At 39.6% G+C, this 288,358-nt stretch overlaps 1 protein-coding gene across 2 annotated transcripts; it reads right to left on the bottom strand.

Moving 5' to 3' along the window:
• Nucleotides 1–114,658: 114,658 nt before the first annotated feature.
• LOC140492136 (peroxisome proliferator-activated receptor gamma coactivator 1-alpha-like) lies at nt 114,659–260,393 on the bottom strand. 2 transcript variants are annotated; one of them, XM_072590943.1, is made up of 12 exons: nt 260,228–260,393; nt 139,140–139,316; nt 136,154–136,345; nt 133,874–133,996; nt 130,689–132,051; nt 129,282–129,321; nt 129,007–129,080; nt 127,260–128,112; nt 122,669–122,765; nt 117,079–117,200; nt 116,814–116,965; nt 114,659–115,934 (listed from the first exon to the last, which is right to left on the bottom strand). In XM_072590943.1, exons 1-12 carry the CDS (start codon nt 260,303–260,305, stop codon nt 115,831–115,833), a joined length of 3,375 nt encoding a protein of 1,124 aa, XP_072447044.1. In that variant the 5' UTR covers nt 260,306–260,393; the 3' UTR covers nt 114,659–115,830. The 2 variants fall into 2 exon arrangements, with proteins under 2 accessions (XP_072447044.1, XP_072447046.1); XM_072590945.1 differs by having other exon boundaries at nt 131,859–132,051; nt 260,228–260,383.
• Between the last annotated feature and the right edge of the window lie 27,965 nt (nt 260,394–288,358).

Raw genomic sequence — 288,358 nt, 5'->3', positions numbered from 1 at the left:
ATAAGCATAACAATTTTAAAATTGAAGCAATGGTGAACCAGAAGTCAATATAGATCACCAAGTACAATGTTGAATACAAATGTAGCTGAATATCACCCTCACTCTGCAGCTGAACTCCTGCTGAGATTAAACTCCACACACCTCTTCTGTTTCCCACTTCACTGACTTTATAGAAATCAAGAAATGTATGGAGAACACATGAATAAATAATTGAAGAATGGCAATCGAAATGTATGGGCAATGTAAGATGATGACGTCAACGCAACGGCAATGTGTGTCAGTCAGAAAATCAACAGCCTGGATGTTTCAGTATTAATAATGCCAAGAGTAAACACATTAGTTTTTGTTGTAGGTTTCATGAATGCTAGACTTTAGGTTAATTATGATTTAAAATAGTGAAACGAAATTCTGGAAGAGAATGTCTAACTAAACACCTCATTTCTAAGAATACCTGTGCGAATAGAGATTCTGATGGGAAGAAAATCTCAAGTAGGTCGGTCACACACAATCATTCACAACACAAATGAAATCTGCTCCTGAGATGCAGGGAATAATAAGAATTAAACTCTCTAAGAAATGGATCTTTACTGATCTGTGGAAAATGGCAAGGAGTAAATGTTTAACTCACTGTTGGAAAAGCGATTTTACTGGAACAAATGGTATTGGAATCACTGGAATTCTGGATGTTATGAACAGAAAGAGATGGGAGTTCATCGAGGTGATAATTGTTTCCAAAAAAACTAAGGCAGAGTGCAATGATTGTCAAGGTTTTGACCTGGTGTGACAAGGAGAGGTGAACCTCTCCTGAGGAGTAGTAATGACTTTGAGACAACTGCACCCTTAAAGATAAATATCAGCCAGAAGCGTAGAGTAAAAGTGTTTCATAACACATCTTTCAGTTATGTAAATTAGTTTATACAAAATGTTTGATACATCTTATGTTAATTAATATTTGGTCTATTTCCATTTTATTTTGTTGCTACAGTAAAAGTCTTTAAAAGTGAAATTCCTCCTTAATTATTTCCATTGGAAATGTGGGAATTCTTTCTTTTAAAATGTTATCAATTTCTATAAGGAGCATAAGACAATATGTCAATACTTTCTACAACTGCAAAAACAATTATCTGCAGAAATTGTAAGTTGGTTTTAGTGATATCCTGATACTTTATCGGCAGCATTGTTGTAGTCTTCAATGACAGAATCTGATGATATAAATATTGTATAACTACCCACCAGCCCCTTGTTATACAACGGTGAAATATAGATCTAGCACAACCAACAATGAGTGTTAACAGCAAAATACATGATAATTACTGCTCAACAACCACTTCACAGCTCGAAACTACTTTCATAAATGTGGAGTATCATGCCTTCAAAACAAAGTTAAAGTTGCAGATTTAAGAGAAAAGGTAGCCTCATAGATGTTTACATCACAGAATGAGGCCATTCAGCCCATCATAGCCATACTAGTCAACAAAGTTCCCATTTCCAGCCTTTATCCCATTCTCCTGAAGCTATGGGAACAGAAGTAAATATATTAATAATGCATAAAAGTGATGAGATTTTCTGACTGAACCACCCTTTCATGTAATGAGTTCTAGACTCCCATTATCCTCTGAGTGAAAGAATTTCTCCTCAACTCTCTTAGCTTTTTTTCTCGTCTTAAATTTATGCCCTGCGCCACCACCCCCCTCCCCCCACCTCCCGTAATTTACCTTTCTACCTATGAAGGAAATGTCTTCCTATTCACCATATCTGTGCCCCTCATAATCTTACACACCTCTGTCAAGTTCCCCTCTCAACTTTTGCTGCTCCAAGTAAAACAGCTCCAGCCCTATCCATAGCCGAGACCCACCATCTAGGCAACATCCTGGAAATTATTTTCAGAAGCCTCCCTCACACAAATATATTTTTCCTATAATGTTGGTGACCAAAACTGCACAAATACTCCAATTGTGGCCTAACCTGCATTTTGTATGGTTCCACCAATACCTCCTTGTGTTTGTATTCTGTGTCTTTGCTAATAAAGGCAAGTATTCTCAATGCCTTCCACAATAACCCAGGAAGCCTGATTGGAAAGAAACATTGTTTATTGTTGAAAACTAAAATAGAGCCCTACTCATGACATACATAGGCTGGTCCAAGCCCAGAACAGACAGTACTACAGACATGTTCCTGAGTCTGCTTTTTACCCCCTTTTTTCCCCTTTCTCTTTAGATCTGGAAGTGTTATCATAAACAATTGAAATGGCTTTCCCACCACCAAATCAGCATGGTTTTTAATTATTGACCGACGTCTGCAAAACACCCATGCAGCCAACTAGAAATTTACATGCAAAGCCCATTACAGGCAATGTAAACCACCAAAAGTGAGAGAGGGATAGGGAAAATGGGAAGGGGCTAAATCAAAATGGAGTTAGACTGGGAAATAAATGACTATATTTGTCACAGTGTCCATCTGATCCTAAAGGCATCAAGAAAATTTGTGGACACCGCATGCTCCCTCTCCAATGACATCCAGGGATCAAAGTGATGGGGCAGATTGTTTTTAATCTGCTTTTCTTTTCTTACATCCAGAAGTGATGTACCTGTTTTATATTTGTTTATATACCTAGAAGTGATTGGTATCAATACACAAAAGGCTGAGCTGATGAGTTCCAGGTGGATAGGCTATTGCCTATTACCAGGGGAATGAATACTCAGTGAGTTCCAAAAGGTGATTAATTAGTGTATATCAAGATGTCTCTGAGCTTCCAGAGTCCTATTGTGTAAGCTATTGCTTTGTTAAACCTTCCAAGAGCATTACCTCATTTTTCCAGTTGAATTTCATTGACACTGCTCTCTTGAAAGTCCAGAATTATTTATTCCCTATATATGTATATTTGTGAGTGAGGGCCCATATAAATTCAAGTCAAGTCACCATAGGCTTACCAAACCCTAGGACTGCTCTCTCATTAGAAAGAGACGACTGGTGGTGATTTAACCTGAGGGCCATCATACCTCAGGTGAGGGGAGAAGCTGAGAAGGAGAGATCTTCATGGTATCCTCAGCCAATTTTAGGGATTGAAGCTATGCTGTTGACATTGCACTGCTTTGCAAACCACCCATCCAGCCAACTGAACTAAACTGACCTTGCTATATTAATTCACAGAACCATACATTTGGCTTTTCTTCTGAATTACTTTTCTTGGGGTTAGAGGGTAATAGAATTGCTATTTCTTACCCTTAAGAAAGCCTTGCAATTAGCTGTTTATTGTTTCTGGTGAAAAAAAAGCTAATTACATTTTAATTGGGAAAAGGTTGTTCAATAGAACAGACAGTTTTGTTGCAGCTAATGAGGGAGATTAAAAAGATAGGAGCAAATTCCCACCTCCTCACCTGGCCATAGCACTGTATATAAAATGTTGAGTAACACCATTCTTTTGCCAGACAAAACAAGATTTGGCCAAAGTGTTAGATGACCCTGTGGGAAGTAAGGTTTATATGAAAATCAGCAGAGGTGGGGAAGCTAAATTCAGATAGTGTTCTCAAAATGACTGAGGACAACTAAAATGCAGGAATAATGAAAGAAGATTTGCTGGAAAAAACACAGGAAATCAAATTTTTGATTATGTTATAAAGATGTATCAGAAACCAATATCTAACTCTTGTAGCTGAGATAATCCTGAAGTGTTTTCAGTGACTTTTAGGCTTGTAGCATTTATTCCACAGAATTTGGAATAGGCAAAGAGTCTTCCCAGCACCTTTTGGTACAACGGTGTTTGCTCCTTGGGTGTCTTATCTCCCGTGACTTTTCCAACATCTTCTAGGCATCTAAAGGTCTCAAAGTTTCACACAATAGATTTAAATGAAGGTTCACAAGCCAGATAGTCATGGTGTGCAATGCTCCATTAATTGCTTTGGAATAAAATTGAATTGGAAATTCTGAAATGTGAATACAGATGTTAAATACACTGATGCAATTCAGTATGACAGAAAGGTGTGGTTTTGAATGATTGTACACATGTCAATAATAGTTTACAATGCAATATTAACAATTGAATTAAGGTGGACATTAGAACATTGATTTCAAATTATGTCTACTATACAGGAAAATTAAAATAAACAATGTCACAGTTACGCTGTAGAAATGTTGCTGCCCTTACTAAGACATATTTTCCAACTATTCAGTCATAACAATTAAGACATTCTGGGTTTTGTGACTTTTTTGTTGTGATGTTAATCATTATTTATACATTGCAGCTTTCATTCATGACAACCCTTTGACATTGCAACCATAGTTACAATTCTTTGAACTGATATGTCAACTCTCTGAAGTATGATTCTCATGCACTGATGAAACTTTTCTTTTACATTTGATAAATTGTTGACACTTGCAGCTTCAGAAAAACGTGCCATCTTGTACTTTTAATTTTGTTGTAATTGTCTATTTACTGACAACTATAAGCAACGATGCATTCATTCACAGACATTAGGCAGTTCATTCTAATTGATGATAATCTCTAATAATTTCTGTCAACATTTGATTCAATGCCAACAGAAGCATCTACTTAACAAACGTAAGATGGTGTTTATAGATTATTTAAGATAGATACCAGCATAGTATATTTTTAAAAAACGGTTGATATACTTTCAATTCTCTCAAGCATGAGAGACGTAACTGGTGTCAGGGAAATAAATTTTGATACTTGAAAAATTTGAACCTCACAGTTATTTACAAGGTTGGTGCTTAAACTCCTGTGATAATCTACTTAGTTTATAAATATATACCTTTGCAAAATAAAGATGTGTATTGAGTTCTTCTGATGTCTCCACTTCCTACAGGTTTCCTATGGTACATAATCAAATCTTAATTAGCACTCAAGATGTTCAAGCACATTTTATATTACCCTTGATAAAACTAACTAACATAAAAACTGACATTGTAAATTGTGTCAACACACTCCTTTCATAGTCAATTGACCAAAAATCAATATTGGTTTTATAACTGAAAGGCCTTCATCTCAACTATCTTCAGTCGTTTAATTAATAACCTCCTTCTGTCATATGCACCCAAAGTAGCAATGATCACTGATGATTACACAGTGCCTGCATCCATTCACAACTCATTTGACAATGAAGAGGCACCCTAAAATTAAATGCAACTATTATCCAAATCTGGAAATTATTATTATTCAACGCCATTAATATTTACATCCCAAAGCAGAAGTTATCATGCTAAATGAGACAAATTCTAGCAAATTCCTTTTTCCACTAAGAGCACAACAAAGCCTGTTCTCCATTCACAACATCCTGGGGATTACTATTAATTGGAAGACAAATTGAATGAGATACATGGGAATTGCGCAAAATAATTTTTTTACACTGATTATTAATGACCTAGAACTCACTGGTTACAAGATTGATGGAAGTTGAATAGTATGGGTGAAGTAAACTTGAAGAGCTATTGACACAGCATAACAATTGGGGAGGCAATAGTATTATTGCTGGACTGTTAATCCAGGGAACCAGGTAATATTCTTGGAATCCAGGTTTGAATCCTGCCACAACAGTTGGTAGAATTTGAATTCAATTAAACAAAATCTGGAATTAAGAGTCTAATGATGACTGTGAATCCATTGTTGATTGCTGGAAAAACCGATCTGGTTCACTAATGTCCTTTAGTGAAGGAAACAGTCATTCTTACCTGGCCTGGTGAACACATGACTCCAGACCCACAGTAATGTGGTTGACTCTTAACTGCCCTCTGGGTAATTAGGGATAGAAAATAATGCTGGGCCTGGCTAGTGATGTCCTCATCCCATGAATGAATAAAGAAAAATAATCTCTAGGATTTTTAATTGCCTTGCACATGTACTGTTGATCACTTTAATAAGCAACACGTCCATGAAAATTTATAAAAATGAAATTATATCGATTTGCGGACTGAATGTACATTGCAGACCCTTTGGGGTCCTTCAGTTGTGGAAGGCACCAGGTATATCCTATGGGTTCATCCTGCATTTCCTAACCAGGTACATCAAGTTCCAAACTTAACCAGAGAAGAGGGATAGACAGTTGTGTCAAATGATCTCCTCAATCACCCACTTCCCACACTTGTTCAGGCTTAAGAGCTAACTAGAAAATCATCCGATATGCCTTCTCTGGCCCCTTTATCAGATGGCCAAAGATCAAGAACATGAGGTTAACCAAGCATCGAGGGAAAGTCATCAGGAAATATTAAAATAGGGACTTCAGCCTTGCAGAACCTGCATAAACATGGAACACAGACTTTTAAAAACTACAGAAATTACAAGTAAAGTTCACTTGATTCACATTTGTTTCATAAATATAACTATAACAAAAGTTGCATGAAAGAATCATGTGCTTATTACACTGATGGTAAATGCGGAAATAATCTGGCAAAATACTGGACTTCCATGCTTAATTAATGTTACTAGGTATGCATACTATAACTTACCAATTCAAATGAGTATTTATACTTGTCTTGTGACTCTTCTGAATTTACTGCCATTAACTTCATTGTTCCCAATTATTCTAATATACTGCCATTGTGCAGCAGGCTGATTGACCAGCTTCCAATGCCATAGTAATGAGTGTTTACAAACTTTTATTTTTACTTACATTGCATCAGGCAAATTGTCCTCCTCATTCTCATCTTCCACCATAAACCTTTCTTCCACCACTTCATCATTTGACTGAACTAAATAAAAGTTTAAAAATTCATGTATTAGATAAGTGCATTACAAACTATTACAATATTGGCTCACTCATAGCAAACAATTTCAGAGAAATTTTTTAAATGTTTAAAAGCAATAATTCTTAATTGTATGGAATATAGAATTTATTCTGTGCTGCAATTCACAATAAAACAAAGATACTTTTTCTACTTAATTAATAGTATTATTCTAAGGACATCTTTAGATACAGTGCTTCAATTCCAGTTATTATCATCAGTAAACTGCATTTCCTACATCACAAGAAATTAATAATCATCTTTCAAGTTCTCCTTTGCCTTTCATATTAGTATCCAAGTATGACTTTGAGCTGGATTTTCAGGCCTTGCTGAAGCCAAGATTGGACACCGCCAGGAGCTAAGAATAGTCCCACTGGCTGTTGTGAGGGTTCTCTTGCTCTAGGCTGCCTTTGTCAAATGTGAAAGAGCAAGTTTGGTTTGGGGAATTGAGGTCGTGACAGGAGAGCTATTCACCTGTCTGCAGTAAATCGCTGACATTGAATATGGGTGTGAAAGGGTTAACATTAAAAAAGAGCTGTAATTATACCACATCACATGGACTAGTGGGCAAAATGGTTTAAGATTACGAAGAAATTAGAGTTAACATATGCACCTTCTCAGAGACTCTGTAACAATTTCCATCATATCAATGTAGCATTTAACTAGTTGCTAGACCAAGTAGACCATATTATTTCCTATGTATAAAGAAGTTTTTAGCAGCAATCTTCATCACAAGCAGCAACTCAGGTAACATAATGAGCTGGCATGCCCATACAATATTGGGCGGCACATTAAAAGCTACAGTGCCAAATAAAAGAAGAATGACTCGGACTTTCGGTCAGTTTTCACATCCCCACAGTGCTAGCACCAAAGTAAGAGTCTGATGGAGGCCACCAGACAGTAGGCCTGAGTGTCCAATTCCAGGCACACTTCAGAACTTCCCTCCCTGTTGCCTGCCTGGGTTCGGAAGCAGCCACAGACCTCCCTATCAAATCAGATTCCCCTACAGTGGTCCCGTATCTGCAGACAGGATCCACTTCTTAGTTTTAATTTTAAGAAGTTGGAGAGAGGGCACCTCCATATTGAAATACCTTCTCCTTTTATTAAGGTCTGTTATAGCTTGCTGAAATTTTCAAGCTGGAAAACGTCTGATTAGCTTTCCAGCTTTGACATTCCCAACCAACCAACGCCCCTCAAGCCCGCCTGCCCAATCATTCCAATTAGTGGGGCACTCCCATGGAAGTCACAATTCTGCTCTGGGGGTGGATTCAGGACCTAGGAACAGTTCCAGCCTCAGGGTACAATTTTCCCCAGGTGCCGAGAGAGAGGTCGTGAGATGTGCATCAATGGAGTGAGGTAACCCTGGAGAGAAACTCAACTGATTAAGAAAGTCTACTGGTATGTTTCTTGTCCTGAATTAAGGCTATTGTGGTCAATTCATGGACAGTTGAGGGTCTCCCTGACCAAAGGGCCTATCTTCCCAAAACCTGTCTGTCTGTTTGGAGAGGGGTCTCTAGTTTCCCTAATCTGAAGACAGTAGTCGATACAGATAGGGTGCAAGGTGTGGCCACTGAAAGCCATCCCGCTCCCATTGTATCAATACCCCTTTCTCTGTGACCTGATCCCACAATATGAACAAATAAAATCATTTGGGTAGCACGGTGGCTCAGTGGTTAGCACTGCAGCATCAGGGACCCAGGTTCGATTCCACCCTAGAGTGACTGTTTGTGTGGAGCTTGCACATTCTCCCTCTGTCTGTGTGTATTTCCTCTGAATGCTCTGGTTTCCTCCCACAATCCAAAGATGTGAAGGTTGGGTGGAGTGGCCATGCTAACTTGCCAATAGTGTCCAGCGAGGTGCAGGCTAGGTGGATTAGCCATGGGAAATGCAGGATTACAGGGAAAGGATAGGGGAGTGGGTCTGGCTGTGATGATCTTCAGAGTGTCAGTGTGACTAGATGGGCCAAATGTCCTGCTTCCACACTGTAGGGATTCTATTCTATTTACCTTTTCAGTGCTGGATCCCTCTAAAGAATGGGTCATGACCAAAGAACGTGAGGACTCAGAAGTTACCACCCTCTGTTGAAGTAGTTTGGTTCAGCTACAAATTTAACCTTTGATGGCTTAATACCTAGACCAGGATAGTTTTTTTTAATTTATTTATTCACAGGATGAGGGTGTCATTAGGTGGGCCACCATTTATTGTCTATCTCTAGTTGCCCAGAGAGCAGTTAAGTCCACCATATTGCACTGGGTCTGGAGTCACATGTAGACTTGACATGGTAAGGATGCTAAATTTCCTCCCGAAAGGAGATGGAATGTGTAAGCCGTTTTCCACAACACATATAAATGGGAGCAGCTAAGAGAAATGAGGAGACTCACAGGGGACAATCTGATATTTGTTTGACCATTTCTGTTGGTAGATTTTTGCAGTAATGTCCAATCTCAGTCAGTTTATTGCATGCTTCAACATTACTTAGTTACATTGGATGCTGTTATCTTCCAGCAGCCCGAGTACCCAGCAGCAGGTGTTAGGCACATTGAGTAGCAAACCAGGGCTCTAGCCCATTGTTTTAGGAGCCCCACTCAAATTTCCTCCTCATTTAGGGCAACATGGTGACTCAGTAATTAGCTCTGCTACTCACAGTGCTAGGGACCTGAGATCAATCACAACCTTGGGGGACTGTGTGGAGTTTGCACATTTCCCCTATGTGTGTGTGTGGGTTTCCTCCAAGTGCTTGGGAATTTTTCCCACAGTTTAAAGATGTAGGGATTAGGTTGATTATCCAAGCTTAAATGCTTCATTGTATCCAGCGATGTGCATGTTATGTGGACTATCCATGCTAAATTCAGGATTATGGGGATAGAAGGGGGGTCTTGGTGGGTTGATCTTCGGAGGGTGTGGACTCAATGGTCTCTTTCTGCCCTGTAGGGATTCTGTGATTTGGTGGAAGTCTATGCTACACATGCTCAAATCAACCTTTTTTTCCAGAATGCACAAGCTAAGGCCATCCCGAAAAAGGTAGGTTAATTATTTTTATTAACTATTGTTATATTTTGTGCAGTCAGGGGAATAGGAGGGTGCCCCATAAGTACTGCACATTTTCAGCTCAGGTTGTCAGTTCAGGTTCCCCTGCTTCAATCACCTATTTATCTATGGGCTGACTCAGCTTTACAGCTGGCTGAATTGTTCAAAGCTTTGGCTGTGAGCTGCATTGGGGAGCCTGATTTACATCTGCAGCTCACCTGTTTTGTGTAGCCTTCCAGCCTCATATCCCTCCCGAAAACTGTAATCTCGCTCCAGACGACCAACACTCCCTATCTCTGTAATCCCCCTCCACCCTCACAAACCTCCCTAACTATGTAATGCCCATCCAGCTTCTCAACTCTCCCAATCTATGTAATGAATGCTGGGTTCATATCTTCCAGCTTGCATTCCTGGCATGACTTGCATCTTGCCCCAGATCCTAGCACTACTTCAATTTCTTAAATTTCTCTCCCAGCTGCCAGTTTCAGTGGTCAGTAAGGCAGTAACAGCAACACAATTTCTGAGAAAATGTCTTCAGTAAAATAACCAATTATCTTGAATATTAATTACTTCCTTAATTATCTTCTGGATCTCCTTTCTCTTTTAACATATTTTAATGATCAGATAATTGTGAGTTGTTTTGATTCCTGCCCTGCATTTCTCGCCTAAACATTTCTTTTCCCAGAAATTTGCTTTTTATTGCTTTTCTTCACCAAATGCTTTGCCTGAGTTTACTTCAGTGCTATTACTCTATTTTTATCTTCCCCCTTTAACACTGCTGAGTGCTTCCTGTCAATCACAGGGTTCATATTCTGAACATGTACAGATCCGTTCCCATACAACTTTTCCCACCCGCTCTCAAATATTATTTAAGTTTTCATTAAACATATGATTTATTTTATTGATTGAATTGCACTGATCTAATATTGCAACTCCCAAGTAATAATAATTTAGCTTTTATTAAGTTTTGCTGTCATTTAGAATGTCTTTCTGTTTCATCTTTGCTATTCCCTATTTCGTTTTCATGCTCCAAATGAGTGGTAAGTTATATCTTTCAATTCATTCTCCACTAAATTACTTGTTAATTTTCTCTGCTTTTCTTATTTTCCAGATGAGAGAAATATTTTATCAGTTATAGAAGTTTTACTCCTCTACTCTAGCATGCCTTTCTACAGCTTTAACAATTAACTTTTACCTTTTCTTCATTCTCGAAACAGACACTCATAACATACCTATTCCTGGATGTTAAAGAGCAAACATATTTGGATCGAGCTGATTTCTGCTATTTGTTTCACATTTTGATTCATTATTGCCTGTCTGCATTGCAGTTTTTTTGTTTAGTATCACTTTTTAATATAATTTTTCCATTTATTCAAATGTTCTCTCCATTCAATTTCCTTCGTCATGATTTTTAATGTCAATCTCCCTCATTAGATGCCTGTTGATTTGTCATAGTTACAGACGGTACATATTTAAGAGATTGTGCATTACCTTTATTAAAATATACTTGTATTTCATAATTTGTGCATACATAAAAAACATTCACATTTTAATAAAACACGACAGACTTCAACTAACCACAGCCAACCACTTACCAGGGTGGTCAAAAATGATTGTATTTAACATCTCAAAGATTCGTTTAGTCTCCTGTTTGATGGTTGATATTGTGTTTTCATCAAGTTTCTTCCAGGACACCTTCAATTTTTCTACTTCAGTGTTGTTGTTCGAAATCCTGAAATTGTTTCGCAGCAGTTAGAATTAAACCAACTAATTCCAGTTAATATCACCTTTTCCTCAATCTCAAAAGTATATTTGATTTTGCTGTGTGCATTACTGTCAAGCAAGTTACAAATGTTTTAAAACAAATATGTTCCTAAAAGAAAGTGATATTGTTTTTATATTTTCTATAAAATCACCTAATTAATATTGATGTTGAAATGCCTTGTTACATCAGTTATACTTGTTGTTATTGTGGCAAAAATGATGCAGCGTTATTTCATCCCTTTTCCTTACCCATACTGAGAAAATGTGTGAGAATTAGTAACAATGCCTCAGGGAAAATAAACATTATAAATCCGACTTAATTAAAGATTGTTTGTCCAAACAACCTGTTATATTGGTTGCAAAGTGGAATGATAATCATTTGACATAAAAGTTCAACCTCATCAGTCAGGCATTGATATCTGCATTTATATACTGAAGAAATTCAGATCCATTATAAAATCAACTATGTAGACTGACAAAGAGAAAGCAAAAACATTATAAATACTTAGCAAATCTAGTAGCATCTGTGCAGAAAGAAATGGAACTAATGTTTCAGCTTATGACCTTTCAACAAAACTGGGAAAACTTCAGAACTTAATCAGTCTTCCACAGGTGAAATTGAGAGTGTGGGCAAAGTATGAAAAGGAAGGATTGTGATCATATAGGGGTGTGCTCATTTAGTCTCAATCTTATTTGCATGCCTTGGTTTTCATCCTGTTTTTCTCTTGTTATTTGTTTTCTGATGATATTTTTCAAAATATTCCACCATTTCCACCTTCTCTGGATACATATTTGTTACTTTATTTGTCTAATTATTATTCTTTTCAGTCTTGCAACACTATTTTTTTTTTCATTTAATATCTTCTTTCTTCTGCCATTGAAAGGCATTCCTTTTTATTCTTTTTCCACTCTCCTTCATTTCCTTAAAACCTAATGCAATCTTAAATGTTTTGAGTTCTGATGAAAGGTCATTGACATGAAATATTAATACTGTTTCTCTCTTCACAGATGCTGATTGATCTGATGAGTATTTCCAGGATGTTATATTCTCATTTCAGACTTCCAACATCTGAAGTATGTGGATTTTGAGATTATCTGAACATCTAATTTTCCAGGAGTTCATATATAATCACTTGCATAGCCCTACTTTATGTTGTTCTTCAGGGACTTGAAGATTAATTCTGCTCCTCTTGCCCCATGAATATAATTTCTCAGTACTGCTTCACCTCAAGGTAAAACTGTGAGAAAGTGGGTCATACCACATGCTGCTCTAAATTTGCATTGGGTTCCTACATTTGCATTGAATTAAGAGTTTTTTTGTTTGATACAGTCAATGCATTTGGGAGAAGTCCCACTTAATCTGGCAGCCAAGTAAGAATGCAGCAGTTATTTTAACTCCATCATTACTCCATTTCCACAGGATGAGCTGAGTCAATATCAGCCTTTCCCCTTGTGCTTACCAATATCAGCTAAAATCCTACCTTTCGTAAGTAGATTTGAAATCCTGGAAAATAAATCAAAATATTTAAATGAAATTGAAGCTCATATTATTAATTACATCTTTCTCATTAATATATGACAGTGAAATTCAAGAAATTAATAATATCATAAACATAATTGGTATATAGAGTAACATTGTTTGGCAAATTCATCTACACACTGTAATACTGCAGGGAAAATATGCAAAAATGTCCTCACCATTGTAACTGCAACAGGTGTATGCAGATTAAAAATTATTTCAAAACTGTAATATTTCAAAAATCGAGTTGATGATCCCTAGGTATTATAATTTATATTTTTGAAATTAAAGTTCTAACTGCAGATAACTGGTCTATCCAATTAAGAAACTGGTAAAAATAATTCTGATGAAAATACAACTCTGAAAAACTTGGGTTAGCATATTTAAAAGTCAGCCAGTGTGCTTGTCTTGCAATGTCAGAGCTCATAGCGAAAGAACTTTAAGAAGGAATAATTGAAATCTAGGCTTTTAATGGAGCCAAGATGACTTCAGAGACAGAGAATGTATATTCATTAACAAAATAATTTGTTCATGTTAATTGTAACTTCAAAGAACATGAAATAAACTGGTTGTCATTTCTGTTTGAGATTATTCCAAACCATTCCACAATTCCACAGAAATAATGATTCAGGATAGGTTCTTGGTTATAAGATTCTTTTGTTTAATTTACTGTATGTATTTGCTGACAGAGGCATGAAAAACAACTGAAATATTTACTGTAGCATGTCCTTGTCTAGTGGAAGAAATCTACAATGATCCTCAGATTTGTGGCAGACACCAGTTGGTTTCAATGAATGGTGCAAAAGCTGTTGGCTCAGACTGGGAAAAAGCAAGACATGGGAGTGGGGGTTGAAAGATTTCTTAGCCAAAGCTAATAAAAAGGTCTCCATGAAACTTGTGCCTTGGTGGACAACTGGAACACTACGAATTAGATTGACTTTTGGAAGGTTTCTGCATTCATTTGGATTGGACCCAGAATAAGTCAGGGGATCCAGAACTAGAGGGTATAGGTTTAGGGTGAGAGGGGAAAGATTTAAACGAGACCTAAGGGGCAACCTTTTCACTCAGAGGGTTGTACGTGTATGGAGTGAGCTGCCAGAGGAAGTGGTGGAGGCTGGTACAATTGCAACATTTAAAAGACATTTGGGTGCTGGCAGGTGGGACTAGATTGTTTTGGGATATCTGGTTGGCATGGACGGGTTGGACCCGAAGGATCTGTTTCCATGCTATACATCTCTGTGACTCTATATCTATAAATGAATGGATCTTTAAGATTTTAAAAGGAATAGACCTAAGGGGAGTTCAGGTGTGATAATGGTGGTCATGATTGAGAGTAAATATATAGAACTATGTTCACAACTTAAGTATTTATAAACCATTGTGTTGTTATATAAGTGCTTACTTGCTTTTTTTTAAATATACAATAAGGTTTGGTTTGTTTAAAACGTGAAATTTTGTGGTGTAGCTCTGTTGGTTAAGTGGTAGACATTCCGAATAGGGCATACTAATGACAATGTCAATCACTATCATTCCTGATGAAGAGCTCTTGGGGCGGCACGGTGGTTAGCACTACTGCCTCACAGCACCAGAGACCCGGGTTCAATTCCCGTCTCAGGTGACTGACTGTGTGGAGTTTGCATGTTCTCCGCGTGTCTGTGTGGGTTTCCTCCGGGTGCTCCGGTTTCCTCCCACAGTCCAAAGATGTGCGGGTCAGGTGAATTGGCTATGCTAAATTGCCCGTAGTGTTAGGTAAGGGGTAAATGTATGGATGGGTTGCACTTTGGTGGGTCGGTGTGGACTTGTTGGGCCGAAGGGCCTGTTTCCACACTGTAATCTAATCTAAAACATCGATTCTCCCACTCCTCGGATGCTGCCTGACTTGCTGTGCTTTTCCAACACCACACTCTTGACTACAATAAGAATACCCAGTCTAAGGAAGTAATGATTTCAGATCTACACAATGTGAACTAGATTTTTTTTATCTATTTGGACAATGTATCCACTTAAGAAAACATACAGTTTTTTTTAATCATCAATGATTGATTCCTTTGGTTTCCCGGAAGCTGAGTAAACTTCCCATGACTATTCATTGACCAACAGCAAAGAATGTTTTGTAAACAAACAAAATTGCCAGATTAGAAGAGACCAACAAGCCAATCTAATCTGCCTTCTTTATTGGTGACATTATTCAGAGTGGATAGAGAGTTGAGCTGGAAAAAGCGCAGCAGGTCGAGCAGCATCGGAGAAGAAGGGGAGTCAGGTCAGAACATTTCATCAGGGCATGTTATTCATCAGACCATGTGTTTTTTCTCTTTTATTGAGTGGTTTAATGTTGCACTGTAGGTTTAAGTTCAAGTCAGATGGATCAAGGAGAAGATAAGATCAAGAGCTGTCTCCTGATTTACACTTCAAAATAACAGCATTGATTATACATTAATACTAACTGCTGTTATCCTCGCAACCAGATATAATTGACCTTATAGTTACTTTAGGTAAGGACTAAATCATTTTCTTTGTGAATTCATGTCCATGTGTCCATGGAAGTTCTCCAGTAATCTAAGCTAGTGCAATATAGTCTAATACTCCTCCTCTGACCATGCTGTGGTATTTATACTCAGTGCTGTGCAGTTCAATGACATCACTGCAGGTTGCTCCTAGGTCCTGTTTAGATGAGAAGGTCTGTCTCCTCTGATCAGAAGGTCTGCACTTGAAACAATCAATGGGGCAGCAGGTGGCTCTGGTTAGCACTCTGCCTCCCAGGACCAGGGATCCAGGTTCGATTCCACTCTCAGGCAACTGTCTGTGAGGAGTCTGCACCTTCTCCCTGTGTCTGCTGGGGTTTTCTCTGGGTGCTCTGGTTTCCTCCCACAGTCTAAAGGTGTGGAGGTTAATTGGATTGGCCATGCTAAATTGCTCATAGTGTCCAGGGATGTGCAGTTTGGGTGGGAAATGCAGAATTACAGGATAGAGGGGGTCTGGGTGGGATGCTGTTTGGACAATTGGTATGGACTTGTTATGTTAAATGGCCTGCTTCCACACTGTTGGGGTTCTATGAATATGTTTCACAGAATATCCTAGAATAGTTTCTGTATAAATGCTTAAATATATTTTCTAGACTCCTTAACCACAGTTTTGAATTTGTTTTGTAAATCATCCCTGGGATGTGGGTTTCATTGGCAAAGCCAGCATTTATTGTTCATCCTGAGTTAGACATAAGAATGTGGTGATGAGCTTCCTTCTTGATCTGTTGCAGTTCATTTGCTGTTTGGAAGGGTATTCCAGGATATTGACCCAGTAACACTGAAGCAGCAGCGATTTATTTCCAAGTCCAGATTGTGGAAATTGAAGGTGGTGGTAGTCCCATGTCAATGCCACCCCAGTACTTCTGGATAGTTAGTAGTTGTGAGTTTTGAAGGTGCTGTTGAAGGAGCCTTGGTGAATTTCTGTAGTGTCTCTTCTAGATACTGCAAACTGCTGCTACTGTGGAATTGGTGGTGGAGGGAGTAAATGTTTGTGGATGTGGTGCCAATCAAGTTGCTTCATGTTGGATGGTGTCCAGCTTTGTAAGTCTTGTTGCAGCAGCATTCATCGAGGAAAGGAGAGAGTATTCTGTAATTCCATAACTTTTGACTCATAGATGATGGACAGGTTTTGAGAAGTCAGAAGGTGAGCTAATCGCTTCACAATTCAGAGCATCTGATCTGCTGTTGTAGTTACAATATTTATATAGCTTGTCTAGTTCAGTTTTTGATAATGTGAATCACTAAGGATATTAATATGGAGGGTTCAATGGTGAAGATGCCATTGAATGTTAAGGAGTGATGGTTAGATTCTCTCTTGTTGGAGGGTGGTCATTGCTTGGTACTTGGGAGATGAGAATGTTACTTGTTGTTTGTCAACCCAAATCTAGATGATGTCCATGTCTTGTTGCATTTGGACAGAAACTGCTTCAGTATGTGAGGAGTTGCAAATGGGTTTGAACATTGTTTACTGATAATTCTTCTGACTTTTGACCTTATGATGAACAGAAGGTCATTGATGAAGCAGCTGAAGATGGTAGGGCCTGGCATACTACCCTGAGGAACTCCTGCAAAGATACACTAGCACTGAAATGGACAACCTACAACCATCTTCATTTTGCCAGGTATGTCTTCACCCAGTGGACAGGTTTCCCCCAAATCCTATTTATTCCAGTTTTACTTGGGCTTCTTCATGCCACATTTGGTCAAATGCAGCATTGATATCAAGGACCATCACATGCACTTTACTCCTGGATGTCAGCTCTTTTGAGCACATTTTAACTAAGGCTGTGATGAGGTCAAGACCTGAATAGCCCTGATGGTACCCCAATTGGGTGTTAGGAAGTAGGTTTTTACTAAGCTAGTGCTGCTTGATAGCATTGTTGATGCCATCTTCCATCATTTACTGATGATTGAGAGTAGACAGAGGGACTGGTAATTGACTGGTTGAATTTGTTCTGCTTTTTGTGTATAGGACCCACATTTTTGGGTAGATGCCAGTTTTTCTTTAATTTGTATTGGAACAGCTTGACTAGTCTCACAAAAATGCTGAAGCACAAACCTTCAGGAATATTGTCAGGGCCACAGTGTTTACATATCCAGTGTCTCTAGCTAATTTGTGGTATCACAAAGAGTGAATCAAAAGGGCTGAAGACTGTTATGTGTGATGCAGAGGACCCTTAGAGAGGCAGAGATGGCTATTAGTGGGGACCTACTAAAAGGCTTTTTGATAGGTAGAGTGTTGTGGTGGTTTCTGAAGAGAAACACTTTGTTCAGAGATGTTTTCTTTACAGTAGCTCTTTAGTTCTGTGGCTTTTTTAACTGTTGGTCTCAAAGATGTACCAAAGTTTTTTTGAACAAAATATTTTTGAATTGTTCTCTTATCTAGACAATCTGGCCTCTGTATCTTGATCTTCACTGCTCCCATGGTTTTCTAGACAATGAAAATTTTCTAGCCATTGCTGCCACCATCTTTTATCATGTGGCTTGATGCTACACTGTGACTTTGTGTTCTCGACAGACTGGTCAAGGAGAAGGCAAAGTCAAGAACTGTCTTCAGGTTTAGATTTCAATAATCCTAAATACCACGATACATGTAATCATTGCCATTACAAGTTATCATTTTATAGTTACATGAGGTAAGGACTAAACTATGTGTTGTTGTGTTCATATCCAAGTGTTCATGTGAGTCTTAGAGTGATCTTGGCTAGTATATGCCGTCTGGTTGTGGACTTATGTAGAATGATCAAACTCTGCCCACTCTGTGCTATTTATACTTGGTGATATGCAACTCCATAACATCATCACAATGGTGCTCCAGAGTCCTGAAACCCTAACACATAATTTCCAACTTGCTAGCTGCCATATTATCACCTGAGGCAGATTAAAAGCAGCAAAACTTTAAAGTCTAGTTGGAAAATTCGTAAATATCCTCCCTAATCCTTGTCAGATTCATAATTAGCCCAGGAGGAATACTCTCCGTGGTTTGGAATCATTCATAGCACAACGGAAAGTAGTTCCGGCTGTTTGAGGACAAACAGCTCAGGCACAGGGCACCCTGTGTTGATTAATAACAAGAAATTATCTGGGCAGTGAGAGCATTCTCCATTTGCCCAGATAGTTTTCGGCTCTAACAACATTTAAAGTGTCCAACACCATCCAGAATAAGGTACTTTACTTAATTGACTGCCGATTAAACAGCTGAATTAAATCCCTCACTCCATCACTGATGGACAGTGGAGGCTTTGTTCTAGTAACCTGCTCTGCCTCCTTTGATAGCATCTCCCAAAACAATAGCCTCTCCCACTAACAAAGAGGAAGCATAAGATGCATGGAAACTCTATCAGCTAACTTGGAACTATATTTCCACACATAAGCTGTAGCCAGGTCAAAATTCTGGAACTCCTTCACTGAGAGCACATTTGGTTGTACCTACACCAACAGTTCAAGGCAACAGTTCACCAGCATCCTCACAAGGGACTTAGAGAGGGACAACAAATTCTGGCCACGTCAACAATGCCAGCATCCCATGAAAGAATTTTTTAAAAGACTGAACATGATGTAAATTAGTTGGCACCAATCCCTTTTTATACAATATAATCATCAGCCACCCAGGAAACAGCATAATCTTCTCTTGAGTGTGCAAGTAAATCAGCAGATGACTTCATCGGGATTTTCCTGGTCACAGTGTCTCAATCTCATTCTTCTCTGTGGTGGTGCAACTAAGATAAATAACTCATCGTAACATGGGACATGGAAATATACTATATAACACTCACTCAAGTTACCAATAGTTTGATACCCCCACAATCTTGGGTACTATAGATTGCTGCTTCAACATAAAGCACAGACTTACTTTATTTTTATAGAAAATATTTGTCAGGCACTAATTTTAAATCAAGTACATTAATGGGTTTATGCCTGTGTCATTTGTGAATTGAGACTCTACAAATCTAAAGAAGCCACCATCATTAGAATACATGGAGGTTGCTGCATATTGATGGAAGCAATTTAAATTGTGAAACCAAATAAAAGCAGGATGCTTTCACAAATGAAAAATGTAAATGAAAAGACAAACTAAATTAGACAGCTTTGATTAGTTAATGAAAAAAATGATTTCAGAACATGAAGTTTGTAGGAATGAAATGCCGGGGAAGGGAATGAGTTTTGTGATTTTGTTGTTCACACAGTCATCACCATTACCAATTAAATTGTGTCGAAATTCATAGCAGTTTTTGTTTGACAAGCCTGTGTAGAATTCTGCTTGGAGGATATTGGCAAGTACGCATAAAAAAGTGAAAATCTATCCAAAATACATTTTCAAACAGCATAATAACTGACTTTATCAATAAAATGATGTTAAATTATTAAGTTGAATCTACTACCTTAATAAAGAACAATGGATCTTTTTGATTTTTCAGGTCTTGTACTTCCTGAATGAGGTGAGTAATAACTTCTCTTTTAATTTCTAATTCTTGTATTTTCTTTAGGACTTTTGAAAGATTTATATTTTTTTCTGTGATAACCGTGTCTAAAATTTGCTTTTCTTGTTTGGTCAACAGCATCCTAATTTCTTGAAACAAGTCAGAAATCTGTTTTCTCAAAACAGCACTGTCTTTCTGTAATGAAAGAAATAGAAAAATCTTATCAATAAACAAGAACAAAATAACTGATTCTTGCATTAGGAGTCAATCAACAATACATGCAACATAAACTTTCCTCAAACAATGAATTAAACAGCCATCAAATTGCTACCAGGTTCTCATCCTTAAAAAAGAATCATTTTCCATGTCACTACACTATGATATATTTAATAGTTTCTGTTGTTACAAATAAAATTAGGTGAAATGATACATCAAAAGCCGAATACAAATCCGTTATGCTTTCCACTCACCATATAGAAACTCAGAAACACAAGAACATTTGCATAAATACTTTGCATCACTCTTCACAGAAGAATACCCTAATAGCATTGTAAAGTTAGTAATTAATCAAGGTGCAGAAAGAGGAGAAAAATACATACAATAACTATCACTTCCTAAAAAATGCTAGGGAAACTTTTGGGGCTGAAGATCAATAAGTCTCCTAGAGCTGATGAGATGCATCCTATGCTAGTAAAAGAAATAGCTACAGAGATAGTGGATGCACAGACAGTAGCCTTCCAAGAATCCTTAATTCCTAAAAATAGTTGCAGAGAAACCGAGCTGGGTAGCTCTTTCAGGAACCTACTTCTTCAACCAGGATTCTACCAGGATCCTCTGACGACGCCTTCTCCCACCTCCAACACACCCCATCTACCTGGACACCCCGTGCTGGCCTCTTACCCGCCCTCAATCTCTTCATAGCCAACTGCCGCCGTGACATTGACCGCCTCAACCTGTCCACCCCTCTTACCCACTCCAACCTCTCACCCTTGCAACATGAAGACTTCCACTCCCTCCGCTCCAACCCCAACCTCACTATCAAACCGGCAGACAAGGGAGGCGCAGTAGTAGTTTGGTTCACCGATCTTTACATTGCTGAGGCTAAACGCCAGCTCGTGGACACCTCCTCCTACTGCCCCCTTGACCATGACCCACCTCCCACCACCAAACCATCATCTCCCAGACCATCCAGAACTTCATCTTCTCAGGGGATCTCCCATCCACCGCCTCCAACCTCATAGTCCCTCAACCCCACACCGCCCGTTTCTACCTCCTGCCCAAAATCCACAAACCTGACTGCCCCGGCCGACCCATTGTCTCAGCCTGCTCCTGCCCCACCGAACTCATCTCTGCATACCTCGACACGGTCCTGTCCCCCTTAGTCCAAGAACTCCCCACCTACGTTCGGGACACCACCCACGCCCTCCACCATGATTTTCGCTTCTCTGGTCACCAACGCCTTATCTTCACCATGGACATCCAGTCCCTATACACCTCCATCCCCCATCATGAAGGCCTCAAAGCCCTCCGCTTCTTCCTTTCCTGCCAACCCAACCAGTACCCTCCCACTGACACCCTCCTTCGACTGACTGAACTGGTCCTCACCCTCGACAACTTCTCTTTCCAATCCTCCCATTTCCTCCAAACTAAAGGAGTAGCCATGGGCACCCGCATGGGCCCCAGCTATGCCTGCCTCTTCGTAGGATATGTGGAACAGTCCATCTTCCACAGCTACACTGGCACCACACCCCACCTTTTCCTCTGCTACATTGATGACTGTATCGGCGCTACCTTGTGCTCCCACGAGGAGGTTGAACAGTTCATCCACTTTACCAACACCTTCCACCCCGACCTCAAATTTACCTGGACCATCTCAGACTCCTCCCTCCCCTTCCTAGACCTCTCCATTTCTATCTCGGGCAACCGACTCAACATGGACATTTACTGTAAACCGACCGACTCCCACAGCTACCTAGATTACAACTTCTCCCACCATGCCCCCTGTAAAAACACCATCCCATATTCCCAATTCCTTCACCTCCGCCGCATCTGCTCCCAGGAGGACCAATTCCAATACCGAACAACCCATATGGCCTCCTTCTTCAAAAACCACAATTTCCCCTCAGACATGGTTGACGATGCTCTCCACCACATCTCCTCCACTTCCCGCTCCTCTGCCCTTGAACCCCGCCCCTCCAATCATCACCAGGACAGAACCCCACTGGTCCTCACCTACCATCCCACCAACCTCCAAATACATCGTATCATCCTTCATCATTTCCGCCACCTCCAAGGATATATTTCCCTCCCCTTCCCTCCCCTATCAGTGTTCCTGAAAGACCACTCCCTCTGTGACTCCCTCGTCAGGTCCATACCCCCCACCAACCCAACCTCCACTCCCGGCACCTTCCCCTGCAACCGCAAGAAATGAAAAACTCGCGCCCACACCTCCCCCCTCACTTCCCTCCAAGGCCCCAAGGGAATCCTTCCATATCCATCACAAGTTTACCTGCACCTCCACACACATCAGTTACTGCATCCGCTGCACCCGATGTGGCCTCCTCTACATTGGGGATACAGGCCGCCTACTTGCGGAACGTTTCAGAGAACACCTCTGGGACACCCGCACCAACCAACCCAACCGCCCTGTGGCTGAACACTTTAACTCCCCCTCTCACTCCGCCAAGGACATACAGGTCCTTGGCCTCCTCCAATCGCCAGACCATGGCAAACATGACGCCTGAAGGAAGAGGGCCTCATCTTCTGCTTAGGAACCCTCCAACCATAAGGGAGGGATGCAGATTTCTCCGGATTCCTCATTTCCGCTCCCCCACCTTATCTCAGTCCCAACCCTTTGACTCAGCACGGTCTTCTTGACCTGCAATCTTCTTCCCGACCTCTCCGCCCCCACCCCCTCTCCAGCCTGTCACTGTCACCTTAACCTCCTTCCACCTATCGCAATCCCAACGCCCCTCCCCCAAGTTCCTCCTCCCTACCTTTTATCTTAGCCTGCTTGACACACCTTCCTCATTCCTGAAGAAGGGCTGATGCCTGAAACGTCGATTCTCCTGCTCCTTGGATGCTGCCTGACCTGCGCTTTTCCAGCAACGCATTTTTCAGCTCTATCTCCAGCATCTGCAGTCCTCACTTTCTCACAATGTCTTAGCTCCCTATTTACTTCTTATTATATGGGAGGTGGGATGGAATGTGTGAGGATTGGCAAAACAGATTGTGACTCCTTGATGTATTCTTGCCACATTAAAGTATTTTACCAATGGATGACCAAATTCAGAGAGGCTGCCTACAGCAGCAGAATTGGATAGCTTTCCACCACATATTGAGGTGGGTGATGAGGGTCATGAGTTAAAGAAGATGCCACAGGCAGAGAAGAGAACTCCTATGTTTGCTGTGTACTCCCCACCCCACCCAATCTAATTGCTGGACAGTTTTATCTTCCAATCCTTAACCCCATACTTTCTAAATTTTTAACATAGATACTGCAGGCCACAGCAGTGAGCACCTGTCCCAGTGGTGCTCTTTGGCCTTGTAAAATCCAGCCTACAGCCCCTTATCATTTTAGGCCCTGATACATGGTGTGTAAAATATATATGAACAAAAATTATCTGATAGCGTGACTTTGATTACTGTGAGCAGTGATTACTTGTCCTCGTGTCCTCATTGTTGAGGTTATGAAGGTAGATTTGTGGCATGATCCACAAAATTTTTCTGAGCATAACCTCCTATAATACAAGGAATTTCATCTTTGAGCAATAATGCTGCTTTCCCCTTCTATCGGATACTCCTTAACACCTTAGAAACTTAACCAAAACACCCATTAACTTTTAAATTTCAAAGAATACAATCCTGATCTGTGCAATATCATTTTGGAATTTATCTCCGAGCATTCAGGAACCGTTTTGGTAAATACACAGCACTCCTAGGAAGGCTGGTACATCCTTTTGGTGCCCAGAACTGAGAACATCATTCCACATTTGATTTAACCCAGGCTTTCATAGTTGCAACATTATGTCTGTCCTGTGAAATGTAGTCCTTGAGATACAAAAGCTAACATTCCAATAGCAAATGCAGATATTCCGAGGACAATGCCTACTTGTCTTTTTGTTACAAGATGGAGGCAACAGAGTAACAGCATTCAGGCTCAGGTCCTCAGCTCGGGCCTCATTTCTTTCCATCTTCCTTTCTTTTATGTTTCCTTTCTCAGCAGGAGCAGTTCCTTCCTAGAATATCAGCAGTGGCAGTAGTGGTACCCGAGAGTGTCGGCAGCGGCAGGTTTCTTTGCTGAAATGGCGGTCCCAGGAGATGGCAGGGACAGCAAAGAAGAGAGACGGGCTGCTTCAGCATAGTGGACCCAGTGTTGAGCTTGAGACCAGTTCAGGATCAGGTTGCTTCAGCAGCACCTACATTTCTGAAATTGGCCCACTCATGGCACAAAATGACAACGAAGATTGACAACATGGTTCCAGTGGTGGTGACGCTACTGCAAGACATGGCTGCGCCCAGGTACCTGATGATGGAAGTGGTGGCATTCCAGCAGTGCCAGTGCGTGGGGACTCAGGGCACCTGAGAGTTTGCAAACTGAGGGATGGACTTTGTGACTCTGTTCTTCTGGCAACAAGGAGTCATGGCGGAGGCAGGGAGTAATCTAGAAAATTCTTTATTTTTCGGCCATTTCTGTTATTTCTGCTTCTGTTTTAAATCTTGTCTTTTATATACCAAGATGGCACTAGAGAATGTGACTTTGTACACTTTTCAGTGTATTCCTGTACTCAAGTACATGTAACAATAACATCTAAATCTACTTGCCTCAAGGATATTTCCCCATTTACTCCATCCCTCACCTCTGTTGGGCCTATCCAGTCAATGAGATAGGAACACATCCAGGGATAAGAATGGAGTCATCTGACATGGTAGTAAATAGTTGAATTCACAGAAACAATTCTCTAACATGTTATTGCTTAATTATTCTGTGAAGCAGCTCTCTTTTTGACAACTAATTGTCAAAAGTTAGGAAGAAGTAGAAGGATTGATTGGAATGGATTACTTTATTGTTGTCCAGCTTTAATACTTCTGTTGCTGCCAATGTGTCTCCTCAATATTTTTTTAAATTTGTTTTGCAGTAGTAGTTTGATGACAGAATAGTTTGCAAGGCCACTAAGCAAGACTATAAGCGTCAATCCTGTACTGTGGAGACAGGAAGTTGCCTTGCCTGAAGAAAATTGGTGTACCAGTTGGATAATCCCCATCTAAACACCCTGTATATCATGGCTATTCTGTTCCCAGTGACCATGAGATAATCAAATCTTGTCATTGTCCAGTTGTAGAACCTCACATACAGGCCAGTAAATGCACAATTCCAAAGATGATCTTTTATTTACAGTCACCAAAATCAACATAAACATAATGAAGAGAGGTTGTAGGTCACTCCCGGAATGCAAATAAAATTCTGACATCATGACCAATGACTATTTTACACTGGAACCTGGTGTCCATTAGATCTTATCTCCCTTTTCGAACTGACACAGCTGAGGCGTGTTACGCACATGGACAGCTTCCTCCTCATCCTCAGTGCCCTTGTGCGTCTCCCCCTCAAAAACTGCTGCTGTTCCCTCAGTTCAGCAGCATCTAGAAATCACCTCACCTCACATCGACAGCATTCCAGCATAATGGGGCACACTCTATCCAGGCTATGTTGCAGGGGGACAATTGAGACTGGTCCAAGCAGCAGAATTATATCTTGACCATCTCTATCCTCTGTTTCAAAGCCCTGGTCAAAGCATGGGCAGCATTATATCTGTGCTCTGCATCAGTCCAGAGGTTGTGCAATGGCGCCATTAGCCATGGTCACAGTTACCAGCCTTATGAGGCACCTGGACCCTCAAACACACCAGGTTCAAAAGAGTACTCTGGGATGTAGCAACAATGGTGGTTGCTAGGGTAACAGGCAGACACCCATGAAGAGGTAATAGTGATCCCAGATTATCATCACATTAAAGGAAAGCAACCCCTCCTTATTGATGAATTCCAATGTTATAATATTGGGCAGCACGGTGGCACAGTGGGCGGCACGGTGGCACAGTGGTTAGCACTGCTGCCTCACAGCGCCGGAGACCCGGGTTCAATTCCCGCCTCAGGCGACTGACTGTGTGGAGTTTGCACGTTCTCCCCGTGTCTGCGTGGGTTTCCTCCGGGTGCTCCGGTTTCCTCCCACAGTCCAAAGATGTGCAGGTCAGGTGAATTGGCCATGCTAAATTGCCTGTAGTGTTAGGTAAGGGGTAGATGTAGATGTACATGTACATGTAGGGGTATGGGTGGGTTACGCTTCGGCGGGGCGGTGTGGACTTGTTGGGCCGATGGGCCTGTTTCCACACTAAGTAATCTAATATGGTCCTCTCAGTATGTAATCAATGGCACCATGTACCTGGGGAAGTCAGCAATATTTCCAAATCCTACTGCCCGGGCTGTAACACTGACCTCATCATCAGAACCAAAATAAACTGATGTAATCTTACAAAGATGGCATCAGACACTGTGCTAATGTCTGTGTGGGTGCACAATTAAGAGATCAACCACAGGGCGGTGACATAGAAGTTCAAAGCTGTTGTCACCTTCATACCTACTGGGAGAGGATAGCCTCCCTTTCACTCTAGCAACTGATAAAATACCATCATGATGTCCCAGGATATAAAACAAAACCTGCAACATGACCATGCCTTGCTTAAATGTTTATGTATTTGTGCTGAAGATGAGGTTGGGGGAATGGAGACAGAGGTGAGCAGAGAGGTGGAGATGGAGCTCAGAGAGAGAGCAAAAAAGTGAGTGAGAGATAGAGACAGAGACAGAGAGAGAGAGAGAGAGAGCAAAGAAATAGGCAGATGAGGGGATTATTAATACTCGACCAGTACAGATGAGGAGCTGAATAAGTGATAATGAGATCTGAGAGTAGGAGAGAATAGGTAGGTTGTGCTGAAAGCAGTTCATGTCATAACAGGACTAGATGTGGGGATAGTTAAAAAACATGGTAGAATGAAATCAGGCTGTAAAGTTATTGAACGCGATATTGGGTCCTAGGGACTACAGGGTTCCAAGCAGAAAAATGAGATGCTGTTCTTTGAGTTTGCACTGAGGCTTACTGGAGCAAGTGGAGCAGGCCTGCAACAGAAATGTTGGCCAGGGAATATGGTGATGTGTTGAAGATGCAGGCAACTGGAAGCTCAGAGTTATTTTTACAGACAGAATGTAGGTGTTCTGCAAAGTGGTCACCCACGTCTGTGTTTCATCTGCCCAGTGTAGGGACCACATTTTGAACATTTAATACAGTAGACTAGATCGAATGAAGTGCATGTAAATCGCTGATTCACCAGAATGGTGTGTATGGAGCTTTGGATGGTAAAGTGGTGGGAGGTAAACAGGAACGTATTTGCAGGGAAAGGTGTCATGGGGCTATGAGGATATGTTGTGATTGGAGGATGATTGGACCAGAATGTCCTAGAAGGAATGGTCCCTGTGGAATGCTGACAAGGGAGAGGAGGAGAATATGTGTTTTGTTGTGGCATCCTGCAGGTGTCAGAATGGCATCTTACAATACTTTGGATGCAGAGGCTGATAGGTGATAAACAAGGAATGGACAACAACCCTCTTGCTATTGTCAGAGGGAGGGGAAGGGGTGAGGGCAGAAGTGCAGGAGATGGGTTGGACACGGCTGAAGGGCCTGCCAAACACAGAGGCAGTGAATCCTGGATTGAGGAAAAAGGTGGACATTTCTACACCATCTCCCCACCCCCTGTCCCCCTATGGAATGGGGCGTCATTAGAACAGATGAAACAGAAACGGAAAAACTAGGTGAATGGGATGCAGTCCTCACCGGAAGCAGAATGTGAGTTTATATAGTTCAGTTAATTGTGGGAATCGACGGGGTTGTATTAAATAATGGTGGTCAGCCAATGGCCAGAAATGGAAACAGTGGTGTCGAGGTAGAGAGGGAGGAATCAAAGATGGAACAGGTGAAGGTGAGAACAGGGTGAAATTTGGAAGCAAAATTGATAAACCTTTCCAGTTTGTATCAAGAGAGGGAAACAGCACCAATGTAATCGAAGTACTTGAGGGAGTGTTGTAGGGAAGGACCCCTGTAATTCCTTGGAACAAGGAATGTACCAGGTACCCCACAAAGACACAAACATAATGGGCCCAGGTGGGTATCTGTGTCCACGCCTTTGACCTGAACAAAGTGAGAGGAGTTAAAGGAGATGTTGTTCAAAGTGAGAATAAGTTTGGTGAGGTGGAGGATGGGGAGGTGGAGGATAGGGAGGTGGAGGATGGGGAGGATGGGGACAGATTAGGCCTTGTTTCCAGAAAGAGGCTGAGAACCCTATGATGGGAGAGTGTAGACATGTTAAAAGGGACCCAGCAGCCTCTAGGACTCAATTTTGAGTTCAATAACTTTAGAACCTGATTCTGTCTTTTTAGTTTTTTTGTTATGACACAAGTTGCATTCAGCACAGCCTATCCATTTTCTCCTACTCTCAGCTCTCATTGTCACTTATTCACTGTTTCTTCTGTCCTGTCCCTTCATCTTTAACTCCTCTCACTTTGTTCAGGTCAAAGGAGTGGACACAGATACCCACCTGGGCCCATTATGTTTGTGTCTTAGTGGGCGGCACGGTGGCACAGTGGTTAGCACTGCTGCCTCACAGCGCCAGAGACCCGGGTTCAATTCCCGCCTCAGGCGACTGACTGTGTGGAGTTTGCACATTCTTCCCGTGTCTGCATGGGTTTCCTCCCACAGTCCAAAGATGTGCAGGTCAGGTGAATTGGCCATCCTAAATTGCCCATTGTGTTATGTAAGGGGTAGATGTTGGGGTATGGGTGGGTTGCGCTTCGGCGGGGTGGTGTGGACGTGTTGGGCTGAAGGGCCTGTTTCCACGCTGTAAGTAATCTAATCTGTATACCCTGTTCGTATCTCTCTCACTCTGGCTCCACCTTTACCTATCCGCTCACCTCTCCCCCAATATCCCCCAATCAGCACAAGATGTTCCAAACACCATCATCACTGTCTTTGTATATGTCCTGTTCCACTGGCAGGGCAGTCACAGCAGAGGTGTCAGCACAGTGGTATACAGTTGGGAGAGAGTTACCTGGGTGTCCTTAACATTGACTCTGGATCTCTTGAAGTCTCATGCCTTCGGGTTTAGCTAGGCAAGGAAACCTCCTGCTGACACACTATCTTCCCTCGACTGATGAGTCTCCATACTGAACAATACTTGAGGAAGCACCGAGGATGGCAAGGGCACAACATGTACCCTGGATGGGGGATTTTGATGTCCACCACCAAGAATGGCTCGGCAGCAACACTAATGTTGAGCTGGTCAGGTCATAAAGGACATAGCTGCTGAACATGGTCTGTGGCAGGTGGTGAGGGAATCAATAAGAGGGGAAAATAGCTTGACCTCGTTCTTACCAATCTGTCAGCTGCAGATGCATCTGACCATGACAGTATCGGTAAGAGTGACCACTGCACAGTCCTTGTGGAGATGATGTCCTACTTTCACACTCAGAGTACCCTCCATCATGTTGTGTGGCCTTATCAGTCTGTTGTATGAAAGAGAATTGAAACAGGTCTACCAACTCAAGACTGGACATTCATGAGGCACTATGGGCAAACAACAACAGCAGGATTGTACTCTGGTACAATCTGCAACCCCATGGCCTAGCAGATTAACTGCTCAAGCATCAAGCAAGGGCATCAATCCTGGTTCAAAGGAGAGTGTAGGAGGGCATGTCAGGAGTAGCATCAGGCATTCCTGAAAATGAAACATCAACCTGATGAAACCACCAACAGGAGTACTTGTATACCAAAGAGCCATAAGCAGCACATGATAGACAAAGCTAAGTAATCCCACAAACTAAGAATCAAATCTAAGTTCCAAAGTCTTGCAATATCCAGTCATGAATAGTAGTGAATAATTAAACAATTCACTGGAGAAAGAGACTGTACAAATATCACAATTCTCAATGATAGACTAGTCCAAAATATTAGTTTAAAAGATAAGGCCTAAGTATTCACAACAATCCTCAGCCAGAGGTGGATGATTCATCTTGGCCAGTTGTCGGCCAATTCAAATCATTCCTCGTAATATCAAGAAACAATTGGAGGCACTGGATTTGCTAAGGCTATGGGCCCTGATCACATTCTGGCAATAGTATTGAAGACTTGTGCTCTAGAACTTGCCACTCCCCCGATATGAAGTTTCATTCAACCAAGTGCGGCATCAATGAGCCCCAGCAAAACTGATATTGATGGGTATCAGGAGGCAAACTTTCTGCTGGTTAGAGTCATATCTGGCACATGGAACTTGGTTGTGGTTGGAGGTCAGTCATCTCAGCTTCAGGACTTCTTGGAAAGAGTTCCTAGGGTAGTGTCCTAGGCCCAACCACCTTCAGCTGTTTCAATGAGCTTCCTTCCATTATAAGGTCAGAAGTTGGGATGTTTGCCAATGATTGCACAATATTCAGCATCATTTGCAACTCAGAGGCTGAAGTAGTCCATGTTCAAACACAATAAGATCTGGAGAATATCCAGACTTGGGCTGAAAAGTGGCAAAAAACATTCACACCACACAAATGCCAGCAGACCATCACCAACGAAAGACAATCTAACCACTACCCCTTGACATTCAATAGTGTTACCAACATAAAATCCCCCAGTACCAACATCCTTGAGGTTTCCATTGACCAGAAACTCAACTGGTCTCACCAGCTAAATATAGTAACTCAAAGGGCAGTTCAGAGGCTTGGAATACTGCCACAAATAACTCTTCTTCCAATTCCCCAAAATCAATTAACAATCTATAAGACACAAATCAAGAGTTTGTTGGAACGTTGCCCACGTCTGAATGAGTGTAGCTCCAACAACATTCATAAGCTTGACACTATACAGGAAAGGGCAGCTCACTTGAAAGCATCACATTGAGAGACACCCACGCCTCCCTGCAGAAACTCAAAAGATGCTCAGACAGCACCTTGCAAACCCATAACTACTTCTATTGAGAAGGTCAAGGGCAGCAGATACATGGAAACTTATCCATCCTGACTTGGAAACTTATCATTCCTTCAATGTCACTAGTTCAAGATCCTGGTATTCCCTTCCTGAGGGCATTATGGCTCTGCCGAGAGCACATGGACTGCAACAGTTCAAGATGGTAGCTCACTACCACCTTCTAAGGACATCTCATGACAGGTAATAAATTCTGGCCAGGCAGCGATGCTCACATCCCATGAGTGAATTTTAAAAACTGAATTGGGTGAGTGCCCCTGCACACAGTGTTCTTGCGCCAACTTTTCTATGTCAGTTGCCCATATCGATCTGTACTTACTTGCAAATGGATTGGAGAGTGCCATGAGGATTCTGAGGGGTGGGCAATAATTGGATGCATATGTTTGTAGATGGGGGGGTGGGGTGTATGAGGCTGGTGCCCAGGGTTCATGTCCTAAGATTCTGTTGTGTGTTGAGCATAGTAAAGGCTTTTTGTAACCACTGGTGACCTAAAGTGGCCAGGTACCCTGTCTGACTTCCATACTGAGAATTCTCAGCATCTAGTTAGCTTGCAGGGTATGGTAAGATAAGAAACTGTGCATTATTGAGGTGAGATGTGCCATTAATAATTTCATAAACAAGCAATAATTCTCCTGAATGGGAAGTTTGATGCTGCTCAGTGAGAATCTCACCTCAATGTTTGCGACTTAGGTAAAAGGTGAAACACATTGCACCTGGTGTCATTATAGGTCTGATTGGACACTTTTTGCAATTCTGTCATATTTCTCAACATAGCCTCTATCATTCAGGCCCCTATAAGTTCTGGTCTAACTACTTCCAAAGAATCTATGAATATACAGTATATTTGGTTGTCTTGCTTTATTTTAATTCTAGAGCAAGTAAAACGGTTCATTGAAATTTCAGAAGTTCTTCTGAAGCGCCTTATCAGCTGTCTAATTCACAACTTCATACACATCTTTGCTATTTCTTCAGAATTTTGTTTGGTTTTATGCTACCATAAGGCAAGAGGTGGAAAGAATGTCCTGAAAGTTGGACCTCAAAATGTTTGTTTTTGTGTCTATTTCTCCACTTTCATCCAAATTTCTTACAGAAACATTAGATTCTGGTTGGGTTGCAGTGTCTCCAAACATTTAAGCATTATTAAAAAAACAGAGGGAGAAAGACAGCCAGGAATATTGCTAGAATTGCAAGAAAATTGCTAGAATTCATTATTAAGCATGTTATAGCAGGATATGTGGAAAATCAGTATGCAGTCAAGCACAGACAACATGGTTTATGAAAAGGGAAATTGTGCTTCACTAACATTTTAGAATTTTTAAAGAAAATGACAAACAAGGTGGATAAAAAGGGGAAAACTGTAGGTGTGATGTACTTGGATTTCCAAAAGACATGAGAAAATGCAAGATCAAATGTTGCTACACAAGATAAGATTCCATGGTGTAAGGTTAACATAGAGAAAGGATTGGTTAGTTAACAAGAAGATGACAGTAGGTCTTTTATCAGATTGTTAAAGTGTAACCAGTGAGGTGCTCTAGGAATCAGTATATATGAATGAGTTGGATGTGAGTCCAAATGTATACTGGCTTAATCTGCTAAGACGCAAGATAGATAAGGAAGTAGGTTGTCAAAAGGAGGTTAAAAACTCTATAAATGTATCCTTTAAGATAAGGTCAAGTGAGCAGGCAAAAACAAAATGCAGATGGAGTGGAATCTGGAAAAGTATCAACTTGTCCACTTTGGCAGAAATAAAAGGAAATAAATAATTATTTAAGTGGAGTGAAATTGCACAACTTTGAGTTACAGAAAGATCTGGATGTCATGGTTTATGAGTCATAAACATTACTTTGCAGGTACAGTACATGATGAAGAAGGTAAATGGAATGATGTTTATTGCAAAGGAAATAGAATATGAATGGGATAATTTTACTGCAGCGATACAAGACCTTGGTAAGAACAGTGTATGTAATTATGTATCTTTTTTGGACAAAGGATACACGGATCCTTCTGCGAAAATGTGACAGTTACGTTCCTCCATGACCTTGTGTTATAGAAAATTGCGATATGGAGAACTGCTATGGACAAGATGCTGCAGAAGATCTCTAGATCCGTCCAGTAGAAAGTTCACTTTATCCAAACAGCACCCACAATTCTTCAAACATGTAATAGCCAATTTATGCTGTTGAAGCGCATGTTATATCAGAACGACCTGTAATTGTATTAGGAGTTCAAAGAAGGCGACTGACACATCCCCAGTATAAATGGTTTACCTCATATATTGGGTCTTTATCTATAGAAGATTGGAAGAACAAAAGATGATCTTATTGAAATATACTAGATCCTGAGGTGACTTTAAATGTGATTTCTGAGGGGATGTTTCACTTTAGTGGAGAGCTAGAACTCAAGACTACATTTAAAAAAAAAGAGAGTTCACTTTTAAGCTGCATTTGATGATTTTGTTCTGCCCTCGGTGCACCATGACACTGTGGCATTTTCTTCCTAAGAAAAGAGTAGAGCTGGCTCATTGAAGTTATCCAAAGCTGAATTACATTTTTGATTGATAAGGGAATCAAGTGTTCTGGGTCCAAAAGAGAAAATGTTGGAAAATCTCAGCAAGTCAGGCAGCATCTGTAAGGAGAGAAAAGAGCTGATGTTTCGAGTCATTGACAGGAACAACGTGTTTCCTTTCAGGTACCAAAGCTGCAATATGTGAATTATCCCTAATACACCAACCATTTTAATCTTTAAACAAACAATAAGACTACTATATATAAGCAACTAAGTAACAGCAAACAATATTTGCCTACATTTACACATAACCTATATCAAAAATCAGATGGATACTTTCAGAATAAGTACGTAATTGGAAATACCTTTAGGTTCATTTCAGTTCCTTGCAATTCCTTTGTAGCTTCCTCTAAAGTTGCTCGGCAATTCTGCAGCTTCTCCAGTTTTTCAGAAAGGCTAGCCTGTCAAAAAGAAAGACTGCTGGACTATTTATAGTAAAATTTATTTGAATCTGTGGAAGTTTTTATACTTAATTATTTTCTTAATTAATGAGTCTTATTTTTAATTTCAGCAGCATAATACATTATTTTCTTACCTTTGTCTCATTGTGTATGTCTTTTAGAATGCGTATGTCATGATTCTTGTGCGGACCAGCAACATAACATGTCACACAGATGCAGGAGTGGTCATCCAAGCAGTAATATTCAATGAGTTTCTCGTGGTCTGAACATTTTCTGTCTTCTAGTGAACTTGCAGGTTCAATCAACAGATGATTTTTCTGAGCTGTTTTCTCAGAGTGTTTTCTCAAGTGATGTTCACATAAAGATGCCTCACAATTCATGCATGTTTTCACTGCAGGGAGAGGATTGTCCAGACAGAAATCGCAGAAGATCTTTGGTGGTTCTTCATTCATCTGTGTAGCTTCAAAGCGCTCTATTATGTTACTCAGTTTCAAATTTTTGTGCAACACAGGCTTTTGAGCATACTCAGCTCGACACTCTGGACATGAGTAACCAAGCCCTGTGTCCTTTTTGTCCCAGTTCTTTTCAATGCAACTACGACAAAAATTGTGCCCGCAGGACAATGAAACTGGTTCTGTGTAAATATTCCAGCAAATTGAACAATTTAATTCTTCTTTCAAATTACCAACAGCTGAAGTAGAAGCCATTTTCATCTCCAAGAAACAGAACTAACAGCTGTAAAAGTTAAATGTTAAAATGTTAACTACCAGAAAGAACAAACATTTATATAATACTTGATTGCTTCTGAATGCTCAAAAAGCACTTCACTGACATTAAAGTACTTTTGAAATGCACTTACAGTGTAAGCAGATACAGCAACTAAGTTGCATATAGCAAATTCCTGCAAACATCAAGATAAATAGACAATTATATTATTTATGTGATTGCAGGGATAGATTTTCACTAAAACATCAAGAGAGCTCTCTGGCAGTTCTTAGAAGAGAGTCATGGGATGTCTATATCTACTGGAGAGGGTAAATGGGACCTAGAGTCAATTTTCCAACTTGATAATGGCACCTCAGTTTTCAGTGCTTCCTCGGTATGTCACAGGATTGTCAGTTGAGATTAACAAGCTCCAATTGTATATTAGGATTTGAAGATACAATAAGATAGAGGTGAAGGTACTACAACTGGGCCAAAAATATTGGTGCAGCTTGTTTTCATAATTATGAGTACTTGATTATTTGAAGTTAAGAATTAACTTTTCAAATTAAACTCTATATTTTGTTGGCGTTGCACCAAACATTCAAATGAGAACAGTACAAAATCTGGATACTCTCTAACATGAATAAATGAATTAGACTCAATGATAATTAGTCAATTGTGTAAAGAAATATTCTGGACAGCAGTTTGGTACACTGGAATTGCAAAAATAAAAAAAATTCATAATGCAACCTATTCTAGAACAAGGGCCTACCAATATTGTGCTGATGTGCCAGTTATAATGGGTGATGAATAAAACTGATATCTTAATCACCCACTCTGCCCCAATACAACTCACTCTGAAGGCAAACGTGGGGACTGCAAATGCTGAGGTCAGAGTCCAGATTAGAGTGGTGCTGGAAAAGCACAGCAGGTCAGGCAGCATCCTTGGATGCTGCCCGACCTGCTATGCATTTCCAGTGCTACTCTAATCTGGACAACTCACTCTAAAGGCCAGAGAGCATGTTGAATGGAATATTAAGTGATACAGTAATAGTTTGAGGGGTTGGGTTTAAGTGTTAGTGAAGTCAGTGAGTTCATTGAGGTGGTGGAGTGAAAGTTAAATTCCCCATAAAATGCCACTTGTTGCAATCATGAATATAACACTGCTCTTCTCTGGATTTTATTGCTGTGTGCTCAGAGGTGCATCAAACACTCTCATTGGAGCAATCAAGTGCCTAATTTAAGCATCCAAAAGAGCAATATATTTAGACTATCTTTAACAGCAAGTGAATCGGCTTCCTGAGCTGTGAAACTTAACCAGAATCAACAAGGCAAATATTGATTACTCAGTGAAATTTACAGATTGGAAAGCCTTTGAAGAGTGGAACTGTGTCAATGCTTTCCTTTCTGTGCTATTCAGAGAGTCAATTTTACAAGTGATTTCCAATATTATCGAAGTCACTTTTGCAAACTTGGATTTTAACCCAGTTTCACTGCAGGATGGAAGCAGCTTCTTCAGCTGTTGAGAAACAAGAGCAGCAGCAACACCAACATGAACCATACCACAAGCAACATGGCCACAATGGCAGCAGGAGCTGCCCACTCTTCAGATATATATCCTTTCATCGGCACAAAGTATGCTTACAGAGCTCATTCTAGATGAAGCTGATAAATCAATGGAACATTGTACAGAGAGGATCAACTCACTAAACATACTGAGCTACAGCACCTCTGGACAGTCAGAATTTCATGGCAGGTCAGAGATGACTACTAGAACAAGACCCCCCCAGGAAGGTGATTATGCTTTGCCATCAAGGTCATCAGATCCATGAACTTCTTCACCATCAACATCTTTGAATTTTCTTTATATTTGTTCATGGAATGTGTAAAGCAAGCATACTTTTCTTTGTTTACTTGTTTGGAGTCTTTGACAAGTTGATCACATCTTCCTTTTCTAACACTCTTCCCTATTGTTGAGCTTCTTGGACTATTTCCCCACACCCACCCACTCCATCTGGATTCACCCCATTGTCCCACTACCCCTTCATCTAGTTCTGCTCTTGTCACTCCAGACGTAGACAGAATCATCGACAACTGTTCCTTTTCCCAAGTCACATTGCTAGCTCTGGAATCTCCAAAAAGATCTATCCTTGCTATTTCCATCTACATGCTGCCCCTTAGCATATGTCCTACTCTACCTAACTCCAACTCTTAAACCTTCCATTTTCTTTTATTTGTCATGCTGGTTGGCAGAAATGCAAAACCTGATGAGCAAACATTAGCTCCAACTAAATGTTGGAAAGACTGAAGCCATTGACTTCACTCCCCATCAAACTTACCAAGATCATTCACCAACTCAATACTGTCCTTGAGCCTGAGACATCTTCTAAATGCATATTTGCTTCATGACTAAGAGTCTTTAATCCCACCTCTACAATAGTAGTCAACATCTACCTTTTCCTTATTTCACTTACTGCTGAGCCACTCATCCAAGATTTTTACCACCTCTAAACTTGATTATTCCAATACATTCTGGACTGGCCTCCCATGTGCCAAACCACATAAATTTACACTCATCAAAAATTCTGCTGCTCATCTCTTAAATAATGCTGAAGCCCATTTGTCCATCACCCTCTACCTACTAACCTACATTGCTGCCAGAATAGGAAAGACTTTGATTTTAAAATGCTCAACTTGCTTCCAGATCTCTTCATGGCCTCACCTGTCATTGTCTCTGAAAAATCTTCCTGTTCTATAACCTCTTGAAATTTCTGCAATTCTCCAATTCTGTCCTTTTGTGTATCCTAATTTTAATCGATCCACTATTGGCAGCCATACACTAAACTCTGGAGGGAGGAGAAAAATTCTTCAGAAATGGGTATCCTTAGAAGAAGCTTCGCAGCATAGTTTGCAGCAACTAGGAGATAGTGAGGACTGCAGATGCTGGAAAAGTCAGAGTTAACAAAATGTGGTGCTGGAAAAAGCACAGCAGGTCAGGCAGCAACTGAGGATCAAGAAAGTCGATGTTTTAGGTTTGACCCTTCATTGGGACTTTCTTCTTTTAAGACATGCCTTAAAACATATCGCTTTGACCAGTCTTTTTGTCACCTGATAATATCTTATCTGGCTTACTATCACATTGTTTGACAGTCTTGGATTTTGTGAAGGCATTACATTGTTGTTGTTGGATCACTATGCTAAGCCAAAGCCAGCTATATCCCTTTCCAAAAGCTGGCAGGAGCATCTTCCCTCACCCAGCAGGAGCAATGAAGTGAAATTCTCCAAGGAATCTCTTATATTACAAACATTCTGATACAAGTTGGTTCCTCAGGGACCGTACCTTCACTTCTTTACTTTTTTGTCCTTTGCATCATGTTTGTCTCCAGCTCAATTCAAATGACACCTGTGGCCTGTTTCACCAGCTATTGGATAAAGAAAGGACAGAGATAAGAAAATAAATTCCTACAATAAGCAATTTAGCAGCAATCAAGAGAACCAGAACAGTGTATTCAACTCCACTAATTCCAGCTGACTGTTGGGTGGTAGAACCTAAAAGGAACACTGTCAGCTCATGCCTGAACATTCAATTACTCAGGTCAAAGGTTGAGGCTGTTTGGCAAATCTTCAATTTACCAGAGGATCAGACTTCATGATAACATTTATTATGCGATGAATTACAAGAGATCTAAGTCCTTGCAGAAAATGCAATCAACATAGAACAATCATATAGCACATATTCTGTCAGGAAATTAATGTACATATTCCATCTGGAACATGAGAAGGACCAGATATTAAAAACCCCCTTTCTTGAATCATATAAATCACATACACACATAAATCATCTGTGGCACATTAGATAAAATGTGAATTCGCTTCTTAAATTTAACAAAATGTTTGTGGTGGGGAAGTAGTACTTGGATTTTCATCATAAACTGAATGTGTAAATAGATTTTTAAAATCTTGCATATTATTCAGGACAGTCAGATGCATTCATAAAATGTACCCCTATCATCATAAATAGTTAAAGGACCCTCTTTGAATGAAAAACTCTCAGGCTAATTACCAATGAATGAATTTGTGGAGCCATGAACCTTTAAAACGTGCAATCTCTAAGAATTTTACTTATTGTAAATAGCAATTCAATTTCCCTACAACTATAATTCTGTAATGTATCACAAGCAGCTAATGAGACATTTATTTGTATAGTAAGAAGGTTGTTATGACTGAGGTTGGAGGAACGTGCTGACTATCTTCTGATGCAATTCTTTCGATGTCACAAAAAGAATTAGGTTCACCAGAGTAATAACATGGCCAGTTATATAAGTTTTAGACTTCGTCTGGTATAGTACTAGAAACATTTCAGCCAGGTCTTATTCACCAACAAAGAATTGACAAATCAAACGTACTTAGACAGACATACAAATATCACTGACAAAACAGGCTTAGACCGTGCAAAGGCGGGTCTATCTTTTATTCCAGATATTTTAACATTCCAAAAATAGCAATAGGCAAATTTGGGTAGCAGACTATAGAATACATCTAATAACAAATATCGTGGGACAGATCCGATGCATTTTGCAGTAATCCTCCCCATCCCCAGACTGCTCTTTTCTTTCATGGGAGCAAGCCTCTGCCTCAGTCTCACTGTGAGTCACCAAATCTCATTAAAACTTCACAGGAGTCCTAACTGTTCATTTTTGATGACCTGGTTTTGAAAATCCCTCAGGAGTGGCTCAATCATGGATTGTCTTCATTAATGACAGCACACATTCCGATAGCTCATCTTCTTTCCCTGAGACTATGTTTTCCAAGAGTCCGGAAGCTGCATTCCAGCACTCACTCACTTACTGTGGAAGTAGTAAGAACTTGGAATACTGCTGCATGATGGGATACTTGACCAAGGTAAAAGGTATCTTGGCTCTCAGCCTTTCACTTTATTGGAAAAATACTGCTGGAGATAAAGACTGAGGTTGTGTAATTATAATTTGACAAAATTATAGGGAGTGTATCATAGGCTCGATAGTGGGGGTGCTTCTTGAGCCCACTGGTTTCTCTGCCCTTGAGCAACATCAAAGAACAAAGGCGATAGCTGCACTGTGTTTATCTTTATCTTGAACTATTATAAAAGTGTGGAATGTAAACAAATTTGTTGGTATCATTGCATAAGTATAGGCTGACTGTTCAGCTTGAGTGTTGAGACAGTGACTGTAGCAGCCTCTTTGTGAATTCACAAAAAATAAAGCTGCTTGAAACAAGACTCGAAGTCTCAGACTAAGTAAGTTCCTCAACACTTACGAACAGGGTTCCAGATTTTTCATAAGCAGCTAAATTCACAAACTTAGTACAACCCCTGGATTTTTCTTTTTCCTGTACTCCAATGTTGCTCAGCTGCACAAAGCAAATAATGGATTCCATTACCCTTGTTCACAGTAGCACTAAGCTATTAATGGTACATGCCTTCTTCTAAGACCCAAAAGCTCCCAGGACCGAGCTCTGACTGCAACATGTAAATGTCTACTAATTCTTAGAACTTCCCAGGGTCTGACTGCATAGTTCTCCTACTGGTTTTATCTTCTCATAAAGTCCCATCCGTCATATTATTTGTGCATTACTGACTACTAGAATTTTTTCTGAGTTCTGACTGTACTGAGTCAGTGTTCCTAATTTGCTCCTCAGCAGAACAACTTAAAAGGTTCTTTTCTTCCTTGGAGCATGTCTCTGTTTTCCTGTCCAACTAACAGCAACGTAGGAATTGTTCTTCAGTGATCTATTGAAAACTTTTCAACACGCCTCACTCCTATCTCTAGGCAGAATTGAACCCTGGATTCGAACAATTCTAAACAGGTTGACTCGAAAACATCTCTCGTGTGGTACAGAGGAAGTCCCTATCCCTGGTCTGAGAGACTTGGGTTCAAGTCCCAACTGCTCCAGAGGTATTAAATAACATCACTGAATAAGTTGATTAGAAAATTAGGGTAAGATTTTGGAGTGGTTAAATGTAGCAATCCCCTGGAACTGTCAGTTCCCTGAAAGTTACAATATTCACCAACCAACAGTACAAATTGCAAAAAGGTATTCACCAAAATATGTTTTAAAAAAGTTGTAACATGCAACTGCAGGACACACTTAACATAATACAAGGCCTGCCATTAAAAGATGATATTTTTAACCTGGAAATATGCTTTGCAATCCAATTTTGATAATATTCATCAAAACATGATATTCAATTAGTAAATCACTGATACAGCAATGCAAGTTAATGGGCTCTCCATCACAGGGTGAATACAGCAAAGGGGAACAATAAGAGGGATGATGAGCAGAGTGGCAAAGAGAATGGAGATTGGGCATCCAAGGGGCAGTGAGGGGACGAGAGAATGGAAAGGGGATGGTGAGCAGCTCAGTGAAGAGAGTGGAGAATAGAAAGGATGAGGCAGAATCAATAGTAATGGGTGCACTTCTTCAAGTTCTAATTTCCAACTCCGGGGATGAAAATAGTGACATCAATGGCACAGACCTCCTGCTCAGGAGCATTGGCAGGACATACACATTACTGAAAAATGTATGACCTAAGTCTTGGAGGGTACAGTATTTGAGTAAATTATCTAGATGCTGAGTGAAATCCAAGACTAAATTTACAAAAGGAAATAACACACACACAAGAGACGCATAGGTCTAAAACATTCTCAAGTCACAGTTGTGAGGTTAGAGAGCAATGTTGGGTCACCTGGAATGTAAAAAAGTTGGAGGTTTGGGGGGGGGGGGGGGGGGGGGGGGATGGGTGGGGAAGGGAAGACCGATTTATGATAGCTCCCTCTGCATGACAAGCACCAGAGACATTCCCCAGTGGTCATCTGTTAAACAGTTTGCTTGCCTGTGAAAAAGGAGTGAGCAGAGAATTGACACATAGGCCCCTGGTTAGGGATGGTTTTAATGCCTAATTGGCATTTTGTTAGCATTTGAGTAGCTTTCCACCTTGTGTGAACATCAATTCAAGAGAGGTACCCTTCAATCTGCAAGCTTGAGGGCCATCAGAGCCATTGGTGATGTCGCAAAGTGTGAGCTATGTGTATTAAAGATCGAAATCAACCTATCGAAAAGAAGTTGTTCCTCCATCCATCTGAGCCCTTTGGCCTGAACCCATTTTAGTTTCTTACAATAGTGAAAGCCAGCGGGGAGCACGTCCATGTTGATTGGCCTGTCAACGTCAGGAGTCTGCTGTCCCACCTTAATAGAATGGTGAACATTGAGGCAGACATTTAAAAGGACAAAGTGAGGACTGCAAATGTTGGAGATCAGAGTCAAGAGTGTAGTGATGGAAAAGCACAGCAGGTCAGGCAGCATCTGAGGTGCAGGAGAACTGACTTTAGATTAGATTGCCTATAGTGTGGAAACTGGCCCTACGGCCCATTCAGTCCACACCAACCCTCCAAAGAGTAACCCACCCAGACCCATTTCCCTCTAACTAATGCACCTAACACTATGGGCAATTTAGCATGGCCAATTCACCTGAACTGCACATCTTTGGGCTATGGGAGGAAACGGGAGCACCTGGAGAAAACCCATGCAGACAGGGGGAGAATGTGCAAACTCCACACAGACAGTCACCCAAGACTGGAATTGAATCTGGGACCCTGATGCTGTGGTGCTAACCACTGAGCTACCATGCCTTTTCAGGCATACGCCCTTCATCAGGAATCCTGATGCTGCCTGACATGCTGTGCTTTTCCAGCACTAAACTCTTAACGTAGATATTTAAAAGGCCACCTTAAGAAAGAAAATTTTGACAGCGCTTGATCCCTGTATATGAGTTTGAACTCCCATTTGGTCTGGACATTAGGTTTCAAAGCTATGATAAAATCCAGACAATAAATGCAGACAAAATAGTGGGCGTAACTAGCAAACCAGTAAAAAAAAAACATGATTATTATTGTAAGTAATTGAAAATGAATTATATGGAGTCATGAAGACAAAGTAAATTATGTTAATAATGTGCAACCACATATCTTCATGGAAAATGTTAGGTTGTAAAAACATAAGGTAACAAATAGAAGTGAAAGTGTTACTCAATTTTATATTCTTGATTGATAAATGGAACAGAAATAAATTCTACTCTATATTTACACAGCACAGTGCATTATGAAGTAATACAGACTAAGAAGGAAGAATCATGCAAAAATATTTTACATGCTTCTTGAACATTTTCTTCTGTTGGAATTTCTAAGATGATCATAAATTCGTTTTAGTGCATTTGACAGATGTTAGAATAGGAGTAACTCAACCATAAGTTTGTTAATGTCATAGCCCCACTTAAAGTAAATTTTCTGTTCCACAATGCAAAGTGAAATGTAAATTAGGCCTTTGACCTACATCACATTTTCTTGTTTTCAGAAGAGGTGTAAATTCAAATCTCCTGAATCTGACTAATTTGATTTATTCAATGCCTATGATGATATTTTCACCTGGTCGCCTATGAATTCTGTGTGTTTGAAAGATGATAACAGGTGGAACACACCATCTTTTAAAAGTTTGACATATTTCGCATGAGACTAACTCCTGATTGGAGGGGGTGCGGGGTGGGGGAGGAAGCAAAGGTCACTTGTATAGCTGTCAATGGTAAAATGATATTTTTAAAAGCTGAGTAATGATTTATATTTATCTAAATTTTATCCCTGATCATGAACAAAGACACGCAGAACCTCTTGTATGCAAGTAACCGTGAATTCATAGCCTGACAACCAACATAAAAAAGGATGGGTAGAAAAGACCTATAATTCTTAGCTAGATGCGGTTTCTTACAATGCATGGTTGACAACAAGAAACAATATTGCATCGAAAATATTCTCAGTCAGTCGGAGTTAAATTGAAGGCTTTTTTCAAAGCATATAGAAAGTTAAAAGCATGATGACTGCAAATTTGTTTTGGTAATTGAAGAAGCAGATACCTTTATCCATGTTGTATCCTGGAAAGGGAATATCCGCAATGGATAGATTGTGTCCCTTTTCAGAGTTCAAATGACTAGCTAAAAGCTGTCCGATGTTTTTCATCATCTATTTCACTATGAAATTATTATGTGCAGTGCTGGGCAGAAATAACATTGTTGCCAGGCATAGTTATCAGTGATCACTTTGGTTGCTACCTATATCATAAGTGTCAACAATGACTCTAATACATCAAGATAACCAATTTGGTAACAACTCATATAGATAAAAATGTAGCATACTGCACTTAAGTTTGACCTTGACCTGAATGATCACAGAAGTCTCACTCAATAAAAAGTGCTTATTTCTTATACCACCTCAAACATAAATGCATGTGATGCCTATATCATGAATACCTTAAAGTTGTGGTTTTTGCACATTTGCATGAGTGGAGGGTAGAGTGACAGGGAAGTGAAAATGAGAATTAATCCATATAACGCTGTGTTTATTTGACTGGAGATGAAGGATTCTATGCCATTATTTCAATAAGAACATGGGAGTTCTCACAGTATTCCTGTTATTGTTGCCACTCAACCAAAAAAAGAATAATTGCCTCACTGCTCCACTGTTAGTGGAAGCTTGTTATTTCAAAATGGTTGCCATGGCTGCCTAAACAATACATACACATTATTAGTTAATGTTAAATCCTAACCATTGAATAAGGATTATGCTATTTACACTTCTATTGATTAATCTACACCTTTAAGCGTGTTAGACCAACATTTGCTCTGTTAACAAGCATTTCTGCATAGCTGCAAAACTCAAAGGACCAGCAAGTTTCACTCCTCTGCCCTTGCAATCTTTTTCCCTTCCAATTCTTAGCCAATTCCCATTTGAAACCTATGTCTGAATCTGCCTCTACCAAACTTTCACAGTGTCTTTATGATCCTTACCACCCGCTCAGTTAAAAAGTTGCCCATTTAGTCAATAGTCTTAAATTAATATTCTGATTCATAACCCTTCCACCAATGGGAACATCTCTCTATCTCCACTGCCTCTAACCCTCAAGAACAATTCTATCAAATCATTTCTCAACATTCTCTTTCGACGGAGAATAAACCCATCTACAGCGTACTCTGACCATCTCTGAAAACATTCTTGTAAAATGTTTTCACGTCCTTCCTCATGCCCTCATATTTCTTAAAGTGAAAATTCAGAATTAGACTCAGCATTCCAGTGTTTTATAAAGGTTTTTATATTCATCATAACTTCCTTGGTTTGCCTTGTCTTGTGACATATAGGTGGTCATGGACACTTCACATGACCTAGATAGATCCCATGAGCAGAAAGTGTCCAGCTGTGGAGGCTTGAACTCAGGTTATCAAAGGCAGGCAGTAGCAAGTGTCAATGAGATATGTCCACAAACCAGAGAAACATGTCGATAGCACAATCAAAGAGACAGCCACACCACAAGTTAGGGACAAGTAGACAGGCAGGGAATTGGTGACAGCCAGGCAGTCCAAGAGAAATAGGCAGATGATGCAAGATCCTCACGAATCTGCTGAGTCGCCAGTTTTGCATTCTGGGGACTGGTAGGTGTTACACTTCATTGGGATTATGTGCAAAAATCAAGCCCCACTATTCCCAGAGTCATAACAAAACTTAAAGATTTTTGAAAGTGCACTGAATTCCCCTGACTTTCACTAAAGTTGACAGAAAGCATGGACCAGGTTTCTCTATTTAACAACAATTACTAATAAATAGACACAAACTACAGGTAAATAATTATGAACCATTGGCATATAACTCCACTGGTTAAAACTCCAACTACTGTATAAAATTGCCCTTACCCACATACACAGTCAGACACAGACAAATAACAAAAATGCTATGGCAGGAGAAAAAGACTGGGAAGGCATTTCAGCATTCCCTGTTCATAGGTTTGGTGAGATTATACTTGTCCTGATCTTTTTGGTGTTCTTTCTCCAGATACTTTTGCCTGTTTGCAGGAAGCATAGGATGATTTGTTCACACTGAAAAAAGGTATCTGACATATTACATAAAAGTCAGAGCTTACAGAAACTGCTTGAAAGAAAAATAAAAGTTTGTTTCTTTCAGGCTTAAAGTATTTAAAATTGCAGAGAACAGAAACAGCTGAGTCTGTGGAAGACTTCTCCCTATTTTGTTCAGAGCATCATGTTCTTCAGCTTCCTGGGAGCCAATCACACAGTGTTGACAGGCAGAAAGTCTTTGTCATTGACAACTGCTCACTAGTCCACAGACCAATCAGCTACTTGTTGCTGGCTAAATTTCCATTTGTATATAGCTCTTGGTACCAGTTTGCCTTCAAACTACACTTTAATTATTGTTTTAACCAGCAGCTTTGTAAATAGTACTTAAAATGAGTGCCAATTTACTTGTTTTTAAAAACTGCAGTAATCCTTCAACAATCCTTTTTTTTAAAAGAAGTTTTATCCCCATTTCAAGCCATACACGTATGTACAAAAAAAAAGACATGGTCTTTACTTGAGGATAAAGATCCTTGGAGAAATGGAGTCAGATCCAAACTCGTTGTATCATTGGTGGCCCAGTCATATCAAAGAGATGGAAGATGAGTAGAAAAGTAGTGGGATGAGAGATTCTTCAGCCATCAATGTTAATCCAGAGATGTACGGTGCCTCCCTGATGTTAGACTGAGGAATGTCACAAAAGTTGCAATGCATTCTTCTGGGTAAAGATTAACCAGCCAAATGTTGTGGTCCACATTAGTGTTAACGAGATAAATATGAGCTAGGAAATAGTCTTGCAATCTGACTTTAGGAAGCTAGGTAGAATATTAGCAAACAGGATCTCTAAAATGATAATCTCTGGATTACTCCCAGTGCCACTTGCAATTGAGTACACAAAAAGAAAGAGAAAGCAGATGAAAAAGTGGCTGGAAAGATAATGCAAGAGGGAGAGCTTTAGACACCTCAGACAGTCTCAGGGGAAGATGGCACTTGTACAAGCTTAAAATGGTTGCATTTAAACAGTGCAGGGACTGAAGTCCTTGTAGGGTGATTTGTACAATTGAGGAGTTTCAACTAACTCAGGAGACTGTGGGAGCCAGCAGAGAATATTGGAAAGCAATACCGGTGTGCTTAGAATGCTGGAAGATGGAGAGACAGAAAGTACCAGGCCGGATGTTAAGAGGTGGAATCAGAGTACGGGAGGAAATAAAGTCTGAATCATACACCACACGTATCTGAACATACTATACAGTCATTACGAGTGGGGAGTTACAGGTGCAGATTGCCTTGGAGAAAGATGTTATCATGGCGATAACAGAGCCCTGGCTCAAGGGAGGACAAGTGTGGTTTTTAAATATTTAGTTACAAGGTTCAGAAAAGGCAAAAAAGAGGTGGAATGCATTTTGTTTAAGGAGACTATGCAGTGCTGGAGAAAGAGGTTGCCTTGGAAGATTCAAGGACAGACTCAATATGGCTAAGGAATATAAAGGGTTCAGTTATATTGCTCAATGAAATCTAGAGGCCACAACTAGTGAAAAGGATGCACAACAATAAATCTGCAAGGAAGTTATAGAGAAGTGTAAATATCACAACATAGTTATAAGAGAGGACTTTAACTGTATATGGACTGGGATAGTGATAGTGTAAGAATAAACAGTGTAGTAAAGGAGGGAGTGGAAGCATTCTTAGATTGTGATCAGGAGAATTTCTGACATGTGTCCAAACCAATAAAAAAAGCAGGCACGATTGAAGGGCTGTATGGCCTAATTCTGCTCACTTATCTTATGTTCTTTAACATAGACCCCTTTAAAATTATATCTTTTGCTTTATATTACCTCCCCTCCTTCCGATCAATCTGAATCTTTAAACCTTCTCAGTATTAAATTTCATCTGTTACCTGCCAGTCCATTCCACCAGCCTGTCTGTGTCCTCTTGAAGTCTGGGGAGCTCTATAAATTGCCTTCTATTCACAGTATACAAATTTGTTTACAGTTGTCCAGTATCTATGTAGCTAATCATTGTATGTAGAATCATATCACAGTTCAAGTTGAACTAATTTGTTTTTATTTGCCAAAGTCACTAAAGGTGAAGCCAGACACAGAAATCCATTGCTTATTTGACACATCCAGATCAGAACAACAAATTCCATTACTGGGTTCACTATGGGAATTATAATAGATATGACAGATATTATGAACTGAAATAATTTTAATTTGTTATAAGGCACAAATAAAGATAATTTTCATGTATGCCGCTTCCTTAGCAGTAACAATTATCTTTTTTTATGATGTAACAGAGATACACTCAATATCCAAAATTAGTACTGTTACGAGATGGGGTAAACCCTCCTGCTTAATTTAAAGCAGCAACACAGAAGAGATTTATCCCATGCAGTAATCTGTGAAAATTCGAGGTCAAGAACTATTTAAAGTAAAAATTAACAACTTTATTTCTTAAAGTATAACAGAGTTAACAAACAACCATTTACAACTCCTTTCATTAACCTATCTTTTACTTTCCCTTCTATAATACTAGCCCGACAAAAACCCTGATTAAGATTTACTAAAATTCAACATTTCAAAACCAATCAGATGTCAAATCTTCTCGTTATGTCTTCCTCTGTCTTCTTTTCTTCTTCTTAGGGATTTCTGCTTCCCAGGTTACTGATTGATAAAGGTACCTTTAAGAGAGCCATTCCCTGGACAGTCTGCAGATGCTGTTAGCTTGGCAGTCTTCATCCCAACTGTTTAATTTTCTCCAGTTTTATACCTCCAAAGCATTGGATTGTGTCATTGGCTTTTAAGATTGTCGATATACTAAATTCAAACTTCATTGAAGTTTGATATTTTTCGGGGTATAATTTAAACTGATTGGCCTAATTCAAATTTGTTCTGTCATTTCCAAGCAAACAGCTAATCAAGTTGCTCGATCAAATGTTATATTTTATCTTGGTCAGAATACTTGGTGCTGTGTCAGGTAGATCTGCTAGCTTTTAACTCTCTTAAAAGGTACAGTATACACATGTCTTCATAACACCTCCCCCCTTGAGAAAAAATTAACCATCAGGAAAAGATGGCTTCATTTCTTTTTCTATTCTTTAAACACATTACCCTAACAAACAGTTAACTTTAATCTAAGGTAACCTTAACTTCTTGCCATATCATTGTGTGTGTGTGTGTGTATCCACATATATAAGACATTAAATAAAGACAAATCTCATCTAAACTTTATCAGTTAAATCTGCAATAATGCATCTGCAATTAGATTCTTATGATCTGCAACATGTACGATTTTTAAATTAAAAGTCTGTAACATAAGACTCCAATGAAATAGTCTCATATTCTTGTCTTTAAAGCATTCTCAGAATGCAAGCAGATTGTGATCTGTGCACACAACCATCTCTGACACATTGTTTGTGACATACACATTAAAATGTTGTAAGGCCTGTACCAAACTCAATAGCTCCTTTTCGATTGTGGAGTATTTCCTCTGGTGGATGTTGATCTTCGAAAAGTAACCAACTGGCAGTTCATCCCATCCTCATCTTCCTGTCGGAGTACAGCTCGATCTCCAATGTTACTAGCATCGATGGTAACTTTGAAAGGTTTTGAAAAGTTTGGTGTAGCTAAAACTGGTTTGGTGGTTAATATCGATTTCAAATGGTCAAATGCCTCCTGGCATGGTTCTGTCCACCTAGACTTTGTGTTCTTCTTCAGCAAATTGGTTAACGGTGCACTGCTGAAGTTTGGAACAAACTTATGATAGCATCCGCTGAGTCCCAAGAATTTAAGCATCTCTTTCTTCGAGGTTGGTTGCAGAAATTCCTCAATGGCCTTCATCTTTGCGTTTTGTGAGGTCAACTTTCCATGACTGATGTTATGTCCTAAGAACGTCATCTCTGCTTTTGCAAATTCAGTTTTATTTAAGTTTATCATCAGTTTTGCTTCTCATAGTTATACAAAGAGTTCTGCCAACTGTACATGTGATCTTTCCAGGACTTACTAAAGATCACTACAACATCCAAGTAGACAGCAAAGTTTGTTAACCCAGCCACAACTCTGTTCATGAGTCTTTAGAATGTGGTAGGTACATTCTTCATTCCAAAGGACATCACTTTAAACTGATATAGCCCATTTGGTGTTGCAAATGTAGAAATTTCTTTTGTCATCTCTGATGAAGGTACCTGCCAGTAACCACACAAAGTACAACTTGGTAATGTAACTGGCTTGTCTGACTTTCTCAATACAGTCCTCCAATGTAGGGATTCGATAGGAGTCCAATTTTGTAACGGCGTTAACCTTCCAATAATCCACACAGAATCATTAAGTCCTGTCTGGTTTGGGAACTAAGACGATCAGCGAACTTCATTCGCTCTGGCTTGGTTTGATGATGTTCTTGATGAGCATGGCCTCCACCTCCATCTAGACGTCTCTGGCTTTGAAAGGATTCAGCCGATAGGGGTGTTGTTTTATCAGATCAGTCTTCCCTACGTCTACTTCATGTACAATAGCATTAGTTTTCCCCATCTGGTTCTTACATATGTCCTTATACTGTAGTAACAAATCTTTCAACTCCATTCTGTGCTCCTGAGACAGATAGCTTACTAACCTATCCCACTCCTCAAGGTCTTCATTTTTTTAAGCTATTTCAAGGCATGTCAAAATCCACGTCATTTCAACTTGATTCCTCACTCTGCGAGGTAGTAACTAACACCCGTTTCTCCAGGTCTTTCTCTCTAGCATAATATGGTTTCAATATGTTCACATGACATACCAATACCTTTTTTTTCTATCTGGCATCTTTACTAGATAGTTCATCTGACTCAACTTTTTCTCAATTTGATAGGGACCATTGAACCTGGCTTTGAAGGGATCTCCTATCATTGGTAACATGTTATCCCCTTGGGAAAGCATCCAAGTCTCAGAGTTTTTATGTGCAACCTGTTTCATTCTATACTGCGCCCTCTTTAGGTGCTGTTGAGCTAACTCACCTACTCGATTTAGTCTCTTCCTCACCTCCGATACATAATCCAAGTGTGAGATCTCTGACTTTGATCCTGACAATTTTTCTTTAATTAATTTCAAAGGACCTGTCACTTCATGCCCACATATTAACTCCAAAGGAGTGAACTGAGTAGATTCATTTGGGGCATCTATCTCTAATGCCAAACAATACTAATGGGATACCTTTATCCCAATCATTCGGGTAGTCCTTACAAGCTGATCTTCAAGGTCTGATGCCACCTTCCTAAAACTCCCTGGGATTCAGGATGATATGCACTGAATTTAAAGTGCTGTATACCTAAGCTATCCATAACCTCTTTAAATATCCTAGCAGTAAAATTTGACCCTTGATCTGACTGAATCTCGCTGGGTAGCCCATACCATGTGAAGAAATCTACCAACTCCTCTACCTTTTTTTGCCTTGTTCCTCTGTAATGGAATTGCCCCTGGAAATCTGGTAGACACATCCATTATGGTTAACAAGTACTGGTTCCCACTTTTAGTTCTCGGGAGGGGACCTACACAATCAATTATAAGCCGCATGAAAGATTCTTCAAATGTGGGAATTGGCAACAAAGGTGCTGGTTTTATTACCACCTGTGGTATGAATGACACGTTCAGCAAAAGTTAACCACATCTTTGCGCATTCCAGGCCAATAAAAATATTTTTGTACCTTAGCCTGAATCTTTCATACCTATAGGTGACTTCCTACAGGTAGTTCATATGCTACCCATAACATTTCCAGTCTGTACGCTACCGGCAACAAAATCTGGTGCACTTCAGCTCATTTCTCCTCTGCACTAACCTGCCATGGTCTCCATTTCCATCTTAGGATTCTATCTTTCTGATAATGACCCTTCAGAATATTCTGCCTCCTTTTCGGAGTACATATCCACACACACATCTTTCTATCATCTTGTCTTGATGTTGCAAGTCTTTTAGTCTTTCAAGAGTAAACACTTCTGTCTAACTCTCTGTCTGCTCAGGTTTTCCTGCACCATTACATCAAGCAGGGTATCCTCTAAATGAATCTCAACTCCTTCATCTTTCTCTTTAATTTTCACTTCTTGTAGTGACTTATGATAGTGGGATCTGGTTACCACATAGTCTCAGAAAATATCAGGATATCTCTGCTTTAACTCCCCAGTTTCTTGGTCTTCCTTGGCCTTCTCCACAACAAGGGGTGTCACTCCCACCTTGGATCCTGCCAAATCACTTCCAAGAACAAATTGAATTCCTGGAATTGACACTCTGTCAATCACTCCCACTGTTACTTTCCCAGTCTTGAGTTGGCACTCCAACCTCATCTTACATAAGGGAATGCCAAATTTCTGTCCAACTATCCCACAAATTACTACACTCTCAGGTAACAGATCAGAAAGAGTGCATAATCGCTCATCCCTTATGATCAGCGACTAGATAGATCCTGTATCTCTCAAAATTATAATTTCTTGTTCTTCTATCCCTGTTCTTTCTGAGTAAGCTTTACTCATGGAGGTGAATTCTTTGTACTAACTCCACACCCAGCCCCTGCCTAGACTGTGCACTCTCCTGCTGGTCCTCAGCTCTTTTTGGGGTCTCCTTTACTACCTTCACTAATGCCACTGGCTTAGCTTCTTTTACCACATCTTTTCCCACAGTGCCTTTCTTGAACGACCAGCACTATGTCTTCACATGTGCCACCTTCCGGCAGTGAAAACACCTTTTCCCAGTGCCCTTCTGAAACCACCGGCCACTGTAATTTTCTGTGTCCCACTCCATTACAGTGAAAACACCTGAGGACTTTCACCTCCTGTCTACCCTCTTGGGCTTCTTTTTCATCTGGTGGTAAATTCTTACCAGTGCTCTCTACTCTTGGTTTCGTAGTGTAGGATCTCCCCTTCTCCCAACTTTTATCTCTCACAGGACACAATTCTGGCCGGAAGCTTGTCTTATGCATCAATATGTACTCATCTGCTAATTAATGCAGGCCTTCTCACTTCCTGAACCTTCTGGATCTCCATGTGAATTCTTGCCATCTCTGGAAGTGAGTTTTTAAACTCCTCCAGGCGATTAATCTTTCTTAGAGTCTCAAAGATCCTATCTATTTTCAAAGCACACACCCATTGATCAAAATGACTACGTTTAATTCTTTCAAGCTCAACGTAAGTCTGACCTGGTTCCTTCTGCGTTCCTGAACCGCTATCTATATGTTTCTTGTACCAATTCATAAGCACTTAAAATAGCCTGTTTTACCTCTTCATAATCGCTTGACTCCTCACCTGACAGTACGGCAAATACGTCAGTAGTTCTGCCCCCAGTTTAGTCTGAACTAGCATGTATATCTGTGAGTTAACTAACTGTGACATAAGCACAAACAAAACTATCTTTCTGACTCAATTACGAAATTGCTTGTTTGACTTTCTTTAAGATATTGAACTTCACCTCTGGGTAAATGGCTTTCTTTCCTCTGTCTCCTTCCTTGTCCTTGACTGCATGGATGCACATATCTCTGCTGTTATCCTGTTATCTTCTTTTCACACTTGAGGGATTAAATAACTGCCTGAACAAGTTTGCTTGTATCACATTACACTTGTAATATTTTGAACTTCCTAATTCTACTTATAATGTTTCCTATGCTTGGAAATAACTTTATAAATGTTCTTTATCAACATTCTTAAATTATTGTCTGAACTTGGATTAACTCTTGCTTTTCGTTCTTCTTTTGTGTTCCATGCTTTGATTCCATTTTGGGTTAAACAAGTCAAATCCAGGACAGGATTTTCCCTGTGGGCTCCTGATGCCATCCTGGCTAAATTGCAAGCTATAAATTTTGATAAAGGATCAGTTAGACTCGTAACATCAGCTCTTTTCTCTCCTTAAAGATGCTGCCAGAGTTGCTGAATTTGGGGTGGCATGGTGGCACAGTGGTTAGCACTGTGGCCTCACACTGCCAGAGACCCGGGTTCAATTCCCACCTCAGGTGACTCTGTGTGGAGTTTGCACATTCTCCCTGTGTCTGCGTGGGTTTCCTCCGGGTGCTCCAGTTTCCTCCCACCTAGGTTAGGTGAATTGGCCATGCTAAATTGCCTGTAGTGATAGGTGAAGGGGTAAATGCAGGGGAATGGGTCTGGGTGGGTTGCGCTTCGGCAGGTTGGTGTGGACTTGTTGGGCCGAAGGGCCTGTTTCCACACTGTAATCTAATCTAAATTTCATGTCGTAAAGGGATTTTCCTTGCATTTATAGTGAGAGAACAGACTCACCATCCAATGAAAGATAATGGGCAGGTTTCCAAAGCTGGAAGGCCAATATGAGACCCTCAAACACAGAAGGAACAACCTAAGGGGGAAGAGAAAGAGAGAAAGAGAAAGAGCGAGACACCTCAAAATCTCCATGCTGAAAGGGGGTGGAACTAATTTTTTAACTGATTTTAGGTCTGTTTAGTTAGATGTAAATAACATCTCAAAAAAAAGGTTGAATTTCAATCATCCTGTGTAGAGAGTTAGTACATAGCCCAATGGAGAATCTGTATGCTTTTAGTGACGGATAGAAAGTCTGGAAAATTTTAAAGCATTCAATGTTACGTGTTCTTGGCTGTTTTACTTAGTATGCTGTTTATTATTATAGAATGTTATGAATTGTCTCAACAGTTGTGTTGGAATTGGTTATATCTGTTAAAATGTGTGAACAAAGTTTTCAAAGCAGGTTGTTGGATGTAGATTATCTTGAATTCACTAAGGTGGAAGCTATTAATAATAGTTTTAATTTTGTTATTTAGTTACAGGGAATCAACCAAAGAGGGAAGTAGTTCAAGGAAGATCTGCATAATTCTAATAATATTTTGTAAAAACGGGATGGCAGAGGTATGTGCAATATTGCGTGACCTGTTCACCAAGTTAATATTAAAATCAAAGATGTTGTAAGGCACACCCCTGTCCTCTGTCTGCAATAGGAAAGTCATCTTCAATCAATTACACTGTACACTAATGCCCCCAGGAAAGTAGCAACCAAATGGAAAATTCCAGTTGGCTTCTAAAAACAGGACTTGATAAACACATGGCAAACTGAATTGGCCAGCCATCACTTGTGACCAGATCAGCCTCCTTTGTATCTTCAAGAAAATGCATCATGGATGGGATGGTGCCAGGAAATTGGCTGAAAGCATGAAATTCTGCATCCACCTCTATTTACACTCCTATTGTGGTCTCAGCTTTACATCCCCAATCTTAATTTCCACAAAGAATTTCTCAAGTAGGTGGGCTTAATTACTAGTGAATAATCAAGGTAGTAAATTGTCACATGTATTTTTCTTCAAGGTTTCATTCCAGTACAGCTGGCATCTACCCAACAAAGTGGAAATTAGCCCAGGCATGTTCTGAGCACAAAAACCAAATCCAACCCTGCTAATTACTGCCTCCATCAATCTGCCCTTGGTCATTAGTAAAATGATGGATGCACTCATTAATAGTGTTATCAAGCAACATTTGCTAAGCACTAACTCAGTTTGGGTTCTGCCAGCGTCAGTTAGTTCCTGTCCTTATTATAGACTTGATCTAAACATGGACATAAAAGCTGAACTCAAGAGGTCAGGTCAGAATGACTATCTTTAACGTACAAGCAGCATTTGACTGTCTATGGACTGAAGGAGCCTAAGCCAAACTGGTATGAATGGGAATCAGGGGGCAGCTCCCCATGACTGGAGTCATACATGGCACAAAGGAGCATGGTTGTGACTGTTGGAAGTCACTCAGCCCAGCCCCCAAGACATCACGGCTGGAGTTCCTCAGTGTAAGTGCTATGTCCAACTACCTTCAGCTGCTTCATCTATGACTTTCCCTCCATCATAAGGGCAGACATGAAATGTTCACTGATGATCGTACACTGTTCAACAGCATTCACAATTCCTCAGGTGTTAAAGCAGCCCATGTCCAAATATACAGCCTTAGGTAACATGTCATAAATAATATTTCCTCCACACATGTGTTGTGCAGTGACGATCTCAAACAAAAGAAAAATCAATCTATCACCCCTTAGCATTCAGTGACATTACCATCACTGAATCTCCCAGTATCAACATCCCGGAGCCACTCATAAGTGGCCTGGGAGAGGAGTCCCGGAGGTGAGTCACGGGTCAGAGGTCGGAGAGAGAGGCAGTCTGAGTCCAGGCAGCCTGGGAAGTAAGTCTGGAGGTGAATTGCAGGCTGGAGCCTGGACCATGAGGCAGTCTGAACCCAGTATGGCCTGGCAGACGAGTCCAGGCCAGAGGCCAGCACATCGAGACAGTGAGGCCTCGTGTCCCGAAACCTGGTGGGCAACAAACTCAGAGAAAAGGACTATAATTTGAGTACATTTTAAAGATACTTTTATTCTTGTTCTGGACTTCAAGTAAGTTGAGTTTTTTTTTAAACTTTGCAATCCTGTGCTAACCTACCTTCTTTACTCTTTCAATTCTGTAACAAATGCTTAAAGTATCTGTACTTAGGTAAGCAGTACTACAAACTTTACAAACTTTTCACTGCACTCAAGCGGGAGCATGCGACAATAAAGCGTATTATTCTATTCAGTTCTAAACTGAACTGCACTAGCCACATAAATACTGCAACTGGAAGAGCAGATCAGAGGCTAGGAATCCTACACTGAATAACTCACCTCCTGACTCCCCAAAGCTGGTCCATCATCTATAAGGCACTGATCAGTTGTGAGATGGAATGCTTTCACTTGCTCAGATGAGTGCAGCTCCAATAATATTCAAGAAGCTTGACAATATCTGGAACAAAGTAGCCTACTTGATTGGCATTACATCCCCAATCATTCCCTCCACTACTGAAGCTCAACAACAACAGTATATACAATCTACATAATGGTGGCTCAGTGGTTAGCACTGCTGCCTCACAGCATCAGGGTCCTGGGTTCGATTCCTGCCTGTCTGTGTGGAGTTTGCACATTCCTCTCCGGGTGCTCCGGTTTCATCCCACAGTCCAAAGATGTGCAGGTCAGGTGAATTGGCCAGGCTAAATTGCCCACAGTGCTAGGTGTGTTAGTCAGGGGTAAATATAGGGTAGGGGAATGGGTTTGGGTGGGTTTCTGTCCGGAGGGACGGTGTGGACTTGTTGGGCTGAAGGGCCTTGTTTCCACACTGTAGAGAATCTAATCTAATCTAGAATTGCATAAATTTGCTAAAGCTCCTTCGACAGCACCTTCTAAACCCACAATCACTACCATGTAAAAGGACAAGGACAGCAGGTACATGGGAACATTCACAATACTGACAATGTTGAGAATGTATCAACATCAAATGAACTGCAAACGTTCAAGAGGCAGTTCACCACCATCTTCTCAAGGGCAACTAGGGATGTGCAATAAAAACTGGCCCACACAGCACAGACTAGATCCCCTGAATGAATGTTAAAAATTCATAGAACCTAAAAATTTCAATCACTCCTCCGAGTCACATCCACTGTATGGCTCCTGTCTTCACTCCTCCAAACTCAGGGGATGTATCATAGAATTATACAGCAGGGAAACAGACCCTTGATTCAACTCATCATCCGAACCAAGATTCCCAAACTAAACCAATCCCATTTGACTCATATCCCTCTAAAATTCTCCTATTCATGTACCTGTCCAAATGTCTTATAAGTGTACCTGCATCTATCACTTCCTCCACATACAAACTGCCGTGTGAAAAAGTTGTCCCTTTTAAATCTTTCTCCTCTCGGCTTAAAAATATTCCTTCTAGTTTTGAACTCCCATAAGACCATAATAAATAGAAGCAGAAATTAGACCATTCAACCCACCGAGTCTGCTCCACCATTCAGTCATCGCTGATAGGTTTCTCAACCCCGTTCTCCCACTTTCTCCCCTACCATAGAGAAAAGACCTTTATCCCCTTATCTTTGAGATTTTATAAAGCTCTCTAAAGTCACCCCTCAATTTCCTATACTCCAGTGAAAACTGTCCCAGGCTATTTAACCTCTCCTTATGACTCAAATCCTCCGGTCCCAATATGCTTGTAAATCTTTTCTGAACCCTCTCCAATTTAATAATATCATTCCTATAGCAGAGTGACCAGAACTGTAAATGGTGCAATACTGGTTCAGTCAACTGGCACTGGATTTAGCTTGATCACATTAGTATGATCACATTGCATTTTACGATTCCAAAAGCCTCACATACTCCATGATGTTTGTAGAAAGTGAAGAAACCCCCAAAAAGGCATTTGTTTCTGCAAAAACAACTGTCTCTTTAAGCCTTTTTCACTCTCCCCCACCCCCCCACCTTCATTTTCAAGAACATTGTGAGGTTGTTATACCTCATAGATTTCACTGCCATTAAGATTGAAATAATCTGAACAGTTCCTTCTGCTGCTGCTCCCTTTGAGACAACTCACACTTTACTGAAAGTTGTGTTTGTATGGAGGGAAATGTGGTACAATCAAGAATGTATTTAGACAAGCATTCTGAAAACATGAAGCAGGTCAGGAATGAAACAGATGAATACTGATGGGTTTTGCCACCTCTGTCCTGTCTCATACCAAATCATGTTCACAAACAATTCATGTTCTTTCTGACCTTGATCTCAAAGCTTCCAAGTTTGTATTTTAACCTTTGTACTTACAATTTTTCCATGGACTTGCCTTCCCTTGTCTCCTTGTCTGACCTACCACCACCAGTCTCTTCACAGATATGCCTCTGATTCTGGCCTTTGTGGCACCACCCAATTCTTTCATTCCACCATGAGTTGCTGAAGCCCTCTTCACCAGAACATCCATCTGAAATGCTGTGTCTCCACCTGCTCCTTCTCTAAAGGCCCAGCTTAGAACCCACACTGTCGTCACATTTTATGCCATCTGTCTTCATACTTGTAGAAAAATATTCACCCGTGGGATAAGAGTGTCACTAGCTGGGCTAGCATTTGTTGCCTATTCCTAGTTGCAATTGAGAAGGTGTTGGTAAGCTGTTTTTTTTTGAACCACTGCAATCCATTTGGTGTAGATAGATCCACAATATTAGTAGAGACAAATTTCCACAACTTTGACCCAGCCACAGTGATATATTTCTGAGTCTGACTGGTGAGTGGTGTAGAGAGAAACATGTAGTGTTCCCATGTACCTGCTGTTCTTACCTTTTAGCATGGGTTTGGATGGTGTTGTCTAAGAACCCTTGGTGTATTTCTACAATACATCTTCTGGACAGTACGTACAGCTGCCACTCAGCATTGATAGCGAATGTGAATGTTTCAGAATATAGTGCCAATCACATGAAATTCTTTGTCCTGGATGTTGTGAAGCTTCTTGAGTGTTGTTGGAGCTGCACTCATCCAGTCAAGTGGAGGGTATTCATCACCATCCATGTTTGTGCCTTTTAGATGGTGTGGACAGGTTTAGGGAAGTCAGGAGTTGAATTAGTTACCGTAAAATTCCTAGTCTCTGATCTGTTTTTGTAGCCACTGTATTTATATATCCACAGAGCCACCCTGATTTACGTATGTCTGAATTACAAATGATCGTATTTATAATCAAGATCCTACATTAATATTAATTTTAAATAATCAAAATGTGAATGTTTGCTAATTGATATGAATGGTCATTATTTATAATCCTATACTATATTTTATTGCATTTGAATTTGCATAAAAATCAACTGACATATTTATGAAAGAATGGAACCCATTTGTAACCTGGACTATGGTCCAGTTCAGTTTTTGGTCAATGGTAAGCCCCAGAAAGTTGAAAGTTGGACTCTCTCCTGTTGGAAATAATCTTTGCCTGGCATATGCACAATGCAAATGTTACTTGCCACTTGTCAGCCCAAGCTTTTGCCTGAAACGTCGATTTCGAAGCTACCTGGATGCTGCCTGAACTGCTGTGCTCTTCCAGCACCACTAATCCAGAATCTGGTTTCCAGCATCTGCAGTCATTGTTTTTAACCTTATTTAATGATAGAACAGGCTTGAAGGGCTGAAAGACCTGGTTCTACTGCACTGTTTTTTTATGACAAAGCAGCTGAAGATGGTTTAACTAAGGGCATTATCCTGAAGAAATCCTGCAGAAATGTCTTGGAGCTGAGATGACCAATTTCCACCAACCACAAATATCTTCCTTTGTGCCTGGTACCTCCAACCAGGTCAGAGTTATGCCTGATTCCCATTGTTTGCAATTTTGCTAGGGCTCCTTGATGCCATACTCAGTTGAATATGCCCTGGATGTCAACGCTGTCATTCTCACTTTACCCCTGGAGTTCTTTTGTTTCTCCATGTTTGAATCAAGGCTGTAATAAGATCAGGAGCAACCCTGTTGAAACCCAAACTGAGCATCACTAAACAGGCTATTGCGAAGCAAGTGTTGCTAGAACACAGTGTTAATGCCATCTTCCATGACTTTGCTAATGATCAAGAGTAGACTGATGGGATTAGCTGGGTTGAATTTGTCCTGCTTTATGTGTTATATGACATACCTGGTGTTTTGCACACTGTGGTTGCCAGTGTTATAGCTGTACTGGAAGAGCTTGACTAGGGGCACTACAATTTCTGGAGAACAAGTGTTTAGTAGTGCTGCCAAAATGTTGTCAGAGCCAATGCCCCTTGCATTATCCAGTGCCTCCAACTGTTTCTAAATATCACATGGAGATCAATTGAATTGGCTGAAGACTGAAATCCCAATACTGGGAATCTCTGAAGGAAGCAGAGGTGGATCGTCTACTCTGTATTTTCAGCTGCACATTGTTTTGAATCCTTCAGCCTTATCTTTTGCGTTGATGTGCGAGACTCCCCTGTTATTGACAAGGGGGATGCATGTGGAACTTCTTCCTCCACTGAATTGCTTACTGCATTGTTTGTGTAATCACTGAGCTCTAACTGACTTTTTGCTTATGTTGGGTTTTAGCTTCACCAGGTCTCCCCTTAGTTTTATGTATGGCTGGTGCTGCTCCTGGCATGCCCTTCTGTACTCCCCATCAAACCAGGTTGATCCCTGACTTGATGATAATGGAATATCATACACGGCAAATCCAATCACACTAGTTTTGTGCCACCATCGGAGATGAACTTTTATCTGAATATGTATTTCATGCAATTTAAGAATGACACATTATTAACGTGATATACTAGGCAATGATATTGCATATTGTGTTGGAGTCAAAATTTGCAAATGATGATTGCCACAATGCTTCATGGATGTCCAGTCTTGAGTTCTATTTAAAAGCTATCCTTTACAGGGAATGATAGTGCTATGCGCTGTGATGGAAGGTAAACAGTAAGTTGATATAATCTCAAAGGGTATTCTCAGGGAGGAACTTTGTTTGCACAATGCCTGTGTGGTGGTCACTCTTACTGATACTGTCTTGGACATCACCTGCAACAAGCAGATTGCTGAGGATGAGGTCAAATATGATTTTCTCCCTGTTGGTTCCCTCACTGCCTGCGTTAGACCCAATCTAACAGAAATGGCATTTAGACTTGACCAGCTCAGTTAGGACTGATAGAGTCATAGATTGATAGAGACGCATGGCACAGAAACAGACCCTTCAGTCCAACTTGTCCATGTCAACCAGATATTCTAAACCAATCTAGTCCCATTTGCCAGCACTTGGCCCATATCCCTCTAAACGCTTCCTTTTAATATTCCATCTAGATGCCCTTTAAACATTGTAATTGTATGCGCCTCCACCACTTTCTCTGGTAGCTCATTCCATACACGCACCACCGTCTGCAAAAAAACCTTGCACCTTAGGTCCCTTTTAAATCTTTTCCCTCTCACTCAAAATCAATGCCCTCAAGTTCTGGACTCCCCCACCCCAGGGAAAAGACCTTGCCTACTTACTCTATCCATGTGCCTACTAATTTTATACACCTCTAGAAGGTCACCAGTCAGTCTCGGACGCTCCAGAGGAAACAGCCCCAACCTATTCAGCTTCTCCCTTTTGTTCAAGCCTTCCAGGTCTGGCAACATCCTTGTAAATCTTCTCTGAATGAGCTACTCTTTGTGGTTACATTGCATCCACTGGAGTACATCTGACTTAATGTCCATTTTATTCTTTTTAGCTTGGTGAAATGCTTCAGGATTCTTTGTGTTATTAAAAATGCTTTTAAAATGTCAATTGTTGCTGTGTGAGCAAGGTGCTTTTTAATCATAGAATTCCTACAGTGTGGAAACAGGCCCTTTGGCCCAATGAGTCCACACTGACCCTCCAATGCATAACCCATCCAAGTTCATTCCCCACCCTATTACTTTACTTTTACCCTTGACTAATGCACCTAATCTACACATCCCCAAACACTGTGGGTAAATTAGCATGGCCAATTCACCTAATCTGCATATCTTTAGGCTGTGGGATGAAATGGGAATACCTGGAGGAAACTCACATACCAATGGGGAGAATGTGCAAATTCCATACAAACAGTCGCCGAGGGTGGAATCGAATTTAGGTTCCTGGCCATGTGGGGTAACAGTTTTAGAATTACAAATATGGATTAGAAATAATTCATTTAAGAACTTTTTAAGTAAGTAATTAATTAAGTAAATTACAATTTGAAATCTATTTTCCAATGAACTGCATGGGTGCTTCAGAAGTCACTGTTGCACTGGATTGGAGTTACACTAAAGCTGTGTGATCTTGAAGCAATGTAAGATTGCCTCTTGGAAAGAGTCAACACTGCTTTAGTCTCAGTAGGGATCAGCCAATGGCTTAGGTTATTGCAGCATAAAAAAGTGACAACACTCTCAAAACTATAAACATTTCTAATTAACTCAATTACAAAAATAATTAAACATTGAATACAATCTAGAGCAATAGCATATTGTGAAAATAGAGATATTATTGCGAATAATGAATTTGTTTTGAAAAACTGTGAGCTGAACGTTACTATTTTTCACTAACTGGTGAGTCACATCTAGTTTGGTGGAACAATTGAGCGATTTTTTAACCATACCTTACAAACTTGTTGATTTAATTGCCATCGGAGGCCTCGTGGCGAAAATCACAGGCTCTTTCCAACTCATTTTATGACGCACCATTCATGAAGGAGCTCCTCACAACTCAGCATGCCCCAGGGCCATAAGGGACTTAGCACAGATGCACAGGTAAGAGCAGCACAGGCAGGCATTCAGGATTTAGCATGGCTTAGAAGCTGGGGCGATGCACCCAGTGCATCACTTCACTATCTGTTACCGACCAGGCTCTGCAGAGGTGCAGCTAGACTTGTGATAGATTGCTTCCATAGACAGATTGGCACTGCCATGGACAGACAAGTCCAGAACCCTTGGCGGCTACTGGAGAGTCAAAAACCCCTGCACGCCATGCTCAATACATCATAGCAGGAGGAACAGGAGGAGAAAAATATATCAATGCTGCATGTGAACAAAGATCAACAAATTATCTGCTTGATTCATCTATTCCTTACACACTTGTTCAATCTAAAAGTCATCCATGCCCTCTTGAATGCCTCGAATGAACCCACCTTCTGAATGTTTCCATGTAGTGCATTCCATAACAAGTAAATAGTTTTACTATTTCACTATGTCCACAGTCTATTTGAAAAACACTTTCATGTTTAAAGTTTCTTTCATGTATGTAAATAGTTCAACATTTCATAAACAGTCATGAAGTGGTCCATGTCTCAGTTGTGTCTGTAGATGCTTCATTGTATCCTGCAGCATCACTCCTTGACCTTGAATGAGGTGCAAAGACTGGGGTTCTTTGGTGATCACTAACCATATCATGTGGGAACAGGGGTAATAATCTGTGCACATGGCATCAGCTCATTCTGACACCTTGCCCCCTCTTTATTATTGCAACTAGCTGGGTGGCAGAGAGTTCCCTGACAATGATGTTGATGGATGGGACAACTCAGATGGTGCAGGGTAACTTGGAGGGAGGCATGTTGCAAGCCTACGTGGCCAATACATAGGATCACACAGCACGGAAATAGACCCTACAATCCAACTCGTCCACGCTGACCAGTTTATTAAAAACTGACCTAATCCCATTTTCCAGGCGGCAGTGTCAGTACATTGGAGGATGTCAGGAAGGTGATAACGACTCCCGCTAAACCTTTCCTATTCATGTTCTTGTCCAAATGTCTTTTAAATGTTGTAATTGTACCAGCCTCCGCCAACTCCTCTGGCAGCTCATTCCATACATGTACCACCGTCTCTGTGAAAAAGTTGTCCCTCAGGACCCTTTTAAATTCTTCCACACTCACCTTAAACCTATGCCTTTATAGAGTTATAGAGATGTACAGCATGGAAACAGACCCTTTGGTCCAACCTGTCCATGCCAACCAGATATCCCAACCCAATCTAGTCCCACCTACCAGCACCCGGCCCATATCCCTCCAAACCCTTCCCATTCATATACTCATCCAAATGTCTCTTAAATGCTGCAATTGTACCAGCCTCCACCACATCCTCTGGCAGCTCATTCCGTACACGCACCACCCTCTGCATGAAAAAGTTGCCCCTTAGGTCTCTTTTATATCTTTCCCCTCTCATCCTAAACCTATGCCCTCTTGTTCTGGACTCCCCGATTCCAGGGAAAAGATTTTGTCTATTTATCCTATCCATGCCCCTCATAATTTAGTAAACCTCAGTCTCCGATGCTCCAGGGAAAACAGCCCCAGCCTGTTCAGCCTCTCCCTATAGCTCAAATCCTCCAACCCTGGCAACATCCTTGTAAATCCTTTCTGAACCCTTTCAAGTTTCACAACATCTTTCCAATAGGAAGGAGACCAGAATTGCATGCTATATCCCAACAGTGGCCTAACTAATGTCCTGTACAGCTGCAACATAACCTCCCAACTCCTGTACTCAATACTATGACCAATAAAGGAAAGCATACCAAATGCCTTCTTCACTATCTTATCTACCTGCGACTCCACTTTCAAGGAGCTATGAACCTGCACTCCAAGGTCTCTTTGTTCAGCAACACTCCCTAGGACCTTACCATTAAGTGTATAAGTCCTGCTAAGATTTTCTTTCCCAAAATGCAGCACCTCGCATTTATCTGAATTAAACTCCATCTGCCACTTCTCAGCCCATTGGCCCATCTGGTCCAGATCTTGTTATAATCTGAGGTAACCCTCTTCGCTGTCCACTACACCTCCAATTTTGGTGTCATCTTCAAACTTACTCACTGTACCTCTTATGCTCGCATCCAAATCATTTATGTAAATGACAAAAAGTAGAGGACCCAGCACCAATCCTTGTGGCACTCCATTGGTCACATGCCTCCAGTCTGAAAAACAACCCTCTGTCTTCTACCTTTGAGCCAGTTCTGTATCCAAATGGCTAGTTCTCCCTGTATTCAATGAGATCTAACCTTGCTAATCAGTCTCCCATGGGGAACCTTGTCGAACCCTTAGTTTTGGTCATCCCTTTGCTGCAGAGAAGATCTTGGATATTCACCCTTTCCAGACCCCCCCAGAATTTTATAGATCTCTGTAGGTTTATGTCATGAGTTGGAGGACAATGTTGTTCCCTGTGAAGGCTCAGTGAACCTTAGCCTCCTCACTCATAAGTTGTCTCACTCACCCCATCCATTGCAATTTTACTCACAGCCATTCTCTACTGTCCATGTGCTTCACGATTGCCCCAATAGCAAGTGGTCCTCTGTGAGTGGCTTTCAGCCTCAGTATTCATGTGTCACTGAACCACCCCCCCTTCCCCCCCAATAGCAGGCTCAACCTTCTCGTGATCATCCTATTAACATGCGACCTGAACAGTCTACCTTTCCTGTCACTTCTTCCATTTCCCCTAACTCCCCTCCTCCTTAATTTTTGTGAGCTCAGGCAATGGGACAGCTGTGGTCTATCCCTTCCTGTGATCTGACCTGCTTGCACCAGCCCTAACCTGCCCAAGCCTTTGGTTGTAGACACATATGACCCCAATTGTGACAGTTGTTCCCCCCAACCAGACTGACCCCTATGGAGGCAAAAGGCTGACTATGACCCACTGTCTACAACACAGGAACAGTTCCCCTGTTCAACATCATACACGACTGATAGCCTCTGACTGGTAGGGTCGGCTGTCCTTGACTAACTATGTAAAAACAAGGCCTGCAGATGCTGGAAACCAGATTCTAGATTAAAGTACCCGAAACGTTGATTTTCCTTCTCCTCGGATGCTGCCTGAACTGCTGTGCTTTTCCAGCAGCACTAATCTAGAATTTTTTTAACTATGTTGGGCACCCCTTGCCTCCTTGGATCTCATTGCGGTCTACTCCCATAAGACTTTCAGATATGTATGACTACTTACTGCAGAGGCTGTGTGTTTGGCACAAACCCAGACCATGTGGTGCTGATGCTGTAATGATGTGTCACATGTATGACAGGATATATAGGTTTCTGACAGAAGACTGCTGCCCAGTATGACCACTTGTCTAGTTGTCTGACCTTGTTAATGCAAGTCAAGGCAGGGCAAGGCAGACATGCTCAGGGCATGTCAGTGGTCACCAAGTGAATGTACCTTCTAACCTGGCATCACCCTCATGACCTGTGCTACCCGTCAACCTTCCTTCCCACCTATCCACTCCACTCTCCTCTCTGACCTATCACCATTACCCCCATCTCCATCTAATTCACTTCCCCCACCCCACCATTTATCTCTCCACCCCCTCAGATCAAAAGCCTCATTCCTGATGAAGGGCTCTAGTCTGAAACTTCGATTCTCCTGCTCCTCCGATGCTGCCTGACCTGCTGTGCTTTTCCAGAACCAAACTCTTGACACTTCATTCTTATTTATCTAGTTCGACTCATCATACAAGTGACGATTGCCTGCATTTGCCAACTTGCTAAGGAGAATGGAGCTGACTCAGGAATACAAAATGGATGTATATCAACAGTTGCTTTGAGCAGCAAGTGCCAGAAGTAAATGCAACTTGGGGCAACAACCATTCATCAAGAGCTTAAGATCTGCGATTTTTAACACTAAGTAGTCTACTCTCAAAATGTTGAAAGAGATCAGTGTTATCAAGCAGCACTCACTCAGCAATAATCTGCTCACTGATGTACTGTTTGAGTTCTGCCCGGGCCATTCAGCTCCTTGCCTTAATGCAACCATGAACACAAGAAACTGAACTTCAGAGTTGGGTGACAGCAATTGCTCTTAACATCAAGGAAGCAGTTGACTGAATATGGCATCAAGGAAGTCAAGCAAAACTGGAGTCAATGGGAATCAAGGGGAAAATTCTGTTGGTTATAGTTGTATCTCACATGTAGGAAGACATCATCTGCAGGATTTCCTCAGGGCAGTGGCCAATGCCCAACCATCTTTAGCTGCTGTATCTATCACCCTTTCTCTATCGTAAGGCCAGAAAGTGAAGAAGTCCACTGATAAGTGCATAATATTCAACACTACTTCACGACTCCTAAGACACAGAAGCACATCATGCTCAAACAGAACAAGTCCAGACAATATCCAGGCATGGGCTGCTAAATGCTAATTAACACTTAACACAAGTCATGCAATCACTGTCTCAAACAAGAGAGAATCTAACCATCATCCTTTAGCATTCAGTGACTTATCAATCACTGAATATCCCACTGTCAGCATTCTGGTAGTTAGCATTGACTAGAAACTGAGCTGGACCAACCATATAAGTACTAAAGCTACAAGAACAGATCAAAGTATGACTTCTGTGGCAAATAACTCATCTCATATGTCTGCAAAGCTTATCCATAATTTACAAGGCATAAGACAGGAGTATGATGGAGTAATTCTCACTTGCCTGCATGAAGGCAGCTCCAACAACACTTAAAAAGCTTGACACCATCCAAGATAAAGCAATATACTTGGAACCAATAAACATAAGCTCTGCAGTCCTACCACATCCAGTCGTGAATGGCACTGGACAATTGAACACCTCCCTAGATGAGAAGGCTCCTCAAATATCCCCATCTTCAATAATGGAAGATTCCAACACATCAGTGCAAAGGATAAGGCTGAAGTTTTTGCAGCAATCTGAAGTACTGTATGCGTGATCCACCTCAGCCTCCTCCGGTGGTCCCCAGCATCAGCGATGTCAGTCTTCAGCCAATTCAATTCACTCTAGCTGATATCAGGAAGTGGTTGGAGACACTGGATACTGTATAAGCTATGGGCCCTAACAACATTCCGGTAGTAGTATTGAAAACTTCAAGCCAAGCTGTTCCATTAAAGTTACAGCACTGACATCTAACTGAAGTTGTGGAAAATTGCCGCAGTATGTCCCTGTAAACAGGAAGCAGGAGAAATCCAACTCTGTGAATTACTGCTCCATCAGTCTATTCTCAATTATAGAGTCATAGAGCTATACAGTAAAAAAAAAGTAAAGTGATGGAAGATGTCATCAACAGAACTGTCAAGCAGAACCTGATCAGCAATAATCTGCTCAGTGACACTCAGTTTCCATTCTCCAAGGCCACTCACCTGCTGGCCTCATTACAGTCTTGGTTCTAACATAGACAAAAGAGCTGAATTCCAGACTTCCCCATTTGCCTGAATGGGTGCAGCTCCAACAACACTCAAGAGGATTGGCACCATCCTGAAACAAAGCAGCCTATTTGATTAGCACCACAGCCACAAACATCCACTTTTCTCCACTACCGAAGCTTAGTAGTAGCAGTGTACTCTACAAGATGCACTTCAGACATTCACCAAAGATCCTTAGACAACATTTTCCAAACCCATGATCATTTCCATCTAAAAGGACAGAGCAGCAGACGCATAGGAACACCACCAACTGCAAGTTCCCCTTCAAGCCGCTCCCATCTTGACTTGGGAATATATCATCATTCCTTCACTGTTACTGAGTCAAAATCCTGGAATTCCCTCCGACGGTCATTGTGAATCAACCTACAGCACATGGACTGCAGTGGTTCAAGAAGGTAGCTCACCACCATCTTCTCAAGAGCAACCAGGTACAGACAATAAATGCTGGCCAGCCAGCAACACTAACATCCCACAAATAAATTGTTAAAATCCACGATCCTTCCATCTCTTCCCCCGTCAACTCACAGCAGCAGCAGTTTGCCACCTCCAAGATGTACTGCATTAATTCACCATGGCTTCCAAACCAATGACTTTTGCCACCTAGAAGGGAGAAGACAGTGGATGTAAGAGAACATTACCACCTGCAAGTTCCCCTTCACCAGATACCATCCCAACCTCAAATTATATCACTGTTCCTTCACAGTCACTGGGTCAAAATCTTGGAACTTTCATTGTAGAAGGCTGTCACCACATCTTGAAAACTATCGTAGTTCAAGAAGGAGCTCATCACCAACTGCTCAAGAGCAAATAGGAACAGGCAATAAATGCTCATGGAGATAGCAACGTCCACATGTCATGAGTTGTTTTTAAATTAACAACTGAACAATTAACCCCAGATTTATCATCTAACACCTCAAAAGACTCTGAAGAATGTTTTGGTTTTAAAAACTGCATAAGCAAAACAGTTATCCTCATGACACCAGCTATTCATTTTCTACTATTGTAGCATTCTCCTCAAAGGTGACATCCATTTGGCAGGTGAAAAGCAACAACAGTGTTGGCTGTGCAAAGAAAATTTGAAATAAAACTTATGATACTAATAATTGCAAGAATGCAGACTCATTTCAAAGACATTTGGACACCTCAGTAACTTTTCTTGTGCAACTTGGATCTTCCTTCTCCTCTTCCACCTATTTAGTATGAGCAGAGCTCAAGTTGGGTTGTTTCCTGACTCTAACTGTTCAGATGTTTACAGTCAATATTCTATTGGATTTAGATTCTGTGTGGACTACTCCAAAGCCTGACCCACCAGCACTTGTGAATGGACAGACTCAGTCATGAAGTCTGGAGGCAGCATGGAGCACTTTGACTAATAAGCGGGTGGTGAGGGGGCAAACATTGAGAGGAGAACAAAGGGCATGCTTTGAGCAGAATCACTATCTCCCTGTGCCTTGAACTTCCTGTTCATGGTTGAATCTCACTTCCTAGCTATCCAAAGCTATACTTTCATAAGCTGTTGGATGGAAAATTGAGGCTTTGCACCATCTGAGTAAAATTGCCAGGCTTGAGTGTGCAGTTTTCCGGTGAGGGCAAGGATACACTTGTACTTGGGTGCCTGTTATATTGAAACTCCATGCAAATTGACATGCTTCCCATGGATATCAGAACAAATGCTGAGACATCATGACACTTGGGCAACAATAGAGACCTCCAGTCTTGTTCAGTGCATCAAACTCCTGACAAAAACCATACACACTTTCTGATGCTGTTCCAGAATAGTCATTTTTAACGGAGCTTTTTTGAGCGAAGGCTCATTGCAATTTTGGAGAAGATTTGTAGCTCAGGTTGAGGTTCAGGTTGTAAGTTTGCTGACTGAGCTGGTAGAGTGGTTGTCAGATGTTTCATCACCACGCTAGGTAACATCATCAGTGAGCCTTTGATGAAGCACTGGTGTCCTGCTTGCTATTTATGTGCCTTGGTCTGTTGTGGTGGGTGGTATCAGTTCTGGTTCTTTTTCTGAGGTAAATGGACTCCAAATCGATATGTTTGTTAATGGAATTCTGGTTTGAATGCCAGGCCTCTAGGAATTCCTGTGTATGTCTTTGTTTAGCCCGTCCTGATCAAACTGGTCTGTGTGTATGGATACAAGTGATAGTTGGTCATGTCTTTTGGTGGCTAGTTGGTGCTCATGTATGCTGGTGGCTAGCTTTCTGCCCGGCTGTCCAATGTGATGTTTGTTGCAGTCCTTGCAGGGTATTGGTATATGACATTAATTCTGCTGGTTTTGGTACGGAGTCCTTTAAATTCATCAGGAGCTGTTTCATTGTGGTGGTGGGTTTGTGGGCTACCATGATGCCTTGGGGCTAGAGTAGTCTGGTTTTCATCTCCGAGATGTCTTTAATGTATGGCAGGGTGGCTAGAATCTCTGGGTGTGTTGTGTATTCTTGTTTAGGTCTATTGTGTAGGAATGGGTGGACTGCGCTTAACGGGTCCCTATTGTTCGTGAAATAAGTGTTGTTCCTCGGCTTCTCATAGTTCCTGGGTGCTGAAGTGTGATGAGGCCTGTTTAAATAATGTCCTGATGCAGATCCATTTGTGGGTGTTGTGATGATTGCTCCTATAGTTGAGTATCTGATCAGTGTCTGTGGCTTTCCTGTAAATGCTGGTCTGCAGCTCATTATTTGTGTAAAGCTGAGTAGAAGTTGAGTGTAGTCCAACCTCTGATGTTGTCATTTCATCTCCATTGCTGTCTCCAACAACTGCTTCTGCTCATGTGATGTTTAATTCACCAGGCAGCAATGTAGTTAACTGCCTTGGGGTTTCTATGAAGATGAGTGTATCTGAGCTGGTGGAGGGTATACATGAATTGTGTGGTGGAGCTTCCTAATGGACCTTCAGCCTCTGCCAAATATACAATAGTGGCTGAAGGACTTGTAGGACATGAATGATATGAACTAGAACCAATGAGGAAACAGGATTCAAATTCATCACTTTGCTGATAGTTGTCATAGAGATGTACAGCGTGGAAACAGACCTTTCGAGCCAATCTGTCCATGCCGACCAGATATCCCAACCCAATCTAGTCCCATCTGCCAGCACCCGGCCCATATCCCTCCAAAACCTTCCTATTCAGATACCCATCCAAATGCCTCTTAAATGTTGCAAATATACTAGCCTCCAGATTACATTAAATAAATGTGAGTGATTGTTATGCGCCTGTGTGATACCTAATCATGTCACCAAGAATCTAGGAGATTCCATAACTCAAATCCAATGGACAAGCATTTCCAGTGGTTCCTTCTCTGCAGTAGTTATGTTAGTTAGGACAGGAACTCTACACCCTGCACATCACACCTCCTCCACACACCCCTAACTCCACCAGTTCTTTACCTCTACCTGGATTCCTGTTCTTTCGTGTCCTGCAAGTGTAAGAAGCAAAGCATTAGGAGGATGAGAAATGGAAAGCATTGGGAAGATGATGGGCAACATTTGTGGAAGGTGACAGCGATGCTGGGAATGAGATAGCATTGGAATGAGGGTGGGTGACAGTGGCATGTGTTGACATGGGCTGGGAGAGAGGAATAAGTAGAGATACAAAATGTTCCAATTGCAGAATTATTACAGGTAAATCCTAGGCAAGTCAGAATGGAGGGTCTACCTCAAGGATATATGTTACTCGTCTTGACTACAATGATGAGGCCATGGAGACAGTTTTCACACTGGACCTAGGATTACAAGATCAAATCCTTGCTCCTCACACCCTCCATTTCTTCCTGTCATAGGTGTTTGCCCCCGGATGCTGGCCTCTTCTTCCCATCTGTCAGGAATAATATTTCCCTGCAGAATCACCTCAGGAATGCGTCTAAAACTGGGATGGGAGGAGGCAGAGTGTGACTTTCCCAGGTTAACACTCCTTCAGCAAAGTTCTTGCCTGTGTGCTGACATTTAGAGAATTGATGAACTGTAAAAGATACCTAGAAATAGAAACGTGAGTCAGCCATCACACCAGCCTCCTCTGATTGTTCAGGAAAAGGGATTCTAATGCTTTGGCTGAGTTAAAAAGCAACAGCAAAAATTGACACTTAGACCTTTTGAGTTCCAAACCCACAGTTGTTCTCCCCACTATGAACTGGTGTCATGGTTAAAAATCTCCAAAAAATATCTTTAGATCACCAGTCCCATAACTCATCATATAATTCACAGTGCAAGTAGCCAAAACAAAACAAATACTATTGAGGAAAGACATTAAAAATGAAAATAACTCACCAAATTTGTGCAAAATATCCAGTGGTGAAAGTGAGTCATTAATTCTTCATATGCAGCAGTTATTGAATTTGACACCTCAGTGAAGCAGGGATTATTTAATTATATCATAATGTGATATTTATGATGTCATAAGGTCAAAAATGTTATATTGCTAAGGTGATACAAAACTGGGTTACAGCTAGGATACAACTAACCACAATACAAAATCAGCTTTAAGTAACTTCTTTAAAATTAATTACACAAGCCAGTGTTTTTAAATTGATCACACCCACTCTATCAACCAATCACATTCTGCCAATCAACAAATGTACTTTATGAGATCACACACTAATTCGAAGCTGATGGGTGATACCACGAGTTCACTGGGTCACATTGTGACCAACAATTGACGTCCCACTGCTCTTCACATGATTCAGACTGCTTCCCCCAGAGCTGTCCTGACCTACTTTAAAATCAGAACTGAGAGAAAGGAGTCTTTCCTCCTGCAATTCACAGAATCATTTGTGAAACTGCAGGAATACACAGCTTTGAATCTAGCTGAACATTACACTTTCTTAGCAATAAGGAAAAATAGCAATCTGGATAAAGCAGGAATAGTGACTTTGAATGCCTGTCAAGTAGCCAGTTAACTGGCATTCACACCAACAAGAAAAAAATCAGTAATCCAAGGAACAATTCAAATTGTAAAAGCTGCAGCAGCAAATGAGAGAAACCGATTTAATAGGAGAAATCCTGCATGTGCTCATAACAATTTCTGAAAAAAAGCACTTTCTTTTTGAAAACAAGGAGCCAAAGATGACTCTAGATGTTAAATAGAGTCAACTCTGTTGCAACAATTCAGATCTCTTGACTGGAGCTCCAGAACTTGCTCTGCAAATAAAGAAAGACACGAGGACAAAACATGAATATTACTAAATCATAGGCCATTATTTACATATCAAGGAACACAAGAGTTAGTAAGAAGAAATAGGAAAGTACTCATGAGAAACATGACATAAAATTAAACAAGTCATAATTCAGCTGCAAAAATGAACTTTATACACAACTGATACAGAATTACAGAAGAATATAGCACAGGAGAAAGTCATTCAGGGCAAAGTAATTGTTTGATAAATCTAACCAATTCATCTCACTCTTCTGCTGTTTCCCCGTAGTCTTATTCCTTTTCTGCTTTAAGTATTTGTCAAGTGAGATAAAATTAGAAATTACAACTTTCAATCATATATCATTAATTGCAAAACTATCAAATTCTTGGAAGTTGACTCCTGGAACAGATAGGAGAAAGTGAGGACTGCAGATGCTGGAGATCAGAGCTGAAAATGTGTTGCTGGAAAAGCGCAGCAGGTCAGGCAGCATCCAAGGAACAGGAGAAGGCAAATCTTGAAGAAGGGCTTATGCCCAAAACGTCGATTCTCCTGTTCCTTGGATGCTGCCTGACCTGCTGCGCTTTTCCGGCAACACATTTTCAGTCCTGGAACAGATAACCAACTCCGTAAGATCAATCTCCTTGTGGGCAAATGACCGTTTATTTATTCTTGTGTAGGTGTAGTAATTATGACAAGTTGAGAGATTGTAGGCTGAAACAAAAACAGAAATTCCCGGAAAAACTTATCAGGGTAGACAAGCAGGAGGCTGGAAGAACACAGCAAGCCAGGCAACATCAGACGATGGAGAAGTCATTGTTTCGGCTGTCACCCTTCATCAGGACTGGAGGAGGGTGGAAGGGGAAACTCAGCAGATTCTACAGAAAGAAAAACAGAGTTAATGTTTTGAGTTCACTAACTCTTCATCAAATGTAAATATTGTGGGGAAGGAGTAGTATTTATGCTGATCGTACGTGGTGGGGATGTGTGAATAAAGTGTGTAGAGAGGTCACAGACAGAGAGTAAAGGAAAAAGCAAACAAAGAGATGGGCTGATTATAAGCTGAGAGAAAGGTAAATGAGGTGTTTATGAGAAGTGTAGATGGTTGAAGTAGTTTGCTCCACTGGGAGAAATCTGTACAAAACAGAACCTAGATGTAGAGATGGATAATAAATATAGAGGAGTGCATTTAAGTTCTGAAATTATCAAATTTAATGTTGAATCCTGAAGGCTGTAAGGTACCTATGCAGAAGATGAGGTATTGTTCCTCCAGCTCACTGGAGCAGTGCAGCAGGACTGGGGTGGGAATGTATGGAACACAGTGGTGTGTCTGAGTGGCAGGCAACTGGAAACTGAATGTTATTTTTACGGACCGAGGATAGGTGTTCAGCAAAATGGACACCCAGTCTATGCTTCATCTCCACAGTTTAGAGAACACCACATCTTGAGCAGCAAATATCTTAGACTAGATTGAGTGAAATGCTGATTCGCCTAGAAGGTGTGTCTGGGGCCTTGGATAGCAAAGATGGTGGATGTAAAAGAGCATGTATTGCATCATAGGCATAGGAAGGTCCCATGAGGTTGTGGAGAAGTATTTGGAGTGGAGGAGGAGTAGACCAGGGTATCCTGGAGGGAACAAACCCTGCAGAATGCTGATAAAGGAGGGGAGGCGAATATGTGTCTGATGGTGGCATCCTACCAGAAATGGCGGCTTATGATCCTTTGGATACGGAAGCAAGTGGGGTGTAAAGTAAGGGTCAGAGAGATTCTATCATTGTTGTGGGAGGGAATGGGAAGCTGATTCACTTTCACCATGTTCTGTTTTGCAGAACAGAAAGCTTTACAATTATACAGCAGCTTCCACATCTTCCATAATATTTCACTTCCAATTAACTACTAAAAGTAGTTTTCTAATTGGCTAAATTAGACAGAGCCTGAAAATGGGTCCAGGAATCATGTCACACAATTAACATCTGTTTAAGAATTGCCATGCACACAAAACACAAAGTTAGTGAGCTGCCTAGTCATTGAAATTATGTTTGTCCAGCTAGTGCTAACCACATTTTTCAGGTGACCAGTATCATAAATGGCTAACACCACAGGGAGCTTGCCTGTACAGCTTAATGGAAGCATGTTGAGACACAGGCAACTACTCAAAGTAATTGTTGAAATGATTGTAACCCGCGAACTACTGAAGAATGGCACAATACATAGGATAACATGAGATTCAAGTTTTATGGATGCTACACCAGAGGTCTTCCTAGAGAGATGAAAGTAGAAGTCATGTAATTGTATCAGCAGAAGGTCAGACCTCACAATCAAATCCCAATGATCTAGACACAGAGCTGCAAGACACTCAATGACCTCACAATCGGTCAAGGTCACTGAATGCATCTTCAATGTCAAATTACACTAACTACACCATGAGCTTCAGACACTCTCAATGAATTATCCTCCAATACTCATCTAACACTAATCTCCATTAATTCAGATTCATACCTCAAAATCGTAAACTCCACCTCAACCTTTCTGCTTCATGATCAAACTTACATCTCTGAGCTTATATGCACGCTTGATAGCTATTCAATTATCACAATCACATTAGCCAAACAGCACTCAAAAACACAGTTACATCTCCGTTGCAGGAATAGGTAGCACACAATGAGAGTCAGCAGGAACTAACACACAAGGGTACAAGCTGGCTACCTGCCTTCATCTCCATGGGGAAGATGATTCTGGACATTAGTGCGAGGCTGGGACAAACCTGTCCTCCTTTTCACATTCCATTTCTCCCTCACCCCACAATCTATTCTCATTTACAAGCTGCACTTGATGTAAGTTTGCACCTTCTACTTTCAACCCCTTCTTGGCACTAAAATCTTTCCCATGTGCCTTTTCTTTTCTGGTATCCAGGAAATGTAACCTGGTCAAGGAATGAAGGAAGACAGTGATAATAAAGATATGGCACTGCCACTTAATTTTACATACAGAGCTTGCAGATCAGATCATGAGACTGTGCGTAATTTATCCAAATACTTAAACTCAACCCCCTCTTGGGAAGGAAGGCAAAGTAAGTGACAGAAGTGTTGTTAGGGGAGCACTTTGGAAACAGTGACCATAATTCTATTAGTTTTAAAATAGCTATGGAAAAGGATAGATCTGGTCCACAACTTAAATTTCTAAAAGGATAGATCTGGGGCAAGGTCAATTCTGATGGTCTTGAACTTTCAAAAGTTAATTGGAGGAGGTTGCTTGCAGGCAAGGGAACATCTGTTAACTGGGAAGCTTTCAAAAGTGAGTTACTGAGGATTCAGGGCCGTTATGTTCCTGTCAGAGTGAAGGGTAAGGCTGACAGGAGTGGGGAACACTGGATGACTAGAGTTATTGAGGCTGTGGTCTTGAAAAAGAACATGTATGTATAGGCAGCTAGGATTAAGTGAATTCTTCAAGGGGTGTAGTGGGTATGGGAATACATTTAAGAGAGAAATTAGGTGGGCTAGGAGGGGACATGAGAAGGCATTGGCAGTTAAGGTAAAGGAGAATCCAAAGAGATTCTACAAGTACATGAAGGGAAAGGAATATCTAGCACAAGAATAGCACCTCTTAAAGAACAACAACACCATCTATATATTAAGCCACAAGATGTGGGTGAGATCCTAAATTAATATTTCTCATCAGTATTTATTGTTAAGAAAGTTATGGATGCTAGTAAACTTGGGCAGGTAAATAGTGATGTCTTGAAGAGTGTTAACATTATAGAAGAGGAGGTGTTGGAAGTCTTACAATGCATTAAGGTAGATAAATCCCTGGGATCAGATTCAGTGTATCCTAGGAATTTGTGGGAAACTAGGGAAGAAGTTGCGGTGCCTCTAGCAGAGATACTTATATCATCAACAGACACAGGTGACATACCCAAAGATTGGAGGGTGTCTAATGTTCTGCCATTATTTAAGAAAATTTGCAGTGAAATGCCTAGAAGTTACAGACCAGTGAGTCTAAAGTCTATGATGGGTAAGTTGTTAGAGAAGGTTCTGAGAGAAGGACCTACAGGCATTTGGGTAGTCAACATGGCTTTGAGTGTGGGCAATCCTGTCTCACGAATTTGAGATTTTTGAAGCAGTGACCAAGAAAGTAGATGACAGCAGTGTGCTAGATGTTATCTACATGGACTTTAGCAAGGCCTTTCACAAAGTACCACATAGTAGGATGTTGCGTTCGGTTAAATCTCACAGGATCCAGGGACAGCTAGCTAATTGGATACAAAATTGGCTGTATGGTAGAAGACAGAGGGTGGTAGTTGAGGGTTGTTGTTCAGACTGAAGGCCTGTGACAAGTACTGTGCCATAAGGATCAGTGCTATGTCCATTGTTATTCACCATTTATATAAATGATTTGGATGAGAATTTGGGAGGTATAGTTAGTAAGTTTGCGGATGATACCAAGATTGATGATAGTGAACAGTGAAGAAGGTTATCTGGGAATGCAGCAAGATCTTGAGTTATTAGCATGAGGAATGGCAGATGGAGTTTAATTTAGATAAATGCAAGGTGTTACATTTTGGTAAGGCAAATCAGGGTAGGACTTACACAGTCAATGGCAGGGCACTGGTGAGTGTGATAGAACAATGCAATCTAGGAGTACATGTTCGTAGCGCCTTGAAATGGAGTCACAGGTAGACAGGGTGGTGAAGAAGGCTTTTAGCATGCTAGCTTTCGTTGTCCAGAGCATTGAGTACAGGAGTTGGGATGTTTTGTTGCAGCTGTACCAGACATTGGTGAGGCAATTGGAGTACCAAGTGCAGTTCTGGTCGCCCTAAATTGGAAAGGATATTATTAAAGTAGAAAGAGTGCAGGAAATATTTATTAGGATACTACCTGCACTGGAAGGTTTGTGTTATAAGGAGAGATTCGATAGGCTGGGACTTTTTACCCTGGAGCATAGGAGATGAGGGGTGACCTTATAGAGATGTATAAGATCATGAAAGGCATAGATAAGGTAGATAGCAAACGGTTTTTCCCCATGGTGGGGAAGTCTAAAACTAGAGGGCATAGGTTTAAGGTGAGAGGGGAGAGATACAAAAGTATTTACCAGGAGCAATGTTTTCACACAGAGGGTGGTAAGTGTCTGGAATGGGCTGCCAGAGGTGGTGGGAGAAGCTACTATAATTTCATCATTTAAAAAAAAACATTTAGACAGGTACATGGGTGGGATAGGTATGGAGGGATAGGGACCAAATGCAGACAAATGGGACTCATTTAAATTGTGAAAACTGGGAAGCATAGGCAAGTTGGGCCAAAGGGCCTATTTTTATGCTGTAATCCTCTATGACTCTATGAAGCGATTACATTTGTGACAAGTTAAGGAGGCTGGAAGATTTGCCTAGTTTGGAGGAAAGGAATCTCCATTGCAGTACTCACAGTAAACATCAGTTCTAGCATTGGGAGCTAAAAGTAGGAAGAGCTTTTGATTAGTTCCAGGAGAAGTAAATGTCCTTCAGGATCTCATAAAGTATGCTACTTTTGTTAAGATTGTTGGTCATATTCAAAATCGCATGGGAATATTTTTATAGTGTACAGCATCAGATGCCTATGAAAATAGCTTTTATTCAATATTGCTTTTGATACATTTGTTATAGTAAAAGTCTTAAAACTTGCCGTCTTGTCATCTGCTTCTTTCTCCTCAGTTACTGGAAATTCAGTTACCTTTTGCAAAGTCATCACAAGCCTGTACAAAGATCCTAACAACTGTGACATAAGACCCATAATCGTTAACGAATCCAACTCCTGCTCCTTCAGCAGTACAACATCTTGCAAAAGGGAATGAGATAGTTGACCAATTAATCAGTTTTTTTTGAAAGTTTTACTCAAAGGATCAGTCTTATTCAGCTCACTGCAAGAGTCCCTTGAAGTTCATGAAAAAAAGGACATTGCATTCTCTGTTGTTCACGTGAAGTATCAATTCTATCGTGGAACTTGAACCCACAATTTCCCTGCTTAAAGGAAAAGTTGCGGTCACTAAGTTCAGCTGACATTTCAAAATATCACATCAAAGTATCTGTAATCATTGATTGCACAGTAACATATCAGTGCATGAAATGATAATGAAGTGCAATTATGTACTCATGCTGTTTCATTTACCTCTTTATAGATCAATTAAAAAAAAGTAAGTGAACCACAAGTCACAGCAAAACAAATGTAAATTTAATTATTACCAGCAATACAAGGAATGGTTACCAAAAAAGAAATGAAACATTTACTTCTGCACATAGTCCATGTCAAACATGACTCTTATCTCTGAGCTACAAGGTTCTGGCTCTTATTTGAGCTCACGACTTGAGCACAAAAATCAATGCTCACACTCCAGTGCAATTTTGAAGGAACATTTTTCAAACTGAGGTATGGTCTTTCCAATTAAATAATGGATTGGGGCCTTGGTTTCTCTCTTGGATGGACATAAAAGGCACATAGCACTATTGTGAAGAAGGGTAGTGGAATTATCCTGAGGGCCCTGGCAATACTTACCTCTTAATTGACATCACTGAAAGCAGATCATCTTGTTATGGTCACAATGCTGTCTGAGTTCATTGCATGCAAGTTGACTGTCATATTTCTGACATTATAAGAGCTGTTATGCTCCAAGCTGATTGTAGAGCTGGACAAGTCAGATCCCAGAGTTGAGCCTGGCTTGATAGATTACACAGTAGCTATACTTCAAAGAATTAATTTCAGTAAAGTGCTTTGCAATGTCCTGTATTCCTGAGCTGCACTGTATAAATATAAACGTTTATAAAAAATGCTCTACAAATGTTCTACATTGTTCATAAACAAAACAGGCTTTGAAGCTGAAAGACTGATAAAGCCAGTAGCTTCATCGTGTGTTCAGTCCTTCATTCTTTATGGTGCAATCTGATATAATAATTGGTATCCAGGACTGATTCTGGATTAATGCAACTTGTAAGCACTAGGGGGCAATGATGTTTCAGATACAGACATCAAATCAATGTACGTTTAGGTTAACTGACATCTGAAATAGCTGAATAACTTTTCTGTCCACATTGTATTTATGTATCCTAAAAGAATAAAATCCAAAATATACCAGTAGTTCTCAAATGCTTGAAAGATTATGACAAAAAAAATCAAAATCCAGATCTCTAATAGTGTGAATTCTTATTTTGAAGTCACTTAAAACCTTAGATTAAGGAACATTGTATATTAATATAATTGTGTGTCAGTCTTTGAATAAGGAATAATTTTTAAAAGAAATCAATGATCTATCATAGAATCAATCTATAATGATAGTTTGAATGGATGAAGATTATGTCAAAAAGTAAAACCAAAGTGATTCAAATATTTCAACTTATAGGGAAAGCAATTAAAATGGAAGTTAATAATTGGCTTCTAAACCAGTTCACTTCCAAAATTAGAAGATGGTAAGCTGGAAAGAATTTCAAAAGCCTCTGTTTCTCAGGGTTGTCAGTCTGTGACATAAGCTGTTGTTAAGTGCAATGGGCACAGAGTTAATAGCTTGGAAAGAAGAAATTGAAAGTAGGGCAAGGTGATGATTGATGGATTGAGATTTTCAAGGACAAGTGCTGCCTGGAGTACCATTCCATTTTGATGGAATGGGTTCAGCAGCCTGGATGGTCTTTATTTATTCCATATAAATGAAATGACAGTATGCAGTCCAGTTGCATATATGGAAAAAACCTAAAACACATCCATTCAACATATTATAATATAATGCTTGACCATGCTCATATAATCAATTGACTGCAATCATCAGTTAATTAATGAAGATATACAATTTGACAAAAGGATAAAAGTTGCAGAGGAGGTGGAGTAGCTTTCTAGATTGTAATGGATGATTCTGCTACTGTTAGCATAATTTATGTGAACCTTCCTTTGTTTTAGCAGCTTGTCTGTCATGATTTAATATCTTTGACCTACAGAGGATGTTATGGAGGTTGCATGATAAGAAGCCGTGGATGCTATTTACCACCAGTGGGCTGACCAGATAACTCCTGAATGACAAAAACCATGAGTGAATTATGATCGTCTTCACAAAAGGTACATAAATTGTATCCTGCGTTCCTCATTTTGTTACATGGTCATACTACATTAAATTTTTAAAAAATCAGTTGGTCCATTTAAAATGGAAAGTATTGTAACTTGATACACAAATTTTGGAATTGCTCTGGCGATGGACATTTGATTTTGTTCCATGATTACTTTAATTCTGATGTTATCGCTATAAAACATAGAAGATGTTGTGGAGATGACATCATTATGTAATATTATTTATTTTATCTATTAATATTATGTTTGAACATTTTCTTGCCACATTTATCTCCTCATTCTTCTTTTGATTTTCTTTAGCTTGTACAGATGGTAGAGCTGGTAGAATACTGCAAGATGACCTACCTTAGAGTTTGTCTTGTTGGGAAATATGTATCTCCCTCTCATACTACCCATTGGTGTTTTGGCTGCAACTAAATTCATCAGTGGCGGGGTTCTTTCAGCTAGCGAAATATGAACTACAGCTCAAGTTTTGCCAAATGTCAGGTATTTCTTTCGCAAGTTAAAGCTAAATTTAAAGCCTACCATTTGTCTAAAATCTGCACCTGGGCCTGGAAATTTTGAAGGATGATGATGATGATGATGAACACTTCATACATTTGAGTTCTCTTCCTATGATATTTCACTAAGGAATTAATTTATTTATTTTAATAATTTAATACCTCTGTTAACATAGAGGAACTGAACAACTGTTATGATTTTGCTATTATTGCCAACAGTGAGAACAGGAAGAGCTGTGAAAACCAAAATACTAACTAAAGTGCATAAGCATGATTCATCAACAAACCTGTCAACTCAAAATGAGCATTTTTCAATGCTTATATAAGAATAATCTGTACCATCTTATAATACTCTTAAAATTAGGAATGGAAACCCAGAATGTTTAAGAAAAAAGTTAAGTTCTGCAAAGTTGATAATGATGAAATTACGCTAAGGAACCTCAGCAATAAACTAGAAGGTTAATTCCACCTTTCTTCATGCATTGTAAGCATGTGATGTATAGTGTCATGTGATTGAACCTAAGCATTAAACTTCATAAGTAACATATTTTATTAGAATAAATGGAAAACAGTTTGTTTACATTGAATTTATAAAAAGTTAAATAAAACTATCTAATTGAATTAATTAGTGAAAGAAAACATAGCTTCAGATTATCTGCTTCAAGTATAATGAGCATGTCACTGGGTTAATTATCATCTGATTTCCCTTCCCTTTCTTTAGGTAGTACTGCTCAATGTTTCTTTCAAAATCTTTGATGGAACTGGGAACAAGTAAGAGGTGCTAACATACATTCTATCATTCCAATATTCTAATTGATTTGAACAATTATCTGTAAACACAATAAAATTACACAGTGGGGTTTTAATAGAGTGAAATGCTTTTTTTATTAATGCAATGGATACGAGCATTACGGGCTATGCCAGCATTTATTGCCCAATGTCAACCACATTGCTGTGGTTCTGGAATCGCGTGTAGGCCAGACCACGCAAAGATGGCATTTGCCTTCCCGGAAGGACATTAGTGAACTCAAAGAGATTTTCCTGATGATTGTTTCATGGTTGTCATTAGTGTCTTCATGGCAGATCTTTACTGAATACAAATTCCAGCATCTACCATGGCAGGATTCGAACCAAGATCCCCAAAATGGTAGCTAGTTTCCCCCTCCAGTGACAATATCATTAGGCCACAATGACTTACCATTTTATTGTATCCTAATAAATGCCTTTTCAATTCCACCACGCACTATTGCTTTTGATCTTCCAATATAATGTTTCCACGTTTTTTTTTAACTTCATTAATAATTATCTTAAGACCACAATTCCAATCTCATTTCAATACCACAAGCCCAGGCATACTACTACAAAGCTCCTCTTAATTTACCTGCTTAATAAATATTCTGGTGTCTACAAAATTCAACTGTTATTGGTAACATTGTATTAAAGCTATCCAGCATCATTACGACTGAAGGTAGCAGGTTTCTACTTGTATGCTCAGCTCCAATTTTTTTTGTGTAAACACTTCTAGGCCCAAGAATCTATATAACAAAACTAGATTAATCTTGAAAGGAGAGTATTTAAACAAAGTACAATCATTTCATTTTAGCAGGAGAGATAAAAGGATACACAGGACATTTCCTTTTCTTTTGGATGTTTCTTTCATTTCTGCTTCTATTTTTAATCCTATCTTTTGTATGCGAAAATGGGACTGGAGAATGGAGACTTTGTACACTTTTCACTGTATTCCTGTATTTCTGTACTTGAGCATACATGACAATAAAATCTAAATCCAGGTTGAATTGTCTCAAAAGTTGAGGGACAAACTTTAATACTTTCTTATTGATTGAGAAATGGCGGAGAGTTTGACCTCCATTCTACACCAAACATAAATAATAGTTGAACACTTAGATAGTTGTATCAACCAGGCCACTGCTGAATTGAATTTTTTTTAAAAATACTACAAAAGGCTTTATAAATCTGAAATAAAAAATGAACTCTTCTGATTCTGGTCTATTAATATCAAGGATTAGATTACCATGGCTTCAAAGATTAGATTACATTACAGTGTGGAAACAGGCCCTTCGGCCCGTCAAGTCCACACCGACATGCCGAAGCAAACACACCCATACCCCTACATTTACCCCTTACCTAACACTACAGGCAATTTAGCATGGCCAATTCACCTGAGCTGCACATCTTTTGGACTGTGGGAGGAAACCGGAGCACCCCAGAGGAAACCCACGCAGACACGGGGAGAACGTGCAAACTCCACACAGTCAGTCGCCTGAGGCGGGAGTTGAACCCGGGTCTCTGGAGAGAAATAACTTGTATTTACAAAGCCCCTTTCACCATACCAGCAACTAACTATATTGCTATTTAATCATTTGTGTAACTCATGGTAAGGCAATAGCAAATTTATGAAAAACAAATGCAGATGACGTGACCTTTTTTTTGTGATGCTACTTGAAGGACAAATGTTAGCTGAAATATTGGGAGAAATATCCTGGTTTTCGTTGTCTAATGCTATAGAATTTTACACATCCACCTGAACGGGCAAATGAGACTTCGAGTTCAGACCACATCTCAAAGATGGCACCTCCAGCAAGGCGGCACCACTCAACTACAGCATGGAAATGATCTTCTCCAGTCTCTGGAACTGAACTGGAACCTGTGAACTCTGTCTCAGAAGCAAAAGTTCTCCCACAGAGCCAAAGATGACAATTGTGAACATTATTGTACAAAACGTTTACTTTTGATCGTAAGATTATAAATTTCATACAGTTGGAATTATGCTTCCATCGAGAAGTGCCTACTTTTATTAACAGAAGTCCCCAGTTTCCAAATATGTATGCAAATAATATGAGCCACCTCCCTGTTCTTTTGCTGGGGCACTGTCACAGTGCCTCATTGTATCACAATCAACCAGTTCCCTTCTCTTTGAGGTAGATTACTATAAGAGCCACTGTTCAGTGAAAACAATGGAAGACTGAAGGCTTGGTTGATGATCCCTTCTGAAACTCTAACGTACTGATCAAAAAACAATGCAATGAGAATACTCTGACCTGCAACTTTTACAATCAAAGGAACTTTTGTATCCTTTTGACATGGCGACTGAATGATGTGACACTGAGCCAGAAGGGCTATGTATAAAAATAGTCTGTTCCCAGGTAAATGCTAAGTTAGTTGATTTCAGTTTGGTCAGCAGGAGGTCGCTATTACAAAAACAGAAAATGCTGGAAAAACTCTGCAACATCTGTAGTGACTGGGGTAACAAGTTTAAGCTACTAAAGAGACAGGAAAGATGGGAAAGGGAAAGACAAAACAAACTATGATAGGTTAGAAGGTAAGAAAAACTAAATTACAAAATGGTTAATGGTACAAGGTAAAAAGGAAATAGCTATGAGACAAATAAAGAAGCAAGAGATGCTGTAGTGAAGATGTAAAGAGGAATCACAGAAGGGGAGTGGAACAGTGTATTAAAATGATAGGTAACCTGACATTTGTGGGCACATTTCTGGTTTGAATAAATGTGTTCACGGAACAATTACTCAATCTGTTTTAGACGTTAATTATGCCTGCCCTTCAATGGGATAAGTCAAAAATCGTATATTCGGTCCTGATAAACTGCCCTCCCACTGTCTTTTGCCATTAGGTTAATAGACGTGGAAGTGCCATTTCCTGCTCTTACCCAAACTATAAAATTACATCAACTTTGCAACCAATTTCTATTCTCTTACCACATTCATCTGGTCTATTTCTGACTCTTCTTTCCCATTCTGACTTCTCTATCTCCGTTTATTGGGATAGGATATTAACTAATATCCATTACAAGTCTACTGATCCCACAATACTTTGACTACACTTCTTCCCACCGACATCCTCTCAAATCTCTAATCCTCTAAGTTGAAAGTCTATACTGATAATGTAAACTTCCATACCAGTACTGCCAACATCTGCCTTTCTACCACCTCACCATGTTAAAGGTCTCTCAAGATTGACTGTCTCAGTGCCTGCCCTAGATGTCCAACCTGCAGTTAACTGAATGTGTAACCAAGCAACCCTTGCCCAATTGCAGTCAATAAGAATCAGAAAAAACTTTCCACTAGTTGGAGTCATACACAGCACAAGGAAAGCTGGTTGCTTGATAAAGGGACAACTAGGGGTGGCAGTAATTTGTGTATGGATTCAAAGGACATAGGTAGGTCCTAACTAAATACTTTGTGTCAGTCTTCATTAGTGAGAGGGATGATGTGGATATAGAAATCAGGGAGAAGTACTGTGATACACTTTAAGAAGTTATCATTGACGGAGAGGAGGTTCTGAGTAATCTGGCAGATTCAGAAAAATATCAATCTCCGAACAAAATGTATCCCAAACTGTTGAGCGAGTCATAGTAAGGATGCTGGCAATAAATTAAATTTCTTCACTGTCACAACAGAAGAGCTAGTGAACTGGAGAACAGGCAATGTTGTTTTAGTATCCAAGAGGGAGCAAGGGATAAACCTGGAAACTGTAGGCCTGTCAGTCTAACATCACTGATGGGGAAATTATTAGAAGGAATTCTGAGGGACAGGACGAATCTGCCCTTGGAGAGGCAGGAGTTAATCAAGAATTAACATAGTTCTGTTAAGGAGAGGTCATGTCTGACCAACTTGATTGAATTTTCAAAGAGGTCACCAGGTGTGCAGACAAGGGCAATACATGCAATGTACTTGGACTTCAGCAAAGCCTTTGATAAGGTCCTGCATGGGTGACTGATAGCTAAGGTAAGAGCCCATCTGATCCAAGGTAATTTGGCAACCCGAATACAGATTTGGTTGAGTGGCAGGAAACAGAGCATGATATTCAAGGGATGTTTTTGAAAGCCTGTGCTCAGTGGGGCTCTGCAGGGTTCAGAGCTGGGGTCTTGCTTTTTTTGGTATATATAAATGATTTAGACTTGAGTGTAATTAGGTTGATCAGTCAGTTTGTGGATGATACTAAAATTGATGATGTCGGCAAATTGTGAGACGGATAGCCTTATATGACAGGAGGGTATATGTGAGCTAGTCAAATGGGCTGATCAGTGGCAACTGGAATTCATTGTAGATAAGTATGTGGTAGGCAGGACAAACAAGGCAAGGGAATACATGAAGAACAATATGACCGTGGGAAGCACCAAGGATCAGAGGAACCTTGCTGTGCATGTCCACCAGTCAATTATGTTTGCAAGACAGGTAGCCAAAATAGTTAAGAAGCCATATGGGAAATTTACCTTTATTAGCTAAGGTACAGAGTTTAAGAGCAGGTTATGCTGGAACTGGATAAAATATTGATTAGGCCACAGAGTATTCCTGATGAAGGGCTTTTGCCCAAAACATCGATTTCCCTGCTCCTCAGACGCTGCCTGACCTGCTATGCTTTTCCAGCACCACTCTAATCTTGACACAGAATATTGTGCACAGTTCTGGAATCCACATTATAGAAAGGGATGTGATTGCACTGGAGTGAGTGCAGAGGAAATTTGACAGGGTGCTGCTTTCAAGAGAGATCGGATAGACTAGGGTTATTTTTCTGGAAGCAGAGGAGTTCAGGGGCGACCCTGATTGAGGTGTGCAGAATTATCAAGGGCAAAGAGAGGGTAGGCAGGGAGAAACGTTTCCTCTTGGTGGAGGGAGCAATGACCGAGGAGGGAGGGGGGTGTAGATTTAAGGTAAGGGGCAACAGATATTTAGACGATGTGAGGAAACTTTTTTATCCAGAGGATAGTGGATAGCTGGAACTCATGGTTGTAAGGGTAATAGAGGCAGAACCCCTCACAATATTTAGATGTACACTTGTAATGCAAAGGCATACAAGGCTTTCAGATAACTGATGGAAAATGAAATTAGAATAGGCATTGGATTTTGATGGGTACAGATCCAGTGGGATGAAGACCCTTCTTTTCTTGCTGCAGGCCTCTATGACTCTATGACATTGCTGCAGGAGTTCTTCAAGATCACATTCTCAGCTGAACTGGCTCTAGCTGCTTCATTAATGCTCTTCTCTCAATTCTAAGCTCAGACATGGGAATGTTCACTTCTGACAGACTTGATTCCAACACCACCTTGAAGTTCCTCTTCAAGTAACACACTATCCTGAACTTAACTATATTTTGAATGTTCCTAACCTCTGAATGACATGATAACGCACAAGATTAGAGTGGTGCTGGAAAAGCACAGCAGGTCGGCAGCAACTGAGGAGCCCTTCATCAGGACTTGTACACAATTCTGGAATCCACATTATAGAAAGGGATATGATTGCACTGGAGTGGGCACAGAGGAGATTTGCCAGGAGGCTACATTCAAGAGAGATTGGATAGACTAGGGTTATTTTTCATTCCTGATGAAGGGCTCCTGCCTGAAATGTCAATTTTCCTGCCCCTTGGATGTTGCCTGACCTGCTGTCCTTTTCCAGCACCACTCTAATCTTGACTCTGATCTCCAGAGTCTGCAGTCTTCACTTTCGCCATGATAACGCACAAGACAGTTGGGAAAGTATGTCAAGAATGGTAAAATGAGATTTCCGATGTCAAAGTAAAATGTCTGATCTTATGCATAATGTTTTAAAGATGAGATTAGAATCCTGCTAGTGAATAGCAATTACAGTGCATGTAATTCAACTGAATGGTCATGTCTGAAAGTCTTAAGGGGAATCGTCCTTATTCTAGATAAGAAGGCCTCTGATCCATCATGGGGTTGCACCATAGTCAGTCAAAGGCCCACTCCAGGGGTATGGTCAGTCAATTGCTTGATGCAAACAAGGTCCAGAGATCCATCATATTATGATCCCACGAGTAGGCTGCAGTCAGTCTTGAAAGTCAGGTCCTATTGTCCAGGGATTAGTGGGGAATCAGTAAGTCAGTCAGTCAGCTGCACTGAAACCAGTGAAGTGTCCAGAGTGCTAACTGTGTTGCCCTCTATCTCCATCTAATTCTCAAATACTTATTGAGAAAAAAAAGGGTTACCAACACAGCCAAGTTGGCAGAGTAATTTTTTGTATTTCCACAGTCTTTACTTATGCGTGATGTGAAACCCATCAACAACAAAAACATTAGTCAGGCATTCACGGATTCCAAATTAAAGATAACTGCAAACACAAAATTCTGCATGTGTACCTCATGCATTGACTATATTGATTACAGATCCTGAGCACAGACTGGATGACCACTTTGCACAACACCTATGTCTTGTTTGCAAAAAAAGATCCTGAGCTTCCAGTTGACTGCCATTTCAACACACCACAATGATTCCTGGCCAGTATGTCTGTCTCAGGCTTGCTCCAGTCCTCCAGCAAAGCCCAGCACAAGAACAGCATCTTATTTTCTGTGTGGGCACCCTGCAACCTTCTGGGCTCAATATCGGGTTCAACAATGTGAGGGCTTGATCATCTTTCCCCATGCTTTCCCCTACCCCCATACACCAGGCCTTGCCATCATATGGGCTGCTTCTATTGTCAGCCACTAATAGCCCCCATAAGGAACTAGTCATTCCCCCAGACTGACCTTTAACCACTCCTTTGCCTGTCCAACTGTTTTTCCTCTCTTTTTGGGCTCAATCACTACCTATTGTTTCCTCCCCAACCCACCCCCCTCCCCCTCACCCTATCATTCAGATTAAAAACCATCCTTTTCCTTGCTACCATCAGTTCTGAAGAAGGGTTATTCTGATTTTTCTTCACAGATGCTACCAGGCCTGCTGAAATTTTCCAGCAATTTCTGTTTTTGTTTCAGATTTCCGGCATCCACAGTTTTATTTTGTATCAAGGGTCATAGTCAACTGGTCCAGCCATTATATCTTGGTGCAGTCTCAGGGTCCACAGTTGGGGTAGAATGAATCTACTCAATAGAATGTGCTAGGAGAAAGTGAGCACTGCTGATGCTGAAGATCAGAGTCGAAGAGTGTGGTGCTAGAATAACCACCACCCAGCTCAGAACCTGTCCCCTTGACTTGTCCGGACTTGTCTCAGTAACTCAGTAACTGTCCCCTTGACTTGTCCGGACTTGTCCTACCTGCCTATCTTCTTTTCCACCTATCCACTCCACCCTCTCCTCCTTGACCTATCACCTTCATCCCCTCCCCCACTTACCCATTGTACTCTATGCTACTCTCTCCCCACCCCCACCCTCCTCTAGCTTATCTCTCCACGCTCCAGGCTCACTGCCTTTACTCCTGATGAAGAGCTTTTGCCCGAAACGTCGATTTCGAAGCTACTTGGATGCTGCCTGAACTGCTGTGCTCTTCCAGCACCACTAATCCAGAATCTGGTTTCCAGCATCTGCAGTCATTGTTTTTACCTAGAATAACCACAGGCAGCATCCGAGGAGCAGGCGAATCGACGTTTCGAGAAGAGATAAATGGGAGGCAGTTGTGGCTGGGGGGAAGGTAGCTGAGAATGCAATAGGAAGATGAAGGTAAGGGGTGAAGGTAATAGATTAGATTAGATTAAATTCCCTACAGTACAGAAACAGGCCATTTGGTCCAACAAGTCCACACCAACCCATTCCCCTATCCTATATTTCCCCCTGACTAATGCACTTCACTCTATGGGCAATTTAGCATGGCCAATTCACCTATTCTGCACATCTTTGGACTGTGAGAGGAAACTGGATCACTCCGAGGAAACCCACACACACATGTGGAGAATGTGCAAACTCCAGACGGCCAATTGACCAAGGTAGGAATTGAAACCAAGTCCCTGGCACTGTGAGAAAGCAGTGCTAACCACTGAGGGGTCAGAGAGGAGGGTGAAGCGAATAGATGGGAAGGAAGATGGAAAGATAGGACAGGTCAAGAGGGCAGTGCCAAGTTGGAAAATTGGATCTGGAATAAACTGGGGGAGGTGAAATGAGGAAACTGGTGAAAGCCACATTGATTCCATGTGGTTGGAGGGTCCCAAGGCAGCACCACACTCTTTGACAATAGAATGTGCTCCCGACTGTACCTTTAGCTAAAGTACACACCAAGGTGTCAGGATCTAGCTGGTGGAGTATGCAGATGGCAACCTTTCTTAATTCGTCCTCTGGGGGACCTTGGTCTTCTTCCTCAGAAGTGAAGGAGGAGACGATGTTTGGAGGGGATCGTCTCATCAGGACAGAGACTGTCTGGATGCCACAGACACCTATAGAAGGCAAAAGAGGAAATGAAAAAATGTGTTGCTGGAAAAGCGCAGCAGGTCAGGCAGCATCCAAGGCGCAGGAGAATTGACGTTTCGGGCATAAGCCCTTCTCCTTGGATGCTGCCTGACCTGCTGCGCTTTTCCAGCAACACATTTTCAGCTCTGATCTCCAGCATCTGCAGTCCTCACTTTCTCCTAAAAGAGGAAATGAGTTCTACAATAGGGTTAAAAGTGTGAGCATATTAGGAATAGAGTCATAGAGTCATGTCCCAACCCAATCTAGTCTCACCTGCCAGCACCTGGCCCATATCCCTCCATACCCTTCCTATTCATATACCCATCCAAATGTCTTTTAAATGTTGCAATTGTACTAGCCTCCACCACTTACTGTGGCAAACCTCAGCCTCCAATGCTCCAGGGAAAACAGCCCCAGCCTGTTCAGCCTCTCCCTGTAGCTCAGATCCTCCAACCCTGGCAATATTCTTGTACATCTTTTCTGAAACCTTTCAAGTTTCACAACATCTTTTCAATAGGAAGGAGACCAGAATTGCACGCAATATTCCAACAGTGGCCTAACCAATGTCCTGTACAGCAGCAACATGACCTCCCAACTCCTGTAGTCTATACTCTGACCAATAAAAGAAAGCATACCAAATGCCTTCTTCACTATCTTACCTACGTTCACAGTGGTGTAATAAGACAGCTGCATTGCACCTCACAATGAATCTTACTTGGTAACTGGGGATATGGAGATCTCAGCATCACCAAACAAGAGATCATCACCCACCTCAGTGAGACCAATACTCTGCTCCTTTAGTGAGGCACGGAGATGAACATTGACCATTCCATCAATTTTTTTAGCCTTCTCAGTCCTAATGTGAGCTGTTTTCTCCTGCAATGAGACAAAATTAAGTGAGATGAATATAGCTAGCACAGCAGTTTAGTGCAGATGGGGAAGCTGCCCTGAGTGAGTGAGAGAGAGGGAGGGAGAGAATCACAGAGGGCAGGAAGGTTTATAATTTGGGGGATGGTGGTGAGATTACACCCTATGCAATACCGAGAGTAGTAGACCATGAGCTTTAACAGGAGGTGCGTACAATGGTAGAGTTATGGTTAGTATGAGATTGCAGAGGAAAGATGGTGGCAGAATGCAGAAGATTACTGATCATTTTCCTGAACTGTAGGGCATTCCTCCAGACTGTGGTAGTGGCATTAAATTGGGTAACAATCTTGGACCAAGGGGGCAGAGTCTGATGCTATGGTCTCCTTCGCAGTCTTGGGGAAAGAGGATGGGCTTTTTTCCATAGGCTCTCTAATTCCTTGTCCATGAACAGGTGTGACAGTCTGCCTCTCCTTTGAAGCACAAACTGTGAAGGGCAATTCCTGTCTGGCAATGTTTAAAACAGTGAACAACTGGGGTTTAAATATGGCACCTGTGATGTGAATCCCAGCGAATCCTGGATACTAGCGAACACTGCCACTGTCACAAGATAGCACAGGAGTATTCACCTTGTAAGTATGGTGTACATCTAATGGCATGAGCTGTGTCAAATTATGTAAGAAAAGACATGAGGTATTGCAGAGAGAAACATTCCATGGAATCCTCTGAAATTGAGCTTAGCCAAACTTGGAAAAATTCAAACCCTATATCAATATCCCTTCATTGTTGCTGGTTCAAGTGAATATTTCTCCCTAGAGACACTGTGGATACCTTACACTAGATGGACTGCAGCCATTCAGGAAGGCAGCACACCATTACCCTCTCAAGGGCAATTAAGGATGGACAACAATCATCTTGATCATAACCAATAGGAATTTTTTAAAAAATCAATTGTACTTTCCACATCACCTCAATACACAAATACTCTCTTGTCTCTTAGTCAAAGTTCAGTTCTAATGAAAAATAATCAATCTGAAACATTAACTCCGTGTCTCTTCACAGATGCTACCTAACCTGCTGCTGCATATTCCTAACATAGAGTCAGAGAGATTTACAACATGGAAACAGGTCCTTTGGCCCAACTTGCCCATGCCACCCAGTTTTCATAAATAAACTAGCCCCATTTGTCTGCATTTGGCCCATATCCCTCCATACCTATCCCACCCATGTGCCTGTCCTAATGTTTCTTAAATGAACAATGCCTCCGGCAGCTTGTTCCAGACACTCACCACCTTCTGTGTGAAAAATATTGCCCTCTGGACCCTTCTGTACCTCTCCCTTCTTACCTTAAACTTAGGCCCTCAAGTTTTAAACTCCCTGACCATGGGGAAGAGCAATCTTGCTTTAACTTCAGATTTCAAATATCTAAAATTGACCTTAGTTTTCACTAAGGAAGGTAGAATGAAACAAGCAGTCAGGATTCATGTTTCTGGTAAAAACCCAGTGATCTCTGCTGGAACGTGCACATAGGTACTAAATTAGTATATGTTTAAATTTAGCCATGATGCCTTCTACAGTCAATAGACCAGTAACATTCCCCATCCCTGGTTACATTCACATAGAAAGTATGGCCCTTTCTATGTGTTACAAAAGAATTTTTTTGTGTGTCAGTGGAAACACTTCTAAGTAATCATCTTTGAGGAAGGGGAAGAATTGGGGAGAATGCTAATTATTTGTTTTAGGTATCCCAGAAAATTTACAATTTCTTTGTGGCTCATTGTGTACTGCTCAGATTTGCTTCACTGCAGGGTGTTTGGATGATTCAGAAAGCAGGTTGCTGCATTGTGTGCCCCAGCTTTTAGGAACAGTGTGCGTGCAAACCAGGAATATTTATGAGAAGCTCATACAACATTAACAATAGATTGCTCTCTGTATGCTCCACTAAGTGTTTTTGTGAGCATTACCAAAACAACAGGCTGCTGTTCTGGAGAAGGCACTGAGGTTTGACGAAGAACTTGCTCCTCACAGAATACTGATTAATATTCTTAATAACACCTTTTATTGTCCATATACAAAATGTACATTGAGGACCATCATTGAAAGAACCTGTGATAAGAAGATCACATGAACTGAGTGCAACTAATTAAAATATCTGACATGTTTGCCACTTGCTTTTTGATTTTCACAATGTCTTTCAGAACAGGCTGAAAACTGTAGATGCAATTCAAGCAGTTGAACTACAAATGTTTTCTTAAAGAAACCTTTCTGTGACCTGTTCGTCTATCTAAGTTAACATTCTTAGAAAGAACGTACACATTTTGACAACAAGAAAAAGTCTGCATTCATAAAGTCATAGAGTCATACAGTGGAAATAGATTCTTTGTTCAACTAGCCCATGCCAACCATACAGCCAAACTAAACTAGTTCCCCCTTGCCTGCTTCTGGCCCATATCCCTTCAGACCTTTCCTATTCATGTCCTTGTCTCAGTCTCTTAAACATTGTAACTGTGCTCACATCCACCACTTCTTCAAGAAGTTGATTCCACACCCTCATGTCTTTTTTAAATCTCTCTCCTCTCACCTTAAAAATATGCGCCCTAGGTGTTCAAAGTTTGTGAGAAGATTCGTAGCTCGGGTGCTCGTTGTTGTGGTTCTGTTCGCCGAGCTGGGAATTTGTGTTGCAGACGTTTTGTCCCCTGTCTAGGTGACATCCTCAATGCTTGGGAGCCTCCTGTGAAGCGCTTCTGTGATCTTTCCTCCGGCATTTGTAGTGGTTTGAATCTGCCGCTTCCGGTTGTCAGTTCCAGCTGTCCACTGCAGTGGTCGGTATATTGGGTCCAGATCGATGTGCTTATTGATTGAATCTGTGGATGAGTGCCATGCCTCTAGGAATTCCCTGGCTGTTCTCTGTTTGGCTTGTCCTATAATAGTAGTGTTGCCCCAGTCGAATTCATGTTGCTTGTCATCTGCGTGTGTGGCTACTAAGGATAGCTGGTCGTGTCGTTTCGTGGCTAGTTGGTGTTCATGGATGCGGATCGTTAGCTGTCTTCCTGTTTGTCCTATGTAGTGTTTTGTGCAGTCCTTGCATGGGATTTTGTACACTACATTGGTTTTGCTCATGCTGGGTATCGGGTCCTTCGTTCTGGTGAGTTGTTGTCTGAGAGTGGCTGTTGGTTTGTGTGCTGTTATGAGTCCTAGTGGTCACAGTAGTCTGGCTGTCAGTTCGGAAATGCTCTTGATGTATGGTAGTGTGGCTAGTCCTTTGACAATGGAACGAGGACATGCCACAACCCAAAGGACTAGCCACACTACCATACATCAAGAGCATTTCCGAACTGACAGCCAGACTACTGCGACCACTAGGACTCATAACAGCACACAAACCAACAGCCACTCTCAGACAACATCTCACCAGAACGAAGGACCTGATACCCAGCATGAGCAAAACCAATGTAGTGTACAAAATCCCACGCTAGGACTGCACAAAACACTACATAGGACAAACAGGAAGACAGCTAACGATCCGCATCCATGAACACCAACTAGCCATGAAACGACACGACCAGCTATCCTTAGTAGCCACACACGCAGATGACAAGCAACATGAATTTGACTGGGACAACACTACTATTATAGGACAAGCCAAACAGAGAACAGCCAGGGAATTCCTAGAGGCATGGCACTCATCCACAGATTCAATCAATAAGCACATCGATCTGGACCCAATATACCGACCACTGCAGCGGACAGCTGGAACTGACAACCGGAAGCGGCAGATTCAAACCACTACAAATGCTGGAGGAAAGATCACAGAAGCGCTTCACAGGAGGCTCCCAAGCAGAGGATGTCACCTAGACAGGGGACGAAACGTCTGCAACACAAATTCCCTGCTCGGCGAACAGAACCACAACATATGCCCCCTAATATTCGTTGAACAAATCAATTCAAATGATGAAAATTTGATCCTTCTTGTAAAAATCCCCAATGCGCTTAATGATTTTGTTTTAGATTAGATATAAATTTATAACAAAGGAATACAGCATTTGGCAAGAGCAAGTTTATGTTGATATTTATGCTCCACATGTGACTCTTTCCAGCTTTAAGTGGCAACCTAAGTTCTAGCAGAACAGTTTGGCATGAACTTGGTACTTAATCCAATGCTGGTATGGAGTTATAAAATAATTAGCTGCATATGTATAGCACTTTTCACAACCTCAGATCAGTCCAAATCAATGAAGTACTTTGAATTGTGAACCTAATCTGTTATAATTTAGGAATCATGGCAACTAATTTGGACACAAACAGCAACACAGATGACTGGCCTTTTAGTTTGCTTGACACTGCATTGAAAGCCAGGAGAGCTAATCTGATAAAACATACACATTGGTACTGACCCTTTTCTCAACCTTTCCAACAAGGTTGGTCTACTTTCAGCTGCTGTTCTTCTGTCTCCTGGAAACTGCCCTCTATTATTGACTTAACACTTTGTTTCTCATGATGCTATTGCAGGAACAGGAGACAGTGAGTGAATGGGGAAGAACTGGAACATTAATACATCTTGATATTGATGGCTTGCTGTTTTGCCTCTGCATTGAATCATTTCAACAATTGAATTTATGTTTAAGTGTTATGTAAAATTTGCTGTTCATGGTATGTAACAAGTTACTTATTTCATCTTATCATTAGATTTGCACCCCAAAGATTGGTTTTCACATTAAATTAAATGGGCTCTGGTGGCAGAAATCATATTCCAGTATTTCAGTAATCCTCTGGCTCTTAAAAAGTACATGATAATTTTAACCGAAGCCAAAATGAGCTCTGTGGTTTTGGTTTAACACCTCAGACACCACTTGTACTAGCTAAGGAATCTTCAGAAAATGAATAATGTTACATGGTTACTCTATTCGAGTGCAAATAATGAATTATGTTAATTTTCTTTTCTAATTAATTAACTATAGCTGCTAGCTATTTCATTGCATACATAATCTGGGTGGTGGGTAAGAGGAAAGCAAAGCTAAATTCTGGAAATAGATATATATTGGAAATAGATATGTAGTATAATTAAGAAAATTATATTTCCTCACAATAGAGACCCAGTAGATTTGCTTGCCCAACCACCAAGAATATCAAGATATCACAGATCCTCTGCCTGAGATATTCTATTATTCAATTTAATTGACAGAAAGTCATTAACAATTAACAATCATATAGCACAAAAGAGGCCATTCAGCCCATCATTCATATATTGACTCTTCACAAACAGTGAGTCAATTGTTCTTACTCTTTCTTTCCCAAACCCTGATTGCTCTTTTTATTTTCATACATTCAATTTTCTATCGGAAGTTACAAATGAATCTGTTTCCAGAACCCTTTAATGGGTTATGTATTTTCATACAGTTCTCCCGTGGTAGATAAAAGCAACAGATCTCTTACATCTAAGCATTTTTTTAATTTCAAAAATATACTTTATTCATAAAAAATCTTTTGGTATCTGTACAGTTGGTGATGCCATTCATATGTATACATTGCATGTCTTTACAGAGATCAGACTGAGTTATTTGTATTTACAAGCCTGTATGCTAACCCTCCAGCCTCTAGGTGTTCAGCTGAGGTGTCAGCGGAGCCCAGTTACTGAGTGGACCCCCCCCGTTCTTCTTTGGCGTGCAGGTGTTATATTGTAGTCTTTCCCCAGCGCACCTTGGCGGCAGCTGCCCCAAGCTTCAGCGCGTCCCTCAGCACATAGTCCTAGACCTTGGAATGTGCCAGTCTGCAATACTCACTCGGGGTCAACTCCTTCAGTTGGAAGACCAACAGGTTTCGGGCAGACCAAAGAACGTCTTTCCCTGAGTTGATGATCCTCAGGGCACAGTTGATCTTCATCTCAGTGTGTGTGCTGGGGAACTGACCGTAGAGCATAGAATCCAATGTCACAGATATGCTGGGGACAAACCTTGACAAACACCACTGCATTCCTCTCCAGACTTCCTTTGCAGATGGAGGTGTGTGACAGTCTCATCCCCTCCACAGCCACTTTGAGGACAGTGTGCGGTGGCACAGAGAGTCCAGGCATTCATAAGAGATGTCACAGGCAGGGCCCTCCTCACCACCAGCCAAGCTATGTCTTGGTGCTTGTTTGAAATTCTGGCAATGAGACATTTTGCCAAATGACTTTGACAGTCTGCCCGGGAACTGCCCAACTGGATCCACCCTCTCCTTTTCCAAAGGGTCTCAAGGACACTACATGCTGACCACTTCCTGATGGATTTGTGGCCTTAGGTGGTTTTCTTCATAAATTTCTCCACAAAGGACAGGTGATACAAAACGGTCGAACTACTTGGAGCGTTCTGCGGCAGTGAGGCCAGACCTATTCTTCACAACACTGGGGACAAGTAGAACCTCAGTACGTAGTGACATTTGGTGTTTGCATACCTGGGATCCACACACAGCTTGATGCAGCCACACACAAAGGTGGCCATCAGGGTGAGAGTGGCATTGGGTGTGAATTTTTCCTCATTTCCCAGATTTTTATATATAGTGTCCCTTCGGACCCAGTCCATCTTTGATCTCCACATGAAGTGGAAGACAACCCGGGTGACTATGGCGGCACAGGTTCTGGGAATATGCCAGACCTATGCCACATATAACAATGCTGAGAGTACCTCACACCTGATGACCACGTTTTTACCCGCGATAGAGAGTGACTGTTGCTCCCATCTGCCCAGTTTCTGCTTTACTTTACTGAAATGCTCTTCCCAAGGCTTGGAGCATGCCCCAGTCCCTCCGAACCAAATACCCAGCACTTTCAGGCGGTCAGTCCTGATGGTGAATGGGATAGAGGATTGGTCGACCCAGCTCCCAAAAGTGTATGGCCTCGCTCTACCTTGGCCCCTGAGGCCCGTTCAAACTGGTCGCACGTGCACATGGTCAGCAGAAAACAGCAACGTCATCCATATACAAACAAAGGAGAGAACACTCAAGCAACACTGCTTTTCCAAAGCCCAGGATTGAACTGGAAACCTTTAGGTCTTCAGTCTAATGCTCTCCCAACGGAGCTATTGCAGCTATGGATTGATGCCCAAAATAAAGGCCACCTACTGTTAACCTAGCATTAGTATTTGACTAAGCTAGCCACACTTTTCAAAATAGAGACAGTCTTTTAGCTTGTGGTTATTCAGTACACACACAGTAATAGCTCTATCATTCATGACTACCTGACTGCTGCCAATATAATTCTATAAGATGAAATCTCTGAACATTAGTTGTCTATCACAGAGCCTGTCAGTCATCCAAGGGCATTTTACACATTAGCCTCAGTATTCATTATTGGTTAAAGTTGTTTTGGAGATAATACATGATAAGGAGGTTGGTCATTGCCTGGCTAGCTGCGTGCCACACTGGGTGAATTAGACGGAAGAATATTCTGAGTAGCAAGTATTCACAAAATAATTTGTGAGGAACGTTTGGGTCTTTTTTGAATATGGAATAAGATGGCTTGAATTATAAATAATACATGACTCGCCAATCGTTTTTGCTCATTTATTTAAGTCTCCTTAGCTTACCATCCTTACTATTTGCATTCTAGTTTTCAATTAGGCATTTCACAGATTATTCAGCCATTTACTTCATCTCAGAGATTATAAATCTTGTTGCCCTTTTTTACGGCTTTGAAATGCTTAATTAACAACATAAAATGATGGAAACATTCAATTGATCAGACAGAATCTGTGATGAATAGAAGGTTGGGCGAATGGGTCAGGTTTATTCCAAAGAGTGACAGAGATTTTTTTTTAAAGTTTGTAGAAGTAATCCTTGTGGAGCATACTGAAACATTTTGAACACTACCAATGTTGTTATAGGTTCGATACAATACTTACTGAATGTTGTGAAATGCTCATGAATGACGGCAGAGGCGGTCAAGGATCATAGAACTATTGTTATAGTTGGTCTCTTGAGACTGCTGCCTTGCTGTCAAACTCAGGAGGCTGGCAGAATGTGGGAGGTGATAGTGCAATAGTGTTCAAGATTCCATGAAAGCAAATACACATTTTGTGCTTCAATGCAGGTACAATAAATATGTATAATATAAATACAATTGAAGAATTAAGCTGATGCAGAGAACTCAGAATAAAGAAGATTACAATGGTTATCAATAGACAGAAATTAAAATACAGCTTCAAAATTACTTATTTTATAGATTTGGATTCTATAAAATTTTAATGCGGTACTTTGGTAAGACCAAACTCACAGTACTGCATGGAATTCCAATCTTTACACTCTAAAGATAAAGTTGAGAAAGTGGAAACAAATAAATACAAAGGTGTTACAGACTTGAGAGGAAGCAGCCAGTAAAAATGACCGAGCAAGTTCAGGCTATTTTCTCTGAAAGAGAAGACTAGGATGTGATCCGATCATAGTCCTTAAAATTATGGAGTATTCTAAAGATTGTGGTTTCTCCCTCCCCCTGCTAAGAAGGTCAAGAAATCATATCCGCTACCCTGATGGCTGTCCAGTAACAATTTAACACTGGGAGTTGAGTTAATTGTTTAAGGCAAGGTCTCTGTTCCTGTGTCTGGAGAAGCTTCACAGCTCTGTGGCTCCAGTACCACCAGCCAAGAGTCTTGGCCGCTACTGTGATTGTAGACAGTCCCACCACACCGATGACTTGACTGTGATCATGGTTGGGGTTTCAGCAAGGGTTAGGTGCAGGAGGTGAGGACTGGGTGCATGAAGCCAGAGGAGGCCAGCTAATGGTAAGAGAAGATAGGTAAGAGACAGGATTATGACCCATTGGATTTTATGTGCCCCGCCTTCAAAGTCACTGGTGGGAGAACATAACATTCAGCCTGTGAAGGGATTCAAGAGGCTGGATGTTGATAAATTGTCAGTACTTCTGGATGATTCCAGATGAAGCAGGCTTAAATATAGAGGGCAGGAGCTTGCAATAATCATGAGCGAAAGAGTCAGCATTCCCAAATCTATCCTTTGAAACTGACCGCAGCCTCTAGAATACACATTTGTGCAATTAAACATGAAATTGCAGAAGTTGCTCTCAGCGATTCTATGCTTTAACATTGGATATGCTGTTGAAGCTTCTGCAGTTAGAAATCATTTGAAATCAGTAAATTGACAAGTAATTATACCCCTTTCCCCTACATACACGCTATTATAAAGTTAAAGGCAAATACTGTACCTTTAAGAGAGAGAGAATGCATTCTAAACTGAGAGTTTACAAGCATCTGTGTATATGACTAGATGGCAGTCCAGAGTGTACTGGAAAATTGAAGATACATAACATTTGGCTGTGAAATGGATACCCAAGTTTTGTTTGCTATTTTGACAACAATTTGAATTTAACCAATCAGTTTAAATTATGCCCAGGATACCAAAACTCAATCGAGTTTTAATTTATTGTTTTGTCAACATCAAACCAACAAGACAATCCCATTTTGGGGGGGGCGGGTCGGTGTATAAAAATGTGGACACTTTGAGAATTGGTCAGAAAGCAACCATCGTTGAGAGAGACAGAGCCAATTGCCCATCCAATGTCTTGCTCTCAACGAAATTGGGAAACACTGTCTATCAAAGTTACAAATTACACAATGCCAGGTTATAGTCCAACAGGTTTAATTGGAAGCACTAGCTTTCGAAGCACTGCTCCTTCATCAGGTGGTTGTGGAGTGCACAATTGTAAGACACAGAATTTATAGCTAAAGTTTACAGTGTGATGTAACTGAAAGTAAACATTGATTGTTTGTTAAGTCTCTCATCTATTAGAATGACCATGATAGTTTCACTTCTTTCATATGTAAATCACAACACTTTTTTTAAAAAGTTACCTTCTCAGGTTAACAGTAACAATTGGTGTCAGCGCAGATAAGATGTTGAGATGTTGTGGGTGTTAGCCCCCTGTGTTCCCTGTCTGTGCCACAATATTTAGACTGATTCGAATCTAAAAAGTGAGTTAACAGTCTTACATGGATTCATGCAGTTTTTGAGCAAAGTACAATATAACTCTGCAAGTACAAATTCACCCCACAAACGTATATGTGTGTGTGTGCATGTGGGTTTGTGTATGTGTGTGTGTCTGTGTGGGGGTTTGTGAGTGTCTGTAGGAGAGTGTATATATGGGTGTGAGAGTGTAAAGTGGTCTAAGTCTGTGAGAAGATGCATGAGTGAGTGTGGGAGTGTGTGTGTCTGTCGGAGTGTGTGTGTGTGTCTGGGGTGAGGGGTTTGAGTGTCTGAGAGAGAGATTGTATATGTGTGTGTGAGTGTAAAGTGTCTAAGTCTGTGAGAGGGTGCATGTGTGAGAGTGGAAGTGTGTGTGTCTGTAGGAGTGTGTGTGAGTGTCTGTGTGCGTGTCTGTGTATAGGAGTGCCTGTGTGTGTGTGAGTGAGTGTGTGTGCATGCATGCATAGGAGTATGTGTGTGTGTGCATAGTGCAATGGTGGTCACCTGCAATGTGAATGTAATGTGACATGAACCTAAGGTCATACTACAGGTCACACTACAGGTGACCACCATTGCATTATACACACACACAGACACTCCTCTGCAGACACAGACGCAGACGCAGACACACACACACACTCTCCTACAGACACACACACTCCCACTCTCACACATGCACCCTCTCACAGACTTAGAAACTTTACACTCACACACGTATATACATTCTCTCTCACAGACACAACCCCCACCTCAGACACACATACTCCTACAGACACACATACTCCCACACTCATACATCCATCCTCTCACAGATTAAGACACTTTACACTCACACATACATATACACTCTCTCTCACAGACACCTACAACCCTCCATCCCAGACACACACACACTCCTACAGACACACATACTCCCACACACACACATGCACCCTCTCACAGACTTAGACTACTTTACACTCACACACACATGTACACTCTCTCTTAAAGACACTTACAAACCCCACCCCAGACACACACACACACACACACACACACACACACATTTGTGGGGTGAATTTGTACTTGCAGAGTTACATTGTACTTTGCTCAAAACGGCATGAATCCATGTCAGACTCTGTTAACTCCCATTTTAGATTAGAATCAGCCTAAACATTATGACACAGATAGGGAACACAGGGGGTGAACATTTTCATCATCTCAACATCTTAACTGCGCTGACACCAATTGTTACAGTTAACCTGAGAATGTAACTTATAAAAAAAGTTTTGTGGTTTACATATGAAAGAAGTGAGACTATCATGGTCATTCTAATAGATGAGAGACTTAACAAATGATCAAGGTATTATTCAATGTATAATTTCAGTTACATCACACTGTAAACTTTAGCTATAAATTCTGTGTCTTACAATTGTGCACTCCACAACCACCTGTTGAAGGAGCAGCACTCCGAAAGCTAGTGCTTCCAATTAAACATGTTGGACTATAACCTGGCATTATGTGATTTGTAACTTTGTTGGACTTTGCGCAGTCCAACACCGGCATCTCCAAATCACTCTCTGTCAACGATACTTTTTCACATGAAATATAATCACAGTAAAATGAAAGATGATGACACAGGGAAGTCCTCAGCTGGAAGAGTAAAGAAAAAGACAGCAGCTGTGTGGTTTTGAAATTAATTTGATGTAATATTAAGAAGTGTCTTATTGGAACAGCATATTGTTATAGAGTTGGAGGCAAATAGTAAGCAATCAAGAGAAAGGGGTCTTAGAGTTGTGAATAGTTGTGGTTTAATGTTGACTTTTAGTGTTAGAAAATAAATTAATGTTACAGTAGCGCCTTGACTTACGAACTTAATATGTTCCGGGGACCGGTTCGCGAATTGAAAAGTTCGCGAACTGAATCAATTTTCCCATTGTTCGCATATTCAAAGCACGCGTAGCAAAGCAGAACAATGACAATGAAACCTTGAATTTTGTATGTACGTTGAAGCAAAATTTTACATACAATCCTGATTTGTTCGTGAACGGGGTCGTTCCGCTACTGTACTTTCTTTAAATCGTGGAATTTGGGAATTCTCTGTCATTCATGTTTTAACAGGTTATGAGGCAAGGCGAGCTTTTCTGGGTGTATGGTTTAATTATCCTCATTGTAACAACACTTGGATCAATATTAAAGTTCTGAGAAAGATATGTCTTGTGAATGAACTGTAACTGGGTTTTTAAAATGGTGTACTCATGTCATAACTACTACCAAGAAGTTCTTTGCCCTTGAAAACTGGTTTTAAATTTGGGTAATGTAGTTTTTCCTCTATAAAAATCCATGGTTTTTAAAATAGCAATAAGTATTTTTCTCATGTTTATGATATTTCACTGTCCCTCAACAATGTATAAGAAATAAGGAAAATTCATGGGACATGAAGTGAACTGCACCCATGGCGAACACTTCGACGTGATTGCAGATAAAAGCGAATGCAAGGTTCTGGGTCTTCACTCTGGGTCTGGAAACAGGACCTGTAGGAGACCCCAGTACTCAGGAGCTGGCTGAACTTGGAAGAAGTAAATAGCATCAGAGGAAAGCCTAAATCCAATGGTTGAGAAATAGGAGAAAGAAGTCAAGCAGTTAACAGAAGAGGGACAAAGATTTCTATGGTACAGTCTTTACAGCCACACATTGTTATTTAGTTCACATTAATTAAAGTTCAAAGTATAGAAAGTAATGGAAGGTACTTAGTACATATATCAGTAGAACTATACAAAGTTAACATGGATTTATACACGGGAAACTATGTTTGACAAACCAGTTGGAGTTTTTTAGACCATAAAATGTAGGAGTAGAAGTAGGTTATTCGGTCTATTGAGTCTGCTCTGCCTTTCAATGAGAACATAGCTGATCTGATAATTTTTAATTCCAACTTCCTGCCTTTCCCTCATAAATTTTGATTCTGTATTGATTAAAAAGCTGTTTAACTCAGCCTTGAATGTTCTTAACAATCCAACCTTGACAGAATCTGCTGTAAAGAATTACACTGCAAATAAAATATCTACTCCTCATCTCTGTCTTGTGGGTGATCCTTTACACTGAGATTAAGCCCTTTGATCCTGAAATCTCCCACAAGGGGAGACAATTTCTCCACATCTACCCGGTCAAGCCCCTGAAGAATCTTATATGCTTCAATAAGATTGTCTCTCATTCTTCTAAACACCAATGAGTACAGGGCCAACGGACTCAACCTCCCCTCCTAAAACAATATCTTCATACACTGGATCAATCTAGTGAACCTTCTCTGAACTACCTCCAATGCCATTACACCATGTCATAGAATCCTTAGTGTAGAAGCAGGCCATTCGGCCTATGGTGTCCACTGTGACTGTCCAATAAAAATCCCACCCAGACATACCCCTCACCCTAACCTCATAACCCTGCATTTCCACGGGTAATCGACCTAGCCTGCACATCCTTGACAGAGCAATGGCAATTTAGCTTGGGGTCCAGGATAACTTGGAAAATTGGATCTAAAAATGGGCTTATTGGTAGGAAATGGGGTGCTGATCGAGGGTCATTTGTGCAAGTAGATGTCGGTGTCCAATGGTGTACCACAGCAGTTAGTGCTGCATCCTGTATTGTTTGGGATATATATATATATATATATAATAAATAAATGATGTGGGAGTGATGATAGGTAAGTTTGTGGATGACAGAGGGATTGGCCTGTGATGAGGAAGGTCTTAGATTACTGGATTATATAGACAGATTGGTCAGACAGTCAAATTGGTCAGATACTCAGATCAGTGGCAGACAGAATTTAACCCTAATAAGGGTGAGGTGATGTACTTTTGACGTAGTAACAGGATAAGGGAATACGCAATGAATGGCAGGACACTTGTCCAAAGATTCCCAAGAGTGGCAGGATAGGTTAATAGGGTAGATAAGAAGGCAACTGGGGCATTTAGTATTGGCATATATTACATGAGCAGAAAAGCAGGTGCTGTACAGCACTTTATTTATTCTATCTGAAGTACTATGTGTAGTTCTGGTCACTCCATTTTAGAAAGGATGTGATTACACTGGAGCAGATGCAGGGCAGATTGGCTATGAAAAGAGGTTGGATAAACTTGGGCTTTTTTCTTTAGAGTACAGAGACTGGGAGGGAACATGATTAAAGTGTATAAGATTATGAGGGGCATAGGCAGGATTGATTGAAAGTAGCTGTTCCTCTCAGTCAAATGGTCAATAGCTTGGGGCATAATTTCAGGATGAAAGGTGGGAAGTTTGGAGAGGACTTGAGAAACATTTTTTTTTCACCCAGAAGTGGTGGAAATGTGGAATGCACTGCCTGGGAGTGTATTTAAGGCAGGAAACTTCACAATTTTTAAAAAGTACTTGAATGTGCATTTGACATGTAGTAGCATTAGAGGCTGTGGGCCAAATGCTAGAAGGTGGGACCAGTGTAAATTTTGCGTAGGTTTTATTGGTGCAGACTTTATGGGCCAGAAGGCCTCTTTTGTACTGTATAAGTCTATGATCACTGTTCTCCGGCCCATGTTGGATTTTGAGCTCATTTATTACACCTGCCACATGACACATTACTTGTTCAAAGTAACCTTATTGCTGATTGGATCCACAAGCATTGTCCTTGGAAACAAATCCTGAATACACTATATGAATTCATCCTCATACCAATGAGGATTTGGATGACAGAATTAACTGTAATACTTCCAAATTTGCTGGCAACATAAAACGAGGTGAAATAATTCATGGTAGGGCAAAAGATGGCTCAAGACAATTTAGGTATGTGGATTGAGTGACAAATAGAATCATCGGATCATAGAATCCCTGGTGTGGAAGGAGCTCTTTCTGCCTGAGTCCGTACTGACCGTCCAAAGAGCATTCCGCCCAGACCCATCCCCCTACCCCATCGCCAATCCACCTAACCTTCTTATCTTTGGACTGTGGGAGGAAACCAGAGGAAACCCACACAGATTCTGCAAACAGAGGATGTGCAAACTCCACACAGACAATTGCCCGAGGGTGGAATCAAACCCAAGTCCCTAGTACTGAGAGGCAACAGAGTTAACCACTGAGCCATTGTGCCACCCAAATACCTGATGGATACAGTATAAGAAAGGACAGGTTATCCACTTCAGTAGGAAAAATGGACCCCAGAGTATTATTTAAATGTTTATGTGATTGGGAAATGTTAATGTACAAAGGAAGCTGGTAGTTCTTGTACACAAGTCACCAAAAGCAAACATATGGGTACAGCAAGTTATTAGGAATCCAATGATACGTTAACCTTCATTACAAGAATACAGGAACAAGGATATTTGCTTCTTTTCATTTTGTCAGTGTCCACTTGGCCATAATGCAAAAACATTAGCCACCAGAAACTGTCTTTGTTCTGTTAAAAATTCTGGAGGTATTGTCATGGAGCCCAGATCTTTTCTGAACTTTGTCAAAGTAGGTTACTGTCCTTTGGAAGCCAGCAGCTGGTGAACTTAGAAATGTGAATTACATTCTGTTTCTTCATCTAACTCATTTTTTGCACATATCAATGGTGCATTACCATATAAGCATATTGCAGAAGGGTACCAGTTAGTTTTATGATAGCGTCCAACTTTGAAAATTCTCATGCAATTTATGCTCAACCTTCCAATGATCACTATTGTGGTCTTTGTGCATGGTCTCAGAGGTATACACTTGCACTGACTTTCTTCCCACTGAGTGTCCTTTGACCCCGTAATTAGAAGAGTCACAATAGGGGAAAGGAGAGTCTACATGTATAATCCTGACAATGATGAATTTTGGTTAGCATGGATGATGTCATCCCAGACATCTAACAAGGTATGAGTACTTGTGAAGAGGACATTTATTCTGGTCATTTGAATAGTTCTTCCTTGGATAATATGATCTTGGCTGTTGTGCAATATTGGGATTTGTAATTCCAAAGGCCAGTATTAGCCATTTGCCAAAATTAATAAAACATATCTGATGTTACCATATTATACTGCAAGAAATAATACAGAGTGATCAGAGATGGTTAGGACTATTTTTTTTTCTGATAGATATAAGGTATAAGTAGCATTCACAAAGACACGAATCAAAGTGTCTCTCCTTTTGTTTTCTCTGCGTCATGCATGCATGACAGAAAATGTTCAAGAGTGCCCGTGAAGATTCCATAAATAGGGCAAAAGCAGAGATTGGGCCTAGCCTCTGTCTATAAAGCATTTACTTTCAAAAAGAAAAAAAAAATCAAAAATATGTCATCACAGGGAAATAAGTAGGTGATTAGTGGGGGCGTAGGGATTAGTAATTATAAATTGAATAATACATTTATTAACACTTAATAAAAAAAAGGTAGGGCAGGTGATATTAGACCATAAGACCCAGGAACAGAAAGTATGCCATTCAGCCCATCAAGTCTACTCTGCCATTCAATCATGGCTAATAAGTTTCTTAATCCCATTCTCCCACTTTCTCCCCGTAACCCTTGATCCCCTTGATGGTCAAGAACCTATCTGTCTCAGTCTTAAATATACTCAATGACCTGGCTCCACAGCCTTCTATGGCAAGAATTCCACAGATTCACCACTCTCTGGCTGAAGAGGTTTCTCCTTATCTCCGTTCTAAAAGGTCTTCCCTTTACTCTAAGATTGTGCCCTTGAGTTCTAGCCTCTCCGACAAATGGAAACATCTTCCCAACATTCACTCTGTCCAGGCCATTCAGTATTCTGTAAGTTTCAATTCGATCCCCCCTTCATCCTTCTAAACTCCATTGAGTATGGACCCAGAGTCCTCAAACATTCCTCATATGTTAAACTTTTCATTCCTGGGACCATTCTTGTGAACCTCCTCTGAACGTACTCCAGGTCCAGTACATCCTTCCTGAGATATGGGGCCAAAACTGTGCACAATACTCCAAATGTTGTCTGACCAGAGCCTTATAGAGCCTCAGACGTATATCCCTGCTTTTATATTCAAATTGCCTCAAAATAAATGCCATCATTGCATTTGCTTTCCTAACTACTGTCTCAACCTGCAAATTTATCTTGAGGGAATTCTGGAATAGAACTCCTAAGGCTTTTTCCTCTTCAGACTTCTGAATTTTTTTCCCCTTTTAGAAAATAGTCCATGCCTCTATTCTTCCTACCAAAGTGCATGACCTCACACTTTCCCACATTGTACTCCATCTGCCACTTCTTTGCCAACTGTCCTAACCTGCCCAAATCCTTCTGCAGCTTCCCTGCCTCCTCAGTACTACCTCTCCATCTATCTTTGTATCGTCTACAAACTTAGCCAGAATGCCCTCAGTTCCTTCATGTAGATCACTAACGTATAATGTGAAAAGTTGTGATCCCAACACTAGCCTTGCAGGACACCACTTGTCACCAGCTGCCATCCTGAAAAGGACCCTTTTATTCTCATTGTGTGATTGCAAGGTGTGGGAGATTCTGACGACCAATGTGATCCAGGACAAATATGTTTGCAGCAAGTGTCTGCAACTGCAGGAAATATGTCTCAAGGTTTGTGAGCTGGAGACTGAGCTGCAGACATTGCAATACATAGAACATAGAACATAGAACATAGAACAATACAGCACAGAACAGGCCCTTCGGCCCACGATGTTGTGCCGAACTTCTAACCTAGATTAAGCACCCATCCATGTACCTATCCAAATGCCGCTTAAAGGTCGCCAATGATTCTGACTCTACCACTCCCAAGGGCAGCGCATTCCATGCCCCCACCACTCTCTGGGTAAAGAACCCACCCCTGACATCTCCCCTATACCTTCCACCCTTCACCTTAAATTTATGTCCCCTTGTAACACTCTGTTGTACCCAGGGAAAAAGTTTCTGACTGTTTACTCTATCTATTCCTCTGATCATCTTATAAACCTCTATCAAGTCACCCCTCATCCTTCGCTGTTCCAATGAGAAAAGGCCGAGAACTCTCAACCTATCCTCGTATGACCTACTCTCCATTCCAGGCAACATCCTGGTAAATCTTCTCTGCACCCTCTCCAAAGCTTCCACATCTTTCCTAAAGTGAGGCGACCAGAACTGCACACAGTACTCCAACTGTGGCCTAACCAAAGTCCTGTACAGCTGCAACATCACTTCACGACTCTTGAATTCAATCCCTCTGCTAATGAACGATAATACTCCATAGGCCTTCTTACAAACTCTATCCACCTGAGTGGCAACCTTCAAAGATCTATGTACATAGACCCCAAGATCCCTCTGTTCCTCCACCTGACTAAGAACCCTACCATTAACACTGTATTCCGCATTCTTATTTGTTCTTCCAAAATGGACAACCTCACACTTGGCAGGGTTGAACTCCATCTGCCACTCCTCAGCCCAGCTCTGCATCATATCTAAGTCCCTCTGCAGCCGACAACAGCCCTCCTCACTGTCCACAACTCCACCTATCTTCGTATCATCTGCAAATTTACTGACCCACCCTTCGACTCCCTCATCTAAGTCATTAATAAAAATTACAAACAGCAGAGGACCCAGAACTGATCCCTGCGGAACTCCACTTGTAACTGGGCTCCAGGCTGAATATTTACCATCTACCACCACTCTCTGCCTTCGACCGGTTAGCCAGTTTTCTATCCAATTGGCCAAATTTCCCTCTATCCCATGCCTCCTGACTTTCCGCATAAGCCTACCATGGGGAACCTTATCAAATGCCTTACTAAAATCCATGTACACTACATCCACTGCTCTACCCTCATCCACATGCTTGGTCACCTCCTCGAAGAATTCAATAAGACTTGTAAGGCAAGACCTACCCTTCACAAATCCGTGCTGGCTGTCCCTAATCAAGCAGTGTCTTTCCAGATACTCGTAAATCCTATCCCTCAGTACCCTTTCCATTACTTTGCCTACCACAGAAGTAAGACTAACTGGCCTGTAATTCCCGGGGTTATCCCTATTCCCTTTTTTGAACAGGGGCACAACATTCGCTACTCTCCAGTCCCCTGGTACCACCCCCGTTGCCAGTGAAGACGAGAAGATCATTGCCAACGGTACTGCAATTTCCTCTCTTGCTTCCCACATAATCCTAGGATATATCCCGTCAGGCCCGGGGGACTTGTCTATCCTCAAGTTGTTCAAAATGTCCAACACATCTTCCTTCCTAACAGGTATCTCTTCTAGCTTAACAGTCCGTTTCACACTCTCCTCTTCAACAATACAGTCCCTCTCGTTCGTAAATACTGAAGAGAAGTACTTGTTCAAGACCTCTCCTATCTCTTCCGACTCAATACACTTAATACGTTAGGGAGTAAATTATCTGAACACTATATTCCAGGAGACATCCACATCCCTCATGATGAAGCCTACTGAATAGGTCAGTGTTCAGGGACAGAAGTGTGTAACTGTGACGGGGGTAGCTAAGGGGTGGGAGTGCAGGAGTCTGAGCCTTTGTAATTTGCCAACAGGCTTGATGTTCTAGTGGCCTACGCAGATAAAAGTGGAGGCAGAGTGGTGGAGAGCAAAATGATTAGGACAGCATGGTACTGGAAGTGCTTTAAGCAGGGGAATCTAAGAGGAATATAGAGGTGATGGGCAAAAGTATAAGAAGGAGGACATACACAGTTTTCTGTGACTAAGAGCAAAGGTTTGCATGATTGCCTTGCCTGCCCAGTGTCAGGGTCCTGGACACCTGTTTGGGGCTTGAGAGGGCCTTGCTGGAAGGGGAGGAGGGAGCCAGTGGTCATGGTCCATGTAGGTATTAATGAGACAGGCAAAGATAGGAAAGAGACGTCCTGTTGAGAAATTATTAGTCAGGAATTAAATTAAACTTGGGTGATAATCGTTTCATTATTACATGAGTCATGAACAAATTGGCACAGGATAAATAAACTTCGAGAAGTAAATGCATGGCTCAAAGACTGGTGTGGGAGAAATGGGCTTGGATCACTTGAGGTTAAGCACCACATTCTGGGGAAGGTGGAATCAAACCACTGGGACAATCTTCACCTGGATGATGCTTGGAGCAGTGTTATTGCAAGTCATATTGCTTTCAACTACCGGAAGATCAAATTCAGGAACATTTGGTAAATCATAGCTCAGACAGAAAGCAAAAGAAAAAGATGAAATATGGAAATGATAAGCAGGTGGTGACAGATAGATATCTGTCCCAGGGTAAATGAACAGGTAAGATAGCAAGTTACAAATAATAAAAGGACAGAACTAAAGGCTTTATGTCTGAATTTATATTGCACTCAAGACAAAACAGATGAACCAAAAGCATAAATAGAAATAAATAAAATTGATTTGACACCAATTACAGTCATGGCTGCAGGATGGCATATATTGGGACCCGAATATCAAAAGATACATGGAATTTAGAAAAGTCAAAAAGATAGGAAAATATGACAGACAGTCCTGTTAATTAAAAAAAAGTATAACAGAGAAGAATGACTTATGTTCAAGAAACTAGGCTACATAAGGGCCATGGATAGATATGAGAAGTGATAAAACCAAAACATCACTTGTGGAAGTGGTGTACAAGCCCCCTAATTATATAGGATGGATTAGAAAGGAAGAAATAAATGGAACTAAAACATCAAAAAAACTGGAAATCTGAAACAAAAACAGAAATTGCTGGAGAAATTCAGCAGGTTCAGCACCATCTATAGAGAAAAAGTAGAGCCAACATTTCAGGTCCAATGATCCTTTATTAGACCTATGAAACAAATAGAGCTTGTCAGAAATATATGGCAACAATCACAGTGGATATAAATATATATGTATACTGGAAAAATCAAACGAGCAAATGTCACTTAGGTGGGAAATGCATAGAATATTTTCAGGGTAGATTCTTCAAGCAGCATGTTCTGGAGTTCACCAGAGAGGAGGCCATAATGTACCTCGTATTGTACAATCAGAGAACATTAGTTTTTGACTTAATAGTGCAGGCACCCCAAAACAGTAACAATTATAACATGATTGAATTTTTCATTCACTTTAAAGGGAAAGAAGAGTAGATCCATGATCAGTATTCTAAATGTAAATCAGGACATTTATGAAGTCAATGAAAATACAGCTAGCTGATGTAAACAGACAAATGAGCTTAAGGGATAGGTCAATAGAGATGCAGTGGCAGATATTTAACACACATTTCAGAACATGCAAAACAGTTCAATCTCAAAAAGAAAGAATAAAAACAGAGTACACATCATCTATGCTTAACTAAAAAAGTTAAAGCTGGTTTCAAACTTTTAAAAAAGGCAGTTAACTGCATGAAGGTGGATGATGGGCCAGAAGATTAGATAGAATATAACATCAGCAAAGAATAACTAAAACATGGAGAGAAAAAAAATATAAAAACAGGTAATAAGAGTGTCTATCAATACTATTTTTTTAAAAAAGGAGAACAAAGTAAATGATTGTCCTACAGAAAGTGAGTCCAGAGTATTACAATGGAAGATAAGGAGATAGTCAATGAATTGAATATATCATTTTACATTGGTTCTCACTGAATAAGTTAAAAGTAAAATCCCCGAAATAGCAGTAAATCAGGAAATAGAAGTGGGGGGGGGAGAAACTCAAGAAAATTAGTATCACCAGAAAAGTTGTACTGAGCAAATTGTTGGAACTATACAAACAAGTCCCTGGATTCTAATGGACTTCATCCTTGGTCTTAAAAGAAATGGCTAGTAAAACGACGGATGCATTGGCTTTATATTCCAAAATTCTCTAGATTTTAGGAAAGGTTCCATTAGGTTGGGAAAAGAGCAGATAGTAAATAAATAGTCCCTTTCTTCAAAAAGGGAGAGAGACAGAAAGCAGGAAACTATAGGCCTGTTAGCTTAACATACAGAAAATGTTAAAAACCTATTACTAAAGATATTATAACAAGATACTTATAAATATTGAAAGTAAACAAGCAGAGTTAACATAGTTTTAGGTATCCTGTTTAACCAATTTATGTGAGAAAGTTCTTTGAGGAAGCAGCATGCGCTGTGAGTGAAATCAAAAGAGTGGATACATAGTATTTCGATTTCCAGAAGGCAGTTGATAAAGTGTCATGTAAAAGTTTAATTCAGAAAATATATGCTAATGATGTAGGGGGTAATAAATTGGCATGAATAGAACATTAGCTAGCAAACAGAGTAGAAAACACAGTCAGCATAAATGGGTTATTTTCTGGTTGGCAAGTTGTAATGAATGATGTGCCACAGGGATCAGCACTTACTCACAACGGTTATAGTTTATATATCTGACGTGAATGAAGGTATGGAAGGTATGGAAGGTATGGTTCCTAAACTGACTGATGTCACAAAGTATGTCAGAAAGTAAATTGTGAAAAAAACAAAAGAAAGTTGCAAAGTGACATTGATAGGTTGGTAAAGTTTTAGCAAATGGAGTAGAATGTAGAAAAATATGAAATTGTCTATGTTGGCATGAAGAATTTAAAAAAAACTTACTTAAATGGTGAGAGATTGCAGAGCCTCGAAATGTAGATGGATCTGAGCGTATTAATTATTTCATCATTAATTTATCAAATATTTTTACGGCATAGGGGATGAAATCTTAACAAGGAAAGGCAGCAATGTGGAATAATCAGGTACATCATGATCTTGATGAATGGTGGAGCAGGCCCAAGGGCTGAGTGGTCTGCTCCTATTCCTAATTTGTATGTTCATATGTATATAAGCGACCATATTAAATATACTTTTGAATGTGTCTTTAAACCATGATAGAATGCTAAATTGTGCAAGAGTAAACAACTACTATGTTTATGATTAGGTTTGATATGTCAGTAGATAGAATTGAACTAGTACAAAAAATCAATTCCTACATTATTTTATTGCTATTTATATTTAGTAGCAAATCATTGAAATATTGAAAAATAAAATACAATTGTTAAAAGAGTGTGGTTACATTCTGCGATTTTTATTAATGTAAACAAGTGCATTAAAGGGGCTTTCAGAAGGTTTAAACATATTTACAAGACATTAAAATATAATGTTTAATACAGTTTGTGATTTGAATTACTTCTCTAGGAAACTATAAGATATGATTTAAAAAATACATAATATGCCATTTGCTTAGAAGCTAGAGACTTATTTAATCACACTTAAAGCTGATGTGGAAAGGTATAAGGTTCCAAAGTTTTAATCTTAAGATCATAAATAAAATACATTAGATTACCAAAAATGGACTATATTTTAACTGCTTGGAAAAATCTAATTATAAAACAGTAATTAAACAAGTAAGGCGTTCCAAAAATTAAAAAATTGAAAGAAAAATCATGCTTCTTAATCTGAACTCCCCATACCTTCCCACTCACATTTTAAATGAATTGCACACATACTGAAACAATAATAAACCATAATTTCTTCTTTTTTTTTGTCAGTATATGATCTTAGATTAATTCATCAGCTATAGCTATAACATTCTGATGATCCCACCAATTAATGGAATTATCACTCATGCACCCAGGTATAAATTGTTCTTGATATGCACCTAATCAATGACTTACAGTACAGCTTTGTCAACCTAGATATGTTAGTTCACTATAATGATAGTAAGGTCTATAATATTACATGTAAACATTTCTGGTTAGGAAATTTCAGGACTGAAAAGGCAAGGCTACAGTTACAGTGCATAGTTGAAACAATGGAAGCACACAATAAATTACAACAGAAAACGCTTCAATACATGTAAACTATTACATTTTAAAATGCAGCACATAAAACATGTAAAACACCCGAGTGTTTAACCCCAATTCCCATTATGCTAACACGGTATCCCAAACTACAGACATTAAAATTGGTGAACACAGCTGCAACTCCACTATTATTGAATGTATACTTATGGGAATACAACAACCAAAGAGCAGTAGTTCTACTAAACTGCCCAAACTTGTGACATTTGACATCTACCCAAAGAATCACAGACAGAAGCAGCTTGGTTCATGTAAACTTCATTTTTGTTTCACTGTAAAAGGACAATGTCCCGTTCTACTGGACAGAGGTAAACAAATGAAAAGTGCCTTGATTGAGGTATTGTGGCATCCTCTGTAGGCAGTAGATATAAGGCCGTTACCTAGTCAGGCTTTTCTGTGCCTCTTTCAGCAAGCTGTCAAAATCCATAGTGTCATATTTGCTTTTAATTGGAGCAGGCTCCAGGTCTTCTGCGCTGGAATCTAAAATTAAACAAGTTATTTTTAGTTCTCTTACTTCTGCTTCATAAACTAAGGCAGATTTAATTGAAGTCCAATAGAATTTAAAGATGACAAATTTTGCTTATGTTTCTAGTTCCAGCACTTTACCTACTCACCAAAGTGTAATCTTTGAGACAGAAAATATCAGAATGTTAATACAAGGTTAATCTGCAACATACAAATTTCCATTGCATATTCCAATGTCTTTCAGCAGCCTACTGATTAAGATCATTCTTTCAACTATCCTGGAGTTTGTTAATGTTACTCATTAAGACTCAATGAATGCAGATTAAACTCATCTATGTACGCATTTACCGATCTTTTCGTAAAGAGTACACATAATATTTACTGAACCATGAGCAAAATCCATTGGTAAGGAATTTGTATTCTGGTGAACATTTTTATAATTAAAGGGATTACTTTATACACTTTCATGAAAATGCAAATATTAAAATGCCATATCATCAAAATGGCAGAGGTTTGGAAGCAGAACTCTTTCACTTAGAAACAATGCAGACAAATAAAGAGAATAGAGATAGATCAAATATCACTGAAAATGTATGTCAGAGCTATTTCCATCAGATCTGAACTACCTTCTGGAGAATAGCACCTGAACAATTAAACCAAAATTATGGAAAACATTCGGAAAATCTTGAATTTTGGTAATGGAGGAGAGGGAGAAAGTACAAATGCTAATTTTACTTTTCATATATTATAGTTTGAAATGAAGGGTTCTAAATTAAATATCCTTCAGCCAGAATATATTTGGCATTTTGTTTTCTGATTAACACCTCAAAACATAGAGCAATGTTCCTCATTGATTATATTCAGAAAAGTACAAGGACTGCTTTGCCCACTTACCCAGGTCAGAGTAACTGGCTTTCCGGAATCGTCTCAGTCCTCCATAGCACAATTGCAAGGCAGGTTCATTCTGCTTCTGCAAATTGTGTCCATTCTTGAGAGCAAAAGCAGCATCCTCATTGTAGCGATAAGCGATGTATCCATACATGTCGCTACATTTGAAAATATATGATTGTATTAAAACAGAAAATAATGTTGCAATTCAAAACATGCACCATAAAAAAACATGCATAGAAATATGCAGAACTGATTAATAAATTCTTACCCTCTGTCTTGACCAAGTAGTTTGCATTCTTCAATCTCTCCAAAGACTTCAAAGCGACGCTTTAGCTCTGCTTGAGTTATATTGCATGCTAGCTTTCCAACGTAGATAATACGACATTCATCCTGAACAAACAAAAACAATTTGGTGCTGTTTGTAAAATCTCGTTCAGTTCAGCACTTCCCTGACATGTTGTGTTAACTTATTAAAATTTTTTGTTTTTTTTTTGATCAGCAAATAACAGATTGTTTTCCTGTTAGTGTACGTGATCGACATGTTCATGCTGTCTTTAGCATCTAAAATTATGATTGACCTGCATAAGATTATAGGCTAGACACATTTTTAAAAATAAGGGCTGCATAGGGACTGGGGACTAGAATAGGTTTCATTTCAGAAACTTAATTGGAAATTAGTTCATGATAATGGTTTTCAAAATCCTCTTTTGTTGCATGCAATTACCTGGAACATTTTGCTTTGTTTAAAGGTATTATATGAAAGCAGATTGGTGTTGACCTATATGAAATGAATTTGGACAGTCATAGCAAAAGATAATAAATAGTAGTCAGCAATTCCAGGTAATTTCCAGGTTGACTCACAAAACATTGATCATTTCTTTACCTTAGCAAATGATTAAAAACACTGATACCAAGTGAAAAAATATTATTTTAATTAAATTTCAAAGTTAATATAATGAACTGCTTATATAAAAGAGTAGTGACTGGAACATTTTTTTCTTACCATTACGGTTTTATAAAATATTGGATAATACAGAGGAGTAATCTAATGAAAAGTTTCAGATTAGATCCTGAACCAGAGCGCCAAAGACTGAGCAGCTTACAATCATCACTGAATCTTCAATGATTACATCACAGGCCTTATGTCACATATTGATACCTGTTATTTGGGTGATTGTCAGGCTAGAAATTACTGTTTGTATTAGCACATGAACGTTTCGCATTCTAATATGGCATTCCTCTGTCTATTTTAGCCAAGTTATTTTAAAAGTGGCATATTTAAATTATAATCGTGAGTCCAGAAATATCACACAAAGTGTTTGGGGAGCAAGCGCAGTGAAGGAAACCAAATGAAATTGCATGGAAAAATGTGTGTAACCTTGGAGGAGAGAGGTGCTGGAATTGGGAGACTGCTTGAAATGCTGAAGTGAAAGGGGTCAAGATTGAATTAATGGATGAAGGGAGAAGGGTCATGAATGAGTTGGAACAATGGAGGAGAGAGCAACTGTGTGAAAACAAGTGGTAAACTCAGTTGGGTATGTCTTTGGAACTGGCTGATAAAGGGAAAAAGTGCCTTTGCAAACTCTGATCGGGGTAAATTAGGCTGCCAATCCAACCTTAGTCAGCAGGTCATTTTTGTTTTTCCTGTCTGAAAGGCTGGTAACTGGGCTAGAGATGGACAGAGATCCTTTAATTGGTCATTAATTTATTATGGACCTTCCTGTCCAGCATTTAATTGATGAAGTGGGAGGTGGGAAGGGGTTGGTTACTGCCCCAGTGCCAAACTGCCCAGTTCTTTGCCCTTGCTACCATTGAGCCGGCCACTTCCATAGAAGGAAAAATCCTGCCAAAAGTCCTATTCACCCATCACCATTATGCTTGCCAGCCATCACTGAAACCCAATTTGGCTGCTCCTTGATTTGAAAACTCATCAAATCCCTTCATGATCCTGCTCCACATTTCTGTACCACCGTCAAACCTACAATCCTTACACATCTCTGCAGTCCTTCAATTCTGGTCACTTAGGGGAGGCAATCACCTAGTGATACTATGGCCGCATTGTTAATCCAGAAACCTAGGGGACCAGGGTTTGAATCACACCACGGCAATGGAATTTAAATTCAATAAGAATCTGGAATTTAAGAGTCTATTATCCTTTGTCAATTGTCAGAAAAACCCATCTGGTTCACTAAGGCCAATTGGGTAAGGGATCTGCCACCCTTACCTGATCTGGACTACATGTGAATCCAGATCCCTTGCAATACTGTGACTCCTATGTACTCCCTGGGCAATTAGGGATGGGCAGTAAATGCTGGTCTCGCTAGGGACACCTTCATCCCATGAATAAATTTTTTAAAACTTGTGTATCCCAAACTTTAATCATGCATGATTAGCAGTTGTGATTTCAGCTGCTGAGAACTGAATGTCTGAAATGGCCTCCCTCTTTCTTCAGACCTTCCTTAAAATTTACCTCTTAAAGTCAAATCATCTGTCCTAACAGTTCCTTACATAATCTGAGGCCAAACTTTATTTGAAAACATTTTTGTGAAGCATTTGAAACATTTTAATAAATTGTATATAATATATAAATGCAAATTTTTGCTGCGAAGGCTTGTTTAGTCTGTTGAAATTATAAAATGTTGCCTACTTCGTTTAAGTTATATTATTTTTAAAATAAGTACTGTAATTACAGCTACGTTTTAAGTAACAATCTTATTCCTGGCTGGCAAAACCCTGAATTCTCCTGAAACACAAGATTATCTGCAGCTACCAACATCTGCATTTCTTCTTTCAGTCTTTTGAACATTTATTACTTGTACAAATAAAGGAACAATGTATAGGTTTTTCCTTAATTTGCAAATCTGTTATGTCCCAGCTCATCATCCATGCCATTTTTGAAGGATCACCTTTGCCAGAATGTACTATTTAAAGCTATTAATCTAGTTCGCATAAACGAATCATTGCAGATTTACCCAAAAATTATGTGCAGCTGATTTCTGAGAGAGCTATGTCCATTATATGGAACTCTGCAGCACAGAGTACTGGAGAGAGCTTTAAAAAAAAATTAAATATTTTTAAAATGCTCACATAAAACACCTGCGCTTCACAGAAACATAATTAAAATAAATTTTGGTAAATCCAGAATTAATAATGCTAACATCGTCCTTAACTGACACGAATGGATTTGTTAAGTGCTCATAAATTAATAATGAATGTGCATTGAAACGAGATCAGTGTCACAGCCAATTACTATCTAAATGCAGCCTGTGTCTCTTGTTGGTGCTGAGATTAAAGCTGGGCACCATTGACGCAAAGGATTTAAACGTTAGAGACCCAAACACAAATCCTACTTGGGCAAAGGAGAGGAATGTGACCCTTCTTGTTGTCAGGAGACATAATAATCTAGGTTTAATCAGTATCACTAAAACTAATGTATTAGAACGAGTTGAGGTATTGGGAAAATCGGAATCTATAAATATTCATATTTTATTTTATCATCAAATTGTTGTGTAAAGCAAAATCAAATTCCTACTACAATAATAAAATTTTGCTAAAATGATTCTAGTAAATGTCAATTTTGACTTTACTTTTCTCTGATTCTGATGAAGGGTCCCATCAATTCCTTTGAGTAGCCCTGTTTGAGATAGTCTTGCATTTGGAAAATGTAACAGTTCTGAAAATTAAGGATCATATTGGTTTCAGACATGGGCTGGATTCTCGTCTCGTTGGTAATATTGAAGCAGGACAGGATTTCCACCCAGTCCTGCTGGTGCTACTGTCCCATTTTTCTGGGTAGGTCTGGGTAGTTAAGCAGAGCCATGGCATCACTGCCACCATGAAGGAGTTGGTTGCATCTGAAGAAGAGGAGCCAAGTTGAATGGGCATGAGCTCCAAAGATTCAAAGACAATTTTCTTTAGGACCTTGGATAGTATTGGTGTAGGGGAGAGGAGGCCAGGTCAGATATATTGGCAGAATTATTGAGGGCATCTAGCAGCCTGTGAAGAACAAGCTGGTGGCCTATCTGATTAGGTCTGGGTGAAGGAAAATGGAGCCTGGGAGTTTTGCCAACTTTTTTTTAACCTTTTGTGTTGCTCTCCCATCTGTAGGTTTAGTGAAGCAATAATTAATAAATATAACTGTTTTAGTCATTTGTATAAATGATTTGGAATTGACCGTAGGAGGTATGGTTAGTAAGTTTGTAGATGACACCAAAACTAGAGGTGTAGTGGACAGCCAAGAAAGTTACCTCAGAGTAAAACAGGATCTTGATCAAATGGGCCAATGGGCTGAGGAGTGGCAGATAAAGTTTCATTTAGATAAATGTGAGGTGCTGTGTTTTGGAAAGGCAAATCAGGGCAGAACTTATACACTTAATGATAAGGTTCTGGCGCATGTTGCAGAACAAAGTGACCTTGGAATGCAGGTTCATAAATCCTAGAAAGAGGAATCACAGGTAGATAGGAGAGTGAAGACGACATTTGGCATGCTTGCCTTTCTTGGTCAGTGACTGAGTATAGGAATTGGGAGTATAGACATTTTGAATTCTGGTCTTCTTGCAATGGGAAGGATGTTGTGAAACTTGAAAGGGTTTAGAAATGATTTACAAGCATGTTGTTAGGGTTTGAGGGCTTGAGCTCTAGGGAAAGGCTGAGCAGGCTGGGGCTATTTTCCCTGAAGTGCCGGAGGCTGAGGGGTGACCTTATGGACGTTTATAAAATCATGAAGTGCATGAATAGGCTAAATAGATTAGGTCATTTTTCCAGGGTGGGCACATCCAAAGCTAGAGGGCATAGGTTTAAGGTGAGAGGAGAAAGATATAAAAGGAACCTAAAGGACAGCTTTTACATGCAGCGGGTGGTCCATGTTTGGAACGAGCTGCCAGAGGGAGTAGTGGAGTTGGTACAATTACAACATTTAAAAAGCATCTAGATGGGTATGTGAGCAGGAAGGGTTTAGAGGGATATGGGCAAAATGCTTGCATACGGTACGGGATTTATTTTCGATATATGCTCAGCATGGGCAAGTTGGACTGAAGAGTCTGTTTCCATGCTGTCTCTCTCTCTATGACTGTATGCCTCTAAGTAATGATAGCTTTAAAGCACCCACTAGCCCACATCTAAAGTAAATGGGCTGAATTTTCTCATTTTTAGGTTAAATGCTATTTTCAGGCAGGTATCCCATCATGACTCAGCCACTTTCTGCACACTATATCCCACGCCTTCCCTTATTAATTATGCAACTGGCCTCTTTGACATCCTTCTCATGCAATCATGATGCAGGAGAGAGAAAATTTGCCACTGCTACAGGAACATTCTGACATACTCAGAAAGTGAAGCTGGCAACCCACTTTCCAGACAGATACCCAGAGGTTCTGGTGGATGGTGGTGTTCAAGAGGTGGGCCATCCTCTACAACGAGGAAGCCAAGGCACCAGATATCAAGGGCCTGAAAACAGATAGCGGCCTTCTCTAATACCATCTTCAGGGAAGACGGAAGCAGCAGTGACCACTCTGACTTTTAAGTCAGGAACGGTTGTTGTCTAGTTTCTTGGCAGAGAAGGGGAGAATTGCAAGCTGCATAAAGCTGAGCTGATTTTGAATATTAATTAAATGCAAATGCATGGAAATAAGGTAGTTGCTATTTATTAGTGAGACTCAGAACTTGCCATTGAAACCTTAAGGGAGGGGAAAATTGGAGCTATTTTTCTCAATAGCAAGATTCTTCAACCTTGTTTCAAACTCACCACATGTTCCCACAATGCTTGCTGTTGCCCACTGAGCTCAAGAGTTGAGAAAGTTCCCATCCATGTGTAGAAACAGTCAATGTTCAACTCCATGTGCTCTATCTTCAGTACTTACCATGGCTTTGTTCTTTTTGTTCATTTGGTTTGCTTTTTCAAAGTTCTCTTCCTTCCAAATTTGTTTCTTGTATGAATATTTGTCCTGACTGCCATTTCTGTGGAAATTTAAGTAAAGCCATAACTTCTAATCAACAATAACTTTAAAATAGTATTTAAAAAAAAACTTGTACATGAATCGAAATAAATTTTAGGAGCAGTACATAGCTCCTTTTGGACACTGTAAAAAAATGGCACAAATGCTGAATGGCCATTTTGTACAGCTGTAGTTTCTAAATCTGTTTACTAAACATAGTTCATCAAGCACGATTCTATATTGTAAACTATTCAAATAGGATGACAAACTTAGACACTTAACTGGATTAGCACAAATGATAATAGTACTGGATGTTGTACTCAAAAAATTCGGCAAGAAAATTGTGCAAATTTAGCTTACAGCTAAAGACACAAAGGCAATTGGGTTTGATGCATGACTTGGAGCCAGTGACAGACACAACATTAACCTTGCTTCTGCTCACTTACAACCAGCGATTTGGGAGGATGATGAGGGTTTTTGCTTCCTTTTCTTCTCGAGTGTTAGTGCAAAGTGTGTGCGTGTTCCAATATCAAGTGAGGGTACAATCAGCTTTCATTATCATGTTTGTTATGGTTGAGTAACCTGACAACAGCCACCATCTTAGCTCACACAAAAGACTGTGCAAATGATTTGGTCAGATGTTCTAAGGTCATCAGGGCCCTTGGGACACTACATCATTAGCGGTCATAACCTTCGAAAGGGAGAAAGAAGGAAAAATAGAATGTTGTGAAGTCTTGAGAAAGTTATTTAGTATATCTTATAACATGAAAGCTTATCAACACATTCAGGTGTTGATTTTTTTTTTACACATAGAAAGGTTAAAAATAAAGTGGCTCACAACAGTTATTTCAAAAGACATTGAAAAATGTGACTAATTCAATTGATGCCTGTAGGTTTTTTTGTCTTAAATACTTAGACTTGTTATATTTTCAGCTGATCCTGTTTACATGTTTACAACCACAAATTATTACAACACAAGGTTAATTTCATCAGTGGCATTACTACCTCAGAGACATCAGTAAGGATACCCACTCATCTCTCTTCCAGAAAAAGAAAACATACGTGAATACTCAAACAGGACAGCTGAGGCAGTGTCTAAATATTTCATGATGCCATCAACTTTGAGATTTGATTTGGTTATAAACATCACATTTCACCATCCTATACCTGCAGGGTTACATATAATTTTAGCTGCATGAATTTCACCACCTCCTGAAAAACATGCTCCAACTTCTCTCACCGTGACTAGTTCTTCTGGTCTATGCTGCCTTCCCTCTCCATTTATCTGTTACATCTATTACACTCCTTTGGCATTCACTAAATCACTTATTGGCTTCCCATGTCTTCCCTTATTCCACAGTTCTCTCTTCTGCATTTCCATCTTACCAGTCTCTCATTTATGGTTCCCTATTTCTCTAACCCATGCTCCTCTAACATGTCTCTTACTCACTTGTCGCAGATCTTCTTCTCTGCCTTCCACCTCTCCCATTCTCTCCTCCATCTCTTCCCCTCCTATCCGCCTCCTCCTTGCACACCTTGATTCAATTCTGCGCATGCCCACTAATTCTAACATGAATTTTGCATCAGGTCTTACTAACCTGTGTGCAGCACCACAGAAGTTTGACAAATGGCAAAATGAAAAATAAGAGAAATATGAACTACTTTTCTTTTGTGTATGGTAATGACTGATTTGAACTCATTAATGCAATAAAACTTCACTTAGTTAAAAATCACACAACACCAGGTTATAGTCCAACAGGTTTAATTGGAAGCACACTAGCTTTCGGAGCGGCGCTCCTTCATCAGGTGATCACCCGATGAAGGACCATCGCTCCGAAAGTAAGTGTGCTTCCAATTAAACCTGTTGGACTATAACCTGGTGTTGTGTGATTTTTAACTTTGTACACCCCAGTCCAACACCGGCATCTCCAAATCAAAACTTCACTTATGATTTGATGCATCAAAGTCAGGCTTCAATCTAAGCAAGGTGAATGTAAGAATGGCAGTCGGCTGCAACTGAATAAAAAGTTTATGAGTTTATATGACAAGCATCTACTGTGTTAATAGCAATAAAACTAATGAGCCAAATAAAACATTAAATTACATGTAAGTAATTACCATTACGATTGTTTTCAAAAGTCAATACATCAAATGCAGTTTAGACAGATCAACTACCAAATGTCAGTCATGGCAAAGAGTATCAGACACAGCAGAACGAGCAAGGCCATGTGTACAGATTACCAGCAAGTGAATAAACACTAACAGGATGGACCAGGATGGACTATCCAGCAGCATAAAACATCAGAGCCTTAGAGAAACCGAGGACAGAACATATATTATGAGGAGAGACTGAGAACACAGATCATGAGAGTGGAAAGTACTTGAGATCCGAAAAAGGCAATAGCACCAAGTATCTTCCTTATTGGGATATCTGGTCGGCATGGATGGTTTGGACAAAAGGGTCTGTTTCCATTCTGTACATCTCTATGACTCTATGGCAACACCCTTTTGTTAACATTATTCCATGATTTCCCAATCAACAGGCCTAGTTCAAAGCTTCCAGAGGTGGGGTGGAGAATGCATGGGGCTGAAATCAGCTTTCTGTTTCACTTTCCATTTAACTTTGCACAAAAAATATTCAAAGTGGGAGTGAAGAAACCTGACAGTGGGGACTGTCTTATCAGGGATTAGACAGTCTTAGAAAATGATGGATGAAATGGGTATGAATAAAAAAAAGGCCATAGAAGCCAAAGAAAAATAAGTAAGTTGCCATACATGGCTGTGTTGGACATGATTCTTCTAGTTTATTTGATGATCCAAAAACATATTTTCCATAAAAAGAATACACTGTACTTTGCTGATGTCAGCTCTCTAACACTATTCAGTCATTATATCAAATTCGGATCAGATTCCAATTCTTCTGCTGAAGATTTTTAAACAAATAATTAATATTAAATGGAGCTCAAGTTCCCACTTTTTAAGAGTCTTGTGGTATAGTGGTAATGTCCTTACTTCTAAGCCCAACAATCCAAGTTCAAGCCTCACCAGGTCCAGTAGTGTATGCCAACATGCCCAAACAGGTTGGTGCTTAGAAGATGGACAACTTTTTAAAATGTTTCTTTTTAAGTTTTGCACACTTGTTTTCAGAATAAAAGTTTGCAACAGTATTGTTAGAAGTTCAGCTCTAAAGGCTACAATGGAGCATTAGCATGAAGAAAATATATTAGAACTGTTTTAATAAATTAAATCAGGTAGAAACGTTTTTCATGAGTTGGTGTCTTAATAGCAGGGCACAAATGTAATATCAGCAACAGCAAGGAGGCATAATGTTACTGTGAGAAAAAAAAAGAGTGGCTAAGCATGGGAAGCCCTATCTAAAATAGTGATGGAAACAGGATCAATAATAGCTTATGGAAGACTAGTGACTTGCAATACAAACTAAACAGGGTATAAAAAGTATAGATGCAGGACATGAATATAGCCGGAATATAGGAATATGGCAGGAAGAGCGGAGGCAAATATTGTGGGCTTAAAACGCCCTCTCTCTCTCTCTCTATGCTGTAAAATTCCATAATACAGTAGCCAATGTATATTTGCTCATATCTCTCAAGCAAATACTGGAATGTTCTTTCCAAATGACAGATCAGTAATAAATGGCAAACACAAAACTCTGAATGTCAATCAGATATTGATGTAGATTGTGACTTTACAATATGGATATAAATTAGCAACCATTTGGAATATTCAAATGTCTCTCAGAATGGGTTGTGGATTTCCTAGGGACTGCTGCTGGCAGCTGGGAGAATTCTGCGTTCCTGTAGATTTCCTGCTGCAATTGAGGTTATCACTCTTTGTGATTTCACCATCTACCACCATGAAGCAGCTTTGGCTTTGCAACATTGGCCTCTTGTAATCAGAGTGCCAGTCCAAGCTAAGGGATGCCTGGATACAGGTTTAGCTAGCTGCTAGATGTTTGGGGAATAGCAAAGGGCACGGCAGAGAGAGACGGATGTAGATTTGGGTGTACAGTGACAGCTGTTATGGGATTAGGTTCAGATCAATCCAAAAGACTAATCATGCACTTGGTATTAAAGGACAGAGGGACACTGAGAACTAGAGAAGAAAGGGAATCTGGGTAAAGGAAATCTGGAGATAAGGCTTAATTGAAATCAAGGACTCAAGAAAATGACTTTCCCTCCAGACCCGTTCCCATTCCCACCCACTTACCATCTCCCTCCAACAACCACCACAACCCCACAGAATGATGAATGGCTCAATTTTCAGGTTTGCACAAGTGGATTAGTTTAGATACAGATGTCAACAGTATTATTTAATTTTCTTTTACGTGCAGGTGGAATGGAATAACACTTTTCAAAGTAGAAGATCAGCTCATAAGGATTGGGGTAGAAGAGCCAACAATGCTGTGATGTTGTGTACTTGATGAACTGAATGACTAGTTCTTGGTTCAGATTTCATAGTCTTACTTTTTTCCAAGTACAGACTTTGGATATCCTACCTGGCAGATTCCCTTTTCACTGCAAACCTGGATTGTGTGCGTGAAGATCCAAAAGATGCTTTGCGCTGTTGGTTAGAGTAGGTCTTTGTTCGTTCCCTGTCTAATTGACGTTCTTGAGGATGCAAAGGGTCCTTTGGCAGTGACTTGGATTGTTTATGCAAGGCAATGGTTGGTGACAAAGCCCAAGAACTGGTGTCAGGCTTCTTCACCCAAGTTTGTAGCTTTATATCTGAATAACAGCAGCGTTTCTTAAGATCACAATCAGTGTCTTCAAGCATATGCTGCTTCTCCTCATCAGTGATGGCTTCTTTTGGATAACCAAAGTGCTTGAATAATTTAGCTCTTATCTCTTGGTCTTTCATTGATTTCTTATTGCTGCTTTGAACTGGAAGCTCTTTGCTCATCTCTACTTTCTCACAATTATGTCCATGATTTGGAATGGGAGACATCTTCTGTCTCTTTTCATTGTAAAGTGAATAACTGTCATGTTTTTCCTTTACATTCTGTTGACCATTGGAGTTTGGAAGTTCATAAAGTCTCAAAATATTTCTTTCAGTTTCAGTCTCTGACCTATACAATTGGCAGTAATCATGATCACCAAAGCATCTAGCGTATGACCTTTTAACTTTTTTGCCTTCCATTTGAATGGGGGTAACTGTGGCTTTGCTAAGGTAAGCATAGAGCTCAGTTTGCTCTGGGTGTTTATTAACAAGACGTTTTGACAAAGAACTCCAATGATTTTTTGATGGTAACTGGTTAATTCTGTTGTCAACAGGTGATTCAGTCTTTATTGATGTCTTGAAAGGATCATCTCGAGTTGTTTTATGTGGTGGAGTAGTTGGAGGTGTAAGTCCTGGAGAACAAAAAAAATCTAACATTGGTACTCAATAATACAAAATAATTGTCACTATTTTGTGTGACATAAAGTGTTTCAATCCATCAATACAGCATTGAGGTGCTTGAAATTTTATTTTTAAATATATAACCACCACACTGTATAATGCTCCAAAGTAAAATATGGGGATCAGACAAAAATAAAGTTTTTGTTTTCCGCATTACTACATGAAGTTAGAAATAAATTCATTGCTATGCACTTTCATAGTATTCCCCAGTGCACCTCTGGAATTATGCTTCTCAGATTTGAAAGCACATCAGAAATGCATCTAAATTATCTCATTCATATTGACTCAATGTCAAAAAACCACATAAAAAACACATAAAAGCCCGGAGCCAGAGTGAACTGGCATCTTCACTCATAACATTTAATATTCTGCTTGTGTCTATCGATAAAATAGATGCAGTCTATGTGCTAACATTCTGCTGACAGCACAAATGCATTAGAGATCTCAGAAAGCTATGAAAGAAGTACTGTAAGACTGACTCAACATTTTTGTTATATTTTTCTCAGTAAAGGTGATGCAGGTATTTAAATGATACCAAGACATTTCTGAAGCTATCTGTGTCAGCATAAAACCGCTTCAACTGGTGCATGGAGTAATGAGAAGGATGCAAAATAAAAGGTGACGGCACTTCCAAACAAACATATATTTGTGTGAAAATTAGAAATTGTCTTTGATTTGTCTTACTTTGAAAAATGCTTAAACAGTACATTTGTCTTGGCTGAAAACAAGACTCATTAAAGAAATTTCAATCTTTCATAAAATTCTTCTCTCTTCTGAACCAGTCTGAGAGCAACAGGATCTTATCTGAATTAGTAATGGTGTCAGTTGTAAGTCTGTAGCCTTACCAGCAGTTCCACACAGTTCTACACTCAGAGTTTGTTCAAAGGGTTTGCTCTCAAGAGGGGAATCTTTGGAGTCACTGAAAATAGGAAAAATAAGATCGATGAAACTATAATATGTTTAAAATGACATATTAAACTTGCAAAATGCAAGATCTTGAAATCACACAACTAAGCACCGGTTTGTTAATGATGAAATTCTAATCCAAGAATTCAAACTGTAAGAGCCAGATTGGGTTTTGCATCTGCTGAATCCCAACTCCATACTGAGTGTCACCTACCTTTCAGACTCTGGACTCAGTAACAAGCTTGTAGGTTTAGCTGCAAAAATAAATGTTGAAGAAATGTCAACGATGGAGTAACCTGGTGCTATTCTGTAAATCATTTGACTGTTTGTTATAGAGAATTAAGATATTTTTAGACAATAATTTTCAACCTCAAAGTTTTATATCAGATCATAATTAAAATACAAGCTTTAATAAAAATAAAAGTACACAATAGTAAAGAGGAAATCGGTAAGATTTTAAGACAGAATGAAAGATATTATGCACCAATTGGAATCATTCATTTGTAGCAAAAGAGCTACAGATCCGAATTGTTTCTCCGTTGTATAGAATGAGTAATTTTTGAACGGTGATATGATCAAAGTTTTATTGGAAAACATTAATCTAACTTTAGACAGTCCCTTTTAAGTAGGAGGCTTTGTTGTAGTGCATAAATGCATCATGTTGAGTACCGTAAACCTTGCACTCCAATTTACTCTGGAAACTGGCACTTTCTACACACGTGGCTTATAACGTGACCGAGAATAGTTTATTTTGATGCTGCTTTGCGATTTTAAAATCGGAGGTACCTAAAGTTGCTGTTTACTTATCATTTTCTGCCAATGCACGAATGGGCAGATGGAAAGATTAAGATTTTCTACCTACAACATTTAAAATGGCTACCACATCTTTAAGACCTGTTTTGTGCTTTGTCTTGATTACTTCCCTGATTTCTTTACGTTGCTGCACTTCATACTCTATACTTAGCTGACTATTTCTTTAAAGACAAATAGGAATAGGGTTTGGAAAAAGGTTCTACTGAAATAGTAATTATCAGTTGGTACTTCTTCAATTTCAAGCAACATAATGGAAGAAAAAAAGTAATTTCAAGGGTGAAAGCAGGTACTGGAAGAATTTCAATCAGGGAGCCACAGGAGTCTGAGGATAGACAGAAGGGTCATCTTCAAAATGTCCCTATACAGACATAGGTGCAAGATGTAAAATGTGGGTAAAACATCCAGTACTGCCAATCTGAGCTTTTTATTAAATTACAGCATCAACACTAAATAGTTTATTTAAAAATAATCTCAGCTGATCCAGTTAAGTATTAAAGAGATGAAGAAAATTAACATCTTGAAATAAGATGCTATTTCTTTGTATTCTGTCTACAGAAAGAAAGTGAAAAAGCAAATCGGATCATTGGAAAAAGCAACCAGCAGAGAATTTTCTCCACAGAATGGTAAAACAATAGTAAGAATAAACAGACCTGAACATGGTTACAGGAGTTAAATTTTGTGTTAATGAAAATGATTGCAATTTTCCAAAAGACTGCAGTAATGTTATAATAAGCTTTGAAAGAGGCTCAGGGGCATAGTTTTGTTTAATTATTGCAAAGAATTAAGCAGATAGGCTAAACAGGATTACCTAGCTTTCTGCTAGTCCTGGTTTCTTGCATCTTGGTTTCATTAAATAGGAAGTCCTGTGCAGTAACGGCTTGGTGGTCCTCAACTATATTAGAGCATGGAACCATGGAAAGGTCAGGAATAAACGAACTTTCTTCATTGTTGTTCTCCTCAGTCCATCGCACTTGATTACAGGATTGTAGATGCCGCTGGTCATCTAGCACAATGCTTGCACCACTGTCACAGAGTTGCTGTCCACAACAATCTATCTCAATTTCTGCTACCTGCTCCTTCTCTTCCTCATTGAATATCATCTGCACATTCACAGACCCAGACTCCTTTACAGTTTTCTTCAAATCTACTCTTGTCAAACTTTCACTTGAAGCTGACTCTAAGTTAAATTTCAAGACCTCATTAGCCTGAGGGTTCAACCTTAATGAGCGTCTAACCGCAAGGCATGTACTTCCTGGTTTCCTTGTTGTGTCCCATGTTTTAGCAACCCTGCTCTTACTACATTTCTTTCTGTGCTTTTCCAGTGTACATTTGATGGTTTCGGTACGATCACATTCATTCCGGGACACTACCAGAGGTACAGCAGTCTCAACTTTACTAGGTGAGTGAGTGTAAACTGGATACAAAGGATTATGAAGTCTATAAGGTTTGCTCACATCTAGAGCAATATTATTTTCCAATAGCTCCCTTAGTATGGAACTCTTGGAATGCTCTCTCATATTCCATTTGCAAATATTTGGAGTGGTCCTTCCCAGCCCTGATCTGGCATTTGACTTAAAGGAATTGGAGAGTTTCTGATTGTCTATGCTGGGTTTTATAAGCTCCTGCAAAGAGCAGTCACTGTTTGGCTTTTTACAATTAGCATTGCAGCTACCACCCTGTTCAGTCATGTCTACCAGATATTTCCTAGGTGGAAGACAATACGAGTGCATGTACTTGATAAGCTCAATTACTGAACGCAATTCTGCTTCTGTGGGAAACTGAGTGCTTTTAGTCCAACTGCATTTTGCTGATGCTACCACATCTTTGGACTTATTGGCTGCAAGACAAGACGTGCCATTTTGTAGAATGTTTTGTCCTTGTTTGTGTTCCCCATTCCTATCATTGAAGCAATCCAATTCTTTGTTAGCACCATCATTAACACAATTGTCATCAACATCACCATCATCCTCACTCTCACCTTGTGGGTGATGTGACTGGTGATACTGTGAAGTCCACACTGGACTGCTTTGGTCTTTTTTAGTGAGTTTGGAATCATCTGTTTTAAACGGGGAAGGACAGGTAGTTGATGTCAGGTGCTTGTGTAACTCTGTGAATGTTCGATGATGACGTTGACAGGTGCTGTGTGGTTTACTGCCCTGTGGGCCTTCAACCTTTTTATTAAACAAAACAAAAAGAGGATCAGAGTATGATAAAAGCCAAAGAGATCAATTCATTAAAACTGAGACTTCACAAACTTCACTTTGCCAAAACAATTTTCACCTCTTTTCATCTTAGTAATTCAAAAGCAATAATACAGTACAATAATAACAGTAAAGCTTTATCTAAAGACCTCATCTATATGGCAAAGGAGATTCCACATACTATTTCCTCATAGGCCAAGACTTTTTGTTCTGCCATCTGAAGAGATAGTGGGTGACAGCACGACACCAATGTAATTTATTTATTATATGCTTACAGTAATATTTTTATAAATTTTATTTGTTGGTTGCAGTCTGGAGTTCCATCCCTCACTTAAGGTCAGAGAGTCATAGAGATGTACAGCATGGAAACAGATGCTATTGTCCAATTTGTCCATGTCAACCAGGTATCCTTAAATTAATCTAGTCCCATTTGCCAGCAGTTGGCCCATATCCCTCTGAATCCTTCCTGTTCATATATCCATCCAGATATCTTTTAAAGGTTGTAATTGTACCAGCCTCCACCAAATCCTCAGAGACAAAAAAAATGCAGATGGTGGAATCCAATTCTTCAGGGTCACCACCCGAAACATTGACTTCTCCACCTCCTGATGCTGCCTGGCTTGCTGTATCCTTTCAGCCTCCTGCCGGTCTACTACCACTTCCTCTAGCAGCACATTCCATACCACCCCTTGCGTGAAAACGTTGCCCCTTATGTCCCTTTTAAATCTTTCCCCTCTCACACTAAACGTACGTCTTCTAGTTCTGGATTCCAAACCCAGGGAACCGACCTTGTCTATTTACCTTTTGAATGCCCCTCATGATTTTATAAACCCATGTAAGAGATCTCCACTGCCAGCCAATCACATTGGTCAGCAGCCCTGTAGTCTTAGTAGTGCTGCTGGTAGTAGAGGTCAAGGTTTTGACTCAACAAGGAGCTGTCAGATTTGGAATCTTTGACTCCATGGGCCAGGTTTAGTGTTGAGGGGAGTGAGCATGCATTGGGGGGGGTTGACGTTTGAAGCAGCCAAAGTGGAAGGAGGGCCCATGAGGTAGGCACTTCACCACCCCAGTAATGTCCTGTTTGAGATTCCCACAGGTTAACTAGCTAGGATTCCCTGCTGTCCCTGAACCCTTCCTGTCAATCTCAAAATTGAGGCTGGGCAAGGAAACAGCTAAGAATTAGCCATTTTGGGGCTATCAGTTGAGGTTAGTAGGCCACAAACTCAGGTGGAAACCCCCCCACATCTGTTAACCTGCCGCCAGGACACAAGACATTCTGTCCGTGGGGTCTTCACAGCTTTTTCTCACTTGATGTCCACACTTTCATAACAATCCAACAGGGGTAAGCAGTCCAATAGAATTTTAGCAGATTTTTCCCCTCCCTAACCGATGGACATGGTATCGATATCATTGTCCTCGCTGCAAACAGACCAGAAATCAAAGCTGGAAGCTTCTGGGTTTATTTACAACTCTGCAAAATATCAGTTAGACAATATTTGAATCAACTGAGACACCAAAGGAAATTTTGTATCTTTTTGCTTCAGTGAAATATTCCTCTACTGGAGCCACTTCTGTGACTCACCACCGCTAAAAATTATGAATTAAAGCAGTGGTAAAAATATTCTGTCATGACTGAAAGTGCGAGAATGCATTCAAAATCCATTACATTAGATCAGTAATATTTCACGGAACTCAGAAAAAGTTGCAAATAATAATTAAACCATACAAACCAAAAACTAGCTATATCTGTAAAAAGTAAAGATACACGCAATGCAGTATAAGAGAATAATACCTTGATAGAAGGGCGATGTGCTTTTGGCTTGTGGTTACTGGATGCGTTTTGTGTTGTACTGGTTCCCTTTTGTCGTTCATAGCTTAACTGCACATTTTGTGGAGCCAGAAGGAGTTTCCTTAACTATCAAAAAGTATATGTCAAAATATTACATTACAAGTTTAATATAAATTCCACTTACAAACAGAAACTGTAATAGAAATGTATATTATAGAATTTCTACTTTCTTCGTGTTAGATTTTTATAATATATACTGGACAGAGATTGACTGCAGATTGGGTCTTAATAAACCTGCAGTAATTATGTCATAATCGCTAATCCTCTTGAATGAATGTCAAAGCACATCAAAGACAGGGAATACACTGACATTTGCTGACTGTACTGACAGCTGCTGATGACATAAAACCTGACCAAAACCAGAAAGAAATTGAAACAGTATATATTATAAATAATAATAGACACCAGGGAGCAATATAAAAAAAACTATAATTTAATCTCATGTTTCAGAAGATAGATTATAAACTGTTCATGCATTGACATGATAAATGGAATCACCTGAATCCTCTGATTAGCCTACTGCACAGCCAGTATGCCGAAGTATTTCAAAAGCAAATACTGCAAATGCATAAAATTTGAAACAAGAATGAAAAATGCTGGAAAAACTCAGCAGGTCAAGTAGCATCTGTGTGGAGGTTCAGAGTTAACATTTCGTTTGACAATCTTTGAGTGCAGTTCTGATGCTGAGTTTTTCCAGCATATTTTATTATGTCCAGACATTTACTATTTTTGGCATCCACAACTTCTTTCAAAATTCTGAATCTTTTTCTCAGGAACCATTTTAAAACAAAATGGGCGAAAGATTTATTCAATAAAAAAAAATAAGTCCTGTTTTTATACAAGAGAGGTTTCTGGTTTAACAAAGTTGGCAGTAAAATTCACCCTTATGAAATAAAGTTGAATGGTCCCATTTTTCTTTTTTGTTAATTCATTCACAGCATGTAGGTGTCATTGGTTAGACCAGTTCAAATCCCATAGAATTTCCTCAGACAGCAGTTAAGAATCCACCATATTGCTATGGATTTGGTGCAGCATGTTGGCCAGGCCAGTTGAGGAGAGCAGTTTCCTTCTTGAAGAAACATTAGCAAACCAAATGGGGGTTTTCCTGACACTTGACAACAGTTTCCCAATCATCATTAGACTTATCATTCCAGATTTTTATTGAATTCAGATTCCACCATCTGCTAAGGCCGATTCGAAGCTGGATCACTGGATTAATAGTTTAGTGATAATACCAATAGGCCATTGCCACCATAGCCAATCAAAACAAAAACTAGAAGAAAGCTGTAGATGGCATAATATAAATTAAATGTACATGCATCTTTTGTGGTCAAGTATGTCATAGTGATTTCATAGTTCAATGTTACAATGAAGGGATTGATATGATTAGCTATGCCAAGTGATTTTATACTTGTTTCAATCCACTACACACTTGATAACAGTACGATTTAATTTATTAAGATGCGTTCTGTTCTATTTCTGACCTATAAATTAATATTCAATCAAAACACTAGGATACTGAGAGAGGGTGCAAGATAAATAGTTTGGGGCAAATGAAAATGACCTTCCATCAAATCATACCATGAACATCCAAAATAAGTTCAGCAGGAGACGATTCAGTCCCCGGGCCTGCTCTGCCATTCAATAAGATTATAGCTGATCTGTTTATGTTTCAAATTCCACATTCACATCTCCTCCCAAATTGGCAAAGTTGCATTTAGTGATAACCTTCCAGGCAAATGTTCGGTTGCAGTGAGCTTGAAAGTCCTGCAGAAACAGCCCAACAAAACTTTCACACTTTCTCTGGAGAGGGAGCTGTCAGTGGAGGGAAGGGAGTAGGTGAATGTGACTGAATTGAAAGCTGACCATCTTAATCCAAATTCACATAAGCTAGTAGGGGCATTTGGAAAGACAGAACAAGTTGCCAATTGAAAGTCCTATTTAAGGAAAATTCCACATTTGTTTGGAACATTTTAAAATTAATGGTAAAATATATCAAATCTTAGCCTATTCATACATTTTGATTTCAGTAACCTATTTATTAACAGAAATGATTAATGGTACATGCAACTTAACAGGAAGCAAAACAAAAAAAAACTTATTTTACTATTTTTAAACCTGAAAATTAAAAAAATTCAGACCTTATTTTGCCTACATTATACCCATGCAGCGGGTACCCAGAGGCTCATCCAATTCCTTTTAAACAGTAGGAAGGATTCTTACTAGAGATGGTTCATCAGCCTTTGTGGTGGAAGGACTGCCATCTGGTGTTGATAATGAGGCAGTTTCCAACGAATCAGTCACAACTCCATCTGCAAGTTCCTTGAACGCAGACAGGCTCACATCATCTACTTGGATGTCGTCCAGTGTCTCAGTGAGAGCAGCCAGCAAGGCCTCATTTTCTTCCTCTATGATCTAGAATATTGAAGCAAAGGAGTTAGATAACAGGATCTGGCACAGTTGCACAATGTTTACCTTTCTAACTATGAGGAACATAGAAACTTACATTTAATTTTAATCCATTCTGTATAAACCAAGCAACACAGACAAATGTGCTTCTATTTATCTAGCCGACTGTCTGAGATTTGCATTAGGAAAACTACAATTTTTTATATCAGCCTCTCTCAATATATTATAAATACATTAATGGAGATTGAAAATAACTGTAAAAAAGGTTGTGTTCAATAAAAATCACTTTGGCAGCTGCTAAGAGCATAAGGCTTAAAGAATTTGCACAACCAACTGGAAGGCCAAAATTCATAAAGGTTCATGATGTTGAAAGCATACTACAGCAAAACATTTTACTCTGATTGTACTTCTGCACAGGCGTCAGTATGAGACAATTACATAGGTTGTGATTTATTTTCAAAAGTGTAAACCACTGTAAGAAACTTTTCATTCCTATTGCTCTTTATAGCATCAATATTCAGGACAATACTGAGCAGTTCCTCTGTTTCAGCATGGTGGTTACTTTAACTGCCTACTAACCTGGAGACCGGGGCTAATTAACTAGAGAATGATTTCACAGCAGTTTGGGAATTTGAATCTGAAAGTAAAAGATTAACACCAGCTAAAGTAATATCAAATCCAAAAACTCAATTGGTTCCATGACCTTCAAGAGGCAGCCCTATCCATTCTGGCCTATATAAGACACCAGAGGATGGCTCTTAACTGCTTCACCTAATTGGCTCATGGGCAGGAAACAGCAAGTGGGGAATAAGGGATTCTTTTCAGGCTGGCGACCTGTAAGCAGTGGGGTTTCGCAGAGACCAGTACTGGGACCGCAACTGTTTACAGTCTACAATTGGAGGAAGGAAATGAATGGACTGTAGCCACATTTGCCGACATGATAAAAATAGGTGGAAAGACGATTGTGAGAGGGATACAAAACAGTTTAGAGAGAGATGTTGATAGGTAAAGTAAGTGGGCAAAAAGTTGGCAAATGGAGTACTGTATAATGTGGGAAAATACAAAGTTGTTCATTTTGAAAGGAGGAACAAAAGAATACAATATTTTTGAATGGAGAAAAACTGCAGAAAGCTGCAACACAAAAGGGATTGGAGGATACATGTGCATTAGGCACAGAAAACTGGTGCAGCAGCTAATGCAATGTCGGCCCTTATTGTAAGGGGTTTGGAGTATAAGAGGAGGAAAATCTTACTGGAACTGTACAAGGTACTGGTGAAACCACATCTGGAGTACTAGGAGTGCTGATCCCTTTATTTAATGAAAGATATAATTTCAATACAGGCAGTTTAGAAAAGGTTCATGAGGATGATCCCTGGTGTGGAGGGGTTGTCTTATGAGCAAAGGCTAAACAGATTGGGACTCTACTCACTTGACTTTAGAAGAATGAGAGGTAATCTCACTGAAAAATATAGGATTCTTAACAGGCTTGACATGGTAAATGCTGAGAGGATGCTTTTCCTCATGGGAGAGCCTAGGTCTAGAGGGCATAGTCTCAAAATAAAGGAGCATCTGATAAGACTGAGATGAGGAAAGGCCTCTTCTCTTACAGACTTAAAGTATCTTTGAAACTCCTTGCCACAGAAGGTATGGGGGTAGAGTTCTTGTATATATTTAAGGCTGAGGTAGATAGATCCTTGATCAGCTGGGGAATCAAGGGTTATGGCAAAAGGGAAGCAGGTATGAGGGAAATCACAGCTGGGAAGAGCACTGCATTCCAGGAATCTCGCACATCTCTTATCATTCTTATTCAGGAAGGGAGTGATTCAAGAAAGGTGAATGTGGCTCTGACACTCTTTGGACAGTTGGTGCTGACTCAATAGGATGAATAGCCTCTTTTCGCATTGTAAGGATTCTATGATTCCATGATTGGGGTCACTATGGGAGGAGTCTCCCTCCTGTCTACTGCAGGGAAAATAATTAAACATTCCTCCCCAAGTGCCTCCTCCCAGTAGTGGCGGAACTCCTCTCAGAGTTGCAGTGCAGTTTTTGCCATTCAGAGGTGCCACAGCCCTGAGCGCCAATGTGCAGAAACTTCAAGAAAAGTGTAAGGTACAGAAGCAACTGCTGGACATGCCCTTAGATGTTTGTCAACAACTCCTGTCTAATCCATAATAATGTGCAAACCATGATCCACACTTATCTCAAGGAAGACTAAGGTCAAATAAGGTTATATCAATCCTCTTCTCGAGTCATACCACTACTTTATCATACCTCACTTCCAACAATTTACCTACAAGAGTGAAGATAAGCTAAAGAACAGACAGGAAACTGTTGAGCTAATCCATCTCCAATCCAATACTGAAATCAACCTCAGTCTTTGAGCTTCGGTATACAGATGACTGGCTGATAACATTCAGTATACTTGATGTCTTAGATTAACTGATGACCGTAGGCCTTCATGACTTATAATACAGGAGGAATGGGGAACTCATAATTTTAATTAAAATTAATAAAATGCATATTTAAACATATTTTCAGGAATGGTTGTTAATGTAATAAACATTTAAATAACGCACAATGTCCATTTATATTAAACTACCATGGTATGGTGTTTAGTAGCTTGTCTACAAAACCATAATGTCCTCATTTTCTCTTTCCTTTACTGAATATATGGAAATAGCACGTGATTACCATAACAAAATGTTTTAGCTCCAAAAGAATGCAAAGGTTTAATTTCTACCACGTTTTAGCTTATTTAGCATTTGCTGAATGGAGTACTAGATCTGAAATGCATACTTACTTCAAAAAGTTCAGAATCATCTGTATTATACTGGCTGGAAGTTATTTCTGTTTGGTCATTGTCCCACTGAAGTTCACTAAGGCAGCTAACTGAATCAAGGTCATTCACATCCAGCTGGGAAAGGTCAATTTCAGGAAAGTCTGAATATAGACGGTCATCGCCGGCCACTGAACCATACTGCGAAAGAGAATAATTAGAGTTAGTCTGCTATAAACCTCAGTCACAGAATGATGGAACAATCTAGATAAAATTAACCCTTTAACATGGCTTCTACAAAAATAACTTTATGATGATCGTTGTGACACAGTGCAAATTTGATGCCAAAGTAAGCATACAAACCAACTAATATTTCCCATTGACTGTATGCTTATCATATTAGGTGCTTTTAATTTTTCAAAAATTCTGCAGGGTAAAGTACTGTATGGAATTACTACCACACACTAACTCTAATAAGATCACTATTATGAAGTGAATTCAAGACTAAAAGAGACATATATATGCCTTTTGTTAATAGGAATTTGGTTCTTGCAAGCATAGTTTATGGATATACCAGCCAGTTCAATTTTATGATCAACACTTTGCACCAATAGGTAATAATGCTTTACTTGTAAGCATTTAATTTGCGCTGAATAGAGACTCTTGCGGTGCAGTGATTGTGTCCTAGTTTCTCAGGTTAACCAATGTTAATTTTATACTCTGCACAGTATGCAATAGACTACAGGAAGTATGAGAAAATTATACCGTTACTATGTTTAATATCAAGAGGGTGAAATTTGCTCTGTAGATATCATTTTTTTCCAGTCAGGAAACAGTTGCAAAGAAGTTCACATGAACAACTTTAGGGAAACATCCAATAGTATTTTGATTTGCATCTGGTGATGACCTAAAGCAAACATCAAGGGCTGAGCTGTGCCAGGTTGACTAGGGAGCACTTTTGAAATTGTCCCATCATGGTCCCTCATGCCCCATGTCAAACTATAACACTTCTATTCAGAATTGCCCACGACATACTATATAGAGATAGGGAATCCTCAAGTGGCAATATGACGTGTAAAATAAAGCTTTCTAAAATGTAATTTCATTCAATATTTGGTACTATATTAAAAACATACTTGTTTCATTACAGATCAATAAACATATCAATAACCCAGGCCCTTTAAAATATCAATAATATAAATTACAACCATTTGAAGCTTCTTAAAAACTTGTGTAAACAAACATTGCGAAATTGACAACAAGCTAAAGCTGTCAAACAAGCAGGGGCTTGGATGTTTCAACATTTAGAGAAATAGACATTTGTACCATCACATAAGAACGCATAGTGTTGTGGCTGAGAACCCAAACATCTATTGCCCTGTTGAAGCACCTGAATTCTGGTGAAAACATTCCTGATGGATGGGGATCACAGCCTGGTCTGGAGACATGAGTTAAAGTAGGCAGGTAGGAAGGCTAAAAGAACCCAACAAGCCAGGCAGTATCAGGAGGTGGAGAAGTAACCCTGCTTCACCCAAAATGTCGTCTTCTCCACCTCCTGATGCTGCCTGGTTGCTGTGTTCTTCCAGCCTCCTGACTGTCTACTTTAGATTCCAGCATCTGCAGTTTTTTTTTAGTCTCTGGAGACATGACCTAGCATAGATGATGAATTATTAGTGTGTGAAGGGTAAAGTGGTATGGTTTGGCTTTCACTGCTTGTTTTGCAATTGCAACTGGGACAAATTCCTGCACCTGTGAGTTATATTAGGCTCCCAATTTGCCACCACCCTATCTCTAATCATGTTGCCAGCTTTATTCATAGAGGTATCTGGCTGCCTCTAGGGCCACCTCTGAACTCTTCTCCCAAGTCACTAGGATCCTTTTGTTGGTACTTTCTCCCAAGGCTGGCAAGCTGAGCTGCAAATTTTCCTAATTTCCACTATCTGCCTTGATGATGAAAATAAGATCTCTTAAATATTTCCATAGAATTATATATAAAAATTGACTTGTCATAACTGCCACGTTCCTGGATGCCAACACTAGAAAAGGGTATGGAATGCTTTGCCTGCAACGGAGTAGATTCGCTAAATTTAAGTGCATTTAAGTTGTCAATAAACAGGCAAATGGACGTACATGGAATAGTTAGATGGGATGGGCTTCACATTAGTATGACAGGGCGGCGCAACATCGAGGGCTGAAGGGCCTGTACTGCGCTGTAATGCTCTATGTTCTAATAACTAGTTTAATGTGGGTCAGAAGCACTCCACGTTCAAACTGTGGGCCACTACTAGCTTCCTTTCAATTTCTTCCCATTTCCTTTCATCATTCTGCCCAAAATCTACATTAGGCTTCCAATTTGCTATCACCTCACTTCTAATCATGTTTCCAACCTTAATAAGCACTTGCAATGTATTCTGTGTCTCAAGCACACTTCAATTTGGGCCTGATCCAATTTCTGGGTCCAAGGACCTACTCAATTTGTGGCAGTCTGACTGTCCATAACAGCATTAAAATCATACACCAACTATTCAGCTGAGCAATTAGAATCGGCACATTTCCAGCAAATGAAGGACGAAAGGATTTTATGATTTAAAAACCAATAAAATTCAGTATCATTATTATCTCATGAGTTCCAGAAACCTCTTGAATAACAGCAATAACACACAATGCAATAAGGCAATTTTAATTTATTCTACAATGTTTGATAAGAAGGTTCAAAGTGGGTTTGAAACAACTTTGCAATGCAATGCCATCGGTGCAAATGACTGGTGACAATTTGTTGTGGTTAATCACAATTTTTGATATGGCAGAGTGATCACCATGTTAATGTGAACTGTTGTCTTGGTTTTAAAATATTTACCTGCACTTAAATTCTATTTGTCAACTGATGTAACAGAAAATAACTTTAAGAAAATACACTATCTTGTATGATTCCAATCACAATAAGATTGAATTCCCTCCTCACAAGTGCATCAGATAATCTTTAAATGACAAAGAATTTCAATAGCAAAGATAGCCATTTCATACCCTGCTATTTTGAATAAAGCCATTACTCACAAGGTCTCTCTTGTATTAAAGCCTCAAGGAAAGATTCTAGTCACACCTGCTTGAAGGACCTGTATGCTCAGTGATTTTTAAAAAAAATAAAATAAATAAATGAACAAGCCCTGGTCTAATCAATTTAAATTAATTTTACTTGTCTAACTCAGTTCTTCCAATCAGTCCTTTGAAGGTCTTCTAGAGTATGTGGTGCTGAGGTAATCAATTTTAAATGGTTGCTGAAAGTCACATTTTGGTAGTTCTGAGGAGGAACAATCAATCTGAGTGAGTTTCCTTCCAGCGTCTGGCAGCAATCTTGATGTCACACTGCAGGTTTACACTAGATGCTGTTGACAGGTAAATGCACTTAAAATCCCATCTGTTTCTCAATACTGAATCCCTGTTCTAATGATAGCACTTTCCTTCACTGCAATGCAAGGTGACTTCTGTCTGCTGCACCAAAAGTGCAACTGTGTTTTTTTCATGTACTCCAGTATCCTCACTGGAGATGTGGCGTGAAATCAGAAATATATATTGTTTTCTGATTTCACTGCACTCCTAATACATTATTCAGTGTTCAAAATTTATTTTCATTTTATCTAACCTTTTTATAATTTCTTCCCAGTTCGCTTTTATTTCCAATTTTACTTTCTAGTTTTTTTTCCAATGCTGATTATCAACTTTTAATTGTTGCATATCCATAAGAAAATGAATACATTCCAAACAGCATATGAAATTAAAAGCAATGCCCCTTAAAGAAATTGAAAGTTTTCTATGGAGTGATGAGTATAACTGCACATGACATCAAGGTAAAAACAATGACTGCAGATGCTGAAAACCAAATACTGGATTAGTGGTGCTGGAAGAGCACAGCAGTTCAGGCAGCATCCAACGAGCAGCGAAATCACCAAGGCAGCAGTTAATCAATTGTAATATTAAGAAGTTCTGGTAAAATTGAAATCACTGGCTATCCAGGGGTAAGCACTGGTCTGAGTACATGGCTGTTGGAGGCCAATTATCTCAATGCCAGGATATCGCTGCAGGATATCCACAGGCAGGATAATGTTCTTGGCCCAACCATCTTCGGCTCCTTTATCAATGACCTTTCCTCCAACATATTTAAAAATCACACAACACCAGGTTAGAGTCCAACAGGTTTATTTGGAAGCACTAGCTTTCAGAGCACTGCTCCTTCATCAGGTGGTTTCCCAAATCAGGTCCTCCAACATAAGGTGAAAAGTGGCGATGTTCATATCATTCATAAGTGTTCAGATACTGAAACAGTCTGTGTCCAGATACTGTAAGACATAGAAACATTCAGCCTCACGCTGCTAAATGGCACGTGACATTCACACTACACAAGTTTCAAGCAATGAACATCTCTAACATGACAGAATCTAAAACTCTCTCTTTGATATTCAATGGAACAGCAATTGTTAAATTCACTACTGATCAGATATCAAACTGGAGTGATATTACAAATACTGTGGCTTCAAGAGAATGTCAAAGGCTGGAAATTCCTCAGCATGTGACTCCTCAAAGCCTGTCCATCATCGACAAGGCACCAATAGGTTGTTGAAACATGAAATGTTTAAAAATGTCCAATGGGGGAGGTAGAAACAATTGCATTTTTTAAGGTGAGAAGCAGGGCACATGGGACAGTGCAATTAGTTTTGAATTGTTTTAGCAAAGTGTTGGCAATGACAGTCCTTTGATCTTAACATCGAGAGTTCAGTAGTAGAGAAGGTCACCAACGTCTTCAACTGTTGCAGCACAAATACTTTCTTAGTGCACTTATGTTGGGAGTCAGCCAGATTCATCTTTATTGAAGCGCTGGTGCTTTATATGCTGCACAATGAAGGCCAGCAAGACACATTAAAAGCAAATTAATGCTGTTCAGTTTTACAGTGATGCTAATTTGCTTCCTGTGTTATGATAGCGACTACATTACAAATAATACTTCCTCAGTTTTAAAGTGCTTTGCAACATCTTGAGGTGAAAAACTTGATGTAGATGTGAAGCTGGGGACCTCAGAGGAGGCCGAGACGGATCATCTACTCAGCACTTCTGGCTGAAGATTGTTACAAGTTCTTTTGGACTGATGTATTAGGCTTTCCAATCATTGAGGATAGGGATGTTTGTGAAGCCTCCTCTCCCAGTTAGTTATTTAATTGGCCATCACCATTCATGAGCTTAATTCATTATCTGTTGATAATGGAATCACTTAGCCCTGACTAAAATTTGTTGCTTATGCTGTTTGGCTTGCAAGTAGTCCATTTTGTAGCTTCACCAGGTTGACATCTTATTTTAGGTATGCCTAACAGGCCCCCTTGCACTCTCCATTGAATGAGGGTTTATCCCTTGAATGATGGTAATGGCAATGTTGGGGATATGTTGGGTCATAACATTATAGATTCTGTTTGTGTACAGTTCTGGTGTTGCTGATGGCCCACAGTACTTAATGGATGCTAAGTCTTGAGCTGTTAAATATGTTTGAAGTCTATTGCATTTAACAGGGTGATAAAGTCAAATGACACGATGGATATATCGTCAATATGAATGAAGATTGGACAGCGTTTCCATGAGGACTGTGCAATGGTCATTTTTACTTCCACTATCATGGACAGATGAATCTGTGGCAGACAAGTTGGTGAGGGAGAGATCATGTATGTTGCTCTACCTTCTAGTTGCTTTCTTCACCTGCTGGAGATCTCGGTTAGCTGCAATGTCCTTTTGGACTCAATCTGCATGGTAAGTAGCGGTGCTGCCAATATTTGGTGATGGACATTGAAGTATCCCTACCTAGGAGTGCAGTCTGCACTGTTGCCACCCTAAGTGCTTTCTTCAAGTGTCCAACCTGGACACATACTGATTCACCAGCCTAGGAGGGAGTGGTAGGTGGCAATCAGCAGGAGGTTTCCTCGCCATATTTAACCTGATGTTATGACAGTTCAAGGGATCCAGAGTAAACATCAAGTGCTACCAGAGCAACTCTTTCCTGATTGCATACCACTGTGCTACCATCCCTGCTGGGTCTGTTCTTCCAGATTTGCAGAATCTACGCAGGGATGGTGTTATTTGGAACATTGTGCATAAGATGTAATTCCATAACTACGACTGTGTTACGCTGTTCTGTGACAAGTTGGTGAGACAGCAATAAGCCATGTCAGTCCCTCAAAGCCATGGGATTGGCTATTAACAGCATGCCTTCCAATAATTGGCTGACGACTGTCACAAATGCTTTCAGCATAACCTGAGTAGAAGTAAGTCTTTCACCTTGGTAATAATCAGCTTGCTCGGTGATTTAAACTAAAAGTCACAAGATTTGAGTCATGTAGAAAACTGGTAAAAAAAAATGCTGAGACTCTTGAGTTAGTGAGCAAGCAGTAATCCATAGATGATTGAAAAGTTCTTAGTTGGCAATTTTACCATTAATTATTAAATTTAATCAGTCATTTTGGAATGCTTAGCCAACACAGATCTGTACTGATGCCATGTTAACACAGAGCCAGGTGATTCATTTGAAGATACATTTAAGTATCTGGATGCACTGATATGAGCTATTTAGGAGATAAGCTAGCCAACCTAAAATAGCCAACATCTTGCTTTTGTAAGGTTCAGAACAATTGTTTTAAAAATATTTAGCTTGATTTTTTTAAAAAAAGCCCTAGAAAAAGTTCAATTATCGAAATGGTCTAGCACTCTTGTAATGTAATTTGAATAAGCATCAAAAAATTTGAAAAGTCTCTACTCGAAGGTACAGAACAGTCAAATGCAAGCATTGGCTAATTTTACATTTGGTGTTTATCAGTAATCCCATTCAGGGGTCGAGTTATGAATAAGAAATGTAGCATCCATAACTTTAATGCACTCGAACTTCAACTTATTAGGATCTTAATAGGATTTTTCCTTGAATGACTGAAAGATGAAAATATCTTGATGGGTTGACCTACTCATAAATTGAAATGTTGGAAGGATCCTTACCTGGTCTGGCCTACATGTGACTCTACTTGTGGCTGATTCTTAATTGTCTCCTGGGGATGGGCAAGAAATGTTACCTTAGCCAGCAATGTCAGAGTCCTGTAAAGGAATGTAATAAAATCTCCACTTCCAACCTTAAGTTGGAGGAGAGGTCATGACAGAGCAGCTGAAGATGGTTGAGTGTAGGATGCTCTCTTGCAAAACACTCTTGTCCTCTTCTTGGTGTTAGATGTGACTCAAAAGAGTGGCATGTTTTTCTCATGTTTTTCATTGACATCAGTTTTATTAGGGCTCGTTGACACCACACTTAGTCAAATGCTGCCTCAATGTCAGTCCATCTCACCTAACCTCAAGTTGAGTTATTTTGTCAAGTTTGAGTCAAAGCTATAGAAAATGCAGGGCTGGCCCTAATGGAACCCAAATTTAATGGTAAGCAGTTATTGCTGTGTGAGTGCCACATGTTGCATGACACCTCCCATATTTTGTGAATGATTGAGAGGAGACTGATGAGATGAGGGAGGTGGGTGATGTGATGAATGGCCAGAAAATGATTTGTCCACTTCTTATAAAGGACATACCTGGACACTGTTCCACACTGTAAGGAGATGTCAGTTTTACAGTTTCAATGCAACAGTTTGGTGTGTTGCACAGAGGAGTCATTCTGGAGCATTATTTCTAGAATGTTTCAGGTCCAGGTGGCACAGTGGCTCAGTGGTTAGCACTACAGCCTCACAGTGGCAGGCACTCAGGTTCAATTCCAGCTTTGGGAGACTGTGTGGAGTTTGCACATTCTCCCCATGTCTGCGTGGATTTCCTCCGGGTGCTCCCGTTTCCTCCCACAATCCAAAGATGCACAGCTTAGGTGAATTGGCCATGCTAAATTGCCCATAGTGTTAGGTGCATTAGTCAGAGGGAAATGGGTTTGGGTGGGTTACTCGTCGGAGGGTCGGTGTGTACTTGTTGGGACAAATGGCCTGTTTCCACACTGTAGGGAATTTAATCTAATCTTTGGTGTAGCTGGTGCCCTTGGCCATTTGTTGAGTGAATTGAATTGGCTGAAGATTGGCTAGAAACAAAAAAAACTGCACAGCTTGAAACCAAAGTAGACAGATAAGAGGCGGGAAGAACACAGCAAACCAGTCAGCTTCAGGAGGTGGAGAAGTCAACATTTCGGTTATAATCCTTCTTCAGGACTAGATGTGGGGGTAGGGGGTGCTACAGATAAAGGGTAGGTTTAGGGATAGTAGCATAATGGTGAAGATTGGTAGCTGTTTTGCTCACAGGACAAGGCTAAGATTGATCATTAACTCAGTATCACTGGTTGAAAATGGCTGTGAATGATTCAGCCTTAATTTTTGTAGTCACATGCAGGGTTCACCCATCATTGATGATTGGGAAAAGTTGTAGAACTTCCTCTTCCTTAGTTGTTTAGTTTTACCCTCAGCATTCACAGCAGAATGTAGCAGGACTGAAAAATTTTGATCTGATCCACTGGTCAATTGCAAATTGGCTGCATTCATGGCTGAAAAGCACTTTGAGCTGTCCTGAGGTCATGTAAGGTACTAGATAAATGCAGTCTTGTTTCCTGCTTACTGCAATGCTTGCCAACAGCCTCTACACTAATTCTCTTGGGTGTAAAACATTCTGCTTATAATTCAAACTCTTTCTCATTGTTAAGGTCATCAGCCCAAGTCTGACCTGAAGTAAAATGCTCTTCAATACAATTCTCCAAAGCAGTATGATGCAAGAGCTTGTTATTAGAAAACAAAATGCAAGACATTTGCTCACCTGTCTTTTGTGCTTCTGCTTTAGAGTGAAATGAAAACTATAATTGCAACCAAAACAGACAAATTATCTAGTGGTACTCCCTGCCAATATGATTCATTCAATAAAATTGGCAAAATGAGAATTGTCAGGTTTTCTAAATTGGATGTCAACCTGAATAGAAGAACATTTGCTTCCAATAAAGCTATTCTCTGACTGCAAGCATTTAGCTTTAATTCAATGTACTAAAAGGGTCATCTTGTGTGATTGTTTTCATATTGTTCACCAAAAACATGTTTCTCCACAACAGTTTCAGTGTTTTATTGCTATAATGAGTATTTCAGTGTGTTGAACTATGAATACCAGGTAGTTTTATTTCCCATAATTGAGCAGCTCTTCTGCATTACAATTCATTTATTTTAATTGAAGTGAAGGGACCTATTTTACACCACAAGCAGGAGTGTAAAAACAACTGAGAGAGTATTTCAACACATATGCAGCCTTCCAATCCAGTATCATGCTGACATTTATATACTTGAACAGTTCAGTAGATAGTTAATTAAACTGGAATGATCCAATCGGCTAGCCAGCAAACAATTCCCAGTAGGGTCCCATGATCATGGAGTGTTATTTATATATACTGTTGGTTTTATTATTAGAAGGCAGCATTCATGCCTGTGAAAGCAAAGCGCATCCTCTCACAGGCATTATTTCTTGCTCACAGGCATTATGGCAGCAATTGCAAATTTCCATTGCTGAAGGCATGGAGTATGGCAGATGACACTTTATTTTGGTCACAGAAGAATTGAGCATTGACATTGCCAAATTGAGCAGGCAATCCAATTTTCACAATAGTCGTCTGTACAATCCAGCCTTCCACATCAGCATACATCATTATTTCAATCTTGCCACTGAGAACCAAATTCAACACCTCTTAACAGGACAAATATAGAATGTCAAAACTGTACTGGGAAGCTATTTCCACAGAGAAATCCCCTTCACAATGTATACGGGACATGAAGTGTCAAACATGTGAATATAGTTTTCTATATGTTTTTAATTTAACCTTGTGCCACGGAAATTTGCCCTATTATAAACTATAGATTTAAAATGTGCACATTTCACATTGGACACATAGACAGTCAGTTCTATTAATTTGCAAAGCCATATCTTTTGTGGACCACCTTAAAAGAAAAGAACTAAAAGGCATTTTTTCTCCACACAACATGTCATTAGATGATGTGAAATCCACTCCCTGAAAATGTGGTGGAGGATGATTTAGTAGTTATTTGCCCAATGTTACACTAAGATGCCAAGCAAGATTCACTAATTTGTTAAAGTTCCAGATGCGATACTTCAAATCTTCAAGCTCTCAGGTGATGAGGGATTAATGATAAAAGTTAATAAATGATAATACAGATCAGTCTCAATTGTTCATGAAGAATTGATAGTTGAACCGTGTGACTGTTACAGTAATTGTTAGCATTGACATTGATAGTTGAATAGTTGGTATCACAATCTTTAGTTTTGCAGATTGGCTGAAATTCTGTAGTTTTATTCTGTTTCTTTTTATGGCTGCTAGCTGCCTCTTAAACTAAGACATTCCTGTTACCTGCAACACAGGGGTGACTGGTGAATTGCTATTCAACTATGATTATTGCAGGCTGGTACACATGCAAATGTTCAGTCCCATTACCACACACTAGTGGAGCTGAGACTGGCTTTTTAACCTTTGCCGTTGTGCATTCGTCAAAAGGGAGAAAATGCAAAATGCATCCGTAGTTTGGGAAATAAACCACAAGGGATGTCTCGCTAGCATGCAAAGGGTCATCAGCCCTTTGCTACTTTTGCAGTCACAAAAAAGAATCACAGTCCAGTCTGTTTTGAGTTGCCTCATCACCCTTTGTAGGGCTGTTGGTAGAATTCCCTTTGCGTAGGTAACATGACCTGGTCACTCTCTCCAGGCAGTCATTTAATTTACATTTGCAGCCATGTTTGGATGCTTCAGCCCTCTTCTAAAACAAAAAAAATCTTGGAATTGTAAGTTAAAATTATCCACAGTATTTCAGGGTTCTGACCTCTGGTTATGACACAAAGGGAATTGGATATCTATTTGAAAAGGAGAAGATTGCATGGACATGGGCAAAGAGAATGGAATGAATTGGACAGTTCTTTCAAAAAGACAATGGAGCGAAAGCCCCCTTGAGAGCTGGAAATGTTCTACATTCCATGGACCATTTATGTGACCTTTAATGATATAAAGGAAATTTGCAAGATGGAATCAATCAAAATGGGAGCGATAAATTTTCTAGTAGATGCCGTCTTCCCAGACATTTTAATGACCGTTTTCGGAGCTTGGGCATTGGCCTGACTCAGGTGGGAGCCTCTTACACTTTGTAAGTTTGCGCCTAATACTCGCACGAAGGATTTCAATGAAATATTTAAGACAAGTGAGCAGGGGTATCCTCAAAGATGAAAAGCCAAACCTGGTAAACAATGAGTGAGGTAAAAGCAAAATATTGTTACTCTAGAAGTTTGAAATTAAATCACGAAATACTGGAGAAACTTAGATCTGGCAGCATCTGTGGAGAGGGAGGAATAGAGTTAACATTTGAGCCAGTTATGACTCTGTCTCATAGCTGCGTGGAGGTCTGATATGAAACTCAAAGAAAATTCATGGTGCTAATGTTCAGGCTCCTTCCTTCTGATCTGCAAAATCCTCTTTGAGCCAAACAGCTGATGGTCTCCACGATCTCAGATCTTTCTCAAGGCAGATCAGATCATTTCAGGTGCAGCTGGCCAGCAGGATGCCAATGAGGTCAGGCCATTAAAATGGAAAAGTTTTCTCTTGCAACAGTTGACCTAATGGCCTGTATATCCCATTGACTCACTGCCAGGAACTAAAATTCACCCCAACGTCTTCTGAGGTGCATTCTCCGCACAATTTTCAAGTTATCAGGAATAATTCCAAACAATGTTTCAAAACTGGCAGCCTAGCTGTCCTGGATTTTGGATGTTGCCAGTATTCGCAGGAAAATAAATGAGAACATTAATTCAGTTGATGGGAGAAACATGAAATCAAGTGACTCAGTTTCTTCTCATTAAACAGAAACCTAGTTGTGAAGAGGCAACATTTGAAAAACAAAAGCAAGGTTGACTCGTACGCTGCATTGGATTCAAAGTAAATGTGTGTCAAGTCAAGTTGGGCCAGATCAAAAGTCACACAAACCACTTAAAGAATGAAAAATGATTGGTGATAACTAATTTGGTAAACCACCAGCATCACCTTGCTGAATTCCACTCCAGCTTTCTTACTCATTTAATCACAATTAAAATTGATGCATGGTGTCTAGTTTTCAGCCAACCAGCCAGATTTGTGACGTTGTACTTGTGATGGACCTAAGGTCCATTTTGCTTTATTTATTATACTTTTCAACTTGCTAAAGTGGCAATTTTTATAGGATAAGCATTGCCTGGTTTCTGAGAAAGGCTGGTTAATTGGGAAAATATGTAAAGTGGTCAGCAGCCCTCATGTTTTTATCCTGAATGTTTGCACGCAAATAAAGCAGCCTGTCTGCTTGTAGAGATATCTATGCTATTAATATCCAAGTGGGTCACAGTGCCTAACAAAGCATAGCAGATGCCAAACTCTCCTAGATGATGGGAATAATTAATATCGTTCATCGCTGTCACTACCTGCATAAAAATCTATAGCCTTTGCTAATGCCCTATCAAGAAGTCCTACAATTAAGACAAGTACACTTTTACTTGATCTTGAAGGTCTATAAATTGTCCAAATCTGGTATCAAAGGAGGTCCAGTTTCTGGGAAAACCTGACACAGTAGATTCTCCTTGATTCAGTAAGAAAGAACGAATGAGAGTAGGGTTGTAAATATATCCAGGATGCTCAGGGAGCAATTCCCATTAGCTTAATCTGAGCCAGTAGCAATCTATGTGCTCTCTCGGTTTCAGGAAGAACATTCTCAATAAAATCTTTCACCTGCCAAAGCCAGAGCTATAATCACAGAGCAGGATAAGACCCAATTGCCATGAAAATTACCATGAAACCATGCATCTGGCGTCCATCAGACAGGACTGTCAATACTGTTGGCCTTTCAATTTGTTGAAAGCCCACTGACACACACTATCCATTGACAACGAAGCACATTTCTTTCTCCCTAATCTGAGACAAACAAGAGGAGTGAGCACACGGCTTTTGTAAGGTTGCAGGCTTCGTCAAGTCACAATTTACTACATGTTTATAACTTTATGGGCAACATATTTCAATGCTATCCTATGCTACAACTGAGAGAGTTCTACTCCTTTGGTATCTAGCTGGTATACACCCATATGTAGTCAATTATACAGATCAATGTCTGGCATCTTGACAGCAATTACTTCCATAGCAATTCATTCTGCAAATGTATATCAATGCAACAAAAAAGAAAACGTGTGTCACTAATGGGTCATAAAACCTACCCACTGACAACATGGCTGATGAGTACTGTGTGCATCTGAAATACACGTGATGTACTATAAATTTCAAGAAACAGAACTTCTGTTATCTGAACCATTCTGAAGTAGCCTTTCAATCCCCAATAAAGCAGGTGTCAAGATTCTGCTGCATGCTTCACGATTCTATCATCCTTATTGGCCTTATCAGTAGCTAAATGATACAGAAGTACAGAATAGAGTCAGTAAAGGGAAAGGAAGAGAGAAGGTAACATTGACAGCATCTACCTGGCCAGGCAGTCCATGAACATCCAACCTGATTGCAATGCCACTGTCCAATGTCCACACTTCTGATTCTACTTTCACAAAGAATTCCACACCTGATCATCACGGTATCACTTCTATGCCTGAAAAGAGAGGCTTCAAAAGCTGAATGAAGCCGTATGTGAACTTGATGCAGCACTCCACCCACTTCCTGACATTAATTACAGGCATTCTGACAAGTTTTCCATAACATAATGTCATAAATACAAGTTTTTAAGAGCTTGTTATACTTTGTGACAGTCTCTTTAATGCCAAATAAAATGGTCATATGAAGTGGGGAAGGTATGGTCTGAGTTCTGCTTGACAAAAACAAGTGGATGGCTTGGCTGTTACAGTTTAAGTGAGGACACAGATCATTTTAATTGGACAACGGTACAAAATATGCAAGCCTGCCAGCTGGGTGTTGCAGACAGGTGTGTATGTGTCTGTGTGTGTCTGCATCAGCCACTCTCTATTGCCCACTAAACACAACATTTATGGATCAGGGATTACAAGTTACCTGACTGGAAAAAGGAAGCGAGCCACCATAAGCTGAGAACTCTTTGAACCAGCCCCACGAAGGGACAGAATAAAGTACATGTATGGAAGGGGATTTTTGGTCATTTTTAAGTAAATTGTAGAAAGGATTCTTCATTTAGCAGTATAAGTTTCTTACTGAATTACAGTAACATCAATATGGCTTTTACTTTGTTACATCAAAAGTCTTAAACATTTGATCCAGTCACTGGAAATCTGAATATTTTTTCTCAAGGTTATTGTCTCCTTGGAGATTGTAACAACCAAATCATCGTTTGTTCATACCCATGAGTTTTCTTCAAAATGTTTCCCAATTGAAATAGTCATTTGAGTTCTCTGCTAGTGAACTTGTGTGCAATCTCAAGCATTGGCAACTGTGCTAAGCATGCCTTCTGCCCTGGTTCTATGCCACCAGTGGCCACAGAATCAACATTTATACACTTAATGGTAAAGTCCGAGGGAGCGTTACGGAACAATGAGACCTTGGAGTGCAGGTTTATAACTCCTTGAAAGTAGAGTTGCAGGGAGATAGGATAGTGAAGAAGGCGTTTGGTCAGAGTATTGAGTACACGAGTTGAGAGGTCATGTTGTCGCTGTACAGGACATTGGTTAGGCCGCTGTTGGAATATTGCATGCAGTTCTGGTCTCCTTCCTATCGTAAGGATGTTGTGAAACTTCAAAGGATTCAGAAAAGATTTACTCAGATGTTTCCAGGGTTGGAGGATTTGAGTTATAGGGAGAGGTTGAATAGGTTAGGACTGTTTTCCCTGGAGCATCGGAGGCTGAGGGGTGACCTTATAGAGGTTTATAAAATCATGAGGGGCAGGGATAGGATAAATAGACAAAGTCTTTTCCCTGGGGTCAGGGAGTCCAGAACTAGAGGGCATAAGTTTAGGGTGAGAGGGGCAAGATATAAGAGAGACCAAAGGGGCAACATTTTCATGCAGAAGGTGGTAGTGTATGGAATGAGCTGCCAGAGGAAGTGATGGAGGCGAGTGCAATTGCAACATTTAAAAGGCTTCTAGATGGGTATATGAATAGGAATTTGGAGGCATGCTGGCAGGTGGGACTAGATTGGGTTGGGATGGACGAGTTGGACCAAAGGATGTGCTTCGATGCTGTACATCTCTATGACTATCTGCAAATCCCTGTTCCAATCTGTCCTCCAAGACATGTAGGGATAACCCTGAGCTGGGATCTGCGAGTGAGAAATCAAACGATAGTAAGTGTCTTCATTGTCAGGGACTTTTTGCACTTCTTAGTCTGGTGACCCATGATTTAAATGTTTCCTCTCAGACCACCAATAGTAATAACAATAGAGAGCTATAATTATTGAAAGTAATACTAATGCTGAGAGAATCAGTGATAATTTTCTTGATTCCAGAAAACAAGTTCCAGAGTTGCAGGAACAAGCTGTGCCCCAGGACTTCAGCATTTGAGCATGCAATCTAGACTGACATTCCAGTACTGGAAGAAACTTTAAACTAAGAGTCTAATTGTTGCAGCAGAACTCATACATGCTTTCTAAGGAAAGTAAGGTATTCTCTTGATTGTAACTGACATTGACTTCTTGTTCAAAGCTCCTATTCAAGGGATCTTACTGTGTGCATGTTGGTGGTCCCATTTCTATAGCAAAGAGTGATTATGCTTTAAAATAATTTGTTAGCTGTGAAGTGCACTGAGATATTGAGGGCACAAAGGGTACTATTTAAATACAAATCCTTTATTTTTATCTCACATTCTTCTTGTTAATAATAAATAATGATAAATAACTTGGGTGTTCGATAGCAGTCACTGAAGTACTGACCACAGAGTTAATAATTCTGGTGACCCATAAAGTTCTGTGAATGAATGTGGCTAATCTCAGACAAAGTATATAGTGTAGTTAATTATTATAATAGACATATATTTTTAGTAGTTATGGCATAATATCAAAGTTTTCATCATTGCAACATTAAGGAAAGCAACAGTTTTGGGTACTATTTTGCAAATGGTCCTTTAATTGTTTAAATTATTATAACTGTAAATGTCTTGTTGTAGGCTTCTCAGATTCTATTTCATTAATTCCGAATGTGTCTCAGATCATTACAAACGTTTAAGGTACAGTTACTGACCTATCACTGCTATTCACTTATGTGGGTTATCTCTAGTCTTTAGCTCGAACTATGCCACATTATTGATGATTAAATATGGCCTTTTGGACTTGGATATGGAACTCTATATGCATACCTATAATTTAATCATTACTGGGCCTCATGTGAGACATTGCAATGTAATGATAAAGATTAATATATTTCTGACTTGCTGCATATTGCTCTATAAGGCTAATAAGGAAATGTTTTCCTGATAAAAGTTGAGCAATCCAAATGGAGTGACTCCTTTTATTGAAATGAAATGCAACCTTTGCAATGTAGGAAAGATTACATGTCTTGTGACTGGTCACACCAAGGTCTGGCGTCAATGGTATAATGAGAAACGATCCAAACCAAACACAAAAGTCAACTAGTGTCAGTCAGAAATCTCAATAAAATTTAATTAGAACAGGCCAATTCCAAGCCAGCTTCCAGTTAACAGAACATTATTGTTAACATTAGATAAAGCTGGGACAATGGTCAGGGGTGGAAGTTGTCTCATGAGTAATATCCTAAAATGAATACAGAGAAAAATAAAATAAAATATATGATAAAACTCAGACGTGGATTATCCAATTTACAGTGTTAGATTTGAGTAGCCTTTATACATCCAGCCAATACTTAATTGACAGGAATGAAATGAAAAAAATTCTAGAAATACTCAAAGAGTTAGGCATCATCTGTGAAGCAAAACAGTTAATGTCTCAAGTCAAGATGGCTGGTCATAATATCAGCTCCAATGAAAGCTCATCTCAACCCAAGCCATTAACTCTGTTTCCTTCCACAAATACTACCATATTAACTCTATTTTCAATTTTGGAGTTTCTGCATCTGTAAAATTTCACTTTTGTATTTTCTTTATACAGCTTTTTAATTTGTGTTTTGTATGATGTAATTAATTAAACTTTTGCTTCAAAAACAGAACACACTTCACTAATAATTTTAGTTTGAGTCCAGATAACGAACACTTGCAGCTGATAAACCAAATCCTGTCCCCATCTGAAAACCATTTGCATACACTGTGCAACAGTAGTTCACAGAGAGTGAACAGAAGTAAAGAATCTGGAACTTTTCCCTTCCATAAAACTTTAATCCTGAAACCAACCTTCCATCCCTACCAGTATTCTCGTCAAAAATAAACTAAATTAGAAAAGATCTAAAACTGAAAAATTTAATTCAAGACAGTAAACTCTCTCCATCTATGGAGATTATCTTCCCGGACCACATTGCATATGGTCAAAAGACTTATGGTGAACATGTTTTATTAAGGGCTGCAGCCTAGTTGGGGCAAAGAGGATGATACATGTTCGTAGGCCTAGTGCTTTGCTTAGGTAAGATAAATCACCTGGCTCAACTGCACTTGCATTCTGGGATGTGACAGAGATAATGGAAGGAAAGCATTTGGCAAAGAACCACATAAAAGGATGGTTAATGCAATTGGACTGCCAGCGTCAGTTCAGAATAAAATAATGATTTAAGGTCAGAAAACAAGGGTTGTAGTAAATGGCTATTTTTCAGATTGGAGGACAATAAACAATGGTGTTCCGAAGGTTGAGTGATGGGGCCACTCTTTTACATACAAAACAATTAAGTCATTTGGACATTGGAATAGAGAGTAAAAGTTATGAAGTCAACAGTGATTTCAAACTTGGAGCCGTGACTGACGATGAGGATGATATCAATCAACAGTAGCAGGACATAGATAGTAGAGTAGAATTGGCAGACAAGTGGCAGGTGTAATTTAATACAGAGAGCAAGATGATTCATTTTGACAGAAGGGTTTGAGAGATGCAGTGTAGACTTAATGACAGATCTAAAGAATGTACAGCATCAAAGGGACTTGGGGGCTTGATTGTGGCAGGACACGTAGACAGAGTACTTAGCAATTCATATGGGATCTTGGGTGTCTTAAATAGAAATTTTGATTATAAGAAAAGCAAAACTATGCTGAATCATTAAAGAGGTCTTGTTACATCACAAACAGAATTTTGTTTCCACTTCGGGGCATCAGACTTCAGGAGATGTGAAGATCCTTGAGCAGGTTCAAGGTGATTTACCAGAAAGGATCCAGGAGTAAGGGAATTATGTAACAAAGTTGGGTTAGATAAGTTGGAATTCCTTGGAGCAATGGAGAACAAAGAAAATTTTGATGGATACATTTCATGGACTGGATTATGACAGGTTTAAATTCAATATACAAAAATAAGCTGCTCCCATACTCTGATTGCATAAAGATTGGGGACATGCAGAGGAATGTGTAGAAGAATTTTTTTTAAGCAATGAGAGATTAAGACTTGGAGTTAAGAGTAGTGGAATTTGTGAATGATTTCAAAAAGAAATTGGATAGCCATTTGAGATATGGAACATTGCCGGGAATGAGACTGACTGTATTGCTCTATGAAAAGCTGACATGGAATAAAAGTGCACTTGCTGAGCCATAATGACTCTATTGATTGGATTCAACATACTCTGCCAATGGGTTTGAAAGTGAGGCCACATTAACTTTCATAGTGCCTGCCTGCCACCTGCCTACCACCCTTACTCCCATCACAGTTACATCAGCAGCACTGCCCTCAGCAGCCTGACCTCCAGTAGGTTAACTGAGGCCCTTACATGGATAATTAATTTCCTGCACGACTGGCACTTCACAGGAGTCTATCCCATCATTGCTGACATTTAACCAGTGATGGGATAGGCCAATGTACAGAGCCAGTCCAATGTATTTTGCAGTGCAGACTGGGGTGGATGGTGGTGGTAGATAGGGACCCTTCCTAACAAGCCTCCTGGCCCCATCTTGTCTAATGCTCCTGGACCTTTCTTCCCCATTGGTTCTCACAAAACCTAGGCACTATTCTACTTGCTGATGCCCAAATTGTTACAAAGTTCCAATCCATAAGTTTGCCTCCTTGCTGCGTGAGGGCAATACTATTGTGTCACTGCTCATTTCTGGCACCACTGCTACAGCAGGAGCAGCCAATATCTGATAGGCTCTTTGAAACATGAGTTCCTGTCTATGAGGGAAATCCCACCTCCTTCTTTTTAACAGCCAAATGCAGTTCTTCTTTTGGATAGTTTTGTCCTTCCCTTCCCTTCCCTTCCCTTCCCTTCCCCCTGACATTTTAGCTGAGAGAGCCATTAGTGACTCGTAATTTATATTTGAAAACATTCAACTTCAATCACTGAACTACACAGAATTGGCACATAGGTCAGAAAATATGGTGGCACGATAGCTCAGTGGTTAGCGCTGCTGCCTCACAGTGACAGGGACCTGGGTTCAATTCCATCCTCAGGTGATTGTCTGTGTGGAGTTTGCACATTCTCTTGGTGTCCATGTGGGTTTCCTCTGAGTGCTCCGGTTCCCTCCCACAGTTCAAAGTTGTGCAGGTTAGGTGAATTGGCCATGCTAAGTTGCCCATAGTGTCCAGGAAGGTGCAGGCTAGGTGGAATAGCCATGAGAAATGCAGGGTGTCAGAAAGGGTTGGGTATGGATGGGATACTCTTTGAAGGGTTGGTGTGGACTCGCTTGGCCAAAAGGCCTACTTCCACACTGTAGGGATTTTATGATATGGTTCAATATATAACATCTGGCCAAAGTAACAAGAGAAATATGTCTCCATGGAAATTACAGAACACAAATGCTGGAGTTCTGCCATACCATTGCACAATTTACTGTTGTTTTATTGGTATGTGTCATGCTGAGCAGTCCAAAGTTACTTTCATTGACTACTTCATTATTACTATAGTTCACAGCAATGGAATTCTAATGATATTATGACCCAGTTCCTTTACAAAAATCTTAAAGCTGTCATTTTGACAATCCATAAACAGTAAAAAGTGACCACTGACACTCTCAGTAGAAAGTCCGATTTCAGATTAAAAAATATGGCAACCTTCAACGTTGGGCAGACTGCTCACATATAGCATTGTCCAGCAAACTTTCATCAATGTGCTTTGTGTTGCACTGATTGTTAACAAAACTTATTTTATGACAAGGCTGCAGAATGGAGATTGTATTGAAGCAGGAAATGAAAGAGCATGATAATGTCAGAACTGGTATGTCTCCAGATATTTTGGTTCATGTAATCCCTTTGCTTTACAGAAATTAATTAACAATTTGTCTTTTAACTGGGAGATGTGGCTTCATCATTTCTATTCATTTGACCACAGGGACTTGCTTTTTCCCTGTTCTAAGAGGCTGGAACAACAATCACATCAGTTTCTCAAGCAAAGAGCTTGAATATAAAATTATGTAAAAGATGAGGACAGCACAAAAATAAAAAAACGTGGTTGATCAATGTAGATAACTAAAGAAATAAAATCTTTATCTCAAAATATTGTGGGGTTTAAGCTTACCCACTTCATTAAATGTTTAAAGAAGTGCTGGAACAATTATTACATCATATGAACTACATGCACATTCAGGAAAATATTACTGTTTTCTAAAGATTCCCATGTTGTGGACATGATGTTGTTAAGAACACTTAATACTTCCATTTACTTAATGTCTTTCAATCCTCAGTATGAAAGATGCTCATAGCCATTAAGCTAAGTTGAAATGTATTTGCTGTTACATCAATAAACAGAGTCAGTTTTGTAAGTCAGACTCCCACAAATAGCAAAGAAAATAAATGACCAGATAATTTGTTTTGGTAGTGTGGTTCAAAACAAAATATAGACCAAGGATGCAAAATAACTTCCTTTCTCTCCTTTAAAAGAATACCAAGGAATGGATATCCACATGATTCTTGGTACAGTATTGGCCATGAAACATGATATCTCCAATAAAACAATAAAATACCAAGTTTGATTGTATCCCAAGGTGGTGCTAGAATCCACAATCCTCTGACTCGGTGCACTGCAACTTTTCATATCAAATCATCTCGGAGACCTTCACTGCACAAATACAGACTTGAGTGTTATCCCAGATTTCACTCTTAAATTCTGCTTTGTAAAGATGAGGGTTTAACACACTGGTTGGTGTGCAACAGATATGGCAAAAGATATATAAAGCTTCTATTGGGGGAAGTTTTATTTTGACCTGTTATTGTTCCTTCAGTGATCAAGAAAGGAAGACATCAAACAATGGCCATTTTGAGACTGATAATCTTAGATGTTACCAGCTACATTATAGAACATAGAACATAGAAAAATACAGCGCAGTACAGGCCCTTTGGCCCTCGATGTTGCGCTGATCCAAACCCACCTAACCTACACTAGCCCACTATCCTCCATATGTCTGTCCAATGCCCGTTCAAATGCCCATAAAGAGGGAGAGTCCACCGTGGTGACAAAGAAAGTGAATGCTGTTGGTTGCTTAATAGGTCAATTGAATAAGATTCATTAAATATCAAGTTAAGATAGCAGTAGATAATGGAGGAAAACACAATGGTGAGGCCAAATATAGCCTCAGTAACTGTATTGTATTCCCCCTACTCCCATTCCAACTGTTAATGTTACATATGAAGGAAGAGCAGGCTGTTGAGCACCTCAACCTGTTCCACCATTTAATAGGATCCTGGCTAACTTGAATATAATCTCAAATGCATATTACGACTACCCCAATAACCTTTTCCCATTTTATTCTGCCCTCCATTGTAAATGATAACTGGGACTAGGTTTTGATAGGATTTCCTCTTGTGTGTTGCTGGAGCTGCTAGTAGGGAAGGTGGAAAAAAATCAGAGGAAGCAACAGCCCAAATGTCACCCCATTGAAGGTGGCATCCTTTTGGTGGCATCTTCTCTAGAGTCATACAGCACAGAAATAGAACCTTCGGTCCGATTCAACCGCACCAATCAGACATTCCCGAACTGATCTAGTGCCATTTTCTAGCATTTGGCCCACAGCCCTCTAAACCCTTCCAGTCATAAACCTTTCAAAATGCCTTTTAAATGTTGTAATTGTACCCCATAATTTCGCAGCTGAAATCAGTGGTCAAACTTTAGGAAAACTAGCAACATTTCAGGCGATCTGCCTTGAATTTGCATCCAGTAGAAAATACTACCTCTCTTGATAAATGTTCATCTGATTCTGTAATAGCACTGTCAATTAACACTCTTTCTTGGATGGAGATGGCATTACGCACATAACACCAATTAGGTAAAGAATTGGTTTATCAGTTTATAATCTATCCATTTTATCATTAATCTAGATCGGAACAGCCAATATGAAACCACCATAAAATTCATAGTCAAAGCTTAATTGGGCACAGAAATACTTAAGTGGCACTAGAAACTGAAAATCCAGAAAAAATTAGTCCATCAGGAGTAAAAATGTAATTGATTTTTCAAATTAACAAACCATTATTCAGAATTTTTCCAGCTTTCTCTGCTTTTAATTCAGATTTTTAAGCATTCCTAATGTTTATCAATTAATTTGTGCACTTAGTTAAAAATGGTTGTTGATTAAAAACAATGGCATGGCTTTAGCCCTTTCACATCTAGTACATGGATTTGAATCCAAACAGACTGATAAGATGCAACCACCGCTTGTTTATTAACATTTTCTAATCAGTCTGTTTAGAGATGTTATTATATACTCTGGAGCAGGTGTGACTTGAATCCAGGCCTCCTAGCTCACTCTGACAAGCTTATATCAAATGATCTGAAACAGTCTTAATCCCCTTCCTAGTGACCATGTACCGAAGCATAATAGTGTCCCCTATTTCAATATTTCATTGGTAATGCTACTCAGGAAATGTCACATGGATGTCAGAGGGAGTCATGTCCTAAAATTGGTACAATATTGATGTCAGAATAGAGTCTAAATACACTAACCAGACCTGAAAGCAGCTTTTGTGAACAAAAATGCCAAAAAGAAAACAATATTCCATTATCCAACATTGAGGGGCAAATCTTGCATTTAAGTGCAACCTAACTCCTGAAGTCTGCTCCACGTGGGGTGGAGAGGAGAACAAAGAAAAAAACTCTAATTGTTTTCACTGTTTGAGGAAACATTAGTATACTAACTGGAGACTTTACAGACTTGTTACACAATCACTTCTAAATCTACGCACAATATATCAGTTTGTGCAGCAAGGGTTAGTATAACCACAAGTACAAATATACAACAGGCCATTCGGCCCCATGAGTCTATTCAGTTTCCGTTACCTGAAGAATTGAACTTGATCAGAAAAGGATTAAATTCCTTTTAACAGATTCTAGGCATTCAAAAATAAGTATCAGTTTGTTTCAAATGGTGTCTTTCTTTCACTGTTTAACTATTTTAAGACAGTAAAGAATTGCATCAGAAATCAGACTAATTCTGAAGAAATCATACCAGACTCAAAATACTACTTTTATTTCTCTCTCCATAGATGCTGCCAGACCTGCTGAATTTCTCCAGAATTCCCTGTGATGTTTCAGATTTCTACCATTTACAGTATTTATTTTGTTTTCAATTAAATAATAGGCTGAATTTCAACTAAGTTGGAAAACAGTGCTCTTTATTTGGCAGCCACCAAATCACTGCTAGGTTAACAATTAGAAGAGGAAACAGAGAAATTGTTGTCAATATTCATTCTGTCACTTATTGTGCACCTTACATTTTATTAAAGGAGACAAATTTTAACAACTCCATCTGGAAATGCCTCTGGCAGTTTTATGACTGGTCTACAATAGTTGCATAAACTTCAATCCCGTCAGTAATGCAACTGCTGTCATACAAAATACATTGTCTAATCCTCTATTTACCAAGACCACTTGTCAAAATCCCATTACGCATTGCTGACAATGTGTCTGACAATCCCTGTCCTTTTGAAATAGCTTAAAACATGGCTGGTTAATTCCAGCTGAATCAGACACCACTGATTATTCTGTGATAACATAAGGAGCCTCTTTTGAAATTTTACTCACTGGAGTTTCAGGATTGTAACCTGTAAATAGTGGTGTGCCACAGGGGGCCACATTATTTGCAATATATATTGATGACTTGGCTGAGGAAAGTGAATGTACTATAGGTAAGTTTGCATGTAACATAAATGTAGGTGGGAAGGTAAGTGGTAGAGAATAACACCAAGAATCTGGAGAGGGATGTAGACTGGTTAAGCGAATAGGTGAAAACTTGGCAGATAGAATATAATGTAGCAAAATGTGAAGTAATGTGCTTTGGCAGGAAGAATAGTGCAGCAGAATGTTATTTAAATGGAGAAAGAATGCAGAAAAAACAGAGAGATTTGGAGGTCCTCATCTATGAATAACTAAAAGCTAGTGTCCGAGTTCTGTAGGTAATAAGGAAAGCATATGGAACATTCACCTTTATTTCAAAGGGAATGGAGTATAAATGTAGGAAGGTTTTGCTAAAATACTACAAGGCTAAAGTAGTCAGATTATAGCAGTCAGACATGAAAATTGGAATACTGTGGGCAGTTTTGTGCCCCTTACCCAAGGAAAGATTTACTGGTTTCAGAGGCAGTCTGGAGAAGGATCCCTTGGCTGATGCTAGGAGTGGACGGATTGACTAATGAATCGAAGTTAAGTAGGTTCGGCTGTACGCATGCAATTTTGAAGAATGAGAGGCAACATTACAGAAACGTAAAAGATTCATAGAGGACTTAGCAAGGTAGATGCACAGAGGTTGTTTACCTTTGTGGGAGAGTTTAAGACTAGAGGACATATTGTCAGAAGAAGGAGTCACACGTTTAAGACAGAGATAGAAAGGAATCTCTTCCCTGGGGGGGGGGGGGGGGGGGGGGGAAGAATCTGTGGATATCTTTATCACAGAGGGCTGCTGAGGCTGAGTCATTAATTACGTTCAGGACTGAGATACACATACAGGTTGTTCTGCTATAAAGCGTGTTTCATAACAAATTGGAAACACTGCTTCTAAAAAGTGAACTTTTAAAGCATGTATTGGTTATAACATGATACCAGACCCATTAGTTTAAACACTGCTGTTATTACTCAACTTTTTAATAAAACAAGAATGGAAGTACTGCATTATAGTAGAATTGACTCTACTGTAATCAAAAGTGAATCGAGTGCTATGGGGAATGGACAGGAAAGTGGAGTTGAGGATTAGCCCATCAGCCGTGATCTGAATGGCTGCACACAAACTCAATGTGTTGACTGTCCAACTTCTACTCCTACATCTTATTGTCTTATAAGAATTGGTTTCTGTGGTACTTTCCCAGATGACCGCCATGGACACCTTGTAGAATTTGCCAGTGTGTCGTACAGAGTAAGGTCATTTGCTGCTAACAATCCTTCTTGGCTTTGTTTTGTCTTGGGTCTGTCAATTGATTAATAGCATATGATACATTGGAATAGACAATCTACAAAAGTTCTGAACTCAAGGTTTATTACATGAAAACAGTAAGTATATTTGGTAAAGTGTAATTGCTAGGATCTTAGGGTGCTGGTACAAATATATCTTCTCCCTCTAAAAAACTAGAATAGAACTTTCTGTCTGCACCTAGAATTGTGTGTGTGTACAGTTGAATAAGAGGAGCTAATGGACCATAAATATTAATCTCTTCAGAACCATGGCATTATAAACAGTTTATTTTATTTGAGTGCAGTACAGTGAGTAGAACGCCAGGCCTATGTCTGGATACAACCCTAATTTAACTCTAATCAAATATACTTATTATTATGTGGGCAGACTTCTGCAAGAACATTCATTCAAACTTGCCCCCTTTGAATAGGGTCAAAGCATTCTCATTATTCTTACAAATTGATCATTTGCAGGATGCATGTGACCAATTAACTACAATGCAAAATACACATTTTAACAAACCTCAAAGGGATTTTACAAGAAAAACAATTGAAATTCGTGGTAGATTGTGCAATTTAATTGTTAGCCTGGTGACATAAATGTCATCAGCCTGTTTATGTATATTTTTGAGTTATTACATTATGGTTATGTTAGAATGAATTTATATAATAGAGTACAAATATAACATATTAATGCAAAATTATTAAATAAATAACTGAGTTGATTTACTGTGTAGGACAGTTATGGTTGGGTGGACAAGACTGGATCTTTTGAATTATTAATATAAGTCACAACGGAAGGGTAGCGGGAGGGGAAAAAGAAAACATAATGGAAAAGAGGAGGAGGAAAAGGGAGAGGGAAAGGTGGAATTAAGTAAAGAAAGGGAAGGTTAAATAAAGAGACATGATGGGGACGAGAAATGTGAAGTGGATAGGACAGTGGGAAGGGGAAGGAGATAAAAGAAGTATGAATGTCTTCGCAGAATGTTACACTCGCATTTTTTAAAAATCCTAAAATAACATTACTTACAGTCATTACAGGTAAAGGATTATTTAAAACTTATTAATGGAAAGAGTACAGATATCGCTTTTTAAGTAATCATATTTGGCTTTCATCTTGAAGTCCCGTGTCAGGTCAAGATTTGAATTTATTGAGCACAAGCTTTGCATTGCTGGAGGTGCTGCCCTTCAGAAGAGTTGTTAAAATGAATTTTTCATGTAGACCTTAGGAATTCCATTATACAATTTGAAAACCAGGAAATTTACATTGAACATTCAACTGTAAGCAACGTCACCAAAATTAGTTTAACTGACCATTCTTCTCATTGGTTGGTTCTGCTATCTTGCTGTGTGAAAACTGGCTGTCCGATACCCAAGCAAAAAATAGATCATAACACAGAAGCAAGGTTCATGTAAAGGAAAATTTAAAAGTCTAAAGAGAAAAATCAAAATTGCACAGCATTGCAGTTGTCTGGATGAAACCAAGCAGCATGCATCACGAAGAGACAAAGAGTACAATTAAGCCTAACACAGCATGAGCTAAGAACGTATTAGAGAAAATTAGACCACAGCTAAAACTAAAGGCACTATTCAGTAAAGTCCTGTCATTCCTGTCTTTGGCATTCACAAATGTGCCTATCGGGACACGGTGCTCGATACACCATTTCGCCTATTGCAGATCCTATGTTCATTTATCCACAATTTTCAGGAACAAAAGATAGAAGAAGAATTGCAAGAGTCATCAGGGAAAGGGAAAAAAAACAAGACAAATAAAAGGGCTAAGATTTTCAGGTAATGATCTGAAACTGTATTTATGGGACTGGAAAGTGAGTGCTGCATGTCAGCTGTGTTGTACCTCAGCCTCACATTATTATCATGATTTAAAATGCAGTGAAGCTTTGTAAGAAGAGCTGGTGTGACAAATTTAATATAAATAGCTTATTTTAACTTCATCCAGTAGAATACTTTAATTTATATAAAAATAGCTTATATTAAATGTTATCTTCTGTGTAATGTACGTATAAAAAGTTTGGATAGTTGTAACCTATGCAACTGACTTCAATTAGAAAATCATGCTTGTTATTTGAGAGGTTTTCCGGGAACATAAACTTTGTGAATGGTCAGGGTTTACTGTATCTATATGCACAAAAGATTCAAATGATATTGATAAATAATTTCATACATAAAGATGAACAGGCCCAGATTGTGATGGTAAAAATGTCCTCAGCAAAAGGTAAAGGGAGTCTGATGGGAGTAGACAAATGATATTGATGAAAATTAGGTGTTAATAGTAGGTGTTGATCACAAAATTATATCATCCCTACACACCGCGACAGCATGGAAACAAGACACTGAGCTTGGAGGGAGGTGGGTAATAAAATGGAGGACAGAATTTGTGGCCTTAAATGGTTAGGATCAATGTTAATATGCCCTTTAATATAAATAATGCTATGCCATGGGATCCCAGAAATCTGACATAATCACACTATTTACCATAGGAAATGCACCTCATGTAAAGTATATTTTTCACATCTCTCCACAAATGCGCAAAATGATACTGCACAGCAACGGTGAGTGATCCAGATCCTGAATATACATGTATACATGCATATGGTAATACTGTTTCCATATTATTTCATTATATTATAAAATATAATATTATACTCACTTTAAAAGTTTTCTGATAAAAACATTATATTTTCCAATTATTTTTGCATTTTAGAAACACAGAATATAGGACAGTAGGCGGCGCTAATCAGCCCTTCAAGCCTTCTGCACCATTCAATATGATCATGGCTGATCATCCAACTCAGAACCATGTTCCCACTTTTTCTGCTTGCCCTTTGATTCCTTCAGCCACAAGAAATATATCAAACTCCTTCTGGAAAACATTTACTGTTTCAGTCTCAACCTCTTTTTGTAGCATAGAATTCTACATGCTCACCATTCTCTGGATGAAGAAATTTCTCCCCATCTCAGTCCAATATGGCCTACCCTGAATCGCTAGATTGTGATACCTGGTTCTAGATTTCTCAGTCATCAGAGAACTGCATGTACCTGTCTAATCTGGTTAGAATTTTATAGATTTCTATGAAATCCCCCCTCATTCTTCCAAACTCTAGTGGATATAGTCTTAACCGAACCAATCTCTCTTCATTTGCCAGTCTTGTCAACTCAGGAATCAGTTTGGTAAACCTTTGCTGCACTCCCTCCATAGTCCAAAACATCTATCCTCAGATAAAGAGACCATGATCGCACACAATACTGCAGCTGTGGTCTCACTAAGGCCCTGCACAATCACAACAAGACATCTTTGCCTCAAATCCTCTTGCTATGAAGACCAAGATTCCATTTACCTTCTTCATTGCCTACTACACCTGCACACTTACTTTCAGCAACTGGCAGGTCTCATTGCATCTCTCAATCTATTGCCATCATGTCTACACCAATGAACATTTACACTTGACTCGTAAATCTAAAAAGGATACCAAATTATTCGTGAATCCACTCAGATAGTAAGCTGTTGTGCCTCCATTGCATGGATTCAGCTGCCACTGCTCTGTGATGAGTTGGTTAGCTGTATGAGCAATGTTGTCTCTACTGTTGCAAAAGCAGTGTTTTATGTTGCTGCTGTTTGTGTCTTAAAATGATGATGCTGTTACAATATTGTGATGTTTGTTTGTTTGTTGTTGGTGACATTCTTGGTGAGGTTGCTGACTGCGTCTGCTTCACCAGTTCTGGTTTAAGTGGAACATGGTCTCTGTTCCTTCTCATCTGCTTATCAGTTTCAATCTCGGTGATGTGTGATCTTGAACTCCCAGTTTTACCAACAATATTTGTTCCAGGTTTTAAAAAAATATATCTTATACGTGTACAAACATAAGTTATTTGTTTGCTGAAGTGTTGACTTTCTTCTACCTGTGCAATGAGTTGATGCTAATTCCTCTTGGTTATTTGTCTTACAGTACTTGGTAAAGTTGTCATATACCTTCCATATTAAGTAGCTCTGCAGGTAATTTAATTTTAATCTTAATAATCATAGTTCGGAGGAAAAATAAAGCAAGGTCTTTCATCATCTCTGTGTTTAACGTAGTCCATGGCTTTCGAAGAAATAGTGTGTACTTGTGCAATGTGGAATGTTAAAACTATCATTAAATTTCGTGGGTGTGAATTGAGTATAATTATCACATATTACTATTTTAAGAATTCCTTACTCAGCAAACAGGCATTGTACTGTTGTAATGCTTAATGTACTGCTCAAAACTGTAGAAATAAGGTGGCTCCTACTGTACCCACATGCTATGATTTAGATGCTACCTCAGTAGTCATCACCTCTAGCAAACCACACACTTAGATACCATTCTTTCAATGGCTTTTTAAAAGCTTATCCAAGGCACAGCTGATCTGGCTCTGAGCTTACTCTTCTCACTTTCCATGTGAGATTCATGTATTATTATTGCCGTGGCACTATTAAATTTTATATTCCCATCATTTGATTGTTAAACATAAAAACTTCCAGGGACGAAAACAATTTTTAAAAAATGGTAGAAACATGAACCAAAAATGACTGCAGTGATCACCCAACCACAGATTCATTCAAGTTTCATGATATCCATGTGTAATGAATTTAGCTGTATTTAATTTACCCTTTTTATCTAAAGCCATAAAAATGAGGCAATTCAGTCATATGAAGAAAGTCACATTTGTTTAATTCACACTTGTAGGGTAATTTCAATTGCAATGAAAGGCTCACTTGCCAGTTAGCCAGCTTGGAAAGACAAATTGAGCTAGATTCTATAATACACACTGAATTATATTTTAATAGTTGCTTCTGAACAGCCGAACAAAGAGATGGAAAATGAATTTGTGACAAGAGCTGGAACTCTCTCTCGCCTTCTGCTTTCTTCATCATGTCAGAATACAACAATCGGCATTAAAGCAAACCAGGATCATAATCATTCTGCAAAAGCTCAAAGGTACCTATAGATTCCAAAGGAATGAGATGAAGAATTCAATACCTCAAGGATTCTAAAGACTTTGTAACTGGACAAACTTTGTTCGACTTGCTTGTAGCACTCCAGAAACTCCAGTTTTTAAACTTTTCACCTGTGTCTGAGAGTGCGTGTATGCATTTTTACTGTTTTTATTCAATTAGATAGAAGAATTCTTTTTTCTTTCACTCAAGTAAAACTTGGTAATTGGCTCCTTCATTTTCTAGCAAACTACATTTCAATTGAAGTGCAAGAAATACATGCCAAAAAAATTTTAACAATTGCCACGCCCAACCAGGAAGAAGATAAAGAGAGGGGAATCGAATCACCCTCTTCACTTGGACAAAACAGTATTTTCTGGAGATTCTGTTTATTTTGGGTCCAATGATTCTAGATCTTGCCAGCAGAACTCTATCTTCTAATGAGATGGCATTTCTGATAGACCAATACTGTTGTACTGTTGGCTGCATTTGCTGTAACTCACCAAACCATCTCTGGATCAGTTGCTGAGAGAGCATTTGCAGCTCTTTGTCTTTCCAGTCTCATTTATAATTTGACTCTGTTTCAGTGGTGTTATGTTCACTAGATGACAGATCTTTATACCTAGATGTTTAATCTCATGTTTCTCATGAGACCTCAGATGCAATATGACACCTGTTAGTGCTATTTCTGCTTCCTAGTTTGTATAGCAGAAGGAAGTCAAACTGTGAAACCTCAAGAGTAACCACTGCACTATTGCCAGTGCTTGATACAGCATTTTCTTTAAAGACTTCTCTATTGGATGACTATTATTCTTCACAATGAACTTTCTTGAAAGGAAACATTTGCTTGAATCTATGCACCAAAGACAAAAACTCTCTTTCTCTTTCAGCACAGTTGACCTCAGCTGATGTTAAGAGTTTTTGGATTCAAATTCCATTAACACTTCTGCTTCTTCACTCACAGAGTGACAGGTTTCTCTGTTGTAGTATGACAAGCTTGTTTCTTGCAGCTTTCCCTCTTTGTAGATGGTCATATTGAAAAGCACAAGATTTTCAACAACATCAATGATTCTTAGAACAACCTGAGCAAAAGCACCAGAAATTCCTTGCTGCAGGTGTTACCATTCTTGGCAGGACATCTTGTTTTGAAAACAAAAATTCCTCAACAGCAGAACAGCTCAAGGATGACCACAAATATCACTGGCTGCAAAGACAAAAGGCAAGTTCAGAGTTAAGGTGATACCAATCATCTTACCCGTGACATCCGACCACAATGCCACCAAGAATGTGTGGACAGCGAAGACATTTCAAGTACCCATGTTTAAAAAAGTCATGCACAGGCATCAAGGGCCACATTTTAATGATGAGGCACTGCAATGATAGAAGAGGGGGAAAAAAGGGAAGCTAAGCCTGCACTCTGCATTACATAACCTCATGGACATCCTTTCTTCATGTATCCAAAGATTTGACTGTCAAAAAATTGGCTTGTTCATTACAAGATGTCATAGGTGACTGCATAGACATCATTCTCAAATTGAGGGATAGCTGCTCTCAAGGAAAGCACTTGGACCTGATCTTTCTTGCCTTTGATTGGAGGATGTTTTCAATTGTTTCAACCTTCAGTCCTCAGTGACACCTCCATCATTCTATGGCTTACAGCTGCAGCTCTTTGTGAAGTTCAAATCCATCAAAGTACAACTGTTTCAGTGATCTGCAATATACAGTCAATTCCTTTTCGCTTTGTGCGTCCCTCTGATTTGGGTGTTTCCCAGCTATCAAATATAGTTCTAACAGGCATCATTTTACATTGGATAAACATTCTCTTCAAATGTTCATGCAAAATTTTGTTCAGTATAATTGGGATGATATAATTCAGTGCTCCAGCATCAAACTTCAGCTTGATGGTACAAGACATTATCCTCCAGAGTATGTTTTGATTTCTCTGCTTCTGATAACACCTTTGCCATCTTCTTTACTGATCTGCACGTATGTTCTCAGTGATTGGACATTCCCTACATTTTGTGACACTTTATTCTGTCTGTAACTTCATGTGGTCACCCACAACTTTTGCATTTCTTTCTCTCGATCTACCGTGCGTTCCATTGGTTACTGTTTTACTGCAGCACCTCTGCTGCCTTTCCCTTGACTTAATTGAAAACTAGTCATACCAGTAGCCAGTCACATCATTTGGCTACTCATAGCCTTATGTGTCGATAGACTTAAAATTTCTCAAATTCCTCCAAAACATCATTGGTCTCCAACGTCAGTCTGAGCTGTATCTACACATTCACTGCTGTGCTGGGAGCCATTTCCTTCACTCAGTTGTTTTCTCTCTTTCAGGCACTAATTCAGGTTGATTTTTCTTGATTGAATTTAGCATGTATTTCATTATAGATATTTTCCTAATCAACGTGCTCAGGTATGTGTATTTCATTAGAACATTTTAGCTTCATTCACAAACATCTGCTGCCATCACATGATCGCATGGTATCCCAAAGTCTGAAATAATTGCACAATTTAACATAGGCATCAAGAATACTTGCTCCCAGTGTATGGTGGAAATGATGATAATTTTGCACTTGGGAACAGACTTTAATATAATTGTAAGTGAGGTGGAATTCTGGATACACATTTACATGTGCAGATGTTAATGGTCAGGATCATGCATAGCACAGGAGGCCATGCACTTAGGGTCACGTCCTTACCTTGTCCACACAGCCGTGCCAGTTATTCCTCTTCAGATCCTGCTTTAAGGTTACTGCAAAGGCCAGAACTGAATTTGTCTTCACAACTCTTAGATAGTGCTTTTGAAATCCTTGTGACTGAAAAGTATATTCTCTTGTCATGGTTACACGTTTTGCCGATCACCTTGTATTTGTGTAGTCTGGTTATTGGCCTTCAACCAATAGGAGGTTTCTCCTTATTTATTTAATTCTCCTTATCTATTTTATTTAGACTCTTCATACCTAACTTACTCTGAAATAATATAACAGATAGATCCAACATATCCAATCAATAGTAGCCATAACTGAGATCAGATAGCACTGAAAACAGTTTAACTTTTAGAAAAATATGCAAAACGGAATGGTAAAGGAGGATGCAGTAGATGTTTGGCACTGATAATAAAATTAAATGTTGGTGTACCAAAGAATTAGGAAAGTAAACAGTATGCTGGTCTTTATTCTAAGATGGAGGTCTTCGTCAGCTATGTCAGCCGCTGGCTCACTTGATCCTACTCATGCACTCAGTCTGAAAGTTAGGGGTTCAAATGCCACTCCAAGGACACAAACCCACAAATCAAGGCTGATACATCAATGAAGAAATGCTAACTGTTGAAGATGGTGAATTTTAATTGAGTATTTAAACCAAGGTCTTGTTTGCCCACTCAGGTGGAGATTGCATGCTTCTGTTTCAAAGAAGAGTAGGGGAGTTATTCTCACTCTCCTAAAAGAATGTATCCTCAAATAACATCACAAAAATAGGTTACATCTGGTCATTGCCGAAAATGTGTTGCTGGAAAAGTGCAGCAGGTCAGGTAGCATCCAAGGAGCAGGAGAATCGACGTTTCGGGCATGAGCCCTTCTTCAGGAATCATTACCACACCTGGTCATTACCACATCTGTTGTTATGTGTAGATTCTCTAGTCTTTCCTACATTTCATGTAATCACAGTTCAAAAAGTACCTCACTGACTGTAAGATGTTTTGGGATGTCTTGTCATCATGACTGGTGCAATATTGTTGCAATTTTTTTTAACTGCAATTATAATGTATTTTAGCTGGATCACATCTGTACTGCACACATCTCTGTCTGCTCATCTGAGCAAGGAAACATTTCCTTCACGGGGATGGAACAAAGGCTCACTAGATTGATTCCTAGGATGAGAGGTTTGTTGTATGAACAGGGATGGAGTAGAATGAGCTTGTACTCTCAGAGGTTTAAAGTACTGTGTTGATTTCAATGAAACAAATAAGATTCTTGCTTACAGCCTGTTTCTCCTGGCTAGCTGGTGAGGGCTTGGCCAGTTAGAACTGAAATGAAGAGAATGCTCTCAACTCAGATAAAACGTGGATCTTTAGGAATTATTCTCACATTCCCTTCACCCAAAGCCCCCAAAACACTGAGTAGGTGCGTATGTTCAAGATGGAGATTGATAGAGTTTTGGGCACTGAGAAAATTGAGGGATAATTGAGAGAGTGTGGTAAGTTGGAGTTGTTGTAGATCAACCAATATCTTATTTATAAGCCATATAACTCACTGCTGCATCTATTCCATATGATCTTATATTCCCTTGCATACGGTGTTTCAAAGTCATTGGTTACATATGAAACACTTAATAAATATTACTGGGTACTATTCCTGTCACCAACATTTGCCTACTTACTAGTCGATTTGTTACTATTTATTTATACAGTACCACAGCACTATCCAAACATTAACATCTCTCACTAATACCTATTAGACCTACTGCTGTGATTTAACAACCTTCCTGGATTCCTGCTTCTATCCACATAGAGTCATAGAGATGTACAGCACAGAAAGAGATCCTTCGGTCCAACTCGTCCATGCCAACCAGATATCCTAAATTAATCTAGTCCCATTTGCCAGCACCAGGCCTATATCTCTCCAAACACATCTTATTCATGTACCTATCCAGATGCATTTTAAATATTGCAATTGTACCAGCCTCCGCCATTTCCTCTGGCAGCTCATTCCATACATGCACCATCCTTTGCATGGAAAAGGTGCCCTTTCGGTCCCTTTAAATCTTTCCCCTCTTACCCTAAATCTATGCTCTCTATTTCGGACTACCCCAGCCCAGGGAAAAGACCTTGTCTATTTATCCTATCCATGCTCCTCACGATTTTATTGTTAAATGTTTCTAACAATCGGCTCTTTCTCATGGTTTAATAACTGTTATTTTTGATTGTTGGCTAAAACAAAATATTGTCATCCATCAACCAAGTTTATATTTTCGTTTCACACATCCATTTTCCCTGTGCTATTTTTGTGCTTTTCCACCAACAGGTTCTAGCTCCATGACCAATCAGCTCTGCATTTCATTTCTAAGCCAGGGTCACACCGTTTTCCCAATGCAGCTGGATGCATGTTGCTGCTGCGACAATAACTTTCACAACAGCTGCCACCTTTATCACAAACAATGTGATAACAATTTAATGTTGATCTTTATTTTAACTATGCTAGAAAATGACTGTTTTTCCACTGATGATGCACAATCTTACAATGAGGTGTACTTTTACATTAACTCTTCAATAAAGCTGGTAATCAAACAAATGGAATGTTCCATGATTCTCATCATTGAAATAGTGAGAATATTATGATAATGCAAGCACAAGTAAAACAACAACAAACAACTGAACACTGATATGCCAGAAGCTAAAAAGTTTACATACAAAAACAAGTCAGGCTTTCGACTCTCCTGTTTAGAAATATCCTAATAACAGATGGCCTGTCCTTTGATACCTTTAATTTCCTTAGTCTTCCGCTGTATTCTCCCACTTGGTAATTCACACAATATACATTTAGCAGATACAATACAATTTGAAGGGTAAAAGTTGACTGCTGCAACTTTAGTTAACGGAGGCATCTGCTTTGTTTGGTTTAATTCAAAGGTTCCTGTGTTCCTCTGTAATGATTATAATGAGGTCAGCCAGGTGAACCTCATAGAATGAGTTCTGTGATTGGACCAGAATAGCAACCTCCATCAGACAGCCCTGGCTGACAGGTAAGCACAAGAGTCTCCAATATCCTTTTCAATCCGAGAGCTGGCTCTGAAGGAGCTGGAAAAAATGAGGACTGCAGATGCTGGAGTACCAGAGCTGAAAATGTGTTGCTGGAAAAGCTGATGCCCGAAACTTCGATTCTCCTGCTCCTTGGATGCTGCCTGACCTGCTGCACTTTTCCAGCAACACATTTTCAGCTCTAAAAGAGCTGGATCAGGATCAAGGTCTCTCCATATATAAATAGAGGGTGACATGGTGACAGGATACCAGTCTCAGTGGAGTTACTTCACCTCCTCATGCAGTTTAATAAACATATGATCATTTCTCTAATCCTTCTAATTAACATACCTGAGAAAATAATTATAAACTCTAAATAAGGCTTTAAAATGGCAAAAAAGATACATTTAGTAATTGAATTGTTTCTATCTTTTTTTTCCTAATCCAATTTATCTGCTTTGTGTTTCCACTGAAGATAAATGTAAAAAAAACACTTGCAATCTTTGGAATTATTGCAAAACCTTTATGGGTTGAAAGTACAGTCAGACATTTTACTGCACAGCTCAGAAGTTGATCCATATTTTGAACTCCATATATATTATAAAAGTAAATGTGATGCCTCGGAGGTACGGAAAATAAATGTTACCAATACACCGTATAATTGCAACAGTGTCACATGAAGATGATAACACCTAGCTCAAATAGTGCAATTAAGAAACAAAATTCACTTAAACACTTGCAAAGCTTGTAACACTTTGCAGATACAACTGGAACTCAAATTTCAGTCTGAACCAACAGATGAAGCGAGTGGAGGGCCTTATCGCTAGACACTTTAAACAGACATCAAAATACCAATGAAAGCTAAGGGAATTATTTTAAATTGCTGCCTCATTTGCTGCCAGTTTCTCAAAAGAACCACTTCGTCTATCGAGCAATGAATGCTCAATAGTTGTACACACACAATGCTTTTTGGACTGCTGCCATTCACAGCCTTGCAAATTCACAAAACTTCTCAGTAAATTGCCAAGAAACCCAACCAATGAATTTAAAAAAAACAACTTCCTTGGATTTCCTTCACTCAAAACATCATGAGCCCACTGTTCAATATAATTGGCCTGGAGAAGCAAAATCCCAGAGTTAATGGTTCAGACATAAAAACAAAATTAGCACAGTAGGAGAGGCCATATCACAGAGGAAAAGTTAAGTTATAAACCACAGTATCATCCATTTAGCCAGAAAGTTAACAGCTTATCCCATCATCGCGACCCATAAAGTATTATCTAAGTCTTTAAAGTGATCCAATTTTTGAACTTTGATTTGTCTGAAGTATTTTAATTACACTTTCCAGTCAACTTACATAAAAGGAAAGTTTTAGATGGGCTAATAATTCTAAAATGTTTAATAATCATGTTACATATTTAATATTCTACTTGACATTTATAAAGCTAAAAAGAGCAAAAATACTGTATTTCAGATATGACAGAACAAGATAATTATCTTACAGGTATGGTTTAAAAGCTGTTCAGATTCCCTTTGAATTTGTCAGGATTATGCAGAAGATAGCATGTGTGGTTGTGCTTTATTTGGTAATTATTTTATTAATGAGATGCTTTCAGTTTTTATCATAAAGTGAATAGCAATACCACAAGACCATAAGACATAGTAGGAAAACTAGGCCACTCAGCCTATTAAGTTTGCTCCACTATTCAACAAAACAATGACTGATCTGATATTCTGTAACTCCAATTTCCTGCTTTATCCCCACAATCCTTGATTCCCTTGCAGATTAAAAATCTATCTCAGCCTCGGCAGTTATCTGAATTTTTTAAAAATCAGATTTGCTGTCTTCCAAGAGAAAACAATACCTTCTCATCTCCGACTTAAATGGGTGACCCATTAATCTGAGATTATAGATTCTCATACAAGGGAAATAATCTCTCTGTATCTACACTGGAAAGTTATATATGTTTCAACAATGTTTCCACCATTCTTCCGAATTCCAATAAGGACTCGCCCAACCTGCTTAGCCTCTTCTCAGAAAAATATACTGTCACTCCCAGAATTGAACTTGCGAACCTTCTCTGGATTGCCTCCAAATCTTTAAGCCATATTATGAAATTATTAGTCATTTGTCATTATGTTTCTGATATGACAAAACTTTTTCAAAGAAACATGTTTCTCTTTTCTACTGGGGAACTGCTTATTTGATCAGAGGCAGAAATAGTCTGTGGGATGAATAAACAACTTTCTGTAGCGCCACGCATCCTGATGAAAAGATGAATGATTATAAAGCTACAGTCCAAGATTAAACTCAAATCATGGCAGATTCACAGGCTACATATTACAGGCTGCTGTCTCAAGCCACCTTACAAACCAAACTGTTATACAGTACCAGACCTTAAGTATGTTGTTAGCGTTAAAACAAAATACATCATATACTAACATACTCTTTATTGTCAAATAACCAGCAATTTGAATTTATTATAAATGAACATTTCTTAGGTTCAGTGTAAAATGGAAATTTGTCATTACTGGAATAAATATTGGAAACTAATGTTTTCTGCATTACTTAACACAACCAGTTTAACCAAACTAACAAGCCTTCCTGGTTTTTGCAAAGGGGGACATAGCAGTGGGTTTGGGTGTTTAAGTCTTTAAAAATCATAAAACTGATCCATACCTAATTCCAATATATCCACTCAAATCTTCAATGGAAGCAGAAAAGGTAGGCAGGCAGTGAGATGGCAAAGTGGCTCTTAAAATGCAATGCCTTGTTATGTTCAGCTTTTCAATTTTAACTGTGATTAGTAAAGTTTAAAAATTCTCATTGGATCCAAGAGCTAAAAGCCTTTAGACCTACCTCCTTGAGCCAATGTGTCTGGCTGAACAGATTCCTTGCACTGGCCATCACGAGGCCTCCAATCCACCCAAGTTCGCTTCCAGCTCTCCTTCACACCTTCAATACTCCATCCCACCAAAAGACCTCCAAACTTTCCAGGATCTTCAATTGCCACTGAAAGGCCTCTGACTTTCCCTCAATTCCAGCCTCCCTGATTCCACCACACCCAAGATGTCCACCTTTTTTCACTAACAGATCAGGATGCTGTGTCTCTGCTTCAGTCTGAAGAGTCGAAGAGATATGGCAGTACTCATTCTACAAAACAATTGTGAAGATGCTGCAATTCATATTGATAAGAATCCACACTAATTATTGGTTGCCACTCAATGCCTATGCGATGAAGCTTAATCCACTGTAAAAGTAACATCCAGTGAGCACCATTTTTTTGGCACTGACCACAAAACGTGGTTTAATTAAATGTTGCGTCACTGAGCAGCATTTTGATTTGATTGAACATTTTTTCCAACCTGTTAGTGTAATATAGTTAAACACCATATTATTAGCAAGTATTCAAACAAATTAGTGTATTGATTTCATAATTTTTAGAAAACATATCTATACATGATGACATTTCTGATTTAAAAAATCAAATATTAACCTATTATGGACTTCACTTCAGAACTGGAGCCAAGTTTGAACTACATCTAAATTTAAAGAATTATTTTTGAAAGTGCATCATATTTAAAACATCTTTGACAAATATTGAAAGATAAAAGACAGAGCAGTAGGTTCCCTCACAAATATTAATATGAAGTACAAAAGTATGCAAGTCACCCTCTGCGATGCTGTTTAAGCCATGAGCTGGAAGCACAATACAGGCCCATCCTACTGCCATGTGGCCTGATCTTCTTATAAAAGGAGAACACAACAGATGGGGCAAGCTCACCAACATCGGGTCGACTTATCCAACTGATCTGCAGCATGCTTCAGAATTGGGCAGCTATTTATCAATACAAGTGAATGACAATGTATTCTGATTCAATCACAGGACATGCCAAAAAATTTGTGTCAGTGATTTGTATGCTATGCATCCTTTCTACATATAAAAATGCTCCCGATAAATGAACAAGGATGTTGGTGTATACACAAATTTGCAAACATAAGCAAACTGCTCTCATCTGCTTGTCTAAATTTAATTAACCACTGTCATGGCCTTCCCAAATAAAAGGAACAAATTTAATAGCCTCATAGATTTTCCAGTGAGGTTAATTGAGATGGCATTTTTGGATGTCAGCATGTATAAAAAATATAACATTGCTGACAGCTGAATTTTTAAAAAAAATGTTGGAATTTGGAATGTCACCATTGAATCCGCTTTAAAGATGATAAATACATCTGCTTGACAGAATCACATCTTTACAAAAAAATATTGTTTTTTGTACTTGTGCTTGATCATTTTTGGCTGATTAGGAGACAAACAAGCTTCTGAAATATATTGAAATAGACAATTCTTTCAATTATGAAAATAAAAAGGATACATTATGAACATTCATATGAATGTTATGGTATATATGCAACTTGTCTGTAAGCATCAGGTCAAAAATCACACGATACCAGGTTACAGTCCAACAGATTGATTTAAAATCAAGCTTTCAGAGCCTCTCTCCATCTGCAGGTGTTAGTGTTAGAAGGAGTGGGGCTGCAAAAGCTCATGTTTTCAAATAAACCTGTTGGACTATAACGTGGTGTCATGTGATTTTTGACCTTGTCCAAATTAGTCCAACACCGGCACCTCCACATCATATAAACATCAGCACCTATTTTGAAATGTGAGTTGAAATTGTAACACTCAAGCAGTGGCATAGCGCTTACAAGTTTATCGTGTGTGAAGCACAGCCTGTAGTTGGATGGTCCTTGCTTACTGAAAAGAAATGTGTCAGGAAATACATTTTGATAGTATCCTAATGGACTAAGTAATGAGATGCTAGCAATCTACTTGTCTACATCAACAATGACCAAAGCATTACTCTGGACCATCAGCATAAATAAAAGCCATCTTTATTATTTCCATCTTGTACCTAGCCAGCTTTGATCAATAAAGGAATACAAGTGTTGAAAATCAAGGAAGGAAATACTTGACATACTAACTTCCAAACATTTGCATGTGTAAGGGATTATGTAGTTGGCACTTCAGCTATCATTTACAAAACTGTTTTATGTTTATAATCCAGATAATAATTCTTCAGATAATACACTTTGGTCAGAAAAGGAACAAACTGATCTAGAATATAGTCATATGGTACAAGTTCTGAGCTACCAAATTACCCATTTGCATGACCAACATAACTTCTCATTGACTTCAAGTGGAGAACACTACATGTCTTGTCACTGCGTAGAGGCAGTGTCAGACAGCTAACTTCACCTATTATTCAAATTTCAGTGCTGGTGTGATGCCAGGGATGTAGGTCATAAGTCCTAAAGACTGGCACAGCTCCTGATTATACCCAACCAATTTGCACTTGCAACAAACGCCCAAAATTAGATGTGATTCTGTAGATGGATGACATTTGCTGGATAATTCTGAATGTGTAAGGAATTGTGCTAACAACCAATTTAAGAATGCCAGTCAGGTTAGCAATCTGGTGCATTTGCTTGTACTGAAAGCGACAAATATCAATACACAGGGCCTTGTTCTTTGCAAAAGAAAGGATTTGTATATGCATTGCACCTGTTTCAATTCAACAAAATAGTTGACAGCCATTCGCTGGTTCATTTCTCAGGGCAAGGCCCTGATAAATCAATGTCAAACTGCTTCATTTAAAATTCAAACAAAGCCCGTTATCAAATGTCAATTAGCATCAACAGATATACTATCCATGGCAATACCTCTACCAGAGTCTACTTGCCAATCAATCAGCATTCTTCTCTTGTGCAATACCAATGGTTTTTTTTCCTGGAATTGTTATTCTTGTGAAGTATCCTATAAGTGGAAGGTAAACAGCTTTGATAAAATGTGCTTTTTTTCCAGCGACCATCTGGAATACTGCAGAAACCACTAAATTATCTCAGACCTAGAAACAATAATGGAATTCATTACTTTAAGCTAGCTTTGGAAAAATGTATACATTTATAAACAATAACTAGCGGCAATATGGCTTTGGAGAGGACTGCTCCTGCCTGCTTGATGATATTTTGAGGAAGTGTGATGATCCCACCCGTTAATCATGTTTGACAACCAGATCTCAGAATGAAACCTGGCCTGGTGAAATTATAACTTACATTTCTGCAGTTAGTTAACATGATGATAGGTCTCTATAACGTATTCACACAAAGTTGAAAATATGCTTTGACAACAGAACACAAATACATTACTTAAAAGAAAAAAACAAAGATTGAATATTGTAGTGGTGAGAAAGGTCTTAACACAAACATCAAACAACGTTTTAACTTATTTCCCAACACCATTTCCTGCAGAGATTCAATTCCAGAAAAATATCACTTTTCTCAGATTTTAAATCTTTACATACAGACACTTTCCAGTTACTTTCCCTTGGACTGCTAAAAATGTTCTTTTTCATTGTTTGGAGTCCATTGGCATGAAGTTCTTAGAATTCTTTTGGCCTGAACTTTTTTGGTTCTAAAAACGTGAAGATTTCTATCCAAAATAAGGTTTTTTTTTGAAAGAAGGAGTTCAATGCAAAACCTGAAAATATTAGATAAGAAAATGTGACTGAATAAGCTAATACATACTTTATTAAGAGGGGGATGATATATGGATGACAATCATTTCTCTAAGAGCTGAGACCTCTGTTCTTTTGCATGGATGTCAGTGGTCTTGGGGAATGGAGTGGGTCTTGAAGAACCCATTTAAGGAATCTCTGAAAACTCCAAATGGCAAAAAACAAAAAAGGAAGAAACCAAAGAGATGAACCTGGAATGAACAAAAAAATGTTGGAAATGCAACTACTAGTATGGAAATAGTAAATGTGAGACTGAAATACACATACAACATTAAGTCATAATGGAATGCTAATTATCAAAGCAAGTACTGTGTTGAGCTTTACAGATGAAAGAATAGAGAATAAGTCACAGGGTTTATGCTAAAATTGTGCAGTTGTCTGATCTGTATGCACTTTGAGTATTGTATTCAATTTAGATCACCATGAAATATTTACATCAGTGAAGAAATCCAAGAAGATAATCCCCTGAGGTTTGAGCTGATGGAAGTCTAGAAAAACTGGAGATCTTTATTGGCTTAAAAGGCAACAACAGCTAGGAAACATTACATCTATTAAAAAAAGGAAAGAAACAAATTCAGGGCTATATTTCAAGTTAAGACAAGGGAGTAGGGAACACTGGCACTGTTTCAGATGAATTTATGATCAATATCAGCATGGATACCATCAAATAAAGAATAATCAACATTTATAATGCACTTCCATGTTCAGTGATGGAGATGAAAACTTTCCAGTGCATCACAATTAATCTTAGCTAGAAAAGTCATTTGATAATTTTAGAGCAGGCAAAATAAACCGTGAGCGGTACACTTTCCACTCCTAGTTTTATTTCAAATCACAAAATCAGTTCTAAAAGAAATGTTTACCGCTGAGCTGCATCCAATCAGTTTCGAGCACCAACATAATGCTATTATGTAATAGAGGCATGAGTAAATATGCAGATAATATTTCATTCTTTAGAATATGTTGGATAATTAGATGAGGAAATGCTGGTGTTGGACTGGGTGGACAGAGTTAAAAATCGCACAACACAGCCATTTTAAAAACTTTTCACTGTACTCCTGTAATTCCATATTGGAATACACATGACAATAAAGGATCTATTCCATCATTTATTTGATTTTCCAGTCAAAACTATCACAAAGAAATGTGGGAAAATAAGTTACAATGAGCTCAATGCAAAAGTCTCAGACTTTATAGTTTTTAGCAGCAAGACATGATTATATATTTATTGAAACATTTTGGGCACCTGGAAAGTGTAAAACTGCATAAACTCCATTTTATGAAATTGAGCAAGGATTCATAATATACCAAGTTACTTTTTCCTTTGGATAAAAATATAGCAACAAGAATGCTTTAGAACTAGGGACAGTAGACTGTTTGTCCTTTGAACCGGCTCTGTCAACTACTAGAGGTAAACACACCCTAACTGGGCAAAGGTAACTCTGTCATGGCAAATTAGAGGATGTGTCACCATGGATGATGTGTCTGCTGCATCTACAAAATTTGCAGCAGTGAAGATCATCTCACTAATTCATTTTTCCTCGGGTGAAACTCTTCAACAGCATTTCAAGGAAAATAAGCCTAAATTGAATGAATTAGTACACTTCTAAATGTAAATGGGCCAGAATTTACCAAAAAAAGTTGTCCTTGTTCATTTCCCATCAGACTCAGCGCTGCAAAGGCTGCAAGTGCAAAAGCAAAATGGCATGGCACCCTCTACAGGGCGTTGAGAAGATGTATGAATGGGACAAACAACTGCACATCATCTTAACCATCGTCTTAAAGAATTGAGAAGTGTAGACAACTGAACCTGAAGTGCCAGCTAAAACAGTGAATTCAAAATCAAATCAGGTAGAGAAAGTGAAATGAAGTGGGAGGTGGGGAAGAACAATATGATTAAGAGAAAGAAAAAAATTAATTGTTGGAAGTTTTATTAAAATAAAATTAAAATCCAAATAAATGAGACTGTACATTTATGAGTGAATTTTGACAGTCAGGATAATTGACTGGTAACAAGACCAATCACACTTAAGAAAGACACCCAGAATGAAATGAGGGAAAACCTAACTTTCTATGCTCAGCACATCTACAATGCAATTACAATAACTCCATGCTATTCAATACACTTGCATGGTAGGACAACAAGATGTGGCGAGTATTGAACAGAAACTTCTGCACTTTTGAGTCTGCCCTCTCCCGAAATTACTGTGCAACTTATGCACCTCACCATTATTTTGATGTAACTTCTAGTCCAGTGTACAGTTGATTAAGAGAATACTTTTTATGTAAAGGACCTATGTAAGAGTATTGTCAAGAGTTCTGAACATTGAATACATTAGTTTGTATTATATTTTATGATATCACATTAATAAAATGTTGAAAATGAAGACTAATGCAATTCTCTGCAGCTTTCATTTCTAACGTTTTCATACCTGCTTAGTAATTCATACTGAGAAGATCCGTTCCACCAATAGTTCCACAGGAGTTGAAAAAGTGACTAAAATCTGGTTATACGGAACTAAATTATCCACAAAGTAGAACTCAAGTCTGCACTGTTTGCATGACTCTGCATCACATGCCAGCTTTTCCCACACAGTCTGAGCATGCCACTAAAACCCCACCTGCTCAACCTCACCCCTCACCTAAGGTGCAATGACCCTCAGGGTAAACCACCATCAAATTATCCACAAGGAAATGTGTGCAATACAAATCAAACACAAAATAACATACTGCTAATGGAAGAGAACATTGAATTTAATGTAATTGTTTAATCACCAAAATAATTTAGGAAAGAAAACTGAAGTACTTTAAAATGAATAAGTACTTTCAATTATCTTTATGGAGTATAGAACCAATAGAAGTTATTACCTTTTGTTAAGTCAGTGCATAACAATCCCTTCAATGGGACTATGTTCAACTGAAAATGGACTGCTTCAATCATGGTCTGTTCAACATCACAACAGAGATTAAGTGTTTCTTACCAAAAACACTGAAAATGACATTAAGTATCACATCAGAACTGAGGGTAGCTGTTACTGACCTTTTCAAATGCATTACATTTCACTTGAATTTTAAACTGAATTTTCCAGAGATAATCATTGGATTTAAGCCATGACTAGAAAATATGCTAATTTTTCTTTGCAATGACTGAAAGTAAATGCCCAAAGTTTTGTTAATTCTACTCAAGTTTGGAACTAACAAGTGTCACTAGGCTTATGGCTAAGGCAAGACAATTTACAGCACAAATGACTACAATCAATGTTATCAAACATATCAGTGTTCACCCATCTAGAAAAACTGAATTCCAATTTTTCATTGCTTCTTCTTTGTCTCTGTTTTGCTATCAGAAGACCATCTATAATGCTGCTTAGTCTTTTATTTTGTTGAGAAGTACTTTCTGAGACCAGTCCATTTTGCTTTCAGATGTTGGAAACCTGTGAATACTTGTTCAATCTTTATGGTTTAATTTGAAGTAATTAGAAAATGCCACTTCTTATACATCCATGTGTTTCTCAAGTCTCTTCGCTTCTAAATACTTCTCTAATCCTTGCTTATAATTCAGTGGTCTGTTAGGAATCAACCTCATGCTTCTCTTCTGCTCCATATGCAGGGGTCAATAGCACACATCCATCAGAACCATCATTAGACCTACTAAATAGGCTTACTAAAAATAACTTGACAGGCCCAGAGGGGTTCTGGAATATGCACCATACCTGGCTTGCATGGATAGCCATGACACAATATGGTTGACTTCTTCATCAGGATAACAGGGAGAAGCAACACTCCTCAGATGGGATTAAACAGACTGAGACCATCAGGAAAAGGACTTCAATATATTTCCATGGTCCTGACATCCATTAGGAGTGCCAAGGATACCAACAACAATTTGCAAATAAATGAATTTACTACGGTTGAGGGATCTACCATGAGAAATCTCCTACAGTCCAGATTGGTGTGCCTGCTTTGCATGTCTACCACATTTGCCAGCCAGCCCCAACGCCCTTACCCAAATGACTACAGATCCTGCAACCTTTACTATCAAGAATCACAAGGCAAGCAAATGTCTATCAGCTTCATCGCAATGGGACAGTTACCCAGGAGAAATGAAATATTTGTATGCATACATTAAGAACCCTGTACTGCTCACAAACCTGCTGCAACACTACAGGCCTGACTTGCCATAAAGCCATTTGATTGTGCCTGTGCAATCAGACAACCTCCTTAATAATACAAATAATGGAGTCACTGCAGAGTCCATTTCTTCCTCCAGGTTCCACAGAGCAGTAACCATCTAAAAACAAATCCCCACATACAAACACACATACACACACAATGAAAACTTACCTCAAACACAAATAAATCTGTCTCTGAGACAATGAAGATTCTGTCTAACATTCATCTGAAATCATTAATGTGTGCCAACTAGGAGACATGACAGTATGGTTAGGTTTCTGAGTAATCAATAGCTAAGAAGAAATACATACAAGTGAATTGGAAATAATATATTGCAAATTATTTACATGTGACAAAGTGAAATTTGTTCGAATAGTCATGCTAATTATGTTCTATTAACTCTTCACCTTTCCCCTCCTATCACAGTGTCTAGATACAATACCAGCAACTGAAAAGAAGGCTGTGTTTGATGCTCATTAGCTACAGCGCATTCAGGATCCTGTCTCTACGTCATGGTTACTCACATCATCTGCAATCACTATACAGACTGCCATGGTCAGGAGGGAGGTGCCATCACTTGGGAACAGCATGCCCTACCAGTCCCTGACAATCTGGAAGTAAATCTGCAGCAAGATATTGTTGAACTGTGGGGCTGGTCTATGATTTCCTCTGACACATTGTTGGCTTTGGAGTAATGTGAGGTTGGAGATAATGTATTTTAATGTTGACAGGTAGGGTTTGAAAGAGACTGAGGGTTGTGAAGAGTTGAAGGAGAGAACTTGAAAGAAAGAAACACTGCAAAGCTAATAGACAAACAAACTAGCAGCCTATAATCTTGGACGCAAATCCTCCCTGCTTGTACAGGCAGCTCTTATACAGTCTGCAGATGAATAGTCAACTGGATGGCAGGATTCCTTTTGAAAACCTGATTCAATTTTGTATTTGCATATGTTTCACAGTCCTGCCTCTGACCATTTAAATTTCCATCTGAATCATTTGGAGCAGAAGTGGCACCCGCCTTCAGTTCTGCCATCTGGAATGGCACGCCCTTGACAAAGTATGCCTGCCATCAATCTGCATCCTTAAAAATCCTCTTTAAACCTAACAATTAAGTAGTCTCTCCTACTAAGTTTCCACATCCATTATTCACCTTTTCTTCACTTTGAGACACTTTTCAACTTTAATATGGTTTCACTGTTTACAGGTAATTCTTCAATATGACTGCAGACATCAAATTAATTACATGATTTGGTGCAGTGACAACTGAGGTGCATTTCAGAGATGCATTTGAAGAGAATGATTTGAATTTTACATGAGGCATTAAGGTCAATCCCTAGTTTTCTAGGGATATATTCAATGCCATCACCAATCAGCTGAATTAATTTTCTTTTGGCATTGATGAAGGTGTTAATAGCTTACTTCTGATGGAATGAATTATGGTAATTGAGAGACATCAGAATTAACAATTCATGTCCTAACTAGTTGTTTCACTGCTCGAAGGTCAACTAGAGGATAATTTTAACATTAATTTTTTTGGGGAAAAAATTGCCCCCTCTGGTTTGATGTGCATGATAGTCTGAAAAAGGTTAGGATATAGATATATATTAGACATTCACAAGTAACCTGTTCCATGTTCTTGCTACTCATTGAAACCAGAGGCTGACCAACTGTGAGGTTATTGGAGGTCTATCTAGGAATAAACTTATCGATTTTCTTTCATTACGTATAAACAAATACATTTTCCTTTTTAGTTGCTAGACTGAAAGCATTTCAGCACATAATGTAATAGAGTAATATTAACAATGCATGTGATTCACAGCTAAGCTATAGGAAATGTTTAACAAGGTGAACAAATAGCAAGCACATTTCTAGGAAGTACTGAAACAAGGGGCAGTCAAATTTCCAATGTGTGCTTTCTAAGGTTGCCACTTCAAGGGCAAGTTACCTAATTAATGAGTATGAAATGTATACTGACAGTTTGAGAACTCATAATGCAAAACAAGGTCAACATCAACTTGAACTGCAGGCTTTCCCCTTCATAGCACACTTAGATGAATTCTTATTTTTTACACTTTGTTTTAGATGTTGGTTTAATTTTAATTTGTAAAATTTTCTGTGCAGATGAAATGCTTGCAAAATTGCTAATTTTTAATATGCTTAACACATTGATAGCTAATAGAAAAATATGGAAGAGAACTCAATTGGGAGTTAAGACCATTTCACTCATCTTTCAAATACATCATACTGTTCACTCCAGTATCCAGTCATATTTGCAACATTTCTAAAAATGTTCTTAATTATTCCAAGTATCAGTTAAGTAACTAATCTTCCTAATATCCACTTTATGTTTATCTCCCAATAATTGCAATTTATGTTTGTGGTTTCCATCTGCTGGCTTGCTTTAATGTGGTCCCCTGGGCTTAGTTTGTCAGTTCCCTAGGCTGATTTTATCTACATCAGTACATAGATCCTCTTCTGCTATTTTCTTGTGATCCTATTTTGTAAATGAAGCCCCAGATGGGCTAATTTAACAAATAAACTATTAAACCTGAAGAAACTTAATGATGGAACACAGATAATATGTAGTGTAAAATGGCACCTGAAGGCCCATAAGTAGCATTTAAATATTAATTTTAATGGAGTTTGAAGAACTCTCCCTTTTATCTCTTGACATTAACACTGTACATACTCATGTAAAAGTTGATTTTGTGAGACTACATTTTTAGTCAAGAAGTGGGTGGGTTGACATTTGCATCTGTAACATTTTGGAGACGTTGAAATCCTCTTGCATCACCTTGTTGTTTGAGATCTACTAAGCCAGAGATTGTTCCCATCATCCCCACTCAACATAGTGTAGAAAGAGACAAACATGTTTTGAAATTACATTTTGATGGGTGTAGACATAAGCTAAACTGTCATCTTTGATAGTTTGCTAATCTATGATTCTACCAAGCAGATTTGCATCAGGGTACACTTGACCTAAACAGCAAACAGGCTGCAAGAGTTTGATAGCCAATTGTTTATCCTAGCTAATAAATTACCACTAACCCTAAGTGATCTTATCCTACGTCACAATGCATTTCACAGCAATATGAAACAATAGATATAGTGCACACCTCAGACCAATAAAATGTATTGAGTACTGCTTGAGTACCATTCCCTTCTTGTACCTCAAACTCAATCTCAAGAAACCTCAACTGTGCGAGCAGGATATTTCCGTTTTCTGTCAAGGCTTTAAAACTTTCATGTTCAGAATTGGTCAGGATCCTTCAAGCAGAAAGGAGAAGAAGGATCAGCTAGGAACTCCCATTACTGTTCAGATCAAGGCACCACTCCTGAAATGTGGGCAATGAAGGACAAGATCACCTAACTAACTCATTAGTGTTTACCAGGAAAGTTGATATTTGAAGAACTAATTAGGTTTACAGTCAAGGAGGATTCACTCTATTACACATGAATTATTTGAAAGAGCTCTTGTGATGCAGTGCTAGTGTCCATATCTATGAATTAGAAAACTTGTGTTCAAGTTCCAAGTACCCCAGATATGTATCATAACACAAAGGAATGGGTTGATTTAAATATCTACAAGTATCTGAGGCATGGTTGTGAAATTTCACCTAAAACATAAATCACATATAAAGAAAAAGTAACTGAAGAGAGAATACAGCATAAGTGATATGAGTATGGGGTGAAGTTGTAAAATAATTTCAGAGATATGTCTTAAGAACTTACGATATGATCCAAATGCCTCAGTGAAAACTCAATTGAAATGTTTCTGTTTTTTGTTTTAAAATGCATAAAAACAGTGGTTAAAACCTTATTAAGGAACTCCAAAAATGGGAAATCACATAAGGCTATTGTACTTTATTCAGGAATTGGTTTGGTTATGATAACAGTTATATTTGTCCCAAGTTGGTTATCTATATTAGCTCTGGCACACTTGAGCACAAAAATTAGGAGCAGAACTTGGTAATTCAGCTCCACACGTCTGCTCAACAGTTTGGTACGACTGTTATTGATCTGACTGCTACTTCAACCTCACTTTTAGTACAAAAAGGACTGATCAGTCATTAACAGTTAAGAATGCTAGTTTGCAGTTCCAGAACAAACTCTCAATGCCTCAAACTATCAACACAACAATTAGCTAACGATAATTTAACAATCACATCATTCAGCAGCCTGCATAGGTTAACAAGCTATCTTCTTAACTGAGTTTCTATGTAGCAAATAGCTCAGCAACTTAATAATTGAAGTTCACATTGCAAAATAAATGTTCGAGAAGCACCTGGTGATTCATGACCTGCACAATTAATCAGAACAAAAACACACTGCCAGGAGCCTTGACAAACACCACCTATTCATTAGCTGAAATTCTGAACCAACAGTAGTTAAGACACAGTTCAATTATGCATCATGAAAAATAACAAGGTTGCTGGTGCTGTCTGATGCTGGGCAAGTAATTGGTAATGTGTTCTATACCACTTGATCCTCAAATTAGCAGGCAGTATAAAATTAAAAATTCCAATTCCCCACTGGTATTTCATTTAAAAATATTACCATTTGAACTTACTAAATTTTGGCAACATGTTAAAATGTTGTGCAAATTTGCTACATATGTTTATACTGTAAAGAGAAACCCATTTTGTTTGCACGTGACTATCATAAATAATTCTTCAGTATGCTCCTTTAGCAGATGTTGTCTTTAAGTAGTGTGTTGCACTGAACATTTTTTAAAACTGTGTGCTGTAAGTAGCAATACAGTATTGTGGTTGAACTCGGTATTTGAAACAGGGAAACATAAAGGAAATTAGAAAGAGAATAGGTAAGGAAGAGCTGAAATCGACAAAATATAGAGAGTTTGGTTGCATCGATCTCAGTATTGTATCTGGAGCGAATCTCTAAAGTTGTGTGCAGACAACCTAAAACATAAAACTTCTTTTCACTTTGTAATAGGCTTTAAACATGAATATAAATAGAAAGGTTTACATGTGAACAAATCCAAGCACGTGAGTGCTTGAGCTTTTAAGGCAGTCTCTGGATGATCACTTTGCAAAGCCTGAAGATGTCTGATATGATCAAGTTGTATATCTGTTGAAAGTCTCAAGTTAGAAAATTAACAAAATTGTTCAAATGTATATGTACTTAAAATGTACATACATTTACCTCTGCAATGCAGCTCGATTCAGAATAAAAAAGAATCATTTATATTTTAAGTCACTGGTCAACATATTGGCAAATGACTTTCAAACTGCCTAAAAAATTGACAATTCTTTGCCATATATAAGACTACATGCCCTTAGGTTTTCTTTTACCCTTCTACTCCTCTATCATTCTCCAGTTCAGCACAATAAATTTATTTAAATCAAACATTCTGGTTTCTTCTTTGCACAAGTGAGCAAAAGTTACAGATCTCATACTCAAAAAGTTGGAAACTAATGGCTCTTTTCAAGATGATGATGATAAAAACGTAAGAAATAGAAACAGAAATAAAGCACAAAGCTTATCGAGCTACTCTATTATTTAACAAGAACATTTCCTGATCTTTGGCCTCAATTCTACTTTCTACACTCTCCCTACATTTTTGATTCTCTGAGACCTGAAAAAGCTGTTCATCTAAGCTCAAAACATTTCAGTAATGAAGGATTCACAATTCTCGAGGATTGTAAATTCCAATTATTTAGAAAACCCTTTAATTGAAGAAAACTCTTCTAATCAGTCATAGAGTCACAGCACAGAAACCGGCCCTTCAGTCCAACTTGTCCATGCTGACTGGATACCCTAAATTAATCTAGTCACTTTTGCCAGCACATGAACCATATCCCTCTAAACCCTTCCTATTCATATACCCATCCAGATGATGGTGTAAATGGTGTAATTGTACCAGCCTCCTTCACTTCCTCTGGCAGTTAATTCCATACATACACCACCCTCTGCATGAGAAAGTTGCCCCTTTGGTCCCTTTTAAATCTTTCCCCTCTCACCTTAACCTATGCCCTCTAGTTTTGGACACCCCTACTCTGGGGAAAAGACCTTGGCGATTCACCCTATCCATGCCCGCATGATTTTATAAACTTTAAAAGGTCACTCCTCAGCCTCCAATGCTCCAGTAAGAATAGCCCCAGCCTATTCAGCCTCTCCCTATAATTCAAACTCTTCAAATCCAGCAACAGGTAAATCTTTTCTGAACCCTTTCAAGTTTCACAACGTAATTTGTCTAAATGATTGGCCCTTAGTCTGAAACTATGCTTCCGTGTTCTAGAAATTCCTAGCCCAGGAGAAACACCCCCTTCAATGCCCAAAATAAAGCCAAGAACTGTAGATACCAAAAATCTGAAACAAAAACAAATTGCTGTGGAATCTCAGCAGATCTGGTAGCATCTGTGGAGAGAAAACCAGGTCAATGTTTCAGGTCTAGTGACCCAGGTTCTGATGAAGGATCACTCTTTATGTTGACACTGCTTTCTCTCCACAGATACCACCAGACCTGTTAAGATTCCCCAGCAATTTCTGTTTTTGTTTCCTCAATGTTCACTCTGTCAAATCCTTTCAGAATCACGTATGTTTCATGTAAATGATAACTCGACTCCAGAGCAAGTATATAACTTATTAACTATTTAAAGGTGGGGGAGGGTAAATCGGCTCTGCTCATTTTCATGCCCTTATTTGGCTGCAACAAAAGATTTATATTCTTTTTACCACACAGCTACACTTCACTTTGATAAAATATAATTTCCTACAATCACCTTGAAGAAAGGTAGAGCAATTTTATTACTTGCTAACCAAGAAAAATAATAAAGATACAACACTAAATGCACACACACCAAAATAAATACAGAATTTGAAAATGAAAGAGTGGGTTGTACAAAAAAGATAAAAGAATATGCAGTTTTAAAATCAATACAGAGTCTTGAGGCACTAAGTTTTAACCAGAAACCAGAGTTGTTTAATTGATGCCTCGTATCCAATATTGTCGATACCTTCGAGTCCTCAGTAAATGGATGTTTCACTCATTTGCTTTATCACTGAGTAATGTCTTATAAGAGAGGCTGAGAGAAAACATGGAGACAGGACTAAATCTTTTCCAGTTGCAACTTTAAATCCATCTTTTGTTCCTCTTGCTCTGTTACAGCAACAGCTTGAAATACAGCTTATTTGTGTGTTCAATATCTGGGCTAATGTTTCCTGAGCTGAATAATTTACAAGTAACTCTTTTCATCTTAAATGTATCCATAAAAGGATAAGTCTAATAAGAAATGCAGTTCTAAATTTCAATTACTTCTGAAAATGTTACTTTCAGCTCAGACTATCTTGAGTATTAGCGAGTTTTGAGAAGATTCGTAGCTCAGGTTGAAGTTCTGGATGTAATTTTGCTCACTGAGCTAGCAAGTTCGTTTTCAGACGTTTCTTCACCACACTAGGTAACATCATCAGTGAGCCTCTGGTGAAGCACTGGTGTTAGTGATCCACTTTCTATTTATATGTTCAGGTTTCCTTGGGTTGGTGATGGCATTTCCTGTGGTGACGTTATTTCCTATTCTTTTTCTCAGAAGGTGGTAGCAGTGCTAACTAGTCAGTCACCCTCCAACTCAACACTGTACTCTTGACTTGTCCTACCTGTACATCTTCCTTCCCACCTATCCACTCCATTGATTTCACAAAGCCACGATACACTATGGAGATGAATTGCTGCAATCATTTTAAGGAACTGTTACTTCTTCTTTTAAGATCATTTGAGCCTACAAATGTGCCAGTTTTCAAAATCAGATGGTGGAAGCTGAAAATTAGTAGTCCACATTTTACATTAATCTTGACAACATGGAGCTAAAATTGCATACATTACTCCACATGGTTTCATCATTTCAACCTCATGGTTTCGTCATTTCAACCCCAAGCCGGCTCCACCATTTAATATGATCATGGCTGACCTCATTTTGGCCTTAACTCTATTCTTCTGCCTGCTGTCCATAACCCTTCAACCCATTACTAATTTAAAATCTGTCTCTCCTCCATAAATTTACTCAATATCCCAGCATCCATTAGGTACTGATTGCAATGAGGTCAGACAGGTGAGACCTCATAGAATGAGTTCCCTGGTTGGGGCTGATCCAATCAGGGAGTCCTGGTTGACAGATATAAACAGGACTGTTCACGCAGCATTGCCCTTTGATGTGAAGGGCACTGCTTGTCACTGGCCACGTGGGTGTTTCCTTTCTTCCTGGTGGTGGAAACTGAATAAAGATTCGTGCACCTTGTGTCTCTCACTTTGTCTCACACCTGCACACACACACCATGGGTGCTGGGGAGAAAATAAGCACCACCGCAGTTAGGCGGTAGTGTGGGGGTAATTTTTTAAAAAAGGAAAAATAAAAGAGAAAAAAAAACAGGAGTGTCAGAGAAAAAATAAATTAAATAAACAGGAGCTTTCACGCAGCATTGCCCTTTGATGTGAAGGGCACTGCTTGTCACTGGCCACGTGGGTGTTTCCTTTCTTCTTGGTGGTGGAAATTTGAATAAAGATTCATGCACCTTGTGTCTTTCATTGTGTCTCACACCTGCACACACACAACATGGGTGCTGGGGAAAAAATAAGCACCACCACAGTTAGGCGGTAGTGTGGGGGTAATAAGAAAGAACAGGAGTGTCAGAGGCTCTGTTCTCTCTGAGAGCTGGCTAAAAAAATGAAACAGGAGTGTTAAGAGATTCTGTTCACTCAGAGCTGACTCTGAGGCAGCTGGATCTGTGTTAAGGACTCTCCATGTGTAAATCAAGGGTGACTTGGTGGTGGGATACTTGCCTCTATTGTCTCACTTCATATCACATACCTAAATTTGAGAGTTCTAGATTACCCCACAAGAAGAAATGTTCTTTCTATGTTTACTTTATTAATCCCCTTTAGAATCTTATATTCTTCAATTAGATCTCCTCTCATTCTTCTTAACCCTGGAGTATTTAGGTCTTAATCTCCCTTCATCTCTGGAATTGATCTAGTAAACCACCTCTGAACTGCCTCCAATACAATTATATCCCTCCTCAAGTAAGAGGATTAAAAAAGTTGTATGCCAGGTGCGGTTTCACTAATGCCATACACAGTTGCAGCAATATTTCCTTATTTCATACTCTATTCCTTTAGCAATAAATGTCATAATTCCATTTCACAAAAAAAACAGAAGTAGCTGGTAAACCTCAGCAGGTCTGCCAGCACCTGTGAAGAGAAATCCAATCAAAGTAAACGTTTCAGGTCCGTTGACCCTTCTTCAGCACTGATGGTAGCTAGGAAAATGTCAGTTTATGTGCAGAAAATTGGGTGGGAGGATGAGGGGGTAAGGAGTAAACGATAGGTGGGTAGAGAGCCCAAAGAGAGAGAGAAGAACAATTGGACAGACAAAGGAGTCGACAATGATCTGGCTAGGATAGTGAATAGGTTGTTAATGGAGACTGTTAGTGGCTAACAATAGGTAGTGTACAATGGCAGACAATGTGATAACAAGGCCTGCTCTGTGGGATAGAGGCTAGGACATGATTATTGAACTTGATATTGAGTTCGGAGGGCTACAGGGTCTCTGAGGAGAAAATGAAGTACTGTTCTTCCCGATTGCGCTGAGCTTCGTTGGATCACTGCAGCAAACCTGAGGAGAAAGTGAGGACTGCAGATGCTGGTGATCAGAGTCAAAGAGTGTGGTGCTGAAAAAGAACAGCCAGTCCACATTGATCCAGTGTGGTTGGAGGGTCCCAAGGCAGAAGCTGAGGCGCTCTTCTTCCAGGTGTCAGGTGGTTAGTGTTTGGCGATGGAGGAGGCCCAAGACCTGTAATGTCCTTGTAGAGTGGGAGGAGGAGTTAAAGTGTTCAGCCATGGGATGGTGGGGTTGGTTAATGTGGGTGTCCTAGAAATGTTCTCTGAAATGATCCATAACTTGGCGTCCTGTATCCCCAATGTAGAGGAAACCACATAGAGTGCAATGGATGCAGTACATATGTGTGGAAGTACAGGTAAATTTCTGTCAGATGTGGAAGGATCCTTTGCAGCAAGCCTGAGAAAGAGATATTGGCCAAAGAACAGGGTTGTGTGTTGAAATAGCAGGCAACTGGAAGCTTGGGTGTTTTTTTTGCAGAATATAGATGTTCTGCGAAGCCGTCACCTAGTCTACACTTCATTTACCCAATGTAGAGGGGCCCACATTGTGAGCAGCAAATGCAGTAGACTAGATTGTGAGAAGTGCAGGTAAAGCATTGGATATGAAGAGGGAGGAGGTAAATGGGCAGGTCTGACACATTCTGCTGTTGGAGGGGAAGGTGCCATGGGGCTGTTGGGAGGGAGTGTCGGGAGTGAAGGAAGAGTGGACCAGGGTGCCCCAGAGCGAACATGCCCTGTGGAAGGCGGACAAGGAAGGGAAGGTGAATGTGTCTTGTGGTGGCATCTCGCTAGAGGTGGCGGAAATGGCAGCTGATGATCTTCTGGATGTGGATGCTGGAGGGATGGTAGATAAGGACAAGGGAACCCTATCGCTGATGCAGGAAGGAAGAGAGGGGGTGAGAGCAGAAGCGCGTGAGATGGATTGGACCCAGTTGACGGCCCTGTCAACAACGGTGTTGGGGATTACTTGGTTAAGGATGACATTTTGGAGGCTCCCTTGTTGAAGGTGGCCTCATTGGAACATATACAATGGAGATGGAGGAACTGGGAGAACAGAATAGAGTATTTACAAGAAATAGGGTCCAAGGATGTATAGTCCAGGTAGCTAAGGTTTATAGGTTTAAGTTAGTGGGTTTATAGTGGATATTAGTGGTCAATCCATCTCCAGAAATAGAAACACAAATGTTGAGGAAGGGAAGGGAGGAGTCAGAGGCAGACCAGGTAAAAGTGAGGGTGGGATAGAAATTGCAAGAGGAAACCAATGAACTTTTACATTCCAGATGAGAGATGGAAATAGCACTGATGATATCATCGATCTATTGAAGAAAAAGTTGTGGGTGGAGGCCGGAATAGGACCGGAACAAGGAACGTTCCACGTACCCCACAAAGAGACAGCCATAACTGGGACCCATGCAAGTATCCATGGCCACCCCACTTTCTTTTGTTTCTGATTTACAGCATCCGTAGTTCTTTCGGTTTTTATTCAAAATTCCATTTGCCTTTCCTATTATCTGCATAAGCTGCATTCAAGTTTTCCGGGATTCATGCACAAATTTACCCAGATTCCTCTGCATCAAAGCACTCTGAGGTTTTTCTCCATTTAGATAAAGTTAAAATTCACACAACACCAGGTTATAGTCCAAAAGGTTTATTTGGAAGTACTAGCTTTCAGAACATTGTTCCTTCATCAGCTACCTGATGAAGAAGCGACGCTCTGAAAGCTAGCGCTTCTAAATAAACCTGTTGGACTATAACCACGTGTTGTGATTTTTTAACTTTATCCACCCCAGTCCAACACCAGTACCTCCACATTATGGCGTGCATTTAGATAATAATTGTAGCAAGACTATTATATTTCAAACCTCATGCAGCAACGGTCAACATGCCATTTCCCTTCCTAATTGATTACTGTATCTGCATACGAATATTTTATATTTCTTGGATGCATACACTCAAATCCTTCTGCGCATCAATATTTACAAGTTTCAGGCCTTTTAAAAAACATGTTGCTTTTCTATCCTTACACAGTGAGTAACCTGACACTACTCCAACTTGTTGGCCACCCACTTTACCCATCTGTCTGTTTGCAACCTCTTGTGTCCTCCTCATAGCTGGTATTGCAACTTGTGCTTTTTTTAAAGCAACTTTAGATTTATTACTTGCATTTTTTTTCATTTGCTATTAATATAGGTTGTAAATTGCTTCGGCCCCAGTACTGCTCTCAATGGCACTTCACTAGTCACAACTTACAAACTTGACAATACCCCGTTGATCCATACTCTTTGCTCTCTATTAATCATTCATGATCCATGCCAACATATTACCCTCAACTCAACAAGCTCTAATGCTATTATTAATCTTTTAAGTGGTCTCTCACTGAAGACCCTTGTTGAAATTCAGGTATTTTGATTTCCATTTATCCGCTCAAATCCGTACTAGTGGATTTGTCAAGCAAGATTTCCCTTTTGGAAAGCCATATTTAACTTTGTCTGATCATTATATAAATTTCAAAATATATGGTTAACACTTGATAATAGATTCCAATATTTTCCCAACAACTGATGTCAATTTAATTGGCCTACAATTTTGTGCTTTGTCTGTCCCTCCTTGCCTGAACAGTAGTGTTACATTTGCTATCTTCAACTTTATTGGGACTGTTCTAGGATCGCAGGAATTTTGGAAAATGTATGCCATTAGATCCTGGAAATTCATGAATTTTTGGTTCTTTATATTTCTCCAGTATTTTTCTCTGCTTTTATTAAATACCTTAACTTTCTACTCTTATTAGTATACTCTCTAATTCTAGTATAATTCTTGTCATCCGTGATGAAGACATGACAAAATATTTGTTCAATGTCTCTGCTGTTTCCTCATTCCCCAGGATATTTTCTCCTATTCCTGCCTCTAAGTGACCAACATTCATTTTAGTTCTCTCTTTTCTTTTATGAAACTTTAACAGGTCTATGGTCTTGTATATATTCCCAGATAATCTACAGTCATACTTTATTTTCAGCTTTTCATCAACATTTTGGTGGTTTTTTGCAAGTTTATAAAACAATCCCAATCTTTAGCCTTAATACTATTCTTTTAATCTAATACTACCCTCAAATTGATAAACCACTGATTGATCTTTCTGAGTTATTTGTTTGTAAGGGGACGTATTTTTGTTGAACACTTTTAATTGTTACCAAAAAAAAAAGAAATTGCTGGAAAACTCAGCAGAACTGGTATTATTTATTGAAAGAAAGCAGAGTTAATGTTTTGAGTCCAGTGGCACTTCTTCAGAGAAGGGTTGAGAAAGAAGGGTTCTGAAAAAGGGTCACTGAATCCAAAACATTAACTCTCTGCTTTCTCTTCTCAGATACTCCCAAATCTGCTGAGTTTTCCCTGCAATTTCTGCTTTTTATTTTCTGACTCATTTCCAGCATCTGCAGTTCTTGTTCTCTTTTTTTTAAAGCGTTAAATTGTTTCTCGATATTTCCCCTACTTTATCATTATACTTTACAGTCTGAACATGCAATTTCAGCCAGGTCTCTCTCGTAACTATATAATGGTGTGCAAATTCAAGAAACAAAATCGGAAAATAGTGAGGAAGCTCAGCAGATCCGGCAACACCTGAGGAGAGAGAAATGGAGTTAACGTTGTGTGTCTGGGAACCCCTGAAGAAGAATCTTATGAGAAAGAGTCATATTAGAATCAAAACATTAAATGCTTCTCTCCCCAGAGATGTTGAGTTTCTGTGTTTATTTCAGATTTCCTGCATCCACAATAATTTGCTTTTATTTATATTTAAGGTCCTGGGTTGGGCCAGAATCAAACGTTAAAACAATGTGAGATTCAGTTGTATCATGATTATGTTGAACTTTTACTATGAAATTACTATTTAACCTTACATTATTGCATAATATTTGCAGATATATCAGCTGCAAATCAGTAGTAACTTGCTTGCATGAGTCAGACCCGTTTGACAGTTCAAGTCCTAGTCTGAAGACTTGAGCACAATATCTGGTCTGACACTTCATGCAGAATTGAATAAGTGCCAAACTGTCAGAGGGACTGTCCTTTGGAAAAGATGTGAGCCCAAGGTTCCATCTGTCTTCTCAGGTGGACATAAAATATCCTGTTGTATTATTTGACTAACATTGGAATTCTTCTCCGTGTCCTTGCCAATATGCACCTCACAACCACTGTCACTAAAAATAAATCTCATCATTAGTGTTGCTGTTTGTGGGATCGTGATGTGCACACATTGGTTGCCCCATGGTCTACATTTTCATGAAGTACCCAAGGACATCCTGAGGTGTGAAAGGCATTAAATAAATGTGGATCCTAATTTTATGCTTTACTGTAAGGTGAAAAAAGAACTGATTAGGTTGGAAACATATCCATGGTACACGATTGTAACAGAATTTTTTGGCAGGAAAGTGGATCATTGCCTCAACTTTGTTCAGCAATTTGAAAAAGATCATTACATCAATAGAAGACAATTTGTAAGATTAACATGGATTAATTTAGTTCAGGGCTTGGAATAAGGTCACTCTCTTCCTCAAAAATTCCTGCTGTAAACAGCTGGAGCCAGAGAACTAAACGAAATAAATCCAGAGAGAAGCTGAACACTGTAATAATAGTTTTGCTGAAAACTCAAGATACTTCTAAATATAGCAAATCCATTTATCAGATCTGCAGAACTCCGTATTGGGAATTTATCTGTGAGAAAGATGAGCTTGAAGTTCCTGCTGTGGTATGACAGAATGTCATTTCCATGACTGCCGATAAGTCACAGTCAATTGTTATATAAAGAGAGAGAATGTATCTTTTTTGCTGGATTGAATAGCAATGTCTGTGGCTACATATAGCTTCAAAGCTTGACTTGCAAGTTGCAAACACATACTTTGCTTTAATTGTTCTTGTGCTTATGTAAGGCTGCACAGAATAAAGCAACACCCTGAACACTGACAGCTGTTCTTGTTGAATGCGGCAAAGATTACTATATATAGCATAAAGGACAGTCAGGGGTAAATTATAGACATGGATACGGTCCCAAGTTGTTTGTAAGCCAGCATGTTATACAATGACAAGTGCACACGATACAAACCCAAATTTATTGTAGCAGTCATTGAGTTAACGCATCTCTTGACTATTGCTTTGTTATCAAGATGCTCCCTTTTTTCTCTTTATAGCTGGCAGCAGAGTTAGGAGTTTACTGTCATGAACAACCGTGACACTGGCACAGGATTTGTGGTTTAAGTGATGGCAAAACTGTCAGCACTCGCTGTCAATAGTGTTCCCATCTAAATCCATATGAAATTAAACAGTGTCATTAATGAGACTAGAGTACTGTGCTCCAAAATGGCAGCATTGATGTGAAATTATTATTAGACACTGATTGCTGCAATCATCATATTCTGCAGATGTCTAGCGGATGTTCAGTATGGAGACAAAAGTCCTCACCAATGTGGCAGCACGGCCTCAACCGGGATCTTTGGTTCATGTCACACTAGAGGTGATCCCACTACACTATACATTCTCTAACACACGCACATACAGACACACACACTTACACAGAATCACGTTCACACAGACACACCCCTCATACACACACGCACTCCCTCTCTCTCACACACACCTATCACACCCATATACTCTGTGACGCACACGCACACATACACATGTCTACGGGGGGGAATGTGCGTTTGTAGATTTGTATTTGCAGAAACATTCTGTTTGTTTAAAAAGCGCACAATCTGGAGGCATTCAGTCCACGTGACATTTTATAATTTCCTACCAGTGGATTTGTCAAGCAAGATTTCCCTTTTGGAAACCTCACACCTTCAATGCATTGTCTGAGCTGAAATGTCACTTCTTTTTCTATAGTGATAAAACCTTAAGTTATCTCAGGACTGTGACTTGAAAGGAGTTCTGGGATTTACATATTAATCAAAATCTGCATTCCTATTCTAAATGATTAAAGATTTAACAGCAATCTAGGTTCTTTCAATATATCGCATAGTCGTACAACACTTTGATCTCTCACTGTAAAATCTGTGTCCTATGATCCTGCCCACTACCTACCTGATGAGTGAGTAACATTCCGAAAGTGTGTACTTTCAAATAAACCTGTTGGACTATAACCTGATGTTGTGCGATTTTTAACTTTGTCCACCCCAGTCCAACACTGGTACCTCCACATCATGAATGTCATTTTGAACCTTAAATAGCAATTTATTATGCCCAAAACATGGGTGCATCATGCATTCAAAATTAGTGCTGTACGTGCTCCAATCATTAAAAACTGCTTAATAACATGTGGTGTCAGTAGTCACTTCTCCTCTGCCCCTCCGCCAATATCTCATCTGAATAATTATTCATTACGTGTAAACATTAGCAGGCTATTTGACAATGGGATGGCACCAGAATCATACCACATTCTACCTTGATATTATTCAAGATAGTAACCAAAAACTATTTTTTACCATTTGTAGTCAAAAACAATTTTTCTTCTCCCAGATAGTAGATAGCTGCAGTCAAATACTTCACTAATTGAGATCAGTGAATTCAAAGGAAATTTGGGAATAGAACATGATTTTCTGTTCCACAGTATGAGCCAATACCATAAAGGATCAACTATAGCCACCAATCAATCAAGAAAGCTTTGACCATTTTTTAAAAAGTACTTGGTCCCTACATTGACTGTTTCTAACACTTGGAGGTCCATTTCTTAGCCAACGAGCTAGCTTATTGTCTAAAACAAATTGCACATTATTGATTTTGGAATAAACAATATAACTTGCATCATTTTACAGGTATTGAAAACCTAAGGATAATTCAAAGATCATTCATCAGTAAATTCAATATTTATTTTGATACGTATTTTAAAGGAGACGTTTCCATTTTGGGAAGACTAAGATTACTTGCCTTCTCTTAGGGAGCATTTTTTCCAGCACCTGGTGAGACATTACTCTGAGATCTTTTATCACTTTCTGTGTTTCTTAACATGACACATTATATTAAGCTGCACAAATATCTGATCTCTATTTTTACTGAATTGTATAAATTACTTCTGTGATGACAGAAGAATTTGACTTGTCGCTTGTTTATGTAAAAATAGCAAAGGCATTTGTCAAATTAAACTGGAAATTCGAGCTAATCTATTTTGACTATGGAAACTGACTTTATTACCAAACTCATAAAAAAGCTTTAAATAGTTTTTAGTTCAACCCTTATTTCATTTTCGGTGGCTGGTTAGCTCAGTTGGCTAGAGAGCTGGTTTGCTATGTAAAGTAAAGTCAACAATGTGAGTTCAATTCCTGCATTGGCTGAGGTTACCATGAAGGACTCTCCTCCTCAGCCTCTCCCCTCTCCTGAGGTGTGGTGACCTTGAGGTTAAACCATCATTAGTCGTCTCTCTAATAACGGAATAGTCCGGTAGGACTACAGTGACTTTATCTTATTGTTTCTGAACATCCTGTTATTCAATCATGCCCTACTGCTTGTAATGCTGAATTTTGTTGAGGTTTACAGAGACAAACTATGGACCAAACTATGACTGGCAACTGTTTATCCTAACCTGAAAAGCAAAGCGTAGTAAGTCAGAGTGACTAAAGATTAAGAACAATTGCAGACATTGAAATAAAAGTACAAAGTTGCTGGAAACACTAAATTAACATCATGGAAAGAACAGATTAGTCAACATTTTATATGTGATCTTTTCATTAGTTAGATTGGTTAGAGATTATAAATGAATAGCATTTAGAAAGGATTAGAACAACGGGAAGGGAGGAGTGTGAGAAAAAGACACAAAGGAATGAAGAGAATACGCTGTCAAGTACTAAAATGGGGGATATTTAAACAGCTGAAATGATATGAATAAAAGAAAATACACAGAGAAATGTGAATATTTGAGGTTTTTTGTGATGTGGCTTGAATGAGTCTCAATATATGGGCTGAACGGAAGGACAGAAATTTCCCCAGAACATAGCATTCCAAAGAATTGGCCCAACTGAGCATTAATTGGTCCCACTGCCAAGAAACACCTATTCATCCAATCCGCACTGTTGCCAGTTCTTGCCAAAGTACAATACGGTCAGAGGTCTTACTGACGTTGTATCAGGGACCATGCACATACTAAACAAATACTTCGATGGGAAGCAACTGTGCAATATATTTCTGATAATTTAGTTACTTCCATTGAAATAATGAGTGGGAGTAAACTGCTACCATGCTTATCAAAGTTCCTTTGAAATGAAAAGAGCAACTATTTGTCAGCTGTTCCAGGATCTTAAGAGATAAATCAGCAAAAAACAGAGTGAAGAATTATTGCAGCGTAACTGCACACATCGCATTAAAGATTCTGAGTGTAAATTACAAAGAAGAATCCACTTGGCCCCTTCCCAAATTTAACAGCATTCCACAAATTCCATAAACGGATTGGATTAGTAAACTGCGTGGTGGGAAAATGCAACCGTTGACATTTGCTATTAATGTCACAGACCTCAATGTCCAATGTAACACCAGATCAGGTATCATATAATGTTTATGCAATTCAATGTCAAAAGGACATGACATCATTCAAGTTAGTAGACAGGCAGATCTCAGGTCAATTAGGAAATCAAGGGCTGTATTTTATGTATTTTTTGCTAAGTCAGAGTTGTGTCAATGCCTCGCAAGATCTTGTGTTGTTTTTTGCTATACACCCTGCATTAAGTACCTACCTGACACTGATCAGATCATTTGGGCTTTTTTTCCAACCCATTTTACCCACGTGCCCTTTCTGAAACAACTGCCAGTTGGTGGATATCAGAAAGAAACAATTAGGAAAAAAGGACAGTCAATACTTACCCTTCACAACCCCTCGTTGTACTCTCATGTGAACCTATGCCACCACATGACTCTCTTAACTTTCAAGCCAACCTGTCACCACTCCCTTCTCCACCATATAGACCTATAGTTGAAAAGTATGGTGCTGGAAAAGCTCAGCCAGTCAGGCAGCAACCGAGGAGCAGGAGAGTTGATGTTTCGAGCATAAGCTCTTCAGCAAGTTCCTGATGAAGAAGTTTTGCATAAAACGTTGACTCTCCTGTTCTTCGGCTGCTGCCTGACCTGCTGTGCTTTTCCAGCACCACACTTTTCCACTCTGATCTCAGCATCTGAAGTCCTCACTTTCTTCTAGTTGATGTAAACCACTAACCCTTTACCCATTTCATAGTTTTTTGGAGTATCTATGTAAACGCTAGCAAGCACATCCTCCCAACCATATATCTTTGCCCTTAAAACTACCGTCTAAACTCACCATATAGTTACTATGTACATTGGATTTCAGGACCCATGCTGAAATTAAATAAAGTTCTCAAATATCTACTAATGCATTCATTTCTTCAAAAAAAGAACATTCGCTATAATGTTTCTTTAATTCTTTATTAAAAGCAAGCAGTGGAATTCACAGTCCCACCCCTATCTTCAAGATGGTGGCAATGTAGCTGCACAGCTTGCAGGCTCCTCAGCCCATGAGCTTATCTACTCTGTCCTCTTCTCACATTGATTTTTTCTGAATGTTCCCATTTGTTATCTTAACTTTTTAACTTCTTTAGTAGATAGCATCTTCTCCCGACCCACACACAGCAAAAGGCAACTTCCAGTCCAGCATGGCAGTCTTGGCCTGGCGTGGTGGTCTCCCATTGTGGCAGCTTCATTCTGGAGGGGGTGGTCTCGACTTGGCATGGCAGTGTCCAGGTTTGGGGGCCTTTTTGTGGCATGAAGGTCTCATTTTGGAGGTCTTCTTTACCAGCAGCTTCCAGGTATTTTAGCCAATCCCTCTAGTCCCAGCTCAGAAGTCTCATCCTGGCATGTATTCTAGCCTGGAGTGGCGGTCTCCCATTGTGTGGCCTTGTCTCAGAGGGGTGGTCTCAGCTTGGCATGGTGGTCTCCAGGTTTGGCAATCTTGTGCTGGTGGAGGTCTTCTTCATTAACGGCTTCAGGTTTTTCAGTGTTCATCATCTAAATTGACTTTGCCAAACTGAAATGATCTGTGTCTTAATTTTCACTTCTTTCCCTTAGCCATGACTTCTGTCATTAATACAGACGCTGTGGTATTGTGACTTAGAAAACTTCACACTACATTTTTTTTTTGTAAAAATACACATGACAATAAATTGCTATTCTATAAGAGTTTGTAGTCTCTTGAACCGGTCAATCAAAATGTGGTAATGAAAGGCTGTGAAATCACTCATGCAGTATTAATTCTGTAACAATAACCCTCAGGTTTATGCCTACAGTATTCCGGAAGGCGTATGAGAAGGTGCCACATCCAAAGTTAGTTGGAAATTAAAGGAAACAGACATGAATAGGTGTTTGTTGACTGACAAGATATAACGAGTGGGATCATTGCCTTGGTTTTTCACAGTTTACATAAAAAATTTGGATAAAGGCACTGAAGACTCAAAGACAAGTAGAAAACTAAATTGTGAACAGGACACAGGAAATTATGAAGGGAATTAGATAGGTGAAGCAAAGATCTGACTAATGGTGTACAATGTGGAAAAAGCAGATATTGTCCACTTTGGTAGGAAGAATAAAATGTATCTTTTCTAAATGGTGAGACTACAGAGCTTCGAGATGTAGAGGATCCTGGGCATCCTTGTGCATGATTTGCAAAAGACTATTATGGAAGTACAGCAAGCAATTATGAAAGCTCACAAAATGCTACCACTTCATTCTGAGGGAAATGAAAAACAAGAGCAGGGATGTTGTTATGCTAGAGTTACAAAGCAAGACAACTTGTGCAGTACTGTGTACAACATTGTTTAAGGAAGAATGAAAATGCATTAGAAGCATTCCAAAAAAGATTCACTAGAATATATCCTCCAATGGGTTTTCTGAGGAAAGATGTTAAAAACTAGGTTTTCATTCACTTGAGGTTAGATGAATCAAACGCAACATCGTTGAAACATACAAGATTCTCAGAGTTTGAGAGAGTTCATGTAAAAAGGGTGTTTCCTCATGCGAGAACCTAGAACTGTCTTTGCTTAAAATTAAGAGTAATCGCAAAACAGATGAGCAGAATCTTTTTTTCATGGAAGGTTGCTAGTCTTTAGAAGTCTTCCTTATACCGCAGTGAAAACAATGTATTTGAACATTTTTAAAGCAGAGGGAGACAGATTCTTGATGAGCAAGGATTACTGGGAGTAGGAAGGAAAGTGGATTAGTCAGATTAGCCATGACCTTATTGAGTGGTAAGGCAGGCTGGAAGGACTGAGTGGCCCACTCCTGTTGCAAATTCACATGTTTGTACTGTCAAGAACATTCTTAAAAATATTTAATAGACAGGAGTTAAATCGTTTGACAGCACTCTCTGCCAGGCCCAATGAATTTATGTACTTTTTCTGCACAGTCATTTATAGCTATGACAATTCCCAATTGACTCATGGTATTCCCAAAATGACCCACAACGATCTGCCTCTACAAAGAACTCTGCCTGCTTTAAACCTTCCCATACCAAGTCTAAAGTGCACAAGTTAAGTTTTTGTCATTTTGTAAGAGACAGCACATCTTTCATTTTTGGGATTAAAACTGAAATAGAAGTTGGACTGCTCTAACTATAACAACAGGGTTTTGCAACTTGAAAATCAAGCTTTGTGTATTGTTGAGCCAAGCAATACAGTGAAGAAATAAGAGGGGGAATCGGAGACCGCAAAGCACCAAACTTTTTACCAATTATGAGAAATCTGCCTGACAACAGGCCTCTGATTAGTTGACCTCTGAAGTGTTAAAAAGCTGGAAGTACCCAAAACAGCAGAAGAGAAGAAATAACTAGAGCTTGTAGATGGAAGACATCCATTGCTCCCTCACTTTCTGGGAAAAAGACAGAAAAACTTAAACATGCTGAAAAGGAAGAATTTTTTGAAAAGTACACAAGTCCATCTACTCAACCACAAATAAAAAAAAACTGTCATGCTACAGGCAACAGTGTGTCATCACTGCAAAAAACAAAAGGACCGTGAAAAAAAATAACATTTCCCCTTATGATTTAGAACTTTGATCTTTGGAATTTAATACATATATCATATATTCTTTTTCCACCCATGTCATATGAATTAAATTATTTGTCTATCTTAATCATGTTCAAGCGTGTTGATTTGAATTATCTTGTAGGGGTATAGTTTAAGGGGTGTAGCAATAGTTAGAAATCCTCTCTTTTTCCTCTGCTCTTATTCATGTTAAGTGGGTTAGAATAAATAGCATTTTTTAAACTCTACTGACAAAACCTGGTGTGAATGTTTTTGTTCTGAGTAGCAGTCAGTTAAGTAAAATTGGTCATTTTGGTGGTCTCTTTGGGATTTTTTACATTTATATGTTTTTGTAACAGCTTGCAGAATAGGAAACAAGATTAGTGACTCACACTTCTCAGTTCATGACAATCACATTAGCAAAAACCAGTTCTGCCTGAGGCAGTTGCATTTTACCATGAGCTACCATGGATGTGCATGAGAAACAGCCCTATTCCCCATCCAACCCCTTTCAAATAATGTGAGGTACCATGTTCAAGCGCAGGGCCTTTGGATTTGGACCTCTTGTAATGGTAGTGAGGCTCTCTATCTGCTTGGCAAAGAAAAAGTTACACTTTGATTTGCACTCATATGTAGCATTTCAATATTGTACACATACCATATATGCCACTAAGTGAACTTAGTAGAGCAAAGTTGGGTCTAGTGTTGTTTCTTTCTAAAACCCTTCACATGCTTTTAGTCAGCAATATCCAGTCAGTGAAGACTTTTTTCACTTTACCATTTGGCTTATATACAATTAAACTTGCAATTATTTAATCTTTTCTGCCTGCAACTCTGTCACATACCATCATTTTTGCTTTTCTTTCCCCATCGCCTCTCTAAGGGTGGCAAGGGGATGGCCGTCTGTGAGCCATAAGTGGCAATCAAGATCTTCAAGCTTTGATCCCACATGGTGGCAGCCAAGTTATACTGGTCAACTGACTTTCCTGGCAGAGTTCACCTGCTCCTAATATTGGCCTCAGACAGAGTTGCCCACCCATCAATGGCAAAATGCCAGCAGTGATGGAAACATGCATTTGACTCAGAAGCTTGAGTAAGTCATTTAGGTCCTTGTACCTACTCCTACATTTAGGAAGATCATGGCTCATCTGATAGTAATTTCAACTGTACATTACTGCCTGTCCCGATACCATTTCACCTTTCTGCTTTCCAAGAAACTATCCACAACTGTCTTAAAAATATTCATAGAATCCTTACAGCTTGGATCTAAACATTGCTTCCAGTGCCTTCTGAGGAAGAGTATTCCAAAGACCAACAGCCATCTGAGTGTAAAATTTCACATCATCTGCTTTAAATGGACAACTCCTTATTTTAACGGTGACTTCTAAATCAGGATTCTCCCAACACGGACACCACCACCTACCCTGTCACACTATTTTCTGCCTGCACTTCCTGAATTCCCTCAGGCCCTGTAAGGCCGTGACCTAAGAGTAAATATTAACAGCCTGTAGGCAAATAAAGAAGCAACCGAGAAGTTTGATGAGGGCAGAGTGTTAGGCTTAGACTTCAGTAAAGCCTTTGACAAGGTTCTGCATGGTAGATTAATTAGCGAAGTTAGATAACATGGGAATTAGGGTGAGCTTGCCAATTAAATAAAAAAATTGGCTTAACAGCAGGAGAAAGAAGAATGGTAGAGGGTTGTGTTTCAGACTTGAGGCCTATGACCAGCGGTGTTCCACACAGATTGGTACTGGGTCCACTTTTGCTTGTCATTTAAAGAAATGATTTAGATGAAAATATGGAAGACATGGTTGGCAAGTTTGCAAATACCCCCAAGATTGGTGGTAAAGTGGACAGTGAAAAAAGATTATCTAAAAGTACAAAGCAAACTTGATCAATTGGGTCAATCAGCTGAAAAGTGGCAGATGGAGTTTAATCTGGATAAATGCAAGGTATTGCATTTTGTTAAAAGGCAGGACTTATAGAACAGAGACACCTCGGAGTTCAGGGACATAATTCTTTGATGTTTGTATCACATAGAGATAGGGTATTTACAGAGTCACTTGGCCCACTTGCTCTTTGAGTGTAGACATTGGGACATTATGTTAAGGTTTACAGGATGTTGGCAAAGCCTCTTCTGGAGTACTGTGTCCAGTTCTGGTTACCCTTTCAGGAAAGGATATTAGTAAACTGGAGACAGTTCAGGAGAGATTACTAGCATGTTTACAGGATTGGACGTTTTGATATATAAAACTAGACTAGAAAGGCTAGGACATTTTTCATTGGAGTATAGGAAGATGATGAATGACTTTATTGAGGTTCATAAAATCATGAGTGGTATAGATAAGGTGAATGACACCGGTCCTTTCCCTAGGGTGAAGGGATTTCAAGATAAGATATTATTAAGGTGAGGGGGCAAGATTTAACAATGACATGGGGGCTTTTTTTTTAAACAGACATAAAGGGATTTGTATGTGGAATGAACTTCCATAGGAAGTGTTGGATGCAAGTACAGTTACAACGTTTGAAAGATATTTAGATAAGTACATCAATAAGAAATATTGGAGGGATATGGGCCAAGCCCAGGCAGGTGAAACTAATTTAGTTTGAGACCATAGTCAGCATGGACTGGTTTGATGGAAGGGTCTGTTTCCATGCTGTATGACTCTGACACTATAAATGTCGAATGAAATTTTGTGTAAGTTTCACGTGGCTTGCGTTAACTAAATTTCAATAAAACAGCCAACAGGACTTCCATTCAGAAAACATTCTATCATAAATTACTTTATTTTGCTTTGTCTTTAAAAAAATCATGTGTGTTGAATCTACAATGAATATATTAGAGCATAAAATGGAGACAGTTCGTAAGAAGCACATGTTAAATTATTTGGCGAAACTAAATTACCACTGATTTGAATTTCCAAATTATCATGGTATCAATAAAGCTAGGAAGTTAACAAAGAAAATGAGACAACTAACTACTTTTGTGTTGAGGTACAGTACTAATGACTCACAAGTTTGTCTGATACGCCATTAGACAAGAGAAATATTATGCAAGCTGAGAAGTAACTGCAGGAAAAATAGCACAATAATAATTGTCATTAGTCAGACGACCAGACAAGAATAGAAAGATTAAATTGTAAAAGATTGGCTTGTAAGACTGTGTAGATGTTGAGATTTCTGGCTCATTTAACTTTGCACATTCATGATCTGACATAGGAAGGGAGAGTTTTATATTAAAGTTCCTAGCTAAAACTAAATTAGGAGGCACAGTGTGTTATGGGAGGAAAATAAAAATCTCCAAATGAACAAAAACTAACTGAAAGGGTAAAACTACAGGTGCAGTTTAGATTGGGGAAATACAACTTATTTATTTCGAATATGAGAAAGACAATAAAACTTGTATTAATGGGGACAGATGGCAGACTGTAACAATGTAACAGGATAGATGTCTACATACACAAAATGTAAGTTTGCATTTATGTAGCACCTTTTATAACCTCAGGATGTTCCAAAGTTATTTACAGCCAACTGAGAACTTTTGAAGTATGGTCATGTGAAAAATACATCATTAAAAGCTAATGCACAGGTTTAAAACATTTTTTTAAAAATCTAATTGTCTTTTTCTCTAGGACATTGGAATAAGTAAGTGGGGAAGTTAAGCTTTGATTGTACAGAACCATCTGTAGTATTGCATTGACATTTAGACATCACAGCTCAGCACAGATTAGACCTGTAAGTGGTGCAGCTTGTATTAATCACAGAGATCCCGGAGCTAAAATGATTGATTTATAAAGACAAATTGTATGAATCTGGAACAAAAACAAAAGTTGCTGGGAAAATTCAGCAGGTGTGGCAGCATTTGTGGAGTGAAGGCACAGTTAACGTAAGGGCAGCATGGTGGCTCAGTGGGTACCACTGCTGCCTCACAGCACCAGGGTCCAAGGTTCAATTCTAGCCTCGGGTGACTGTCTGTGTGGAGTTTGCACATTCTCCCGTGAATGCGTGGGTTTCCTCCGGGTGCTCCAGTTTCCTCCCACAGTCCAAAGATGTGCAGGTCAGGTGAATTGGCCATGCTAAATTGCCCGTAGTGTTAGGTCAGAGGGAAATGGGTCTGGGTGGGTTATTCTTCGGAGGGTCATTGTGGACTGGTTGGGCTGAAGGGCCTGTTTCCACACTGTACGAAATCTAATCTAATCTAATCTTAATGTTTCAGGTCCAATGACCTTCTTCTGAACGATTTCTCTCCACAGATGCTGCCGGACTTGGTGAGTTTTCCCAGCAATTTCTGTTTTTCTTTCTGGTTTCTAGCAGTTCTTTGGGTTTTTTTTGCATGAACCTAGTCCATTTTTCTATGACTATAAATACATTTTCAAATGATTATGGAGTTGATAGGATAGAATTCTGCAGCATTCTTTTTAAAGGGCTTTGGACGCTGGGCAAATTGAATATTTTAAGACTGTGATCAAAAGGCTGTTAGGCAAGGTATCAAAGTATGCAGACAAGAGACAGTAATACAGAGTATACATCTGTTACAATGTAACAGACTGCCACAGCAGGATCAAGAGCTGAACGGCCTATTCATGTTATTGTGTTTTAACTAAAAGGAATGGCCAAATAAAAGAAAATGATATATTTCTACAGACATGTCAACGCCTGGAATGTATGACTTCACATATCACTCAGGCCTTCCGAGGGGTTCATCAGATAATCTAACTAGGGCAATCCTGCATTAAACTTTTGACCCATTACATGACACAGGACTGTAGACTACTGTGAAATGTTTGCTTTAGCTTTCGATAAGCAGTGTTAAAAACATATTAAAAGGTTACTCCTACTTTTCCTGTAATGAAATGATCATTATCCAATGAACAGAAAGAAACATGTGGCATTACGTCCATTGCACAGTGAGGTTTCAGTCATTTCTACTGCAATAGGTCCCAAGATAGCTAGCACTTCACTGAATTTCAATTAATTCCTGATAGACTGCAGCACAACTGACAGGTATGCTTCCATCAACGCTTAGGTTAGTGCCATCACTATAAAGGCTCTAGGTACATTTATCAATAAATGCCAACAAAAGACTTGGGGATCTATAGTTCATACAGAGGGATATGAAAAAATAGCAAAAAGATAACCTTTCAGAAAAGAAATATTTTTGAGCAAATCTTAGCAATACCTGTTCTTATATCTCCTTCCTCAGTTGCATGTCAAATTTACTTTTATTACATACCTCTGAATCATCTTTTAATTTTTTTTTGTTAAAGGTGTTAGGTAAATGCAAGTTGTTACACTTGGCTTTTAATTCCTCCACAAACATCTTCACTGTGAAACAATTCTACCATAATGCCCTCTGCTCCAACAGAGAAATGACTACATTTCAAAAGCACTCTAAGATCAGTAAAACAAAGTAACTCTCAACTTTGTGGTTTGTGCTATCACAAGAGCAATGTTACAAACTGTGACTTTCAGGTAACAACTAATTTAACTGAGTTTGTGTGTCCTATAAAGAATAATTCAGTCAATTCAATTCAGAGACTAAGGAACCACTTAAACACATCTGAGGTTTTTAGAATTGCCCAGTAACACTGATTTAATATCATTCATCTATTATTCTTCATTTTGTCGCAAACCAAATATTCCTGAGCAAGGCTTTTATTCATGCAATGACCTTAGAGCATTTTACCACCAGAAAATGGAATAATCTAAATATGTAAACCTTGTTTACCCTTTTGTACCATATCACTACAATATAAATGTTGTAAAACACTGAAAACTGATTAACAAACTTTCACTAGAGTTCATGTTACTGCTGATTAAACAATCTGAATATGTCAAAGGACCCACGAGTCTTTGAACGCACACTGCCAGAAAAAGAATGATCAAATCAAACATTGCGAAAGTTTTTAAAAATTTGCTTTTGTCGTTAGGTTCATGTCTTTCTATCATAATTCACATAATTAGAGCTTTTTTAACAATCTTTGCAGAGACATTTTTATTCCAGGTAAGCACTAAAAGATTTATTCCTCAAACGGTGCCCAAGTTTTTTCTGCAATGCTGCATGGTCTTTTTCCTGAATCTCCAATCTGCAGGAGTCTGCCTGATGCTGCACAACAAATATTGGAAATACACCAAAGGCTGCACCTAGAAATGAAACAAAACTAATATGAACTGTAACCTGTAATTTGTTTAAATATCAGTCATGATTTTAGATCCCATGCTTAATTCAACCATAATAAAATTTGCAAGGAAGGCAATCCGTTGCAATGTTTATTTGCTCTGCAACTTTTTTAGCATGTTTTAATTTGCAGCAAAGACACTCAACAAAAGCTATTTCACAACAAAACAATAATGATTTTCTTGTGATATATTAAATTCATGTTAATTGTACCTCATAAAATCTCATTATCAGAGCAATATTCAAAGATTTCAAATGCAAAAGTCAGGAATTCAAAAGTCCAGTTATTCAAAATAGTTTTATCAGGCAGTAATACTTATTGGTATTTATTGCCCCAATCAATAAAAGCTAATTCTGGGTTGCATACTCAAAGTCTTTTAATTACTTCAACTGACTTAAAAAAAATTAAAATAATCCAATTATGACTCTGTTCTGACATTTTAAATTTGCACAGTGCTTTTTAATAGCTTTCAATCTGCAGAATATGCATCCCATCATAATAGTAATGGGATATGGAGCTGTACTCGCAGTCCATTGCCATGATCTGCCCAAGGGCAAGTCCTCTGCTCATTTCTCCATACCAGTCCATACACCACATTTCCTCACTGATTATGAATGGGATGCTTTTATGAGCAACAGAAGAGGACTAACCACTACCATTCAGGAAAAAAAAACACAAGATTGTTTTCCATCGCCTTTCTCATTTGTACTTAAAGAAAACAGATGGGTACATGAATACAAAGGGTTTAGAAGGATATGGGCCAAATGCCAGCAAATGGTACCAGAGCAGTTTTAGGGTATCTCGTCCCTATACTCCCTCCTGTTAGCACACACTGAAGCAGAGAACGTTTATACAAATTGGCTAAAGTCAAGCCTATCTGAACTCCCTACCTCACTCTCAGGAGTCGAAAGCATCAGTAATCTTTCTGCTACATGCCCACATAAGACCGTTATGCCTATTATTGAACTGACTCAATCATGGATCTACACCGCCAGGATTGTCATTGAGCAGGCCTGCCTAGACAATCGAAAACATAGCCTGTTTAAAGTCAACTTATATTTCAATCTTCCATCATCAGCTATATTACTTTACAGACAATCACAAAAAGATCTTACTTACTCACTTCCCTAGAAACAAATGCTTCAAATTGGTTGAGAACTAACTGGTAAGTGTTAGCTTAGGTCTCTACTGGGGAAACAGCAAACACCCACAACTACTCCCCGTTGTCACAACTGCCATATTCACAAAGTTATGGGAAGAAAAGACCATGAGAGGATGTCAACAGGCAAGAAAATTGGAGGAACAGGAAGACTGGGTGCAAATAAAAATCTGCCTCAGGCTAAAGACGTTCCTGACAAAGGGCTTATGCCTAAAACATCGATTTTCCTGCTCCTCGGATACTGCCTGAGCTGCTGTGCACTTCACACGTTTTGACTCCAATCTCCATCATCTGCAGTCCTCACTTTCTCCTAAGGCTAAGAGTAACTGCAAAGTACAACTCCACGTAGGATATGATTTAAGAAACAGAATCTTGGATGCATCGAAGCTTAGAGCATGGAAGCAAGTCAACAGAATTATAGAACAGTAATACTAGGCATAATAAAGACTCTTTGGAGTTTCAACAGAAGCAGAAATGGATAATTAAACAGAAGAGGTAATTTGTACCATTGGAAAGAGAGCTCACAACTGAATCTGTGGGAAGGCTGAGCATCATCTGAGCCCACGTAGATACTGAATCCATATTTTCTGATGTTGTCACCTAGGGACAGCGTGTTGGTCATAAAGGTAGAGACGTGAAGGGTACAACCTTAGGTGACTTCAAAGACAGTAAAACACAAATTTTTTTTCTGTCCCTAAAATCATCACCAAACCATTAATCAGGCTGCTTCTGTAAGAGAATTTTGCAGAGTTATGGTTGCATTGCTAGACTTAGACAATGAACAGGAAGTGGCTCTCAACCTTCCTATTTCTGTTTCTTCTTTTTATCGAAGATTTAAAAGTGTCTGTTGCTAAGTGGAAGCCACACACTTCCCCATAGAAAAAGGAATTGCAACTGAAAAACTGATAGTTTTAATTAAACTATAACGATTGCTCTTTCCCTTCCACCAATAATGATTTCCTTTAAGTACGAGCTACACCAAATTCCCAATCTTTCCTTTCTTGTTGAGTTAATAAAGAGGGGAGGGACTGATTTGGGGAGGTAGTTGTGTACTGGTAGTGCCCCTCAACTCATAAACCAGAACCTCAAGCAAATTCTCCAAGCACGTTGTTTGCCATGTGAGATTCTAACCAGTGAAATGTGAATACAATCAAGTCTGAAGTTAAAAAGCAACCTAATGGCAAACATATAACTCCAGTGGTTGGAGTTAGACGGAACACAAAGGAAGACGGTTTTTGTTGTTGGAGGTCAATCATCTCAGATACAGAACATCCCAGCAGGCGTTTCTCAAGCTAGTGTCATAGGCCCAACCATTTCAGCTGCTTCTCATTCCTTTCCCTCCATCATAAGGGCAAAAGTGAGGACATTCATTGATGATTGTACAATGTTCATTAAAAACCCACATAATTTTCAGTGCACTCTCGTTAGCCTTCAGTGCTTTAAGACAAATGCCAAAAGCTTCATACAATTTTACTTTCAATAATGGAACAAGCACCACAGGTTTCAGGTCCCCAATGTCCAAAGTTGTATTCTTGAAAGAAATTACATTAAGAGGATAACACCATAACTTTTAGGATCAGAATGGGGCCATTTGGACCATCGAGTATGCTCCACCATTCAATCATAACTGATATGTTTCTCAACCCCATTCTCCTGCCTTTTCCCCATAATCATTGATTCCCTTACTAATCAAGGACCTACCTATCTCGGTCTCAAAGACACTTAATGACTTGTCCTCCACAGTCTTCTATGGCAAAGTGTTCCATAGATTCACCATCCTCTCACTGAAGAACTTTCTCCTCATCTCAGTTCTAAAGGGTTGTCTTTTTACTCTTCTTGTGGAAACATCTTCTCTGTGCCCACTCTATCCAAGCCTCTTTGTATTCTGTACATTTCAATGAGATTACCTGTCATCCTTCTGAACATCAAGTCAGACCCAGAGTCCTCAGCCACTCCTCATATGACAAACCCTTGATTCCCAGGAACACTCTTATAATCCTCCTCTGGACACCCTCAAAGTCCAGCACAGATACAGGTGCAAAATTGCTCACAATACTCCAAATGCGATCCATCCAGAGCTTTATACAGTCTCAGCAGTGCATCCCTGTACTAAATGAAAATATCTCTGGATTGAGGTTTTTTTTTCAAATGTGACATTCTTTCATGAGGAGAAAATGGTTTCATGCAGTTGATTTTCATTGTTTGTGTCAAGCATGAAATTATCCAGAATAGATTTCAGTCTTTCAGTCACATAATAGCTGCGCTCAACTCAACTCGAATTCCTAACTTGCCAAAATACATTTCTTGTATATGTTGTCTTGTTTCATGATTCTTAATATGTCATAAATTATTTCATTCAGATATCAGTGAAGTTATGATTTGTTGAAGATACTGTAGAAGATGAAAACATAGCAATCCTGTAGAGCTATTTTGATTTAAAATTCTGCACAGGGACAGTTTTGGTGAATTCATGATTGAAAGCTTTAAATGTATGCTAAACTTAATCTCAGTACAGGCAGCTTTTAAAACAATTATCTGATGAAAAGGTTTTGTGTAACAGACTATCAACTATTAATTTAATAACACTCACTCTTTATGAGAGGAAGTTGTATGAATGAACTTTGGCCTTTTCTGTATTCCACATGCAGAGAATTCCAGGAACCCAAGCTGACTTTATGACCAATCATGGTGGAACAATCATTTACATTTGTTTTACATTGTGCAACGTTTACCATGTGATTTAAAATTTAGTAGTCTATTAATAATTTTCTCCTATATGTGGGCGTGTACTTCAGATTACCATTATAGCATTGAAGCAAAGGATTTTTTGTTTTGATTGTACACAGTGGGGTAGTTTTGCCAACAGGTCAGAGAGATCAGGTGTGGATAAATCATTATAAATATTAAACCTGACCCAGCCCGTCATGAATGTCATCGCTTCCCAGTTAACTGCAATGGTTTTAGCACTTCTGCATAGTCCACCCTGAAAAGCAATGTCTTTAACCGTGATATTTAAATGAGGTTCCTACATTCCTCAGATTTGGAAAACTATTTAAGTTGCATGGCTAGAGAACAGATTTCCCATGGGTTAGAACTGTGACAGTTTAAGGAAAATTAGCAGATCCAGCCAGTAGGCAATGATCTAGCAATACATCTGGGCCAGGAGTAGCATGGATGCTTCTCTCATTCCCTCAAAGCAACTTTCCTACTTTGATTTCTCCCTGTTATTGAATGATCACATAAATCTCTTTCCATTGCACTGCCCCATTCCCCTCGATCGCTTCCCTCCAGAAATCTGCTACCTCCAAGAGTTCAAGCTCTTCCCCTTCATCACAAACCTCTGGTTTTCTCTAAGGGCCCCTGACACAGCCTTCTGCTCTAGATTTCTCTGCACTATGGCTATCTTGTCTTTAGCCTGCAAAATGAAAAGAATCAACTTCTGATGAGACTATTCTTATTATAGGTGTTAAAACCTCTGCCCAGTATATCCAGGTTTCCCATTGCCAAATACACGCTCCACCCACTCAGTCTTCCCATAAGTAGTGGGGCAATCATGTAAAGACAGCAAAAATCAAAAGCCTAAATTTAAACAGACCTCAGAACTCTATGCTATTTGTGCTTTAATAAAATGCAACAATAAAATTGTGTGGCATATCTAAACTTGCTAGAATTTTATCTTAACAATATGTACATTTTTGGCATGGTGGTTTAAAAAGGTTTGACCATACACCAGTTTGATGTTGCAACTATTTTTGAACGGAAACATACTTCTGGAACACAGGCTCAATTTTTCATGATAAACCTGTGAACCATTTGAATGATTGTTGATTCACAACCATAATCATTTCCCAACGCATATAAATGGTGTGATCATTGTCAAGTATGTGCAAGAAGGACAGAATCCTCTGGTCCTCACCTTCCACCAGACCAACCTCCGGATACATCGCATCATCCTCACCACCAGAGATATATTTCCCTATCCACATTCTGGAGAGACTATTCCCTCCGCAGCTCCCTTGTTAGGTCCATGCCCTCCCACGAAACCACCCTCCACTCCCAGCCCCTTCCCCTGCAAGAAGTGCAAAATATGCGCCCGTACCTCCCCCCTCACCTCAGTCCAAGGCCCCAAAGGATCCTTCCATATCTGACAAGGATTTGCCTGTATTTTCACACATGTCATCTACTCTGTCTATAGCTATCGACATGGTCTCCTCACACTGGGGAGATTGGACGCCAACTCATGGAACATTTCAGAGAACATCTCTGCAACACACACACCAAACAATCTGAATACCCTGTAGCCAAACACTTTAACTCCACCTTCCACTCAATGCCTGGAAAAAGAACACCTCATCTTCCTCCTTGGGGCCCTCCAACCACACAGCATCAACGTCGATTTCACCAGTTTCATTCAATATCCCAGATCCAACTGTCCAACTTGGCACCGCCCTCTTGACCTGTCCCACCTGTCTATCTTCCTTCCCACCTATCCACTCCACTCTCCTCTCCTCTCACAACTAATCACCTTCACCCCCACCTTCATCTACCCATCGCATTCCCAATTACCTTTCCCCTAGCCCGACTCCTCTCCCATTTATTTCTCAGCCCTCTTGGGCCACCCTCCCATTCCTGATGAAGGGTTTATGCTCTAAACATCGACTCTCCTGCTCTCCGGATGCTGCCTGACTGGCTGCTTTTCTAGCACCACACTCTTCAACTCTGACCTCCAGCATCTGCAGTCCTCACTTTCTCCAAATATTTGCCTTTGCTAGCAATACCAATGCTGTTACATCTCTCTAAAAGGTTCTGTATTCTGTCACTATTTCTGGTTCATTTCTACATCTACAAAATTTTACATTGATATGTATTTTGGCACTATTCCCATTGCAGATAAAAACTGGAATAATCTGCATGGATTTTAATGCACTTCTGCAATGGCAAAGGTTCCCTCTAGGCATCAGGGAGGAAATACTTGTCATAGTGGAGGCCAAATGTTGCAACTGCTTCGTGTTAGAACAAAAACAAATGCATGCTTCTATTTTTTTGTTTCAGAATGTTAATTTTATGGTTCTTTGCTAAAATAATTTTAATAGAAAATGTTCTTATTCAAAATACTCCACACTTACTCTATGCAGAAATATATTGTGTAGATGGAAGCATGTGATGTCCTTTAAATAAATAATAAAAATCTGATTTGTATGCTAAATAATCCAGTCCCTCCTTTGTGTTACATTACAAATGAAAAGCTTTAAGCAAGATAGGATAAGTCAACTGGTTTGAGTTGCGGACAGATTTCTCATTGCACTGTAAGTATGATAGAATTTAATCTCCACTGCGCACTCAAATGAAAAGGTAATACATTATCTTAATCAACCTATATTAATACAGTCTAGGGTAGCTTGCAAATTTCATCTATGGCTTTCAATAACTTTGTGCTTCATGTGCCTGTAAGCATCCATTTCTGATCTAGTGGATGTGAATGTTGCCTAAGCTGGAATTTTTTTTTCTATCTAATCATTGAATGTGGGCATTAAGGCTAGGTCAGCATTTATTTCCCATTTCTAATTTACTTGGAGGGGGTGGTGGTGAGCTGTCTTCTTGAACCACAGCAGTCCTTCAGATGTAGGGACATTCACAGTGCTGTTAAAGGAGGGAGTTGCAAGGTTTTGACCCAGCAACAGTGCATGAATGGTGATAAGAGTTCAAAGTCAGGATATTGTGTGACTTGGTGGGAACTTTCAGTTAATGCCATTACCTTGCATCTTTTGCTGTTGCCCTTTGAGATGGTGGAGGTTTGGAAGGTGCCCTTTGCAGGTTTGGAAGGTGTGATTGATGAAACCTTGGTAAGTTAGTGCATTGTATCTTCTAGATGGCACATACTGCTGCCACTGTAGGTTGTAGTAAGAGAATGAATGTTGAACATTGTGGATAGGACTCCACAATCAAGGGGCTGCCTTGTCCTGGGTAGTATTGGCTTTTTGAGTATTGTTAGAGCTACATTCATCCAGGCTCATGACACTCAGTATATCCCATACGCTGCTGATATGTGTCTTACGAATGATGGACAGGCAAAGGGGAGACAGGAAGTGAGTTACTTGTTGTAGAATTCCAAGTCTCTAACCTGTGGTTGTGGCCATAGTATTTATATGGCTCTCCCATTCAGTTTCTAGTCAATGAAATCCCTCAGAATGTTGATAGTTGGGGATCCGGTGATGGTAATGCCATTGAATACCAAGGGACGATGGTTTGGTTCTCTCTTGGTCGAGGTGGTAATTGTTTGGAATTTGTGTGGCGCAAATGTTACTTGCTTGTTTTTCAGCCCAAGCCTGGATATCGTCTCAGATTTTGCTGCATATGGACACGGACTGCTGCAGTGTCTTGAGAAGTTGCAGATTGATGATTGCACAATATTCAGCACTATGAACATTCCCACTTTTGACCTTATGATGGAGGGAAAAGAATGGAGAAGCAGTTGAAATGGTTGCAACTACAGCACTAGCTTGAGATGTTCTGCATCTGAGATGACTGACCTCCAACAACAAAAGCCATCTTCCTTTGCGTTCGGTATAACTCCAACCACTGGAGTTACAAGTTTGCCATCAGGTTACTTTTTAATTTCAGACTGGATTGCATTCAAATTTCACTGTTTTCCATGTGACATTCTAACCAATGTGCCTGGAGAATTTGCCTGAGGTTCTGGTTTATGAGTTGAGTGGCAATTACGCAATTACCAGTGGCCAGTACGCAATTACCTCTCCAAATCAGTCCCTCCCCTCTTTATTACCTAATACAAGAAAGGAAAGATTGGGAATTTGGTGTAGCTTGTACTTAAAGGAAATCATTATTGGTGGTAGGGAAACAGCAATTATTATAGTTTCATTAAACTGATCAGTTTTTCAGTTGTGTTTCCATTTTCCCTTTCTATGGGGAAGTGTGTGGATGGAGGGTCAGTAAGCTGACAATAGAGAGTAAGGCTTACAGATTGGCAAAATATTCACAGGTAGGGTTGAAGATCATTTTTTTCATGTAGCAATTTGCTACAATCTAAAGTGCACTGCATGGAATGATGGTGGAAGCAGATGTAATAGTAATTTCCAAAAATGAATGAGATTAATATTTGAAAAGAAAATATTGCAGTTCAGTGGAGAAATGAGGAGGGCAATAGGACAAATTAGAAGCATCTTTCATCGAGTGGTCAATGCACACATCATAGAATAATATAGATGCCAAAAACGTAAATTTCCAGAGCTGAGGAAAAAAAAATCTGAATATTCAGAAGACACTCTCAATGACTGTTTTGACTTTCTAGATGTACTTGGCTGTGTAAATATAGCTTACAACTACAAATATTGTGCCTATAGACTCACTGGGTTCAAGTGTCTGCACAACACGTAAAGACAGCTTTTCTCAAATCCTCAAATGCAGTGTGTAAGCAATAGGATGAATGAACAATAAGCAGATCACAAAGATTCAATGACTGAAGATGACAGCTGACTATGTGGCCTACAAACTGTAGAACATTGTCTGGGAGAAAGCTAATTAATATTACATTCAATGGCACATTTGCCTTCATGGTCAGATATCAAATGCAGTTTTGTATGAAATTAAAACTTCTTAATTATCCAGATAATGAGAGTAATTTTAAATGTGAAAACAGAGGAATGGTGCAGATTACAAGTTACTCCAATTTAGTTCTTTATAACATAATCAGTTAAGAACAATCTTACAGTTGTACCAAAAAAAGCCATCATCACTATGTAGTAACTAATACAAATTTTAAAAATTAAAGCTAAATATTCTTGTTCATTTATCAAGAGCAAATTCCACAGGAATGATCCTGACCTTAGAGTTACTTGCCATGTCAATAAACACCTTGCTCCCGCATTAACATATCTGTCCTGAACCTGCTGCAATGTTCCAAAGAAGCACAACAAAAGCTCGAGGAATCTCATTTTCCATTTAGATCCTTTACAGCTTCCAGGACTCAACATTGAGTTCCACAACTTCAGACCTTAACAGCACAAGGTCTGTCCTCCATTTTTCTTTTCTTACATTCTCTATCTAACCTCAACTCCCCCCCACCCACCACAACCCCCCACCAACTCCTCCTCCTCCTCCTCCCCCCTCCACTGAAGTACTGCCTTGTTTGTGTCTTTCCTACTTTGCTCTCAGCAGAGAGGACACATTTTCTCCCTTTCACACTTTAATTTACATCTTGGCTGCATAGACTAATTGACACACTCCATAAGTTGTGATGTCCAAAGGTCAGCTTTAGATCTTTCCTAAAGAGTTCAGAACTTGTAGATAGACATAGCTTCTAAGTTCTGGTATCATCTTGTAATTTGCTTTTTAACATCCTCCAGTGCTTCTATAAACTCTTTGATAGTATGACGAATAATTCTGATTGTCATATTACAATGTGGTCTTAACTAAGATTTGGTACTATTTCAACATAGTTTCCCTATTTTTGAATTCTGTTTCTCTTGAAATGAACTTGGTAGTTTGTTGCATTTTCATGGAGTTTTTGAAAACTGTGTTGTTATTCTTAAATCCATTGTGTCTCTACCACATTTAAACTCAATTTCCAAGAAGCAAAATGCTTCAGCCTATTAAAATACACTGGATCAATATTGGATTAACTTGCTATTTGCTAATGCCTATTCTTCAAGTCTAATGTCTCAATACATTTTGTTGCTGTCTCCCTCGGTTTTAAGTATAATTCCCATTTTTCGTGGTAATCTCAAATATTGCTATTGTGCTTCTGATTCTTGTGTTTGAATCATTTGAATCTTATGAACAGCCAATCTGAGTAACAGTTCCTAGCTGCTTGCTGCGCAGCCTCTATCATCACTTATTCCAAGGACAGTGTGCTTGTACAGTTAGTGAAAAGTTTGCTTTGTCAGAGTTCAGCTCTTTTGCAGGCTTAGTCCGTGGGTGCGAGGTCGACAAGTTAAAATGGATTAACCAATATAGCTACAGTTCACTTTCTTTCATTTATGCTACTCTGGCTTGTAATGCTTTACTGAGGTGTTTCTGTGGAAGATCATGCCCTGAAAGTGTCTTCCTCCTTATACACATTTATACTCTGCTGTGATCCCCAGGTTTTGACTTCTATGACTTTTCCAATTCCACGCCTGTCTCATCTTTGGAGAGTGCTTTTATCTTCCTTGCCTCAGATGCCATTATGGCTCATTCCCCAAAATGATTCATATACATCACAAGCCAATTAATCATCTGGGAAGACACAGCTGAAAGAATTTAGGAAAATATTACTTATATTTTCAAAAATAAGTAATATGTTGATCAGCATCTGTAAATTAAAGAAATGTATTTAAAACAGTGTTTTCTAATCAAATGTACAGTATGCATGTACAAAACGGAACTGAAGATTAAATACTAGATACGAATGCAAAAGGTGGCGCTCTGATTCATGCCACGATGCAAGGAAGAGTAAATGTAGGGGAGAATACTCCAGCTAGGTAATATGAACAAAGTATAAATGTCCTGAATTTTCTTTCTCAGGAAAGTCCTATTTTCTGGGTCTCCACACCAGGCTGTGAGTTGCTCCCCAAAGCAATCGCAAACCTGGTCTCTGCACAGAGATCCCAGAGCACTCTCTGGGTGATTCTCAGATACAGAAAATAATGTGCACTTTCCTTTTATGATCCAATCTGTTTCCAATAGTAGCACACCCATGTAACAATATTCACAATAAGAACTGTAAACATTCACAGAATGTTAGGATTAGTCTGATGTCTGAAACCAGCTGAGAACCATCCAACTGGAGGAAGAGAATTAAATTAATGGATCAATGAGAGCAAAAAGAGAAATAAATATTTAATTACGTACAAGAAATGTTTGAAACACTTTTTGTATTTTCTTGATAGGGATAGGTAGTGGAGAACTTGATGTTAAAAATACTCTGTAGCTTGAACTTTCCTGATGTGCTCACAGTCAGCATCAACTATTGCTGGAGTTCCCACGATGATCCTTTAAATCTCTTTAAGACATGGATATGAACTCTGATGTTATATTTCCCTCTTTTATTGACTTGTCTTGGCCTGCAATTGTGACAAGGTTAAGAAAAGCTGATCTGTTATTTGATGCCATTTAGTTCACCAAGGGATCCAACTACTTCCCTGAGGTACTCATCCATCTATAGATGTTTTAAGTTTCTGAAGCTGTGTGGCACTTGTGTTGACCAGTAAGAGGTGGCACCATAAACTATCAAAATCTGGTACCTCAGCTGACACCATAGTATGTGTTTAATGCCCAACTACAGACAGCAATACACCTGTAAACTTAGCAGGAGAAAAGCTGTGTTCTCTTATAATCTTGAGAGGAAGGCTTTTTTTTAATTTTTTAAAAAAGGGGATGCTCCTGTAATTTGTAAGTCAGTTTCAATCCTAAAGTCCTTAAATATTTTCCTGCGATCTTGACACTGGTGTCACTGGATACGCAAAAAAAAAGTCCTCGATTGATTCAAACCTGTATTGTAAAACTTAGTAGGAACACTGTGTGGAATTCCCAGGTTTTTCATTCTTTCTCCCTCTAGTATAGTCTACCAGTGAATTTAGCTTTTTAAGTTATTTAGAAATAATCTATCTTCAATTGAAATGAAGTTTTGTGGTTTCAGAAAAGTCTAATATTCACTTTTGTTCTTTACTCTAGTAAATTTCTTCAATTACATCTAATAATACTATTACACTTCGGACAAATGTAATCATGTACAGCAATCGATTATCAAATCATGAGGGGTATAAATAAGGTAGGAGCCTTTTCCCTAGGCTGGGGGATTACAAGACTAGAGTACACATTTTGTGAGAGGAGAGAGATTTAAAAAAGCCAAATTTGTTTTTACACAGAGGGTGGTTCACATTTGGAATGACCTTGCTGAGGAAGTGTTGGATAGAGTCACAGAGATGTACAGCACGGGCACAGACACTTTGGTTCAACTCAGCCATGCCAACCAGATATCCCAACCTAATCTACTCCATTTGCCAGCACTTGGCCCATATCCCTCCAACCCCTTCCTATTCATATATCCATCCAGATGCCTTTTAAATGTTGCAATTGTACCAGCCTCCACCACCTCCTCTAGCAACTCATTCCATATAAGCACCGCCCTCTGTCTGAAATGTGGGCACAATCATAACGTTTAAAAGACATTGAATAAGTACATGAATAGGAAATGTTTGGAAGGAAATGGGCCAGGAACAGGCAGGTGGCAGTAGTTTATTTTGGGGTTATGTTTGCATGGACTGGATGGACCAAAGGGTCTGCTTCCGTGCTGTGTGACTCCATAAGAAAATAATAAACCAATAATAGTCTGCAGTTTTGAACACCTCTAGTGTCATACAACATCCCAGTGTGTTAACAGATGCATGATCAGACAAAAGTTCACACAGAACCAAAGAAAACATTTGCCAAAAAGACAAGTTTAAGGAGCATCTTAAAGGAAGAGAGAATGTCAGAGTTCAGGGCCAAGATGACTGAACAGGATTTTACAGACTATCTGCAGACATACAATTTGTGCATCACCAATCATGTAAAATTAATAGTCTTTTTCTCTTGCACATACTATTGAAGCTAAAATACTCATATTCCACTTGACTATGGGATATGGGTTCTGAATAGGGACCATCAATTTCAAAGACCTTAAATTATCTTAAATAATAAATTGGAAAGCTGCAAGTTTCAGCAGAGGTTTTCATATTTTGCTTCACAATATCTTTAATTTTAATTAAGGAAAGAAAGTCAGTTTGAGATTAGGGCAATGCATTAAAGAAGATCATACTCCATTGTATGCATACATGCTATAGATGTTATGATGGAGGTCATTCAATTGACTGATTAAAATTAGTAATTGATTAGCCTTTTTTTAAAAATCAGGGTGACAAATAGATACAGGACACAGAACTAAATTTAGATCTAGTTCAGTTTATAAAAAAATACACACATCTAACCAGGCAATTAAGTTATTTCTGACTAGTAACATTGCCACAATAATGAAATACGTCAGTGTGTGAGCTGAGTGAAAAACCTACTTGGATGAAAATGTGGTTTGCTCAGCACACCTAAATAAATACATCTAAAATTTCACATTTTCAATGTACATAATTAACGGATAACTTAAAGAACTGTCATTATAGGCAGGACCAGAAACAATAATGTATAAATGAAACAAAGACCAACAAAAAATTAACATGGCAAAGTGCAAATTATGAATTTTTATTTTAGTTTTGCCCTGGCTGTTTTATAATCTAAAGTTTGTGATTATTTCTCTTTCAGACTTGAAAGATTCAAAACAAACATGTTATTTCTAATTTCTCCAACACTGTAATGCATTATTTAACATCCCCTTTTGCATTTCTAATTTACTTTAGAAAGTTCAGTCATTAAAATACCTACATTACTGTACTTGCCACAATCCAATCACTGGGTGACTTTGAGATAGGGAAAAAATATTTTGAAATCATATCACTATTCTAGATACGACATCACCTGTGATTGCTCCATAATATTTTGCTCTCTTGAATGACAAGCAAGATCAGCAAGAAAAAAGTCTGTAAAATTAAAACTGCAAGATCCACTCCAGTTTCAGCAAGATAAAACCATATTATTGCAGTCTATGTAACATGACAATTTGCACTGGATATAGCTTGACAATTCCATGTCTCTTACTATTCTGTTTTGTGAAGGCAAAATACCACAAATATTTCCTTTAATAATTTAATTACAGAATCCACATTATTATCACTGTAGCTGAGCTGTTGTACTGCAAGCGGACAACCAAAAGGCTGTTATTACCTTTGCTCATAATGATGGACTTATTATCTCTACTGTTGAAGGTGGGCAGAGGAAATGTTTTCACTCCAATTGCGTTTGTCTGTTTATCTGTTAACAACATATCTCGAGAACAAATTGACAGATTTCAACAAAGCTTGGTACACAGATAAGAGTATGGCCCATGGACGAAATGATTAGCTTTTAATGAAGGATCAGGATATTGAGAGACTGAGCAAATTGACGTTTTTCAACAAAAACATTGTGAACTTTTTCAGATGCTGTGGTGCAACTTGTCACCGTTCTCAAAATGTGAGTAGCTTTGAAGTTAAGTAATAGGAAAAAGACTAGCAGTAGTTAATGAATTTTTCAAACTAGAGGAAGATTTGCAGTGGAGTTCAGAAGGGGTGAGAGTTGGGATCTTTGCTCTGCAGAACATATGTTAATGACCTCAGCATTTGCATCCAGGACACCATTAAAAATAAGCAGTTGATACAAACTTAGAAGGATTGTGAACTATAGTGAGCATATCACAAGAAAAATGGGCTGGTGGAATAGACCGACAAATGGCAGATGAAGTTTAACGCGGAGAATTGTGAAGTGATTCACTTTCATAGGGAGAACAGCAAGAAAATGAAAATAACAGACTAAATTCTCAAAGAAATTCAGAGCAGAGAGACCTGGGTTTATATTTACATGAAATTTAAAGTGGGTGGACAGGTTGGGAGACCGGCTAATAAAATATACAATAGCCTAAAGGTTATTTTTCAGGAGATAGAGTATAAAAACAAGATTGTTAAACGTGTATTGAAAACTGGTTCAACTTCATCTGGAATATCGTGTGCAGTTTTGAGTGTCACACTTTCAGAAAGATGTGAAGGCATGAAAGAGAGTTCAGAAAACAGATATGCAAATAACTCCAGAGAGGAGGAAATTGGGGCTGTTTATCTTGGAGAAGAGGAGATTGAGAGATTTGAGTGGGATTCAAACCCAAAGGGGGCCTGGGCAAACTAATTGAGAAAAAGAAACATTCTTGTTGGTAGAATGAGTGATAACAAGAGAGAACTGATTTAATTAGCAAAAGAAGCAGTGGCAACATGAGGATAAACCTATTCACGCAGTGAGTACATGATCTGGAATGCACTGTCTTAAGGTGTGGCGTGGGGCGAGGTTTAATCAAGTTATTCAAAATGGAATTGGATTGTTATCTGAGAAAGTTATAATGGAAGCCTATGGGAAGAAAAGCCTTTACTATCACTATCAATAGCTCCTGGCTGCCAGTATACATGTAAAAGTGTATTGTACCACAGCATCAGAAAGTCCTAATTTGCAGCAGGTGGGTGGGAAGTGTGTCTTTTGGCTCAGTTGGGTGGGTAGATCAGGGAGAGCGTGAGCACTGTTGATGCTGGAAATTAGAGTCAAACAGTGTGGAAAAGCGCAGCTGGTCAGGTAGCAACCAAGGAGCAGGAGAGTTGACATTTTGAGCATGTCCTGGTTTCAGTGAATGTTGTCAACCTATGTTGGAGGACCTATGTTTGAACAATAAACTTAAGAAGGGAACAAAAAGGAGGATGAGAAGAAGATGGGGTGTAACACTAAGTAGTTTGCTTTTATGAAGGCCTGGCACAGATATCTGCCAAATGGCCTCATTCTGTGATATCATAATTCCATGGGTTAGATATAGAATATCCTAATGCCTCCACAGTGAGATGGACTGTCTCAATAAAAGACGTTTAATATTTTAGCCTTATGTTACAGAACATTAATGATACAGGCAAAATTGCTAAGGAAGAGCCAATGGGCCAAGGAGTGGCAGCTGGAGTTTAATTTAGATAAATGTGAGGTGCTGCATTTTGGAAAGGCAAATCTTAGCAGGACTTAATGGCAAGACCCTGGGGAGTGTTGCTGGTCAAATATACCTTGCAGTGCAGGTTCACAGTTTCTTGAAAGTGGAGTTGCAGGTAGATAGGATAGTGAAGGAGGCATTTGGCATGCTTTCCTTTATTGGTCAGAACATCAAATACAGGAGTTGGGAGGTCATGGTGCCTTGCTTAGGCCACTTTTGGAATACTGTGTGCAATCCTGGTCTCCTTCCTATCAGAAGGACGTTGTGAAACTTGAAAAGTTTCAGAAAAGATCTACAAGGATGTTGCCAGGGTTGGAGGGTTTGAGCTACAGGGAGAGGCTGAATAGGCTGGAAATATTTTCCCTGCAGTGTTGGAGGCTGAAGGGTGACCTTATAGAGGTTTATAAGATCATGAGGGGCATGGATAGAGTAAGTAGACAAGGTCTTTTCCCTGGGCTAGGGAAGTCCAGAACTGGAGGGCATAAGTTTAGGGTGAGAGGGCAAAAATTTAAAAGGGACCTAAGGGGTAACTTTTTCTCGCAAAGAATGGTAAGTGTATGGAATGAGTGGAGGAAAGAAACAAAGTAACAAAAATGTGCATAGAGTAGGTGCATCATTATCTGAAGAGAATAAAATAAATTAGCACAATAAGAGTAAAAACCAAAGCATGCAAAGAAAACAAACAAAATAAACTAGGGGTCAGAGCCTATGCTCTGAAATTGCTGAACACAATTTGAGTCTGGAAACCAGGAAAATGAAAAATGTTCCTCAGGCTTAACATTGAGCTTCGCTGAGCGAGTGGCAGCAGGGTAAGGATTACAATATCAGTATGGGAGCAAGGTGGAAAATTAAAATGACAGGTCACCAGCATCGTGGAGTCATGCTTGCAGATTGAAGGGGAGTATTCTGCATTTTATGTCCTCAGTGTAGAGGAGACCACATTGTGAGCAACAAATATAGTAGAAGTGTGCAAGATGGTTTCCTGACACAGTATATAGACAAGCCAACAAGGGGAGGCAACATTGTATTTCATACTGGGAAATGAACTTGGCCAGGTGTTAGATTTGGAGATAGGTGAGCACTTTGGTGATCGTGACCACAATTCAGTTATGTTTACTTTAGCGATGGAAAGAGTTATTGCTGGAGGAAAGGCAATTATGATGCGATTAGCCAACATTTAGGTTACATGGGATGGGAAGGGAAACTGCAGGCACTGGGCACAATTGAAATGTGCAGCTTATTCAAGGAACAGCTAATGAGTGCCCTTGATGAATATGCACCTGTCAGGCAGGGAGGGATTGGTCAAGCGAGGGAGCTGTGGTTTACTAAAGAAGTTGAATCTCTTGTCAAGAGAAGAAAAAGAAGGCTTATATTAGGATGAGATGTGAAGGGCATTTGAGAGTTACAAGGTAGCCAGGAAAGACCTAAAAAGAGAGCTAAGAAGAGCAGGGAGGGGACACGAGAAGTCGTTGGCAGGGAGGATCAAGAAAAACCCTAAAAGCTTTCTATAGGTATATCAGGAATAAAAGAATAACTAGAGTAAGATTAGGGCCAATCAAGGATAGTAGTGAGAAGTTGTGTGTAGAGTCCGAGGAGATAGGGGAAGTGCTAAACGAATATCTTTCGTAAGTATTTATTAAAAAGATAATGTTGTTGAGAATACTGAGATACAGGCTACTAGACTAGACAGGATTGAGGTTCACATGGAGGAGGTGTTAGCAATTCTGGAAAGTGTGAAAATATAAGTCCCCTGGGTTGGATGGGATTTATCCTAGGATTCTCTGGGAAGCCAGGGAGGAGATTGTCAAGCCTTTGGCATTGATCTTTGTGGTCATTGTCTAAAGGAATAGTGCCCGAAGACTGGAGGACACAAATGCTGTCCCCTTGTTCAAGGAGGGGAGTAGGGACAATCCGGATAATTATAGACCAATGAGCCTTAATTCAGTTGTGGATAAAGTGTTGGAAAAGGTTATGAGAGAGAGGATTTATAATCATCCAGAGGGGAATAAGTTAAGGATAGTCAACAAGGTTTTGTGAAGGGTAGGTTGTGCCTCACAAAAAACTTATTGAGTTCTTTGAGATGGTGACCAAACAGATGGATGAGAGGAAAGGAGTTGATGTGGTGTATATGGATTTCAGTAAGGCATTTGTTAAGGTTCTGCACAGTAGACTATTGCACAAAATATGGAGGCATGGGATTGAGGGGGAGATAGCTGTTTTGGATCAGAAATTGGCTAGCTGAAAGAGGACAGAGGGTGGTGGTTGATGGGAAATGTTCATCCTGGAGTTCAGTTACTAGTGGTATACAACAAGGATCTATTTTGGGGCCACTGCTGGTTGTCATTTGATATAGCTTTAAATTGAGGTGTGATAGATATAGGACAGATGTCAGAGGTAGTTTCTTTACTCAGAGTAGTAGGGGCTTAGAACGGCCTGCCTGCAACAGTAGCAGACTTGCCAACTTTAAGAGCATTTAAATGGTCATTTGATAAACATATGGATGAAAATGGAATTGTGTAGGATAGATGGGCTTCAGACTGGTTCCAGCGCAACATCGAAGGCCACTGTGCTGTAATGTTCTATGTTCAATATGTTCTGTGTTCTGGACTGTAAGCTGAAAGAAATTTACATAAATCATTAACCTGGAAGAAATGTTTGAGCCTTGGACTTTGAGATGAGAAGAGTTAAAAGACTCGGTGTTACATCTCCTGTGTTGCATAGAAAGATACCACAGGGAAGAGACAGATGGAGTTTTCAGGCTATTTGAGGAGTGAACTACATATCAATGGAGGAATGCTGAAAGGGGCAGGGAGGGAAAAATGTGTTTTGATGGTGAGTTAATGTTTGGGAGCAACATATCTGAACAAAGACTGAAATTCTGTTTCATCCATTCCAGTAATAACAGTAATAATTGTTTGGCCTCTTTCTAAGATTCTCAGGTTTAATATTGCTAGGTACAGCACTCATAAGCAGCTTCAGCACCTTACAACAATAACTGTGTTTGTTTTACTACGCACTTAAGTATATGATCAAAGAACACTTAATCTTAAGATATCTTTGGTATGTTTCAATTTGGATGTGCTGCTACCTGCTTCTTCAAATCTTTCAGTGGGGACTGAAAATACTTTTGTGATACATTACCAGACACAACAAATAGCAAGCAAGTGAACGCATAGAAATAAAAACGTTAGAGTCAAGTAGAATCTTAACTGAACTAACTTTAGATTCCTCTTCCTGGAGGAGAGAAACAATTAAAATACATCACACAATCCCTATTATAATACTCACTGAAATTTTCCAGGTTACCTTTAGATTATGAACAACTCTGTGCTTGAAACTAGTGAGTTTCCATCATTGGCTAGATTTACCAAGGGGACCTGAGCCAGCATTCCTCATCTTCAAATGGTCCTTTCTTTCCTGACAGCGGGAAGGTTATTCGTTTGACTGCTTCATAATTCTGTGACTTGTCACAGTGTCTGATAATATAATGGCCTATTATGCTTTGAGGGATAGACCCCTAGATCTCCAAACAAAACGTGTGAAAATTTACCAATTACCTTTCAAATTAAAACTTGATACATGTCCTCTTTAACTGAAGTAGAACACTAGAAACCACTACACAAAATAAGTGGGGGAGGGGAAGGAAATAAGTCAACCAATGTATGATTTTCTATTAGCCATATAGTGGTACAGAACTCAGGTATTGCAGAACATAAAACATTTTGTTGAAGCTTTTCATCTTGCAGTCCTCAGGGCAATTGAGAAGAGTAATAATGTAAAGGTTGTATATGTACTGTGTGAGAGAAGAGTGCTAATTGATTGGCAAGTAGAGTCTAATTGCTAAAGGCATTGCTATGGAAAATGCACCTGCTAAATGATGACTGACAGTTAACTGCAAAATTTTGCTTACATTTTAAATCAGCTAAATTGATTCTGATTGGTTTATGTGTTGCCCTGAGAAATGATCTATAGAATATCTGCCACCTATTTTGTTGAGTGAAACACAGTCAGTGTGTACAAGTTCTTTCTCTCTGGAAAGAACAGGTAACTGTGTATTACTGTATGTCACTTCTAGCATGCAGCAGTGTACCACACTGCATGCCTAATTGACAATTCCAAATTGTTTGCAGTTTCATATGATCCGCCAGTCTATGAGACATGAAGCCTACACAGCTAACATCAAACCAACACTGAAATTCATATAACATGATACCCATTTTAACTTGATTGCAGCATTCTAATAGTGGAGAATGAAAATTCAATTTTTACTGCATGATAGCAGCGGGAAACAGCTTGCTTTCCCTGTTGCTGAAATCTTCAAGATACCTTATGACTCCAGAGTAATTTGAGGTAGACTGGGCACCTTTCAGGAGCAGAAATGACATCATTAAAGTTCATGAACAGGCCTATGGGATACACAAGAAATGATCTGATCAGATGGCCTGCATCAGTGTTTGTAACACCTAAGACCATAAAACATAGGAGCAGGAATTAGGCCGTTCAGGCTATCGGGTCAGCTCTGCCATTCAATCATAGTTGGTAAGTTTTTCAACCCCATTCTATTGTTTCTGCCCCATAACCCTTGATCCACTTCATACCTAAGAACCTATCTGTCTCAGTCTTAAATATATTCAATGACCTGGCTGCCACAGCCTTCTGTGGCAATGAATTCCATAGATTCACCACTCTCTGGCTGAAGAAATTTCTCCTTATCTCCGTTCCGAAAGATCTTCCCTTTACTCTAAGGTTGTGCCGTTGGGTCCTCGTTTCTCCTACCAATGGAAACATCTTCCCAATACCAACTCTGTCCAGGCCATTTCAATATTCTGTATGTTTCAATTAGATCTCCACTCATCCTTCTAAACTCTATCAAGTATAGATCCAGAGTCCTCAAACATTCTTCATATGTTAAGCTTTCCATTCCTGGGAACATTCTCGTGAACCTCCTCTGAACACACTCTAGGGTCAATACATCCTTCCTGAGATATGGGACCCAAAACTGCACACAATACGCTAAATATTGTTGTGGTTCTGTTCGCCGAGCTGGGAATTTGTCTTGCAAACGTTTCGTCCCCTGTCTAGGTGACATCCTCAGTGCTTGGGAGCCTCCTGTGAAGGCTTCTGTGCTGTTTCCTCCGGCATTTATTGTGGCCTGTCTCTGCCACTTCCGGTTGTCAGTTCGAGCTGTCCGCTGTAGTGGCCGGTATATTGGGTCCAGGTCGATGTGTTTGTTCACCTCCATCGACAAAACAAGAAAAAAGTAAGAAATGGCACTCATCCACAGACTCTATCAACAAACACATCGACCTGGACCCAATATACCGACCACTACAGCGGACAGCTCGAACTGACAACCAGAAGCGGCAGAGACAGGCCACTATAAATGCCAGAGGAAACAGCACAGAAGCGCTTCACAGGAGGCTCCCAAGCACTGAGGATGTCACCTAGACAGGGGACGAAACGTTTCCAAGACAAATTCCCAGCTCGGCGAACAGAACCACAACAACGAGCATCCGAGCTACAAATCTTCTCCCAAACTTTGAACGCTAAATTTGTCTGGCCAAAGCCTTACAGAGTCTCAGAATTACATCCCTGCTTTTTTATTCAAGTCCTCTTGAAATAAATGCCATCATTGTATTTGACTTTCTAACTACTCACTCAACCTGCAAGGTTCAAAAGTGAATTGCAAACTTCTTGCAAATCTACTTTTGAGTTAAAATACAGTAATTTAAACGCTATTCATCATTGAATTCTTACTGTGACTATTTCCCATAAACTCCTGAAACATGACAAAACCCATGCTCTACTTGATATTTGTTCACATTTAATCGCACAACAAATTTAATGTCAACCTAAAATGCCATATCATATTGGCACAAATCAAATCTTTAGACAGTGTCTGTGACAGTCAACTATTGTCAAACACTTTGTGTGTTATATTTCAAGTTAGATCCTCATGTTTATCTAGACAGACAGATTCTTTTTTTGTAACATGAAATGTGTTTTTTGGGTGATATTATGATATTATGCTTGTTTTATTATGCTCCAACAGATTTGGTATTTTGAATATCAATAAGCTATGAAGAATGCTATCTGATCTTATCTTCCTGGCAATCTATACAGTAATAGCACAAAGAACTAACACACTATCACATCCATCAAACCTGCCAAGTCACATGAAGGCAAGTAAAACCAGCTGAGCTGATGAATATTAAGCATGTTGAGAATTTTTTAAAAAGACTTTCTGTAAAAATAACCAAAACTATAAATCAATAAGTCAAAAGCATTGGAAATACAGTCCAGATGTTCATTATCCAAATGCAGAATTATCCTTCTGAGGGCAAAATTTTTCTTTAGTTCTCATTGAATTTGCAATTATTTTAAAGTATTTCTTTTTGACGTCTGCCCCCATCACAGCCCCATTCTAGCACTCATTTAATATCTCCAAATGATGTGTTAGTTGGTCAACTGGTCAAGTGAAAATGGAGAGTAGCAAAGTGAAAGGAATAAAGCAGAGGAGTGAATCAGTTTAACCCAATCCAGTAATATCCAAGAGTGTGGCGTAGAAAAGCACAGCAGGTCAGGCAGCATCTGAGGACCAGGAGAATCGACGTCTCAGACATAAGCCCTTCATCAGGATGATCTCCAGCATTTGCAGTCTTCACTTTCTCCCAATACAATAATATGGCCAGTGATGACATTTTATAGATCTGTGAAGTTTCATCCCAAGCACTCGGCTTTCAACAGTGTGTATCTTGAAATCAATGTCCTTTTTTGATGTAAACTTGCAGGTCATGTGATTTTTAAAAAACAATTTCTCATGAATTAAGCAAACAGATGAATACCCCAACATTTTACAATTGTTTACTAATGGTCATTCTCCCCGTGTCTGCGTGGGTTTCCTCCGGGTGCTCCGGTTTCCTCCCACAATCCAAAAATGTGCAGGTCAGGTGAATTAGCCACACTAAATCGCCTGTAGTGTTAGGTGAAGGGGTAAATGTAGGAGAATGGGTCTAGGTGGGTTACGCTTCGGCGGGTCGGTGTGGACTTGTTGGGCCGGAGGGCCTGTTCCCACACTGTAGGGAATCTAATCTAATCTGCGTCAACTGATCCTGAACCAATCATGTGCGAGTTAAACCATATATTAAAAACTTAATGGTAATTGGTGAGATGGATATTTTACATTCGAGATGACAGTAAATATAAAGTTTACAAAAACTGCATTCTATCGACATGCATAAGAACTCAGGCCTGAGGATGAAGATATACTACATATTGCACTCTTTAGAGAATGAAAATGCAGTTAATAAGTACTGTGTTATAAATACTTTACTGACAGAGTTGGGGAGCAAAAAGCTTTGGTTTTGAAATATGAAATTCCAGGAAATTACTAAAGAAAAACATTACATTGCACAAGAATTCACTTTATTTGAGCATAATGAGTGATTACAAGTTTATGATTGAACTAGAATGTTTTAAACAAGAAAATCTATTTTTGTATGAATGTTGGTGAGGAGATAAGATGACAAGAAATCTTCTGGAAGACTATCCAGTGTTTGGACCAGTACATCAGCAACAAGAGGGTTTAAAACATCTCTGACATCCCGTTGCACTGGATATTAGATGCTCTGATTCTGATTACATCTTTGTGTTTTACAGAAAAGAATGCAACACTCAGAGCAGTTTGTTGCCGATTAAGGTAATGTCTGCAAACTGACTCGGCATCCAAATAGCAAAACTAAACTGCAGGCTTGCTCCCTTCCATCACATTATGCACTCTCTCTGTGCACTTGGTGCGTTTCAGTTCTCCGGACATCAGTTACCGATATGTTTGGGCATTCCAGTTTGCGGGGAGATCCAGGAGAGGAGGTTAGCCAGAGAACAGGAGAGGAATTCTTGACCTGTGTGGCTAATTTGTGCTTTAAAATACTTTGATAGCAACTTGTTCAGCTACTGTGCCACAACAGCCCATTTCAGTTTAACCTTTTGTGCTGTTTTTAAATAAAGGAACACCTTGAAATAGAGTTGTTTCGTCTACTTACTTATTTGATAGCTAATTCACTCTTTATTTTAAATATCCAATGCCAGTACAACACTCCTTGTCATTTTCTCTGCTTTCCCTACAGTATTCATCCTCACTTCTAAAAAAACAATATGAATGATTGATGAGGGAAAGGCAGTGGATGTTGTCTATGTGGACTTTAGTAAGGCATTTAATAAGGCACCTCATGCAGGCTGGTACCGAAGGCAGAGACTCAAGGGATCTGGGTCAGCTAGCTAGATGGATACAAATCTGGTTTGGTCACAATGACAGAGTATAGCAGGGGAAAGGTGCATTTCAGAATGGAGATGAGTAACTAATGCTATTCCACAGGGATCAGTGCCAGGACCAATGTTGTTTGTAATATATATATATATAAATGATCTGGAGGAAAATATAAGTGGTCTGATTAATGAGTTTGCAGATAACACCAAATTTGGTTGAAGATAGTGAGGGGGGGAAAAAGATAGACTGCAGATTTGAACAGAGAAATGGCAGGTGGACTTTAGTCCAGACAAATGCGAGGTGATGCATTTTAGAAGATCAAATTCAGAACGATTGAGCATGATATCCAGAGGGATCTGGATGTACAAATGCCCAGATCCCTGAAAGTGGCAACACAGGTGGATAAGGTGGTCAGGAAGGCATACAACGCACTTGCCTTCATTTGCTGGGGCACTGAATATAAAAGTTGCCAAGTCATATTACAGCTATACAATACTTTAGTTAGGAATATTGCGTGACGTTTTGGTCGGTGCACGACGAGAAGGACGTGGATGCTTTGGAGGGGTTTCAGAGAAGGCTTACCAGGATGTTGCTTGGAATGGAGGGCTTTAATTAGGAGAGGTTGCATAACTTTAAGTTGTTTTCACTGGAAAAACAGAGGCTGAGTAGTGATAGAGATCTATAAAATTATGAGAAGCATAGGAAGAGTGGATAGTCAGGGAAAGTGGGTCTAAATAAGGATTGGAATTGATGCAGGCTTAGTAGGCCAAAAGGTCCGTTCCTGTGCTGTTTTGAAGTAACTTTTTAAAACTTGAAACATCTGATGCAAAGGAATTATCTATGTACATATAAAAGTAAGACTATGAACATACAACCTGGGTACTGCTTCACTACAGATCATTTGCTGAATGAATCTTATTTTTCCTTTGGAATTTTATGAGATGTAAGTTGTAGTCATAGAATGTACTAATTTAAATGCTACACAATATATTGGCATCCACATCTTGTTCATTGTTTTGATCAAGTACAAGATGGGTATAAAACAAACTTACCAGAACTGCAAAACTCAAAAATACGGCCTTCTGTTACAATGAATAATTATTTCAAAGATATAAGTTATACCTTTGCTTGTGCTTTACAGACTTTATTATTGATCACCTCTACACTGCCACTCTTGCAATCAGTCAACCACAAATTTTCTGCTTTTTAAATACCTAATTTATTCCATTTGTTACTGTTTAGAGTCCACAATTTCCTTTTTGTTACAAAATATCATTAATCTGAATGCACCCGATTGGTACAAATGAACAATTTAGGCCTATTTTTGGTCCCTGCTAACTGAACTTCAATAAACTGCAAGCCTGCACTCCTACTAATGTTAAGGTTGTGGATAAGAAGGGTTACCATCACATTTTTTGAAAAATCAACGATCACTACTAACTTGAGTAAAAATATTCATCAAAATTTCTAAACAGACAATGTAAACCAGATACTAATACTGATGATAGCTCATTCCAGCTTTTAAAATATTAATAAATTGTTTCTGTACTCCTTCTAGGCTGACAGCTTGGCTGAGTTGATAGTACCGTTGCCTCTGACCAAGGTGGCTATAACACAAACTACGTTGACATTTCAGTGCACTATTGAAGTGTTGCAATCTCAAAGGTGCCATCTAGAAAATAGTTAAGATATGGCCTTTTCTGTCTGTTCAAGTACAGTTCTGCATGCAGGACTAATTAGTAACCTTAGGTCACACGGGATTCAGGATGTGCTTGCTAATGGTTACAAAATTGGCTTTATGTTAGGAGACAGAGAGTGGTGGTGGGAAGATTGTTTTTTGGACTGGAGGCCTGTGACCAGCAGTGTTCCACAGGGATCAGTATTGGTTCTCTTTTGTTTGTCATTTATATAAATGATTTAGATGAGAGAATATACATGGTTAATAACTTTGCAGGTGACACCAAAATTGGTAATGTAGTGGAAAATGAAGGTGGTAACAAACCACAAAAAAAGCTTGATCAATTGGGTCAATAGGCTGAGGAATGGCAGATGGAGTTTAATTTAGATTTGACATTCCAACCGGAACTCTATCAACAAACACAGAGTTAGACCCCATCTACCACCACCCCGAGAAAAAGAGCAGAAAATGACTTCACCATAGGAAATAACATCACCAACCCAAAGAAACCCAAACATATAAATAGAAAGCTGGAATCATGTATACTGCTTCACCTGAGGCCCACTAAAGATGTTACGTAGTAGGGTGATGAAACGTCTGGAATGAACCTCCCAGCTCAGCGAGCAAACCTACATCCATAAATGAGAGATTTTGTATTTTGCTAGTACAAATATGGGCAGGACATATAATTAAAAATAGGGCCTTCGGTAGCATTGAAGAATAGAGAGACCTAGAGATTCAGGTACGCACTTATTGAAATTTGTGACACAGGTAGACAAGGTGGTTAAGAAAGTTGTACTGGACGTTGGTGAGACCTCTTCTGGAGTACAGAGGAACCTTGTTTATCCAGCATTCGATTATCCGGCCAGATTGTGGCTAAACTGTGTCATCCGGTATTCGATTATCCGAACATTTGATTATCTGACAAAATACTCCCCACCCGTGTCGTTAGGATAATCAAGGTTCCTCTCTACATTGTGCAGTTCTGTTTGCACTATTATAAGAAGGATGTTATTAAACTGGAGAGAATTCAGTAAAAAATTAACCAGATATTGCTGGGAATGGAGAGTTTGAGGTACAAAGCTAGACTGTAAAGGAAGGGACATTTTTTAATGGAGTGTAGGAGGTTGAGAGGAGAACACATTGAGGTTCATAAAAATCATGAGGAGGCATAGATAAGGTGAACACGAGGGTCTTTTCTCTAGGATGAAGGAGTTCAAAACTAGTGGGTATATTTTTAAGGTGAGAGAGGAGAAAGATTTAAAAAGGATGAGAGGCATTTTTTTAAAACGCAGAGTGGTTTGTTTGTGGAATGAACTGTCAGGAAATGGAGATGCAGATACAATTACAACATTTAAAACATATTTGGATAAGTTCATGAACTGGAAACATTTGGAAGGATATAAGCCAAGTGCAGGCAGGTGGGACTAGTTCAATCTGGGAACATGGCTACCGTGGACTGGTTGGACCAAAGGGTCTGCCTCCATGCTGTATGACTCTATGACATAAAAGATTCAACAGAAATATTTGAAGAGCAAAAAGTGCTTCCATTGACTTGGCCAAAATAAATAAATCCCCAGAAGAAGATTCTCTCTTTATTTCTTCATTTGCTATTTGAGAGACCTTCTTTATGCCATTGTACAGTACTAGTTATTTTACATCTTGCTCGAGTACCTTCAGCGTACATTATAGCTCCTACTAATGCATTCAAACTTCAACGAAAAATGCTTGAACCATAATAAAATTAACTCTTGGGATCAGATATAATTGGCAATGCCCGGAGGTCTCTTTTCTTAGATAATGTCCACCAACGGAATTTCTTTAGCTATCTCAGTTTCAAAAATCTCTCCCTCTCAGCCTTCAATGTAAATTAGAGAGAAAAAAAAGAGTCACCATCTTAGACCATACAAACAGAGCAAAGGTCACAATGTGGACTGAAACATCTAGGTCTATAAATCCAATACATTGAGTAAATGTCATTTAAAAATGCTTGTGACATCTTTATCTATAGTACAATATGAATATGTTATAGTGATTAAAACCAGGTAAATCATAATATCTAGTAATCAACAATAAACCATGAATGGTTTCCAGAAGATTCCTTTCCTGAACACATGCACTTGAAAAGGTTACATCCCATCAAAGTGTATGGTCTATAAATGTTCAAACACCCATTGTTAGATTTAAATTTGCCATAAGAAAAGACTTTTCTCCAAATAAAACCTCTTATAAGAAAGTCTCAATGTCCCACTCCAAATAAATTCACTTCCCCAAAATGATCTTACAACGCATAAGTACAAGAGAACTTTCAAGCCCACTCCACCATTCAATAAGATCATGGCTAAACATTTTGTGGCCTCGGTTTCACTTACCCACTCTCTCACCATAACCCTTAATTCCTTTACTGTTCAAAACATTATTGTAGCTTTAAAAACATTTAAGCCTCAACTACTTCACTGGGCAGGGAATTCTACAGATTCACTCTAGTATAAAATTCTTCCTCAATTCAGTCCTAATCTGCTCCCCCTAATTTTGAAGCTATCCACTCGTGTTCTAGTTTCACCACCAGTGGAAATAACCCCACTGCTTCTATCTTATCTATTCTCTTCATATTTTTATATGTTTCCATAAGATCCCCACTCATTCCAAAATCCAATAAATATAGTTCCAGTCTAATCTGGTTCTCCTCATAAGCGAACTCTCTCAAATCCGGAATCAATCTAGTGAATCTCCTCTGCACCCCCTCCAGTGCCAGTGAATTCTTGCTCAAGTAAGGAGACTACAACTGCACACGATACTCCAGGTGTGGCCTCATCAGCACCCTATCCAGGTGCAACGCAATCTCATTGCCTTTAAACTCAATCCCTCTAACAGTGAAGGACAAAATTCCACTTGCCTTCTTAATTACCTGTTGCACCTGCAGACCAACCTTCGGTGATCCATGCACAAGGACATCGAGCTCCCTCTGCACAGTAGGGTGCTGCAATTTTTTACCATTCAAATAATAGCCCTTGTTCCTGTTACTCCTCCCAAAATGGATGACTTCACATTTCTTAACATTGTACTCCACTGACCAGACTTTTGCCCACTCACTCAACCTATCCATAGCCCTCTAAACTTTCAGGGTCCTCTGCATACTTTACTTTGCTCTACCACTCGTTCGCAAACTTTGACACAGTGCACATAGTCCTCAACTCCAAATCATCCACGTAAATTGTAAACAATTGCAGTCCCAAAACTGATCTGAGGCACACCACTAGTCACTGATCGCCAACCAGAAAAGCACATATTTATCCCTTCTCCGTTTCCTTTGATTAACCAATCTCTATCCACGCTAATACATTGCCCGTAATGCCATGCAACTTTATCTTGTGCAGCAGCCTTTTCTGCTGCACTCTGTTGAATACCATTTGGAAATCCAGATACACTTTTGGACGTAGGTCTGCTCGCTGAGCTGAAAAGTTCATTTCCAGATGTTTCATTACCCTACTAGGTAATATCTTCAGTGGGCCTCAGGTGAAGTAATGCTGAAAATTCCTTCTTTCTATTTATATGTTTGGGTTTCTTTGGGTTGGTGATCTCATTTCCTGTGGTGATGTTGTTTCCTGTGGTGAAGTCATCTTCTGTTCCTTTTTTCAGGGGGTGGTAGATGGGGTCTAACTCGATGTGTTTGTTGATAGAGGTCCGGTTCGAATGCCATGCATCTAGGGATTCTCGTGCACATTTTGTTTGGCTTGTCCTAGGATGCATGTGTTGTCCCAGTCGAACTGGTGTCCTTCCCCATTCGTATGTGAGGATACTAGTCAGAGAGGGTCATGTCTCTTTGTGGCTACTTGGTGTTCATGTGTCCTGGTGGTTAGTTTTCTGCCTGTTTGTCCAATGTAGCGTTTGTTACAGTCCTTGCACTGTATTTTGTAAATGACATTAGTTTTGCTGGTTGTCTGTATAGGGTCTTTCAAGTTCATTAGCTGTTGTTTTAGTGTGTTGGTGGGTTTGTGGGCTACCATGATGCCAAGGAGTCTGAGTAGTCTAGCAGTCATTTCCCGAGATGTCTTTGATGTAGGGGAGAGTGGCTAGTGTTTCTGGATGTGTTTTGACTGCTTGTTTGGGTTTGTTGCTGAGAAAATCAGCACTGTGTTCATTGGGACCCATTCTTTTTAAATACACCATATAGGTGATTTTCCGCTGCTCTGTGTAGTTCCTCTGTGCTGCAGTGTGTGTTGGCTCATTGAAATAATGTTCTGATGCAGCTTCATTTGTGGATGTTGGGGTGATTGCTTCTGTAGTTCAGTATTTGGTCCATATGTGTTGTTTTCCTGTAGATGCTGGTTTGAAGTTCCCCATTGACTGTTCGCTCTACTGTGACATCTAGGAATGGCAGTTTGTTGTTGCTTTCCTCCTCTTTCGTGAATGTTATGCCAGTAAGGGTATTATTGATGGTCTTGAAGGTTTCCTCTAATTTGTTTCGATTAGTGATGACAAAGGTGTCATCCACGTAGAGGATCTAAAGTTGGGTTGGATGGTTGGCAGAGCTGTTTGTTCAAGTCTCTGTATTACTGCCTCTGCTAAGAACCCTGATATCAGAGATCCCATGGGTGTTCCGTTGGTTTGTCTGTAGGTTTTGTTGTTTGTTGTTGAAGGTGGAGTGTGTGGTAAGACATAGGTCCACTAGCTTGACGATACTGTCCTTGTTGATGAAGTTAGTGGTTTTGCTGTATGTGTCTTTGGGTCTTCTAAATAGTGTAGTCAGTGTTTCCTGGCCAGGTTAATGTTGATTGATGTAAACAAGGCTGTTACATCAAAGGAGACCATTATTTCATCCTCTTCTATCTTAGTGTCTTTGATGATCTTCAGGACTTCTTGGGTGGAGTGGATGGAGTGACGTGAGTCTTCTACTAAGTGTTTTAGTCTTTGATGTATCTCCTTGGCCAATCTGTAAGTTGGTGTTCCTGGTAGCGAGACTATGGGTCTGAGGGGTCTCCTGGTTTGTGAATTTTGGGTATTCTGTAGAAGCGTAGTGTGTTGGATCCATCTGGTTTCATTTTTTGGAAGTTGATCTTATTTATTTCTCCAGATTTCTGAAGTTTTTTTTAGTAGAGCTGTGATTCAGTTCTCTAGTTGTGGGGTCGGGTCCATCACCACCTGTTGGTAAGTGTTGGTATCTGTAAGTAGTGTGTTTGCTTTTTCAATGCAGTCTCTTCGATTTAGAATGACTGTCAAGCGTCCTTTGTCTGCAGGTAGGAAACAATGTTTTTATCTTTTTTTAGTCTTTCTAGTGCCTTCTTTTCTTGTGTACTGAGTGTGTTTCCTTCCTTTTTTCTGCTTAATGTTGGTACAACTACCTGTCTGATTGTTTGCTGGGTTTCTTCTGTCAGTTGGGTGTCTTTTAGTGTTGTTTCTAATGCTGCTAAGAAATCTTTCTTGTCCGCATCCTCTTACTAAGACGGCTTTTTCAGTGTCTGTTAAGGGTCAGTCGGACAAGTTTTTTTTAATCCATGCTTCTGGGCTGTCAGTGTTGTTACTTTGTGTAAGTTTGTTTAGTTTTTTCTGGAGATCAAGTTTTTTTCATTTTCTGTGTTTGTCGCTGTCTAATATCTATGGCTATCCTGAAACACTACATCTACTTGGTCCCCATTGTCCACTGTGCTCGTAGTCTTCATAGAATTCCAATAAATTGACTTGCCTTTCATGAACCCATGCTGTGTCTACCCAGGGGGGCAGTTTCTATCTAAGTGTCTTGCTATTTCTTCCTTGATAATAGATTCAAACATTTTCCCCACTACAGAAGTTAAGCTAACTGGCCAATCTTTTGCTTATTGTCTTTTTTTTAAACAGTGGAGTCACATTTGCTGTTTTCAAATCTGCTGGAACTGCCCAGAGTCCAGCGAATATTGGAAAATTCCCACCAGTGCATTTGCTATTTCTCCTGCCATCTCTTTTAGCACCCTGGGATGCAATCCATCAGGGCCAGGAGACTCATCTACTTTTAACTCCATTAGCTTGCCCAACACCAACTCTTTCATGATGATGATCGTTTCTAGGCCCTTACCTACCTTAATCTCCTTATCATCAATTACTGACATGCTATTCATGTCATCCACTGTGAGGACAGACACAAAATACCTGTTTAATGCCTCGGCTATTTCCTTATTTCCCATTATTAAATCTCCCTTCTCATTCTCTAAAGGACCAATGTTTACTTTAGCTACTCTTTTTCGTTTTACATATATTTGTAGAAACCTTTGCTAAATGTCTTTATATTCTGACCTATTTTACTCTCATGATCTATCTTACTTTTCTTTATAGCTTATTTCTGGCTTTCCATTGACATTTAAAGTTTTCCCAATCTTCTCGTTTCCCACTGGTCTTTGTCACTTTGTATGCCTTATCTTTCAACTTGATAGCCTCCCTTATTTCCTTAGACATCCATGGCTGATTACCCCCTTTCCTACAGTCCTTCATTTTCCCATACATTAGATGATACTTTTATTTTTAGAAAATCAGAAGCAAACTCTTCTGACAGGCTCTCTTAGAAATATGAGCTAAAATCAGAATGCCAATCTTGAAGTAGTCCTTTAATGCTTATATAGTTCTTGGTCTACTGGTTTAATTCTGCATTCGATGCAAGCTCCTACGACCAAGCACTCCGGTGTCGCACCAACCAACTATTATAATAGCATTCTTGGCATTCACCAAATTACAATATTTCTCTAAAGACACATGATGCACAAATTTCAAGTTCCTATCAATGCTGGAACAATGAAAGTAGTTGAATCACACTATCCAGTAACAATCAAAGACACTGAAAGAACGCAACTTTAAATTAAGGAGAGGCTGATTAGAATTCAATTGAGGAAGCTCTTCTTTGGCAAAGGACACTGGCAATGTGGAACTGAGAATTTCAGATTTTTATTAAGTAGGGGTATCAAGAGATATGAATCAAAAGATGAGAAAGTGGAGATAAAAATCATGATCTAACTGAATGACGGAAGAAGACTAAAAGGGTCACCTTTGTTCCTATGAAATAATGGCATTACAAAATGATGACTTTGCATTCATAATTATGGTTTGATGTGGATTTATACCATTACTTTCATTGTGGCAAGCTCCTAAACAAATGGTTGCAAGGGACACAGTAAATTTAAAGCTTCTCTCTGAATACAGGGCCAAAAGAACTGATCACCAGCCAAGTAACTAACATTCAACAAAGCAGCCTGCTCATAAATGCTATCAGTCCCAGGTTTAGAAGAAGCTACATGACAGGCTCTCTTAGAAATATGAGCTAAAAAGGAGAAAATAATAAAAACAACAAACAAAAAAGGAAAACGTTTGTGGAAGAATTAGATCACTACAGGAATAACGTTATTTGAAATTCTGAACAATATATTGCAAAAGCAAAACTAGATATTGGACTGGTTTAGGTGCCAGTCAGCGATAGAAGGTCTCATGTGTAATAAATTCATGCAATTTGAATCTACTTGGATTTTTATTTTGCTCATGAGATATGGATGCCCATCCCCAATTTCCCAATAGTCAATTAAGAGTCAAACACATTTGTGTGGTCCTATGGTCACATGCAGGCCAGACCAAGTGAGGATGGCAAATTTCTGTCCCTAAAGGGCATTAGTGAACCAGATGGGCTTTAGGACAATCAAAAGTGTCGCCTTCAAACCAACCTTTTAACCCAGAGTTTTTATTAAATTCAAATTTCACCCTCTGTTATGGTGGCATTTGAATTCATATTCCCAGAACATTAGTCTGGGATTCTTGATTACTAACCCAGAGACATTACCAGTATGCCAACACCTCCCTTAGTTGTCAGTTGGCATAGATCTAGTAACAAATCACACCTAATTTTGATTTTCTTAATAATGTCAAAGGACAGTTTTGAGCAATACAAAATATCATAGTGACAAGTGGGTTTCTGAAAGTGCAAGCATTGAACTGATTTATACATTGTGACTGGACTAGTAACCCAAGGATGAAAATTTAAAATCCATGGCAGCTGGAAAACTAAAACTATTTTGATTAAATAAATCTGGAAAATGATAGCATAAGCAATGACCAGCAAACTGCCTAATGTGCTCTAGAGAAGGAAATCTATGTCTTAACCCAGTGTAGACTATACTTGACTCCAGACCGACAATAGTGAGTTTGATTCTTAACTGTCCTCTGAGTAACCTGGCAAGCTAATGCATTGAGGTAAAAACAATGACTGCAGATGCTGGAAACCAGACTCTGGATTAGTGGTGCTGGAAGAGCACAGCAGTTCAGGCAGCATCCAAGTAGCTTCCTGATGAAGGGCTTTTGCCCGAAATGTCGATTTCGAAGCTACTTGGATGCTGCCTGAACTGCTGTGCTCTTCCAGCACCACTAATCCAGAAGCTAATGCATTGTACAGGCATGGTAATAAATGCTGTCTTTGCCAGGAAAGTCTACATTCCATCAATGAATTTAAAAACAAATACTTGTTCTCCTTTTGATACTGTCAGTTGATACTGACTTGAGTGTACCATTTCCCAATATTAGCATCTTCCCCTTTTCATACAATATATATATAAAACAAGCATAAATACAAACCACAGTGATTTAGAAGATCAGAATTAGTTTTTTAAGCTATTATAGCTTTTCCTATTTGCAGGAAGTGAGCATTTAAAAATAAGAAAACTTCTTTAACGGCCCTGTGGAAATACCTAATTGTTCAGCATGATGTAATGGATAGGAAAATTAAGATTTAAGCCTCACCTCCAAAACAATAACTCATTTCATTGGTATAATTTACTCAGCATTTTGGGTGACTTTTGTAAGAATGCCCGAGGTCTCACTCTTGGTTCACATCTGCAGGCCTCTCCTGTGTTTTTCAGAACTTCAATGAGAACAAGAATAGCTTTTGTTATTTAACTATGGGAACATAAGTGAATCAATACACAAGCTAGTTTGAGATTGGAGAGTAGTCAGTGGTGTAGCAACAACAGCTTGCATTTATACAGCATTTTAAAATGGTAAAATGTTCAAAGGCACTTCATATCGAACAAGACTTGGCATCAACCCACATGAGATAATAGGGCAGGCGGCGAGATGTATGTTAAGTGTCTGAAAGGAAGAAAGGCAGTGACAGAGAAGCTTAATGGAGAGGTACCCAAATCTAGTGCTGAGGTAGTTAAAGACTTGGTAGATGTGTAAGAGGCCAAAATAGGGAAGGTACAGAGATCTCAGGGTTGTGCAACTTGAGGAGGTTATTGAGATGTTGTGGCAAAGCATGCACTACCCAATTGTTCTGAGGAAGGATCACCGGACACAAAACATTAACTCTGATTTCTCTTCACAGATGCTAGCAGAGCTGCTGAGCTTTTCCAGCAATTTCTGTTTTTGTCACTATCCAATCATGATTAGGCTCCTTCAGGAGAGGATCGACAAAGTGAAAACATTAAAAGCATATTTCTACATACTTTACTGGAGGAATCCTATGTCTAGGAAAATGGCTAGTCAAAGCACTTAACAGACATTTACTGGAAATGCCAGAAACAAAAGTAATCACTGTCTGTTCTGATGCTGTAATACATCCACCACCAGGTAGATAATTTTATGGGCAACAAATGTTACTTTATGGAAAAATTACACAACAGATTTTCACAGTATGAATAATACAATGTCAAACTGTTAAATATACGCTAAGCCTTCAATGTAATGCTCTTTTAATGAATGTCTGATAGCTATAACCAGACAGCATCTGACACAATGAAACATTTGTGGTGACAGCTAACCTTTCATCAGAAAATAATCCTAACAATAAAATTAATTTGTGCAAACATGCATTTGTATAGCACCTTATTATGCCCTGCAGGTATCCAAAAACTACCTCACATGCAATAAATTAGTTTGAAGTGCAGACACTGTCGCTAAATAGATAAAAATCAATTAGGTGCGTAAACCTAAATGAGTGCAGTCAAACCTAACAATTTACTTTTCCATTTGTTTTCAGGGTATCAATAATATTGATGAGTTCATTGTCAATTCTTAGTAGTCTTCTAAAGGTGGGTTCAACCATCAGTATTCAATTTCACTAACCTTCTTACAGTTTAAAATTTCACAGTGGTCACATTAATGAAGAGAATTTCAACTATAAAACATGACAAACATTCATCATTTATCATAACATTGTCTAATTATACTGCACAATAGTTATAATTATCCAAAAGTTGAATAGCATGGAGAATGGACTCTTGGTCAGGGACCTTACAGCTTTGAAAGGAACAAATACATTTAATAAATCATGTAAATCATGTTTGTTGTGCAGAAATGACATTTTATATTCAATATGTGATCCATAGCATTAGACACTAATTGCAGATTTTAAAATCATTGGTAAAGGCATGGTTTTGTTAAAAGTACTCAGCAAGAAACTGTGTCCATCATATAATTTGAAATATAGCAATCTTGTGTTGCAGTACATTGTTGAATGATTCAAATCAAATATTCCTGCACTTGATGACTTCCTGCTCATAGTTAACATATTTGGCAGAGATACAGAGCAAAGACACTGAGCGGAGCTACTCTACAGGGAGTTACACAGCAGTAGTGGTAGAGAACTTCAAACAGATTATCCATTCTTGTCCCCACTCCTACAAACATGAAAAAGAGTGACCAGGAGACCCAAGAAGAAACTAACTAACAAGAATGTATCAGGAAACTGAGAAAATAAAGACTCTGTTTTTTTCTTCTCTTTGCTGCCGTCAAGTCACTCTTGGTCTTAAATGTCCAGGTGCCCACCCATGTATCTCAATGGCAATCATACAGTTGAAAATCATTACTTTTAAAAATAATAAATCAATGAACTCGCAATAATCACTTCCCAAAACATTTTCTGAAGCACACTTTAGCTTCACGTTATAAAATAGATTTGCGTAGAGTTTGCATGTTTAACAAAGGTGCAGTTAAATGAAAATGGATAGACTATATAAAAGTTCAAGAACAACAACAACTTGCTCTATAGCACCTTTGAAGTAGCAAAATGTCCCATGCTACTTCACAGGAGAGCTGCCAAAGAAACATTTTACACAGAGGCCCACACAAGATGATATTCAGGCAGCTGCCCAAATGCTTCATAAAAGTGTTTGACATTAAAGGGTGTCTTAAAAGAGGAAAGCGAAGAAAACAAGGGGAAAGGTTTGTGGGTGGGCTGGAATCCAGAGTTCAGAGCCTTGGCAAACGAAGGCAGAATGGCCATTGTTGAAGCAATTCAAATCAGGAATATTAAGGGAGCAAATTTTGAGAATCAACTATCTCAGAGTGCTGGAGGTCTGTAAAAGATTACAAAGATGAGGGTGAGACCATGGAGTAATTTAAAAATAATGAGCATTTTAAAAATCCAGACATTGCATAATCAGAAACCCATACACATCTGTGATTAGAGGGGCAAGGATGAACTTGCAAGTTAGGACACAGGCAGCAGCATTTTGGATTACTATTATGGAGGGTAAAAACATGGGACAACAGCCAAAAGTGCACTGGAATAATCGAGCCTGCATGCAGCAAAGGCATGTACGTGAAAAACAACCAAAAATGGAGGCAAGAGCTGTGGAAAGAATTATTGAAGATATCTAGGATTCCTTGGTCTGCCAGAACATATATGGAATAAGTGTGGCCTCTCAGCTCAAAAGGCACATGATCAAACTGCATGCAGAACACTTTTATAGCACAGCTAAAACAGACTTCCAAACTAAAGGAGCTGTCAGTCACATGTTCATACCACAATACACCCACTGTACCAAATGCCAAAAGCAAACTAACAACGATTGTCTCAATCTCCTAGGTCTATTGTGCAACTGGCTAAATATGAGGAAGGAAGAATCTGCTCCTACACATAATATTCACTAAAAAATACATATTTTGTCTTTTCCAAAAAAATTGTATGTTAGTTTGTTGCAACAAAATTTTAGAAAAACTATCAGTTTGGCTTTGACGACAGTATTGGAGAAAGAAAAAAATTGGCTCCCAATATTTATGGAAAATGCCTAGGTAAGCTAAATCACATTTATTTTCAAAAGCAGCATGGACACGAGGCCACTTTTATGATGCAATGTGAATAATGACTCAATCCCATTCTTCGAATCACATCCTCAATTTTTCATAGACTGTTGACCAACAGGTAATATTACAATATGGTAACGGCAGGGTGAGTAGGCAGGCCCCAAGTCTACCTCAGTGGCATTGGGAGAAACCCTACGCTTCTGGTATTATTCTAAACCACATTCTAACCAACTAGTCAACCGAGTTTAATGATTCCCCTAAAACAGGTCAATGGGTTTGCTCTCTGTACTTATTGAAAGTTGAATAATTTGATTAGGATGTAAAACAGTAAAGGGAATAAATTGTGTATATGGAGATCAGTTATGAACAATTTAGTGATAATCAGATATCATACTTTCAGGTTTAGAAGCTTGGATGTTTAGCAGCGACTTTTTTTGCCAGCGATTACTGGATTTGTGCAAACTGTTTGCTGGTTTATGCAGGAAATGTTGATTAACTGTATTTTCGACAGTTGCACCTGCTTTTCGGTGGTGTGAAGATCATTGTGAAAAATTAGAGAGGTTTTTGATGTAAGGCAGGACTACTACCTCCTGGATTAGTTCTGATTACCAAAGGGAACAGATGGAAATTTTCCAACTCCCAGATAATCTACCTTGTGTCTTGTACTTTCTGTTCCTCCTATCAAAAACTTCCCAGCCCAGATCCACGAGTCTTGTATTCTGATGCGTACGATTTCACAATGGTGTGGATCAGCAGAATAGATACTTCCCTCAAGGTCCATCACGTTAGCATGTTCATAAACACAACTCTGCAACAGATACTGAGACCAAATGTGTCTCAAAATTCTTCAGACCTAGATACTGTGCTAACCAAGTTCCCCTCCAAGCCATTCACAATCCTGATTTAGAAATATACTGCCGTTCTTTCACTGTCATTGGGCAAAGATCCTGAAATTCTCTCACTAATAGCATTATGGATCGATCTACAACACATGCACTGCAATGGTTCAAAAAGGCAACTCACCATTACCTTCTCAAAGGCAACTGGGGATGGGCAATAAAATGGTGGCCCAACCAGTGATGGCTCATCTCAAGAGTGAATGTTTTAAAAATGGGCCAACAATTTGCCTTTGATTAACTCTTTCTGAAGCGGGAGGAAACAAAGTTAATGGGAGATTCTCCAGTATCTAATCAGGATTTCCCGGCTGTTAAGATTTCCCACCTCAACACTGAGTGGGAACACATGCCTGCTGGTATTGGCGACCCTGGTGCAATTTAATATTGCAATGACTGACTGGAGATGAGATTTCCACCAATCAAGCAGGACAAATTCTGACTCTAGACAGCGTCTGGCCAAGCAGATTGGTTGTTTTTTTGTCTCTAATCCCAGCAGTTAGCATGGGCTCCTTGGGCTGGGAATGGAGGTTAGCAGAGTGGGAGAGTAAAGGGTGTTGGAGGAGAGGTGGCAGAGGGAAGGGTGTGCAGCTACAGGGACAAATCTGAATCTTATCCTTGCCTGCATTTCTATCCAAAATATTTAAAACCTTCTTTATCAAGCAATCTCAGATGGATCACTGTATTCTTCACTATTTTCAGTACAGCTTCCTTTAACAAACGTAGAAAACAACATTTATATTACTTGCTTGGAATGCTTCAGCAAGTGGTCATTCAAGTATCGTGGCATTCACTTCAAATATCCCAACTTATGTTTCTGTGACTATGTTAGATGATACATTATGCATTACTCTAAATTGTTTCAAGAACATTTGAGAATTCATTATGGATTCAATGATCTCTCTGACCTTTGAAACCTATCTGTCTGTCAGTGTATTGATGTAGTAATTCCTCTAAGATAATTTCAAAGTGCGTTTCACAACCTTAGCATGTTATTTAAAATCTATTGCACAGCCTAACTGAGAGTATTCATATCAAGGTGAATGTGAACATGTTGCTGGTATTATAGGAATTAAAGGAAAATATACTCACATGGGTCACGTTCACCCATCACTCAGGGTCTTGCTATTTGCACTGATTCGCTGTTAAGCAATGGCTTGATTTTAAAATTCCTATGTTGTTTTCAATTCTCTCCATGACCACACACTCCTAGTTACTAATATTCTTCAGCTCTACAATCTTGCATGATCCTCAGTCAACTCCTTCAATTCTGACCTCTTGAGGCTGCCCGATTTTAATTGTTCTGCCAATGGCAGAATTCAGCCTTCAGTTATCAGGGTTGAGCGCTCTGGAATTCTTTCCTCATATCTCTTTGCCTCTCTCTTCCATTACAACACAGGTCATTGGCCAGGTTTTGTTACCTGCCCGAATTTCGGGTAATTTTGTTTGGCAATATTCCAAATAAGTGCCTTGGTACTGTTCACAATATTAAAGATACAATATACATTGTTGTTAGCTTTGTTGGTGCTGTGCAAAATGAATCCTTCTTCATTTTTCTATATTAGTAAATATGATATAAGGCAAAATGAAATTTTTTTACTGTGCTCAATCTTTTGCAATATTCAAAGAGAAACGCTCACGAGAACAATTATTTTTAAGATAGTAAAGGCATCAAGGGTATGGAGTAAAAGCAAGAATATGGCATTGAGTTGGAGGATTAGTCATATTCAAATTGAATGGAGGAGGAGACTTGAATTGCTGAATTGCCTACATCTGTTCCTTGCTTCAATGTGTCTAACAATGTGCAAATAAGGAACAGAGGAAAATAAAATTCCTAAAAATAATCAGGAGTGGCTGCAGATTCCCTTGATCACATGCAGGAATAGCCACACCTTAATGGATAAATATCTATTATCAACCACTGAAATGGCTGGATGCTTTCACTTAAAATAATACTATTCCTTTTAGCAAAGGACAAATGACTCAGGTCATCGTTTGTGTTGAGTCACTGCAATCAAGCAAAAGTCATACTACACGAGAGTCAGACAATGACCGTCTCCGCTAAAGGGTATCCAACCATCTTCCCTCATCATTCAACAGCATTACCATCATTGGATCTTCCACCATGAACATCTTCTGATTTACTAGTGACCAGAAATTGAATTTTATCAGCCATAAATTCTGTGGCAACTGGAGGTTAGAGACTAGGAATCACGTAACAGGCAACATACTCAGAGTTGGCACAACTGTTGAACTTACACACCAATCTTTTATCATACTTTACACTTTCAGAAGACCCACAGAAGCCAATACAGTCACATACAGCTCAAACAAACTTACCTAAGGAGGCGACTACCGCCAAATCACCATCTGATTCCCCATAATCTATCCACCATCCTCAAGGCACACAAGTCAGGAAAGTGATGAAATATTCCCCAATTGTCCTCCTGACTTGTGCCCTGTAGATGAGTGCAGCTCCAACATTCAAGACATTCAACACAAATCAAGGACAAAACAAACAAACAACCTGATCACCACCTTATCCACTACTTCAAACTTTCACTCCCCATCATACAAATGTACAGCCGTGTGAAGCATCTTGCATACAAGATGAACAAAAGCACATTCCAAATAATGGAATTGTACCACTGAAGAGAAAAAGGGCAACACTCATCAAGGCTCTTTTGACAGCACCTTCCAAACCCAGGACCTCCATCACCCCAAATGGAGAAGACCAGCGGATACATACGGACACTGACAACTGCAAATTCCTCTCCAAACCATACACCAAATTTGACTTACAACCATATCACTGATCCTGCGTCGTCAAAATCCTGGTGCTCCCTCCCTAATAGCAGCAGTTCAAGGTGACATCTCACCACTATCTACTCAAGGGCAATAAATGATGACCTAGCCAACAATACCCACATTTTGTCAATGAATTTTAAAAAGTTGTTTTTTTCATAAATATATATCCTCCTGACTTGGGACTATCATCCACCACTACCGCTGGGTCAATATCTTGGAACCTCCCTCCTAATAGTGTTGCAGTGTATCTATACCAGGTGAGTTGTGTAAGAGTTCAATGGAACAGCTCACTACCATCATTTTAGGAGCAAATATGGATGGACAACAAATGTCAGCCTTGTTCACAATATTCACACAATATGAAAGAATTTTTAAAATCTGAAGCATGGAGTTACTCACCTTACCTCAGTTGTTGCATAGCAAGTTATCAACATTTGCCTCAGAAGATATTCATAATTGGATAAAGTATTATAATTGGACAAAGCATACTGTAGCATGCTCCTCAAAACTATCATTTTCAAGCTGCCATCCAAATATAGAGACTGCTCTTGGTCTATACACACTCCTACCATCTGGCACCATTTAGCACTACAGATATTGCAAGCTGAGAAGTATGTTTAATTATAGATGAGATACAACATCATAACACTTCAGACAACTCAATATCACAACAGAGCCACGAGTGACAACAAATGGTTAACTCTGGGCCTGAAATATTAAACTTTTCACAGATATAACCAGAAAGTCTAAGACATTCACATACCATTCCTGTATTTTGAATTAATACCATTCATATTGAAGGTTACTATGTTGAAGGTTGGACAAACAAATCAATTTTTTTTAATCTTGTCCTTCAATCATTTCACTTGAATGACACAAGTGTGGTAGTAGTTGTTTTGTTTCTCTGCGATGTAGACATCTGGTCTTTCCAGATATCACATCAAAAAACAACTTGCCACAATGTTAAAGTTTACTCATGAGCAAAGAAACAAATAAAAGTTTGTATATCTGTGGAGATAAGCAAACCATAGTTGTTTAATTGGGTACAAACAAAACACTTCAAATAAAGCGTTTCTAAAAGCTTGATACTGCTTCTGCTATTACCTATCATGCTTTTAAAATAAGCAAAAGTTGTAACAATCCCCTTTTTGCATGTTATTCTTGGTCATTGTTTGATCTAGATCTAGTCTAATAACTCGAGTGTAGTGTTATAGTTCCTAGGCCCCCTACTGGTGTTGCTTACAACTGATCAAGTTTCTGCTTTTATGGTAAATTAAGTAGGGCAAGCAGAGAACTTGCTGACTGCAGAGAAGCAGATTTGATTCTGCAGAATTATAATACAAGGTTTGTACTTTGGCGAAACAGCTCTCTTAGCACTTCCTGTTTACGTCACTAAGCTATCAGAGGTCACTTCTATGCAGGACGTACCTTGTGCCATCTTTAAAATATTAATCCATTCCATCTCAGCTCAGCTGAAGTGTGATCCAGCTTTAAACAGCAAGGCAATCAATGTTGTTTCTCAAAGTAAATGACCTTAATGAGGAAAATGGTTGCATAATATTTTATTAAGAGTAGACAAACCGGTTGCCAATGCAGTTACTACTAGTGTTATACATATATTACTGGGTTGACTTGTAATCAATCTCCTAAGGGAGAATTTACACTGCATTGTAATGGTTGTGTCAGTACTTTTTGACAAACCTAGACAAACAGCATAAAATATACTGAGTTATATAAAATATACAGTTTTTTTTAAAAGTAGCTGCTGTTCTCAGAACGCTTTAGAACTTCACTATCATATTTCAACATTCTACATTTCAATAATTTTTCATGCCAGTGACCATCACTGACTTCTTGTTGTTGGCATACACAAGTCAAAATCCTTATTTTTAATTTACAAATCATTACGGCACTCTTCATCAAAAGCGGCCATTGAGTCTAAATGCCAGTGCACTCTCACTTTCTGATGAGAGAGCCTTCACAACTCTAAAAATCTGCTCTAAAAACCTTCCACTTAGACAACTTTTCACAACTTGAAGAATAGTAGAGAGGAGTTAGCCGACTGGTCAAGATTATGAAAAGGAGCATTGGATCTTTCTAATTTTAATATTGCTGTGCAATTGAGTCGCGAGCCAATTAATGACTGAGAAAAAAGGATGAAGCAATCCTGTTCATTTTCTGGTCTGCCTTAACCTGGTGTGAGTGAGTGAGTGTTTGGGGGGGTGTTTATCACAATGGTATAGATTACCTGGTTTATTTCTGGCCCTAAACATAGTTTTTGAATTAACGTGTGTCATATGTATATAATCCATCTTTACTGCAACAAGAACTGGGATTTCAAGCATTGACCAGCTTTTTCTTGCAAGCGGTGTAAGCTACATCAGGGTCAACATACAAGAGTCTTATTCTCCAAGACAACCACTTGAGAGCAAAGAGATGAAACTGAATGGATTGCAATGCTAAATAAGGTCCATCTAATGCCCCGGACAAATGTCCATAAGCATACTTTACTAATTATTGTAAAATCATGCCACTTTACAATCACATTTTCTAACAGTTCCAAAAGTCAAGTGTTTGCTTTTTTCCCCCATTGCTCCTCAGCAAGCTGAATCTCTCTTGCAGTTGCACACTCCTGTTCAGACTTTCCATGTTGGCAGCTAATAGATAAACACAGTGCAACGAATGAAGACATGTTTCTGGATCCTTTTTAAATAATGCAGGGCCACAGAACACGATCTGGCCCATTTGGGAGCAACACGTTGTGTGGTGTGCCCGTAAGAGAGCAAACTATCACGAGGGGTAAAAATTAAAACTTGTGGATAAGCCGTTGGAATTTCCTAATCAGATCTGTGAAGGAGTTGACTGATTCTGCAGAAGCTGCATCCATGCCAGGTTCTGTGCCCATTTGTGATATTCCTGGGAAACAGCTTTAGCATGAACTCAGGTGACATGGAAAGTTTTGTTCAGCAATATACAGGTTATGTACCTAGTCTTTAATAGCAAGAACTATTCAAGAAAATTGTGGTTGCAATGTGTTTTAAAGTTAAATGTTTTTCAACAGTTTATCAACAGATCATGAGGAAACCATCAGCAATGTAATTTATTTACCAAAGATTTCACCCTCATGCAATGTTTGACCTATGGAGTAATATTGTCAATAGATTATGTAATAGAAATTTCAGGTAGAGGACATTGCCCAAAACAATGAAGGGCAATGGATTTGCTTATTCCTGTTCACCGTACGACTTTGTTACTATCCCTATATCAGTAATGAGTTTACATTAACATGAAGGTTCCAAAATGAAACCTCTTCAGATACTGTCATTGCTTCTCCCAGCTGGTATTACAACCCTGTGCAACTATCACCAAAAATAGCTCTGTAGCACTAGATGGCAGTGTCAAGGGTCACACTGAGGTGATCCATTAAAGAGCTTTGGTGCATCCTATATTAATACAGTAAGTAGATCGGGCCAGACACTGGAAAGTTAGAACGTGTCAAAAAAAATACAAGATTGGCAATGGAATTGCTCGCTGTCATTTTATATTAGCCATTACTGTTTGCGAAGCGCGATAAAGCAGCTTTTAAGTTTACCAGGCCATTCTAAATAAATGATCTTTAATAGCCAGGCGGGAACATCTGAAATAACCGCAGGTAGTTACAACTGACATTCGATAAACAAAGTGTTTTATTTTTACACCTCTGCAGGGTAAATGCTTTTAAGTGGTCAAGTTACTTAAGATGTGCAGCGAGTGTTTTCAGAAACGCAGAGGCAGAGGGGTTCATCCTCGCCTCCCAGCGCTGGAGTAGAGTGGAGACGTCAGCACTGGTCGGTGCAGTAAGTCCTCATGTGACACATGATCAAACAGCTTTTCATAGTCCGTGCTCGCAGGCTTCACGCAATGTATATTAGCATTAATACTATAGAAACACTATTCATATTTGTCAAGGTTTACTTTGCCTTCGGAGGGATCAATATGATTAATTCCAAACAAACATACAAAAATAAAAATCCCTTTCAGCGTTACGGTATGTAATTTGAAGCATTATTATAAATCACATGCAAGAGACTGCTCAAGTTTGTAACTACATAATCAGGAGCATTCGAGACGCCTGCCCTATCCGAGAATCTGGAAGAAAATAGTAATCAGTGTTATCGCGCCTTAGGAAGAGGACGGCGCGAGTTTGGGCAAGAAATAACGAGGCGGCTCTAACATGTCACTCATTCTGTAGTGGTCCCAACCGGAGTTTGCTGCCGTCATCTGCCTTCCTCTAGATCTATTACATGTGCATTAAATGTTAAGTAATTCCCAAAGTTACGCAAGCTCTCAGACTGTTTCCTGTTGAATCCATCTGTTTCCCTGTTATACAAGAACATGGAAAGAAGAAATAAATATTGTTCTTCATTCGCCCTCATTCTCCAGGAAACTGACTTTTAACACTGTGCCTGAAATGAAGCATCTAGGCGGAGTACGAGTTGCTGATTTTTATTTTGTCACCCCCATCCCAACCTTTCTGTTTCTCCCTCACGCTGCCTCTTCTGTAGACGCACTTTGGGAAGCGATTGCGGGGCTCAGTGCAAAAAGGAGAGTCGAGACGAGATTGATTGTAACTTGGTGCGCCCACGTGTCCGGAATGAATGAATGAAGCGATCCCGGGCAATTGACACTTGGAGGGATTTGCTACAATTGTAACCCGGCAACCAGCAGGTAACCAGGCAGCCAGGGCGCGAGCGGGCGCTCAGGTGCTGCCTCGGGTTCCGAGCACGTGAAGCCGGTGCTTGCGCTCCCTCTCCAACACAAACAGGACTTTGCAGAAAGAGAGAGATAGACGAGAGAGAGAGAGAGCCGGCTAGCCGCTTCAAGAGAGGGGGATAGAAACACCTCCAACCGGGGCCGCGCTTAGGAACCGGCTCCACTCTCATGCAAGGAAAGGCAAGCGAAGCGCCGCTCCTTACCTGAGACTCTGCGTTTTCTGTCAGGTAGTTGAAGACGAATAAAGAGAAGTCCTCGTCCGTGAGCGTGCAATCCGCCATCTTCCCGCGGTGTGTGTGTGAGAGAGAGTGAGTGACGGTCGCGGAGATCCCCAGAGCCGGCACAGTGAGCTCACTGCTGCTCCTCGGCCGGCCCAGTGGACGGTCGCGGTACTGCAACTCGTCTGCCGTCTTGCTACGCCAGAGGGTGGCAGCGTGCGAGTCAGTGTGCACTATCGCCTTTGCTGTGTTTTATTTCTCCCCCCCCAAAAAAAAACGGCGATACGTTTTGACTGTCGAATCTCAAAAACATAACCCGTTGTACTTATCGAATGGATTCTTTTTTTCACTGACACTTAGAAACTAATCGTGATGGTGCAAAGACGCGAGCATTCGGCATTCTAACTATGAAGACTAGTTTGAGTTAGGGTAGAGTGGATTGTCTGAAGGCAAAGGATATATCAGCAGGTGTCTCCGCTTCACAGAAAAAAATGTCAATTTTTAGACATGTAATTAGGTCTCTCATGCTAAATTGTATATGATACATAAAAATAACCGAGGAGGGGGTGTGGATTGAACGAACCAGCGCTTTTACATAATTCACATTATAACAACGCTATTAATACACAGGACTGAGAGCGAGATAAACTACAGGTATAAACACAGGAAAACAGCCACAAAACACAATCAATGATCAAATATATCCTGGACCTGTAAAAGTTTGAACATGACTGGAGATTTTATTCATTGACGATCTAATGGTGCATGGTGAAAGGGTGCGCATGTCAATATGCGAATAATCACAGAATGAACAAACACATCGCTGCACTTTTATTCTTATTGATATGATTTAGACTTGCATGAAACACACTGCTAAATTGACAAAAGGGAGTGTGAAGGTCTGATGCGGGGAGGAGAAAAGGTGTGAACAGAGCAATCTACAGTCCAAGGAACTGCAATCTGTACACTTCAGTTTTCATTATCTCAAAATCTGAATTAGAAAATAGGATTATCACACTAGGGGACTGCAATATTCAGACAAGTCATTTATCAATGCCGTTTTCACCAATAGAAAGGTGCTTTTTGTGAGGACAATATGAGTCAAAGCTATATGTTTTGGATATATATAATATATTTTACCAACTGACAGGGGAAGGGAGAAATCTCAACATTGTACAACACATGTTGTACAAACAGCCCCAATCCTATTTTGTTTATTTTCATTATCACCTTCATCATCATTTGCTTCACATATCGTGCAGATAAGATCAGAGATCTGCCAACATATCAACTTGATTAGTCCAAATCTTTGCTGACAAGATTTTAAAAAGAAAACAATGATAACAAATGTCACCGTAAAAACTTATTTCATATAGCATTTTTAACATAATGAAATTATAGATTATAGAAAAATACAGTGCAGTACAGGCCCTTCGGCCCTCGATGTTGCGCCGACCAAAGCCGACCGAACCGACACTAGCCCAATAACCTCCATATGCTTGTCCAATGCCCGCTTGAATGACCATAAAGAGGGAGAGTCCACCACTGCTACTGGCAGGACATTCCATGAACTCACAACCCGCTGAGTAAAAAATCTACCCCTAACATCTGTCCTATACCTACCACCCCTTAATTTAAAGCTGTGTCCCCTAGTAACAGCTGACTTCATTAGCGGAAAAAGGTTCTCACTGTCAACCCTATCTAAACCCCTAATCATCTTGTACACCTCTATCAAATCTCCCCTAAACCTTCTTTTCTCCAATGAGAAAAGCCCTAAGGGCCTCAGCCTTTCCTCATATGATCTTCCTACCATGCCAGGCAACATCCTGGTAAACCTCCTCTGCACTCGTTCCAATGCCTCCACATCCTTCCTATAATATGGCGACGAAAACTGCACACAATACTCCAGATGAGGCCGCACCAGAGTTCTTATACAACTGCAACATGACCTCAGGACTCCAGAACTCAATTCCTCTACAATAAAGCCCAGTACACCATATGCCTTCTTCACAGCACTATTTACCTGGGTGGCAACTTTCAAAGATCTGTGTACATGGACACCAAGATCCCTCTACTCATCCACACTACCAAGTAATCTACCATTAGCCCAGTAATCCATCTTCTTGTTACTCCTACCAAAGTGAATGACTTCACACTTAGCTACATTGAATTCCATTTGCCACCTTTCTGCCCAGCTCTGCAACTTATCTATATCCCGCTGTAACCTGCCACATCCTTCTTCGCTGTCCACAACTCCACCGACTTTCGTGTCATCCGCAAACTTGCTCACCCAGCCTTCAAGCCCTTCCTCCAGGTCATTTATAAAAATGACAAACAGCAATGGTCCCAAAACAGATCCTTGTGGAACACCGCTAGTAACTGCGCTCCAAGATGAACCTATACCATCAACTACTACCTTCTATCTCCTTCCAGCCAGCCAATTCCTAATCCAAACCTCTAATGCACCCTCAATGCCATACCTCCGTAGTTTTTGCATTAGCCTGCCATGGGGTACCTTATCGAATGCCTTGCTAAAATCCATATACACCACATCTACTGCTTTACCCTTGTCCACTTCCTTGGTCACCTTCTTAAAGAATTTAATAAGGTTTGTGAGGCACGACCTGCCATTCACAAAACCATGCTGACTATCCTTGATCACATTATTCCTATCCAGATGTTCATAAATCCTATCCCTTACAATTCTCTCTAAGACTTTGCCCACAACAGAAGTGAGACTCACTGGCCTATAATTACTCGGGCTATCCCTGCTCCCCTTCTTGAACAAGGGGACTACATTCGCTATCCTCCAGTCTTCTGGCACTATTCCCGTAGACAACGACGACATAAAAATCAAGGCCAATGGCTCCGCTATCTCCTCCCTAGCTTCCCAGAGGATCCTAGGATAAATGCCATCAGGCCCAGGGGACTTATCTATTTTCATCCTTTCCAGAATTTCCAACACCTCTTCCCTACATACCTCAAAGCCGTCCATTCTAATTAATTGTGACTCAGTATTCACATCGGCAACAATGTCCTGTTCCTGAGTGAATACTGACGAAAAGTATTGATTTAGTGTCTCACCGATCTCCTCCGCCTCCACACACAACTTCCACTACTATCCTTGACTGGACCGATACCTACCCTAGTCATCCTTTTCTTCCTGACATACCTATAGAAAGCCTTTGGGTTTTCCCTAATCCTACCAACTAAGGACTTTTCATGTCCCCTTCTCGCTGCTCTTAGCTCTCTCTTTAGATCCTTCCTGGCTACCTTATAACTCTCAATTGCCCCAACTGAACCTTCACGCCTCATCTTTACATAGGCCACCCTCTTCCCTTTCACAAGGGATTCCAATTCCTTGTTAAACCACGGCTCCCTCACAAGACCCTTTACTCCCTGCCTGACTGGTACATACTTATCAAGGATACCCATTAGCTGTTCCTTGAACAATCTCCACATATCATTTGTGTTCTTCCCTTGAAGCCTATTTTTCCAATCCACGCATCCTAAGTCATGCCTCACCGCATCATAATTTCCCTGCCCCCAGCTATAACTGTTGCCCTGCAGTGCACACTTATCCCTCTCCATCACTAGAGTAAAAGTCACCAAGTTGTGGTCACTGCCCCCGAAGTGCTCACCTACCTCCAAGTCTAACACCTGGCCTGGTTCATTACCTAGAACCAAATCCAGTATAGCCTCACCTCTTGTTGGCCTGTCTACATATTGTGTCAGGAAACCCTCCTGCACACATTGGACAAACACCGATCCATCTAACGAACTCGAGCTATAGCTTTCCCAGTCAATATCTGGGAAGTTAACTTCCCCATAACAACCACCCTGCTCCTTTCACTCTTCTCCTGAATCATCCTCGCAATACTTTCCTCTACTTCTTTCGGACTATTAGGAGGCCTGTAGAAAACTCCTAACAGGGTGACCTCACCTTTCCTATTTATAGCCTCTGCCCAAACTACCTCAGATGGCAAGTCTTCCTCCATCACCCTTTCTACTGCTGTAATACTATCCTTGACAAGCAATGCCACACCTCCCCCTCTTTTACCCCCATCTCTGACCCTACTAAAACATTTAAACCCTGGAACCTGCAACAGCCATTCCTTTCCCTGTTCTACCCACGTCTCTGTAATGGCCACAACATCGAAGTCCCAGGTACCAACCCATGCTGCAAGCTCACCTACCTTATTTCTTATATTTCTGGCATTGAAGTATACACACTTCAAGCCACCTTCCTGTTTACAGGCACCCTCCTTCGAGATCGATGCCATGTTCCTAACCTCCCTACACTCAAGGTCCTGTACCCTAAAGCTACACTCCAGGTTCCCATGCCCCTGCAGAGTTAGTTTAAACCCTCCCAAAGAGCACTAGCAAACCTCCCCCCAAGGATACTGGTGCCCCTCAGGTTCAGGTGTAGACCATCCTGTTTATAGAGGTCCCACCTTCCCCAGAAAGAACCCCAGTTATCCAAATACCGGAATCCCTCCCTCCTGCACCACCCCTGTAGCCACGCATTTAACTCCTCTCTCTCCCTATTCCTCGACTCTCTATCATATGGCACGGGTAACAAACCAGAGACAACAACTCTGTTCGTTCTAGCTCTGAGCTTCCAACCTAGCTCCCTGAAAGCCTGTCTAACATCCTCACCCCTCTTCCTACCTATGTCGTTGGTGCCAACGTGGACCACGATCTGGGGCTGCTCCCCCTCCCCCTTAAGGACCCGGAAAACACGATCAGAGATATCACGTACCCTTGCACCTGGGAAGCAACATACCAATTGTGAGTCTCTGTCGCCCCTGCAAAACCGCCTATCTGTGCCCCTCACTATTGAGTCCCCAATAACTATCGCTCTACCTTTCACCACCCTTCCCTTCTGAGCAATGGGGACAGGCTCCGTGCCAGAGGCCTGGACCTCGTTGCTTACCCCTGGTAAGTCATCCCCCCCACAAGTATCCAAAACGGTATACTTGTTCTTGAGGGGAATGACCGCAGGGGGTCCCTGCACTGGCTGCTTCCTCCCACTCCCCCTCACTGTCACCCATCTCTCTATAACTTTCGGAGTAACTACTTCCCTAAAGCTCTGATCTATGACCACCTCTGCCTCCCGAATGATCCGCAGTTCATCCAACTCCAGCTCCAGTTCCCTAACACGGTCTTGGAGGAGCTGGAGATGGGTGCACTTCTTGCAAGTGTAATCAGGAGGGACGCTAATGGCTTCTCTCACCTCATACATGGTGCAAGAGGAACATTGCACTGCCTTTGCTGCCATCCCTCTAAAAGGTAAACTTTAAAAACTAGATCTAAAAAAACAAACAAGCAAAATGCAGCACTTACCTGCTTATCACAACGGGTCGTATTATTAGGTTAGAGGAGGAGGGTGGGTGGGAGGCTCTACCCCTGTAGTGCCTCGGGTTCCTCGCCTGCGCGCTTTTATAAGAAAAAACCTTCCCAGGTAAGCTAGCGCGACACCAGCTTCCGGGTCCGCTAGGCGCTTAAAAAAAACTTTAAATTTTAGCCATTAAAAAAACAATAACTGGACTATACCGCGACTTCAAAAAAACTCCACCAGACAGCCGTTACCTGCTCTGCCCAGAGAGTGAGCAAATATCCAATGGTGCTTCACAGGATCATGATAAAACAAGGTACGAGTCCAAACAACCATGTAGGCAGCTATGAAGTCAAATGACAAAAATACTTGATCAAAGAGCTTAAGAATTATCTTACAAGGAGAAAGTGCCAGAGGGACTTCCAGAATTTGGGCTTACATACTCATGTCATGGGTGGCACAGCAGTTAGCACTGTTGCCTCACAGTGCCAGAGATCCGGGTTCAATTCCCGCCTCAGGCGACTGTCTGTGTGGAGTTTGCACATTCTCCCTGTGTCTGCGTGGGTTTCCTCCGGGTGCTCTGGTTTCCTCCCACAATCCAAAAATGTGCAGGTTAGGTGAATTGGCCATGCTAAATTGCCCGTAGTGTTGGGTGAAGGGGTAAATGTAGGGGAATGGGTCTGGGTGGGTTGTGCTTCGGTCAGTCGGTGTGGACTTGTTGGGCTGAAGGGCCTGTTTCCACACTAAGTAATCTAATCTAATCTAACCACAAATGGCAGAGCAATTGTGATGGAAATTCAGGAGAGACCAAGATTAGAGAAACATATATTCTTAAAAGGGTTGTTAGTTTGGAAAAGAAATGTAAAGCCAAGGAGAGATGTGAAAACAAGAAAGAGAATATTTGACTGGGAACTAATGAAAACCAACAAGAGCAAAAGTTATGAACAAAACAAGACGAATGTGAGGTAAGAAAGAGTCGGCGGAGAGGTCATAGCTTTACAGAAGTAAAAAATGGTAATTGCCAGACTAATAGAATGATCAAAGTCTAGACGTAATGAAAGCATGAGAGGGTGAATGAATGAATGAGTTTCAAGAGCAGATAAACTGAAATGGGGTGAAGTCGAGAGATTTTTAAAATCAAAAACAGAGATGGCACAAGTCCGAGATCAGAAGGACATCTCAGTATCAAATTTACATTAATCACTATAACACCATAATATGTAGGAATTGAAGTAGGGCATTCAACCTTTCTAGATAAAAACAATGACTGCAGATGCTGGAAACCAGATTCTGGATTCGTGGTGCTGGAAGAGCACAGCAGTTCAGGCAGCATCCGAGGAGCAGTAAAATCAACATTTCGGGCAAAAGCCCTTCATCAGGAATACAGGCAGAGAGCCTGAAGGGTGGACAGATAAGTGAGAGGAGGGTAGGGATGGGGAGAAAGTAACATAGAGTACAATAGGTGAGTGGGGGAGGGGATGAAGGTGATAGGTCGGGGGAGGAGTGTGGAGTGGATAGGTGGGAAGGAAGATAGGCAGGTAGGACAAGTCATGGGGACAGTGCTGAGCTGGAAGTTTGGAACTGGGGTGAGGTGGGGGAAGGGGAAATTAGGAAATTGTTGAAGTCCACATTGATGCCCTGGGATTAAAGTGTTCCAAGGCGGAAGATGAGGCGTTCTTCCTCCAGGCATCTGGTGGTGAGGGAGTGGCGGTGAAGGAGGCCCAGGACCTCCATGTCCTCAGCAGAGTAGGAGGAGGAGTTGAAATGTTGGGCCACAGGGTGGTGTGGTTGATTGGTGTGGGTGTCCCGGAGATGTTCCCTAAAGCACTCTGCTAGGAGGCGTCCAGTCTCCCCAATGTCAAGGAGACCGTATCGGGAGCAACAAATACAATAAATGACATTGGTGGATGTGCAGGTAAAACTTTGATGGATGTGGAAGGCTCCTTTAGGGCCTTGGATGGAGGTGAGGGAGGAGGTGTGGGTGCAGGTTTTGCAATTCCTGCGGTAGCAGGGGAAGGTGCAGGATGGGAGGGTGGGTTGTAGGGGGGTGTGGACCTGATGAGGTCGTCACGGAGGGAACAGTCTTTGTGGAAGGCGGAAAGGGGTGTGGAGGGAAATATTTCCCTGGTGGTGGGGTCCGTTTGGCGGAAATATCGGCAGATGATTTGGTTTATGCGAAGGTTGGTAGGGTGGAAGGTGAGCACCAGGGGTGTTCTGTCCTTCAACTTTTCTAGTCTAATCTGCCATTCAGTGATATCATGTCTCAATTCCTCTTTTCTGCCATTTTCCACGTATCCCTTGATTCCCCTCTTGATGAAATAAAATTTCAGCTTTGAGTATTCTTAATGACCCAGCCTTGATGACCCAGCCTTGTCTATGGCAAAGAATTCCACAGATTTACTACCCTCAGAGAAGAAATTCCTCCTCAATTCTGTCATAACTGGCTGACTCTTACTCTGAGATGACACCCTCTGATTCTAGACTCTCCTACAAGGCAAAACAGTTCTTCTGCATCGATCCTGTCAAGATCATTAACAATTGTAAATGGTTTTATAAGGTCCTTTTTCTGAACTTCAATGAGTACAAGTCCAACCTACTCACTCTCCTTGTGGAAAATCCCTTCATACATGGGATCAATCTCATGAATCTCTTTAAACCAACTCCAACGTCATTATGCCTTTCCTTAAAAAAGGGACAAACATTTTTCACAGTATTTTAGGTGTAGTCTTGCTAGCACTTTGCATATTTTAGCAAGACTTCCTACTTTCATATTCCCTTCCCTTTGAAATAAAGGCCCTTTGAATATTTCCGTTTGAAATAAATTCTATTCACCTCCCCTCTTACTGACTGAACTTTTCTGTTGCCTTTTGTGGTTTCTGTCCACCCCCAAATCTTTCTGTGCTGGAGCTTTCTGCAGCCTTTCTTCTTTTAAATAATATTCAGCTATTCTAGTCTTCCTGCCAAAGTACATAACCACATTATATAACAAGATTTTGCCTAATCACTTAACCTAACTATATCCTCACTCCTTGCATTCCCACCTGTTGTGTAATCTGCAAATGTCAACTAAACCATGAATGGCTCAATTTTTTTTTAAAATTTCAAATTGATTATCTGATTGAATACTTGTGAACGAACCAGAAGTTGATGCTTTGGAACACTGATCAGCACGTGCAGAACCTGAGTGGCCGCACAGTAGTGCACAACTTAGAGGGAACAGTGCAAGCAATTAATTTAGAAATTAATTATGGCCCCAGCACTCATTGCCGTATCACTCCAGTTACAAGAAGCCATCTGGAAAATGCCCCCTTTAGCCCAACTCTGTCTTCGATTAGTTAGCCAATTCTCTATGCATGATACCAAACTGCACCCAACAGCAGCAGGTCTCATCTTGTTAAGTAGACTTATGTGTTGTACTTTATCGTTAAGTTTACAAAAAAAAGAGTTTGATAATACATCTTCTGGTTCCCTATTACCTATTCTGCTTGTTACCTCCTCAAAGGATTCCAGAGAATCTGTTATGCATGATGTTGCAAATAGACAGGCTTAATTTCAGACTGTTGCCAAGGAGTGGAGTAGAGTCAGTAGTTACGGAACAGACTTTGGAGTGGTAACTGAAAACAATAGCTTCAGACTTCACTATACTTAATTAGAGGAAATTTCTGCTTACTCTGTACTGGTTGTTGAAAGAACAGTCTGACAACTTTCTCCCATACAAATTTGACATATCCTCTGCTTCTGCTGCATTTTTATTGTGCACTTTTACATGCATAGATATTTTTGAAATGAATAAAGCTGACGAATAGTTATTAACAATTTTGGTAAGAAAATAATTAACTCTGTAAGATTAATAATTATGGAATCAACAGTTTTTTTTTCCAGCATCCAACATGCTGCCAAATGTCACACGTCCAAAGCTTTATGTCTTCAGGATCAACTAAACTATGAATGGCTCAAATTTTTTTTTCAAATTTCAAATTGATTATCTGATTGAATACTTGTGAACGAACCAAAAACAGGAAGAAATCAATGAGGAATGATTAATGAGCAGCTGTAGTTTTCACTCTACTTATGTGCGACAATGATGGCTTGGATTTTCTGGTTGGCAATTTAACAATCTCTGTAGATTTCCCTTTTCCAAACAGCAGTTTAAATCTGGTACCAAGCCAAGGTGATCTCACTGTGTGCAGCAGTGATGTCAGCAAACAGGTTCAGCAGCACATGACATTGAAGTATTCTCACACGGCCAACCAAGGAAGTTTTAAAATACTGAGTCCCTTAATTTTTAATCTGGATTTTCAGCAATATTCATAAATAATTTATGATCTGGTTAAGATAGAAACTAAAATAAATATACATAATATTTTAAAAATCAATTACCCTCTGGACCGGAGAATTCCAAAAATTCACCATTCTGAGTGAAAAAAGATACATCCTCACCTCAGCTCAGCTCCTTCTTCAGAGGCTATTTTCTGGACACCTCCATCTCCACCCCCACCCCCCACCCCACCCACCCCCACCATCCCCACCCCAAATGGGGGAAACATGTTTCCAATTCTACCTGTTAAGCCAGGGAACTTTTTAAATATATTTTAATGAGGGTCATCTCTCATTTTTTCTCAATTGCAGAGAATATAGGCCTAGTTCCCCAATCTCTTCTCATTGAAAACTCCCTTTATAGCAAGTAAAGATATTTCAGGGGCGGCACGGTGGCACAGTGGTTAGCACTGCTGCCTCACAGCGCCAGAGACCCGGGTTCAATTCCCGCCTCAGGCGACTGACTGTGTGGAGTTTGCACGTTCTCCCCGTGTCTGCGTGGGTTTCCTCCGGGTGCTCCGGTTTCCTCCCACAGTCCAAAGATGTGCAGGTCAGGTGAATTGGCCATGCTAAAATTGCCCGTAGTGTTAGGTAAGGGGTAGATGTAGATGTAGATGTAGGGGTATGGGTGGTAGGGTATGGGTGGGTTACGCTTCGGCGGGGCGGTGTGGACTTATTGGGCCGAAGGGCCTGTTTCCACACTGTAAGTAATCTAATCTAAAGGTGTTTTGTAGCAATTACAAATATTGTACAGCATTAGAACTCATTCAACAAGATGCAACATTTTAAAGGGTTTTACACAAAGTTTGACAATGGAAAAGGAGAAGTTTTCATTAGTTCATAAATTTCCACTGCAGTCTTTGGGATGCCTCTATGGTGCATCCTTTGGAGGAATATTGGATTACTGACAACACCTTCTGGACTTCCATGTTTGAGCGTTTACAGACTCACAAAATTGCTGTCAGTTTCAGTAGAATGATAATGGCAAACATTGACAGTTTTACTGCCAACATCACTGCAAAATTCAGGCCAATACTTAGAGTACAACCTATACCACATGCCAAGCAAATTAAAAGGCAGCTAGTTATAGCTCCTGTGCACATAATACCCCAAAAATGCCAACCTACACTCGCAGGCAATTTACAACTCAGTGGTCATATTGAACAAAATTCAAAATATATTTCAATGTTTTCAGTATTGTTTTCAGCATTGTTTATTGTTTAAGGCAGCAGTAACAATTCTGAGCTAATATTGTTAATTTGGAAGGTGTTTAGTTTCTTTCACTTTGTGGAAAAGGTTGTTATTTGAAATGGGAATGTGTCTGGAGGAAATGTTTTATGAGGCTTCTTGATATTGACTTCAGACACTGTGACCAAAATCAGCCAGCCTGGAACAAGGTAAGTGGTTATTTCTTCAGATGTCAGTCACAGGCCTTAAAGTAACAAAATCATTCTGGACACTGTGGCTATAATGACCACTCCAAGAACACATATAAAGCTATGAGAGATTAAAAGAAAGTATGAAGGATGTATATATTTGCAGTCATGTATGTAACTTAGAAGGGAATAAGCATGTACAGTACTAGTATTGCAAATACTGCAAATATAAATGAAGCAAATACATATTAGTGTGGATAGAGTCATAGAGGTATATAGCACAAAAACAGGCCCTCCAACCCATGCTGACGAGGTTTTGTGAATTGAACTAGTCCCATTTGCCTGTGTTTTGATCCACATCTGTCTAAATCTTTCTTATCCATGTACCTGTCCAAATGTAACTGTATCTGCCTATGCCACTTCCTCTGGCAGCTTGTTCTATGTAAGTACCACCCTCTGTGTGAAAAAAATGTCCCTCACATCCATTTCAAACCTTTTCCCTCTCACCTTAAACCTGTGCCTCTAATTTTGGACTCCCCTACCTTGGAGAAAAGACCATGGTAATTCAGCTTCACCATGCTCCATGTAGAGATTTTATAAATCTCTACAAGGTCACCCCTTAGCCTCCTACACTCCAGGGGGAAAATATTCAGCCTCTCCTTATAACTCAAACCTTCCAGTTTCAGTAACATCCCTTTAAATATTTTTTGCACTCTTTCCAGTTTTATGACATCCTTCTTATAGCAGGGTGACTAAAATGGTATGCAGTATTCCAAATGTGGCCTTACCAATGCCTTATACAGCCGTAACATGACATCCCAGCTCCTGCACTCAATGCTTTCACCAATGAAGGCGAATATGCCAAACACCTTCTTCATTACCGAGTCTACCTGTGATTCCACTTTCAAGGAACTATGTATCTGCACCCCTAGGTCCGTCTGTACAACAACATTCTCCATGGCCCTGTCATTCACTGCATAAGTCCTGCCCTGGTTTGTCTTACTAAAGTGCAACACCCTGCACTTATCTGCATTATGCTCCATCTACCATTCCTCAACCCACTGGCCTGGTTGATCAAGATCCTCTTACGCTCATAGATAAACTGTTGAGGAAAGTTTTCAGAAATTCAGAACAACGTTACTGTTACAGAATGTTACAGAATATTTGTAGAGTTGTGTATATCTTTTATTATGTGTATCTTTGATTATTATTATTCTAATTTAGTATCAGTCCTGTCATAGATTACTTCTGAACATTGGCTGCAATACCATGAACAAACCATTCTCAGGTTTTCTTTTAGCCTGTGTTTTGTAAGTATCAGAAAATTCAGCTCAGGCCTTCTATAGTTGTCGAAGTAACGTATTATTGTTGATAATCTCGATGTTTATAAATAGATATAAAAAAATTAGAGAAGAAAATTGGCAAAAGGGGACAAGCGAACACAGGGAGAAAATAAAAGGTTATAAGAAATAGGAAAAGGATATATGAAGTGTCTTCACCCAAGCCAAACATTAAAGCAACTTTTAGCTATCTTTATAAAGGCTGTAAATACTAGATTGAAACAAGAGTCTGCCATGAATGCTGCCTGTGAGCCCTGAATTTCGAAGACTGGTGCTGTTTTCTAATACAAGGATTTTGTAAACATCAAAATACAGTTTAATCTACATTCTGTACAAGTTTTTGAAACAATTTTAGAAAGTGAATTGCCTAGCAATACTTACCCAGCCATTAAGTGATGACTTTGAGCATTTTTCAAAGTGATTTGTGATCTGACCGGCAGCACAGAGCGAAAGGGACGCAAAATATGATGCTGCATATCAAACAAACACAGAAGTTTTCAAAAAAGCTCAGCAGGTCTGGCAACATCTGTGCAGAGAAATCAAAGTTAACGTTTCAGGTCTGTGACTCTGCCACAGAAGGTACACTGGACCTCAAACATTAACTGTGATTTTTCTTCACAGCTGCTACCAGACCTGCTGAGCTCCTGATTTTGTTTCCGGTAGAGCAAAAGGGAATTGTTGGAATGGTTTTCAGAGTATAGTTCTGTCAAGGCCATATTTTATTCTCTATATTTTGATTGTGGACTGATATGAGAAATGTACAATTTTAAAACTAACAAGGATTATTAAAAAGATTACTGCATTTTTGTTTTGAGAAGTAGGTGATCACATTCATGCTGTGTATACTGCAGCCTGTTCAAACAGTGGGGGAGATAACTACAGACCAGGTGTGGGCAGAGGGAAATTTAGCTGGGACTAAGTGGTGGACTGGTCCTTGGAGTGCTGGCCAGTTGTCAATAATATAGGCCTCCTGCCTGCCAACAATTAGGTGATTGGCTTCCAGGGAACTATACAGCTCATGGGAATAAACTGTATAGCTCAAAACCTTTGGATCTCTGAAAAGGGAGATGGTGTATTTCTCTCTGCACCATCTGGGGGTACGAGCCTCCATTCCCAGATTCCAGTAAAAGTGTCCCCAAAGTTTCTGCCATCTTAATCTTCCCAATTTTCTCATCATAGAAGACATATGTGTGTGCAGTGGTAATGTACCAGAACCAAAAGGACCTGATTGAATTCCCACCTTCCTTGGAGGTATGCCATAACATGAGTGAACAGGTTGATCGTTTTATAAAATGGAACTTTTTTTTAACAGGGTGAGAACCTGTTTATGGCGCTCTATTGTAAAGGTCTAGTGTATCTGCTACATAAAATGTTAAACGAGTGTAGCTGCTGTTCCGTGGCTGTTGGATCACACGCCTCTTCCTGTTGGTCTCCTCATGAACGATTGTAACTTCCGCGAAAACTCGAATCACATTGTAGCGGGTTCGTCGATCTTCCTCTCATTGGGAAGAATTCCTCCTGATAAAGTTTCGTAGGGTCACTCGACTTAAATGTTCACGTTGTTTTTCCCTGCACACACTCGCTTCGATAATAATATTTGTGTCTGGTCTTAAGCACAACTTCCTTGGGTTTGTGTTTTGCTTCGGTCCTGCCTCTCGCCCCCCACTTCCTCATTCTGAGCTTCGTTTGTGCCTGTTCCTTGAGGCAACCTCCCCTCGAGCTGGTAGAGGTTTCTGTCAGTTTACTGTCACTGAAATCGACATTGTTCAGGAATAGGAGCAAAACTGGTTTGGTTCACTCGTCTGTTTTTCGAAACAGGGCATAGTGCACTTTGCAGCTCACAGTGACAGGCGTTCCGCAGTAACTATCTCCAGCTCAGCAAGATGAGTCATACAGTCTGACCGATGGAGATCAATGTTGTACGATTCACAGTGTTGAAAGTGAATTAAGAACCAAAAATGTACAGAAGTAGTTCCTTACAAGAAACTGATTTACAATGGACACAATGAAAGCATGCAGCAAATCCTCCCTGTTCATTTCACTGCAGTAAATCCCAATTGTTCCTTGCAAACATGTAGACAGACTTGTTTTACGTGAAATTCTCCCGCATTTGTTCCGCAAAATCGCCTCTCACCCATGAAGGATGTGAGAAGAGTGAACATTTGAAAGCTGCGTCTATCATTCTGTATGTGCGCCTATGTGTCACTGCGCGGAATCTTGAGAAAACTGGAGGGAAATCTGTTTGACCTTCAATCCTTCCCATTGAACCTGGAAAATTCGGTGTTTTTTTTTAAACGATAAAATCAGCGTGGCACGTGTTCAAAATACGGATGGTCTAGAAAATAAAACGAATTCTGAGTGATTAGAATTTAAAACTGATTTGTCACCTGACTGTTTTCCAGTTACAATCAATTGTCCTATTGAAAAGGACGAAGAACAGGGTTTTTTGAGATGGTTAAATCAGATCCCACGTCCTGTCAAAAGGTCATCGACTTAAAATGTGAACTGTGCACTCTTGTCTGGCAAATGTTTCTGTTCTGCTGAATGTTTGCACCATTTTCTATTTTTTATTCAACATTCTATGTCCTTTTAAAGGCTTTGTTTATTCATCTATAAATGAAAGTAACTGTCTCTCATCTCTGCATAGATGAAGTTCAATATGCATAGAAATTTAAGGTCAAACTATTCAACTGTCATTGACTGTATAAAAGTAAAATACCGCAGATGCTTGAAACCTGAAACAATAATATAAAATGATGGAAATAATTAGTGGTCTCAGCACCTTAGCATTTGAGGAGAAAGAGTCAATACTTCAAATGTTATATCAACTGGAAAATACAGTGAGGGGAGGGAGAAAAATAATTTTATAATAAAGAATAAGACGAGAGACTAAATGACAAACATGGAAGTCAAAAAGAGATGGTAATGGAATAAGAATGAGCATTCTTCAGACTATTTCAGAACCTCATCCATACACCTAAAGTGAGGTTGAAGGCTCTGGCCTTGCCCCCCTCATGATCCTGCATGCATCCAATCTTCTAGAATAATGCCCCGTTCCCCAACATCCATCTACTTGTGGATCCAACTTGTCTCCATGGCCCAACATCACCTCAAATTTAAAATTCTCTTGTGTAAGATCCCCCTGTATCCTCACATCTACCTACTTCTGCAAACACCTTCAGCTTTAAAAGTCACTGAAGATTATGTTTCTCTCATGTATCCCTGTTTTAGATTGTTCCATCTGAAAACTAGAATTCCCTTCATAAAACTTTCCATCTCGATTTCTTTGTTTGCACTTGGAATATGGGCTTTCATTCTAGCCCATGTTAATTGCTCAGTTCTCACCCCTATTCCAGCCTCGGGTGATTGTCTCTGTGGAGTTTGCACATTCTCCCCGTGTCTGGTGGTTTCCTCCGGGTGCTCTGGTTTCCTCCCACAGTCCAAAGATGTGTAGGTTAGGTGAATTGGCTATGCTAAATTACCCATAGTGTTCTGCAATGTGTAGGTTAGGTGAATTGGCCATGCTAAATTACCCATAGTGTTCTGCAATGTGTAGGTTAGGTGCATTCGTCAGGGGAAATGTAGAGTAATAGGTTAGGGGAATGGGTCTTGGTGGGATACTCTTCAGAGGGTTAGTGTGGGCTTGTTGGTCTGAAGGGCCTATTTCCACACTGTAGAGATTCTAATTCTAATTACCCCTTGGATAAGTTGGTGGTGAACTGCATTCTTGAATAGCCGCAGTCGTTGGGGTATGTGGACACCCACAGTGCTGTTAGGAAGTGAATTCCTGTATTTTAACCCAGTAATAATGAAGGAATAGCAATATAATTCCAAGTCAAGATGGTATATAGCTTGGAACAGAATGTGCAGGTGGTGGTGCTCCCTTGTATTTGCAGCCATTGTCCTCCTACATGCCAGAGGTCACAGGTTTGAAGATGCTATGGAAGGAGCCTTGGAAGTTACTGCATCATGTAGATGATACATGCTACTGTCACTGTGCATCAGTGGTGAAAGGAGTGAATGTTGGCAGTGGTGAATGGGATGCCAGTCAAACAGACTGCTTTGTCCTTGATGGTGTCAAGTTTTGTAAGTGTTAGAATTGTACCCATCCAGCCTAATGCAGAGTCTTCCATCATACTCCTGATTTGTACCTTGTAGGTAGCGCACAGACTCTGGGGAGACAGATGATGAGTTACTGCAGAATTCTTGATTTCTGACCTGCTCTTGTGGCCACACAATTTGTATGACTGGTACACTTCAGTTTCTGATCAATGGCAACACCTAAGATGTTGATAATGGGGGATCCATTGATGGTGATGTAATTGATCATCAGTGATGTTAAAATGCTTCTTGAAACCTAGCTTTTTGACCAAACTTTGAACTACAAGATATTAGAACACTTGACAAAAAAGTCTGGTGAGAGTGTTCCATAGGAGCACTTCAAAAAGCTAAATGGCATGAAAACTGCTTTATAAATGTAAGTTGTTGTGGTTGCACATTTCTAGATTTTGTTTTGATACATAAAGGGCTAATTATGATGGTGTTGTCAGACATTTAGAGGCTGACCTTGCAAAGGAGCTATTAATCTCCAATTTTAATCATTAACTGACAGGTCTAGCAGTGATTGACCCTGCTGCCTGTAGGGATTAACCAATTGCCACAACAAGTGGCCAGACCTATACATCTCCTCGAAAGGGAAGAGAAAAAGAAGAATGAATATGTGAGTTAATCCTAGTTACCTGGGCTTGCTGGTTTAGATGTAGGGACAATACCACTGCACCACAAAGGCCCCAGCAACTTGCTGCATACTTTCAGATTTCCAAGACCTACAGTAGTGTGGTTTTGTAAAAAAAAGTTACATAATTTGCTACCCAACTCCTTAACAAGTATGTATTAAGAATCAGTTGCCATTTCAGACACTGAATGCATTGAATGCTCTTCTTCTTATCTGTAGCTATCCTCCCAGTAACTTGCAACTTCCTGTGATTGTTCAAATGTAGACTTTAAGCTATCCATAAAAACAGTGAAAACATTAATAAGTGATGCTGCATCTATTATGATGCAAAGGTCATCCCAACTGTTGTCACTAGTGTTTTGCTTCTCTGAATTGTAGACCACACCACAAACATATTTATTTGAACTATTCCAAGCAGCTCAATGGCATTTTTATGGAGGAAAAGTATTTCTCAAAAAACATCTGTGATGAAGGTTCATGTTCCAGTATTTTGTAGTTTTCAGTTGTCACTGAAAATTAACAGATTCTTTCTCCTCTTTGAAGGCAGCAGGTGGGATATTATGAGTATATTAATAAACCTACTCATGTGGGCCTTCTGTGTGTATGGATACAATGATGCACCATATGGCACAAGTCATAAAAGTACATGGTCCCTGAATTTCCTCAGATGTTTGGCTACAATGCTGCAATAACTTAATCAGAACCGTCATTTCACATAGAGACTTTCTAGATCATTTATTGACCCTACCAGGCTTTGGTGGCACAAAATTAGAGAAAAGTAAATGACTAGCTTGGCAATTTGTAATTGTTCTGCATGTCAACCATACACCAACAGTCCATTGGAGTTTGTTTTAAGAATCTGCCTTTTTAGCAATTAACTCTACCCATTCCAGTGCAATTGTGAAATTTGGACATACATTACCTATGATTTCCCAACCACTCTTCATAATAATTAATTGAAATAAAAATATGGAGAGTTGGAAAACCAGGTTGCTGATTCAGTATCATCTGTTTACCTTGTTGTACGGTTGTGACCCTGTTCATATAATATGTATTGCAATACATTTTTAGCTCTGGAGCAGGCAGATATACCACACAGGCAAAAGTGAGGACTGCAGATGCTGGAAACCAGAGTTTAGATCAGAGTGGTGCTGGAAAAGCACAGCAGGTCAGGCAGCATCCGAGGAGCAAGAAAATCGACGTTTTGGGCAAAAGCCCTTCATCAGGAATGGAGGCAGGAAGCCTCCAGGGTGGAGAGAGAAATGGGGGTGGGGGGGGTTGTGGGGCTGGGGAGAAGGTAGCAAAGAGTACATGAGGTGAATGGGGATGGGGATGGAGATGATAGGTCAGAGAGGAGGGTGGAGCGGATAGGTGGGAAGGGAGATTGGCAGGTAGGACCAGTCATGGGGACAGTGCTGAGCTGGAAGGTTGGAACTAGAGTAAGGTAGGGGGAGGGGAAATGAGGAAACTGGTGAAGTCCACATTGATGCCCTCGGGTTGAAGTGTTCCGAGGCAGAAGATGAGGTGTTCTTCCTCCAGGCGTCAGGTGGTGAGGGAGTGGCGGTTGAGGAGGCCCAGGACCTGCATGTCCTTGGCAGAGTGGGAGAGGGAAATGTTGGCCACAGGACAGTGTGGTTGATTCGTGTGGGTGTCCCAGAGATGTTCCCTGAAACGCTCTGCGAGGAGGCGTCCAGTCTCCCCAATGTATAGGAGTCCGCATCGGGAGCAACGGATAGAATAAATGATACTGGTGGATGTGCAGGTGAAACCAAGCAGTGCATTTCACCATATACCAAAAATATACTGAAAACATTTGTAGGATTGTTTGATTAAATTAAAGTTACACCCAAATATCTGAGTCATTACATTGAAATATTTAGAATCCATTGTTGGATACATGAACTTCTCATTATTTATACCAGTTAAACAAATTAAGTGGCTTGAGAGGTAGAATTAGTATTCTGACCAACCATACAAAAATGACAGATGAGAAAAGACTCACTGGTCCATTGAGACTATCCCGGGTGGTTCAGATTCCCAGTGTATTCCCAGGGTATACAGTAAACACTTCCTAACCATACAGAGCCATGTAATCTCCTGGGAGAGGTAAAATCAAGTAAAAAGCATAGCAACCTTTGTTCTTTATATATTTGTTCATGGGATTTGCATTGCTGGCAAGGCCAGAATTTGTCCATCTCTAATTGATCTGAGAACAGCTTAAGACTCAAACATGTTACTGTAGACCTTTAGTGACATGTAGATCAGACCAGGTAGCAATCACAGATATATTTCCCTAAATTACTTTATGACAATTGATGATATTTCATGACAATTATTAACACTAATATTCAATTCCAGATTTGTTCATAAAATTTTAAATTTCACCAGCATAGAACATGCGCACGTGAAATAACCCCACCTAGGCCAGTATCCCGTCACCCATTATTTACACATAGAGGATCTTTGATACTGCCCCAGCTCACTCAGAGCCAGCTGTTAAAGTGAACAGAACCTTTGACACTCCTGTTTATTTATTTTTTATTCAATGTTATGCAAATTTACAAACACATGACACACTAACAGTTAACAGTCAAAAAAACTACAAAGTCATGGGGTCCTGAAAACAAACACCTCAATCCCCCGCCCCGCCCCCCCCCCATAATTAACAGGAACAGCAACACACAGAATCAACAAAGTAAACCACATTGCAATCCTCCAAATAAAAGCACAGAGCCAACAGCTGAAAAAGTGCAAAAAAGGAAACCCATATGCCGCGTCCCCAGTGAAATTAACTCTCCCCAGAGATACACAAAACGTAATGTCCATACGGAAGCACGATTCAATCACAACCTACATGATAAAATGCAATGCACATAAGAGTACAATGCAAACCATGAGGGGCAGGGTCCACTTATGAGGCAGAGTCCACTCACAAAAAACACTTGTATTCCTTTTTCCAATTTTCCCCCACACTACCACCTGACAGTGAGTGCTTATTTTTCCCCAGAAGACGGGCAGGCAATCGGCCCTTAAGACCCCCTCCACAGTCCGCTGACTGGATCTGTTTAGGGCCAGTTTGGCTTGGCTCATGAGCAGACCCACAAGGAGGTCCGCTGACTATCCTCCCCCCGCTCTGCACTGGGTGCCCAAAGATCAGGAGCGTGGCACTGAAGTGCAACCAAAAATAGAAGAGAAGGCTGTCTAGAAAACTAAAAAGGGAGTGCAAACGCCCATGTTCCATATATACATGGTCCACGGACTCCGCACAAGCAGTTGGGCTGGGAGTCCATGAACCATCGCAATCTGTGGTTGCAGGGGACTGCGGCGTGCAGCAACCCCTTCCCATGAACCCTGAGAGTGAGGGGAAGGACTTCCGCTTAGAGAGCCCTACATTGGGAATCCCCACCGCCTGGTGGCAAATGGGCACGCCAAGACGTGTCTGGGCGGTGGATGAGTGAAAATAGGTGGATGGTGTGCAGCAACAGTCGATACAGGGCCCGCCGTTTTATGTCCCGAAAAGGGGCAAAACTAAAACTCCAGACATGGCTCAGGTTGTGGGGCACAGTCTCCCGCGAGAAGTACGGGACCTTGGGGACAATGTAAAATTGAGTCTGGGCAGGGGTAAGCACAGACGAGAGTTCTCCTGAGCGTCCTCCAGCTGGTGCACTATGTCGAGTCCAAGCACCACCGTTTTAAGACGTTGAATGGCAGTGACCACGAACTGAACGTCTACCGCTGCCCTGTTCGTTATGTCCTATAGCAGCATCCAGCCCAGGCCTCTGCCACCCAGCACCATCAATATTTATGTATTCATAATTTTTTTTTACACAGTGAAAAACAGCAAGTGTGTAAATCTTTACTTATATTCCACCATCAGGAAGAAAGAAAACACCCAAGTGGCCAGTGACAAACAGTGCCCTTACACTCCTGTTTTTTTAATCACTATTGAAATAATTCCATTAAGGCGCAGTATCCCATCACAAAGCCACCCATTATTTGTGTGTGGAGAGACCTTCACATTGATCCAGTTCCCTCAGAGCTAGCTCTCAGAGTGAACAGAACCCCTGACACTCCTGTTTTTCTCCATTTTTTTTCCTCCTCCAACACCTTTGTCGTGTGTGCAGGTGACGGACACAGTGAAAAACAACAAGTGTGTACATCTTTATTCATATTCCACCACCAAGAAGAAAGGAAACACCTGAGTGGCCAGTGACAAGCAGTGCCCTTCACATCAAAGGGCAATGCTGCGTGATCAAACAGTGAAGGGGAGGGCAGGGATTAAATCAAAATAGAGTTGGAGGGGGGAATAATGCACTCCACTCCCTGCGGTGCCCACCTTTCCCTGAAAATCTCGATGGAATACTCCTTTTTTTTGCAGCAAGGTCAGGGTTAGTCCCCTCCTCTTGATACAATAATGGAGAGTCCTTCGCACACTGGTCCAGCTCCCTCAAGAGCCAGCTATCAGAATGAACAGCACCTCAGACACGCCTGTTTATTTTTTTTTCACACAACCTTTGACCCTCCTGCTTATTTATTTTCCTCATAAACCCCCATACTACCGCCTAACTGCGGTCGTGCTTACTTATTTGCCCACACCCATGTTGTGTGTGTGCAGGTGTAAGACACAGTGAGAGACACAAGGTGCACAAATCTTTATTCAGTTTCCACCACCAGGAAGAAAAGAAGCACCCAAGTGGCCAGTGACAAGCAGTGCCCTTCACATCAAAGGACAATGCTGTGTGATCAAACAGTGAAGGGGAGGGCAGGGATTAAATCAAAATAGAGTTGGAGGGGGAAATAATACACTTCACTCTCTGTGGTGCCCACCTCTCCCTGAAAATCTCGATGGAACACTCCTGTCAGCCAGAATTCTCTGATTGGACCAGGTTAACAGCCCCAATCAGAGAAATCATTCAATGATGCCCATTTGGCTGACCTTGATACAATCACGACATTTCTCCCCTTCTAAGTCCTGGGACATAGGCCTGTTCATTTTTCTGTAGCTTCTCCTTGGGCATTTTCACACCAAGTCTGGTTTCTCTGACTCTGCCTTGGATACTGGTGGCATGTACTGGACTGCAAGCCACTTCTTACGCCCGGGTTATCTAGGTCAAAATTCATCTTCAAGCAATAACTGTGTCAAGGTGCAACATCTGCCATGTTCATCTTGTCCTCAGAGGTTTCTTTGATGCAAGGCAGAGCAGGAGAACCCATAGATTCTGACAGCCTTGCCAAAAATCTGAGGGGCCGGGCATGTTCTGCTCCTGCCCTGTTTGCAAGGTTTGCAGGTTCTTTGTGGTCCAGATCCTTGTGCAGGACCACCTCTCCTAACCAAATTTTGAATGTCATGGGATTTGACCTCACATCAACCATGCCTCTTACCTATGCAGGGCCATTCGTCCCCTGAAGTAATCTGCCTCTCTCGCTTAGAGGAGTCTTGTGTATGGTATTGGTGTTCCTGGTGTTGTTTCACCCTTCCCCCTCCAAGTCTGGGAAGATCAAGTTTAACCCGGTGTGGAGTCTTCTCCCCATTAACGACTCTGCTGGAACTGTCTCAATAGTTGTGTGAGGAATGGTCTTATAATTAAACAGGAACTAGGACAGTTGGGTATCAAGTGAAGTGGTAGGCTATTTCTTGAACCCTGCCTTCAGAGTTTGGGCTGCTCTTTTCACCAGACCATTGGATGGTGAATGGTGTGGAGCTGTCCTTACATGCCAAATGCCACTTTGCTTTAGGAAATACTCAAATTCTCTGCTGATAAAGGATGCCCCATTTTCTGGGACCAACACCTCTGGGAGTCCATGTGTTGCAAAAGATACTCGCAACTTTTCAATCATCATCCTCCTGTTTGATGAATGAACTCTATGCATTTCCAATCACTTTGAATGGGTATCCACGATGACTAAAAACATAGGGCCCATGAAAGGACTGACATAGTCAATGTGTAACCTGCCATTCCCATGAATATCGGGGATCTGTTGGTGGTAATTTTTATTCTTGCTGGTACTCTTTGTGCTGCCCCATCAGTCAGCAAGGTTTGCATCCAACCCTGGCCACCAGACATAACATCTTGCCAACACCTTAATTTGGAAACCTCTGGATGACTCTGCTGGAGACAAGCCAGTATTTTTGCTTGGGACCATCATTCTTGCTCCCCATAATAAAATGCCATACTCTAAAGTTATCTGGTTTTGACGGATCCAGAAAGGTTTCGATTCTGGTTGTGATGACCCTTTCATTTCCCCCATCACCACAAGCTGTTTTAGTTTTGCCAGCATGGGATTTTTTTGTGTCTACAGTCTGATATAGTCAGCGGTGATAGGAAGGGTGTCCAGAAAATTAAAAATCATATCATACTCTTCTAATGGCACCATCAGTGGAGTATCTGCCAGTGGGAGGCAACTCAAGGCAACCGCATTTGCCATTTGGCTTCCCAGATCGTGTTCCAATTAGAAATTGTCTGCACTCAGAATGAAAGCCCAGCACTGAATTCGACAAAAGCCTTCCTTGAAATGGAAAGTCTAAGAAATCTCAACCCTTATAGAAATCAACGTAGCAATATTCAGATCTCACGGTTAATCTTCCAAATTCAGATCAGCATCTGACTTGAGTTTGAAGGGTCAAATGGGTCTGTAAGATTCTGAAGAATGGTCACTGGGCCTGAAACAATAATTCTACTTTATCTCCACAGAGGCTGCCTGACCTGTTCAATTTCCCCAGCTATTTCTGTTTTTGTTTTAGATTTCCAGCCTCTGTTATTTTTTGTTTGTTTTCTATACATTAATTTGACTTCACAAGTTTGTTTAAAATATAAGCATCAGTGATCATTGTAAGTTTAATACTTTAATGTAACTAAGGATTTAATTATTAATATTCATGACCTTTGATTCTGGTTGTGGCAAAATGCTTCTGAACTTATCTGTGAACCTTGTGGGTTCTTTGAGCTATACTTTGTCTTATGGATTGTTTTAAAAAAAATACATGTTACTGGCTCTGCAAAGATCCTAACAAGTGGTCCTCCTTTGAACCCATTCAAAGCCTTACTATTAGCCCCGGGTCACCCTTACCCCTCCCTCAGCCTCATATGAGGAGATTAAAAGTTGAACTCCGTATTCTAACTGAGGTTGAATCAAGGTCTTTTTGAATGGCACACTCATCATGTTTAACTAGTTTCCTTTTATGATTTATTTCACAAGCAAAATTGTATTGAACCAAATCATGCACTGTAAACTTGTTCAACGATCCTAAAACTGTACGAGAATTAGATAGTTAACATAATCGGTAAATATATTGCTCCATATTTTTAACTCCATTTTGTTTCTCGATCCTTAAGTTTTAATATTAAATGCATGAAGTTAATTTAATAGACCAAGGAAGTCTTTTGGGTTTCTAAATAATATTTATACACTTATTAAATATTGATTGTTTTGTAACCATATGTAATTATCATAATCATCAAAGACTAAAATCAATACTGTGTGCAATGGAGTGATTGCTTCACACATTCATGCATTTAACCGTATATAAGACTGTTTTCTTTCTCCGTTGTTTTATTTGATGAACAAAATGGGTTTGCAAAACATATTCTTTGCCTTCTTACAATTAACTTGCTTAAAGTTCAGATCCCACAGGCTGTTGATATTATTCGCTCCCCAAAGCTGTATTAATGGCAAGGTAGGGCCACACTGTTCTATGGATACAAATGGAAACAAAAACATGGCAGAAGGAATCAACTGGCCAGAAGAAGGACATGTTAAGTTAAAAAAAACCTCCTTCTTTGAAATTCATTGAGAACCAAGGGAGAGGACATGCTTTCTTCTGGTCTATCAAGAGGTCCTTATATTGCTCACCTCCAACTTTCTTCAATCATGTCATCATGTGAAAGCATCTCTCTACCAACTAACTGTCAGGGACTGTTACTCGAGGTTTATTTAACATTGATCAGTTAATAGGTCCCCTATTCACATTGGGAATTACATTTTATTATCGCTTCACACTGATGTGATGTAGAGTTGAATGCCCCAGCAGACATCATTTTGGGGCAGTCTCTGTCCCATACCCTATGACCTTCCTCTGTCCAAACCTCTCTCTCGCTGATCCTCCCAGTTATTGCTGGCACTCCTCGCACTGACCCACCCTCTCTCTGCCTCTCCAGCTTGTGGCTTACCTTTGCAACTTGAATCTGTTCTTCCTCCCCTTCAGCATATTCTTGCTCAGTCATACAGAAAGTTCAGGAGAGAGAAGTGACAACAAATGGTCAGAAATGGGTTCAGTGATAGGGAGGCTTAGGTAGAGGGACGATCAGCAAGAGGAAGGGTCAGTAAGCAGAAGAGGTGGTGAACTAGAGATAGATAGAACAAATCTTTCATATTTACTCTAATATATTTCATTTGCAAATGTAGGAATTTGGCAATGTACAGTATTTCAAATTCTCTACTTTTTTTTCTTCTGATCAGTAATATAGCAGCTAACTACAATTTTTACATTGGTTATTATAGGATACACAAGGCTATGCCATTTAAAGTTGCGTGTTTAAGGAAAGCAACTATAAAGTTAAATGAGGAACTTCTGAGATGATAAAGATCTATTTATATGAATCAGGGATCATGCTAACTGCAGACAGTTGCATTGTGAAATGTTACACCTTTCTCTGAAATGCATGTTCCAAAAGACAACAAAGAGAAGCTTAATTAGTTTGATCGAGTTTGTATTCTTTCATTCCTCACATGCTAGTCTACTCAGCAAACATCCAGCAGCTAATGAAAGGTGCTCTTGACCAACAGAGGTCAGAGTCTCAGGAGAGGAGTTTCAACAAAATCAAAGAAATAGTATGCATAAAGTATGTCAGACTACAACAGAAAGAAATCTGTCACTCTGCAAGCAGACATTACTATAAAATGATTGGTACAAGAGGAAAAACTAATACTAACATCCAAAACTCGAACATCAGTTTAGATGAGACATGCTAATATAGTAAGCTTTTCGCAATCACATATCGAATTTTTCATGTCCATATTTATGTCTATGGGAGAAAGTTTGTAGCGGAGGATGATCTATCTCATTAAAAAATCTAAAAAAACTCTGACGAGGGCACCAGGAAGATGACAAAGATTATTTTTCAGGCTTCAGAGTTGTGATTTCACTCTGAAACACTGGCCAGAGAGAGAAATGGTGCTAACAGTTGCTCTATTTCAGTTGTTACCAGAGGAGGAATATGAAATGAAAGATCTAGTTATAGAGATCTAAAAGCTTGTGAACCTAACACCACCAAACTTGAGATGAGACTAGCAAAGTTGAAGAGCTGCAGATGCTGTCTCAGTAAAAGATCCAAGGATAGCCAATTAGGTTAAAGCAAACACAGGCAGCTATACCCTTCTCAATGTCATGGAAAGAATTAATGGGCCCAGGAGCTTCTCTTGTTTCTGGTCCCTTATTCCTGACTATCAGTGCACCTTAAACCTTCACCTTCCATCTTTTGTGTGCCTACAATTGGAAACCATAGTCACAAGACAGATTGAAATGTTTTACTTAGGTTTAGTGAAAACGTTTTGAGTTTTTGTCCTCTCTGCCTCTGGTTATAAAGCTTAGGTTTCAGTTTGATATACTTTGAGACTTTGGCTTTGTCAGAATATTACACAATGTCATTGTTCATATTATGTAACTAACTCTGTTTCTTTGCACCAAGTGCTATGTAATACCCGAAAGACTTGAACATCAAAATCACTGTAGATAAAGATCTTAAGTTTAAAAGATAATATATTGATTTAACAGTGACATAACGTATTGATACACAACTCCTGGGTTCACTAAAAATGTCGAAACATTAACGCAAGCCAATTCACCTGCAAAAATGTACCACTTCTATCTCACAAGTGAGTATTAGAAACAGAAAAATGACATTTTGCATTAAGCTATACAGAGCAACCTCAATTATTCACATATCAAATATCCAAATTTCAGATTATCCGAAGAAGATTTCAAGGTCCCACAAAAATGTTACATCAAAGAGGTAAGTGTAGTTGAATTACCTGTACTGAAGAACATGTGAAAATGCTGGCAAAAACAAAGAAACACAAGCATCTCAAGCATCAGCGACTGGATATTTTTTAGTAAAGGGTTAGTTGCACAGCCCTTTGCAAAAGTAAGTGCTTTACAGTATTCCTGTCACTTTACCGGGCCATTCATTTAAAAAATGGCCAAGAATGTAAACGCATGCGTGAGGCACTGTTTCTGTCTTTCTATCGCGAGAGTTCCTGGAAACTGACAAATGCTATTTCAATTGTAGAAGCTGTTGGAGACCTTGTTTGATGCTGTCTTCACCACTCCTTGCCAAAAGCTAACCACTGCTGCATTTTAAAAAAGTTTTCTTGTGTTAGCATTGCTTTATTTTGTTCATCATGTGAAATCTATGTCCTCTTGCGCTCAATACATTAAAATTATAGATTTAAACAAATTCTCCAGTAGAGCACATCATTAGATCAGCATGGCTTCCCTTGTTTAAAGTAAAATCGATTATCCGAATAATCAATTATCCAAATGAAGTAGTGCCTGCCCATCTAGTTCAGATAATCGAGATTCCTCTGTATACACTTCTTTCATTTTAACTCGAAATGAACCACATTTATAAATGCCCAGCGTGTGCTTATGAAAGCAAACTACTGTGGATGCTGGAAATCTGAAACATAAGCACAAAATCCTGGATGTGCTCAGCAGGCCACATTGTGAAGATTGAGAGAGAAACAGTGCAAATGCTTCAGGTCCCTGATCTGCACTGGTTTTGATGAGGTCATTGACCTCTCTGCACAGATCCGATCAAACATTGAGTATTTCCAACTGTTCCCATTTCTATTGGAGCAAAAATAACCCCTAATTCCAACACTCCAAAAGCAATCAGATTTCTTATGAGCCGTTCATTTCCCTTCAATAATAAAAAAGCTGCAACTGCTGAGTTCTGGTTTGCCCCTCATTAAACATGATCTTCTTCAAAAAACAAATTTAAGGCATGAAGA

Source organism: Chiloscyllium punctatum, chromosome 20 (genome assembly GCF_047496795.1).
Source record: "Chiloscyllium punctatum isolate Juve2018m chromosome 20, sChiPun1.3, whole genome shotgun sequence".
NCBI classification, from domain to species: domain Eukaryota; kingdom Metazoa; phylum Chordata; class Chondrichthyes; order Orectolobiformes; family Hemiscylliidae; genus Chiloscyllium; species Chiloscyllium punctatum.
The sequence above is the reverse complement of the archived record's forward strand: the minus strand, read 5'-3'. Positions and strand labels throughout refer to the sequence as shown.

Bases quoted from the DNA above. Each gene is read 5' to 3' on its own strand.
- LOC140492136 (XM_072590943.1), bottom strand. From the start codon at position 260,305: ATGGCGGATTGCACGCTCACGGACGAGGACTTCTCTTTATTCGTCTTC. The intron at 132,052-133,873 runs GTATTATTCTCT...TTTAATAAAAAG, and splicing joins CACATCGCCCTTCTATCAAG to GTTGAAGGCCCACAGGGCAG. The intron at 129,081-129,281 runs GTAGGTGACACT...TCCTATTTTCAG, and splicing joins CTGAGTCCAGAGTCTGAAAG to TGACTCCAAAGATTCCCCTC.